This window comes from Phyllostomus hastatus, unplaced genomic scaffold (assembly GCF_019186645.2).
Source record: "Phyllostomus hastatus isolate PE091 unplaced genomic scaffold, TTU_PhHast_1.1 phas_scaffold_21, whole genome shotgun sequence".
Taxonomy (NCBI): domain Eukaryota; kingdom Metazoa; phylum Chordata; class Mammalia; order Chiroptera; family Phyllostomidae; genus Phyllostomus; species Phyllostomus hastatus.
Window position 1 is genome coordinate 44,372,374 of NW_025334017.1, and position 236,323 is coordinate 44,608,696.

Below are 236,323 nucleotides of genomic sequence, written 5' to 3' on the forward strand. Positions count from 1 at the left end.
GCAGCCCCACTTCCGACTCCTCCCACAATTGGCTACACCTGCCAGCACTCTCATACCTTTCCAGCTTCACTGGGCCGCCATCATGAGTCTGGGCAGGCGTGGCCCCGTGTCACGGAGCCAATCATCTCCAAGCTCCTACACAGGCACTGTAACTCGGGGACCCCCCAGGTACATCTTGGTGGGGAAGTTACTTTCATTCCCCTGGCTCAGAGCATGGCCACAGCTATTTAATAGATCTGTGTAACCAGTTAAAGGTTATAGATATGTTAAATGACGTCACCAGAGGTTAGCTGCAAGGCTGTTGCTATGCAAATCAGCTCTCAATGGCCCTGCTCCATGTGTCCCTTCCCCCAACCCACACCTGTGGTGGGGTGGGGGCGGGGGGTGAGGACATCCTAATATTTCCTGAACACCTTGAGTTCTGGACCCCATTCCAAATCCCTATTTGGGGCCCCCCTCTTAGCTGCACCCTGTTACAATGTGACCCTCGGGGACCCCACCGGGAGATGGCTTTGCTGCTGCTGGGCAGCGGGGACAGTGCTGCCTGCCCACCGGCCCCTTCTGCCCCCACCCTGTCGGAAGGAAGAGACCCTGGGTGGGGGTGGGCGTTCAGGCGCCCCATGTGGTCTCTGCTGAGCCCCCAGCGAGAGGGGCTCCTTACTGCCCAGCTGCTGTGAAGGCCCTGGCTCCTCACGCACTCCCTGGCCCAGGGCCTGCGGGAGCCTCCTCCTCCTCCCTTGCTGAGGGGGGGCCACCCTTCTCCCCAGTCTGCCCAAGTGGGTAGCGGAGCTGCAGTTAGGTCTGTGGGGTCCTTTCCTGGACGTTTGGCTCCAGAGGCTTTGTTGGCGGGAAGGGGGTTGTCTGAGTTTTTTGGAACTTTCTGGATTGCTGCTCCTCCAACGCCTAGTCTGAGATACACGAGGCAAAAATTCAGCCCAGGCAACTTATTGCCACATTGCACCTCTGGTCCTGAGGTTGCTGGCTGGCTGTCTTCCTCGGTCCGCCTTTCGGTGTGCTCTGTTTGTTTTATCTGTAACGTTCAGGGTTTTCTTTCAGCCGTGCTTAGCAGGAGGAGCAGGGAGAGTATATCTGTTCACGTCCGTCCACCTTTCTGGAAGCAGAAGTCAAGCACCAGGAATGTGGGTTATCCCTCTGGCAGCCCAGGGGAAGGGGGGGTGTGGCTTTGAGTTCCTGGTGTGGGAGGGGGCTTGGCCGGGTTAAGGCAGAGGCGATTCCCTGTGGTGAGTGGCAGCTGCTGGATCCCAGAAACATGATGTTGTGAAGCCATTTCCTCCCCTGAATCCCGTTCACCCTCCCTTTCCCCCAGATCTTCAGTGAGCGCGCATTGTACGCGGCACACGAGTCTCCGAGGAGGAAGGGGATGAAAGAGGAGGTTCTGTGATTGTGTTTGGGGCCAAGGGGAGGGGGAAGGTGGCGGGCCGGTGATGAGGAGCCTGCGGGAGTGACGGAGGCCTGAGCCCGGAGCCGACCAGACCAGGGCACTGCCACCCAGGTGACCACGGCAGCCTGCTGGTCCTCCCAGCTCCGAGGCTGCACGGTGAGAGCGGGCAGCCAGCCGCTGAGTCACGATGACAGCTCAGTTCCGTGGCGAGGAGGCCTGGCGCTCTCCAAACTCACCGCTCTGCTGCTTGCGCGGAGAGAAGCACCTCTCCCGGGGGCTCCGGGTGCTGCTGTGGCACCCCGGGAGCCTGCAGTTCTGGCCCACTGAGCGTGCTGGCTGCCCCAGCTGTCCGAGCACTGCCCTCCTCCAGGTGCAGTCTGAAGTGCAGACAGCTCACCCTCTGCAGCTCTGTGACCTCACAGCTCTCTTCACCCCAGGGCTGTGAATCCCGTGTCCCCAAACCCAGTGGAGCGGAGCCCCCCACCCCTGGCGCAGCGGAGCAGGAGCTGCTGATGCCTTTCTGTTGCTTCCTTCCTGGGCCAGCGAGGATGACTCAGCACAGGCTGACCTGTGCCAGCTCTGTGCATGCACTTCGGGGTGGGCTTGTTACATAGCCCACCATTGTTCCATTGCTACAGTGAAGACAGGCTGCTGGCTTCCCACAGCATGGGGTGCAACTTGGCCTGGGCAGCTGGGGCACCGGGCGGAGGGAGTTCTGCCTCTCGTGTCGTCTTTACCAGCACATGCAACACATCTCAAACCACCTAAATCTAAGTCTCCTTCTTAGTTATGCCTCCGCCCCATGGCTACATGGTCACCAAGACCTGCCCGTGCTCCCTCCTGAGCACCCGAGAAGTGTGTCTCCATTCCCCGCCTCTACAGCTGGAGGGGCAGCCTGGCAAGGGCCAGGGTGTGAGGCGGGGAGGCCGCGTAGGAGGCTGTGCTCGTCGGCTAGTCTGGAGGTGGGGGCCTGAAGGAGGCAGGGGCAGCGAGGCTGCAGAGGAAGGCCCGTGCCCAAGGGATGGGCCTTGGGCATAGGGCTTGCTGGTAGGATTTTGAAGCTGGTATGATGGGGGGCAGAGGTCTCAGATGGCAGAGTCAGGTTTCCTCCTAGAGACAGCAGTGACATTCAGGTGTCGCAGCATTACAAGTGTCGGGAAGTCCCACTTGGGATGCATTGAATTTGAAATGCCTGTGAAGCATCGAGGCAGAGAAGTCGAGCTGGTGCTGGAGCCGGAGCTGGAGATGCTGGAGCTGTGGGCTGCTGTGATTCCTCAGGATGGGTGTGCGGAGCAGGGCTTCTCACCTGATTTCAATCCTATACCTGTCAGTGAAAATAACTGTTGAGTTTTACTTTCTGTAGTCTGTATCATGCACACAGAATTGAGACGGTAACCAATACCGCGTACTTACACACAGCACCGTTTTGAGCGCCTTACCAGTGTTAACTCTCGCAATACCTAAGCACCCCCTTCCATGGTGTAGCCCTCTGTGCTGTGGTGAAGTCTCCCTCATGGTTCTCCCTGGAGCGGAGCGGGCCCCGCCTCCCAGCCTGTCCCCTGCCCTCCCCTCTCCCCTGAATGATGTCCCTCCAGATTCTGTCGCCCTTTGTCTCCGCTCAAGTGCCACATCCTCTTTGCTTGCCCACCACCCCCTGCCTGTCCCGACCTGTCACTGGCCCCCCACCCTGCTGGGTTCTTCTGCGTATGTACCGGTCATGCCCTGGCACAGGGTCATTGGCAAAGGACGACATCAATAGTCACAACGAGCATTTCTTGGGCACACACTCCCCAATGTCCCATTTATTCCCCCGCGGCCTCCCTCGCAAGTAGACACCCATTATCGTTCTCTTTTTATTTCTGTTTTCTCCAGGAGGAGTCTGGGGCTCAGGGGCACGGGGCTATCTCGCCAGGGCACGCAGGGGCAGGAGTGAAGGGAGGACGCTGGCTGTGCTAAGAGAAAGCACGCTGGAGTAGAGACTTTGCACGGGAGACGTAGCTCTCGTGCCCTTTAGGCTGGAGGTGTCTGAGGTCGGGGCAGGGGCGGCAGGGGGAGGGGCCGGAACCTGCGCGCACTCGCACTTGGCCCTGCTCGCAACAGTTCTTACACTCTCTGCTTTTTTTCTCAATGAGGAAAACCTACGTCATTTAATTGTTTCTTCCATTAACAGTTGTCCCGATTTCTTTTCGCCCTTTTGCCCCCCTCCACCCGGCCCACCCCTCTGGCCCACAGTCCATCCCTGCTCCACTGTCCATGTCCACGGGTCCCTCGCACGTGTTCTCCGACTAGTCCCTCCCCCTTCCTCCCACCTTGCCCCCCCGCCCCAGCTATTAGTCTGTTCCATGTTTCCCTGTCTCCGGCTCTATTTTTCTCGTTAGTTTATTGTGTTCATTAGATTCCAGTTATAAGTGAGGTCATAAGGTATTTGTCTTTCACGGTCTGGCTTATTTCCCCGAGCACAATGCTCTCCAGTTCCATCCACGCAGTCACAAAGGGTAGGAGCTCCTTCTTTCTCTCTGCTGCGTACGTAGTATTCCATTGTGTATCACTGATTCTGCCTTTGTTCTCTGCCTTGCCCTCACCTCACTGCCTTGCGCAGTGTCTGCTACTGTCGGGCTCTAAGTAAATACTGGTGGAAGGAGGGAGGGAAGGAGGGAAGGAGGGAGGGAAGGAGGGAGGGAAGGAGGGAGGGAAGGAGGGAAGGAGGGAAGGAGGGATTGCCGTTTTCCCAGTTGCCCTGAGCCTGTTGCCCACACAGCCACAGAGGTCTGAATTTTTTACACGAAGATGAATTTTGAAGCCAGCCACCCCAATTCTGCCCCCCACTGCAAGATTTACTCTGCAGGATTTTCATGCCCCACTGGCCACACGAGTGTCCTCAGGGAGCAGGGCAGGCGGAGGGGCCCTTGTGACCCGCGGAGAGAACAGGGCGGTGCTGCTTCCCTGAGAGCGGGGCGGGGTGGGGTGGGAGTGGGGAGGGCGCCGCAGCTCCATAAAGCCTCCCTGGCCAGAGTGCTGGGGCAGGACAGCGTCCATCCCTTCACCCCCAGGAGGGCCCGGAAGAATGGCGCTGGCCCTGTGGGTCTTCCCTCTGCTGGGCGCTGCCTGCATGGTGTCAGCCAACATCTTCGGTGAGCCCTCAGCCCACAGCGGCCGTGGAGCGGGAGGAGGGGGGACCCCTCAGGCCAGAGCTCCGAGATCAGCCGGCCAGGCTCCACCCGGGGCCTGTGAACACCTGTGATCTCGCCGACTGCCTGCGATATCCCCTGGGTGCTGGTGTTTTGCTCTTTTCTTTACCGAGGAAGAGACTCAATTGTCTGAGGTCACAGAGCTAGTGTTCGGTGGACAGAAGATGGGAAGTGAGATCTTCCTCGTTTGATTCTAACTCCTCGCACCCCACAGTGAGCCAGTTTTTGACATTGACTTTTTAAAAAAAAATTTCCCTAGCTATCTCAAGGTCAAGGTCGTTCAGGAGAGGGATTTGAATGGCCAGCCGGCAGGGAGGAACAAACCTGTCTGTGGACCTACGTTCTGGTTGGCGCAGCCACTTACTGCGTGTGACCTTGCATGAGTCTGAGGCCCCTTCCCTCCCCGGAAAAGGAAGCCGGTGACGCTAGGCTGATGCGGCTGTGATCTCTGAGCAAGCCCCACGCGTTTCTTGCGTTCTCAGTGAAAACTGGACACGTGAGACGCTCTAACTAATTTGTATTTCTACCCTGTGCCAGGCAGCGGCTCCGTCTGCAGGGAGGGATGAGAAGTTCAGGAACAGCCCCTTTATGGGGTGTTCGGACCTAACACAGCCACCGCTGGTGGCGGTGGGGCTGGTGTGGGGGTGTGGGGGTGGGAACAGGCAGTCCAGGCGTTTGTTCTGAATCCTTCCATTGCCAGCAGGGGGCCCTGTAGCAGGTAACTTTCTCTGTCCCCGCCTCGGTGTCACGTGGACAAACACGCCCCTCTGCCCCCATCCACGGGGTGTGCTGAGCATTAAACGAGCTAATGTCATGCTGGGAAAACTGCGAATAGTTGCGCAAGTGCAGGTGGGCACGCAGTGGCGGGTAATGCCAGAAACAAGAGCCCGAAGGGGGTTTGTGCCGAAGGGGCCCCGTCTCTGTGCCTGGAGTCCGGGCCACACCCTTGTCTGACGAGTCCCTCGTCTTTCCGCAGAGTACCAGGTGGACGCCCAGCCCCTTCGCCCCTGCGAGCTGCAGAGGGAGAGGGCCTTCCAGGGGCGAGCGGACTACGTTCCCCAGTGCGCTGAGGACGGCAGCTTCCAGTAAGGGTTACGCTGGCCATGGCCACGTGGGCTCTCTGGTCTTGAGAGGCCACGTGAAATCATCTCATTTCCCCTGCCCCGGGGCTGTGCCCTCCCCTCTCCTCCCTGTACTGAGACTTGGCCACTGCCACAAGGAGGGACGCCTCTCGGTTCCCCTAATCAGCCCTGGAGGGGCTGGCCCAGAGCGCCCCAATCCATGCTTCTTCCCAGCCAGGAGGACCAGGGCATCCCTCCCTTTTCTGCCAGAACTTTTACTGTGATTCCTTTAATAGCAGGTGTGAGGGATCGAATGGCTCACGCCTTGGTGCCTCCCCTCCTCCTCTTAGTCTCTCAAGAAGCCAGAGGTGGAGGGAACCGAAGCCACTTGGACTTCAGGCCGGTGGCTGCTGGGTCCCCAGTTAGCTCCCCCTGAAAGGGCCTTTCCACTGCCCCATCATGAACTTGGGTCCCGGACTTTCTCCCTGTCGAGTGGAATGGCGAGCTAAATACCACCACCACCACCGGGGAATACACAGGAGTCCTTTGTCTGAAATCTGATGGATCTTCCCAGGCTCTTCCAGTCACCTTGAACTTGGGGGACTCCCTCTGGAGGACTGCCATCTGGGAGACAATGTAGAACAGTCCTCCCTGCTCCATTTTATAGACACCCAAATGCGCTTATCAACCCTCGCACATGCGCCCCAGAGGCTAGTGATGCTTCTTGTCCAGCGGGGCCTGCTCGGCCCCCTGGGGGTTCTGGGGCAGCGGGAAAGTCAGGATGGCTCGCCGCGTCACTGGCCTCATTTATGTAGTGTTTCCCTGGTTCTAGCCGCTCGTGGTTTCAAGCCTACCCTACTCTCTTTACCTGAAACTCCTCTTGTAACATCTGATTACTCCCCGGCTCAGTACAGCCATCGCTGCCCCTGGGAGGCCCCCTGGGGAACCCCAGGCATGTGCTTCCCTGGGTCACTGTAACCGGGGCCCTGCTCTCTGACCCCCCACGGGGTATCCGCACCTCCGGTCCATGGAGAAGGACCCTGCCTGTGCCACCTGCAGCCTCCACGTGGCTGCAGCATCGCACCCCAGGACAGGCGTTTGCTACAGGGCCTGCAGATGGAGCAGGGGGATGAATGACCAGGGCTTCGGGGGTCGGCAGGATGGGAAAGAAGTCCTCTCCCTTTCCCAAGCCCCGCCCCCTCCACTCCAACCCCTCCCTAATGTACGTGAATTAACACTTGGGAGGTTGGAGGGACAGAGGGAAGGCAACCTGGGCCGCGGCCTCGGGAACCCCCAGCCCTGTCCACCAGCTGTGCCTCTCCTGCCCGCAGGACCGTCCAGTGCAGGAGTGACGGCCGCTCCTGCTGGTGCGTGGGCGCCGATGGCAGGGAGGTGCCTGGCAGCAGGCAGCCCGGGCGGCCCGTGGCGTGTAAGTGTGAAGGGGGGGACGGGGCTGTCCCACGGGAAGGGGGGAGCTTGCTAGGACCACACACATCTGGGAGAGAGCATTGGGCTCGTCACCTGAGCGGGCAGGTGCCCCTCCGGGCTGCTGGCCGTCTGTCTGTCTGAGTTAGGCTGGCTGTCCTGCAGCCGAGGCCCGTGTCCTGCAGGGCTCCTGTGAGTGAAATCGAGTGGGACAGTCAGGTCGCCTGCTCGGCAAAGAGCTGCTGAGCCCCCACGTGCCGGGGGCTGGGCCTGGCGCCGAGGACACCGCGGTGAGCAGACATCTGAGGCCTCTGAGCAGGGGGCCGCTGGGTACACACCGCGTGTGTTCTCCCCCGAGGTGTCCCTGAGATCTAGAGCTTCCCTGTTAACACGATGATTGTGATGAGTGGTCGAAGGAACACAGTCAGTCCCCATGTAGAGCATGGCACAGCTAAGCCTAAACCAAGGTCCGCTTAAGGCGGCCACCTTTGAACGGTGGAATCGAGCCTAGAGCCGAGCAAGCCTCCACCAGGGAAAGGCTCGGTGTTGGGCTCCGGTGTGCCCCAGCCGGTGGCTCCCGGCGCTCCGGCTGGCAGACGCTGGCTGGCCCACATGCCCGCACTGCGCTATGGTTCCTCGTCTGTAACAGGAACACAGGGTCGGCCTCACAGGGCGCGTGAGGGGTTAACACACACGTGGAACACCAGGCACACGGTGCCTGTTCAACAGGGGCGCAGTGTTGCTCATGTCACTAACCCTCCTGTAGCCGAAGAGGGCAGTTGTATTTTCAGTTCTACAGAGGAGGAGAGTGAGGCACAGAGTGGTGAGGCAACTCCCCCGAGGTTGCACAGCAAGCCCATGGGGAAAATCGGACCCAGACAAGCTCTGTTGACAGCCAGGCCTGACTCCGTTCCCACCCACCTCTGCAGCAGCGGGGCAGTGGGGTGTCCCGGAGGCTTGTGGGGCGGGATGAAAGCGGCCCTTCCTGGGATAAAGGGGGACGGTCAGTCAGAAGGCTGGCCCTGAGCCTGCCGCCTGCTCACGGAGCGTCCACGGCCTGGTGGCAACTCTCTGCTGCGGAGAGGGCCACCTCCCCCGTCCAGGGAGGCAGCTGAGCTCTCCCAGGCCGAGACCTGACGCCGCTCCTCCCGCCCTTAGGCCTGTCTTTCTGCCAGCTCCAGAAGCAGCAAGTCCTGCTGAGTGGCTACCTCAACGGCACGGCCGCCACCTACCTCCCGCAGTGTCAGGACTCGGGGGCGTACGCGCCTGTGCAGTGTGACGCGCGGCGGGAGCAGTGCTGGTGTGTGGACACGGAGGGGATGGAGGTGTATGGGACCCGCCAGCCGGGGAGGCCCACGAGATGTGAGTGTCACCGGGTCCCGGCTCCCCGGGGAGGAGGGGGGTGGTAGTGCAGCATTCCCCACTGCAACCGCAAGGCAGAGGACCCAGCACAGGGATCAAAGCCTTGAAGGAGGATCTTAGCACGTGTAGTATCTCCATCGGGTAGATGAGGACTGTTCGCTGGCTGGTTCTTAGAAGCAGAAGCAGGATTTCCATGACCTTGATCCCTATTTGGGTGTCCAGCTGTCCCGTGTACAGCACGGATGCATGTCTGCAGACTGCAGAAGCGTCTGCACCGGTTCGTGTGCACGAAGGGAACGCTTGTCTTTGGGAATGTTTAGGTCCGGGAAGCTGTGAGATAAGGAACCGCCGCCTTCTCCACGGGGTGGGGGACAAGTCGCCGCCCCAGTGTTCCCCGGACGGCGGATTTCTGCCCGTCCAGTGCAAGTTTGTCAACACCACGGACATGATGGTTTTCGACCTGCTGCACAGCTACAACAGGTAAGGCGGGCTGGCCTCGGGGCGTGCCCGTCACTGGCCTGTCCTTTCTCATCGCCAGCCAGGGCTCGCATCCACCTTGGGGCTGGGTGCTGTGACGCGTCACATACGCGGCCTGGTGGGGAGGGAACTGACAGAGGCCTGACTCTTACAAGCTGAGGGGTGACAGCAGCATTTTTAACAAAGCAAGCTGGCAACAGCTATGCGAAACTACAGACACAGGAACCCTCAGGCCCAGCCAGAATCCGCGGACGCGTGCACTGGGGTGTCTCCTGCGCTGGTTTTCACGGCAGGGGAAAACTGTTGGGAAACAGAGTGACTGAGCCGCCTGAAACACCCACCATAAATACATAACGCAGCGTGAAACACAACGCATTGGAATCGCACTGGTGGACGGGGAGAGGGTTCTGCAGCCTGGTGCGATGGCGTGAAATAGGATGCGTGGCACAGACCATGGGATGTGAGTTCATCTTTAGTGAACAAACAAGCCGGTGGACCCCTGTATGTGCACCCCCGGGTACGTGACCGTGCTGCTGTCTGCACAGAGCTAGGCGAGCGCCGAGGGGGACGAGTAAGCACCGCTGGGTGTCGGTCACGGGCACCGGCAGGGTCAGGGCTGCTGAGGAGGAGGAAATGGGTGGAAAAAGAAAAAAACTCGGTGCTGTGATCATATTTATACTTGCTTTGGTAAATTGTGTGTATGCATGCACTTAGAGCTAAGTTTAAGGATTTCAATAACAAGGGTCAGAGGGGAGATGCAGGGTGGAGGATCTCGGCCCAAGGAATCAGATCAGCCTGTTCAGGGTGTTCAGGACGGCGGCTTCGGTACGGTAAAGGGCCCGCGGGGGCGGCAGGGAGGACGGAAGCGCCCTGAGAACACCCGCCCCTCCTTATCTGCAGCTTCACCTTCTGTGACTTCGGTGACCCAAGGTCCACCTTAGCTCAAAAGTATTAAATGCAAAATTCCTGAAATAAGCAGTTCATAAGCTTAAATCGCGCGACAGTCTTAAGTCGTAGGGTGAAATCTCGCGAGTCCTGCTCGGACGCGATCATCCCTTCGTCCAGCGTCGCCGCGTCTCCGCGTCTTCCCGCTGCGGACACTCCGCCTGCCCGTAGTCACGCGGGAGCCGGTTTGGTGATGGAGATGCGGGCACTGTCGCACTGTCGCGCTGTCGCAGTGCTTGGGTTCTCGGACCCCTGGTTTTATTTATTAATGGTCAAAAAGCGCAAGAATAGCGATGCTGGCAATTCAGGTATGCCATGGAGAAGCCGTCAAGTACTGCCTTTCAGTGAAAAGGTAGGTACAGTCCAGTAAAATATCGAGAGAGACACCATATTCACGTAACTTTTATTTCAGTGTATCATAATTGTTATATTGTCTTAGTCATGGGTGTTAATATTTTACTGTGCTTAATTTACAAGTTAAACTTCATCATAGGAGTGTATGGGCAGGAAAAACCGTATGTGTAGGTTGGGTTTGCCACTCTCCATTGTTTCGGGCACCCACCGGGGTTCTTGGAACGCGTCCCCCAAGGGTGAGGGCGACCGTGACAAAAGTAAAGACTATTAGGCTGAGAACACGGACAGGAATTCTCTTGGGGAACCCAAGCCTTTGGAAACTAGCTTCCAAACAGCCGGTGTCTTTCCCCGTGCGCGAGGGGGGTCCTTAGGGCTGTGAGCATCAGCAGTTTCGTCTGTTCAGCCTGATGTGCAGAACTCGGAACTCCCGTTATGAACAACCAGGTGGGAGGCTGTATGTGTTCTGCCCCCCCCCCGCCCCCGCCCCCAGCACAGGGAAACGGGGCTTGAACTGCTCCTTCTGGACGCCCTGCACAAGTCAGGGCTGGGGGGGCTGCCGGGGCCTGTTGCTATATTACTCTGGTCTGCTCTATCCATCTCTGCCTGGTCCCATTTGGGCTGTGACACTGCTTGGCAAAGGGACCTAGTCACGTGCCTTCTTGGGGCCTTGCTCCCCTGCCCCGGGCATCTGTAAAGTGCACACAGCTCCTTGCCCGTTAGGGCAGGGTGAAGATAGGATGGAATCCCTCTAGAGACCACTGTGACCATGGAGAAGCGTTATGCATCTGGGGGAAGTTATTAGGCATAATTCAGCTTTAGCAAATGCAGGTTAGATTCGCCCCACCTCCACTCCCAGGCGCAGAAAAGGGTCTGTCTGTGAGCACACACAAATCTCCAAATAGTCTGAGTAACTGGGGCTCTTTGGTGCTCAGTTTAAGTTTAAGTGAGTGCTTCTACAGACAGGGAATTTGACATCCTTCAGCCCAGGTTAATACTTAGAAAAATAACTGGATGGATAATTATGGTCTCTAGCGTACAGATGAACCTGAAACACCAGAGGTTAAGGAACTCGCCCTAAGAAGAGCACTCAGTGGGTGCTAGGGCTGTCTGGTGTCCTTTAATATCCTGCACAACCTTGATTCCTCTGTTTCCCCTACAGTGCATAGCGCAGAGCCTTGCACAGAGTAGGCCTACAATTAATGCTCATAATCTAAGCATCAAAGAACTTTGCAGGTGCCAGGTTGAGACGCAATTCCCAGCTCCTTCCACAAGAGGGCAGTGGAGTTAAATGCAAAAGTTCAGGACTAAGGCTACATTGTTCTGAAATGGGATCCTTTCCTTTTTTTGTAAGCAAGCATGCCTCGGAGCAGGTTTTGATTTAGGAAGGTCCTGGGAAGGGTCAGGTAGCTGGTTCCTGGAAGCCCAGGCATACTGGGGAGTTTTCTGATAAGCAGACCTGGGCCGTGCCAGGCCCAGGGACTCCACCACCACAGCAGCGCGGCAGCTGCGGTGGGGGCCGCCTGGGAAGTCTAGACTCAGCACCTAGGGCTGCCAGATTTAAGAAAAAAAAATACAGGATGGCCAGTTATATTTGAATTCCGGTAAGCTAGGAGTGATTTCTTTAGTATAAGTGTGTCCCTCCCCATGACTGTACCAAGAATCTGAAGCCTGGGGTGGGGGTTGGGAAAATCTTAATAATCATCCTCCTTAGATTTAGAAAAGAATGGACTTGGATTGGGGAAAGCCGCGAGGGTGCTGGGAGGCGCCTCTGGGCGCGCGGGGGCTACTGGACCGGGCCTGGTGAGAGGGGGGACTTGGAGCAGCGTGGATAATGGGAGAGGGGGTGGAGGGCGGGGTGAAACCCACAGACCTTGGCGGAGGAACAGAGAGGGAGCCTGTGGGAGAGGGGGAGTCCGGGGCGACTCTGAGGCCTGGTTTCCAGATGGAGAGTAGCCGAGGAGTTTGGAAAGGAGAAGTCTCACGTTGGATTTCGGGATATTGAATCTGAGGGGGTTCTGGGAGGGAATCCAAATGGAGAAGTGGCGTCAGGCGGTTGACTTCCTTCCAGGGGCCCACCGGGGGGATGGGAGCCCGTGGGCAGCTCATTGGCCCACCCGTTGTGGGTGATGCCTTAAACGTGAACTTGGCCATAGTATTTGCCTGTTTGAAGCAGGTCGTTTTGCGTCTGGAAGAAGGCCGCTGCTACCCCTACCTGTTTGGCTGGTGACTTTTAAAAAACCCTGCCGTGTTGGGGAATAAGCTTTGCTAGTTCTTTTGACTCTTCCCTCCCTTTCATAGGCTCTTGCCCGAACACTGAAATTAGGGAAATGTATTCCGGCTAAGCAGATGGTAGGTAAGGGTGTTAAGAGCTACTGCCATTACCAAGGCCTTCGCGATCTGAATTTAAATTCAGTTCATTGGGTTTTTTAAAAAAGCAGCCCTTGTCCTTAGGGACTGTGCTCTCTCAAACCGCCCTGGTAACCAGTCTCACCTCCCGGGCCTTGGCAGCCCCTGCTATCCAGATCCGTCGGCGAAAAGGGTGAGGGGTGTTGTAACCTGAATGTGAGTGACTGAGGGGAGAGGTCCTGCTAGACGGGTCGTCAGGTGGCCCTCCCATGAGACAGCCTAGGGGGTCTGTGCACCAGGCACCAGCTGCTGTCGTAAGGAGAGCTGCTCTGGTACAGGAGGGAAGCAAGCACATTGCTCATTTATTAGTTGATGGTTAGATTTCTGGGGGGACTATCTGTGGAGGAGTTGGAGAATCTGACCCAGTGGTGGGATGGTGGGGGGGGGGGCAGCTGTCTGAGCCAATGGGCAGGCCCAGAGTCCTGGCTGGCGTTGACATTTTACATGCTTTGCAGCCTTATCAGTGACTCCTCTGCCTCCAGGCCTGCCACCGTCTGAGCTTGAACTCAGGCTGGTCAGGCCAGGACTGCGATGCTAGTGTGCCTGGCTCCAGTTCTTCGCTCTCTTCACTGTGCACAGAATGGCCAGGAGGGCTTAAAGATGACGGTGCAGAGGGTGCGCCCCAGAGGGCGGGGAGGCCAGCCCGAGGAGGGGGCAGGTGGTGGTGGGTGGCCTTAAGATGGTCTTCCCAGGAGGATGGGAAGACCCTTCCTCTAGCCGAAGCCATGGTGCTCTCCAGTACACACGAAGGGGGGCGTGCCCATAGGGCGGGCACAGGGAGGGCCCGGTGCAGGGCAGCTTACGAGGCCAGACCCCCAGAGAGAGGGACTCGGACCCTAGGGCACGGGGATGAAGATGGCTCCAGGACCCTGCTGGCCCCATTGGCCCTGGGACGGGGCGTGGAGCTGGGCCTGTGGGCGGAATGAGCAGCACGGGGGACGAGAGTGCTTTTGACTTCCTGTGCCTCGCGCTGCAACGGGTTCCAGAACCTCTGGCCAGCCAGGTCACCCATCTGTGCCTTTATCCGGCGTGCAGGTCTTCATACGCTGGGGGCCAGGGAAAGCTGGGTGTCAGGCGTATGGAGAAGAGTGTCAGAACGGAACAGAGGCTGTGGGGCGGGAGCCAGGTGCTGCCGAACACGCCCTGGGTAGCGCCGGCGGCAGGCACAGGCGTGTCCCGGACGGAGCCCAAGACTGGGGTTTGCGCCCTAGCTCCCACCTCTATTTCCAGATGCCCTTGAAAATGGGGACGGAAAAGTACCACCTGCCTTTTAGGCATGTGAGTTGCATTAAACACGTCAATGCATATCAAACATTTTGCAAAGTAGTGGCTGAATACATGCAAGTAATTCTTACGGTATTAAGACTACTGTTAGAATTTAATTATCCCAGGTTCCAATTAACGAACGTTTATCATATACCTCCAATCCATGGCAATTGAGCAAAGTGAGATTTTAGCTTCTACTAAGCATGACTCACTTACTAGAATATTCTTTTGTATTTAACTCACGTACACACAGTAATAGACCAGCGACGTGGGAAAAATCCCTAATTCTGTAGCGCTTTCCTAGGCTTTTTTTTTTTTTCATATTCATGTGCATTCAAATTACTGAATACTTGTTGCGCTGCGTGTTCGGGCTCTGAGCGGTGTCTGCACGGAGGTGTTGCCTCCCATCTGGCTCATTTACATAGTGGTCGCAGCAGCATGTGGTCGCGCAGCGAGTGGTGTGTCCTGGCCACTTTGCATTTGCATCTGTCCTTTATACGTGATGCTGGGTACACACCACTGAGGGGATGCACTGTCATTCCCTTCTGAGTTTTCCTGTCATCGGACGCAAATGTCGTCTCAGTAGTTTGCTAGACTAGATTCCACAGCGCCAGGCGTCTCTGTGTGGGGAGCTGCCACCTCTCCCCCGTACCGTTTGGGGGGGTGTCTCCACGTGGAGGGGGAGACGTGTGAGGCTTGGGTCTCCCGACCTGGCTGCGCAGGGCAGAACAGCAGACCTCCCGCTGTTGTACGTATGAAGCCGAACAACGCCCCTCTGGCGGCTAAACCGCCGCCCGCGGGAAGAACGCGCCTTCCTGTGGCTGTACATCGCCTCGTTTCCCATCACGTCCAGGCTGGGGAGCCCCCCACCCCCTCCAAGGAGCTCCTGATGGCCTTCGCCAGGTCAGACCTGAGAAGTTAGGTGCACTTCTCCTGAACTTCTGGGAAGGCCGCGTGGCCCTTGTGAGCCAGGTCACGCTGATTCTGTGTGTGTTTCAGACTGTGGCACTGGGAGATGTCCTGCTCAGGAATCTCCTGTGGGGGAATCTGGCTCCTCCTCGAGTTCCTGGACAAGTTGTAAAGGGCTCGGAAGTCCTTTGGTCTCCCGAAGGAGAGAGTACATGGGATGTTCCTCGAGGTTGCGAGGCAAACTTGGCCTCCGTCTCTAGTTATATTCTAGAAGGGACGAGGGAAGGCCATGTCCATCACCTGTTTTCTGCTTGATCCCAGGAGACACGTGCTTGGGTATAAGTCGGTCGAAGGCCAAGGTTGAAGACAACGGCTCATTAGTTGAGGGCTGCGAAGCACAGCTTCACTTGCAGGGGCCAGCCTCGCTCTGGCCAGTTTAAAGCAGTTTAGGGACGGAAGGCGCTGACCACGGGAAGCCTGGAGTGAATGGCAGGAGCTGGAGAATCAGACATTCCTTGTCCCCAGAGGAGGTGGTGCCATGTTCCTGTATCTGCACGGGGAGGACTCGTGAGGAGTTGCCTGTTAGGACGCGGTGACCATCGGTCTCCCCTTTCAGGTTTCCAGATGCGTTCGTGACGTTCAGAGCCTTCCGGAGCAGGTTCCCCGAGGTGTCTGGGTACTGTCACTGTGCCGACAGCCAAGGGCGAGAACTGGCTGAGACAGGTGAGCCCCGTCTGGGCGGAGGAGTGGCACGCACCAGGCCCGAGAGCCTCAGCCTGGTCACCTGCAGGGCAGAGGTCACGGTGTGGGCCCGCTCCGCAGCCAGGCTGCCGTGGGTGTCCAAGAGGCATGGCTAGCCAGTCCTTCCATCTATGGTGCTGTGAATGGGGCTGCTCTGGCCCAGGGGGAGCCTTGGCGTGCACGGGAGAGAGGCGCCCCCTTCTGGCAGACGCAGCGCTGAGTTGGCAGGTGGAAGATGGGCCCGATTCCCGTGTCCTGAGCGGCCTGCGCAGCCGCACGCAGCAGCCCTGACTCGGGAACCGGGAACCGCGCAAGGCTGGTTCAGACCCCTTGCGCAGTGACGCCAGTGGAGGCCCCGCCCCTCTTCATACCCGTTTAAGGGACGACATCAGGACTTCCTTTTGGAGCGGGGTGTGCCTTGAACCGCTTGCTGTCTTCGCTCAGGTGTGGAGCTGTTGCTGGACGAAATTTACGACACCATTTTCGCCGGCCTGGACCTCGCTGCCACCTTCACCGAAACCACCCTGTACCGGATATTGCACAGACGGTTCCTGGCAGTCCAGCTAGTGCTTTCTGGCAGGTTCCGATGTGAGTAATAAGCCGACAACACGTGTGCGCGCCTCTGCCAGGAGGAAAGCATTTGGGTTTTAGAGTCGCCTCGGCGGTCTCCGCCGGGCTGTTCCGGCCAAGTGGGGGCGGGGATGCAGGACCGCGCTCCCAGCGGACAGAGGGCCGCCTGGGAGGTCAGCAAGAGCGATCGACTGACTTCTCTTTGCTGCCCGGGTTTCCCCCAGGCCCCACCAAATGTGAAGTGGAGCGGTTTGCAGCGACCAACTTCGGCCACCCCTACATCCCCAGCTGCCTCCGGAGCGGGGACTACCAGCCTGCGCAGTGCCAGAGGGCGGGGCCGTGCTGGTGCGTGGACGCGCAGGGAACGGAGGTCGCTGGGACGCGGCGCCAGGACCGGTTGCCAACCTGCGGTGGGTTTTCCGTCGGGGGTCTCACTCCGGGACCTGGGAGCTCTGATACCCCACAGGCCCTTCGAGCTGGCCATGATGGAAAACGCACTTCTTATCATTAACTTCTAGCACGCGTCTTGTCCTGTGCCAGACGTAGTTTCCTCCTCAGGGAGCTCAGCCCTTACCCAGGGCCTCACACGTACAGAAGAAGAGAGGAGTGCAGCCCAGAGCAAGGGGGGTCGATTCTGTCTCCCCGAGTGTCTGAAAAGGGGATATTCAGGAAGGCTTCGTGGAAGAGGTGATGCTCGGTTCGTGTTCTGAAATAAAGATGTTTCCCGGAGGGGGAAAATAAGGACGGGTGAGCTCTCTGTGGAGAGCAGGGGGAACAAAGGCATGAGGACGTAGACAGGAGACCACACTGATTGGCTGATGGCCCCTGGGTCTGCGAGAAGAATAGAGGGAAAAGCTGTTGGGGCATCCTCAGGCTGGGGCCTTGAACTTGAAGATGGGGGAAAGGCAAGGCTAAGTAAGACATTGAGGTCTTTCATATGAAAGCAGAGGCTTAGGGGCTTCATCCCGGGGGCAGGTGAGAAGGTCGAGGGGATTTAAGCTGGCGAGTCCCGTGCTGGGTTTTGTGGGTAAGAGAGTTTGGAGGAAAGATTGAGAGGAGCATCGAAGGTCAGTGCACTGTCCTAAACTGGGCTCAGGGACCGTGGGACGTTCCTGCTGTAATGAAGTGCACAAAGGAGTGGCCTAGGACAGCAGGAGCATATCTCCTCCATGTCCTGGAGCCTGGACGTCCAAAATCAAGGTGTCGGCAGGGCAGGCTCCATCTGCAGCCTCCAGGGGGCGCTCCTCCCCAGCCTCTTCCCAGCTCGTGGTGGCCGCTGACAGCCTTCGACACCCCTTGGCTTGTGGCCGCATCCCTCCAAACTCTGCCCTTATCATCTGTGTCTGCCTCTGCGTCTCTCCTCCTCCTCCTCCTGCGCCGGCCCCCATCGTATAGGACTAGGAGCCCTCTCCACTCTAGTGTGAGCTCCTCTTATCTAATTGCATCTACGAGGACCCCATTTCCAAACGAGATCACGTTCTGAGGTGCAGGAAGGGCGGGAGTTTGGGGAGACACTCTCCAGCCCAGCCCAGCCCAGGGACCGCGTGCTGAGGAAACGGCGGTGGGCTGGGGAGAAGGGTGCGGGCTTGAGGAAGGAAGGGCGCTAGGCGTCCCCGTAGGTCTCGAAGGGGTGCTGCCAGTCAGATTCGCAGGACGGAACCCAGGGGCGCTGCGGGCGTCCTGCTGGGGCAGACTGGGAGACCGCAGCAAGGCTCGAAACCGGTGGGGAATGCAGGTCTGCCTGTAGCCTCAGCTACTCTAGGTGGGCGTTGGTGTGCACCCAGCAAACCCTCAAGTCATGTGATTTCTGCAGCCCGACGTGCTGGGCATTCTACACTGGTTGCTAGTAGCTCGCTGCTAAGGGTGTGGATCTAGGAAAAGAAAAATGAGACGTTCTGCCTTGAAGGTGTTTACGGTCACATCGTAATTCCATGAGGGCCTACAGAATATGGCGCCCTCCAGTTTTCAGGCGGACATGAAAAGCTGCAGGCTTCCAAATTAAAACGAAGGGTGCTCCCACCTCGTGCACGGATCCCACATTTCTCCTTTTTCTCCCCGGCACGCGAGTCCTGTGCCTGGGGAGACGAATGCCACGTGGCACCAGCAGCTGGGTTTCTGCGTCGGTGACACCGCGCACGCGTGGGGGTGGGGGGTGCTCTGCCTTGGGAAGCAGCGCCTTGTGGCTCTTCCAGGCCTTCCCGCAGCGGCCACTGAAGGGGGCCTGGCCTCGCCGAGGGGCGCGCGACGTGTCCTGACGCTGCCCTCTCTCCCTCCCTGACCATGACCACACACACACGTCCCCGTTCTTTCTCTGTGGCCCGGTTGCAGAGGAAGTCGGCTGACTTCCTGCTTGGCATCCGTGTGAACCGAGGGAGAGAATGACCCTAGGAAGGTGGGGTGGTGGGTGGTCGCAAACCTCCAACAGTCACGGCCCCGCAGGGAGAAACAGGTCTGACTTACTTTCACCTACGAACTGGGGTGCCGGAATTTGAATTTAAAATAATTTTTCTTCCTGTGACTACAGTGCACCTGGGGTATACTTGGGGACAGAATAACCAACCATGTTTGGAGTTAACTGAGTTGATCAGTATTTAATTAGTAATTTCAGGGAAAGGTCAAGAGGCCTGGAAGAATGTGCTAAGTGTGTTCGCCAAATGTGCATCATTATATTATAGGAGATACCATATTTCCTATGGTAGATATTACAACACAGAGCAATATTCATTATAGGGAATACTGAAAGCATTGGAAGTGTGCCCTTTATCCTCAAAGAGACTATAAACTGGTTAACCGAGACCAGACTGCCCACGGGGAAGAATTAGGCGGCCACACAAACAGCCTCTAATGAAACATTAAAGGCTGTTGAGAATTCCGACAGGAGAATGCTGGGAAGCCAGCCACACGGCCCTAAAAACACAGGGACTGTCGGTGCACCAGTCCCCTAGGGCTGTGGTGACGCAGGGCCACACGCTGGGCGGCAGGAAACGGCAGAGATGCCTCCCCTCCCAGCTCTAGAGGCTGGGAGTCTGGAATGAGGGTGCCAGCAGCTGGGCCGTGCGCCCTCTCTGCCAGCTGCGGGGAAGATGCTTCCTCGCCCTGTCCCTGTCCTGGTGGCCGCCGGTGCTTCCTTATCCCCCAGCCCCTGCCCTCATGTGGCTCCCTCCCCGTGTGTCTGTCTGTGTCCTCTGTGGCCCTCCCGTCGGGACACGAGTCACTGGGTTTGGGGCCCACTGTGATCCAGCAGGACCTCGCCTCAAGTAGTCACATCCGCCGAGACCCTATTTCCAGCTCAGGTCTCGTTCCGAGGTTCCAGTGGGCATGAGTGAATGACGGGCGGGCGGGTGGGCGGGTGGGAAGTATGGTGGGGAGACATCACTGAACCGCATAGTCAGCGCCTGTGGTCAGGTGTTCAGAGAGGGGGCAATGTCGACGAGTGTGGCCTTGGACGGGGGCCACCACGAGTGGAAGCCGGGAGAGGAAGTCCCGTCCACTGGAAAACTCATTCCCCGTGGTGGCCTCCGAGGGCGTGGCTCCAAGGGAAAGCTAAATGTAAAAGGATACAGGGGGAAAAGGCAGAGTTTTCTGACGTCTTACTACCAGACAGACCCGAGGGGCTGTCTCGGGGCTGCCTGCGATGTTAAAACCCGTGTTCCCGTTTGCTCTGTCCGGCGCAGCTGGGGACCAGTCCTGCACCTCGGAGCGGCGGCAGGCCCTGTCGCGGCTCCGCTTCGGGCCCTCGGGCCACGCCGGCCAGCGCAGCCCGCCCTGGGCTCCCGGGGAAAGGCAGGCCTCTCGGGGTGCAGCTGGCCTGGCCTCGCCGTGCCTGCCCTGGATCCAGCAGCTCTTTGTGGACTCCGGGATCCTCCGGCCCATGGTCCAAGGGCAGAATCCACCGTACCCAGCCTCGGGGACTCTCCTCCAAGAAGCCGTCAGAATGCTTTTTCCCTCCCGCGAGCTGGCTCGTCTCGCCCTTCGGTTTACCACCAACCCAGAGCGACTCCAGCAAAACCTGTTTGGAGGGAAGTTTTTGGTGAATGCTGGCCAGTTTAACTTGTCTGGAGCCCTTGGCACAAGAGGCACCTTTAACTTCAGTCGGTTTTTCCAGCAACTTGGTCTCCCAGGCTTCCAGAGCGAGGGAGGGCTGGTCGGTCCGGCCACACCCCTGCCTGTGGGGTTGGATGTGAGTCCTGCTGCGGAGACCCCCGGAGCCACGCAGGAGGGCGGTGCTATGAATAAGCCAGTGGTGGGCAGCTTTGGCTTTGAAGTCAACTTACAAGAGAACCAAAATGCCCTGAAATCCCTTGCTACTCTCCTGGACCTTCCAGAATTCCTCCTCTTCCTGCAACATGCAGTTTCTGTGCCAGAAGACATAGCCAGGGATTTGGGGGACGTGATGGAAGTGGCGCTCAGCTCGCAGGGCTGTGAGCAGGCGCCTGGCAGCCTTTTTGTCCCGTCTTGCACGGCAGAAGGAAGCTATGCGGACGTCCAGTGTTTTGCTGGGGAGTGCTGGTGTGTGGACTCCTGGGGCAAAGAAGTGCCCGGCTCGAGGGTCAGGGGCGGGCGGCCCCGGTGCCCCACAGAGTGTGAAAAGCAAAGGGCTCGGATGCAGAGCCTCTCGGGCCGCCAGCCTGCGGGGTCCAGCCTGTTCGTGCCTTCCTGCACCAGCCAGGGGGACTTCTTGCCTGTCCAGTGCTTCGACTCCATGTGCTACTGTGTGGACGCCGAGGGCCAGGCCATCCCCGGAACGCAGAGTGGCCCTGGGCGAGCCATGCGATGTAAGTCTGCTGGGTGCTCGATCTACTAACCCGGATTCTCTCCGGGGGCCCTGACACCAGGTGTCACAGAGAACAGAGAGTTCAGGCACAGCTAGATTTCAAACAAACTCCTGTTCATGGCAAAATGTTCTGGGTGACTTAGAAGTTGCCCAGAGAGGTCTCGATCAGGTTAAACGTTTTAAGGGGTGAGTAGGCAGATGCATGTGGCCTCAGGCTTTGCCACGTGCGTGTCTGCCGTGGTGACAACGGTGGGTCTCGGTGGCACCTGCTCAGTGATGGGAGGCTCCCCGTGCCGACGGGATGGCCTCTGTGGCTGCATAAGGTGTCGGATGGCGTTTGGGCAGTCAAAAGCTTCCATCTTGTTCTTCTATGCTTTTTTTTCTTTTTTTTTTTTTTTAAGATTTTATTTATTTTTTAGAGAGGGAAGGGAGGGAGAAAGAGAGAGAGAGAGAAACATCAATGTGCGGTTGCTGGGGGTCATGGCCTGCAACCCAGGCATGTGTCCTGATCTTCTGTGTTTTTCAACGCCCTGACCTGACTCGTGCATTCACTGTCCCCCGCAGGCCCCACACCCTGCCAGCTGCGGGCCGAGCAAGCCTTCCTGCGGGCGGCGCGGGCCCTGGCCTCCAACTCCAGCAGGCCCTCCGCCCTCTCCGACGTCTACGTCCCCCAGTGCGGCGCCGGCGGGCAGTGGCGCCGGGTGCAGTGCGACGGGCCCCGCGAGCAGGCCTTCGAGTGGTACGACCGGTGGCGGGCTCACAGCGGCGGCGCCAGCCGGGAGCTGCCCGCTACCGAACTGCTCACGAAGCTCAGGAGCTTCCGAGAGGCGGCTTCCAGAAGCTTCCGTCTCTTCCTTCAAAGTCTGTATGAGGCGGGCCAGCATGGCATCTTCCCGGAGTTGGCGAGGTACCCTTCTCTCCAAGATGTCCCGCTGGCGGTGCTGGAAGGGAGCCGGACCCAGCCCGGAGGGGGTGTCTTCCTGGAGCCCTACCTCTTCTGGCAGATGCTCAGCGGCCAGCTCGGCCGCTACCCAGGACCCTACTCAGACTTCAGTGCCCCTCTGGCGCACTTTGACCTTCGCACCTGCTGGTGTGTGGACGGAACTGGTCAGGAGCTGGACGGAACCCGGACCGAGCCGGGCAAGGTCCCAGCATGTGAGTTAAACCGTGTGACGTATGGGATTTGTGTTTTGGAGGAAGGGTGTCTGGCGGCAGGGCACGGCGTTCCAGAGCCGGATGTGGGTTGAGGTGGGGCCAGGTTCGTCCCTTCGGTCTACGGCGGGGCAAACCAAATGCATGCCAGCTTGGGCTGCTGAAAACAGATACCGTGGACTGGGCGGCTTACCCCACAGACATTTACTCCGCACAGTTCTGGAGGGGGGAAGTCCAAGATCAAGGTGCTGGCAGATTCGGGTCCTGGTGCCAGCCCTCGTCCTGGCTTGTAGGTAGCCACGCTCTTGCTGTGTAGCCTCATGGGAGATACAGTGCTCTGGTCTCTTCATCTTTTTATACCCACCTGCGTGACCTCACCTTATTAACCCAATCACCTCCTAAAGCTCCCGCCTTCAGATACCATGACACCGGGGGTTGGAGCTTTGACACATACGTTTTGGGGTCACACAAACATTCACCCATAACGGCGAGGGCCATAGAAGGGAAGCGATTTCCCCACGTCTGCGAGGTGAGGGGTTGGCAGAGCTAATGGAGCTCTGTTCTAAGTTTTCATATAATTATTTACACCAGGGCCCCAAATGTTAACTGGACGTCTTCTGATTGCAAAGCATTCTCTTAGGCCTGGTGACGGCTCTCAGGGGAATATGGCCCGGCTCTTACCCTCCATGACTGATGCTCTGGACTCTCTCGGAGATCAGGCGCACGGTTTAGTGAACTGGCACCCGGTGCAATGGTCTCGTTACCTACCAGGGCACCGCTGGGTGCTCGGGACCTCGGGAAGTGCTTCTGCCTTCACCTTGCCGTTATTTTCCTTGAGGGAACTTCACTAAAGGACAGTGGACTTGTAGGAAAGCTGCGGTGTATGAGGTGGAAACAGATGAGGCAGACGGCGTCAGATTAAAGTGCCTCGTTACCAAGTAGACACCCGCCGCGGTTTCAGACCACCAGCAGCCAGATTCAACGTGGTCGTTACCAGCTCAGACTCTCCCCAGCCAGCGTGGCTGGTGTGACAGGTGTCATTACTGTGACAGGTGCATTGGAATCTCTCCACCCATTTGTGGCGATGTTCAGCACCGCCCCCACCTTTCTGGGTGATCTTAAAATTAATCAGACGATTTCGACATCAGCTGAAACTTAGGCTGTAACAGCCAGTGGGTTTTTAGGACGTTTGGTGACAAGAACACTCCATGGGAGCTGGATGCCCTGGGCCTTTGGAATGGCCTGGGGACCCCTCCACTGGGTTCTCCATTAAAACGTCGAGTTCTCGGAATGGGCCGACCCTCAGAGTCACACACAGACGTCGGCTGTCGCATGGGTTAGACTAGATTGTCTGGGTGAACATGCTTAGGGCCGTGCCTGGTGTGGGGCGGACACTCACGATCACCAGTCCTCTCTTAAGGGTTGGTCCTCCACGAATCTCGAGCGAATGAAGTTGTGGGGACAAAACAGGAAGGGCGGGCGGTCTAGGTTGTGGAGAGAGCTGGTGAGAAGGAAACGGCTGAGGCAGACACATCCGTGTGCACGTATGTGCATGCGTGTGCATGCTTCGGAGGGGTCGGGGAGCCACGTGTGCTGATGCGCCGGTCTGCGGTGTCTCTACGCCCCCAGGTCCCGGCTCTTGTGAGGAAGCGAAGCTTCGAGTCCTGCAGTTCGTTAAGGAGACGGAGGAGGTGGTCTTGGCTTCCAACAATTCTTGGTTCCCTCTGGGGGAGAGTTTCCTGGTGGCCAAGGGCATCCGGCTGACCAACGAGGAGCTCGCCCTTCCTCCACGCTCCCCACCCCGGGAGAGGATCTCAGAGCAGTTCCTGAGCGGGAGCGACTACGCCCTGCGTCTGGCAGCCCAGTCCAGTGAGTGTCGCACACGCCCTGTGTCTCCTCCCATCTCTCCGGGGAGCGGGCGCTGGGGTGGCAGCTCTCCAGTCGTCCTCGGGGCTTTGCCGCCTTGGTTTGCCCAGGCTGGTGGGTTCCCTCGGAAGAAAAGGCCGAGGTTTTGTGGGGTCAGTCCAAACTGGGGTGTGCGTGGCTCTCCCAGGTGCCCCCCAGCCCTCCAGCAGAGCCCCTGGGGGCGCAAGTCTCCATTGTCCAGACTCCTGTGCCCCCCCTGCAGCCTCCCACGAAGCCAGACGCACTCGTTAACATGGGTGAGGGGCTGTGGCCCCCGAGGCTCATACTTCCCTCACGGCCAGTTCCAAAGCTTCCCTCCATTTCTAAGAATTTAGGAACAGCCCAAGGGGGAAGTAAAGGAGAGGAACCCCGGGGCGCCCACCACCTGTGAGCTCATCTAGTCCTGATCCCGACTCCAAGAGACCAGCCTGCGCCTGCGTGGGATGGAGAGGCCGCTCCGAGGGCCCGCAGTGCCCTCACCCGCAGTAGCAGCTCCAGGTTGCTGGGCACTCACCCACCCCTGGCTGGGCACTTCCTGAGCTCGGTGGATCTGACCGCCCAACAGATTCCTGAGAACGATGCTGTAATCGCCGTCTGTGCTTCTTTTCAAAATGCAGAAGCAGGTTCAGTCGCAGGCCCGAGGTGACCCAGGGAGTTGCTGGCACAGCCTGGGCGTGCAGCGTGGTCGGCCCCTGAGCCTCTGTGCCCTGCCCGGCCGAGACCTGTCTCACCCCAGGGCCTCTGCCCGTGCTCCGGGCCCCTCCCGGCTCTCTCGCCGACCCCGTGCCAGCCAGAGAGGGACAAAAGACCCCTGTCTCCAAGCCTGCCCGAGTTCCCTGTCCCTGGTCAGGTGATCTCGGCTGGCTTCTTGTCTGGAGCTTTCTGGTCTTGGGTGACAGCAAAGCAGTTGCCTCCGGATGCCGTCTGAGCCAAGACAGATAGCGCCCACGGCCGTGGGCCGGCACACCCTGCTTCCCTGTCCTCAGATGTCTGCTGCCGTGTGGGTGGGCCTGGTGCCTTTGCTCCCCTAACCCCTCCCGAGTGAGCACCTCCCACGCGCCAGCCCTGTGTCCTGCTCCACCTGTCACCTGTCATCGCTTTTGGAGGACAAGGCATCATGTCTTGTCTTACTCATCCTCACATCCTGGGCCTGGCGGACGGCAGGAGCCCAGCTCGTGTTGCTTCGCCGTCTCTCCTGCTTCTGCCCTCCCCTCTTTCTCTGCTCCTCGGACGCCTCAGGGCTTTCGCTTTGGGCAAGAAACCAGTTGTTTTGCATTGGGTGCACGGACAGGATTTGATGTTTTCAAAGGGTGGGATTTTGCCCCGGGAGCTGCGACCACTTTGGTTAGTGGGGGGCGTGTGGGGAAGGGGACGGGAAGCTGCTGGAGCCACAGAGGTTTATTTGCCGAGTGGCAGCGATGGCGTTTTCTGCCGAGGTCGCGCGAAGGGCGCTCCCCTCCGCTTGGCCGCCGGCCTGCGTGCCCACGTGTGGTGCTGGAGACCCAGAGGAAGCGGCTGCCGGGAAGGAGCGGAATGGCTCATTTCCCCAGGGTCCCTCACGCTGGGGAGAGGCGTCTCTGCTGTTGCAGAGGAGAGGAAGCTTGTGTGTAGACCTCCAGGTCCCGGAGAGTCTGGGGACCGGGGCCCCAGGACAAGGAGGGACCGAGGGCCACAAAGTGTCTTTGGCCAACAGAACGTGGTTGCAGCGTCCCCGGGTGAGGGGAGTGTGGGCGGAGAGGTCCATAGCTGTGCCCGGCGTGGGCTTGGTGCATGAGCTCCTTTGATACAAATGTCACACTCACCCTGTTAAGTGTTAGACCCCCTTCACAGATGGGGAAGCTCAGGCTCAGAGAGGTTGGCACATTGCCCACGATCACACAGCCCAGAGATGCCGTGCCAGGAATCGGGCAGAAGCTTGTGGGACTCCCGGGTCCTGTCGACTGGGCCCAACGGGTCCTGGTCTCCTCCAATGGGCTGGGACTGGGGGTGGCGGTGTCCTGAGCTTGGGGAGCTCCCTGCTCTGGAAGCTGAGAGGCTCATCGCCAAAAGGGGGGGAGTTGGGAGAGCACCCCGGTGTGAGGCGGGGCTGCCCAGGCTGTGGCCGTTCCCTTCTCCCTCGCTTCTTTTCTTCCGCTCACCAAATGTTTCTTGAGCGCCTACGACCAGGCAGACACTACTCCATGCGCAAAATAAACTTGAGACTTTGCACCAAAGGGTTAAAGGCTGCCACGGAAGAGACAGACCTGAACACAACGGCAGGCACCATGTCCAGCGTGTCCCTGGTGGGGGGTGCTGTGGGGGGAGGCCAGCAGGACGGGGGGACGTGGGGGGCCGAGGACGGGGCACAGCGATCAGCTGGGCGACTCTCTGTGCATCATGGAGCTTCCTCACTGAGCCCATTCCCTCGCTCCTTGGGGTGGAAGTTCCGGCCTCGGGGAGCTGATTGGAGACAGGAGAAGGTTTCATGGAGAACCCAGTCTGAGTGGGGTAAAGACCCACATTAGAGGAGTTTGGCAGAGGGCAAGAGGGCAGCTCACACAGATGTGCTTCTGCGTTCTAAGTCCAGCCCCCTGCCCCTCTGGGGGGCAGGACCGCCGGCGAGCTGCTTTCTCCCCGCTGAGCTGGGGAAATGCTTCCTCCCTCGGGGGCAGTTGTGAGGACTCAGTGCACCGGAGCAGGCACTTTGCTGGGGCCCGAGCCCGTGCGTGTTAAAGGGTCACGTCTGCCCCTGCTGTTACCTCCCGCACTGAAGGCGTGTCGTTGACCCGAGTGACTCCGTGCGGGAGTCACGGCGAGAGGACGACAGAGCCTCCCTCGAACATCCGCCCACACTTTTAGTTTCAGGGACTGTCCGGCGAGTGCCTGGGCACGGTTCAAGGCACCGCTGTCCCTTTTTGGGCGGGAACGTTGGTCGCCTCGGTGTGCTGGTGCGGGGACATGCGTGGCTCTCCTCGGTGGCAGAGCCCATGCCGTGGAGCCGTCCCGGTCAGGGGCTCACCCCTGCTCCCCTGTCTCTGCTGCAGCCTTCGACTTCTACCGGAGCCGCAGCCTCTCCCCGGGGGGCTCCTCGAGAGCGTCCCCGCCCCAGCCCGGCCCCTACGTGCCCCGGTGCGACGCCTCTGGAGGCTGGGAGCCCGTGCAGTGCCACCCCGGGACTGGTGAGGGGGATGGGCGCCCGTGGGAGGCCGAGTGGTGCGCCCCCTGTCCATTTAGTGGGAAGGGCCCCGCACTAGGGCGAGTGAGCTGGACTTCAGGGCCCTCCGTGGTGGCTGGTGGCAAATCCCTTAGTTTCTCTGGCCCGTGGGTGACTCACCTGTACAAGGGGAGCAGTGACCCTCTACCAGCCTGAAGGTCAAGTGGGTGATTGCTGGGGGGGTTGGGGTGCTAAGGCCTGAGACAGTGAGCAGTGTCGGGCAGCGGGATGGGTGGAGGACCGTTCCGGCCCTGCTAGGGATGGAAGGATGGATAGAGGTTTGTGGGACACCAGGGGACGAGCCCCGTGTGCGTGTCCTGGACTCCGCTGTGGCTCTCTCCTAGGGCACTGCTGGTGTGTGGATGGGACGGGGCAGTACGTCCCCGCCTCGCTGACCGCCCGCTCCCCCGAGGCCCCGCAGTGTGAGTGATGCCCATCCCCCCACCCCCCTGCCCGGGCACTCAGGGCTGGTGGTGCCCCCTGTTGTTACCCACCCCTGCGTGCAGCCAGACCACGCTTTCCCAAGTCCCCAGCCCGGGAAGACCTCTCACAGACCTCGGTCCCTCCTCATTTCCTGGGTGGAGAGTCAGCAGGGCGGGGGGGCGGGGGGGGGGAGGTGAAGGGCCCTGGGTGTCCCCTGCAGACCTGCTGCCTGGGCGGTCCCACCCCCTTCTGGGTCCCGCCCACCAGCTCACCTCTGTTCTGCAGCAGAGCCTCCCCCTGGCGTCCGACCCAGGAAATCAGTTGTCCCCTTTGCGTCTCACGGATGATGCATTCGCATGCATCGTGGTCCTGAACCTCCGCCTGCTTCTCCCGTGAGGTTCCGGCGCTCCGTGAGGGCCCCTCCGTCCACCCACCCAGAGGCACGGCTCTGACGCTCAGCCAGCCCCGGACCTACGCCGGGCCGCTCACGACGGCGTCTCCCTCTCTCCCGCAGGCCCCACCACCTGCGAGAGATCGCGAGCCAGCGCGCTGCTCTCCGGCTGGAAGCAGGCTGGACCCCAGGCAAACCCCTCGCCCAGAGACCTGTTCGTCCCAGCCTGCCTGGAGGTGAGGCCCTGGGGGCCCAGGGAGGCGGCGAAGGAAGCCGGGACTTGCTCCCACGGGGCGAGCACGAATTTTGTGGCGTGCAATAAATTTGTTTTTGTTAAAAGCTCACAGGCACCAGGTCTGGATTTTTGTCTCCGTCCTGGCAGAGTCTGCCGGGTGACCTTGGCCAACTTACTCACCTCCTCTACGCTTCGTTTTTTTTTTTTAAATCCCGTGATCAGACCACATTTCCACCCTGCCTGGTGCTGGGGTTGTTTTGAGGGCCCAAGGAAATACCAGTCGTGAAGACTCTTTGAAAAATGGCTTACACATGTCCGTGCTTTCCTTAAAGTCATCTTGGCAAAGTCAAGTGCACATTACACCTGAGTTTCTCAGCGTCCACGGAGACGTCCTTCTGTGGCCCTCCCCGGCCCCCTGGGTGACTGTAGTAATTCAGGGCAGCGGCGGGTGTTGGGAGTAAAGGCTCCTGGAGAAAGGAATCATGCTAGAATCTTAACCGCCGACCCGCCAAATGAGGCCTTCGGGACTCGGTTTCCCCGCCCTAAGACAGTCTGGCAGGAGCGGCGCCGCCTGCTCTGTGCAGCCCCCAGGGGCTTCATGAAGGCCAGGTGGGGTCCCTAGAACGGGGTGCCCGTGGCCCCGCCTCATGGGGCGGTTCCGCCCTCAGTTCCGACAGTGTGTGGAGGGGGTCTGGATTAGGAGAGCGCCTGCCCCACACCGTCTCCCGCCGTGTGCGGAAGTTTGGGAAGGAACGTTCAGTCACCGGGAGTTTTGGAGGGGGCTTTCTTGTCATCTGCTCCCCGGCCTGGGGGCGGCAGCACCAGCACCTCCCCCAGGGTGACTCGACCTTGGCTTTGTCCCAGACAGGAGAGTTCGCCAGGCTGCAGGCGTCGGAGGCCGGCGTCTGGTGCGTGGACCAGGCCTCGGGGGAGGGTGCCGTGCCCGGCACCAACAGCAGTGCCCAGTGTGAGTAATCGCCCCGCCCCCTGTGCCCCTGGCTCCTCCCGTGTACCCAGGCCTGGGTGCGGCGTCCCAGGCGCTGGCTGCCTGTCCCGGCTCTGCCACTCCCAGAGCCACGGCAGCTCCTACCCTCACCGTGCCTCAGTCTTCCCATCTGTAAAACAGGAGCAACATTCCCCAGCTTCAGGGGGATCTTGGGAGAAATGCACACGGCAGGGAGTCCGGATGTGCTCTGTGACCCAGAAGCACAAGCTGCTGCTGGCCCCAGTTGAGACGGGCACTGGTGCTTTTGCGGGGTGACCAGATGAACAGCACTGATGACAGGGAGGGCCCCCGCCGGGTCCCTCGCCTCCAGGCCTGGGTCCCACGGTGCGGTCAAGATGCCGTCCTTCAAGTCCAGATGTGCTGACAGCCGTCCTCTTCCTGAGAGCCACCCACACGCCCCGTGGTCCCCAGGGCCAGGCCCCCGCTGCTCACCACCCTGCCTGCGCATGCACGGCTCCTGCATCTCCCGTCTCTCCTCCTCCTGCCGCTGTTCAGGATCCGGGCGGGTGTGATGAGCTGTAGCCAGGCTTTTTAAGAGGGCGACACCCTTCCTCCTGGGCCACCTCGGGCTGAGGTTCTGCCCCGCAGTGTCTCCACGCCTCCCCACCCTCCCTGGCTGACCCCCAGTCCCTGCGGGCCTCTCGTCCGTCGCTGAGCTCAGGGCCTTCCTGCGGCCCCTGAAGTGCCCTGAGCACCCCCAGTCATTGCTCTCATCACCCCAAACTATGGCTGCTCACTTACTTGTTTATACGCATATTTTCAATAAGAGCTTACCTGAGCTGAACTGATGACGTGTGCCGGGAAGATGTCGGACACTCCCGGTCGCTCCCATGTTACATCTCCCTGCAGACTCCGAGCTCCTTGAGGGCAGGCTGTGTGTGTGTGTGTGTGTGTGTGTGTGTGTGTGTGCGCGCGCGGTGGGGTGCACAGAGAGTGAGGCCCGGCCTTCGCCCTGCCCGAGGTCGGCGCCCCAGCGGCAGGCAGTGCAGACCCAGGAGGACCCTGCACGCAGGCGGCGGTGGGTGGCACCTGTGGGCGGAGTGGGCTCTGGGGCCTCCGTGGGTAAGGACTCCATCCGACTTGTCTTTGTGTCCAGGCCTGGGCCTCTGTGCGCCACTGCAGACTGGCGTCCTCTCTAGCGGAGCCGGCCCAGGCGACACCCTGGCCTGCGGGACAGAGGACGGAGGCCTTTCCCCCGTGCAGTGTGACCCGGCCCAGGGCAGCTGCTGGTGTGTCCTGGGCAACGGAGAGGAGGTGCCGGGGACCCGAGTGGCCGGGGGCCAGCCGGCCTGTGAGAGTAAGCCGTGGGCCCTGCTCCTCTATTCCTTCCCTCAGGCTGGCAGGGGTGGGGTGGGGGTGGGGGTGGGGGTGGGAGGGGGTGGGGGCAGGAGGGACTCCAGAGGAGCAAGACAGTGGGGCAGGGGGGCCCGGGATGAGCATGAGCCCGGGGGTGCCACTGACTCCCATGAGGTCGAAACTGGTGTCTGCTTCCTGCAAGAGCTCAGCCCTGGAGCTGAGACTGGGGAGAGGCCCTGTGGGCGTCCCCGGAGCTGGCCCCCAGGAAGCTCCGGCTGGCCGGCAGGGGGCTTCCAGGTCCTGGTCTCCCAATGTCAAGGGGGAAGGAAGGCGGGGCCCGAGAGCACATCCTCAGTGGTGGGGAGGGGTCCGCCTCAGCCTGAGCTCTGGGAATCTGGGCAGGCGTTGACTTGTTTGTTTCTATTGCTACTTTAAAAATTACTTGGGTATTATAATATCCAAATATTAAACTGTATCATAGGAGTATGTATCAGAATATTGAAATAGGTTATTACGTGTTCAAATCTATTATTTCATTACCAGTTACTGGCCTTTTATTTCTCCCAGCTGCTCAAGTCACAGGGCATTATAATCACTTTAAAATCCACCCGAGCAAGCAGGGCGGACTCTGCATTTCATTTCAGGACCGTCCATCAGGGCGTCGCAAAGTGTTCCCCACAAGCTGGGGTGCTGGGTCTGGCGGGGCCGAGAGACGCTGCACCAGGGATCCCGGTTTTCCCGGGAGCCGCGCGCTCCCGTTGCTCTTGTGCCACGGCGCTGTTCTTAAGTGTTGCGGTCTCTAAGCAGCCTTTCGGGACTGCAGAGACATTTGATTAAGTCTAAGTCTGGTGACTTATATGTGTAGAGGGAACCTCCTGTACTCGTAAGTCTGTATTTGTATTTGTAAAGAGAACGTGCCAGTCTCGGTGGGGGCGCTTTGCCCTCCGGCCCACCCCCCTCCCGCCCCCAGCCTGTGACGTGCCCGCAGTCTCACGGCCCAGCTGTTCTCCCCAGCCCCCCGCTTCGCCCCCTTCTGTGCGGGGCCGCGGTCAGGGCAGGGCCCTGTCACGCTCACCTCCGTGGCCTCAGCAGCTGCCCCCACGCAGGGCACGCAGCAGGCGCTCAGTGGGTGTCTATGAGAGGGACCCCCTGCCGTGTGCTTCCGCGGGAAGTGGAATCAGCCTTAGGGTGGGAACAGTCCATGCCCAATTCCCAGGGCACCCGAGAGTGTTCTGCACGGTCCGGGACCCGGGGAACCGACCAACGTGTCTCCTCCAGGAGCAGGCCTGGGGGCGCAGCTCTTTCAGGGGCTGGGGAGCCCCTGTGTGGCTGGTCCTGCAGGCTTCCATGATCATAGCTCACGTGTGCAGAGACTCACCTGTTCACAGGTGCCTTTCCTATCCCTTATCCCATGCAGGTAAATGGATAGGACAGTCCCACAGTTTAACAGATGGCAGACCTGGGGCTCAGAGGTTCACGCGCATGTCCCAGGGCACACAGCCGGCAAGTGGAGCGGCCAGCATTGACACGAGCCCCACCCCCCACGGCTCTTCCTTCTGGCCTCCTGCGGAGTGCGGTGGAGGGAGCTCAGAGGTGGGAGCCAGCCAGCCAGCCAGCCAGCCAGCCAGCCAGGCTGGGGTGTCGGCTCTCCACTTCCCTGCTGGGTGACCGCGGGCTAGTCCCTTAACCTCCCTGGGTCCCAGTGCCCCACTCTGTGCAATAAGCATGCGGGATCATAGTGATTCCCTAGAATCACCGTGAGGGTTAACTCAAACAGTCTCTGTAAACCACGTAGCCTGGGGGCGCCACGCACAGCCTCTGGGGTCACACCCGGCTCTCCACGTGCTGCTGTGGGCCGTAGGGCAGAAGAGGTATTCAGGGCCCGCGTCTGTGGGGCAAGGGGTCTCCTCCAAGGACAGCTGTGCAAACACTCACATCCTAAAATTGTCATTGTGGGCAGCAATGCATACTCCCTTTGTTGTTAATAACAATGATGACAGTTGACATGTATCGGGCATTTATTATGTTTCAGCAACTCTTCTAAGCTCCCTGCGTGCCTTAATTGATTTTGAGTCACTCCGTCCTTAGGAGGCAGGCATTCTTGCTATCCTCAGCATTTTAGGGGGGAGGAAACTGAGTCACAGGGAAGTTAATTAACTGGCTCTGGGGCTCTCAGCTGGTGCACGACCGAGCCAGGACTCCATGCCTGGCAGCCCGGCCCCAGAGCCCGCGGCGGCCGGAGTCTGTGTACGAACCCACTCAGTCCGCCCCTGCCAATCACAGCGCAGACTCTTGGCCAGAGGCCATCGTTCTTGTTAGAAGGAAGTCAGGGCTGCACCTCGGAGTTCACACTGAGCCGTCGTCCATCTTTGAGGCCCCCGAATCCCCGAGAATCCCATGTGAACTGCAAGTCACAGAGCCAGACATAAACAGGCGGGGAGGCTGTGCCCCAGAGTCAGACAATTAAGTAAACCTCTAGTCAGGTGAGACAGCATCCTGCTGAGTGTGTCTGCTCTTTCATTTGCTCACTCACCCGCTTGTTCCGCCCGCATCCGCGGTCCACATTGTGCCGCGGCCTGGGCGAGCAGGGGAAAGCCCCCCGCTTCCGTCCGTGGCTCTGTCCCGCGGGGAGACCGCGTGCAGCGATTGGACGCTTGACTCGTTGGCAGCATGGGGGGCTGTGCCAGCTGCCGGAGAGTGTGGAGAAAGGAGGCCCGGGAAGGCCTAGGAGAACCACAGAAGGGTTGGAAAGCCGGGGGCGTCAGGCAGATCACCGAGGGCCCACAGGGCGTCCTGTGGGCAGATGGGCAGGCAGAGGCGTGTGGCGAAGAGCTGTTCGGGGGAAGCCAGCCGTTCCTGGGGGCTGCGGGGCTGGGCACAGGGGAGCGGGGCGGGGAGAGGGCTGGGTCAGCAGCACCGGGAACGGAGAGTTGACGTCCGGCTCCGCTGCAGTTCCTTTGCTGGGAGCGGGAGGGACCGGACGAGGAAGCTTCTCTAAGGGTCCAAGGAGAAGATGAAGGGGTGCAGTGGAGACGCGGAGATGTCGAGAGGCCGGCGGCCGCAGCCTGCGCTGACGCCGGGCAGGGGAGGGCACCGTCCAAGAGGGCCGCCGTGTGTTTCTGGCCCGGGACAGCTGGGTGGCGGGAGGGGCCGTGCGTTGAGTGCCAGGCGCTGAAGCAAGGACAGGCGTGGCGGGGGCGCAGCAGTGAGTTAGGGTGTGTTGGCCTTGAGGTGGGGAGGACCGGCTGGTGATCGGGTCTGAGACGAGAAGCAGCTCGAGAGGTCTGAGCTGGCGATGAGAGTCGCCCTTGCTGGAGGGTCTGGTAAAGCTGAGCGAGGAGGACGGCTCCTCCAAGAAGAGGGCGGGAGGGGCCCAGGCCAGGTGCCGAGGAGCCTGGCATACCTGCGGGCAGGGAGGGGAGGGGAGAGGCTGGGGCGCTGGGCCCCCTGTGCTGGGTGGAGGCCCACAGCCGGCCCTCTCTCCTCCCTCCAGGCCCGCAGTGCCCGCTGCCGTTCAACGCGCCGGACGTGGCTGGTGGAGCGATCCTGTGCGAGCGAGCCTTGGGCCCGGAGGGCGCTGCCGTCCAGCGGTGCCAGCTGCTGTGCCGCCGGGGCTCCTGGAGCATGTTCCCAGCAGGGCCACTGGCGTGCAGCCCCGAGAGGAGACGCTGGCTGTCCCCGCCGCCGCATCCCCGGGCCTGCCAGCGTGAGTGGCCTCCTGCGTTCCAGACCTGTGTAGCCTTCGCATGTGCGTGCGCGGGTGGCCTCCAGGGCAGGAGCAAGGGCCTGCTGGGGCATTTCTAGAAGGAGCCCAGTGTGCTTCACAGACCCCTTGCTGGCTCCTCTGGAGCCGCCTGCTCCTTGGAGAGCTGCCATCATTTCAGGCGCCACTGGGGTGTCTCGGATAGAGGACCGTGTTCACGGGCAGGTGCTCCAGTGGCCGTATCGGTTACTCTGGTGTTGACAGGCTCCAAGCTGCTTGTCTGGCATCTGAGTGCGACTCTGCCACACAAGCTGCTCCTTCTCCCAGGTGCGTCTGGAGCTCTGGGCTAGTGCCAGGCAGAGCTGTGGGCCTGTGCCCTGTTTGAATGTCGGCAGGGCTCCTGCCCTGCCCTGCCACGAGCACATTGCCACGTGCGCTGGCTGGGAGGCAGCCCTGGGCTCTGGCTGCGTCTGCCTGGGCAAAGGCTGGCGTCGTTACTCAGCCAGGCAAGGCAGGGGCGGGCGCTGGGACTGGCACAGGGCTCTGAGTGGCTGGCAGGGTGTCCAAGGACAGTACTTGTTGCAAAGCATTCTGGGATAGAGAATGCTATCCAGAAAAAGTCCAAATGCGATGTGGGCAAATAAAGTGGATTGTCGCCCTGACTATGACGAAGTGGCCTGAGCTGAGGTCCAGAGCAGGCTGGTCACAAGTGGATTTAGAGCAAGGGACCTGGGACTTGGGAGGGGAGAGGTGTGGGTCTCGAACTCCAAAAGCCGAGTGCAGGGCTGCTGTGTACGGGGTGTGGGTTGTGCACTGAACAACCTTGGGGCACGCCTTTCCTATGGGCTGTGGTGTCTGCTCTTCACTGGCAAAACCACACGGCGTTGCCCTGTTGGAATGCAAGATAGCATGGAAGTTCTTCCAAGAAGGATACTAGGACCCCCAGTATGGGAAGCAGCCTGGTTAGAGGCTGAGGCAGGCGGTGCTGGCTGTGCGTGCTAAGTAATCTCAGAGCCAGCTGTCAGGCTAGGAAGTACTTAGGCTCCGAGGATGACAATGCAAGATGGCAGTGCTTGCGTGTTCCAAACTAAATGAAGGAGGGTCGTTTTTGCAGGGGAAAAAACACAAACAAGGGACAGCAAAGGGTCCCACAGGGCTGTCACCCGCGCCTGCTGACCTCTGACGCTCCCTGCAGGGCCGCAGCTGTGGCAGACCCTGCAGACCGGAGCGCAGGTCCAGCTCCAGCTCCCGCCGGGCAAGACGTGCAGTGCGGACTACGCGGGCCTGCTGCTGGCGTTCCAGGTCTTCATCCTGGACGAGCTCACAGCCCGCGGCTTCTGCCGCATCCAGGTAGGTGCCGGGCCTTCCCCACGGCGGGCGCTGGGACTCAGCTCGGGGTCGTGGTGTCAGAAACCCTCAGCGCTCAAATGAACCTAGAGTTCGACACCCACTCATTTCGCCAGTGGGGAAACTGAGGCCCAGGAGGGGAAAGTAGCTCGGCCAAGGCCAACGGTGCAGCGGCGGAGGCGCCGTCGGAGGTCACCTCATCCCCGGCCATTCTCGCTACGTAAAGATGTCAAACTAGACGTGTGCTGAGCACGTCTCGTGTGCCAGGCACCGTGCGTCCCTTGGCGTGGAGGGGTTCACGCAGGCTTCAGAGTGACCCTGTTCTTGCTGCTTTGTAGGTCGGGGGAGTGAAGACGAGAGGGTTCAGTGATTGCCCAGGGGCACAGGGCTGGGCAGTGGCAGAGCTGTGATGCCACGGAGTGCAGCCACCGCCCGTGGAAAAAGAGCCTGGGAACCCGGGGCAGGGTGGTAGAGGTGCCGCAGCCCACTCCCTGCGCCGCCGGGACAGATGCGTTTCTTGGCAGACCCACGGGAAGGCATTAGGGGTCCTCTCTGAGCAGAGATTGGAGCCTGCCAGCTGGAAAGACGTGGGACCATAAATAACGCACGTCAGGCTTTTAGCCGTGTAGCAGGCGCGGGCGAGTTGAAGCCGCCGGAATTCACAGAGCGCGTCTTCAAAAGTCGCTCAACTCAGTAATTCCTCGTTCCGTTCCCAGTTTGCTAATTCATCAGAGCAACTCGTGTTCAGCGCCCAACGCTGAGAATTTTGCAGAACACACATTTTCACACAAGCAAACTGGAGAGTGTTGATTCTAAAACAAACAGAAACATAAATTGCCCCCTTTGCTCCAAAGAAATGCACGTGACAACAGTCCCAGCACTCCCTGTTCATTGCCGAGCCCGGCGGTGGGGGACACTGTACTTTCCTTTTCCTGATGACTCCAGCCCACCGGTCAGCAGGGGCCATTGCCCTCTGTGTACACAGAGTTTCCTGAAGGCTGTAGAGAGTGTCACCCATGATTACGTATTGCTCAGTGCGTCCAGGTCCGCCCAGACTCTCTCACACCCGACTGGAAGCAGGAGGACTTGGGCCCCCCCGGGAGGCAGAAACACCTGGATGGCTTAGTTAGCAGACACTGCACTGTGGAGACAGGGAACATGGCGGGGAGTAAGGTTCAGGCTCGAGGGCTGGGCGTAGACACGGTGCTGGGTGCTGCTGTTTCCTGAGAGGAGGGAGTTAAACCTCCCACGGCGAGGGGTGAAACATCCCAGAATCCCCAGCCCTGAGAGAGGAGCCCGCTGCAGGCTGATGGGTGAGAGGGCAGCCGGGGCAGGGGCTGGGCAGTGGGGGCCTCCGGGAACAAGTGTCAGGGTGTGACCAGGAGACAGAGGGCCTCTCAGGCCAGGGGCAGGTGTTATTCAGAGGTCAGAGGTGATACACAGGCTTTCAAGTCGTATGGGTCTGGTTCAAAGCCTGGTTCCCCCACTTCCTTCCTGCGTGACCTGGGCCTGGAGTGGCCTGGCGGGCCCTCACGTCAGCCGCCTGTGCAGCGGGGCCGGGAGCACCTACCCTGGAGGGTCGGATTCTCTGAGATGCTGTGTGCCACCAAAGCTCTCTCTCGCTTGGTACGCTCTGCTGAGAGGTTGAGGTCACAGGTTCCGGGTTAGCAGGAGTTCGAATCCCAGCTCCACCGTTTGTTGGCAGTTCCTCAGCCTCCCTGAGGCTGCTTCCTCATCTGTAATGGGCAGCGATGGTAATCCTGAGGCCACAGCTTGTTTTAGAGACTAAACCAGCTCCTGTGTTCAGCGCACTTTGCACGGGGCCTGACTAGTGGAGAATGTTCAAAGACGGAGCCCATTGCCAGGCAGGCGCCCAGCCGTTTCCCTTCCAGGGACGACAGCATGAACATCACCTTCACCCTGGGTGTGCTGCGGTGCGTGGCACGTGGCACAGCGTGGTGCCAGTCTGTGGCATGGTGCGCCGTGCTGATGATGCCCTGAAGCACAGGCTGCCCCCCCAGAGCCGTCCCCCAGGTGCCTGGGGCGCCCCCTCTCCGGGGTGAGCTGGTGTGGCACTCCAGACCCATCGCCGCCCACCCACCCACCCATCCCGAGGCAGCCTGGGAGTCACAGACATCCAGGGGGCCCTGGATGCGGCCGTGCCCAGGCTGGGAGGAGGAGCCAGGCTGCGTGGCCACAGCGGAGGAGCCCGTGGGCGCTACGGCGTGTGAGGAGGAAGGGCTGTGTCCCTCCTGCTGGGTGTGCCTGTTGTGAGCACGTTTGCCCAGTCGGCTGAGGTCGTTTCGCCCTTGAACTGTGGTACCCCGGGTACAGGAGCTTCCAGGCTTTGAAGCACAGGACACTGGGTTCTCACCACACTTACGTCTGTAAGCCGTGCGACCAGGGTAGATTATCCGCCTTCTCCAAGCCTCGTGTCTCTCAGGTGGGGTGGAGAGGGTGGGAATGCTTCACGCCCTGAGGGAGGTCACCGGGAGGACTAGAGGAAGTGCCGGTTGGCAAACTGGCCCCCCTGGGGAGGGCAAGGAGAGAGCAAGAGGGTGAGACGGCTCCAGGTTGGTGGGTGACAGTGCCCATCAGCAGGGGGCTCACGTGCCTGGCTTGTCTGGGGCGGGGGCAAGATGAGCAGGTCTCCATACCGCCCACCAGAACCTTCAAAGTTTATGCGGAGACCTTCATGGAGCTCCGTCTCGTCCACCTCAAGGCTGCGTCCTTGAAGCAGCCTCCACTGCGGGGACGGCGGGCAGAGCGCAGGTCCCGAGGATGGGGGAGGGGCGAGGAGCCCCCGATGGCGATGGCCGGGGTGCAGCTGGCAGGCCGCCCCGCCGTCAGGCCCTCGCGATGGCCTCCTCCAGCAGCAGCACAGACCGCAGCACAGACCGAGGCTGGGGCCTGCCGCGGGCCCAGGAAAGCCGGCTCCCCGCCGTGTTCCTGAGCCGAGGGCGTCTGTCTCCGCAGGTGCCGACCTTTGGGACCCCCGTTTCCATTCCCGTCTGCGACGACTCGGCGGTGCGGGTGGAATGCCTGAGCGGGGAGCGCCTGGGAGTGAACGTCACGTGGACGTTGCGGCTCGAGGATGTCCCGCCAGCCTCTCTGCCCGATCTGCGCGACGTGGGTGCGTTTCCCGCCTGGCTGCCCTTCAGAGGCTGCGCAGCAGGGTCTCCGGGCCCCAGGTTCCTCCTCGGGCGGGCGGGGCTGGTGAACTCAGGGTGCTTTCCCGAGGGCCTCTGGTGAGGACTGCCCCCGCTCCCCTGACCCTCAGCGGGAGCGGAGTGCGGAACCGTCTGCAAAGATCAGCCCATTTCTGGTCGACAGCTCACGAGAGTTAAATCACGTCGCCCGACTGCGTCTCTGCAAACATCTTCTAATTCTCCTCCTGATTTTCTGGGCCCAGAGAGGGGCTGTAGGTGCGAAGAAAGGGTGGGAGGGACTGGCGAGGAGGAGTCTCTGCTGGTTCGTTGTCCACGCCCTGCCCACTGCTGGCGGTGAACCCCTTCCCACGCTGCCCAAGCAGGGCGGTTGCAGTGAGGACGAGCTGGGAGAGGAGAAGGGTCTGCGGAGAAGCGCGGGGGAGTTCACGATACCCTGAGGGTCAGGACTGGCCGGAGCTCACCTTTGTCCTGTGAGGTGGGGCTTCTGGAAGAGGTGGCCAGGGTGTAACCGGAAGGGTGACTGTGTCCGCTCCCCCCACCCCTGAGCCTGATGCATTAAGGGTTCCCTTGTCTTTCTCTGCAAAGAGCCCGGGTAACTGGGGTCTATTTGGAGCCTCAAAAGGCAGAGGTGTTTCCTCCCAGCATCAGGCCTCTGCTGGCTGTATGACAGCCTGCTGTGAACGTGCCTTGCGTGCTGGGGCCCCGCCCAGCTCCAGCTGTGGGGCTCGTCCTCCCTCGTCCTGGGAAGCACTCGCCGTGAGGCGCTGGAGGCCCCTCGGCAGACATGGAGGCGGAAGGATTCCTCGTCCCCTGGGGGCTCTGTCTTCGCTTGGGGTGGCCCCATCACATGTTCTCTCCCGTCAGCATCAGCAGCGGCGGCGAGAGGGGCGGTTCCATCGTGCAGCTGGGGGAAGGAGGCTCAGAGGTGGTGCGCCTTAGCTTAGTGACTGAAGTCGTGATGTCCCGTGCCAGCGGGGATCACATGGCACACGCGGGTTGGAGGGCTGGCTGGGCTTCTGACTCTGCGTGACCTCAGGCCAATCATCCTCTTCTGTGGGCCTCAGTTTCCCCTTCTGTGCAGTACAGCCCCGGGTAATGCCCGTGTCTCCTTCCCCCTCTGTGCAGTGCAGCCCCGGGTAACGCCCGTGTCTCCTTCCCCCTCTGTGCAGTGCAGCCCCGGGTAACGCCCGTGTCTCCTTCCCCCTCTGTGCAGTGCAGCCCCGGGTAATGCCCATGTCTCCTTCCCCCTCTGTGCAGTGCAGCCCTGGGTAATGTCTGTGTCTCCTTCCCCCTCTGTGCAGTACAGCCCTGGGTAATGTCTGTGTCTCCTTCCCCCTCTGTGCAGTGCAGCCCTGGGTAATGCCCGTGTCTCCTTCCCCCTCTGTGCAGTGCAGCCCTGGGTAATGTCTGTGTCTCCTTCCTCCTCTGTGCAGTGCAGCCCTGGGTAATGCCTGTGTCTCGGTGTGGACACTCCGGGTGGCTCTTGTCCCCCTGGTCCCCGCAGAGGACAGTGAGCTAACACTGCCGCCCGTCCCATGTCTTGCAGAGGAAGCCTTAGTGGGCGAGGATCTGGTCGGGCGCTTCGCGGATCTGATCCAGAGTGGGACCTTCCAGCTCCATCTGGACTCCAAGACGTTCCCCGCGGACACCTCCCTCCGCTTCCTCCAAGGGGACGGCTTTGGCACCTCTCCCAGGATGCGATATGGGTGCTTGGAAGGATTCCAGCTCGTCCCAGCCGCCGGCAATGCCACTCAGGACCCACTGGGGTGCGGTAGGTCCACCCCCCGCCCCAATCGCTGTTACTGAGCTGTGCGAGGCCGCGGGAAAGGCCACCGGCGCGCTCAGAGCGTGGGCGTGCAGAGCGGGGAGCTGTTCACTTGTGTGTTGGGAAGTTGTTCAGTCCTCCGCTGCGTACGTGTGGGCAGGCCGTCACCACCCAGCAGGCAGCAGCTGAAGCTGGAGGCACAGATGGCGGGACAGAAGGAAGAACCCAATGACTGAAGTGATCCCTTCCCCTTGGTTCTTGATAAGCCCGGACCGTGGGGTCTGGGCTGCGCTGTCTTTGTGACAAAGGCCAGGGCCTGCCCCGCGTGCTCCGTGAGATTTCTTAGTCTGGCTGTGGCAACGTGTTGCTCACCGCCACCCCTCCCAGAGGGCCATCGATGAGCCCAGGACCTGACCGTTCCGGGCAGTGCTCCTGGTGGAGGTTGACGGGGGCTGTCCTTGGCCTTGCACGTCAATAGCCTTGGAGCCATCTTCGCTAGAATACAGCTGCAGACTCCTTGAATGGGAGCTGTGTGAATTTCCCGTTGCTGCCACCACAAACCACCACACACTCAGTGGCTTCAGACAACATGCATTCACGATTTTACAGGTCTGCAGGTTTGAACTCTGACCCGGGTCTCCCCGGGCTGACGTCAAGGTGTCAGCTGGGTGGCCCTCCTACTGGAGGCCCTGGGCCGCCCTTGATTTTTTCAGCTTCAAGATGTTGCCCGCACGTCCGGGCTCACGGCTGCCTTTCTTGACCTTCAAAGCCAGCGGCGTCACAGCCCTCTGACCATTCTCCCGTGGTCACAGCCCCCTTGGGTTCTGCCTGTCATTTCTCAGCCCCCGCAGTTAAAGACGGCTGATGACCCAGGACGCTCTCCCTGTTACAAGGTCAGCTGATTAGCAACCTTAATTCTTTCTGCAACCGTACTGTCCCTTTGCCACGTAAGTGAACACAGTCTCGGGTCCCGTGGATGAGGATGGGGACAGCTTCGGGGGCCACTGTTCTGTCCGCTACAGAAACTTCCAGGGTCTCACACAGAAAAGCCTTCCTCCCACGTGACACGAGACACAGAGGCATTTGTGCTGTGATTGAGGGAGATGCTTCTCCGTTGTTTGTATTGGTTGCAACACAAAAGCTGCATGGCCTCCCTTTCCTTTCACGACATCCACGCCAAGTTCTAAACTCCATGCGGAGCTTAAGATGCAGCCAAATCTTCACACCAACACCGGCGACACAACCGCTTCACACCAGCGTTTCTAGAGGATTTGCCGTTTGAATACACCTTCCCAAGTAGTTCCCTCTCCCAGAGCCCCCGGTGGCAGGGAACGGCCCCGTGCGACAGATGAAGAGGTTGAGGCTCGCACGAAATGAGGTCATGCATGCGGCGAGCCCAGAGCAGGGGGGACTCAAAGGAGGGACTCAGGTTCCTGAAACCAGAGGTCTGTGGGCGAGGGACCTCAGCTCCTCTGGGACCCGAGCAGCCGGACACAGAGGACAGGAACCGGCGGAGGGAGTGGATGGCACCACCTGCCGGGGTGGGAGAAGCGGGCTCACGGGGATGAAGGTGTGCTCTAGCACCTGCCGCTGTGTCCCCCGACTCCCCGAGGAGGGTCCTGGGCTCCACTGCCCGTCTCTGAGTTGGGTGGGGGGGTGGGCGTGTGTGGCCAGAGCTGCTTTTCTAGTCACTGCAGGGAGAGCTGGCAGAGGGGTCTGGGAGCCCCACTCTGAGGCTCGCTGACTCAGGTGTGCCCTCTGACGGGTGGAGCAGCAGGAGGTGGAGGACAGGGGTGCCAGCTAGGGGTCAGGTCAAGGCACCTGTTCTGCCTGTGCCTTGAAGCAAGTCCTGTTCCCTGGCGGGATGCTGGCAGGGCTGGGGGAGGCGGGGAGAGGGGTGGGAGGTAGGGACCCGTGTCCTGTACAATAAAGGAGCTAGACCGAAGCTCTGATCCCAGGTTTCCCTCTGCAGAACTGGATTATTAGGTTATTAGTTCCTGTCTGCCAGGATGGGCCCCCAGCTCACCTGGGAGGTGGGGGGGGCAGCTGAGACTGTTTCCTGGAGGGGGAACACCTGCATGTATTTCACCAGAGCGGGCCCCAGGGTGGCGGGCTTCAGAGAGAGTGGGAGCCACAGCGGGGGTGGTGAGTAGTGAGATCGCACCGCGATTCCTCCCTCTGTTCTCACTGGCTCTCTTTCCGTCTGAAGAACGTCCGCAACACAGCCGTGAGGCTACAAGCAGAACGTTGTCCTGTGCAGATGGAGCCGGGTCTCTGTGACTGCCTCGGGGGGCTCATCGGGGTGATCCCCTCGGAGGGCGGTGGGGACAGTCACCTCCACGACTCCCGTCGGCCTGGTGGCCTTAACCCAGGGACCGGAGACCGCGGGGGCTCGGGGCTTCGTTTGCAGCTCCAGTGGGTCAGCTATGTTCACCCTGTGGCCTCATGGCCAGTCCTGCGGTTTCCCTGGAATCCCCAGCTGGCAGCCGGCATGCTGGGCTGGCCCGTTAAAGAGGATCCCAGAGAAATCATCTAGGTTTCCGTTTTCCATTCTGGAGAACATTAGATTTTATTTATTCACTACAAGTTCTTACAGTGGAGCTAGTTCTCTATGGGATTTTTCTGCAGAAATATGTCGTCTTTCCTTCCCTCTACCCTTTGCTTCTTTTTTCCTTCTGTGCATTCACCCATCCATCCATCCATCCAGGCTTTCAACGTGTAAGTCTATGTCAAACACCATGTTACATTCTCAGGGAAGCAGAATCGTAGCTCTGCTTTCAAGGAACTGACGGTCTGGGTGGAGAGAGGGAAATGGAAAGAGCGAGAACGTCCCGTGAAAGAGCTCCGTCCGCCCCAGGCTGGCGGCCGGGGAGGGAGGGCTCACTGGGGGAAAAGGCTGGCGTGAACTTGGAGGGTGAGTTACAGCTGCTGCTCGACAAGAGCGGATTAGCAAGGATGTGTCCGTGCACATGTTTCATGTGTGTACACATGCTTGTGTGTGTGTGTGTGCTTGTGTGTGTGCACGCACCCATCTGTGTGTGGAGGCTGCTAAAGACATCCCGGAAATGGAGATTCGTGCAAGAGCAGGGAGTCATGAAGCGGTGTGGCTTCATGGGGACCCTACATGTGCCTTATGTGGCTGGAGAATGGGGTGTGCGGGAAACGGGGCAGGACGTGGGGCCAGAGCGACAGGCAGGAACCAGAGTTGGGGGGCTTTGGGGTGCAGCCACGGGCTGGGACTGGTGGGGAGGCACCGTGGACGAGTTCTAAGTCGGGAAGTGGCGGCGCCAGGCATGGCGTTGAGCGGGGCAGGCTGGGGGGTGGAGAACCGTGATGGCTCCTCGCAGACGCTTCCTGCAGCAGAAGGTGGGTTGTCACGGTTGCAGGACGACGGGACCGACCTGGCGTGGCCAGATGCTCTGTGGAACTCGCAAACACAAATAGGCTGCGGCGTCTGATTTTATGGAGGAGCAAATGGAGGCCGTTAGGGGCTTCCCGCGACTGTCACGGAGGGGCTTAACTGAAGGGCGAAGGCCCCGTGGTTGCCGTGGACTCGGGGGTCTTTGAGAGGGCCCACCTGCCGAGGGAAGGACGACGGTAATGCAGCCACTGCCTCGTTCTGGCTTCTACACGAGGCCTCCCTTGGGTGGACGAGACCGTCGATGTCCCCGATGCAGAGGAACAGAATGCACACCCCCACGCATCGCCCCCAGGCCTGCCACTGGCCAAGCGTGCAGCCCCTTCGCCCGCGCCTCGGACCAGGAGGCAGGCGGCGCAGGCGGGCCGAGCAGGTTCTGTTTTCCTTCAGCTGGGAATTTGGAGACCGCCTGAAAACACAGCCCCAGCGCTGGGGTGAAAACAGCAGAGGTGATCAGCAGCCTGACTCATAGGAGGAACGAAACCACGGTCCCTGCGCCAGGCTGTTCACGGCTCCGCGCAGGCGGGAAAGCACGGCGTTCAGTTTCCAGGGCGTGCCTCGAGTTTCTGGTTGACTCAGCCGCGCCGGGGCGTGCGCGTGCGGGCGAGCGACGGAGTCCACATTGGAGTCGTGGAGTCAACGTCGGCTTCGTCCCAGCTCGCCCCACCCATCTGTGCTGGCTGCCTGGTCAACGGGAGTTGGTTGCATTGGTGGACGGAGAAAAAGAAGGCTTCGGTCTGGGGAGAACGGGGCTCAAGTCCGAAGTCGCTTGTCCCCCACCCTGGGCTCCGCCGTGCCCTTCACTTCGGGAAATGTTCCCGGGGTCGCTCACGGCTGCACTTGACCTTTCACGGTGTTCTCCAGCGCCACCTCTCCCCTTTGTCTGCTAAGCTCTGCCTCCACACCTGGCTTTGCGTGGCTTATTTCCTCCCCATTCTGTGAGTGACCCGAACCCACGCCTACCTCGGGATGTTTGCGCTGGCCCAGAAGCCCCTTCTCCGTCCGAGACCTTTGCCCGGGGTGCCTCTCGTCATTCGTCTCCGGCGCCACCGGTCAGAGGGCCCCCGTTCACCAGCATGCCTTCCTCCCTGCTTCATCTGGCCCGTCTCTGGAATTCTTGCCTGACCCCCTCCCATCCCACTGGCCTGTCCCCTCCTGCGGGGCAAGGCCCTGTCTGCCTTCTCCGCAGCTCAGCCTTGGCCCCTGGGCCTGGCCCGCAGCGGGCCCTCCACGCAGGTGTGTGAGAGGGGCGAGGTCTGGTGCGACCCGGGGGTTCCGCGGGCAGGTCCTGCGAGCGGCAAGGCGTCCCCTGTGAAGCAGGTGTCTCGTCTGTAACGTCATTTCCCTGTTTATCTCTTCCAGCCAAGTGCCCCGAAGGAAGCTACTCGTGGGAGGAGCAGTGTGTGCCCTGTCCTGTGGGGTTCTACCAGGAGCGGGCAGGGAGCGTGGCCTGCGCCCCGTGTCCCGGGGGCAGAACGACCGTTGCCGCCGGAGCTTTCCGTCAGACCCACTGTGAGTCCTGCGGGGCCCCGCCTGGAAACACAGGCCCCGCGGTGCGCCGGGGCCCCGGGGTGCGAGGCCTCCGCCTCGGCACCACTGGAATCTGGGGCCGATGATTCCTCATTTGTGGGGGGGGGGGCTGTCCCTTCTAGGGTGGGGTGTGCTTTCGGCAGCGTGACTGGCCCTTACTTACCTGGTAGATGTCAGAGGCGCGCCTCTGCCCGCCAAGTTCTGATGACAGCCGGGCGTGCCTCCAGGCATCGCCACGGTGTCTCGCACGGGAACGGCATCGCCCACCATGGAAAACCACGTGCCCACCGGAGGCCGGGCCGGGTGTTTCCCGGGTGCTGTCTCACTTAGTCGTCCCCGTTCCCCTCCCAGGGAAATAGCGAGAGCTGACCTTTCCCAGAGCAGAAGGTTAAGACTCAGAGAAGCGACTGAGCCCAAGTCACTCAGCTAGTAGGTGACGTGGCTGGCTTTCGGTCTTGGCATCTGAAACCTCTGGTTTTCGCACCGGCCTTGTCAGAGTGAAAAGTGAAAGACAGTTTCCACCTCCCGGCCTCGCCGCCCGGTCCTCTCCTTGGGACTGTGTGTGCTCGCAGACTTCCCGCATGTCACGTGACTTCTCCTGGCCTACTTGTGTGACAGTCACCTGGGCGTTGTTGGGTTTTTCCCGTTGCCCGGGACTCGTGACTCGCCTTGTGCATGGTGGTTTTTTTTTTTTTTTTTCACGTTAGCCTGAAATTGTGTCAACAAGAGGAAAAGTGTTATTGCTTAAAAACAGAAGAGCGCCTAGAATTTGAAAGTAATTGAGAGAGATCAAGTCACCTTCTCTGATAAAGGCAGTTTCCTTGGTCAGGAGGGCAGGGAAGTAGGGCGGTAATTCTGAGAAAGCAAGAGGAGTTTGGGGCCAGGAGTCTGACCTTCCTCCTGGACAGACAGTCCTCAGCAGGTGCGCCCTGCCCTTGACATCGGGGCACTGCACCCTGTGCGTCCACGGCGACCCCGGCCTCTGTGATTTGGGCGGCGTGAGGGGCTGTCACACTGACCCTTGCCGATGGAGGGGTGCCACCCGCGTGACAGGGGCCAGAGGGAGGGGCCGAGACGAGGTCCCAGGCAGCCCCTCTCACTCCCTGCCCACCCCCTTCCTGGGGCTGTCATGCAGACAGAGTCGGCTCCCTTCTCTGAAGGTCAGCTTCTTCGTTTGTTACACAAGGCCAGTGCTACGACATCATAGGGTGGTCATAAAACATGCCATTGCCAAGTTCAGGCTGCTGTGCACACATTACCAGGGGCTGAGTGCCTTCAGCAACCAACGCTGATTGCTCACAGTTTTGGGGGCTGGAGGCCCCGGACCTGCGTGCCAGTGCGGCGACGTTCTTGGGGTGCATGTGTGCAGAGTGAGGGGCCTCCCGGGTCTTCCCCTTCTGTTGGGGTGCCAACTCCGTCATGGGGATTCCACCTCGATGACCTCACCCAACCCTCATCGCCTCTCATCTCCAAATACCATCATACTATGGTTAATGGCTTCACCCCATGAACTAGAGGAGACAAACATTCTGCCCACAGCGAAGTGGAATCCTTTGATGTGTTTACGACAAACAGTGAGCACTCGCCCCCATCCCACTGTGGGGACGAGCTCTGGCAGGATTCCACGCAGCAGGGGAGGGCCGTCACGTGATTACACTCCCAGAGGTCTCGACTCACAGACGAGATTTCAGCAATGGGTCCCCAGGGCCGGGGGCGGGGCCTATACTGAGGGTGTGTTCACACCTCAGAACTCTCCGGGACTCGTTAGCTCTGCCCATCTGCCTGCTGCAGGACCCGGTCTGTGTTCTTAGGTGGAATCATGTTAGAGAGAAGCACAGGGCAGGAGAGGCCGCCCAGTTTTAAATGATGCCAGGAGATTCTGTTCCACGGGCTTCCTCTTGTGTTGGGATAGCTTTTAGGATTTCAGTTTCTCTACACGGGTAAGGTCTATATTACAATTCTCACTTAAAAACATTTTTCTCCTGTTTTCTAACCTTGCAGGTCCACTGGGTGATTTCTGGGGTTCTGTTTACAACCAAGTAGCTATTGATTGGGTGATAAGTGAATTCATGTATAGCATGAATGGCATATAAAGCATGTTATTTAAAAAGGACCCTTTGTATCTCTTGGCAAAACACGTTGTCGTCAGTCAGTGGTTAGCCACATGGCTAACTGAGTTGAGAGGGAGAGAACTGGGTGTGAGCCAAGTCTCTGGGCTGCCGTGGAAGGGTGTCTTCCACCTACCTCCCAGCAAGGGTCCTGGGGGACCCGTCCGTCCAGGCCTTCCCTTCTGAACAGTCACATGCTTGCCTCCTGCCAAGTACGTCCTGGAAAAGCAACACAAGTAGAGATTCCTTCCCTGTCCTCGAGATGTTAAGTGTGTGATGGAAAAAAAGAAAACATTTCCGTACTTCAATACACTGTAGTGTCATGGATGTCACACATGGTCAGGGTAGAGTCACCGATGAGTTTTAAGCCAGAGAGTGTCCAGCTCAGACCTGTGACTTGCACGTCTGACCAGCGATTGGGCGCCCGGGAGGCTGAGGGGCGGGACCCCAGAGGCCTGTCACCAATCGTTGACTGCTGGGTCCGTGTCTTGGTTCCAGGTGTCACGGACTGTCAGAGGAACGAGATGGGCCTGCAGTGTGACCAGGACGGCCAGTACCGAGCCAGCCAGAGGGACAGGGACCGGGGCAAGGCCTTCTGTGTGGACGACGAGGGGCGGAGGCTGCCGTGGTCGGAAACAGAGGCCCCGCTCACGGACGCCCAGTGTCTGAGTATGTGCGGCCCTGGGACCAGCCGCGTTGCCGGGGCAGGGGGGCGCTCTCCGGGGCCTCCCGGGAGGGGACCGACAGGCGGGAGGCATCTGTCTCCAACTTTCATGTAAAAAATGTTAGTCTATGTAGAAGTTGGAAGAAGAGTAGTGGGATGAACAAATACCTATCACCTAGACCCAGCAATCATTCGTATTTTGCTCTTTTGTTCTCTGTTTCTCTTAATCATTGGAAAGTAAGTATTAGACGTCATAAAACTCCCCCCCCCAAACAAATACCTGTGAATGCATGAGAAAAGAATCTAAAAAACTAATCTTCTGAGGCTTCCTTTTTTTGTGGGCAGCTTGCCCCCAGAAAGCTGGTCAGCATGTTTTCCTTCGGTGGGGTGTCGTGGAAAGACAGGAGGGCCAGGCCAGGCCTGGCTCCATAAGTTACTTGCTGGGCCGCCCAGAGCAGGCTGCTCCACTTCTCTGGTCCACAGGCCCCGCCGTGGCCTCCTGAGACGCTGAGCGGGCCAAACCCGCTCCAGCACGCGGAGTGGTGGGAGCAGGGGCAGAACTAGTGTTATCCCAGTGGCGCCCTCTGCCGGCCGAGTAGTCTCGGGCACGTCACTTGCCTTTAGCAGTTTCCTCGCCTGTTAGTGGGGATCCTGTCGGGGAGCTGAGTGCGTTAGCAATGGCGTGCCTAACAGGTAATGTGTATCTCAGAACGCCCAGCAGTCTCGGTACCGGTTGCCTTGTCTCCTCAGCTGCTGACCAGGGAGCGGGCTGAGGCAGTCTGCGAGGGCCTTCCATTCCACCCTCCCGTCTTCAGAGCTCCGCTCCACCTTTGCGGAGTCGCCTTCCGCTGCTCGAAGGCCGTGGCTCGCCTTTGCACGCCCGAGAGCAAGCCCCGGCTGCCGGCGCCGCTCAGCTGTCTGTGGGAGGAGAGGGGGCACGCGCACGGGCTCACGGGGTGCCAGGCCCGTGCCAGGCGGTCTCTCCAGGCCGTCACGTGGAAACGTCACAGGGCGAGGGGGCGAGGGGGCAAGGGGCAGATGTCGTCACCCCCCATCGTTTAGTTGAGGAAGGCGAGGCAGAGAGTGTTTCAGTGACTTTTGAACAGGTGCGTGTCTGGCCCTTAAACCCATTCCTTCTAGTTGCAAGATCCGCTCCTGCCTGGATTTATCTGTTTCCTTACTGGACAGACTTGCACGTGCACACTTGCACACACACAACACACGCACACTCGCGTGCACACTTGCACACACACAACACACGCACACTCGCGCTCGTGGCCAGACTGCCCTCTAGGGAAGCTGGTGCCGCTGATCACATAAAACACCTGAAAACGCAAGTGAGAACAGCTCATCTCCTAATGCCCCGACCCGTCATTTCTCTCCAATAGCAAAGCACCGCAGAATCCCAAGGATCTGTGCATATCTGTCCCGATGGGCAGATTTGCAAACCCAGTGGAAGTCATCAGTTTTTTCCATCACTCCTGCTCTTGGGCAGACACAGCAGCTGGGGGAGTGAGAGCTGGAAGGGTTTAAGGGTGCAGGCTGGCAGGTCTCTGCTGTCCTCCACGACCACAGGCCCGGGGACTCCCGGCCATGGCGGGATCGTCCCCGAAGTGCTTGCGTCTCCACGTCAGCCCCCTCCGCACCCTGTTAGAGGATGGCAATGCGGCACTCAGTCTACTAAGCTACACCAGCCAGGGCTAAAAAGAAAATTTTCATAAAAAAAAATTACAAGATATAATTGGTGCCTAGAGATAAGGATGGGGAAATATCCCTTTAGATAGAAAATCACTACCCACGAGCAAGGATGAGTTGTGAGGACCAATGTAATACTGAAACTTTCTCCTTACTTCCTGCCAGTGAGATAGAAAAGTGGAGACAGAAGTCACAGCTCTCATTGCCACACAGTGGGCAGCGTGCTGGGCCGAACTGAGAAGGGAGTCTCCCCACGGGACGTCTGGGTGACCAAGGGCCGTGACGGGAAGGCGACTTCTTGACCAGGCACTGGTTTTGGCTCCAAGGCCCCGGCGTCCGAGTTCACGAGTCTCACGTTATCTTCCAGCGATGCGGAGATTTGAGCAGGCTCCAGGCTCTGAGGTGGTGGTCAGTGCCGACGCGGCCATGGGAGTCAGGTCCGAGGTTCCGGGTTCCGAACCCCCGCTGGCGCGGTGCTTGGCAGGTACGGGGTGTGGGGAGGCGGGCCCCCGGGGGTGGTACTGAAACATGTTCTGCTGATCGGCCTGCAAGGCAAATCGAACAAACCACTGAAGCTGTCACGAAAAATACACTTTATCCAAGCACTTTGCCATCAGCTGATCCCCCAGAGGTGCACTTAACTCAGAGTTTCACGTCAGGGTTTATGGTGCGTCCCCTGCGGGCCGGGGACAATGTGCCACCACAGACGCGGGAGCGGAATGCGCGGCGCTGGTTCCTCGTGGAGCCACGTGTCGGAGCCGGGCGCGCCGTCTGCCTGTTGTGACAGTGAGGCCAGAGAGGGGCAGCGACAGCTGCCGTTGACTGGCGGAGCCCGTGTCTGTGTACGGGGTGTTTCATAACCCCGCAGTCAGCCACGGGCAGTCACTGTCGTCCCGTGTTGCAGGCGAGTGTGTGTGTGTGTGTGGGGAGGGGTATATCGGGGGCAGGCTGTGGGGGTATGTGTCCATCTCTCCTCAGCATCGCCGGGGTGGGGGACAGACGGGTGACAGTCCCTGGTGCTTGCAGACTGCGCCTCGGATGAGTCCTGCGGCTTCCTCACGGTGTCCACGGTGGGCCCAGACGTCTCGTGTGACTTCTACGCTTGGACGAGTAACAACATCGCCTGCACGGCTTCCGGTCAGGTGAGTCGTGGCCGCCAGGTGGCACGCCTGTCTCCCCTGCGCCTGTCGGACGTGCTCTGATCGAGTCCACACCAGGCCGAGCAGGCAAAGGAGTGAGACCGTCCATAGCCGACCCCGTGTTACCTCCGTTTCTTGAAAGCGCTGAGACTCTGGAAAGTTGAACATCAGCGGCACACCTGCGACGGCTCACGGTGACATGGACATGAGGGGTGCTCCCCTGAGCAGTGTCACCTCCCGACACGGGGGTCAGGAGGGAATGTCAAGGACAAGCGGCCCCTTCTGCTCCCACCAGCCTACTCACGGGGCACCCTGGGCGGCTCCCACCGGCCGCCGTCAGAGCCCTGAGCGCCCTCGGTCCCTCTGAGCCCCGGGCCCCGCAGGCACTCCTTCCATCGTGGAAGGGTGGCTGTGGCTCACACGGAAAACAGCTACATTTTAGTTAGGGCCGCGTGAGACGGCTGCTCCTGTGAGTCGAAGCTGGTAGGACGTCGGCAGTTCCACCGTTTCGGAGAATCAGGGCAGGCGGGCCTGCAGCAAAGCCACGCACGCTCCCGTCTCCAAACCCTCTGGGCCCTCGACCCACGCCAACCTGCATTTTGCTCCCCAGCTCCTTCTGGGTCCGTTCAGGAAATTTTTGTGCATTATAAGCATCCTTTTTTTTTGTTTCTGTATATGCTAACACTGTACCATGTGTATTTTTCTCTCCTGTATCTTAATAATTAACCTTGCTCTTTTTAACGGCACATACCAGTCCCTTCCGTGGACGTACATAACTCGGCTTACATCCGTGAAGGGCGCTGGTTAGCCGTTGTGCAACATCAGCAGCAGGAGCACCCTGCATGCGCTTTATGCTGCACCCGTGCTCACGTGTGAGTGTGTTTTTGTGCGCGACATCCCGGAGGCACACAGGCGGGGGCGGGCCGCTACGTGTCAGCCCTCTCCTAGCTCCCCGTTCTCGACAGAATGTGTCTGTCCCGCCTCTGTCATCACCCTCTCTCGAGGGGCGTGTGTCTTTGCAGCTGACACTGGGGACTTGGGGCTGCAGTGGCCAGCTCACTGTCCGTGTGCTCCAGTAGACCGGGGCGGGGGGGGGGGGGAATCCTGAGGAGGGGTCTTTCCTCTGTATCTTCGTCAGCCCAGGGCCTCGCCCTGGTTAGGGCCTATACACGTTTGCTGGATTAGCTCTCACGGGGTGTGGTAACGCAGCCTCTTCGCATCTCCAGCAAGAAGACGCACTGGGGAACTCGCAGGCCGTGGGCTTTGGCAGTCTCCGCTGCCGGGTGACGGTGAGGAGCCGGGACCGGGACACGCTGGCTGTGTATCTGAAGAAGGGTAAGTGGGCGGGATGGCGGCTCTGGGCTCGGTAGCTTGGCCCGGCTGACGTTAGGAGCCGCCTCCCAGCAGGCACGTGCAGGAGGAGCCAGACCGCCCCCCACACCCCAGTGCAGCTCACGGAGCGGCGGGCAGGGAAACACTTCCGGTGCCGGAGCCCGTGGCGGAGATGCAGCGAGCATCTCCTGGAACCCCGCAGCCCGTGCCCAGGCCTGCTGGCCTCCGGCCTCCTGTGGGTCAGGCCGGGAGAGTGCCTGCGATGCAGGGGCCTGCGCCCTGGGCCACAGCTGGCGCTGCCCTGCGAGCTGTGAAGCCGCCCCCAGTCCCTGTACCCCCGGCCGCCCTTCACATGGCCAGGTGAGGATGCTGGAGCTGCCTGCCCGGGTTGTCCCAGCTCTGCCACGCACCAGCCGTGTGCCCCGAGATCTGGGCCCACGTTCCCGGACTTTCTAGGCTGTCGTGTTTCCTCTCCAGTAGGATAGGGTGTCACTAGTCATGAGAGGATGACCCATGTGAGGCTTTCGGGACAGTGTTTGGCACGTGGAAATAGCAGGTGCAGGCGATTTCTACATGTGTTTTCATGTTTGCTGGGAAGTTTCCCCATGACCCAGGGCTGAGGCTGGGGACCAGAAGACAACCCAGGGGGTCTGGACAGGGCCTTGGGGGCTGAGAGGAGAGGTGGCAGGATGGCATTCTCTCAGGTCTGTAACTCAGGGCAGGAGGCCTGGCTCCCAGCTGCTGCAGACTGGAGCCGCAAACAGCTTGCAGCAAGTGGGACAGTGCCGCCGCCCAGCCCGCAGCCTCGTCTGACCTCAGTCCCCGGCAGGGACGAGCGTTTGTGTTTCTGTCTCTGGTCCTCCTCCCACCCACCGCCCCTGTGCTGTGTGGGAGGCGGCTCCCCAGGCCCGCGAGTCCGGCGGAGCGCAGGCTCTCCGACCTGCAGCCGGGGCCCTGGGGCTCCTGCCCGGGGCCTCTTGCCCTTCAAAGGCAGCGGAGCAGAGAGACGACGTTCCAACAAGGAAAACAGATGCAGTGAGCAGCCCCTCTCGATTTCCTTTTTCAAACGATACCTTGGTCATTTATCACATTTTTTAAAAAATGCAATTATATTTCTTTTTAAGTGTTTGCTATTTCCCCCTCCTCCTCCTCCCCTGAATGTTTATGCTGTGGGGGAAATTGCAGAGGAAACTGGGAAGCTTCCTTGCTGCCAAACTAATCAAGGGCAGGACTGTTTTTTGTTTGTTCCTTTTTATTTTTGTCTTCTGGGCTTTTAAAAAATTTTCTGTTTTTTAAGCAGAAAATTTTCTATTTTCCTATTTTTAAAACATGGAGGCCCAGGCATCCGGGCCCCCAGGGGAGCGGGAAGAGACGGGGGGTCGGAGTGGACGGCGTCTGGGGTCAGACACCCGCTCCGATCAGGGGTGACTTTTTAAATCCGTCTTTCTGTGCAGCGGGAATACAAAATGTCACAGCAGAGGGGGAAAGGACATGTTTCCTGCATGCCCCCAGCACAGCCTGTGGCAGCTGGGTGGGTGGACACGCACATTCGTTCACAGGCCTGAGCTCATGTGGCCCCCAACCCCCAGGCCGTGGGCCGGTACCGGCGCAGGCTGCTGGGAACTGGGCCGCACAGCAGGCGGTGGGCCTGGATGGGATGCGCTTGAGTCATCCCGGAACCAACCCCCCTGCCCCAACCCTGGTCTGTGGAAAAATTGTCCTCCACTAAACTGGTGCCTGGTGCCGGAAAGGCTGGGGGCCACTGACCTAGAGGGCAAGACAGCTTGACCTGGCGTTTGGAATCAGACCATCCTCTGTCTGCACGCTCTTCAAGTCTGCAGCCTTGGCCGTGGAGGAGTGGCCATGAGATCTTCCGGAGTCAGAAGAAGACAGTGCTGGAAGGCTCCGTGGAGACTGCGTAGCCCCGTCCCCTCATTCACGGAGCAGGTCCACAAAGAGGGGGCGTCAGATGCAACGAGGACCTCAGGGCAAGGCTTAAAGCGGGGGACCCTTTAGGCGTAGCTGGGCTTTGGTAAAGGATGAGCAGGGGCTTTGCTGGCTAGTCAGGGAGCAGGGAGGAGTGAGCCGGGCCATGCAGGGAGGAGACACCCGCCCTCTGGAGGCCTGCAAGGTAGCTGCTGAGCATCCACTGAGGGCCGGGCTCGTGGCTCAGCCTTTTATAGAAGCCTATCTTTTCATCCACTCAACATCCATGAGGGTTACATGTGGTCACCCCCATTGTGCAGATGGGTAAGCTGAGGCTCTCAGGAGCTAGGAACTTGCTAGCCTGGGGTGCTGTAGGAGTTCCCACTCCGGTCTGCCTCGTTCCGCAGCTTGTGCGCTTGGGCCTCGTTCTGTACGCTCTGTGCCGGCTCCAGGTGCATGAGGCAGTTCAGAACGGTGAATGCTGGTGGAGGGAGGCCGGGGTGGTGACGAGCCCAGGCTCCGGCATTCTCTCTGCCGCCCACCTGCTGTGTGGACCGAGGCAACACCGTTAGCCGGGGGAGGCTCCCTTCCCTCAGACGCACAAAGGACGTAATAGTAGGACAGACATTTTGGCTAGAGTGTGACGTATCATCTCACATTGGCAAAGTGATGCCCTAAAAATGACAGGGCTAACTGGAGACGTAGTGTTGGGACAGAGACAGGCAGGACCTAAGCCGTGACATGTGTAACTGGAGGCCTGAAAAAACAGTAACGGTTCCATTTAAAGTGAGAAATCTGCAGTTTAAAAAGAGACACACTGAATGCATCTCAGGAAGCGTGAAGGCAGGTAGCTAGCTTGGTGGGGGCAGGTGCAGGGAAGGGCAGGGACACCTGAGTTTTGGAGCCGAGGGCCAGAGGCACAAAGAAAGGGGGAAACCACAGTTGTCACACTGGAGACAGAGCCAGCGGCCAGTCTGGGGTGAGAGGGCGAACGCAGGATGAGGCGCACCGTGTCCCGGCCCATTTCTCTGCATTCGCTGCTCTGTGTTCCCCTGTGGGTTGTGGGCACGAGGCAGTGACATGCTGGGGACTCCTCGTGACTTCAGCATCCAGGGGCTCGGCTTCCTGCCCTGCAGGCGTCTGAGAAGCTGCGTTACTGAAACGCACGGTTCACAGAGCAGGTTGAACATAACTCTCAGGGCGGAGAAGGTGATGCGGCCCTACGGGTGAGGCGCGTGGCGTGGCGTCTGTGGGTACAGTTGGAGCTCAGTACCGGCTGGTCATCCTGCAGATGGGAACAAATGCCAGCTCTCCACCCGTCCCCTTTAGACCCCCGAGGGGTCGTGGGCGTTTGTCCTGGCTGCTGACTCCACGCTCCCCCTGCACAGACATGTCCCCCAGTTTCGTGGCACAGAGAACCCTGCATTGTTTTAAGATCTTAAAAAAAATTTTTTTTCTGCCTTTTCCCCAGGCCAAGAATTCACCACAAGGAGTCAGAAAGTCTTCGAACCGACTGGTTTCCAGAACGCGCTCTCCGGCATGTACAGCCCCACCATGTTCGCAGCCTCGGGGACCAGTCTGACGCAGGTTCATCTCTTCTGCCGTCTTGCCTGTGACCGTGACGCGTGCTGCGACGGCTTCATCCTCACGCAAGTCCGCGGAGGTAACGCAGATGACGAAGGATGGGGAACGTGGGGTCACAGAAGCCGGGACGTACAACAGGGAGACTCCGTGGGCACGAGGTGACCGCATCTGTGTAGGAGGGGGTGTTCACGTACGCAGCGTCAGGGACACGCGGTGCCTCTCTCACCGTGGCGCATGCCTTGCTGGCCCCTTTACGTTGTAATACTGGGTTGTGTTTTCTTATTGCTGTCTTCAGAGGAGGTAGTACGAGTTCCATTTTACAAACTGAGCAGCTGAGGCTCAGAGAATTTGCACCATCTGCTCCTAGACGTGGGGCTTGCCAAGCGGCAGAGCCGAGATCTGAGCCCAGGTGCATCTTCGACAGCCCCTCACTACCAGCTCCGGAGCCTGGACTGGCCGCACAGGTCAAAAAGTGTTAGTCATTCCCGGCACCCAGGGTCGCTCATCCAGTGACTGTCTGCTGAGTGCCTGCGGAATGCCGGGTGCTGTGATCCCTGGGGCTGGGACTTTCTGCCACCCCTCAGCAGTGGGGATGGACTTCTGTTTGTAGGAATAAATCCATGTTCCTGGCTGTGCGCACTAGTGGTAGAGAAGGCACTTTGGAGTCGGCCAAACCCGGCTGTCGGTTGCCACCCTGTCACCTTCTGGCTGGGCTCAACTAAGTTACAGTTCACTTGCCCATGAAATACCGATGATAATATAGATAATGATCGTTCTTGCTGGACTATTGTTACAAAGACAATGGGCCCCATAGTGGGTCTGGCCCCTTGTATGCTATGGGTTTAGTAACAGAGGGACTCAGCTACACCACCTATGGGGCTGTTGCATTCAGCTTATGGAGAATTCTGAAGGTTAGAACCAGTTTGAAGTAGCCTTATGTGTCTTCCCATGACCTCACTTCCGGTGACCATCATATATGTGAAGTCCAGTGTGCTCGGGGTTGGAAATAGACAAAAGGAGGAGCTTAGAGCCTGGTTGGGGAGGCAGGGGTGCCGTGAAAGGACCGTGACCTCCCCTCATCCCTTTGTGCCGCCATCAGGGAGCATGCGCTGGGCACTGCTGCGCACCAGGCTGGATCGATGAGGCAGCAGGAGTGTCAAGACCATGAGAGCCTTGGGGTGCAGAGGAGGGAGATTCCAATGGGACTTGGTAGTCAGGGAAAGCTTCCTGGAAGAGGAGGCACGTGGGATATTTTTTGTGGGTTGGGTAGTGCTTAGATGGCGAGAGAAGAGAGACAGTCTGGTCCAGGTAGGCCTTCGTGTGAGCTGAGATAGAGGCAGGGAGACTCTGTGTGTTCGGGAGAATGTTAACCGTGACGTTGGGCTTCTCAGTAAGAAAACATTCGCAGAGCACCTACCTTCTGTAGCACCTGTGATGAATCCAGCACCTGTCCAGCGTCTGCAGAGCATCCCCCCTGAGAGAGCAAACCTGCTTTGTGGGCGCCAGAGAGCCCGTCTGCTCCGTCAGTCCTGCTCCCCACCCTGTCTGTCCTCAGCCACCCGCCCCCCACCAGCCCCCATGCTGCATGCCCAGGGTTCTTAGACTCTCGGCCTCCTTAAAAGCCGAAATGAGCACAGCAATACAGAGCTCTTGACCTTGGGTCTTCCCCCCAACTCTGGTTCTGTTTCTCTCCCTTTCTACCGCAGCTCCTCCCCGGTTGCAACTCTGTCTCCCCATTCTCCCCGGCCCGGCTGTCTCTAGCTGCTGACACTGCCGACCACTTCCCAGCTCCTCAAACTCGCCCCTCCTACTTTCCCGACACCCTTCTCTTACTCAGTGCCCTCCGTCTCAGGCAGCGTCTTGAGCATGTTCCTTTGAGCGTGACCATCAGCCGGCTCTGCCCCCACCCCTCCTGGGTCTCTGCAGAGGTCCAGGGGCCCACACTCATCTGCTGTCTGCGCAGCCACCGTGGGTGTCCTGCCAGCGTCTCGAAGTCAACACGCCTCTGCAGGGACAGATAGCTTCTACCCTAAATGCCCTGCTTCTGTGACAAACCCCGTCTCGGGGGAGAGCACGCCGGCCGAGAATCTGGGAGTCGTGAGGAATCCCTCTCCACGCGTCCTTCCCCCGCGCTGATTCATCACTCCCGTTTCTTGCTGCTGCTTTCTTACTGCGCTGGGGACGGAGATTAAGTGCATCCCTGCTCCTGCTGTCTGGAATCTGGGCTGTGTTGTTATTATTATTAATTATTTCTGCCAATTGTGTGACTGTCTTAATTGCTCCCGAGCCCACTGCTCAATGCCCCGCCCTTGATACCAGTCTGTACGACGGCTCCTCCCGAAACAGCGTTCAGGCTCTTCTCTTCGTGCCTGAGCTCACCTGTGCATGTCCCCGGTGGGTGCCCACGCTCACCTGTGCATGTCCCCGGTGGGTCGTACCTTCTGGCGGGATGAAATAGCCGTCTGCCCCCGGCCCCGAGGGGGTGACTGAGAAGTGCGGAGTTCAGCCCACAGCAGTCAGTGGGGGCCGAAACAAGGGTGTCGTGTTGGTGCGGTAGGGTGGGAAGCTGGCCTGGGGCGAGGGGCATCCTCACGCTCCGTGTAGGTTTAGTGCCCTGGGACTGTACGAGTGCATCGTGCTGGGATTCAGATAAGCACAGGACAGATAGACGATGGATGCGTGCACACACACGCACACTCACACGTGTGTATAGCATGCACGCATGTACACACATGTCTTTATGTGCACATGTATTTGGAGACACCGCACTTCAAAGCCAGGGAGCCTTCCGCCTCCTTCGAGCTAAATGTCTCTCCTGCGGAGACACCAGTCCCCCCCCGCCGAGGCCGGATGACTCACCAGACCGTAGGATTTCTCAAGGTGGAAAGGCTGACCTCATTTTCCTTCGGATCATGTATGGAAGAGTTACTTTGTTCCACGGAGCAGTGCGCCCACAAAACCCTTCTTTCCACACCGCTTCTGGCGGGCGGCCTGATCGCTTTTCCCGGCAAGCGTCAGCGGTGATCTGTGGGTTCTGGGAGCGGAGCGGCCGCCTCGCCGTGCTGCGTGCTGTGAGCTGCGAGCTAAGCTCCCTTCGAGACAGACATAAAGCATCAGACAGATGTTCTTCCCAGTCTCGTCCAGTGGGCGGGTTTGTCGTTCTAACTAGAAAGCTCTGGCTGGCCCCGCTGATGACCGGGGGCAGACTCCCGTTCCCTCCTTTCCCTGCCGTCTGGGGAGCCGTTTAACTTTCGGGTGGACTCCCCCTCTCCCCCTTTCCCCCTCTCCCCTCCGATCCCTCCAGCCTCTTCCCACGTCCAAGCCCGTCCTACCTCCAACCCCTCAATGGCTGAATTTCTACTGATAGTTATTCCAGAACATTCACGATGCTTCCAGACCTGTGTTTCAGTCAAGACTACTTGGAAGTGGGATTCAGAGGGACTCCCGTGGCCCCAGGGTCATGGGCCATGAGCATGTGACCAGCAGAGGAGCTCCTGCTGTCCAGCTGGCCCCGCCTCTCAGACACGTGGGGTTCTCACCGACACTCTCGCACCCAGAGAAGAAGGCTGCGTGGGCTTCTCTCCCGCAGTCTGGGCGCAGAGGGACAATACACCCGCCACTTGTTTGACTCCATGCGTTTTTTGGCTGGGGACAGGGGCTGGCCTGGCACTCAGACGTCCTTTGGGCCCTCAGCAGAAGGCTCTGACTGCCCGCTGCCTGCACCTGGCGGGCACACCACTGCTGGCCGGCCATTCCCGTCCTCGTCACCGGCCAGATCACCCTCCCTGTCCTGCCTCCGTTTCCCCATCTGAGAAGTGGTCCCTCCAGGTCAGGGGGTCTGGCATCTGTCTGTGTGGTGCCGTAGTGCGGTGCCTCTAGAGCCATCTGTATCTGTGGTGCCATTTACAAACACCAGTTCCCCAGGGCCCCCCCCCGCCACCTCCACCACGACATATCAGGAACTCCGGGGTTGGGGCCAGAGAACGAGCATTTCTAAAACTCTCCCAGCATTCTTCATGTATCAGTCTAAGTGCCCTGGCTGGAGAACCACCACGTTAGAGGAGCTCTGAGGCAGATTTCTTACGCAGAAAAGCTGCTGCTGGTGAGTTTTAGAAGACCGCAGGGGCGCCGGTCTTTCTACAGGCGGCAGGAGGGAGGTGGCAGACCCCCGCCCAGTCCACCAGCCAGGTGCGCTGCGTCTTCTGCTCTGGGCGCATTTTGGCGCGAGCCGGGTTTGAGGCTGCGTCTGGACCTGGACGTAGACCAGGAGAGGAAGGGGCTAGGGCTTGTGGGGTGGTAGGTGTTTTTCTCTAGGAGAATCTGGACCACTGAATCACCTAAGAAGATGATGCATCTGAATAGATGTAGACATTATTTAATTTCTAGGTCTATGTAAATTTGGGCCATGAACTTAACACGAGACACAGTTCTTCCATCAGGAAAAATGGAAATAATAGCGTCAGTGAGGATTAAGGGGGTTAGTACGTTTAAAGCACGTACGTAGCAACTGGCACACAGCCGAGATGTAGCTGAAGTCGCTCTGAGATTCAGCCAGACCGGGGGACGGTCGTCCTGGTACCAGACAAAGTCATCCTCTTAGGGCGGGTTTTGAAAATGCAAAATGAGAAGACACATTCAAGAGAAAATGGTCCAGTGCTTCCCCTTGTTGTGGATTCTCTGTATACGTCTGAGGCAGGTGGGCGCACGGGCCCTGCTTGGATGCCTCCAGGGACAAGGAGCTCGCTCCCCACCAGGGGAGCTTGTGCTAATGGTGCACACAGCTCTGCGTTTGGGATAGTTCCTGACTGTGAATCTAAATACTCCTTTCTGAGTCCCTTTGAGGATGATTTCCTCCGTGTATCTGTGTGAGGCAGGGTGTGGGGGGAGGGAGAGAGAGGGAGAAGCTGCCATTTGGCTCCTTGACGGCTCGGGAAGATCGCTGTCGGGTGGGGGTGGGAAACGGGGACAGCAGGCCCCGGCAGAAACACGCCCGGTGGCACACGAGACACGGTCGTCACTGCGGCCCCTGAAGGAGGGCTCTGATGAGGGAGAGAAGGGTCAGCAGGCGTGGCGGCTGCCCTTCCTTTGGGAATTTGCCAGCGAGACAGCAGCACAACTAACTCTTGGGGAAGAACAACCCAGTTTAAAACCAGGCTCCCGAGCCCCAGGGTCCCTGTCCACTCCCAAGAAGGTGTCTCCTGTCCCCAGCCTACAGGGGCACTGAGGTCAGTCTCTGCCGGCACTCTGCTTGTTCCCATCACATCAACCGCCCCTCCCTCTCGTGACCCTGCAGGTCCCATCATCTGTGGGCTGCTGAGCTCCCCCGACGTCCTGCTTTGCAACATCAAAGACTGGAGGGACCCCTCCGAGGCCAGGGCGAATGCCACATGTCCTGGTGTGACATACGACCAGGGGAGCCGCCAGGTGACGTTGCGTCTGGGAGGCCAGGAGTTCACGAGTAAGTCCCCGCCTTCTGCCCGTGGCCCTTCAGAGCGGTTTTTCTCTCCAGCAGGGTGGTCTGCTGCTCTCCTGGGAGCACCCCCCACGCCCTGAGCAGTTTGTACTTGCACAGAGAAGCCGTGCCGCGGACGCTGCGGGAACACGCCCACGGCGTCTCAGCAGCATCGCACAGGGGCACCGAGGGGGCTCTCCAGGCCGCCGGTTGGCCGGAGGGAGGCGCCTCAGCCGGGCGGCGCTGCTGACCTCGGCCTGGCTCACCTGCGTACCTGGGGGCCGATGGCTGGTCCGGACGGGGCTTGGGGCGGCCTGGCCCCGCTCTCGTCCCGGCCTCTCGTCCTTCTTCAGTGTGAGCACATTCTCCAGTGGGTGGCAGAGTCAGCTTCCCGCCTGCTCCGCACGTCACTGTGTCGGGGAGGGCAGTGGCCAGTGCGGTGAGGTTGGGCCTGGCCTGTCTGTGTCCCTCACCAGCCCAGCAGGGCGCCTGCCTGGGCTCTGGAGCACTAGCTTTGGACACCAGCATGCAACCTTGACCTTGAGCGGTTCATGGGGCTCCATTGCTCGCCCATAAAAATGGGGCAGTGGCAGTCCGCATCTCACAGCGTCGTGCGACGATGCAGGGAGACGATGATGATGACGACATAGCAATAAGGACAGCAGCTCTCACATCCTGTTCACCGTGAGCCAGGCACCGCCCTCAGGGCTCTCCTTTCTCAACTCCCAGATCCCCAGCACAGCGCTTGGAGGACGTGCTGTGATTGCCACTGTCCCTGATTTACAGCTGAAGAAACGAGGCACACGGGAGGGAGGTCCCCCAAGGTCCCCGAGCTTGTCAGTAGACGGGCTGGGGTCTGGCAGCAGGCGGTCTGGCTCCCAGGTGACGTTCTTAGCTGCGTCTCTGTCCGGGCACTGGCCTGTGACATACGTGAAGGACTCACAGAGTGTCCAACATCACCTTTGTAAAAACCCGTTGGTGTTTTTGTTGTATTTTGTACCTGGACCTCGTCTTGTTAGTGTTTGGATTTGCACCGTCGCGCACAAAACCTGGCACGAAGAACCCAGAGTACGGGCGAGTGCGTCCCACGGCACTTGGTTTCTTCTGGGGACGCGCAAGGTCAGGCAGCTCATTTTCGCGGCGGATCCTGAACAGGTGGTATCCGTTCCTCCGAGAGGCAGCCCGGGGCGAAGACAGGCCCTTGACGGAAGACGTACGGCACAGTCGCAGGCAGTAAATCCGCCGTGGATCGCCTGACACGGCGCATGTGTTTGGTGCGTGCCCGAGATGGGGAGGACGTGCCCGCGTCTGGCCTCCCCAGGAGGCGCCGACCCCCGGAGGGCTTCTGGAGTTTGGGGGTTACTTCCTGTCCTGTGTGTGAGTGTGCACATGGGGGCGTGGTCAAGACTGCAACAAGGGCATCCTGCCGTGGGGGTACCGGGCAGCCCGAGGACATGAGTGATGTCCCAGGTGGGAGGTGGGAGGAAGGGACGAACGGGGCAGTAGAGCTGGGCCAGGTGTGGCCGCAGGGACGAGCCGGGAGCTGCGTGAGCAGCCGCAGGGAGGAGGGCAGCTCGGGGCCCGCTCACCCCTCCTGGTCTGAGCTGTGTGCCTAGGTTGGCCCGAGAGGCATCCATGCAGCTTCCAGGGGAGCCTCTCTGCATGCGTTCAACGACTCGGTGTTGGCTGGATCGACCGTCCCGCTTCTAAGGAAAAAGGCTTAGAGGGCTCTGGGACTGAGAGCTTTCATTTCTCATTTCACGTGTCTCGTTTCTGACAATGTCTTGAAGTGTAAATGAATGAAAAACAGGCAGGTTCAATGTCCCCTGACGCCCACAGGGACTTAACGTTCAAGGGGAAAACCAGGCCTAGGTGGAGCCACTCCAGGTTTATCCCGAGTCGCAAAGGCTTCTGGTTACTGAGCAATGGTGGGGCCCAGCCTGGTGGCCGGTGTCCCCGTCACAGGAGTCTGTGTTGCATCGCTGACTGTCATGATCTCAGGGTGCTGGGAGCTTGGTGGAGGAACTTACAACGCATCCACAATGCCCCTTGTTGCCAGATGACCCTGGACTCAATGACTGCTGAGTCCCTATCAGCTCTGGACAATAGCTTTCATTGGTGGTGGGTTTCCGTGTGCTCAGCAGTAAGCAGAGCTCAGGACAAGCTTCCGGAAGCACAGCTTGTTTAGGAAAGGCAAGAAATACGAGTGGAGACGTGGGGGAAGTGGCGCAGAGGGGAAGGTGGCCTGTGCAAGGTGGCCTTGAACCCTGGGTAGCCCAGTGTGGAGTCCTGCCCACTCCCAGTCTGCGCATGCCAACAGCCCACCCGGTACAGCTCGAGACCTGTGCCGAAGTGTCCTGAAGGAAGTCAGGGCCACACAGCACCCGTCCACCCTCGAGAACCCGGCCCCGCGCCGAGCCCCCAGCACCCTGAATGTGGACGCACGCCTGCAGCCTTGATCACAGAGGGCGGGAGATGCGTCAGTCCGGAGGCCTGTGTGTGTATCGGGGACGATTTAACCCAGCGGTCGTGGAAGGAATGCGACAGACACCCGGACAGCCCCGACAGTCTACCTTAGAACACCGTTTCACAGGGACAAGTAAGGGTGACGTTCGCCTGGGTTCCGTGTGCCTCCCCAGGACCAGCCACACTGGAGCAGCGGAGTGTGGGGGTGGAGCGAAGAAGGGTCCGAAGTCTGCACCGGGAAACCTGATTTGGTGGCCCGCGGCTGTCCTTGGGCGGATGAGGGGCTCCGCTTCACTTGATGGGCTCTGCGTGAAGCCTGTGGCTTTGTTTTCCTCACTCATTCCTCCTCGCCTTCACGTGCGCGGTGACGGCCAGCGCTCCGCAGGGCTTATGCCGGCTGCGGGTGACGTGGAAGGGAGTGAGACCCAGTCCCCAACCTCGGGAAGCTCTGGCGCATTCAGGGAGCTGGAGGGGCATCATCAAGCGGGAGCTTGAAGACAGGGGTTCGGTTGGTGCTGTGCACGGAGCCCAGCCAGGGGCTTCCGGCGCCTTCCTGAGGGCGGTGCGCTCCAGCAATGCGCAGAGGCCAGCTGGGTGAAAGGGGACAAGGGTTCTAGGCAATCGTGTTGATAATTAGAACCATCGGGGGCGGGGTTAGAACTTCCTGGTGGGGACTCACAAAGATGCATCTCAGGACTCAGCAGTCTCTGTGGACGCTGGTCAGGCGATCTCCGTCTGTACCGAGGTGCTAGCGTTCATATGCGGAGTTTAACTGAACTCCGGGGACTGAACTGCATCAAAGTGAGCCGAAACCAAGGACGAGGTGGAGGCTCACCAGGCTGGGAGACGCGGGGCTCCACTGTCGTGAGATGGACCAGAAGTGCATGACCAGGGCTGGTTCCCAACACACTGCAGTGCATTCTCGGCCAGAGCACGTCCTGACCCCTGCGTGCTTCTGCGTGGGGCACCTGCTTTTCTCTGGGCAGTGGAGGGCACGAGTGAGTTCTCTTTCCGCTCCACGTAAAGTGGGTCATTCTTACCAGATGAAGACAAGAACCTTAGGACCACGTGAAAGGCTCAGAGACTCACCCGCATCAGAAGTGGGGACTGCTAGGTGGTGTGGCCCCTCCTCTTGGAACTCCCTGAAGGGTCACTGCGCGTGGGCAGGGCCAGGAATGGGCATCTGAATGAATACTTATTGGAAGTCCGTCATCTGATGCTCAGCCCATTTACCCCAAGATCGACTATGTCTCAGAGTGGTTGCTGGGCTCAGTCTCAGGTTTGAGAGCAATACAGTGCCCTAGAGATAAGATGTCACTTCTCCAACCTTTACAGGCTAAGAACCATAATGCATGGCCTGGAGTTTTATTTTTTTATATGCTTCCCCCCAAAACTTTATCTATAATGTTTTGTAAGAGTTGTTCCAAATAGACTGGGGTATAAAAACATATTTTTAAAATTCTTTAATTTCCCTTATGATGAGGTTCGAGGTCTCCTAGCCTGGCCTTCATGATAAACAGATGTTATCACAAGTTCACAGTGGACACCGGACACCACCTGCGCAGACGGCCCACTCTGTGCTGGTGTCACGGGAGTGTGTGGTGGGTCTCCTCTGTGGGGTGCAGAGGGGGTCCTCTCACTCCAGAGGTCCAAGTGCACGTCCCCCCGACACCGTAGGTTTTCGCTCCCCACGCTTTTGCAGCTGACCCCCACAGCCTGCAGGAGGCCGGGAGAGGATTCCGAGTGGGCCGGTTCGGGAGACGGCCTCAGTGTCCGGCAGCCCGAGGAGTTCCGGCGTCACCGTTCACTTCCATTTCAGAGGCAGAGCTGAGCGGAAGCACGGCTCAGTATCTGGGGCTCACTCCTGGACCCCGGCCCTCCTGGTGGTGGGGACTCGTCACTTTAATACCCGAGCCTCCCACGTAGTCCAGTGTCCCACTGAACCTCCCCAGTCTCCCTTGCACGCCTCTCTAAACACAAGGACCTTTCAGGGTGTTTGCCACTGGAGACGGATGGAAGTCTAAAATAGCAGGTCATCCTCTCCCGAGTGTGGGGATTAGAGTGTGGGATACGGAGCCAGAGAGATGGGGTTTGAATTCCGGCATTTTGGTCTCCACCTGGACATTCAACGCCGACCAGTGAGGTTGAAATCAGACCATACGTGGAAGGTACTTATTACGGTGTTGGGTCCCTGGCTAAGGTCCCTGATCATCACTGGCTACTGTAATCCGCAGCTCTTACTAATACTTAAAGGTCAGATGAGATCATTTTTATTGTCTCAAGCTGTGAGCCAGCTGTCTCCCGCCGTGTGGGGGTGGTTGGCCTCCAGAGTCTGTGCCTCTGAGCTCTGTCCTGCGCCTTTGGGACCACAGGGGGAGCGGGCGGCACCCCGGGGCTGAACAGAGACAAGGGGGGAACCCGCACATCAGGAAACGGTGCGGTGGGTCCAGTCTCACCACCACAGGGTGGTGTCCAGGGAGGTGTCGTTTGGCGGAAAAGAAAACGTCATGATATCAGGAATAAACTAAATAGTGGCAGCTACCGGTAATAATAGGGTGCGTGTCAAATATTGTAGAGAACAGTCTCCGGACGTTGGTCCCTTCCTCACAATTACCGTCCCCGTTGGCCAAGGAGGCAAGAGTCTCGGGGACTTAAGAGACAGAATATTAAGAGAGTTCTCAGATTTCCTAGGTGTTCTGTTCTTTTTAAGCCAGTGACTGGTTCCTTAAGTGATTCTCTCTGTCACGGGTCCATGACCCCTCACCACGACAGTCTCTTTGGTGCCCTGAGCTGGACACCAGGGCTCTGGCGGCTCTGGTTTTGTGCCAGGTTGCTGGGAGGGAGCTCTGGGAGGCTGCTAGGGGTGCACCCAGGAGAGGGCAGTGTGGGGGAACCGAGGCGGTGTGGCCACTGGGTCCCTGTGAGAGCAAGCCCACTCAAGGTCATAGCCACGAACATCCTCCTTGGCAGGTCTTTCGACCCTGGAAGGGGCTCCGGACTCCTGGACCAGCTTCCAGCAGGTGTACCTCTGGAAAGGTGAGCTCTGTGGTGGGGGGGTGGGGTGTGGGGGGTGAGGTGATGGCACGGGCCTGCCTGGCCCCGACCCTCGCTCACCGGGCACTCGGGCCCCCGGAGAGGAAACGGTAGACTCTCTCTCCAAGCTCACGCTCTGTGTGCAGTAGAAGGGCCCCAGCTCTCATCAGATGAGATACCAGAGTCTGAAAGAAAAATGAAAAGTGTGGGAACCAAGGAAGGATGGAAGAAGGGAGCCCGGGCTCCTGTGTGGTCCAGTTCTCTGACCCCAGGCTGACCTTGTTCCCAGGAAGGGGGCTCTGAGGCCGAGGCCAAGGCCAGCTGCAGGGGGCGTTTCTCCCAGGGGGCCTGGCCACAGGCGCCTCTCTCCCCGAGGTCAGGGTGAAGGGACAAGCCCCCAGGTGGGTGGTACATGGGCTCCTGCTACTTCAGATGCATTGACCACATGCCTGCTCAGAGCCAGGGACGGGGGCAGGCATTTGGGGTGGGTCTGAGGACTGTGGGATGGCAGGGATGGGTAAGGCGCAGCCTGGACCTGTACGGCTCCCAGTCTCAGGAGGGAGCAGGCGAGGAGGGGACCGTTCCACGTCACGGACCCAGGTGCTGGGTGAGAGGCGCGAGGAACATGTCCCTGGCTCCCGAGTCACTTCCTCCCTTTTCCCGTGGTCCCTCCTCACCAGTCTCCAGTCCCCTAAGAGAGAGAACCGGTGACCTCTTTCTGTGCTCGTGGAGTGGTGTAAGGAGCACAGGGAATGGATGTGGCGAGCCTGGGTGTGAACTCTGGTTCCATTGCTTAGCGCCCGCGTGCCCTCGAGCACACCAATTAGCCCCTCTAAGCTTCGACCCCCCATGGGCAATACCGCAGTAAGAACAGGACTCACCTCGTAGAGCTGCGTGAGCATTGGCAAGGCATGCGGGCAGAGGGCTTAGAACTGTGCCCAGCACCCAACACATGCTGACTACGGTAGGTGGTGGTTGTGGGGGGCATGGTGGGGGGCCGAAGGAAGAAGAGGAAGAAGAAGGGGAAGAAAGGGGAGGGCAAGAAAAAGAAAGAAGAACGTGCCCATCATGACTTTTATTTTAAAATGAGATGATGAGATCATATGCTGCTTTTCTCCCTTAGTCCTACTGATAACGTCAGTACACAGAGGGGGTGACATTTTTGTTCACTGTTCAGCCGAGGAAAACGAGACCCGGAGTGTTGAGTGAAATGCCCGCGGGCGGTCCGGGGGTGGGGCCCAGGCACTGTGCCCAAGTCCAGTGCTTCCCAGTTATCAGGAAGTTCTGGTAAACGATGCACTGGCCGGTGATTAATTGAGAGATTGCCCAGGATACCCAGCATACTTCCCGCCCTAAACAGAAGCACCCCTTCCGACCTGTCTAGTGCCCCCCTCCCCTCATCAGCTCACCCTGCCTCCGGTTCCCAACCTGGATGTCTTGTCTGCTTATCCCTGGCACGTCTGGGATGAGTTCCTTTGCCTCTCTGAGTCTCGGTTTTTTCCAGAGTAATTTGGAAGCCTTGCCCCTTACCTTCACAGGGCGTTGTAAAGACTGATATTTATGGAACCGTAGTTCCTTAACTTTAAAGGGGGTTGCAGGTATTACTAAGTTCAATACCAAGGACAATAGTAGTTCTGATACGGAGAGGATGGTTGACGGTCCACAAGAGGCCAGAGAGTGCAGATGGTGTCCCGAGATCTGTCCCAGATCTTGTCCTGGGCACCTAGCGCAGACCAGGGGGACTTTTCCCACGGCCAGTGCCATTCGCTGACCCCCTTTTCCTCCCCAACAGTGAAACAACAGTTCTCTTTCTCCTCCTAGATTCTGACATGGGGTCCCGGCCCGAGTCTATGGGATGTAAAAGGGACATGGAGCCAAGGTCAACATCGCCAGTGGAAACAGGTACCAACCCCAGACCCTTTGTGTGAACTTGGGTGCGTAGCTGTGGAGACTGGGTGGTGATGCAAAGGGTCGAATTGATGAACGGACCCATTACATAGCCCCATCCTGCGGCTTGTGACCCAGTGACACGGGCAGTTATATAACCCTGAGTATGGACAGCTCCTCCGAGGGGCAGCTGGCACAGAAGGTAAGGCGAAATCATCCCAGAGTCACCCCCGCTCCCGGGAGGAAAACAACCATAAGGTCAAAGCCAGCAACATTCATTAAATGGCAAGGTTCACCCGACTGAGGTCAGTGGCCTCACCCAGGTAAGCCCTGGGGAATGTGAGCAGAATGTGAGCCCCGTGGAGTTGTTGCGTAGTGAGCTGTCCAGGAGAGCCTCTTGAGAGGGAGTGCTTTTTTTTTTTTTTTTTAATATTTTATTTATTTACTTTTAGAGAGGGAAGGGAGAGAGATGGAGAGAGAGAGAGAAACATCAATGTGCGGTTGCTGGGGATTATGGCCTGCAACCCAGGCATGTACCCTGGCTGGGAATCGAACCTGGGACACTTTGGTTCTCAGCCCACGCTCAATCCACTGAGCTATGCCAGCCAGGAGAGGGAGTGTTTTTTTAAAATTTTAATTGTTGTTTTCTTTTTTAAAAAGATTTTATTATTTATTTATTTATTTTTAGAGAGGGAAGGGAGGGAGAAAGAGAGAGAGAGAGAGAAACCCAGGCATGTGCCCTGACTGGGAATCGAACCTGCAACACTTTGGTTTGCAGCCCGCGCTCAATCCACTGAGCTGCGCCAGCCAGAGCTAAGAGGCAGCGGTTCTCTGCGGTGGAAAGTACAAATGCGGGCAACAACAGGGGCAGAATGTACGTGGTGCCTGAGACTTCTCTTTCTCCAGCATCTACCATCGTTACTCCTTAGGCAGAGCCAAAACTCAGAGAGAGAGAGAGAGAGAGAGAGAGGGAGGGAGGGAGAGGAAGAGGAGGAGGAAGAGGAGGAAGAGAAGAGATGAGGGAAGGCAGGGCAGGCAGGCCGGTCTGCCAGCCTGGGGAGAACGCAGGACTCGTGGGCCAGACGCCCCACTGCCCCGCAGACAGACGAGGTGCGAGGCCACGGGTGCTTCGCTCACCCGCAGAGGGCCTCGATTCCTCACGTGTAGAGTGTACCGTGCTCTCCCCTCCTGCTGTTACAGGTTACATTCCGGCCAGAACACCTGGAGCCTTGGCTGGTACTTACCATGTGCCCCCAGACAGCAGTATCTTCCCTTTTCCGGGCCTTTCGTGCAGATCAGATGAGATAACGCACGGAAACCACCCCAGACGGGCTCATCCCATCGCAGTTGCTTGGCTTTTGTGGCTTCACGCTGCGTCCGTGGCGTGGTGGGACTGAGGGTTGTGTCTGGTGTAGAGTGTGGGCTCTCAGGTCAGGAGAGCGGGGTTCGATCCCGCTCCGCCTGGGGGCCCTTTGGTGCTTTATAGGCATCATCTCGCCAGTGTCACGGCAACTCTGCCCGTCGGCACTGTTGTTCCCACGTTGCACGTGAGGAACGTGAGGCTTTGGGGAGTGTGTGCCCCGGGGTGCCCCGCTGAGGCCAGTCCGGCGCCAGCCAGGCAGCAGCACCAGGACGCACACCGCGTGTGGCTGCCGCCGAAGCCCCGGTTCTGCTGCGGCGCCCGCTGCTCCCGGCACGGGCAGAGTGGGCTTGGGAGCCGGGTCCCGGGGACCCCTGAACCGACAGCGCAGAAGGGTTTCGTTTCATTTGCAGGGCTGGCTGTTTTTCTTTAGACTACGCCAGTATTTTTAAATTGGGAGATCTTTATGTAAACATTCAGAGTTTCAGCTTCTGTGGAGAAAAACAGAAAAAGCCCTGGTAACACTGGCTTCAGACTTCCACCTGCTACCCTGAAGTCCTAGGAGCTGAGACAAGCCTCCCCCTCCCTCAGGGCGTGCCCCCCCTTCGCCCTGGCCCCGCACAGCCCCCACACTCCTGCCGCCCGGGGGTGTCTGCCATGCTCAGCCTCAGGGGTGCCGATGAGGGTGGACAGGCGACCTGTGGCAGCGTCCGTGGGAATGCTGTCAAATCCACCCTGTACACCACGCCAGGGCTGCATCAGGGCTGCTATCGACAAAGCTGCCCCAGGATTCCAAGAGGAAGGATCCCCTTCCCACCCTCCCCCCACCAAAGGGGAGCTGCCGCCTCCCACCCCAGACCTGGGAGGGATTCTGCTTGTGTAGACAAAGCTCGGCTCGTTTTCCCTTCTCAGCTGATTGCGTTCCCGGTCGTAAAGCGATGAGGCCCAGCAGCAGAAAAAGCCCTTGGACCGGCTCCGTGGTGATGGGCCGCGGGCTCGCTCACCTGCTCCCTCAGACTCACGGCCAGCGAGGAGTGCGCCCCTCCCCGCTCAGGGGCGCTGTGGCCAGGCTGAGTGAGGGCAGGCAGAGCAGGTAACGAGATCATCCTGCTTGCCTGCAAGGGGGTGGGTGCCAAGTCTGAGAGAATTAGGAGAGAGCGGATTCTTCCTGCAACGGCGTGTGGACCAGGGACACCGGGTAGCTCAGTGTTGGCGCCGTGCCCTCCAGACCCTTCCAGAGCACATCGCTGTGCCCCGGGGGGCTTCCACAGACGAGGAGGGGTCCCACGTGCCGGCCACCACGCACATGGTGACGAGGGCTGAGATGGGACAGGTGAAGGGAGGGTGCAGGGGAGGAGGGATGCTAAGTGACCCGCGGGAGTCAGGAAAGGCTTCTCCAAGGGGCCGGGAAGGATCTGCCGGACGTTTCCGGGGGGCACCTGGGAGGAGGGGCCCCAGGTAGGGGGACGGCTATGCACAGGCTCCGAGGGCAGAGTGTGGTTGGAGGAACTTCGGGGGGCCACGGGCCTGCTGCCTCGATTTTCCTTCCTCACTCCACAGGCCGCTGTACAGCCACGTGAGATGCAGTGACCGCAGGGCTGGGGCGGCCTGGAGGGGCGCGTGGCCACTTGGTCCCTGGGGTGTCGGCCAGCACTAGACTTCTGGCCTTGGCAGATCTCGTAAATATTTTAACCCCCTCACCACCCCCCTGCTTTGGGGACTGCAGGGATGTTTAACTGGGCCCCCGCTCGTCTCCACGACCTGCTTCGTGCCCCCCCAGTGTAGGTCCCTCTGGGGTGCACAAGTATCCCTCCGCCCCCAGGCACGGAGAACCTATTTGTAGAGCCACAGACCGTCAGAGCGGGACAGGGCTGCCTGGTCCCTGAAGCGCAGGAGGGCCAGGTGGGCGAGGAGGAAGGCATACCTGCAGGCAGACTCGGGCAATGGCCGCAGCCATGAGGTGACGAGCTGGGGTCACCAGGGTCTGCAGCTTTGGTGGCCAGAAGTAGCATGGGAAAAAGTCCTGCTCGGGCGAAAAGTTGGACCAGACGGCTCCCATGGTTTCTTCCAAACCAGGATTCAGAGAGTTCTGCGACTGCTTGACTGCTAGGACTTCCTGGGGCCTTCTGAACTTTCCTTGCCCGTCCAGGCTCCCAGCTCTATTGACTGGGGGGGGTGGGGGGGGAGAGAGAGTGAGCCACCGATTGATTGTGGAGGTGAGGACCAGAGCGGCGACCGACTCCTCCTTTCTGTTTCAGACTCGGCAGCGCAGCTCTTCGAGCCTGTGGAGCTTAGCCAGGTCGCCGTCGGTGGGGACAGACCCCTGCCCAGCCAGCAGCTCTACCTCTCCAAACGCCTGTTTTCACCGCAGCAGGCAGACCGGTGGTGTCTGTCTCGTGAGTGTCCTAACACCTCATCCAAGTCTGGTCGGGCGCCACGGGCCTCGTTTAGGATCAAAGTCAAGGGCATAAGTCCCAGGTCACCTCAGTGTTAGGACCACGGGTGACATGAACAAAGGACATAACCCATGCCTTCAGGAGGCTGATACTGTAGTGAATTTCTACTCTGCACCCAGCGCCGATGATGCATCCACCCACCCACCCATCCCTCCACCCACCCACCCATCCATTCATCCGCCCACCCACCCCCCCATCCATTCACCCACCCTTTACCCACCAGACAGAACCTACGTTCTGGGCCTGGTGGTTAACCCAGGGGAACTACCCCGGTCAGAGAGCTCACGCCTGCCCGTGGCAAGGCCCAGCTCGGGAGTGGGAACCGGGAGGGCACCCACCCAGCTCACGGTGGTTTCGCAGTCCTGTGGCCTCTGGTCGGAAGGTCCGGACTGTCCCCGAGGTGGTCCCGGGGAGAGCCGGCGGAGTTGCACCCTCTCTCCCCCTGCACCGCCCACCCCTCTCCCTGTGAGACTCGGCCTTTCCGCAGAGCCCGTGGACTCCCTGCTCTCAGAACCCCAGGGGTTCTCTCGGGCCCTCCAGCCTGGACGGCCTCGGCTGTCCCAGCCTCCGCCCTGCCCAGGAAGAGCCCCTGGGAGGCCTGGCTTCTCAGAAGGCCCCTCGGAGGTAGCTGTCATGTCCTGCGGGCCCCCAGGCCCTAACCCCCGTGCCCTCTCGCCTGTAGGCTGCGTCCGGGAGCCCTCTTTCTGCCAGCTGGCGGAGACAAGGGACAGCGCTGCCTCGTACTTCACCTGCACCCTCTACCCAGAGGCCCTGGTGTGTGACGATGTCCTGGACTCCCGTCCCACGGGCTGCCGGCTCCTCCTGCCGCACCGGCCGAGCGCCCTGTTCCGGAAGAAAGGTGAGCGCTTGGAGGCAGCGGCCCGACCGCTGGGCGCAAGTGTGCAGATGGTCCCCGTGCTACAAAAGATAAAGTCGTCCACGCTCGTCGTAGAGGTGGGGAGCCCCTCGGAAACGCATCGGGTTGACTGTCCAGAATGGTTCTGCCCTGGGGTTATTCTGAGAATAATTCCTCAGAGAAGGCTGCCGCCAGTGCCCGGGTCAGCTGGCATCCCGCCGGATTGCGGCAGACCCCACCGACTGGGGCCCTGCAAAACAGAGTGGGTGTTTCTCTCCGAGGGCATGAAGGACTCTATTTTTTGTTGGGGCGGGGGGATTTTTTCACTTTATGCAGTCTCCGTTTCTTCCATTTTCTGTTCTGTCGTCTTTGCTGGAGGCCTTTCTCAGACATCTGGGGACCCTTGGTTTTCCACTGGGACACGAGATGAGGCCCTCCCCCCCCCCCCACACACACACACAGCTGACCCGGAAGCCGGGAGTGCGCAGTGGGAGTTTGCTGGTCTCGGGGTTCCCTGCAGGCTAATCTGGTTGGGCTACCTCTGGGGGATCGCTCTGGTCGGCCTGGGGGCATACAGCTGGGGGCTGTTGGTTTGGCTCCTGAGTAAGGCTGGGAGAAAGAGTCTCAGTATTTACCATGTGCTTTGACCTGAAAGAATCCTCTAGTTTCCATGTGGCACTCCCACCACTAACTGTACCTGCTGCGCCCACGACACCCTCTCTGTCTTGTCCTCTGCAGAAAATAAGGCTTCGATCTGCTTCTGTGTTGGGGGAGGGCTGTTGCCCCTGCAGACAGCAGAGGAGGGCGTCTGGAGACCTGATCGCCCCCTGAAGGGACCCTGTGCCCACCCCTTCCATCCCACCTCCGTCCTCTCGCTGCCCCACTTAACCCTTCAGGGATTCCAGAAGGTGCAGGGAGGTGCTTCTGGGTTTTTCCTGCAGAAAAGGCCTAAAAGTTTTTAGGTCTGTTAACTCAATTTTGTACTCTTCTCTGTGCTTTCTAGGCTTGGAACACCGTGTCGCTGTACCCCCTGTCCTTGTCCCTTCGTCTCTGTGTGTGGGATGCCTTCACCGGCGTCCCTCCACTGTCGTTTGAGGGAGACTGGGTGGGAGTTTCACGGGCATCTTTCACTGGAAGCTCTCTGTCTGGCTCGTGCACCTTCATCCTCATACTTTCGTGGAGACAACCAACTTCTCCCTAAGTGATACACGTTCCTTCTTCCCTCGAGCAGTTGTGCTGCAAGACAAAGTGAAGAACTTCTACACCCGCCTGCCCTTCCGCAAGCTGACGGGGATTTCCATCCGAAACAAGGTGCCCATGTCTGACAAGCCCATTTCCAATGGGTAAGCGGCCTCGCCCCGCGGCTGATGCTTATTAGGAAGCCTCTTCACTGCATGAAAGGGGTGGCACAGTATCTGTTAAATGCACAGGCATCATTAAAAACTGTGAACCTCAAAGCTAAGGTTGAAAAAGGTCGTAAGAAGAAAGTAACCGTGTGTAAGAACGTGGCTAAAGTAGGTCATTGGTTAAACATGAAATTTAGCCCCGGACCACCAGCCAGTGCATGCAAAAGCAAATGCAAAAAGGCACAAGCCAGGCCTTACCAATGAGTAACAATGACCTGATGTTGTAATGAACTTGGTGGGCAAAGTCCCAGTGTGCTGTGTGCAGGATCTGGAGAGCAAACTGGACTTTTCACAGGGCCGTAGGCTTCTCTGGACTTACAATTTATTTTACGCAGTGCTTTAGAAATGTGCTTTATTGTATTTTTAGTTAGTTAGCTGTGATGTAGTTGTCTTCACTGGAGGCGTTGCTTCTCTGAGCCTCGTCTGCGGATCCCGCATGGGAACCCGCAGGGAGACCTGCGACGGGCCACACCTGAGTCCGCCCGGACCTGCGGAGTCAGCATGTCCCGGGGTGGGGTTCAGCCCCCTGAATTCTAAATAAGCTTCCTCCTGGCGGTGCTTTTGTGTTCTGGGATGCGGATCGCTGATCTATGAGTTTGCTGCTCTGGACCGTATTGTTGATTTGTAAAAACCATGTCACATGGCTTTTAAGATCTCTTGGGAATGGAGATAAAAATATGGTGTGAGATAGTCTCTCTGGAGGTTGGGCCTCGCTCCGCCTTTGCTGGTGTGGGTGGGGGAGGGGAGCAGGAGAAGCGGGGTTGGAACCCCGCGGTCAGCCTGACCCTGGTGTGGGGGCCGGGGCTGGGGTCTCAGAGCAGTTCGATGGGGAAGCACAGTATCCAGGCTGGGGCTCAGCAGTGAGCTTCCAACAAAGGTAAACTGGTGACAGGGCAGGTGGGCAGGGTGCTGGGAGAGGTTTCCGGCAGGACGCAGGTGCAGCCAGAGGCCGAGGGGTTGCCTGGGAGATGGAGGCTCCGCCCGCCAGGATGACTCGGGTTCACGGGCGTCTAGAGGGCGGGGGGAGATCACCAAGAATGAGCGGGGTCCCCACACGGAAGAGCTCAGGTGGAGCAAGCTCTCGGGAGTCGGGAATGAGTGATCTGAACCGGGGCATCAGGTCGGGGTGGGGGACTCAGGACCAAGCCCCGGGCACTGGTTTGGGGCCACTGGGTTCCTCCTGGCAGGACTGGTCCTGGCAGCCGAGGGCGAGGTCGGGGAGCCACCCTGAGTAGGTCCTGAGGGGGCGCCTGGATGCAGCGGCCCGGCGAACAGAGGTGTGGTCGTGGGGTGCGGTCAGCGTGCGCACAAGGTGGAGTGCACAAGGGCATGGGGCGGGGACAGAGCACAGCTCTTTGCCACCTAACCAGGCACCTGCTTGGGTCACTGCACCCGTAAGCCCGTGGGACGCCCCCAACCCCGGTACACACACATTTCTTGAGACATCTTCCCTACCATTTTCCCCTTTCTTAGAACCCGGAGCTGGAACTTTCTCCCTGTCTGAAAGGACTGTAGGAGTACATTCAGGATGCCGGTTGGCTGGGCTCGGGGCCTGGCCTAGAATAGGCATGGAACCTTGTTCAGGGAACGAATGAAGGGTGGTGAGACAGTATCCCCAAGAAGAGAGTAGCGTGTTTTCAGAAAAACCCTCAAAGCTAGGAGTCCACCCATGCATCTTGGCCAGAGCGCCCCCGGTTTAGGTGGGCATAGAGAGAGCGGGCCCCAGAAGTAGCAGTGACTGCAATCAGCCCTGCACCGTCCCCAGGTCCTGGGCTGCCCGTGAAATCCCTCAGGCCTCCCCTCTTTCCTCTCATGCCAGGTTCTTCGAGTGCGAACGACGGTGCGACCTGGACCCCTGCTGCACTGGCTTTGGCTTCCTGAATGTCTCCCAGTTGAAAGGTGAAAGTGGTAGCAAACCCCCCTGCGTAGAGCACCTGTGATCTGATCTAATCCTCAGCCCCTGCGTGTGGTGGGTGGGGAGGAGCGACCCCCGCTCTCGGGTGGGAAGCAGGGGCTTAGAGAAGGAGCTGGTTCGTAAATGTGACGGCTGGAGCACGGCTCCTGGTCCAGTGCCCGGTCAGCTCCCCACACCCTGCCTCCCCCCGCCGATCGGGACCGCCTGCCTTCCACACCTCACCTAGTGGCCTTCTCGTCCATTCGTGTGAGCTGTGCTTAAAATGCGCTAGCGGTGCGATCGAGGAACAGTCCCTGAATCTCTGAGCCCCGGTCTCCTCCACTGTAAGTGGGGATGAGAGTGCGACCCGCTCGCAGGGCGCGTGAGGACCAGGGACCGAGGAGACGGCCCTAGCCCAGCCCTGGGCTCTTGATGGCGCCCCCTAAGTCCTAGTCACTCTCAGCCCTGGGCTGTCGGGCCAGCGAGCGTCAAGCCGCCAGGTGGTTCATCCCTGGCTAACGTCATGCCTCGAATACAGTCGTGCACCCCAAATACCCGCTAAAGAACAGTGTGCAGACGCTCCCTCTTTCAGTTAGAATCTCCATCCTGATCGCTTTCCTGGCCCCGGTTATTGCTTGCTCCAGGTGGAGAGGTGACATGCCTAACTCTGAACAGCTTGGGGCTTCAGAGCTGCAGCGAGGAGAGCGGAGGCGCCTGGCGCATCTGGGACTGCAGCTCCCCCGACACCGAGGTGCACACCTACCCCTTCGGGTGGTACCAGAAGCCTGGTGAGTACGTAGGGTGCCCCGGACAGCTCCGTGGGCGTCTTTAGTTGACCGGGGTCCAGACGTGCATTCGGGTCGTGTCCTGGGGCCTGGAAGGAGATGATTCGGGATTCACTGGGTGCGGAACAACAGAAGCAGGAAAGGAATTTGTGGGAAGTCTAGCACAGACTCAGAGGAAAGATGACCAGCGAGGCCTCAGCGCACGGGCGGGCTGAGCGGGAAGGAGCGGGCAACGTCCTCGTGCGTCACCGTCACCGCTGTCCTCCTCCGGAAGGTCTGGGTGGTTGCGGTCAAGCTTTAAGTTCAAGGGGGGAGGGCTGGGCCCAGCGTGGTTGAGAGCCTGCCCACGAGGGCGGGGCAGCTGGAGTGACAGCCCAGCGAAGCAGCAGGCGCTGGTGGGGAGGGGTCCCTCGCAGTGTCCTTCAGGTGCTGTCACTGGGCAGGGGGAGCCGGCAGGTGCTCCCTCTGCCGGGTTCCCTCGGTGTCCTCGTCTCGTCCGTTAGAATGTAACGCGTCTCTCCTCCCATGTCGCCTCCCATCTCCTCGTCCCACCGAATGCCGGGACACACCATTTCCCGTCCTTATATTGCTCAGGGATGAACCGGGTCGGGAGAAGCTTGGGACAGAATCCATTTGTTCAGCCATACCACAGCCCTCAGGGAGCTCCCCACGACCCGTGCGTCAGTGGCCTCCATGCCAGAGTCCTGTTCACAGGACGGAGGTGGAGGCCGAGGTGGCCCCTGGGAGGAGAGAGGCACACGCCGGCCGCAGGGCTCCCCCAGAGGGCACCCGCAGAGCCTGCAGGAATGTGCCCTCTGACTTTGCTGTCCACAGCAAACGCCAGGTCCCACGGGTCTTAGTGCAGAACCGAGGGCCCGAACGAGCCATCGTGAATGCAAACGAGGCCGTTTGCTGCCCGTTGCTCCCGGCAGCAGGACCCAGACAGGAAGTGTTCGTACATCCAGGGTGGGAGGGCAGGGGGACAAGGGCAGCTCTGCGGTCAAGCACTGCCCCAGAGACCTGGGTTTCCTGGAGGGGGCGGGGCCCTGCAGCCAGGTACCCCGTGCTCTTTGAAGAGACTTGGGCTGCCCGTTCTCTCTGCAGCTGGGTGAGGCCTGCACGCGGGGCAGGGCCATTGGTTGGTTTACAGAGTCCGACGTGGCTTCTGAAAATACAGTGGAGACCTCACAGCTTTTCTCTTCTGCTGCCAAGCACATGCACTTGTACCCTGCAGCAATTCTAGATGTGGCATTCCAGGAACTTAACCTGGAAAGGAAGCGGCAGGCTTTTCTAATTAGGTCTGCCTGCACCCTTCGCAGAAGCTGCCACACGTAGGTGGAGTTTCCGTACAATCCATTCTTCGCCGTCATTCACACGCTGGCAAAGCATTTGCTGAGTGCAGAGTTGGCTCCAGGCCCCAGGCTAGCACTTTGCAGAAAACATCTTATTTTGTCCCCACACAACCCTGCGAGGTAGCACCTGCTGCCACACCCCACTCAGCGGTGCGCTGGCAGGTATTTTACAACCAGTGAAGGTGGAGGGAAGCCGGGCTTCTAGCGGCTGCCACTTGCTGTGGTGTAAATCAAGCTACCAACTTGATGTCCCAGAAAGTTTAGTGATCCCTTGCTAATGTGCATTAGCCGAGCAAATTGCTCAAGGTTACACAGTGAGATGACACCGTCAGAGGGTCCCCAGGGCAATGTCGATCCTCCCAGGGACACGGGGTGGGGGGTGTTGACGGTTTCAGTGCCGCAAGGGCCCAGGGAAGCTGAGAACCCTCACAGTGCAGCCACTCCTGTGCAGTGAGAAGGTCCCACCCACAGGATGAGTGGCACCCTGTCATGTAACTCTGATGATGGTGGGCGAGAAAGAGCAAGTGACCAATAGCAGCAGAACGAGGCGACCCATTGTCTGCTGAGGTGAGCTGCCTGGCATGTCTCAACTCACCATTCTCGGGGCGTCCGAGTGCGATCTCCTCTCCAGCGTTTCATCCGTATTGCCTAAAGGTGCCTTCGCAAACTGAGCTCGCTTTGGATTGCAAGATAAATTCCCAAAAGCACAGCTACCAAGGCGTGGACATTTCAACGCCCTCGACAGAGGGCCAGGCCGTCCTCCGAAGACTGCACTGGTGCTCAGGATCTCTGCTCCGAGGGCTGCTGTCTTCCAGGAAGGACGGACATTCGAACAAACCAGCGGCGTGCCAGGGCCCAGCCGCTGGGCTTGGGGCAGCGGAGCTCGGCGGACGGTCGCCAGGAGGCCTGAGACTTGCTCGAAGAGCTCACAGAGCACTGACAGCAGGAGCCGTGGTCAGTGGCCCTCACAGTGCGGCCCGGGGCCAGCAGAGTCAGCATGTTCCGGGAACTTGCTAGAAATGCCAGGTCTCGGGCCCCAGCCCGCTGGCACGTGGTGGGCAGGGGAGGCGCCGCTTTGCTGGTTAAAGCCTCTGAGGTCTTGCGACTGCCACTTGGGCGTCCTTGCGCCCGCCTTGATGGACCCAGGGCTGGTGCTGGGAGTCGGACGGGATCTCGGCCCTCTGAGTCTCACTTTGCTGTCACCGAATCATCCCTCTATTGATGCCTGCAGAGCTCGGGGACACTGAGGGTGAGGACAACCTAACTGGCCGCCTTTCTGTCCTTTGCAGTTTCTGGAAAGGACGCTCCCAGTTTCTGCCCTTCTGCGGCTCTGCCCTCCCCCTCAGAGAAAGGTGAGTCCTCGTCTCGTTAATGTCTTTGACGACAGCGCCCCCTCCTCTTTCTCCCCTTACTCCTTCCCTTTGTCCAGTCGTTCACAGCTCGCTGGACCCTCCCACGCATTCATCCCGGCCCCCGGCCGTCACGCACACATGCATGCACCGGGCAGGCACCGGCCCACGTCACAGGGGAGCAACCTGACTCGCAGCAGTGCCACGACTCGGCCGAGCAGCGCCGCCGCCTGGAGGCAGAGTGGGCCCTGAGCCCCGTTCCCCCAGTGTGTCTTCCGAGGAGTGTTTCACTCTGTCGCGGCAGGGCTCCACCCGCACGGTCCCGGGGCCGCGTCAACAACGGTGGCGCCTGTGGTCAGAAGGGAAAGAGCTCTGCTCTTCACAGGTGCAGGAGAGTTCAGGCTCCCCGCCGTCAGCACACTGCGGGGGGCACTGTGCCCTCTAAGGCAGGGCACTGGCCCTGAGCCTGGGAGCACGGCCCAGCCCGAGGCTGCCAGCCCCTGTCTGGTCATGAGGCGGCAGGAAGTTTGGGGAGGTGGCCGCTCTGGATGGGGGTCGGGGGGCATGGCCTCACTGCACGCCCCGTCGCTGCCTTCCCACAGTTGGGAACTGAGAGACCTTGAGAGCCCGTGCATCGCTAATTCCTGGCCCGTGACATGATGTCTGAGGGGCTCTAGATGTCTGTCGTGACGGTCCTGGCTGGAGTGACAGAATATAGCTTCTGTGGGAGGCAGTCATTTATGGTCAAGGCTGTGACTGAAAGTTTAAACGTTCTCAGCCCACGCTCCTTTCCTCCTCTCAGTAAACACGGCCGACTGGGGAGATCGTGTGTACGTGCGTTTTCTGCACACGCCGTCCGGAACGTCTGTGTCCGAGCACTTCAGGGCTTTGCGCTGAAGGCTTTCGGCCTGCACTGCCTGCACGGGGTCGGGCTCCTGGGGCCCTGTCTGTGCGTGGGCCACCCTATTGCTGCGTCGCGATGGCAGAGGCGGGGCTTGCAGAGAGAGGAGCGTGCTCAGAGCCAAACACGTATACATAATGCTTGTCCAGGCCAGACTGAGCTCACAGTCGAGTTTGAGTTTTATCAAGATGGTATGCAAACATTTGAAATAATCAAATAGTCCCCAAAGGTTTATGGGTTTTTTTAAATCAAGGTGTTCCCTGTTGCACCGCCCCCACTCACCAGTTGCACCCCCAAAGCTGCCACCATCGATCCCTTCAGCTGTCTTTTCTCATTCTGGTTTCCTCCGTGTTTCTAGATAATACATGACTCTCGCTGTTCCTTGACTTGTCAGTTTGGGAAGTGACGATTGAGTTCCCTCCTCTCTCGATGATGGCTCATGGCTTTTATCAGCCTTTTCTGATCTTCCTCCTTCACTCCCCGAACCTAGGAATGCACCTAGGAATGCCGAGGCACGTGGGGCTGAGACAGTGCACTTGACCGTGATGAGCAGGTCCACGTGGGTCACTGGGGAGCCCCGTGGGGTAATGGCGAGCGCCTGCTCTCACCAACCACCAAAACGGGGTCTGAGCTGAGCCTCCTTGTTCTGGCCCCGGGCTTCACCTGTGCCTTGCAGGGGGGCCTCCTGCCCCCCGGGGCCGCCCCTGGAGGACACAGGCCATGCCCGCACCCCGTCTGTGGGTGCCCGGCACGCTAGTTACTCCACGCTGCTGGGCCCATCAGCATGCCTCACTCTTCTCTTTTTTTTTTCTTTTTAAAGATTTTATTTATTTATTTTTAGAGAGGGAAGGGAGGGAGAAAGAGAGAGAGAAACATCAATGTGCAGTTGCTGGGGGCCATGGCCTGCAACCCAGGCATGTGCCCTGACTGGGAATCGAACCTGAGATGCTTTGGTTTGCAGCCCGCGCTCCATCCACTGAGCTATGCCAGCCAGGTGCACCCCTCTGGTTTTGGCCATTGGGTTGTTTGGGACCCTTCCCCGTTATGGACATAATGCGGTGGACACCGTGGTGCGCACGCCTTTGCCCACATCCGGCTTACTTCCCGGGGGCACGTTCTCCAGAGTGCGACGGTTGCCTCTGGGGACTTCGTCTTTTAAGAGTCTGGATTTATGTTGCCAACATTAGTCTCAAATAGTTGTTTTTTTTTTCCTACCACGTCCTGGCAATCCTTAAGTATTATCATTTAAAACTGCTATTGATTAAAATGGTAGGGGAAGAGTGCTTTGACAGCTAAATGCCAGCAGCGTGCTATTAGACACGTACACCCATCAAAACGTAAATAGCTCGGAGAGATGTTGCATGCCTCCACCCTGAGCTCTTTGTGCTCAGCGTTTGTGTTACTGAGATGTGAATTGCCTACAAAAAGGGGGGGGGGCACAGCCCACCCCCCCTCCACACACACACAGACGCTGCGCATCTGAGTTTATATGTTTCCAAGGCAGAGTGAGCTGCCACGGTATTTTTAAACGCACCTTTGACGAGTGTGATTTGCAGGCAGGGGAGACGGCAGGGCCGACAGCAGGGCCGACACTCCATCTGTGCTTAGAGTTCCCAGACTGGAACCCGGAGCCGGGGCCCTCACCTCTGATGGGAGCCGGAGGGGGGTGCAGCTCCGTCTCCAGGACGTGGGCACGTCAGCGTGATTCTGACATGGGCTATGCATGCACGTGCGTGTGTGTGTGTGTGTTTGCATATGTATACCGCTCCTCTTTGTGCAGGTTCTATCCAGGGACAAAAGGGAGTATTTATCAAATACCAACACTTCATAGATCAGTTAATGCTCACAAGAAAGTCTGATGGTGGCAAGGTCTGTTTTTCAAAGAAGGAAACTGAGGCTCCGCGAGGTTCAGTGACCCGGCTGTGATTTGAACCGAGTGTTTCTGGCCCCTCCGAGTATTCTTATCTCTTAGATAAGAATATTCGGTTTGAGCTTCTGGACAGGGTGAGAGAGGTGGACCTTCGAGTCCCTGCCCTTGTCTGGAGACCTAGTCTCTTGGCCTTGATGCTTGTAGGAGTGTGTGAATGCGCTGCCCCTTCAAAGTCTAGCGTGAAAGGGGCTTCCGACGCTCTGATTGGCCGATGGGGGTGGTGTGAAGAGGAGGGGGACTTCTGAACTCTCACAGGCCTGGGCACACACCACGTGCTCGAAACCCCTCCGAGCACTTCACTGCTGTTGCCCCGGAGAAGGCTCCTGACACAGGGCTCGTTGGCTGGTTTGAAGACGGCGGCGGTTTGTCAAAGGGGCAAGTTTCAGGACGTCTGTCAAGAGACAATGTTTTGTCCGTGCAAAGGCCCCGGGGTATGGAATCGGAGATTGGACAGTTTGGTAGGGCAGACGTAGGGCCATTAGTGGATGAGGTAGAAGATGAACAGTGGGAAGGTCCTGCAGCCAAGCACGAAGCTGGTGTCGGAGCCTTCACACTGTGCTGGGAACTTCCCTGGCCTCGGCGAGACCTGCTGGAGTGGGCGGTGAGCAGGGAAGGGACAGCAGCTCCAGGGCCGGTTACTATGGAAAGGTGTTGGGGCAAAACAAATCATTTTCAATCCCACTGAGTTCGGGGCAGTGAAGATGCGCATGCCAGCCACTTTCAGATGAGGGCTTGGGGATTCTCTCTCATTTCCAGGGGAGATGCTGTGCTGGGGGCCGGAGGTCTCGGGGGCGAAGGTGGGAGTGCACATTCTAGTCAGGAGAAGGCACAGGGTGGAAGAACTGAGGGAGATGGACCACCTACACCGCAGTGAGCCTCCTTTCAGGCTGTAGCAGGAGGGGGACGACTCCCCCAGAGTTAGCACAGGCAGGCAGGGATGCATCCTGGCCACATCATGGCCGAGCTAGGACGTCGAAGGCGAGTGTGCATTTGTCAGGTGGCCAGGAGGGGACAGGGAGGCGTCCTGGGCAGAAGGCGGCAGGAGCAGAATCCCAGGGGCACGCAGTAGCACAGCACACGCAGGGAATATGCGCACAAGACGTTCAGGATTGCAGGGCGGGAGGGGGAGGGCAGGGCAGGGCAGGGCCGAGCGGTAGAGCGCGTTGGGTACCACGTGTCCTGAGGGGCTTCAGGTGATGGCGCAGTGAGCTTTACAGCTTCTCCAACACTCCTCATTCGGGCCGTGAAGGGGATGATGCCCGAGGGGATGGACAAGGTAGATTTTGAGAAGATGAGGTCAATTGTGTCATCTGGGTATAGAGTATCAAATTACAGTTTTGGGGGGAAATTTGTCCGTTTTCTTTTTTAAACAAGCAAAATGGTCAGGATGTTATTTTTTCTTAAGAGAAAAATGTCGATTGCTGTTCGAAAGGCCCCCAGCACCCGATCCAGAGAGGGTGCTCCGGAGCAGCGCGGGCTGCTGCCGTCTCGGGCGCCGGAGCCTGCCGTGGGCCGGCCGCTCTCCTGCACACCCGGAGGTGGGCCTTCCTCGGTTCTGTTCCCAGGACACTTCGCTTTTCGCTGTTCACGCGCTGGTTCCGGAGCACATTGCTCATAGGTGCCGCTGAAGCAAACTGAGCATTTGGGTTGCAAGCCCGAGGGAAACACAGGACGTGACTTGTTAGAAATTTGTTCTGTATTCCAAGTTTATTTCACCTGCGGAACCTCAGAAGACCCTTTAGCCCTGGACATGCTCCAGCCCTTGACCTTGACTGAGTGCCTTTAGAGGGGTGGGTGCAGCACAGGTCGCTGCCGGCAGAGAGAGCTGTGGGTGGGGCTGCAGCTGAGAGGGGGCGCGAGGATGCTGAGAGAGATGGCTCATTCAAGTCCGGCCTGTCCGGACTTGAGCTGTCCGGCGCCGCCCCTGGAGCGGAGCCTGAATCTGGCGGTGGCCTCGAGAATGGTCTTTGGGGCCTCGGTGGTAGTCCGCCCTCTTTGCCTGCCTTGCCTCTGTCCCTTTCAGCCGTGCGCGTAGGTTGGTGGAATTCAGTTGATCTCTCCAGCAAATGTTTCCCATTAAGCTAGAGACAGAGTCGTGTGATCCTAAAAAGTGCCAGCCCCGGAGGGGAGCGTGCACACCGTCTAACTGAGGGAAGCGGGGGCCTCCTGGGGCAGGGATGGGCTTTGAAGTCAGTGGCCCAGTTTCCAAGCCGGCCCCCTCGCTGAGCCACTGAGTGCCCTGGGGCCGGACCCCCAGCCTGGTAACACACCCCCATTTGCTTCTGGGGCGTGAGGATGGTGGTGGAACTCCAGAACTGTCAGCCAGCCCCGTAGGCCTGTGTCGGGAAACAAATAAAGCACAGTGCTCAGCGCAGACGGGGTAATGAGTGAGTGCTTAAGGAACGCCAGCAGTAATTCCCAGTCCAAACCCGTGCTTTTCCAGAGACGGTGCCGCTCCCAAGTCACAGCCAGCGCATGGCAGAGCCGTGAAATTGCATCTTTGAAACGTTCCTGTGTGCCGAGTGCTCTGCCAGTCAGTGCGCTGAGTGCTCTCCGCATATTAAGGGGGGGGGGGACCTGGAGGGACATCTCAGCACGCATCCCAGGGACGTTGTAGTTCAGTAGTCTCACCGGGGGCAGGTCAGAGGGTGGAGTGGGCGTTACCTGAACTGGGCAGGCTGTCCTGTACCAACCCAGGGGCACTGTCCCCTGCACCCCTCCCATCGTGGCCGCTGGACGACACAAAGCCAGTGGTTAATCCTCTGTCCACAGCTATGAGGTGCAGGTGGGCGGGCACTGACTCCAAAATTGCCTGATGTTTGCATGGAAGTTCAGTTTCCTTTCCAAATTTGTGCATAGCCATGTAAACACACACACACACACACACACACACACACACACACTCTCTCTCTCTCTCGAGGGAGCTCTCGGCCTGCCCCATTGCTTCTTCATGAGAATGGCTGTCTGGGGACAGGGCTCCATCCCAGGGCCCAGTGAGGCAGGGCTGGCGGCAGACACCGCTCCTGTCTTCTCTCAGGAGCGCCGAGGGGGTCACCTAGGTGGCAGCCGCATCGCGCAGCAAACTCCACTCCCAAGCCGGGGGTGCGGCCCGGAGGCCTGTCTGCCACGCTGCCTGGGCGCCCGCCCGAGTGTGCGGTGAGCACAGCATTGCCCATGGCAGCTCCCCTGGACCTCGTCCCTGCTTCTCCGAGGCCCGGGGCAGAGGAGGAGAGGGACACAGCTGGCACGCTGGGATCACGGTGGCAGGCAGCAGATCCAAGGAGGACAGGAAATGGGAGGAACCTGGCCCCAGCGTGGAATTCCTCGCCCTCCCCGCAGAGGCAGGAGGCGGCCTCCAGCCAGCTGCGGAGGCGCTGGTTCTGGGAAGGGGTTACGGCCGCTCCGCCACAGCTGTCACTGCCCCCGTTCATCCAGCGAGCGTTCAGTGCGCACTGACCCCGTGCCAAGTGCATGGGGCCGTGGCACGCTCAGAGCTGGCAGACAGCCCAGCCCCGCGGAGCTTCATCCTCACATCTCTCTCCGGGGCCTGCTCCTCCTCTGCTCCGAGCCGACGTCCCCTCCTCCCATGGACCTCCACCCCCCTGTCACAGCAGCCCCCGCTCCTGCACTCTCCACCTCTTCACTGGCTTCATTGTCTCCACACAGCTTCTTGCTGCAAATTTCCTCCCTTGACTACTTCTCACGTGTTTGCCCTCCTCTGAAAGGCGAGCTGCACAGGGCAGGGACTTCATCTGTCTGGCCCAGTGCTGTGCTTTAGTGCCCAGAGGCGTGGCTTGTACCAGTCAGTGCCCAGGAAACACTGAATGGACGTATGAATGGATGAATGAGTGAATGAATGAGCGAATGAATGAACTTCTCTTGCTTGCTTGTCTGCTAGACTGATTCCCCAGGGCACAAGTTTTATGACTCACAGTTTAATCTTAACACTCAGCAAAGTGTCCAATATGCAGTAGGTACTCAGTATTATATTGTTTTAAAAAAACATGTATTTACTTTACTCTAGGTGAGTGTTTAAAGCCAATAGCCTTTCAGTGAACGTTTGTGGGAAGAAGGAATCCGTAAAGGAGTGAAGCAATTGCCGAGTGGTGGTGGAGCTCCGGAAACCACTCGGGCTGTGGGAGGCCTTAGGTGTGTAACCTTGGCCAGTCTCAAGGATCTGTCTGAGTCTCAGTTGCCTCCCCTGTAATGTGGAGATGGTGATGTCGTCTTCAGAGATGTTGTTCATGAAGCTTGAGGGAGAGATCCCGTGTAAAAGTTGCCCCTCGCAACGCCCGGTGATGGTTGGCAGTGTTGGAACAGCCAGACCAGGTCGCGCCCCGCCAGTGCTCAGGGGACCCTGTGCCAGGTGGCCTTTCCGAGCGCTGCCCCTGCAGTGGGGCGGTCGGTGCACAGCCCGTGTGAGAGCGGGCAGCATGCCCGGGGCAGTGCACTGACGTTTGCCGCACGGCTGCGTCGCACACCCGGGTTAGGTCCTAGAGGATGGGGGAAGGCAGGGCTTCCCTCAGTAACTTTCCCCCCGAGACTGCGCGTGTTTTTATACCTGGATGGTCCATCAGGGGCGTGCCCAAATTTAAGGGAGAAAAAGTCCAGAACAAATTATGCCAACGTAGGGCCCACCTTTTCTTTTTCTGATAGGACATTCCCCCCGAGAGTGTTCACGTTGTTTTAACAGGGAGACAAACCAGAAAGAGCTCATTTCTAAGGGTGAAAATTCAAACCATTTTTGACAAGCATGTGGGGGCTCTGTTTTAGACAGGTTACCCTTCCTAGGGCCTTGCAAAGCATTCTGTGTAGCTGGCTGTGAATGAAACCATGCCTGAATGCCGTCTACCAACGTCTGCGCATTTCCTTTAGTTTTACGGCTTATGCTAATTTCAGCAGTTGATTAAAAATGGTCATACCACGTTCCAAGTGGCTAGTGCTGCTCACAGTTGTTTTCTACGGGCCCTTTGGGCAGTCCTCGTTTGTTGGTCTCCGCTGAATTCCCTGACCTCCCTGGAGGGAAGCAGCTTGGTTTATCAAGGGAACAGGCACCGTCCCCGCCCCTTGGGCAAAGCCCAGGAGGTGGGAGGGGCCCAGCTCGGGAGGGACCAAGGGCAGGCTTGAGTGTGGATGGAGCACGTGGCACCCTGGGAGGGCACCCTGGGAGGGGAGGGGAGGGGGCACGGGCTCAGGTGATGGAAGGAGCAGGCGTTGGTTTTTCTGCTGTGATGGCGGCTGAGGTGACGAGCCCCCCACCCCTGGAGGATTCAAGCATGCTGGAGATTTCCTTACTGTGAGAGGGTGGCTTACATGGCCTCTGCGTTTCCCTTCACACTTCCTACTTTTGTATCTCTAATGATTGGCTCAGTTATACTCGAAGGTGGCTTTTGTTTTCCTTCTGTGTTGTTTTTCCCCTGCTAACTTCGCCACAGCAAACAAGGTGCGTGGCAGATACTTGCAGAAGCGGTGAAGCAGAGGGACCGGCCCTGGGCGAATCTGGGTTTCAGTTCCAGTTCTAGTCCTACTCCAGGTCTCGCCGTTGGGCCCAGGGCAAGTCACTTCACTGCTCTGAGCCCGAGTGTCCACCTTAAGACGGGCTTTATAACATCACCTACACCCACAAGTTGCTGTGAGATTTGGCTGACGTCTTGCAGGGAAAGCGCTTAGCCTGATACCTAACACACAGCACATTGGTGAACCACAGCGGCGGCAGAGGCAGAGGGCAGGAGTGCAGTCTCGGGGGTCTGACCCAGCTCTGTGACCTTAGGGGGTTACCTGCAGCCCACTGAGGGGTCAGGAGGGCCTCTGCCCAATGCTCTTGTTCAACACGTCTAGGGAGGGCTCCGCGTGATTGGGGTTACTTTGCTGAGCTCATGTGGGTTCTCCATGCGCATGTGCACCTCTGAGTTGCTGCAGTTTTACCCAGCTACCCAGGGTCACATACAGCCGCCCCAAGAAAGAGGAGTTCAGGTGTTTTCAGGAGACCCACCTGTCGTACCGTCTCCCAGACGGCCTTTGTTTGCAGGGGAATTTGAGTGGTGTCCACTCCATACGGGTCAAACTTCCTAGAGAGAAAGCCGGTTTAATCCAAGCCTTTGGATGTCCACCAGGAGTTTTGCTCATGATGAGCCTAGTAATTTGTCCTGAGGGCAGAGAGGGACTGACCATAGCCCCAGGTCCTCTTCTGCGGGTACGGTTTTGGGGAACAGACGTTTCTCCAGAAGTGTCTTTGATGTTAGCAGTGTGATAGATGCTTACTCACCAGCCCACAAGCTCATAACCTCAACAGATCCTGGACCCTTGCGGATGTCTTTGGAAACTTCTGCTTGCGATGTACATGCCACTAAAGGGAAACGGTTGAGGAGACTGCCGTTGAGTCACGAGGAGAAAGAGGCAGTTGTGGCGGAGCGGGGGTTGGGAAGCGGCGCTCCGGTCAGGCGCCCGGTTGGCCAGCCGTGAGCTGCGACTTGGGCCGTGTCACGCACCACCTCTGAGCTGCAGTCCAGCCCCGTGCAAACTAGTGATAATAATACGATTAATGCACACGTTGATGTAGTTATTAAATATCACAGTGTGAATAGAAGTGTTTCATAAACTGGAATGTGCCACAATTGCCCGTTATCGGCTTGCTAATTGATTTATTCAATAATTATTATTGAAGTCTTGTCTTGTGGTGTGGGAATAATTCCAGTGTTAATCTTTGTTGAGATAAAAAAATTAGTATCTCATTTCTCTTGTATTAATTAACATGACTGTATTTTTCAGACTATAAGATGCACTTTTTTCCACCAAATCTGGGAGGAATAATGGTTGTTAATCCTGCTGTTGAGTTCTGTTTACATTTACACTGGTGAAATATTATGTTACTTATGTTAAACATTTTACCACATTTTTTGCTTCAAATTTTTTTCCTGTTTTCCTCCTCTGAAACCTAGGTGCATCTTATGGTCCAAAAACTACGGTAATTAATTCATTTAATACATACAATTGAGCTGGGCTGTTCATGCAAAATAGTGATATTATTTCTATTTAACACATAAAACACTTAATGTTAGCCACAACTATATTACTACTCTTATTGTTAACATTTTTTTACGTGCTGTTATGAGAGGTCTTGGAGAATGAACAAAAACCGAGGCGGATTCTTTGATCTCGTGGAGCTTCTACTTCAACAGAGATAGACCTACGAGTAAGTTGCAAGGCAGCGTATTGGGGGACAGCAGACATGTTTCTGAGACGCCTGAGCTGAAGGAAGCCTGCTCGGGGGGGGGGGGGGTGGGGAGGGTGGGTTCGCTGGGCGTCTGTAGGAAGGGACGTCGGAGTCGGGCTTTGAAGGGCAGTGTGAGTTCCCCGTGTGAGTGAACCGACTCGGCGCTGCAAGCAGACGCCGGCAGGAAGGGAACCAGGAGCAGAGGCAGACGACACACGTTCTGCCAGACCGGCGGGTGCCGGGGTGGAGCGGTGCGGGGAAGGCTGACGACGGCCGGACGAGGCTGGAGAGGTGGCGAGGGAGGCGGTGGCCCCGCTGCGGGGGACCCGGGAGGCCCTGTCTGTGGCCGGGAATTCGGATAAGCTGTGTCTGTCCCGGGAGCGTTCTGGTGATGATGGTAGAGTGAGAAATTTAGACCTGAAGGAACTCCTACCCTGGCTTTCCTCCTACAACGCCCTTTCTCGATGGACAGTCAGTCTACTGGAACGCCAGTCAAGGACAGTGTTGAACGTTTCAGGCTGGGCGGTCCCGGGGGTGGTGGTTTTCTCGGGCCAACTCCCAAGGTACCGAATGTAAGGAGGGGACCAGGTGAAGAGTGTTGGTGAGGACAGAAGTAAGAGGGAGTGCTCAGCTCTCCACATGCTGAGTTGGGGGACGTTTGCCTAGAGGTGTCTCACGAGCACTGAATATCTCAGCGTGAATCTGGGGCAAATGGTCTGGCTGTAGATACGTTTAATAATTGCTAGCGTGTCAGTAGTATTTGAAGTCACGGGGATTGTGAGACCATGCATGGGGGGGTGTCAGATGTAGACAGTGAAGGTCAAGGACAGACCCCTGAGAAACAGCAGTCTTTAAGGGAAGAACAGGAGCCAGAAGAATAGCTAGAGAGATGGGCACGTGTTGTCCTGGAAACCAGGGGCGGGCGATATGGCCAGGGATTCCAAGGAAGACGGGAACCACGAACATTCCCCGATGCAGTCATGAACGCCACTGTGCAGATGGAGTGGCGTGCTGAGGGAAGCACCCAAACACAAACACTGCATTTGAGAGTGTGGAAACTACCAACCTTCCCCAGAATCTTGGCTCTGAGGGAAAAAAACGAGATTGACCTTTAAAAGAAATTGCAGCCTGTCAGTTGGTGACCTTCCATTTTTAGGTCATGGGCCACCCATGACACTGTACTGAACCCACTGTGCCCCCATGTACGGACCAAATGGGTGCCTGTATTTTCAGGGGAGATAGGCCTCCCGAGACCCAGATCCCACGTTAAACATCCGTGGGTCAGAATAAGATGCTACTTGGGTGACGGAGAAACGTGAGTGTGTTTTTACGCAGAGTGACGTGTCTGTGTCCAGGAACAGAGAACAGCTATAGGAGGGTGGGGGCGGGGCTGGAGTGGGGAGTGACCATTGGTGGGTGCCCCTGAGGGTGAGGAAGGACACACCTGGGAGCATAGATAGGGGGTTGGCTCTTAGCAGCTGCCCTTCCTGTTTAGCAGAAACAAAGAGGGGAAGGTGGGCTGGGCTGGGGAGCAGGGAGGTGCAGGGAGTTGAAGCAGGTGCTGCCGATGGTCCCTCTGTTCCCCGGGAGGCACATGCTGAGAGCACAGGGCGCGATGACGCCTGTGCCTGCAGAGGGCGGCGAGCGCTGGAGGGTGTGTTGTAGAGTGGGAGAGAGATCACGGCGCTGTCAGGCCGCGCTGGGAGCTCAGGCGAGGCTGAGGGTCCAGCGTTGTGAAGGCCCCATTGGTCAGTCAGCAGACATGTCTTTAGTTGGGCTCAGCGGCCGAGACCAGCCGCAGAGAGAGCAGCCCCGATGGATTAATCCAGCTGGGACAGAAGGAAGGGCGTGGAGGCACGGACAGCGGGGAAGTTGAAGTGGTGGCCAGTGGGAGGCCTTGCGTGGGAGAAGTCAGTCTCAGTGGGTCACCCGGAGGGGCTGAGAGGGTAGAAATCCCAGTGAGACTGAAAAGCTGGGGTTAGTGGGGTAAATGGGTGAGACACAAAGCAAAGCAAAGCAAAGAGGATCGTGAGATGGCACAGAAGCAGAGCTCAGAAACGCTGCAACTGGAAGGGTGATGGAGTCAGGGCCGGGGTGGAGTGTGGGCCGTGGTCTCGGAGGTGCCTGGCTGCAGGGGGCAGAAGTGAATATCTCAGGGATCGGAGAGGTCAGGACACTGGGGCCAGAGTATGGACTGGGCCATCTACTGTCCCCAGAGGCGGTCACGTCACCCGAGATTTTAGTAGGAGTAGGGATGGAGATGCAGATTAGGAGCTGGCTGGTGAAGGATTCGAAGAGCGTGGGAGAATGACCGGGCGCCCACTGCTGAGGAGACTTAGAAGGATCAGAAGGGTCCATAGCCAGGAGGCTGTGACCCACAATGAGGGCGGGGGACACTGCGGTCAGGGGAAGGACCCTTGTTTCCGGGACACAGGACGGGGGGAAGGGTGAGACAAGTTCAGGGCCTGGCTGTGACCGCAGCGGGGTGATTTCCCAGAGACAGGAGCGACAGAGGCCACGTGGGTGGGAGGCCCCAGGCTGGACTCACGGTCTTCTGCTGGGTTGGAGGGCCGCCCCCGGCCGCCAGCTTTGCATCCCACCAAATCAGACCAGTTTTCACACACAGAACAAACGAGGCACCGCCACACTGTAGAGGGACTCGAGCATGCCAAGTGAGGAAGGACAACTGCCAACATATCAAACGACGGCGTCTTACCTTCCAGATGGCGTCTTCCAGGCTCCGCTCGGTCCTGGAGGAGGCACGTACACTCCCTGTCGGGCTGCCTGCGGGGGTGCTGGCTCCCGTCCATCCGCCGTGGGCTCACGGCCGGCCCCCTGCCCTTTCTCGGCCTCTGCCTCTCCACCAGGGGTCCGCACCCCGCAGCCTGCGGCCTGCTTCTGGCCCCTGAGCTGAGGAGGGGCCTCAGACACGTTGAAAACGTTGTAAGGAAATGTAGAAGAATCTGTGATGGAGAGAAAGCGTGGCGAGAGGAGCCTGAAATAGTTACAGTCTGGCTTTTTTTTTTAAGATTTTATTTATTTATTTTTAGAGAGGGAAGGGAGAGAGAGAGAGAGAGAGAGAGAGAGAAACATCAATGTGCGGTTGCTGGGGGCCGTGGCCTGCAACCCAGGCATGTGCCCTGACTGGGAATTGAACCTGCGATGCTTTGGTTCGCAGCCCGCGCTCAGTCCACTGAGCTACGCCAGCCAGGGCTACAGTCTGGCTTTCAAAGGAGAAATCTTGCTGACGCGTGTCCTAGCTTGAAGATGTGCTGTCTTCTCTGTCCTTCCTCCCAGTCCCTGAGTCATCCGAGTGGGTCTTTCTGGCCTTTTGGCCACACGACCAGAGCCGTGCCCCGCCGTGCGACAGTCTTGACCAGCAGGCTGAAAGGGAAGCAGCAGTCACGTCAGCACTATTGTTGTTCGAGCTTGGGCCGGAAACACCCTGTTCGACCAGCACTGGCATCAATGCCCCGGGCATTCAGCCGCCTGGAAGAGAGCAGGAGCTCTGGCTTTGGGGGCTGGCACGCAGGGGCCAGATCCTACTAGGTGTTATTGGTCACCTCCTCTGCCCCGAGCTGCCTGCAGGCGTGGTTCTGTTCGGCCTTCACCCTGCGTCTGGGGCGCCGGCTTCTCCACGCCGTGCACACTCCGGGGGTGATGGCGCCTGCACGGGGACAGCCAGGTGGGGCGGCGGCCCCAGCTCCTCCAGCCCCTCTCGCAGGAAGGCTGGGACACTACTGGCAAATTGTGCCCCTCACCATATGGGAAGACCTGTCCTAGGACACAGGTGACTGTTCTAGTTTACAGGTGAAAACAAAATAGCCCTTGAGACCTAGAATGTAATGTACCCAGGGTCAGAGCTGGCGGGGCTGGGCTTGGGCCGGACCCGGTGCCCCCAGAGTGGTCTCTCCTGACTGTGGGCGATGCCACCTCGTCCAGCAGGGTGACCAGAGCCGCCGTGGCCCTGGCCGTGTGTGGATGGATTAGACGCCACCTGTAGCCCATTGCAGTGTGTCTGGAGAACAGGAACTGCTTAGTGAAGAGTAGCCACCGTGATATGTGTTAGGCCTCGTGGTCAGAATCATCGCTGGGACTAGCGTGTCCGTGCCAGAGCGCAGCCGTGGGGCGCAGCGGGCTCTCTGGGTGTCTGTCAGGGAACGGCGTTCGTTCCTACTGTGTGTTTGCTGGCTGCGTTCGTCTGCCAGGGTCACCATGGCAACACACCACAAACAAGGGGCTCAGACCACAGAAACATATCCTCTCACCGTCCCGGGGGCTGCAGGTGCATGGTCATGGTGTCGGCGGGGCTGCTCCTTCTCTGGGCTGCGAGGGAAGGACCCATTCCGGCGCCCTCTCCGTTGCACGTGGACGGCCGTCTTTAAACCGTGTCTTTCCCGTGTCACATCACCCTTCCTGTGTGCGTGACTCTGCCCAGATGTCCCCTTTGCATGACAACCACAGTCACTTGGGGTAAAGGGCCATTCTAACGGCCTCTTTTAACTGAGTCCCCTCCGTAAAGGCCCGGACTCCGAGTGTGATCCCATTCCGAGGCACCGGGGTGGGGTGAGGACTTCAGGGTCTTGGGGAGACACAGCCCAACCTGCAGTATCGTCACTGTCACCCCACGGCTGGGCCCTGGAGGCGCAGAGCTACAGACGAAAGCAGGCTCCCCCGGGAGCTGAGAAGTGGGCATCTGGAGGCTGGACAGAAGCGCGTACGAGTCCGGGTATCTTTCCCGGGTTGTAAATGTGGAGAGAGGCGCAGGGGGCTGGGGCCCCCTCTCCGGAGAAGTGCTAAATCAGCAGGCAGCCCTGGCCCGCTCTCATCGTCTTTCAAGTGAACACACGATAACAAGTGTCGTTTTTTTCTGCTTCTCCCTTCTGTTATCAAAGGAACATCTGGTTTTTATTTGAGTGCTGGCAGGGTAAAAATAGCCCAGCGTGACGCGGTTCGCACTTGAAAGACGTGCGTGATGATGCGCAGTCAGGGTGTCTGAGGGTGGGCCCTGCCCCACAGCGGCCGCGGCGCTCGGGAGCCCCCCCCCCCCACCCCGGGGCGAGCTCAGGGGGCCTTGAGCTCTGGGTGCTTCGGTGCATCAGTGAGCCTGTTCCTTTCTGCTTAGGCTCGGGGTCATGGCAGTGTGCCGGTGGCGCCTGAGACGCTCTTCCTTCCTGAAGGGCGTCAAGACTTTGATATTTCACCCCAGCCAGCCGGCCGGGGCGTGGAGGGCCCCTCCGATCTTCCCTCAGGCGTTTCCCCTGTTCAGCTCCAAGAGGGGCTGTGTCTGGCTCTGGCGGCACCAAGAGCAGGAAGGGGCCTGCATTCTTGGAAGCCTTGCAGCGAACACTCCTTGGCATCTTGACTCTGGGTGACCCTTGAGAAAACCCCGTTTTCATTTTTTTTTTCCATTAAAAAAATGGGTCTGTAATTATTTGAATGTTGGCATCTGCTACGGGTCTGATATTCCCGCACTTTGATCGGATTCAGAAACACTGAGACACACGCCCTCCCCATTTCTCCAGTGAGAACGCGAGGGCCAGAGCAGGGACTTACCTCTGGTTTCCCAGACAGCCGGCGACAGACTCGTCCCTGCCGTATTAACACACGCCTGCCGTTATGTGGTTTTCTAGGGTTTTTTTTTTAGAGCTATTTTGAATGGTTGCAATTACTGTTAAGTAAGCCTTGAAACCCAAATCAAACATTTCTGCTCTAACTGATGTCTGGAAAGGAAGGCAGGGAGGGAGGGAGGGAGGGAGGAAGGAAAAAAATGAAATTAACATAGTTTTCCATATATTGGTGGAAATTTCCAAATGTGCTCTCATCTCGTGACTTAAAGAAAAAAAAAAACATCGTCTACATTAAAGGGGAATACAGTGCTTTCTGGAAGGGAGGAAAGAACAGCTGTAGCCCCCTGAAGCCTGCCCTTGCTGAGGTTGTGGCCCGTGCTGCCCCAGAGTCCTGGAGGGGCCCCGGCTGTGCCCACCACGCTGCCTGCTTCTCTGCCACCCCCAGCCCCCCCTCCCCCCACCCCGCCCACCTGCAGTCGCTCTGTGGTGCGCTGTGGGGCCTAAAGCCGTGGGGCGGCCCTGGGTGCGAATGCTGCCTCTGCCCACGTGACCTTGGGTAGGGCATCGGCCTTCTCTGGGCTCTTCTCTGTAGAATTGGGCTGCTGCCGTTCGTCTCAGTGGGGCGTCGTGAGCTTGAACTTTCAAGCACTTCGTGCCTGCTCACTAGATGGCAGCACCCTTGCTAGTGAACCCTGCCATCAAGGGGAGGGGCCGTGTGACTCTCCCTGCCCCCTTCAGGGTCGCTGTCACCCCTCTGCGAATGGGCCTGCAAGGCCTCTTCCCTCTAAGAGCATGTTCTCCAAGGAGTGTTTCATGCTGAGGTTGCGCCAAGACTCCTCACTACTGCCATGCAGGGGCAGGGGCAGGGGCTGGGGCAGGGGCAGGGGCTGGGGCAGGGGCAGGGGCCGGGCCAGGGGCTGGGCCAGGGGCTGGGGCAGGGGCTGGGGCAGGGGCTGGACCAGGGGCTGGGGCTGGGGCAGGGGCTGGGGCAGGGGCCGAGAGGGTGAGCTCTGGCTGCGGGGAAGGAGGAGGTCCTGGGCCTCTGGGGGCAGAGAGGATTCTGATCCCAGTTTCTGCCCCGTGACTTCGGGGAGGGCCCTGTGACAATGGGGCCTGTCCTGTCACCTTGCCTCCCCGTGGCCCAGGCTCCTGCTGGGAGGACGGTTGCTGTGAGTCAACAGTTCAGATTTTGTCGAACGGTGGTATCTCTTTCCATGTCCTCTGACTACATGGCATGTTCGGGGTGCACCGCGAGTGGGAGGGGCAATGCAGCTGGAGACTCCGAGGACTCGGCCTGTGACCCTGAGGGTGCTGAGCAGTGATTGGGGTGAGCAGATTGGAAGGGGGCCCTGGCTGGAGTATGGCGATGACGTGAGAGCAGCTAAGGCTGGTGACGGGGATGCACGGCTGGGTCTCAGGAACTGGAGTGCCCGTGACTTCAGCGACATGGGTGAGGCCAGAATCTGGACGGAGAAGAAGGGACGGCTCCCCGGGGAGAGGGGAGGCAATGAGGATGACAGGCTTTCTGGGTGGGCCAGCAGGGTGGGTGCCGAAAGCATTCCCCCGAGAGGAAATGTTGCCGTGTGGGGGTGAAGAGCGGGGTGGGCATTGCTGGCAGGGGTGGGTTCCTTTGGGGACCCATGGGGCTCTTAGAGCCTTGGGGCGCCATTTGCAATGTTGCTGTTTCCAGCAGCAGGTCTCCCGTGCGGACGGAGACGCAGGGGCCAGGCAGGCGTGCGCACTCTCGGTGCTGCCGTGCGAATGGCTTGGCTGAGGAGCCACAGGGCCAGAGGGTGGAGGGTGAGGTGCTGACAGGCAGGAAGTGGGTGCCCCGAGACCAGGCTGGGGGGGGGCGGGTGGCAAGGGATGCGGCGATCGGGCAGAAATCAGGAAGAGAGCTGTGGGAGTGCTGCCGTGGTGGGGCTCCTGCACCCCTCAGAGAATGCCCCCAGTACGTGAGTCAGGCTCAGACCTCCACAGTTCTGAAGAGACAGTGACTCAGGGGCAGCTCGGCCCAGAGGCAAGGCCGGTGGCTGTCCTCACTAAGTTCCCCCACCCCCGTACAGTAGTAACTCACTGATTCCTGATCCCCATTCTAGAAGAGAGCATCTCGTGCTGTCCCCATTTTACAGACGGGGAAACTGAGGCTCAGAGAAGAGGAGTGTTCTGCCCAAAGTCCCTGAGCTGTTACGTGGAGGAGCGGGGATAGAACTCAAGGAGCCTGGCTGCTCCATCCAGGTCCACGCTATTAATGACGCATGCTCAGAGCCCGTGACTAGTTCCAGGGTCTGAGGGCATGTCATTGCCAAATCTGGAATCCAGCTGGAGCCTGTCTTCAAAGTAGCCACAGAGAAAAGAGGCTAAATTGCAAATCAGTGTCCTGTTAGAAAAGAAATGCACACCCAGAAATAGCTTTCCTTTAGGTCAATAATAACCATTTAAAAATATTTATAATGAAAAAAAATCCACCCTGGCTGGCGTAGCTCAGTGGATTGAGCGCGGGCTGCAAACCAAAGTGTCGCAGGTTCGATTCCCAGTTGGGCCACATGCCTGGGTTGCAGGCCACGGCCCCCAGCGACCGCACATTAATGTTTCTCTCTCTCTTTCTCTCTCTCTCCCTCTCTCCCTCCCTCACTTCCCTCTCTAAAAAATAAATAAATAAAATATTTTAAAAAAAGAAAGAAAAGGAAAAAAATCCTATTTCATTCATAATGACATCCAAAATTAAACATAAAGAGTTTTTAAATTCATTTTTCCAATTCATGTCCCAAAGGAGCATTCTTGAAACTTGACAAAATGGTTTGAATCTCATCTGGTAAATAGATAGCCAAAAGTAACCAGGAAATATTTCTAAAAGAAAAACAATATGGGAAGGCTCTTGCCATTAGATGATCGACTGCACTATAAAGTGACTAGAGCTTAAGCGGTGTGTGAGCAGGACCAGAACTAACGCAGTGAATGGAAAAGGGCAGCCGCCCACCGAGAGTCACTCCCTCAGCGGCACTTAATGCACGCTAAATATGCATTTCCAGCTCAAGGGGAGATCTAAAACAATTAAGTGATGCTAGCATTGCAGTTTATAAAATATATTTTAAACAAAAGAAAAAAATTCAAGCTAATCAGCAAACCACAGAGGCTGCTTTAGAGCAGACTCGTCCTTTGGGCGTGCCCGAAAGCTCTCACTACCCTATTCTCTGGAAAGAAGATCTCACGTGGTCGTAAACCCTGGCTTTTGGACTTGAGGGATGTGAGCTCATGCCCTGGCGTGCCCCCCTCCCCCATCAGCAAAGGCCTTTGGGAGTGTTACTGGACCCGTCTCCTCGTCCGTAGCAGGCGCACAGTGGCGGTGCCGCAGCCTGGGCTGTGGTGAATGTCGGATGCAGTGGTGCCGCTGGGTTCTTGGCAACCCACGACACGCTCCGCAGATGCCCAGCTTGCGTGCTTCCCACGCTTCGGCATTCACAGAGAAATGGTCCTCGGCGTGTTTGTGAGATGTGTGAACCCCAGACGTTGGATTCTGCGTGTCAGCAATCTCTCGTCCTGGGGGTTCGTGCCGGTGGGAGGGTGGGGACAGGGGGCGGGCGTGGCAGAGGCTCAGCTCCCGGCCCCAGGACGGCGACAGCTGAGCCGGCTCTCACTTTGGAGATGAAACTCATCCTTCAATTACAGCGCGTTCCCCGAGACATCCGTCAGAATGGGAGTGCGGCGGCGGGGGCTTCCATTTTAAGACCATAATTGGCAGGTTCGGTCCTGAAGCCCCATCATGACTCCTCCCTGAAACTGCGGTGCGCTCCTCATCCAAAAATGTGCCGCGCGGTTTGGTCATGTTGCAAAAACGCCGCTTGCACTGACCGTGAGAACAGCAGCCTGCGGGAGACGCTTCCAAAGATGGACGCATGGCGTCTCTGGCAGGGCAAACGGGCCCCAAGTTCAGGAAGACGGGGTTCCTGGCTCTGAAGCCAGCCCCCCGGCTCCAGGACCGCTGTGGGGCCTGCCTTCTTCTCGCCGAGTCCGTGTGAAGTCCGGTGGTATATTTTGGTGACTTCTCTTTTTCCGTTTTTATTTTTAAAAAAGAACCAGAAAGGGTTATGGTGTTAGATTGTCTTGGTTCTTGACTGCCATCCTCATTCTAGTGGCCCCCAGTGCTCGGTGTCAAAAGCAGGTTTGATTGAAAAACATGGCAGGCTCTCCCACGCAGTGTAGTGCTGTTAAAAACAATGGCCTTTGTTATTATTATTATTTTTCAACCCGGAGACCGTTTTCTGGGAAGGATGCTCAGCCGTGGAGGGGGCAGCTCAGACCCAGGAGGCCTCGTCGACCTCTGGCTCGGTCACTGCCCAGCCCTTTTTTCCTGGAGAGTCACGTGACTTCTGCGAGCTTCCAACACTTCGTTTGTGAAGGAGGCACGGGTGTCCCCACCCCACGCCTCCCTCGGGACATTTTGGGGATCCGGCGTGAGGCTTGCACCCCAAAGGGCTTAGCTGGTGAGTGACAGGGCTTTGTGAACTGCGAAGGGCTGTGCCTAGGTCCCCTCAGAGCTCTGCGAGCACAAGGGACAGGCTCGCAAATGTGCATCGTGAGGGCGAAGTGCTGTGAGCCTCTGAACAAAGTCAAAGACAAAGCCAAAGGTCAACGAATAGGTCTCCGCCGTGAATTATCCACGACGCGCCCGCCGAGCGGCTCCCTGGGAGGTTTCAGAGCCCGCGCTCCCGAAGGGTTGCGCAGGCCTGGGTTGGGGGGCAGCGCTTTGCCTCTTGAATGCTGTTTGTAGAGAGAGTGACGTGCCCACTGACCAAGCCCCCTGGCCCGTCCTCTCAGTGGAAGCTGCCGCTGCCCGTCCAGGGTCGCCTCCTTCCCCGCAGGGACCCAGGTGCTCCGACAGGTCTCTGCCGGCCCCGCTCCCGGCAGCCGCACCACGTGTCCTTCTCACTTGCCGTGACGGCGTGACCGGTGCACAGGATGTGGGAGGCCGCACCTCGAGCAGTGGGAGGGCAGAGACCTACTTTCAGTCCCATCCCCCCCTCGAGAGGGGCACGCTCATGGCAAGCTGCTTGAACTGCACCACGCTCCGTGGTCTCCATCCTAGCCGGGGTTTTCCAGGAACCGGGGGGCTCTGCGGTGGAGACCTGCAGGCCAGGAGTTCCGGGTGTGGTGTCTTCAGGAGCCACAACCGCAAGGCAGCGAGGGACAGATGGGGCAGGGGCAGGAGTCCAGCTGTGACGCCACCCAAGCCATGGCCCCATCGGTGCCTCAGTGGGCTCTCACGTGGGCTGGCCCTTCAGAGCTGCCCCATCTTGAGGGCCATTGTGTTCCCATACGGACTAGTTTTCAGACACAGGTTGACCCTGGGGAGGGGCAGCAGCTCATCTAGACCAAAGGCAATTCCCGGGGAGGGACTCAGCCGGGACCCCGCAGCCACCAGTGTCCCATCAGCTGGGGAAATGGAAGCCTCGGCCCTGAAGGGGCCCGGGTGGCACACGGCAGTGTCCACGTGGGGAGTGACGGCAGTGCCTCCCTCCGTGGGCTTGGGGGGGGGGCTTCATGATGTCGTGCCATGAAGACCTGACCACGGTGCAAACACGCATGCATCTGTTGTCACTGCTGTTCCTGACACAGCTGTTCCGATCATTGCGTTCTCACAAGTGCACGGTGTTCATCTTCTTTTTGACTTCCTCCCAGTAACCATGACCTGCTTAAAGGAAACACCCATGCTTTTGTTCGTTCTGTGTTTTTTTTTTTAACCTTTGTATCCCTAAGCTGGGGTATAAAACTTGGCCCATAAAAAACTTTAAACAGCCCTGGCTGGCGTAGCTCAGTGGATTGAGTGCGGGCTGCGAACCAAAGCATTGCAGGTTCGATTCCCAGTCAGGGCACATGCCTGGGTTGCAGGCCACAGCCCCCAACAACCGCACATTGATGTTTCTCTCTCTCTCTCTCTCTTTCTCCCTCCCTTCCGTCTCGGAAAATAAGTAAATAAAATCCAAAAAAACCCTTTAAACAGATGGCTGTAGCATGGAGGGGTAGACCAAGGAATGTGTCACACTACAATCAAGACCCGGGAGAGGGCGCCCCGGGGCTGCCCGCTGGGGGCGTCAGGGGGCACTCCGCTCCCTTCATGCGCCAGGTGGCCACTGTGTGTGACCGCTGTCCCCCGTGTTCTCCCCCAGTTGCCCTGGACTCGTGGCAGACCCTGGCCCTCTCTTCAGTAGTCGTCGACCCGTCCATCCGGAGCTTTGACGTGGCCCATGTCAGCACGGCTGCCATCGGCGACTTCTCTGCTGCCCGAGACCTCTGCTTGTTGGGTAAGGGGAGTCTCTGAGCCCACTCCGCCTTAGTGCGGTCGACTGGGATGGGACCTCATACAAGTGCAGCTCAAGATTCTGACCTCGGGGACACAGAGGAGACCCTGAGATACCATGGGGTGCTGGCAGGCAGGGACTGACCTGGGGGAGACCCTGGGTGTGCTCCCCTCTGTAGTGTCCCCGTGCCCCTGCAGTCAGCCACAGTCACGCACAGTCCTCACAGGGACACACCACACAGAAAGTGAGTGACATCGAACCAGGTCGGAGGAGGGTCGGAGGAAGGCTCCAGGGGGCTGGCTAGTCTGGGACGGAGGAGGTGAGCGCACTGCAGCAGCTGTCCTGAGATGCCGGGTGGGCCGTCATGGCGAGGAAGAAATGTGCTCATTCTGGCCGAGCTCACGGGGCAAAGCTCAGACCTATGCTTACCACTCAAATTTCCAGAGACAGTTTGCAGTGCAATATAAAGAACTTTCTATAGACAAAGCTACCCACAAATGCGTACTTCATTTAGAGGTAAAAGCTAGGTGACCACTCAATAGGAATGTTCTACAAAGACTAGCTTCTGCAAGAGACGGAGATTAGGTAACCGTCACGCTCCTCCAATTCTGCATCCCATGGATCTCCTCCCTTACGAGGGTGGATAACACGGTGCGTTTCTTGCAGACGTGCCATGTACGGAGGCACAGGTTGTGCACTGCACGACCCTGGGTGGCGCCATGGCACGGACTGGGTGTAATTACGGCCTTCAGGCAGAGCACAGCCGGCCCAAGGGAATGAGGCAGCACTATTTTCAAAGCTGTTCTTAGGGCTGAAATGCCACGCATAATTTAAACTGTCTAGTCTAGGAGCTGGCACACACGGGAGATGACATCACCCCTAGTGGAGCATTGCAAAAGTGTTCCCCTAATTGGGGCGGGGGGCAGATGAGGTGGAAGAAGAAGGCAGAGGCTGGAGTGCACAGAGCCTTATCTGGCATGACTCAGCCCTGGGGCCAGCGGGGAGCCGCGGACTATTTTAAATAGGTGAAAGACAGGAGCCCTTTCATGAATAAATAAACTACTCACAAGCTGGCTGTTGTAAGGAACATAGATTGATGGGAGAGTCGGGTCCGCCTGCACCAGCATTTTATTCCTAGCCCTTGCAACAGCGCCTGGGATATAGAGCAGGTGCTCAGATGAACACGGCATTGATTGAATGAGTGGTGGATGGATTGTGTGTGGGTGGCTGGGGGGTGGATGGATGGATGGATGGATGCATTGATGCATGGAGAGATGGATGGATGGATGGATGCATTGATGTATTGATGCATCGAGAGATGGATGGATGGATGGATGGATAGGTGCATGCATGCATGTATTAATGCACTGATGTATGGATAGATGAATGGAGAGATGGATGGCTGGACAGATACAATGATGCACTGAAGCATGGACGGATGGACGGACGGACGGATGGACGATTAAGCGGTGTCTCTGGGGCCCAGCCCTCACTCTTCTCCCTTTAATCCTCAGAGTGTTCCCGTCACCAGGCCTGCCTGGTCACCACTTTGCAGAGCCGACCTGGCGCTCTGAGGTGCATGTTCTACGCCGATACCCAAATCTGCACACACAGCTTGCAGGCCCAGCACTGCCAGCTTCTACTCCGCGAAGAGGCCACCTACATCTACCGGAAGCTGAGTGAGTCCAGGCCTGTGCCTTCGGGGCCGTTCCCGGGAGCCTGGCTGTGGCGGAGAGGGACCGTCCAAGTCTGCGGTGACTCGCGGGCAGTGACTTTTGAGGTCCGTAAGGACGAGTCAGCCAGAGTTGTCCCGGGCTCCGCGGCACTCCCCTGGGCTGGACCGAAGGAAGGCGGAAACCCCTCCTTCCAGGGGGACCCTCCCCACCCCATCTTTGTTCACCTGTTCCTCTAGCTGTGGGAGCCATTCTGGCCTCTGGGTTTCCTAGTGAAATAATGACACAGACCACTTTCTATTACTGTTCCGTAGTTTGGAAAGTTCTCTCACAGGCCTTTCTTGTCTGACCTTCACGTTGATCTCGTGAGGTAGCACAGTGAGGGTTTTACCCCACCTTGGAGACCCGGAGGCGCCGGCCCAGAGAAGTGAAGTTACTCCCCCGGTCTCACACAGAGCGTGGGGACAGGGGAGGGGCCGGGGCCGGTGTCCAGGCCTCTCCCGCAAGACCACGCTGCCTCGCGACCACATCGGAGTCCTGTAGAAAGGGCAGCGGCTCCTGGCCCGGTTTAGTTTGAGGACAGCCAATGAGGTGCTGTCACGTGTCAGACATTGCCAGGCCCTGGGGTGCAGGGGGGAAGCAGGCAGGGGGATGGGAACAGAACCCGACTCCATCACCAGGTGAAATTGGTAAGGGCTGTGTGAGAGGGCACACGGGAGCTGGGGGCCTGCGGGTGCCCCTGCCTAAACATGCTTCCCGGGTAAAATTAGTAACCTTTAGGAATGTTGGTTGTCGATACAGACATCTTATCTTCAAAGCAGAGGTCAGCTCTCCACAGTCATGCTATTTATCGCCTCTGTTACAACGGCTCCGCTCCACCATTGTACCAGGAAAGCAGCCACAGACAGGACAATCCGTAAATCCCCGGGCGTGGCGGTGTGCCAATAAAACTTTATTTATAAAACTGGGTAGCAGTTGGATTCGGTCCCACCCCATCCTAGAACATGGATGGCCCCTCAGGGTTGTCTTGATCCAGCGATAATTGTCGTCTTTCGCCCCTCCTCCACCTCAGACCTTGAGAGCGCCCCTCCCCCCGCCCCAGGCCTGGGAACACTGAGATCTCGGGCCCCGGGCTCAAGTCTCATCTCCTATCTGGACATTTCCGTTACTTAGTCAAGTTGGATTCCAACCGCGTATTTCACCCGCAGCGTAGCTGATCTGCGCGTTAGTCCTGCTGAGAAATGCCTTGACATTGAGGGGTCAGTTCTGTACAATAAATTAGACCCTTTCTCTGTTAATTGCATGTGACTTAAATTCCACGCGAAGTGCTCACCAGCAGCAGGAGATGCTTGCCCACGTGCATCCACAGGCATTGCTAGTCCCCAAGGCACTAGAGAGCCGCCGGAAACAGCTGGACGGCCTAAATACGTGGGTATTCTGGAAAGAACCCACCATTTCTGCAGAAGAGTTCAGAGCAGCACATCTGACATTTGCCCCACGCTGGCTCTCGTTCGGTCTGGGATTCCTCCGGCGGCCTTGGGCGGGGGGCGGGGGCGAATACCGCCGTCCGTGGGAAAGCCAGCTTGCATTCCCTCGAAATTCTTTGCTTTTGAGTCTTCTGTCTTTGCCCCCCTTCGGAGGATGCCACGTTCATGCAATGTGGCCATTTCCTGCAGAGGAAACAAGCCGGCCTTGGAAAGTCCTGCAGCCATAGTGCTCACGGCCTCGAATGCCTGCCCGGGCCCCTGTGATTTCCAATGGCAGCAGGAAGTCTCGTGGGGGGGCGCCGAGGGGGAGAGAGAGCATGCAGGCTCGATTTGCGACGCGGGCCAGATCAGAAAGCAGCAGCGGTTTCTTTCCATCCTGAGTTTCCATTTTGAGTTCCAGCTCACACTCCACTGTTACTGCAACAGAGAAGGTTTCATTCAGTTTCCCTCCTTCCTCCCTTTCTTCCTCCCCTCTGTTCTTTCTTCCCTCCCTCTTTCTCATTCATTCACTCATTTATTCCATCCATCCATCCATCCATCCATCCATGCACATGTTGAGTTACCATTTGCCAGTCACTGGGCTTGGGACATTACACACATGATGTTACCTATTCCTGACACCTTTGTGGTGTAGGGACTGCTATTATTCTATTTTGCAGGTGGAACAGTGGAAGGTCCAAAAAATTAGGAAGTTTTCCAAAGTGTCGGTCCATAATATAAAACACAGGCCCGCTCGACTCCCCAGACCACCCATCGGACCCTCCTCACTGTCGACCCTCAGGGGTCTGGAGGTCACGGACACACGGCACAGCCGGGCCCCGGGGAATCCTCTGCCGCGGGGGGCGAGTCCTGTCTACGGCGGCACGTTCCGCAGCAGCCTCGGCCTCTCGCCTACCAGACACCAGCAGCCTCTCTTCCTCACCCTTGTGACAACCACACATGGCTCCAGCCATTGTCAACTGTCCCCTGGGGCAAAACCACCCTCAGTGGAACCGCTGCATTGTACCCAGATTTTGGGAAATGGTTGGACTTTGTCAGTTGGTCTTTCTGTCTGTCCGCCCCCGTCCCAGGCTCCTGGCAGGGCAGGCAGCATACGTGTGTCACAGACAGACGCCGCTGCAGAGGGAACGGCAAAGCTGCTCCTCTCAGTCAGCGGACAGTGAAGCTGAGCAAAGCAAAAACACCTGGTGGGAGTAGTAGGCAACCACACGCACACACACACACACACACACCCATATGCTGGGGGCAGGGAGGGAGGGAGAGAGAGAATGTCCTCTCCAGGGCTCCTGTCCTCTGCACAGGAGGGGGCCCTGAGCCCTGTGGGGACTCAGACAGAGCCCATCTTGGGCCCCTGGACATGGTATCAGGCAGTTTACTGAATCAGTGAATGACGGGAAGGCACAGATAGTAGGGGGTAAGCTGGGCTGCGAGCCTGACAGCGTCTGGTGGTTAGCGTCACAGGGAGGGGGCGGAGGGTGCCCTGCAGCCCGGAGCTCTGACGGCAGGCAGCGCCGGCCTGGGTGGGGTGGGGACGTGAGCCGAGGGAAGGAGGGTGTTGCAGGCGCCCGCGGAGGCCCTTGACCCTGGGTGGACGGGGCCAGATCCGGGCTGGGGTCCAGAGAGGCTTGGCCTTGAATCCCACACCAGCCTGAAGGCCTGGCAGCCGCCCTCCCCAGGTCCCTGCATGTGTTTTCTTGCCAGTGAAACGCACGTGCAGCCCCCGTTCCTTGGCTGCTGCGACTTGGACTGCTCAAAGTCTACAAGTCAGAAAAGAGTGTTCTTTAAGTCTGTGTGAGACTCACTTGGGGGCAAAATCTGACCTGGATTTTGTGACTGAAGAAATGTTCACCTTTATTCCTTCCTCTTAGCAGTGCCCTGTCACAGCGACACTTGTATTCAATGACAGGTCTTCCTCCAGACCTCCCAGGGAAGGCGGCACCTGGCGTGTCTGTGTCCTTCGGTTCTTTAAAAACTCTGAACGGTTCTGAGTTTCGGCACACGCCTGGCCCCGGGGGCTGCGTACGGGGGGCGGGGGGGAGGCCCGGGGCCTGGGCCAGTCTCCTGGGAAGAACCGATGAGGCGGACGACGGCCAGGGGAGAGGGGATTGGAGTTGCCCTCTGCCCAGTCGGTGCCTGGGAAGGCCCAGCTGTCTCTGCTCTTCTTTCTTTCTTTACACTGAGCACCAGCCTCGCTCGATGTAAGCGTTGGGGGTCTGAATGATTTACTCATATTTTTAAAAGGCCAAGAGCAATGTTTGTCTCTTAAAGCATATTCAGAATATTCCTTGTCAACAGAGCTCCCACTCCCTGTCCCAACAGACATCTCTTTGCTCGGCTCTGGGGCACCCGTACCTTCTGTGACCCTCGCCCCCCACGGCCAGCTGCTGGGCAGGTCCCAGGCCGTCCGGGTGGGCACCGTGTGGAAGCAAGTGGACCAGTTCCTGGGAGTGCCGTACGCCGCCCCGCCCCTGGCAGAAAGCCGCTTCAAGGCACCAGAGCCCTTGAACTGGACGGGGCCCTGGGCCGCCACCAAGCCACGGTAAGTAAGCATCGAGGGCAGTACACTTGGGTGAGTCCCTCCGCCATTCTGATCCAGCGAAGGCAGACTTGGAGGCAGAGTGGCGCGAGTGGTTTGTGGGGCGTGGGACGTAAAGTTAAGGTGGCACTGTGTGCTCTCACCTGTGACCGCCCCCCAGTGTCAGCGACTTAGCATGACTTGCTCCCGTTGGGTCCATCTGGTGCTGGAGGGGTCAGGGTGTGCCCTGCTCCGTGCAGGGATCCGGGCACCCAGCTGATGCAGGCAGGCTCTGCCTTCCTTAGCACGAACCTCCCTTGACCTTGCGTCCAGGGAGGAGAGGCCGTGGAGGAGTCTGCCGGGGAGGTTCCCAGGGGCCAGGCCTGCAGGTGGGGCACGCGCATCGCTTGCACGTCCCGGCCGTGCCTGACTTCAGTGGTGCTGGGAAGTACAGCAGAGAAGGAAACGAGTATGTAACCGTGGGCAATGAAAAAAATTTAAAGAGGACGTTCCCCCCGCCCCCCAAGAGGGACAATATTGAATGAAACTTTCAAACAAGAAGAGAAGAAAGCGCTCATATCCTGTTTCCCTCCCTCTCCACTCGTCAGCGTTGCCCCTTCCTGCCCCCGCCTGTACCACTTCAGCGCCGGACGTGTTGCCGGGATCTGGTGATTGTCCCGCTGACGCGTTACAGGGATCTGGTGGTTCTCCCCATTAAATCACAGAGTACTCGCGAGAAGAGCGCTGCTCGTCCCCTCTCCCCGCCCCTCCTGCATTCGCCCTTCCGACAGGCGTGCGCGGCTCCTTCCCGAGGCCGAGGCCGCCGCCTCCTCCCTGCCCCTCGCCACCCGCGGCCGGCTGCTGGGCAGCTCCGTAGGCCCAGGCCGCAAAGGGCGACGGAGTGGGAGGCTCCTGAACACTCCGGGCGAGGGCCGCGGCAGGAGGACGCAGAGCTGAATGCCTGCCGCGGATAACTCTCCACCTTCGGGCAACAGAGGGAGCAGATCGGCCCTGATCAGAGCACTCTACCATCCGGGAGTGTACCCATTTGACAGACGCGGTGGTCGAGTCGCAGGGGCGTTTGAGTGGAGGTTAACTGGAGAGCTTGGTTCATGGGAGCCCAGGGCTGATGAGGCCGTGGGGCAAGTAGGATCGTAAGGTCGTCTTTGGCTCGATTACCGTCATGCTGACATTAGGTGTGTCCCAGACAGGGTCTCAGCTCTTAGGCCAGGAGATGCTCAAACGGGTGCCCTTGGACTTGGTGCTGGTGTAGAAAGCAGGCCAGACGCCTCGTCTGGAGACAGGTCTGAACCCTGGGAGCAAAGAAAGGCCAAGGCCCAGAGCAGCATCTGTTGTCTCTTCTCTGTGCTGGGCTGGCGCCTTGTCCCTGGAGGATATTCCTCCGCAGGCCCGCGGCGGGGACAGTGGTGGGCACCCGGCTCTCCTTGCCCACCCGTCTCCCATTTCCCGGAGGCAGCGCAGCGCATTCTGACTTGAGCGGTGCATGGGGAGGGAGGTGAGTGGTTAAGGGGGTGTTGCGTGCTCTAGCAGATGAACCCCCAAATGCCAGTGACTTGGAATGACCTCGCTCCTATGAAGTTCCTGTGATGACGGAGGGGCCGGTGTGCTCGGCTCCATGCAGGGATTCGGGGACTAATTGCCTAGTTGCTGCGGAGTTGGCGGGGGCTCCGGCCGCTGGTGTTGGGCTGCAAGGGGACATGGGCGTGTCTCTGTGGTCATTTCCCTGGAAGTCAGACAGTCTGCACCTGCAGGGCCAGCTGCTGGCAGCCGGGAATCAGAACGCCCACGTCGTCCGGGGTCAGCGAGGACTGCTTGTACCTCAACGTGTTTGTCCCTCAGAACATGGTGAGTCCCGAAGCCTGAAAACTGCCCATCAGCGACCCCCGACCCCCGCAGCCGCCCGCACCGTTCCCTCTTCCCCGCTCAGCTCGTGCACCCTGAAGGACACACAGTGCCCGGGCTGCGTGGGGGCTTGATCCCGTCTCCCGACTCCAAACCCAGTGCCCCCTCCTGCAGGGACGTCCCCGGTCCCAGAGTGCATTGCCATTCCTGTCTCAGCTGCTCTGTCACCCGATCCTGGCCCTGGGGGGAGGGGTGTGGCTGCTGTAGCCTGGAACCCCACAGCAGTGCGTGGGCCCCCCGGGGACAGACCCTGCGGGGGAGGGGCCGGCAGCTGACGGGGTCTCAGAGGCTGAGGGCGGACCCCCACTCACACCTGGCCCTCGCCGCATGGACTCTCGCTGCAGCAGTCTAAACAGGGATGCCTTCCCTCTTGCTGGCGTGCTGCCCGGTGACAACAGCTCAGGGCACTGCAGTAGGGGGCGCAGGGCCCAGCCCCGACCTGTCAGGCAGCCCTCGGCGAGTGGGACCAGGGCCAGCTCAGCCGGCCCTTTTCTAGCACGTGAAAAGGTCTTCATATGGAAGACTCAACACCTAAGAGATGGAAGAACCCAGGAGAGTGTACTGGGAGGGGAGCCCAGAGTCGGAATTCTGGGTCAGCCCCCTCTCTTCCGGAGGTTCTTTTAGAAGTGGCTTTGTCCCTCGGAGCCTCTTCCCACACCTCCAGAGTGGGCCGCCTGTGGTCGTCAGAGTCCCCACCGTGTGGGGTGGTGGCTGCAAGGAGACGTCCTGGGTGGGCGCAGCAGCCGTCGAGTCCGGCTGCGGTCAGCACCTGCTGTCGGTGCGCCGGAGCCCACGGCCCGTGCAGTGGGGAAGTCGCAGCGGGCAGAGGCGGGGCCCGGATGGCGTGAGACGCCCGGGGCCTTGCACATACCCCGGCCTGGGGTGGGATGTCGGACCCCCTGGCGGAACACTACAGTCTAGTATCAAAGGGTCAGCCTGGGCTCAGAGCCCTGCTCTGCTGCCTCCGGGCCGCTGTGTGACCTCGGACGAGCTACCTCACGTCTCTCAGCCTCCACTCCCTCATCTGAAAAACGAGGAGCACGCCCCCTCACAGAGTGTTTGACGACTGAATGAATAAAATTCTCAGCACAGTGCCTGGCTGGCGGTCAGCGTCCAGTCCAAGGTAGCCCTGCGTTACCAGGATGGGGTTTCAGTTGGAAAGGCTAAAGGAAAGGACCACCAGGGTCCCCGAACCTCCTTCTGGAATAAACTCGTGGCCAAAGCTGGGGTCTTGGGTGACTGCGTGGCTCCATGACGTGGGCCTCGAGTCCGCCGTGAGCTGCCATTCCGGCCACGTGTGCGTTTTGCAGTGTTGGCCACGTGTCTTCGCTTCTTGTGACCCTCAGTTTCCTCCTCTGTGAAATGGGGTTTGTCAGCTGGCCTGGGCTGCTCTGACAAAGCACTACAAATAGAGGCTTAAAACAATAGAAATTTATTTTCTCGTAATTTGAAAGGCCTGAAGTTCAAGGTCAAGGTGTTGGCATGAAGGTCGGCAAGACCCAGGTGTTCTTCCGCAGCCACTCTCCTTGGCTTGTAGGTGGCCTTCTTCTCCTCCCTGTGTGTCCAGGTGGTCTTTCCTCGGTGTGTGTTTATGTCCTGATCTCTTCTTATCAGGACGCCATCGTGTTGGGTCAGGGAGCACTAGCCGGTCACCTCTTTACAGGGCCCGTCTCCAAATACAGTCCCATTCTCAGGCCTAGGGGTTAGGGCTGCAACGTGTGAATCTGGGGGGACACACTTCAGCCCCCAGCGCGGGGTCAGGTGTGCCTGCAGGGCAGGGTGGACGGGAACAGTCCTGTGCAGGCTCCGAATCTGGCTCCCGCGTGGGAAAGGACCCCTCGCCAGGCTCCTGTGGGTGAAAATGGGCCGACGTCCAGCTCCCCTCTTTCTCCCCCCCGCCCCCCCACAGGCCCCCAACGCATCCGTACTGGTGTTCTTCCACAACACCATGGAGGGGGGCCGGGCTGGCGCGGGAAGCCTGGCCCTCGACGGCTCCTTCCTGGCCGCTGTCGGCAACCTCATCGTGGTCACGGCTGGCTACCGAGTGGGCGTCTTCGGCTTCCTGAGTTCTGGTGAGTCGGTGGGGGCTGCGGATCCCCGAGCCGAGGCTTGTTCCGTGTGAGCGGGGCTCCTTCTGCCCAAAGCCTCATCCCCTCGCGGTCCCCTGGCCCTCATCCCCCAGCTCCGCTGAGCACGCCGGGGAACACCCAGCACGCTCAGGAGGCCCTGCAGGGATGCTGACACCCACGGACACGGCGACAGCTGCCATTAGTTGAACTTTGTGTCCGAAGCTGTCCGAAGCTGTCCGAAGGGTGTTGCATGTCTTACCTTGTGATGTGGGGGGTGTGCGTGTGTGTGTGTGTGCGTGTGTGCATGTGTGTGTGTGTGTGTTGCGGCCCCAGGAGGTTAGACACTCGCTCCAGCTCACGTGGTCGGGAAGGTGCAGACCCGGGATTCATCCAGGTCGATTCGCCCTGGAGAGCTCCAGCGGGTGGGCGGTACATCGGCTCTGGGGCCCGTAGGGAAGCCGGCCGCCTGGGACTGCGGGCTGCACCAGCAGCGTGCTTTCCCTTCAGTTCCCGCCTCCCTCGTGAACGTTGGCCTGTCCCTTCAATTTAGACATGTTTATCCTACCCCCTCCCGTCCCCCCACCCCGGGGCGGACCTGCGGCTTGGGCCAGTGCCCTGTTTTCCTTTCCCATCTTCCCCCTCTCCAGCCCCCACCAGTGGCAGGGCGGGCATTAGGCACAGGGCCGACGGGCTAGTCTGGGGATTTGAAGAGCCAGCCGTTGTCTCTGTGACCCTGGCCCAAACCCTTTCTTTCTCTGAGTCTCAGTTTCCTCCTCTGCAAAATGAGGACCGTTTTACCCAACTTCCAAAGCTGCTGTGAGACTCGAGCGAGGTAGCACGCAGGAGAGGGCTCTCCGAGACCTCCAGGACGGGCCCTGAGCTTGTCTCTGTCCTCCCGGGACCCCACTTAACCCCCAGGGTGCCTCACCTGCTGAGAGCGGTCTGGTGGGTGGAAGGGAGTCTGACCAGAAGGACAGCCTGGACTAGCATGTGGGCGGGGGATTGGGCATCCAGCGTGACCCCTTGGGGTGCTGGGCATGAGGGCGGATGGGCCAGCCGGCATGAGGCCGGGAGTGCCACAAAGAAGATTCTGGGCCTGCACAGCCAACGTGAAACCGGCAACAAGTCAAGACAGAGAGCCGCCAGCTGCCAAGACGGGAGACGTGGACGATAAGCAGACCTCAGAGCTCCTTTGGGAGAGCAGAGTCAGCCGCTCGCACTCTGAAAACGCTTTTCCTGGGCCTTCTTCCCTTCCAAAGCCCCAGCTGACTGACAACACTCGGGGCCAGCAGCTCCTTTCCCCGAAGCAGTGGAACCCAGGCCGCCTCCCGGTGAGCTGCGGTCGGGCACAGCTGGCCGCCGGCGTGGCGGCTTCCTGGCTTGGAGCACGCCCAGACGGAAGAGAGAATTTCCATATGTCGCCTGTCCCCGAGTGGGTGGCGGGTTCTGACTGCATGGGCTGCAGCCTCACTGACAACTGTGTGCTTTTGGGAAGGGAAACTCATTTCTGCAGCGGCCGGCGGGACACCGGCGCAGGAGTCCAAGGGAACTCCCAGGACACTCAGCCCTTCCCGTCCTGATTCGCAGTGCGCCTTGTCCACTGCGCTTAGAGCCATCGGCCCGAGAGAAGGAAAGCTCCGCTCACCGAGCCCTTGGCCTGCGTGAGCGTGTGTCACCCCCAGGGCACGCACCCCCTGTGAGGCCAGCGCTGTGTGGCGATGCACAGGCTCGGCCGCGAGGCCCCGAGAGGGCAGGGAGCGCTGCGCCCCGCGGTTCGGAGTGGCGTGCTGGCTGATAAACCCCGGTGGTCACATCAGAAGGAACACGCTGAGGCCCCTTCCCACGGGTGTCTAGCAACAGGCTTTGGGCTTACAGAGTTGGGTCGGCCTTTCACATTCCTCTCTCCTCCGGCCGTTTTTCTCTGCGGTATTTGCTAGACCTCCTAGCATCCCCCAACCCTTCCTGGGATGTCGCATCTTTTCCTGGGAACTCAGAGGGGAGCCTGGGGGACGCTGCGGTCCCTCCCTGAAATCCACCAGTGGTGACGTGCGTCCTCTCGCTGGGCACATGTGCATGGCGTTGGTGGCTCAGCCAGAGCGCAGGCAGCGCCCCAAGACCCCCAGGCCCCAGGAGCACGGTGGGAGCCAGGTGCCCACACACGCTGGCCCCAGTTCTGTGTGGCCCGCTGGCCAGACCCCTGCTCTCTGCTGGACCAGGCGGCCAAACCCAGCAGGGAGCCGCGGCCCCTGGTGAGCTGAGCACTCACACTCGGGGAGGCAGTGAGGGGTCAGTGCTGGGCTCGGAGAGGCCGATCCCCCAGCCGAACCCTGCAGGAGGGAGGGGCCCCGGGGGCAGAGGGGATCGTGATTGCCCTTCTCTCTCCGGCAGAGCCGCACAGCGAGGTAACCGGGGGTGGCAGCCTGCGGGGTCAAAGGGAACTCAGGTGCCCTGGGGAGTGCCTGCAGGCCCTCCTCTGGGAGGGGGAGCAGAGGAAGCAAGCGTTGGCAACGCATGTCTGTGGTGGGCCGAGCCGGGTGGGGTGGGCGCGGGGCCCTGAGAACGAGGGGACTCGGGGCCCAGCCTCAGCTGGACTGTAGGGGAGCGAACGTGGACGCGGTGAGGGGGCCCAGGCGGCAGGCGAGGGCCGGCGTTGGACCCAGGGACCCCCGGCCGCTCACACGGGCCGGCGTTGCTTGGAGACGGTCTGAAGAGCCGAGGGGAGGTTTGGACTCGACGCAGCAGGAAGGAGGGGGTTACGAAGGCTCTGGCGCAGAGAAAGTTCCATAAATAGAGCGCTTTGATTTTTTAATGAAAATAACACAGTGCCTCGTGCATGTAGCTTTCCAGCAAATGTTTGTTGAATTGGATGGTATGTCAGGACAAGAAGTTCCGAGTGTGCATGGGAGTTTAAGTCTGAACTTCATTTCAGATTGGCACCTAAGCAAACTCTTTCCTCCTCAACGTCTCGGTCCCTCACCAGTGAAGGAAAAGGTGGGGCTGGTGTGCGTCTGGGACCAGCTGGGTGGCGGCCCTCTGTGCCTGTGCTTGAGGCGGCGTGGGCTGAGGGTCAGCCTCTTGTCTGTCTCGCCCTCTGCCGTGCCTAACATACTGCCTGGCGTGAGGTCCGGTCCAACCCAGACATGTCTGACCGAGGGCAGCCCCTTGAGCGCGGCCTCACTCCTGGCGTCCTGAGGGTCCGTAGACCCCACCGTGTCAGCACTGGCCCTTGTCATGCGAGTGGGAGGCTGAGAGGTGGGAAGCGAGAGTGAGCACCGCCCTCCCCACACTCCCATCGTCACTGGACGTGCAGGCCGTGGATGGCACTTCCCGGACTGGCAGGGCTGGACCGACTCAGTGGGCGCCCCGCTTTCTGGCCCTGCCTGAGGCCTTGGAAGCAAACGCATTCGTCCTGGCAGATGCAGAAGTCCCCAGCGAGGGTGGTGGCGGTGGCACTCCAACCCTGGCTCGTGGAGAGCACTGGGGGAAGTTCTGCAAGTCTCCCCAGCGAGAAGGGAAATTCCTGCTGCTCCGTCCCCTGAGCCTGCGTTCTCGTCAGCTCCGGGGTACCAGCTGGGGATGGGGATGTGAGATTTTTTTCTCCAGGAATACAGAGGTCAAGTTCCTCACTGGACACCGAGTCCTGTTCTTCCTAACCGTGGTCCTTCAGTCGCCTGCCATTTACTGAGCACCTGTGACAGACGTGTCACTGGTTTTAGTGGGGGCTCAGCCTCGCTTGGAAGGCCTCGGGGACAGTACCCTGAAAGGGGAGCCTTATTCCACCTGAGGGACGGCCGCCTGTGAACCGAGGGTGCAGTTGAGACCGGAGGGAGGGCTGGGCCAGAGGGGGAAGGGAGGGAAGAAAGGGCGAGGGCCCTGGGCCGAGGCCACCCACGTGCCCCCAGGCCTGGGAGAGGGTGGCGCCGAGCGTTTGAGCAACTGGCGGGAAGCCGGGGAGGCCGCGGCACAGGCGCGGGCTGGGAGTGTGACCCCGTCCCACAGCGCCTGGAGTACGCTGCGAAAACTGAGACCGTGTCCCAGGGACAATGGGACGAGATGGGAGATTTTAGGTAGGGCAGGGCGCTGTGTGTGTGTGTGTGTGTGTTTGATTCACTCCATTAGAAAAAATAGTGCCGAGCTTTCAGGATAGAGTTACTGACGTCTGTGAAAAAAGGAAGGTGAGGTCAGCTCAGCTCAGGGCAACTAAAGGTCACGGAAGATGAGGCCGTGGGAGGAGGGGGTCCAGAGCCACCATCGGTCGGGCCTGGCCAGTGCTGGGGGGAAGGGGCGTGGAGGGCCGCCGGCAGTGGGGGGAGACGTGGGGGGGGGGCGTCATCTCCTCCCCGCTGATGGACCGAGCCAGCTGCCCTCTGGTCTGAGCCCCCGCCTGTCTCAGACGGGGGAGCTGTGGTCCAGGGAGGTGCAGAGACGTGTCCAAGGTCGTCTAACCCCACGCCTGGGTGGCTCTGATCCCCGAGCCCGTGCCCTTCCCCCTGGCCACACTGTATCTGGAACCCCGGTCCCAACCTGTGTGGATAGACATCCAGGTCCTCCCCACCCCCAGAGACACCACGTGGGTGGCCTGCACTGCACCAGGATAAATTTCAGTCGCAAAATCACAACAACGAAAAGGCTCTCCTCTTTCCGAAGGGTCCGACGAGGTGAGCGGCAACTGGGGGCTGCTGGACCAGGCGGCGGCCCTGGCCTGGGTGCGGGCCCACGTCGGCGCGTTTGGCGGGGACCCTCGGCGCGTGGCCGTGGCAGCCGACCGCGGCGGAGCTGACGTGGCTGGCATGCACCTCCTGACCACCGGGGCCGGCAGCCGCAGACTCTTCCGGAGAGCCGTGCTGATGGTGAGTAGCCGTCCCGCGGTCACCTTGCCGCAGGTGCCGCCGGGCGAGCGGGTCCTTCCCGTCTGTTGAGGCCGGTTGGCTTCCAGCGGTCGGATCCCCTCGTCCTGTGTTCTGGGTGTGCGTCCTGCTCACGGCCGTCTCTGCACGTACGTGTGAGCCCGCGTGCCGAGGGGCTCCCCAGGGGCTGCCCACTCACACCTCAAGTGCTGCTAACCCCAGGCGGGGGAGCCTCGCTCCAGTTTCGTGGTCTGACCTCTCCACGACCTCCCTTGTCCGTGGGCCCCAGCGGGGGGACGGGGTGTAGGATGAGAGGCCTTCGGTGCAGCTGGTGGAGGAAGTCAACGCTGAGGGTAGAGGATGGCCAGCACTGTGCTCACTGCACCTGGCGGCGACCCCCAAACAGGAGAGAAGTCAGACCAAGAGAACTCGCGTCCGCCCCCCAGGGTTGCTCTCCTCATCTCCGGGTTCGAACCCCGAATCTTCCCTTACGCTGGCTCGTTTCCTCACCGGCCCATGCTCCACCCCGGCCCCCCTCCCCACGATTGCATTGCACGTAGGACAGCGTGGGAGTGCCGATGCCGTCCTACGATGGCATTTCACCGTCGGACGGCGCTGGGCGACTCGTTACTCTCACTAGCCCCTTCCCCTCGTTGACGGTCCCTGTCCCCGTGCGTGCGTGTTCAGGGAGCGGCAGGCAGCTGAGCCGGCTGCCCCAGGCGGGGCCCAGAGCGCCCAAGGTTCACCCACCTGCCTTCCTGACTGTGGAATGAAAGCAAAGGTAGAATGCAACACTCGTAAGTCTGCTGGATGGCCTGCAGCACCTGGTAGGTGCTGGTGGTGATGATGAGACGATGATGATGATGATGTAATGATACTGATGATCGTGAGGTAATGTTGGTGACGACGACAAGTGTGATGGAAGAAATAACCCGGTTGGCTCCAGCGTGAGCCCTGAACACCATCCCACCCACCCACGAGCAGCTTCTCCCATTTCACCGAGCGTCGGTGTTCCGTAGGTGCTGCGCTAGGCCCTGGAGATGCCACAGTGAGTAACTCGCGTCCCAGTCGTCAGGAAGCTGCGGGGTGAGGGGCAAGCACTTGAAGCTGATAGGAGGAGAGGGGGCCTTGGCGTGGCCCCGAGAGAAGCCCCGACCACGCACAGGGGAAGGGGGCGGTGTTGGGAAGTGATTCTCCCAGGAGTCATGGTGTGTGGGTGGGAGCTGGGGACAGTGTAGGGCTGTGCCGGTGGAGTCCTGTGCCCGGGGACCGCCTGACTCTAGGCTGAGATCTGCAGCGCCCTGAGATGCCGTGGGGGACGGATCTTCTTGGGCAGTCATGGGGGGAGGGGCGGGGGACACAGAGCGGCTGGACTGTGCTGACCCCCTTGGGGTTCATCCCAAGCACATGGGCGCCGTTGTCATTAAACGGTTTTGCTTGTTCGCTTGTTGTTTGGTTCGGTTTACCGTCTTAATCCCTTTTAAGAGTACAGTTCAGGAGTGTGAAGTCCATTTACACGGGTGTGTGGTCAGCACCATTCATCATGTCCAGACCTTCTATGGTCCCAAACGGAAGCTCTGTGCCCGTGAAACCACCTCTCCCCCCACCCTCCTGCTCAGCCCCCGGAGACCACTGCTCTGCTTCCCGTCTCTGCGGACTTGCCTGTCCAGGTGCCCGGCGTCAGCAGAATCACACAAGATGTGTCCTTTCCTGCCCGGCTCATTTCACCTAGGATGTCTGCAGGTTCATCCATGAGCCACGTTGCAGTTTATTATCAGCATCTCATTCCTCTTTAAGGCTGAGTAATACTCCATGGCGCGTACGGACACGTTCTGTTTTTCGATTCTCTGTCGACGGACACTGGGGTGGTGCCTACCTTTGGGCTTCCGTGAACCGTGCCGCCGTGACCCTCGGAAGCAGGCGGGAAACTTGCTTCCCTTCAGGGAGACTCCTCTTAGAGCGGGGGGGGGGGGGCGGGTGAGTGGAGGGGGGCCGTGCAGCCGGCAGAGAGGGCGACTGTGAAGTGACACGACTCGGGGAGAGAGGGAGGCCGTTGGGACTCGTGCACAGACCAGCGGGCAGACCCCTGCGGCTCTGCCCGGCCCTCCTGGGGTCGAAGCCGGTGCTCGGGCAGAGAGACTAGGGGTGGCGGTGTTCGGTCAGCACCGGCACCGTCCCCGACCAGGAGCCGTACGTGCCTCCCGCCTGCCGCGTCATCTCTGTCCTTCTCGTTCCGTGGAGTCCACGACCCATCCTGCCCCGTGCAGGCGCCTCCCTCTGCGGGAGGCACCGTCCGCCGTCTTCCTCTCTGTCCGCCCTGCTTGTCCTTCAGGCAGCCCTGCTGGGCTCTTCGGCTTAGAGTCAGACCCCCTGTGTCGGCCCGGGCCACCCGTGCTTCTCTGTGCAGCGTTCCTCGTGGGTTCCCACCAGTGCACGGCCATTCCTACCGCCGAGCCCGCCCCCCTCCCACGACCGTGAGCTCCAGGAGAACCGGGCCCGTGTGCCTTGCTCTCCGTGGGGCCCCAAGCACCCAGCACAGCTGTCTTACTGTAACGTGCATAATTAACATCGGGGCAGGGGACGGGCGCGCAGATGAATGGGGGACCCGCGGGCTAGTTCCTTTCCCTCCCTCCCTCCCCTCGCATGTGCTTTTGTGCTTTGATTCCAGTTTTCTTCAGCCGGTCCCTCTGCAGGGGGCTCCATTTTTGGGGCAGGAGGTCTGAGCCCAGCCAGCGTTCAGCTTCTGGGACTGAAGGCAGACCTTCCTGACTTCGCGTGGATCTGAAGGTGTTTCCCCAGGGCCCCCTCAGAAGCCAGACACTCGGCGGGACCCAGGAGACACAGACATTGTCTTCTAGTAGGCTCAGAAGGCAGACTTTTCCTTTTTGAAAATCCTGGAGCGCTTAGGTGTTTGGGGAATTTCTAAAACGAATCTGTTTTAACAAATGGGTAGTGTATTTAAAAATAAACGCGCCATCTGTTCCAGTCATTTAGGAGAAGCTTTTACAACTGCTCCCAGCAGTCTTTGCGATGCATGTGAAATGATCTGGAATCCAGGGAACTAAAGCGCGTCCACGTATTAGCAGCTCTTCAAGTGCTCTCTTCCAGCAGGTGCGCGGGGGGTGGCTGCAAGCTGGCGATAGACTCTTGTAAAACCCTGTCGTTCTGCAAGTCCTGGGGCCAGAGCTGTAGGACTAGCAGGTGAGACAGACTCCCATGGTAACTAATAACTTGTATTCATTTGTTTAGTGTGTTCGGGGCCTTACAGAACTGGAGGGTATGACCTCAGAGATTCCTCACATTGATTCACGCTCAGTGTTTTTTAAACGGCCATTTGGAGATGAGAAATCCAAGGCTCAGAGAGGTTTAGTGACCTCCTAAAGAACACACAGCAAAGAAGGAACTGCATTAGGGGTTAGAACCGAAAGCCAAGTCCTGTGTCTTCCTTAGGGTATTTTTACTTTTTGTTGTTCTTTTTTTTTTTAGCTTTTAGAGACATGAAATTCTTACCTATCCTTTTGTAAGTTGATATCCTAATGCAAATTGATTTATTGCATTATTACCATAGGACACGAATTAGAGGAGGTTGACTCTTGAAATTTATTCAGACTTACTACTCTGTGGCCTAATGTATCCTTTGTCGGCAGGGAAGTTATGTAGTGTGAGTGGAATCATCTACTTACTTAACCTTTATTTAATCTATCCGTTTCTGAAAGTTGTGTTAAAATCCCCAAATAAAATGATTGACTTATGTATTTGTCCCTGTAATAGTTGCTTAACATATTTCGAAGCTTGTGTTAGATTAATGTGGGTTCACTCATTGTATCTCCTTCATGTATCGTTCCCATCGTCAGTCTCTCCCCGCCCGTGGGCGAAGGCAAATTTTCCCCTGAATCTCACTGTGTCTCAGCATTCAGCAGATGGCCCTTCTGTTCATTTTTGCAGGGGAGCATCGCCACCCCTTTATTTTCAAACTCCACAGCCTTTCATTTTAACCGCGTGTCAGGTAGAGAATGGAACGTGGGAATTCTGAAAATCCATTCTCTGCCCAGCGGCCAGGGTGCTCTGTGAAGCACAGAACCGAGATGATGTCACTCCCCTGCTTCGACCCTTCCAGGGGGTTCCCGTTTCTCCCAGAACAGACCCTACGCCCCTTCCCGTCCAGTCCAGGCCCTGCTGGACCTGCCCACCCCGCTCTGAGAGCCCCTCACCCCTCCCTCAGCCCCAGCACCCCACCTTCAGAAGTCACCTCGCCAACCCCACCGCCCCCAGTACTCTTCCTTGGTCTTGGCTTGGCTCTTTGCTTCCCATCTCTTGGGCCTTGGCTCCAATGCCCACCCCCCCCGGGGGGGCGCTTTTCCTAAGCAGCAGATTAAGCAATGCCCCCACGGGTCACTCGCCAGTCTGGCAGCCGGTGCCCCTTCCCGCATAGTGAAGTGTCCTTGTTTGTTTGCGACATCACGCTCTGGGGGAGCAGACACCTCGTCCGCTGGTCATGGCGGCAGCCCCAGCACCCAGAGCGGTGTCTGGTGCTTAATAGGTGTGCAGAGATACTTGGGGAAGGCAGTTCTTGGGAGAACAAACTGCAGGGGTATCACAAGGGATGCAGGGAGGTGTCCAGGCGAGACAGAAGTCTCATACCCACCACCGAGTTTTTCTGTCCCCCTTCAGGTGTGATAAGTTGTAACACCTGGTTTGCTCAAGGCTGCACCTCAAGGAGCAGCTGGGATACCAGTCGGCGAGGTTTCCCCAGCTGTTTCGTGTTTTATCCCCTTTCCAGTTGTCAGAGTCTCTGGGAATCTGAGACCCTCAGGAGCTGCCGAATCAGCCACGCGCCCAGCCCGCCCAGGAAGCTCTCCGTACGCTCCAGGGGTTAAATACGCGTTAGGTTTATTTTAATCAGGAATAAATACATGATTTAGCAAAACTTAATGCTTCCCACCTAGAAACCCCTCCCAGTCCCCCCCACACGCTCCGCCCGCAGGAGTCGCAACGGAAAACAGCCCGGGAGACGCTGCGCGAACATCTGGGGCGCGCGGGGTCACTCTGCCGTGTGCAGGTCACGCCAGCGTCCGCAGTGTCGCGTCCACTTCCCGTGTGCTGGCCGGTCCCTCTGAAGCAGCGTTCGGGGACTGTGGCGGAAACCACACACGTCTCCGTCTACAGACACTCTGGAATCTGACGACACGCAAGCTCCTGGAAACGCGCGCGCACACACACCGCGAGTGCGGTGACTTCAGAGCTACGGAATGCGCGTGTGGCGGGCAGGCAGGCTTCCATGGGGCGGCGAGGGACACCACGTGTGCCCGCCCTCCCCCGAGCCCTTCTGCAGAGAGGGAAACGAGTCTCGGCTGCCTCTGCAGCCTCCCTGCTAGCGGGGGCCGGGGGCGGCCCGCAGACGCAGCGTGTCCTGCAGGGCCGCTGGACTGCGCCTCTCCGCCGCCGTCTCTTCAGTGACGCAGAGAGCGTGCAGCCCCTCCGGCTCCCTCCTTCCCTGGAGCTCCGCACTTTTATTCATGTGGGTGCCAGACCCTTAGACTCAAATACCAGATGGGCTGAATTCTTTAGAACTTACCAGTTCCCTATATATATATATTTAAATCCAACCATTCTGACCTCCTCAGTCCGGCCGAGACTTCCAGTCTCTGAAGGTCTGGCTGAAACGTGAGCCCCTGGGCCACCCCCACCTGACCGCTGTCCTCCCCCTCCCCCAAAGCAGGAGCTGGTTTCTGTGTTCCCACCCCACGTGCACAGTATTTGTTAGTCCACGCCGTGGCTGCCTCTGCCGGGACCCGGGGCTCAGTCACCCTTCCCTCTCTCGTTTTCTGGTTTCTCGGCCCGACACCGCACACAGGACGTAACGCAGTGCCTCTTCAGGCAGTCGTGAGTGAACCGCCGATGCATTAATTTAGGCGTGAACCTCCGCGTGCCCCTGAGCTCTCTCTGAGCCGCAAAGCCGTGGCTGGGACGTGGTACAAGCTCGCACGGTTCCAGGCCCCGCATTGCGCCCCCCAGCCAGCAGCCTCCCCCTCTCCTGCTTGCCTTGCCCCCAGCGGAGGCAGGGAGGCCATCTGACTTCTGTATGTGTGGCTTTGGGACCAGCAGGGCAAAGGGATCTCCTGATTCAGGGCTGATGAGGAAGGTGAATGTTTAGTGTCACCGAGTCCCCTTAAAGAGAGAGAAGATGCACACCAAAGGCCTCTCTGTGGATTGGCTGAGAGAGTTCCAGGCGCAAGACCAGTTTGCAAACCCAGACGCTGGGCCAGGACACAGCCTGGGCTCATCTTCTTCTCAGACGCTTCTCATTCAGAGGTTTTCTCTGTGAGCTCAGAGTGTGGCCATCTGGACAGTCGGTCAGAGGATGGTCCTGGTGTGCTTTCCGATGAGAGGGTGCCTGTCTGTCCCACAAACACCGCGGGCGCACACATACAGCACTCTAGCAGGACTCTCCCAAAACACGGCCGCGTCCAGGCATCGCAAGTCAACGTTCTGTGACGTCCCAGGACCGGTCAGACACCAGAGAGGGTCGGTCCCCCAGGTCTTCATGTGGACGGAGAAGGTGGGAGTGGGAGTCTCCCGTAGCTTCTCTTGGCTCCTGGGAGACGCGAGGCTCCCCGGGGGGAGCCCAGGGAAGCGAGCTTTTCGGTGGGAGCCCAGGTGCGAGTCCGAACCTCTGTTCCTTCCGGGCACACGGCGTGGCGGCGGCTCCCCGGCTAGTCCTCAAAGTAGGGCGGCGACGAGAAGAAGGAGCTCTTCCTCTTGCTCCCGCTGTACATCAGGGAGATGCTCTTCTTCTTGCGGTCCAAGGGGGCGCTGTCCTCGCTGGTCAGGGACAGGTAGGAGGCGATGCTTTCCCGGAGGCCGTAGCTGAAAAGGGACTCGTCCACGCCGAGTGGGTTCCCTGCCCCCTCGGGGTCGTCCTGAAGTCTGCGAGTGGGGAGACGGGGCGGGGCAGAGGAAAGGAAGAAAGAGAGGGATGTAGAGGGATGGAGGGCCAGAGGGTGAGGAGAAGAAGAAGAAGAAAAAGAAGAAGAAAGAGCCTGGTTAGTATTTCACTAGCTTACCATTCTAACTCTGCTTCTTACATGTGTGGCTGTGTGATCTTGGGTAAATCACTTAACCCCTCTGAACCACCATGTCCTTAGATGGCTAAAAGGTCTGTGAATTTTAGTGAATATTTGTATTATAAGGAGGAGCAGTTTTGTTTATTTCTCAGGCAGTTCTGACCTCTCGTTTTCTTTGCATTTGCCAGTGGGATGTCCAGATCGAATTCAGTTAGTAGGACAACCCACCAGTCCACAGCCACACAGGTCCCTAAAATGCGAACGCTGACACTCAAAGAAAACAAAGGAGTGGAAGATGTTTTTGTTTAAAAAAACTGATGCTGCCTCAGGATTTTGCTGGTATGCTTCAACTTTCTCCATGAGTTTAAAATAGTACTAAATCTAGACAAGATTTATGTGTGCATTACTTTCTGGGATCCTAACAATTAGAAAAACAAAGATGGTATCTTTCAGCTAGAAGACACCCTGCTCACCCTGAATCGGGACTTGGGAAATGCTTGCAGAACTGGGGGGCGGGGGGCCCTGGCGGGGAGTGCCTAGGGTCGTGCCACCTGCTGCGTGAGGCCCAAGGCTGCTCTGCCTCCCAGGGGACAGGGGGACTCCAGGGGTCTGTCCCCTGGGAGATGGAGGGGCCACTCAGCGTGCCCTCCGTCACGTTTCAGCAGGGACAGCTGTAACTGGCCCTGGTTTCCATGTGGCAGGCTCGTGTGTTTATGGAGGACACACACACAACACACATACAACACACACAGACACCGCACCTGGACACCCTCTTCCAGTCCAGGGTCTTCTGGCGCAAGGTGATGGGGGAGTCGGCGGCTCTCACCGCGGGGGGAGCTGTGCTCTGAGTCAGGCAGGGTGTGGTCAGCACACAGCAGAGGCCGTCGGCCACCTCTGAGGAGGGAAACAGACCACCGGTCAGTGACGCCGAGGTGCTGCGGCCGGCGTAGGAGGTGGGGCTGAGGGACCCTCCGCAGAGCCCCATCCACGTCGGTGAAACTCTTGTGTGCGGGGCAGTGCAGGGGGGTGGGGTGGGGCCTCTGTGCAACACTGGCTTTCCCAGAGCACACAGAACAGCATTCCGTACACACCGTGGGCTGGACACGTGTGCAGGAAGAAAGGAAGGTGAAAGAAACAATGAAAGAAGACAGGGAAGGAAGAGAGAGGAGGGAGGAAAGGAGGGAGGGAAGAGGAAAGCAAGAGAGAGAGGAAGGAGAGGAGGAAGTGAAGACAGATCCAGGAAGATATGAGGCAGAGAAGAGGAGGAGAAAAACAAAGATGCGAGGCGAAAGAGAGAAAGGGGGCGGCATGAGAAGTGAACAAAACCCTCTCCTCTTTCCCGGAGATACTCGTGCACAACGAGCATGAAGATTAAGTCCGTTTCTTCCTTCCCTCAGCTAGGGTAGCGGGTCTCGGCTTCCAGGGTCCCTCCCCTTCCCAGGAGCGTTAGGATGTAGCCTCCGTCTCTCTCGGAAGCCTTCTCCCAGCCCGTGTCACGGTGGGAAAGGTGGATTCTGGCTGTGCTCAGACATTCCGATAAATGGGGCAGATTCCGAGTGGGCTTCCTCCGGCTGCGACCCCACCGCTCTCAGGTCACAAGGCAGTGGAGTGGCCGGCCAAGGGTGCCGGGGGCTGCTGGCCTCCAGTGGGACACGGCACCCTGGCTCCAGTGAACCCGTCGCCAGGTTTTAGGAAGGACGTTACAGCAGTGGGTGTCTCCACCTCCCGTCTCACTCGCGGAGTGAGGCCAGGGGTGACCGCGCCACAGAATGACGGGCAGTGGTGGCGAGCGAGCAAGCCCCGGCTGTCAGAGGGCGGCGGTTGGTAACGCCGCCTTGTTCCGGCGTCCGGCCTGCCTTTCACCAGCAACCCGAGCGCCCGCCCACGCCGCCCCACGGACTGTGGGACTGGACCCCAAGGTCAGAGGGGGCTCAAGTGGGTGTGGGTCTGAACTAACCGCCGGTCACGGGCCGGGAATCGGATGGCCTCCCAGGTCGGGGCGGGGGACGCACTAGGTGAGCCAGGAGGACCGAAGAAAGCAGTGGCCTTGCACAGCCCAGGCGGGGGACTCGGACCCGGTCCTGCCTCAGGAAGGCCGGTCCTTGCGGTGAGAAAGAAAGCTCGGCAGAGAGGAAAGGAGCCGGTGCTTGTGAGCACCTGCCCGAGCTCGGTGCTGCGCTGGCCCCTCACGCGTCAGCTCTGCGGGGCCCTCATTGTTGAGCAGTCAGGATGGCGACTCCCAGACTGCGGACCCTGGGGTCAAGTCACCTGCCCAAGGGCACAGAGGTGGGACCCGAACTGTCACGCGGACTCAGAACCAGGCAGCTGTTCCCAAAGCAGCCCACTGCCTCCACAATGGGGGAGAGAGAACCCCTGTGCGGCTTCTGGGGCCCGGACACGCTCCTCTGATTCTCCCTGCCTGCGGAACTCTCTAGAACACTCATTGGTCTCACGCCTTTGAGCTCCAGCTCCGCATTCCAGGGTCCCCTTCTCCCACGCCTGCATTTTTGTGGCCCTGTGTCAACGGCATGCACCCTCTCTGTTCTGTCCATCACCACCGCGCACGGGGCACTTCAGACACCAGATGCTTCGCCTGCATGATGTTTGGGGGCCCTAGCAACAGCCCCATAAGAGGCATTTTCATCCCCATTTTATAGTTGAAGAGACTGAGCCTTCGAGATGTGACGTCATTTGCCCCAGGGCACCAGGGTACTGAGTAAAAGCAGCCCCTTCATGCACAGCTGCTCTGGCTCTGTGCCTTGAGGAAGACGGTGGTGGGAGGTGAAATTGCCCATGTTGTTTCCCCACGTTGGGGTCCTGAGAGGCACAGGAAGCATTTTAGGGTTTCAGTTCTTTTTCAGTTACTCGCAGGGGTGAATGGATGGCTGCAGTCTGTTAGCTGATGCGGCGGCTGGCGGGTAGTCCTGGAAGGCCCCGCCCCGTGCTGTGCGCCGTGCGTAGGTGACCCTGGCCTGGAAGCCGTGTGGACCACCCTGTGTGTGAGAGCTTCGCTGGGGTGGCGTCCTTTCCGTGTTTGCTTTTGCCTATGCAAAACTCATGGTCTGCACACCGCTCATATGGTTGTTATTAAAAGCCAAATACCACAACCAATCTTTACTCATAATCAGTAAGAGCTGACTGTTTCCAGGACTCCCTTCCTCTTTCATTTTTAGCCAAGCTGCTGGGTTTTCGGGTATCACAGAGATAATACTTGTTATCATTTATATCGCACCCGCAGCATGCCAGGCTGTGACGCCCGCAGTACACGAATAATCGTGCGCAGCAATCACTACAACTGAGGGCTGCTTGCGTCCACCTTCTGTGAGTGGGGAGCTGCGTCCAGGGGAGGTGGAGGGTTTTTTCCGGGGCCCCCCAGAGCCCCCATCTGAGCTCGGCCTGCATTCCCCATGCCGCCACACCTCGCTCGTGACCCGCACTTCTCACAGGCTCCGGGCAATAACCCGGGCCCGGCGGCCTCTTCCTTTCTCCCCGAAAGACCCCATGCCCTGAAGATCCCTGGCGTGTGAGGCCGGACCTTCTGAACCCGTAAGGGGGGAGACACTAGCAAAGCGAAGGCAACTTCCTCTCTCCCTCTCTGTCCAACACTCAGGGAAGCAGGGGCAGGGGCCGCCCCGGCTGAGGGGCAGTGGGAGCCCCGGCACTTGGCACGCACTAACTCTGAGTCGTGCGGTGCCCCGAGGCAGGGACAGTTGGCGTCCCCGTGACACAGAGAAGAAAAGGAGGCGCAGAGCTGAACCACCAGCCCAGGGTTGCCCAGGAGGCCCGGGACACGAACACAGAGGTTCCGGACCCAGGTTTAGGAACGCAGCCGGCTTTTCCCTATCTCCCCGCTTTCCATCAGGGAAAAGTCCAGCTCCTGCCCCGGCGCTCCGGCCCTTCAGTCTGACTCAGATTTCCTCATCCACCTCCACGCTCGCCCTTCTCCTCCGTCCAGGTCCTCGCTCTGCTTCTGCCGTCTTGGCAGGCGGCCCCGCCCTGGTCCGCATGGGACATTCCAACCCCTCTGCCGGGCCCAGGAGGGGCACGTGAGTGAGTGAAGCACAGCCCTTGGTCCTTAAGAGCTCGCTGGGGAACACAGGCCAGAGCACAGCTCACGGGGCCTCCGGGCAGAGCGAGCGGAGTTCTAAGAACCCTGGCATCTGCTGGAGCAGAGACTCTTAACCCTTGAAGGCCGAGGAGGATTCTGACTTGCAGAAAAGGGGAAATGAGCCGCATCTCAGAACAGATCCCCAGAGGCCTGCCAGTGCGTGGCCCGCTGCAGGAAGTCCCAGCCGTCTGTGGCTGTGAGCACTGGGGCACCCTGGCTGCTTTCATTCACAGGCAGAGGGAGGGCGAACACGACATCAGCTGTGTGTCACTCACTCAGGCGGCATTTGCAGGCAGCCTGGCTTAGCCTGAAGTTTACAGTCTGAGTGAACAGGAGAAGAGCATGCGGAGCAGGCAGCAGGCGCAGAGAGCAGCGTACATCCCCCGGCACGTGCACGGGACCCAGGAGCACCCTGGATGGAGGGCGCCCCAGGACAGTTAGCAAAGAGGCCCCACAGACCGCTCCTGTGGGAGCGCTTCTTACCGGAATAGTGGTTCACCAGGTCCTCCAGGCACTGGAAGGTGAGCCTGGGCGAGATGTAGTACCAGTTGTTGGGCAGGCGGAAGATTCGGTAATGCTTTACCTGCCGGTGTCTCACGGACAGAGAGTAGAAACCTGCAGGACACAGAGGACGAGTCAGCGGCTTCCACGTGAACCCCCCCCGCCGCCGAGGGCAACTGGTAAAGGAGCCCACCACCACCGAGGCAGAGAGATTTCCTGGGCCTCGGGACACAGCCACGGTGCGCGGGCACGCCCTCTGCGGAGCGGCAGCCACGAGAACCCGTCTGCGCAGGCACGGCTCACGCTTTAGAGACCACGTGACATATCAGCAGCCACGTGGCGTGGACCGTATTGCAGGAAAGGTTTTCAGGTGCACAGGCCTCGTCTTTGCCTTGTGAGGTTACCACGTGGGGTGCTTCCACACCCTTTTCCGGGTCCTTGGGCCGGATTACGTGGTTAGGGTTGTAGGGTTGCTGCGGGGCAGGCTCTGTCTGGGGTCGACCTAGGGTTCTTCCCGAGCACACTAAGTCATCCGTGCTGCCGTCTCATCCCTGCCCCCCCAGTGCCACCACCCCTCTGAGAGGACCTCGTAGCGATGCCCCTATTTTCTCGTCCCAATGCCCTCTGACTTAGGCTTGGTGTTCTCAGAAATTTGGAAGAAGTGGCAGTTGAGACATTTTTTCTGAGTCTCCCTAAGATATGCGTAAAGCTCCTTCTTTCTACTTAAGCACCGCCGAGTCGTGACCCAGCGTGGGTTAGTGAGAACAGAATCCTGGGCCAGCACCATACCTCTCCCGGCCTTGACTGGCCCGCATTGGAAGGTTGATCGAGGGCACGTGTAGGAGCCCTTCCTGCCCTGTATTCTGGGGGGTCCCGGGGTGAGAGGGTCACGAGGTGGAGAGAGGGGAGGGTTCTAGATGTTACCAGGCCTTCGCTGCTTGTGCTGGCCTGGGCGCTGCTGTCTCGGAGCAGTGTCTCCGTGAGTTCTCAGACAGACCTGGGGAGGTGCTCTCCCCCCCTACTTTACAGATGGGGCTCAGAGCCCCTGGCGGACATGGCCAGAAGCATGCGGCTCGGGAACGGCAGACCTGGGGAGGGGGGGCCCTTGTCCCGAGTAGTCCTCAGGACTAGGATCCGAGGGGCGTCTCTAGCTCGGCCCAGGCCTGCCCCCTGAGCCGCCCCCCCCCCATGTGTTTTCCGGTGATGTCGACAGGGACTTGAAGTGCGGCGAGTGGCCCAAAGGGGGCAGGGGGAAACTCATGAGAACTTTGCATACCCAAGGGAGCGGAGCCCGCCACCCCGCCCGGCCCCAGCCCAGCTGCAGCTCTGCCCGCCGACACCTTTATTTTTAGATCAATTCAGGTGCCACAGGCTGGGCTCTCCCTGCCCCGGCCACGCCAGCCTAGAGGCTCTGGGTCCGGGTGCACTGCTTGGGGACCCTGGGACGTGCACAGGAAGCTCGCCTCGGCTTTGGCCTTGCTCTCCTCCAGCACGTAAGGTTTTTGAGGGGAAAGCTGTAACTGGATTTTATTACGTGTCTGCGGTCCCTGCTTCCCCAAAGTGAGGCTGCTGCTCATTTCGGTGAAGGGTCCCGGCACCCAGCAGCTCTGGTGCTTAATCGGTGCTGGAAAAATACTCTCAGATACCGCATTTCCTCTTCCTTGATAGCGAGTGTGCAAGAAGCAGGCCCAGAACTGGAAAATATCTTCTGTATTTAAGTAGTTATTATTAGTCTTACTGGGTCTTGGAAAGCCCAGGCTGCTAAGCGCCCTGCATCTGCTTAAGTGCATCTACTACGCCCCAGACACCGTGCTGAGCACTCCCCTCTTTTTAATCCCACGTGACGGGTGAGGGGACCTAGGCTTAGAGAGAGGAGGTGACTTCTCCATAATGCATGCAGCTGAAACTAGAATTAGGGACCCTTGCTCTGAGCAGGGCAAAGCCCCGCCCTGTCATTTGTGCTGAATCACTTAGTGTGTAGGATGTAAGGAAATTACAGTGATAAAGACCAGGGTGAGTACGTGAGAGTCTGTATCTGCTTGTTCCGATTCTCGAAGATATCTGATTTCCTTGTTGGGCACCGAGGGAACTGGTACTGGGGTCTCCTGTGCAGCAAGGCCAGCACAAATAGATTACACTCGAGTCGCTCCACCACCTTACGAGGGAGGGGTTTTCTTCCCATTTCACAGATAAGAAAACTGAGCTCAGAGAAGTCCATGAGCCGCCCTGGTCTCAGAGCCTGAGAGCCCAGGCCAGGCCTAGTCCACAGCCACACCCTCTGCCCAGGTGCCGCCTACACGGGCGTTTGCTTTTCTTCTCAGTTGATGGGAGGAGTCGGCAGGGCCTGAAAGGGGTCCAAGTCCCCAGTATCTGGGTCCAGTCCCCCTGCTTTGATGCTGGCCTCCCTGGCGGCGTGCGGTCTGCCAGTAGCCCACCGCATGGGTTTGATCTGCGTGCCCCCACAGGGGGCGGGGTGATGAGCCCTTGGATGAGCGAGCCCAGCCTGCCTGTGTGACCCGAGCACGAGAAGGCGTGGTGGAGGCGCTCACCTTTCTTGGTCTCACTCTCTCTGATCATGAAGGAGCCGATCTTCGTGTCGGGCAGCTGCAGCAGCTCCTCGGCCTTGTCTCTGCCCAGCCCCTCGAACAGCCAGCTGGGAAGTAGGAAGACAGCCATGAGTGTGCGGGGCAAACCCTCCCCACAGGGTTCAGAAATTAAGACCGAGGGCCAGTTCATGTGAAACTGTTGGGATTGAAAAGACGAGGGCCATGGACTCTTCACTAGTTCATTCATTCATACTTCTAATCTTTCAGATAAAACTCCTTAGTATCTACTGCATGTCAGGTACTGCACCGAGTAATGAGGACACAGAGATGCATCAAACAGCCTTTCTGCCCCGGCTGGTGTGGCTCAGTGGACTGAGCGCTGGCCTGCAAACCACAGGGTCGCCCGTTTGATTCCCGGTCAGGGCACAGGCCTGGGTTGCAAGCTAGGTCCCCAGTAGGGGGTGCATGAGAGGCAGCCACACATTGCTGTTTCTCTCCCTCCCTTCCCCTCTTTCTAAAAAAAAAAGACAAAAGACAAAAAACAGCTTTCTTATCTCCTTTCTCAGATGCCACCTGGACTGGGCCTGCTCTGTACTAGGTAATCTGTGAGCATTCTAAAACTGGATAAGGTGCCTATTTGGTAGTTTCCCTGATGTCTCTCTCCCCTACAGTCTAGCTACCCAGCCCCTTCCTCACTGCCCCATGAGGGCAGGGACTCTGGCTGTCCATTGGGGCTCCATTTTTATGTCCAGGTGGTCGAGCTTGGTATATATTTGTGAATGAATAAATGGACACAAGAAAGAAAGAAAGAAATGATGGTGCCTCGTTTCATCAACGTAACAAGCACCATTTGACATTTGTTGTGTTTCCTTCTTGCCTTTTTTTTTTCCAACCTATTTTAAATACAGTTCTCATTGCTCTGTGCGTTCACATGTGTTTCTTGCTTTTTTTACTTAAAAGCCACTGCAGAGCAGGACCCAGCGTGCCCGTGGAGCGCGCCCCTGTGGCAGGAGGGCCGGCGCTGGGGAGCGCGTGTTAGGAGCAGAGCTCTGTGCACCAGGCCACCCGTGTTCCCAGCGGACGCGCCCTCGCTCATGCTGCAGAGCAGGCCTGGCCGGGCCTCCGTGTGGGAGGAAATGCTTTGTTAGCAGCTGGCGGCAGTGTACTCAGAGCATTTGTACATCGTTTTTTTTTTTCTAAGTGCTTGCTGTGTTTCAGTGAACAGACCCTGGCTTTTAATCGGAGGGTCAGAATTAGGGCACGCTGTGGTAGATGTTAATGCTCTGCTGTTTCTTAGCATCTCGTGTCCCCCATGGCACGCAAGCTGGCCACCGATGGGGCTGGCTCGGTGCTGCCGAAACACCGCGTGTGTGAAGACGCACAGACCTGACATCGAGTCCTGTTTATCTATGTGCTGGGCTTCTGTTGTCAGGATTATGATTCTCCCAGAATAGGCCACATAGCTTAACTACTCCTTAGTTCTGTAGAATGGCTTAGTCCAATTATTTTAGTGGGTGTGACATTCGTCCTTTCAGGTCTTGACATGAAATCCCACTTACAAAAAGGAAGACAGTCACAGTAGCCACGTATGCCTAGGAAGCACGGGCCACGTACCGTGTTCAGCACTTGGAAACTAACCCTCATATCCGTGCAGTAAGCCAAGTGTATTATCATCTCTCTCTCACTGATGAGGTTACTGAGGGTCAGAGCGATGACTTTGTCCAAGTTCCTCTGTGTGAGCAAGACCCGCTAGAGCTGGAGCCAGAACGTGCTTTTCTGGGACATCCCATTTCATAACCACTGGACTGCACTGCCTCTCCGCCTGTGCGATGTTTTAGGGGCATTTAGTGCATCGACTAGACTGGAAGCTCCATGCAGTCGTGACTACATCTCGCTTGTCTGGCTTCCTCGCCAGCCCCGGCCCCGGCCGCACTCCGCACCTCAGCTTCCGCGTGAAGGTGTTGAGGCAGGTTGGCTCAACAAACGACTGGATCAGTGACGCCGAGGGTGGAGGAGAGTCACGCAACCCGCCTCTCTTGTAGAACACAAGTCTGGGGGCAGCTGCTGTCCCGTTTCTGCCCACCCTCGCCCTCCCGAGCACGGGAAAGGCTGTGGTAGTCGTAACCAAGATCGGGGACGCCACACGCAGATGCACTGAGTCCCGCTCTGCACGGTGTTCCGTTTCTGCAGAGCAGCGTGTGGCACGCAGGGTCCTTCTCTGAATCCAGTTATTTCTGGGCCCTCCGAATAAAAACAGTCCTTCCTTCTTTCCTTCTTCATTTCCTTCCTCCCTGCCTCCCTTCCTCCCTCCCTGGTGTGCACTTCACTGCCAACATCTGACCTTGGTAGCCTGACAGATGTGGAGACGGTGGCTCGGGAGGTTATGTAACTTCTCCGAAACTCTTGCGTGGAAGTCACGGAACGGAGGAGCCACGCACACCCCAGCCCGGGGGCGCTGGCCCCCACAGCCACCCTCCGGGCGGCGAGGCCTCCCCCCACACAACCGCAGGGCACAGCGGTGTGCGTGCTTCCTCATCCTCCACGCCTGATTTGTTTTTAAGTCTCTCCTTTTCTGCTCGATTCTCCGTTTGTCAAGTTGGATAGGTAGCGTTTCTGGTGCCCAGTGTCCGTTGCGCATGATTTGATAAGAACATGGGGATGGGTGCCGAGTGCTTTCTGCAGGGCCAGGCGTTGTTCCAAGAACTGTCCGTGCACTATTATCCCGTCTCCTCTTCCTAACGACCCTGTGCTTCGGTCACACTGTTCTGTATTGCTATTTCTAGAATTCTGTATTGTGCTCGCTAGCGGGCAGGCAAGGAAAGGAAGCTGATGCACAATCTTGCATGTCCTGCCTACCGTCACAGCCAGTGAGGGACGGAGGCGGGACTGGAGCCAGGGCAGGCTGACTGGGCCATGGGACCGACTGCGTCCCTGTTTTTCCTGGGTGCTAACTGCCATGCACCAGGAACGCCAGGTTAGAGCTGAAAGGCCTACCTCCCTTTGTCCTACTGAAGGGGCCACTGAGTTGTAGACAGTGGGAGGGGCTGGCCCAAGACGGCACCCTTCCCCACGAACTGTGCTGAGACAGAAATGGCTTTCTCAAGCCAATGCCTTCCTTTCCCCTCCAGCAGGCTGGGATCCTTCTGTGTACACGCACGAGTCATTAGCATAAATGCCACGCTGTGTCGATGGCCCTGAGACCTGTACTCACCCGTGGTAAACTCTGGCCACGCATATCCCAGGAATGTAACTCTCCCGGCCAGTGCTGAGGGAGATGGCTTTCCACCAGCCCCCTTCGCTGCAAGAACGAGAACAGGCGGGAAAGCGTCACAGCTAAGTAGCAACATGAATGAGTGAATACACAGCATAACCAGATTGAACCTGGGGTGCATTGGAATGTTCTTTTTAAAGGTCTATCATTGGCTAAGGTGGCCCAGATTTCTCCAGAGGAAGATTTCGTTTTTAAGTACATCCCCCCATTTCCCACACTAGGTAGGAAATCTTCCCATGTGCTGGGGACAGCCCCCGGAGACCAGCAGCAGATGCTTCCAGCCGATGTTCCACAGTTGGAGGCTTTTAAAAAATAAGTGTGTGCTTGTACTGATTCATACCCTATGATCAAGACAGTTTCACCTGTCCATGTCCAAGTAGACTTCAATAGAAGGGGATTCGAACCCTGGTTTGCTCTACAGCATATTTCGAATCAGGGAGAGACAGCGGGACGGAAGGCAATGCTGCTCGTTTACCAGGGGCCCTTTCTCAGACTCCCGGGTCCTTCTTCCCCGGTCTGCACTGGCGACTGACACCAGCACCGCATGCACAGTGGGGGATGCGTCTGATGTGAGAGGCAGAGTTTGGATCGTGAAGGATCAGTTTAAATTGTCACCCAGTTGGCAGTGGGGAGCCACTGACGGCTTCAGGACGCTGGCAGCGTTGAGGGGGATAAAGCCGTAGGGACCTCTGCACGGGCCAAATGCCTCCCCTCTTGATAAGGCAGGGCCGTGTGGGATTGGACAGCTACAGCTGAAACCTGCCCATCCCCCCGCAAATGGAGTTCATCCTTCTTGAGAGTATTGTACAAGTCTGTGAAAGCCGACTCACTCAGAAATCACGCGCAGTTTCTCTCCTCGGCGGAATATTGGGGGGCTGATGTCAGGAGACGGGTAGTCACTCAGCACGGCCAGGTAGTCGCTGTCCAGTCCTGGGGACACAGGGACAATCGGTATTTTTTTCACAAGGAGCTAAAAGGGGGTCCTGCGAGGGGCGGCTGCAAAGATGAGTCCCTCCTGGGAACTTTGCAGCTAGAGACGACCGACTTATGCTGCGACAGCAGTTTGTACAGTATACCCTCCTCTCTTCCGGGACGGCGCCACGGGGCGCCTGTGGGGTCCCTGCGGGTCAGGCCTGCCTCGGCCCTGGTGGTCTCATCTGAGCAGAGGGACCCAGCGGTCCGTGGGCTGCAGGCACAAGACCCCCATGTTTGCGGACTCGTGCGACCTCGGGCAAGTGCCGCAAGGCCCACCAGACCCGGTCTCTCAACCTCGAAGCGGGGCTGATGGCACCCCACTCCAGGGTCCTTATGAGATGAGATGGACATGGGTGGCGCCACCTTGTCAATGACAAGGGGCTCTGAAAACATCCCTTTTTAGTGTCACTGCCCTGGGTGCCCCCTCTGGGCCTCGAGGGCCCCATACGGATAACATCGTGGGGTGTTGGAGGTCAGGCTACCTGAGTTCTGAGGGCCCATTGGACCCCGGAAACTGACTCTGAATCTCAATGAAGCACCTCTTCCTCCTAGAACCTAAGGCACCACTTTGGGGATCTATTTAACAGAGACTTCAGGGGCGGGGATGAGAGAAAACTTCAGTGCTTTTCATGGTCTGCATATTGAAAGTAACTCTGGTGAGGTTCTGAGAAGGAAAGTGCGCTCCTTCCCAGACACGAGCACAGCTCGCTGTGGAGGAGAGAAACGGCGATAAGATAGGGATCAGTTTCTCGTCCGCGAGCCAAGTGCTCGTTTCGCAGCCTTAGTGATTTGCTCTAATTCCGGTGCACTGGATTCAGGGTGACACTGGGGCACCTTACAAACCATCAAGTACAGTAATTGTTTGCTGTGACGTTTATCCCCCCATCGTTGGCTGGGCATCCGAACTCAGAATTTTGGGCGACATTTGTTCATTCATTGACCATTATTCACTGAGCGCCTCCCCTTGACCAAGCATGATGGTCACAGGGCTCCCTGCTCTGATGAAGCCCGCATTCTAGACCCTTCTGAAGAGTACACAAGTGGTGGGAAGAGGGGCCCTCCCCTGCCCCCTTCACCCAGCAACGCCTGGAGAGCCCAGCACTGGGGCACGGCAGCCTCCGTGGCCCCCACAGGCCACTCTCTACGACCCAGTCTCCCCCAGGCCAGCCGGCCAAGTCGAAGGAGAGCTTAAGGACTGGAACGAGGAAGAAAGGTGCATGAGGCCTTTTTGACGTAGGATTTGTTTATCAGCCGACACATGAGTGAGTCACTTGGGGAAACTGAGTTGCAGAGAGTGAACCGTCGCCGGGTGGGCGATGGAAACCTAAAGTGATTCACGGGGGCAGGGGTCATGGAAAGGGGTCCGGGCCCGTGACAAGGAGCAGTGTCGGTGCGGAAGGGCTGACCCAGTGAGGCCTCTGACCCCCCTGAGCCTGTGGGGAGACCCACTCACGTTCTGGGTTGCCAGATTAACAAAAGGGGTCCTTCTGGGGTGTGTAGCCCAGACCCCACCCCAGAAATCAGAGGCAGCGCTGAAGAGAGTGTGTGTGTGTGTGTGTGTGTGTGTGTGTGTGTGTGCATTAGGCTTGAAGGCAGAAATCCTGAGTTCTAATAAGAGGTGGGTCCAGATTTGGTGGGGCATGAAGCGTATGTAAATTTGGATGTCCTCTTTAAGAAAAAGAATGTGAAGTTGCAAATACAGAGTGTGGGACAGGCCCCAGAGAGGCGCCCTGCCAGGGAGGGGACCTAATGTACACGGGTTGTGCGGCTTCCCAGCCACTCTGCCCCGAACCGGAGGCTGACTTTCCCAGCCTGAGCGTGGCCGCGTCCTTCCGCACACGGGCCTGGGTTGGTCTGGGAAATGGGGGTTTGGAAACAGCCTTTGCGGTGGAAATCGGGACAAACGGCCCCATCTGTGGGCAGACCCCCTGCGGACTGCTTCTGGAGCAGAGCGACAGGCACTTCCGTCTCCACTGGCCGGTCCCCCGCGTCCTCAGGGCCTGTGCCCTTGGCCCAGGACCTGCCTTGCCCTTCCCTCTCTCATCCCTCCCACCTCCATCCACTCAGGGCCTCCTCCCAGGGGGCAGGCTTTCCTTCCTGCTAGACCCCCTCGCCCCCTGCCACCCGGCTTTTCCTTGGAGCCATTACTCCAGGTCCGGTCATAGTTTTGTGTTTCTGTGACTGTCAGCGGCATGACCGTGAGGCCCAGGAGCAGCTGTCTGGTGGCCCCAGGCCCAGCACCGTGCCCGCACCATCAAGGACGCTCGAGGCAGGTTTATCGAATGGCAGTGGGGAGAGGTGCCAGTGCTCCCGGGTCCTTCCTAGCTGCCACGGCTGGTAAAGCAGGCAGGAGAAGCACCCCTGGCGTGCGGCAGGCGGCATGGGGAGCGGGTCGTCCCAGAACCGGCCCCTGGAAAAAACGAGTGTGGACAGGGAGAGCCGCCGCGGGTGGCGTCTGTGCCCCTAAGGGAGCCTCGGCCTTGAGCGTGCGTCTGCGGACCGGCTGCGGCTTTGATCTCCGACTCCAGAGTGAGACTGAAACAGCAGCCGTCTTTCCTAACGTCAAAGCCAAAAACTAGCAGAAATAAAAACAAAAGCAAAACCCCACGATAAAAACAATGGTTCCAAGGGGGGGTGGTGCAGAGGCAGGCTTCAGGGGCTGGAGTGTTTCAATTTCGCAATAGCAAAGGTGAGTTTCCTGTGGAATTTCCCGTAATAACAAGATGTTTATAGTTACAGCGCCTAAACATCAATCAGATAAATCTTTCACCGGGGCTTTTGCTTCAACGTAAGCACCGCCTTCACGTGGCCCTTTGCACGAGATCAGGCCCACTGTCACCTTGTCACCAGTGTCAGGAAAACTGCAGACAGACGGGGAGAAGACACTGGGATTTGTTAGCAGTTCTGATGGAAGGGCGGTTCTCCTACAAGCCGTGGGTGGCGGGACCCCACCTAAGTCATCCCTGAGCTTTGGCCCCTGCAGCACAACACACACAACCAGGACACTGAGCTGTGCTCGTCAGGGTCCAGTACACTGTCAAACGTTCCTGGAGCCCCCGGCTCTGTGGAGAGCCGGGCATTGGACTTGAACCAGATCAGTGAGCGACCTGGAGGAGCGCTGGGGAAGCTGCAGGGCTTATTGCGGACGTCAGATAAGGCAACACATGAAGTGACGAAATACGTGCCGGGAATGAAAAGAGAAACCCAGAGAGGATTTTCAGAAGAGAGAGTGGGCTTTGGAATCAATCAGACCTGTCTTAGGTTCCACCTCCGCCACTTAATAGCTCTGCGATTTGGGAAGAGGTTTATTTTTAACTAATCTGAGCTTGATCTCTTTATGTATAACAATGGGAAACATCAAAACGGACTCGCACAGGCGGGTTGGGACCAGCAGGCATCCAGAGCCCACCTCCATCAGCGGCACCCCCTGCACCGTTCATGTGCCATGGGGCGGGTTACCATTCCCCAGTCCCGGACCCACTGCAGCCACAGCAGCCTGCATTCTCAAAAGCCTCTTAGTCACGTACGTTTGAAAATACTCTTATCTGCTAAAAACAAACTCCATGTGGTGAGAACAGAAGACGAAATTCAAAACACTGAATATCTGCTGATAGCTTAACTCCAAAATGAGTCAGACCGAACAAAATGTACAAAAGTGTAAAAATAGAAAACGAATCCAAAAAAGGAAGGAAACCCAGGCAGAACTCACCAGCCACAGATATTACGAGGTCAAAGATGAGAGCCCCCTCCTTTCTTACGGCATTATTATTTCTTGGAGCATTGTCACTCTTTCTTTTGAGACGCTGAAAACCTTTTAGTAGGTCTCGTTTGCAATCACCCGGCAAACGCAGGCATTCATTAGGGGACACCTATTCTCACTTAAAGGCTGAAGAAACCCAGGCTGGGGGAGTTTGAGTAACACGTCCAGGAGAGATTATGGAGATTTCTAAATCGATGGTCATGTCACAAGGCTACACAGCTCTCCCTGGCGCTGAATTACCAGGCTCCCCCCAGTTAACACTTGATCCTTGACAGGTCGGGACAAAGCCTGGGTTAAATGAGGCGTCAGAACTGGCACAGCAGCTTGGGGGAGTCGGGGGGCAAGGACGGAAGGCCAGCGATTTCAGCTTCTGCTCGTGCCTCCCCTGAGTCACGCCCGAGCTCATGGCCTCCGGAGGGCTCAAAGCAGGCCCTGCTTTTCGTAGCTTTCCCAGGAAACACACGCACATACGGCTGACCAATCAGACAGGGCTGGGCAGGCTGGCCTGGGGAAGGCCAGCCCAGTTCTGTTGGCCACCACGGAGCACGGCCTGTGCCTCAGTTTCCTCAACTGCGAAGTGGAGAGGGTAAGGGTGTCGATCTGCTGCGGCCGTCGTGAGAACTGAGTCTCGCTGTGGGTACAGCACCTGACGTCGTGTCTAGAGCGCTCTGGGCCACAAGTAACTAATCATCCCTGATTCGCAGGCGAGGACAGAGAACCCGGCAGAGACAACTGCGGAATCCCGTCTGTCGCTGGGTGTTCGTGCAAGGGCCTCACTGAAAGCTAGGTCCACGGTCTGCAGGCTTAGGGGTTCGAGGTGCACCGGCGGCTTGCCAGCCATTAAGTGTGCTGGTCCCACCCACCATCACTGGATTCTGATGAGCAGGCCTGGGGTGGGGCCTGGGAATCTGCATTTGATGGCTTCCCAGGGGAGCTGAGGCTAGGGTCTGAGGACCACTCCCTGAATGTGCCAGGCTGAGTCTGAGACTTCCCTGCCCCCGTCTTCCTCCCCAGAACCCCGCCCACCCCTTTTTCCACCAGGGCAGCGCCCTTGAGGCTATGTAAATACACTGCTTAGCATGTTTCCATCCTTGCCCAGAAGGGGGTCCGCACAGCAATGGCTGGGGTGGCGGCTCCCCCTGCCACCCCATCAGACAGGCCTCACTTTAGGTTGGGCCATGTAAGGGTGAGAACGGACTGGGGGTACAAGACCCCAGCGACGCGACTAAACTCCCTCTTTATAAGACAGACATGCGCGGTCTCCCCGTGACACGGCCATTCCCTTGGTGTCTGATGCAGAGCAGGCGTCTAGAGCCTGCGTAGAACGGTAGGGGAAAACGAGCTGTTCGGGATGCTGGCAAACACGCATGGAGTTCTCCATTGTACGGCTCCATAGTTTTGCCAGGGGATGGCCTTCTCAGACACAGCCCCGTGCACGCAGAGAACCCCAAGTGGAGTTGGGAAAACGGGCTTCCACCCACACTGATCAGCGAGCTCCCTCGTGCCACGCTCGGGCCCACGAGGGAGGGGTCCTTCTGATGTCGGAGAGCTGAGTCCCGCCTCCCACAGGCCGAGCGACCTGCCTAAGGCCCCACGGCTTCCGGGGCGCAGTACCAGCAGCTCCACAAGGTCATTGGCCTCTGAGGCCTGCCCTATTTCTGCAAGTGCTGCTACCTCTTCGACTGCTGTGATGTCAGTCTCTGGGAGCTAGACCAACCAGGAATGTTCCAGGAAGCTCTGTTTAGGAGAAGAGTTACAGTTCGGGTTTGAGGGAACAATGAGCTCCCGAAAGCTCGGGAAATGTGTCTGTCTTAGAAGTCTACTGGCTGGCCTTCCTCGGGGCTTTTGGCGCTTAACTCTCTGTTGCTCTGGCTAATGGCGAGGAGGCCCCGAATGTGGGGGGGCCTGAAGCAGCAGCCCCGCGCGCCCCCTCCGGGCACCTGAGACTAACCAGATGAATAGGCACCTGTGCGAGCTGAGGAGGTGCGTGCTCCGTGAAAGGCCGAGCCTTTTGCTTCATTTGGATAAAGGCTAATGAATGCAGCACCAACGGTGCCACCTTCTTCTCCCTCATCCCCGTAGGTGTCAGAGAAAAGAGGAAATCGAGTAAGGGCTGATCACAAGGGGAACTTTTGAGGGGTGGGGGATGGAAAAGCCACCCGCCGGCCCTTGATGTGGTAGCCTGGATTACAGACCGGGTCTGGCCTGGGGAATTCTCTACCGGGGGGGTGGAGGGGTGGGGAGACCCCTCTGCCTCCTCTCTCGAGGTGACCTCCCACCCACACAGTGGAAAAAGAGAAACTTACTTCATGACGATTTGCATGTAAAAACTAAAGGCAAATGAGCGAGTGTTGGAGGCCTGTGTTTTCATGGGGTTTGCTCAGGCATGCAGACCCCCTTGGCCCCAGCGTGAGAGGCGACAACGCCAGACGGGTTTGCTGGGCAGGCGCCCACTGAGCATGCCCGGGCCCTCGGCATCACCGTGTCGGTTTTCTAGCAGTGGCCGTGACCTGGGAGGGAGCGTGGCTTGAGCGGGTTTGGAGAAGTTGGGAGGAGGGGCCGGGCTTTCTCCCGGCCGCGGCGGGCTGGCAGCTCCGCGCAGCTCTGGGCTCTGCGTGGGAGGCAGGGGCCCCTGCTCGCCAGAGGCCCGGGGCACACACTCTGCTCCGCCGCATCGCACGGTTCCAGCTCCTCTGTCCCAGGAGCTCTTCCTTTCCCCCTCTTTCACTGGGGCGGGGGGCAGTTACCGGGCTAGAAAGGGGGGCCACTCGCAGTGCCCGCAGCTGACGCGGGCGGGGAGCAGGGCAGCAGGGTTCCTGCACACCCCCATGGGGACGTCTGCGGGGCCGTGAGGCCGAGCAGAGCCTGGCTGTCTGCGTTCTGGAAGAAGTGAGAAGGCTGCCTCTTTAGGGGCCACGGAGGTCATGGAGTGAGCAGCAGGAAGGGGCAGGGCGGGAACCTGGCTCTGTCCACTCCCGTGCTGAGCTGCGGCCTGGCAGACGCTCCGGTGGACGTCTGTGCCCAGGGCTGAGGCACACGGGGCGTGGGGGGTTAGGCGTGCCCAGGCCCCGAGTGCTGTACTGCGAAAGGGGGGAGGGAATGTCCTAAGGTCTCCAGTGACTCAGCCCGGGGACATCAGTGGATCACCTGGCCTCCTGGCCACCCCTTCCCAACACCCTGGAGGACCCGGACAGTGTGTGCCCCGGCGCCGTGCCTGACAAATAAAGCCAGGCTGTTGGAAGCGACCGGCACCGTGAACCCAGAGCATGATGGATCTTACTCCGGGCCATCCTCTCCTGCCTGCCTGCCGGTGTCCCGCCCCAGCTCTCCGGCCGGCCCCCGAAGGACTGTCGCTTTGGGAGTCCGGCTCCACCTGGCATCTCTGGGAAAGGCTGACTTTTGTCATCACTGATGAACCTGGGACATTGTGCCCTCCCCCGAGAACGCCTGACCCTTGTGATCCTACCCACGGAACACAAGAGTCCCTTTGTTTTCCAGGAGATTTCCTAGGTCTAGCGCCTGACCTTATCAAGTCACATCATCACGAAAGCCCGAGCAGAGCTTTGATAACACGTATTATGTGCCCGTGATGCCATCATGCGCATGACAACATTGAAGCGCAGGCTGGCCGGGTCACTGGTGAGCGAGAGCCTCGCTTTCAGAAGGAGACCCACCTGGGTGGGAACCCACAAAGAGCTCACGTTCCCGCGGCGGGCCTCCGTTTCCTCTGCCTGTAAAGCGAGGGGATTGAACCAGCCCTTCTCAGGGGCTCGTCCCCAGACGCCAGCAGATCGGCACCCGCCCAGGGTGCCACCGCCCGGTCCTTTTAAACATTTCATTGTGACAGAGCAAGCTATGCGCCACACACCCTTTGCCCCGAGCGCGTGTGGGGCAGGGTTAGGCGTCGCACCGGAGCAGCCAGACTTACCATCGGGGCAGGGCAGAGTCCTCTCGGGAGGCGCCGGGGCGGACCTCACGCTGTTCCCCATCTCGCTTGCTCCCCGGGCTGCGGACGGCTGGCGAAGCCTGCGACACAGGGGGTACACACAGACAGTCAGCCACGCGCCCAGCCTGCCGGGTGGGGAAGCGCCCGGTTCACGGCGCATCGTGCCTCATGGTTCAGGCGGCCTGCTCTTGAAGGGCGGCTGTTTTCATGTGAAGATGAGATTCGAGAATGTTGGTTGCATTTACTCAGCGCGAGTTCTTTTATCAAGGGAATGACAGAGAAAAACCGCAGAGAGGGAAGTTGCTAGCAAATGCTGTTGGTGGCGAAAGTTTCCATTCCCTTGCATGCCGGGTGACAGAGAGCTGCCAGCAGTGTTTGTGTGAGAGCCTCGGAGGGTCACGTGGCCTGTGGGGCCTCTCACTCCCAAGGCTGCGCCCTGGGCTCTGGCACCCAGCGCTGCGCTGGGCGCTGCTTTCGGACCCAGACGGCGGGGGGGGCGCTTTCTGCTGCACCATTCTCTCTTCTGTTCGAGCTCCCCAGCATGCCTGAACAGACGGTGCAAAAGGAGAACTCCACAATACAACCTCAAATGTGCTGTGTGCGTCACAGTTTTACATCTGCCGGTACTTTTTAAAAAATTGTTTTCCAGCGCCAGTTGATACACAGTATTATATTAGTTTCAGGTGCATGGCATAGCGATTTGACATTTATAGAACCTACGAGGTGATCACCCTGAGACCATGTGTAGTCATTACAGTAGTATTGACTGTATCTGCTATGTTCTACTTGACAGCTCGGTGACTATTTTTGTGACTGGCAATTGATACTTCTTAATCCTTTCCCCTTTTTTTATTCAGCCCACCAACCGCCCTCCTAGCTGGCGACCACCAGTTTATTCTCTCTGCTGGGAGTTTGTCTCGGTTTTGTCTGTTTATTTTGTTCTTTAGATCTCACGTATAAGTGAGATCATGTGCTCCTTGTCTTCCCCTGTCTGACTTATCTCGCTGAGCTGAACGCCCTCCAGGTCCATCCGTGTCGTGGCAAATGGCAAGATTTCATTCTTTTCAATGGTTCAGTAACATTCCATTGCACTGTATAGTGAAATCTATACAGATTTCATTATATACCTTCGATTATTGTCAAGTCCCTGCACCCTAACCCCAATGCAGTGAAGGAAACGGAGTCTCAGAGAGGGTAGGGGACTTATCTAAGGTCACACAGCACGTAACCTGTAACCACGGGGCTGGGGTTTGAACCACAGATGCTCGATCTCTGGTTTGTTCCATAACGGTTCAGGTTCTGTATTGGAACACACAGGCTAGGTGACCTTGGGCACGTTAACGACCTCTTCCTGCCTGTTGTGGGGAATAGTAAGAAAATGACATCAGGTCGTGGCTGCAAAATGGACGGGTAAACCACGAGAAACACTTAGCGTGACCCGACAGAAGAGCCCACGCGAGTTACCGCCATTCCACGTGCCTTTTCCGATCGTCCCGGAAGATGAGCATTCAGACTGTGGGCCTCACCCAAGGGTCTCAGAAAGGGACTCAGGTGACCGCAAAATAAAGCTGCCCTCCCCGCTGCCGGGAGCCCAGAGGCCACGCCCACGGCTCTGCGGCATCCGTCTCCTGGGGACAGGGAGAGAGGCTGCTGTGGCACCCTCCCCCCCCTCCCCTGCCCCCACCCCGCCAGGTACAGCCCATCTAGAGACTCTTGCGTTGCCTCCCGTTCTCTGTCTGCCATTTGGGATCAAGGCCTCAGGCGTCTGAGAGGGTCCGCAAGTCAGCCAGGCCCACCCCACGCGGCCTCAGAGCCTTCCTCCGCACACTTCCCCCCAGACTGTGGTGGGACACGCTGTGTGCTCTCCGAGCGAGGCCTTCCAAAGGCCGCACCACTTCCCTCTTGAGAGGAGGAAGGGAGAGACGGGATGCTCCGTGGATTAGGGAACAAGGAAACCCAAAGCGAGGGCTTTCTGGAAGTGAATATGTTTCAAATGTTTATATGAACCACTGGTCAGTTATAGCTCAAAGGAATATAGTATAATAGGAAGGTGCTGCTCTTGAGGCGATTACAGAGTTTGCAAAAACCATAAGCTCATTCTGCACCGTAGGCGGTGTGGCCGGAACGGGCCTCGCGTTCAAAGTTAAGAATTCCATCTCTCTCTGATTGCCCAGGTCTCTGCGCCCAGAAACAGCAGGGCAGCGTGTGAGGGTGAGCCGCTCCTGGTGCGAGGCTGGCCCTTCTTTCTCCACCATGCCTGCCCCGCCCCGATACAGCCAAGGGGACACTCCGACCCCGGCAGGGCCTCTCCTGCAGGCTGGCAGGCTTTCACCGCATCGGCCTGGCTCCAGCGACAGGGACAAGTTTCCTTGGTCCCCAGCCCCTAGCCTGTCGCACGAAGGCAAGAAAAACAGTGCTCCGAAAGTGTGCTTGGGACCCGTGCCTGGTAGAAAGACAAGAAGCCTCCCCCCTGCAGTCCAGCAGACACTCCCCGAGGGTCTGCCCTGCTGGGCACTGAGCCCGCCCCTGTGAAAGGGAGGCCCCCGTGGTCCCACCCCCCTCAGGTGTGTCGGGGCAGGGGCAAAGCCAGCAGCCTCTGACTCGGAGGAGCTGACAGCTGAGTAGTGTGCACAGATGTCCCATCGAGGCCTCCCTCCATCTCTGTCCTATTCCCAGTGCCTTCCTGGAGCCCACCAGTCACCCCTGTGCCCCAGCCTCCCCGTCTGTCATTGCCAAGGCCGTTGGCCTGCTGCAGAAAGCTGCCAGGACCTGTGCGGCGAGGCCCGAGCAGGCCCATCTTGCAGAGATGACCCTGAACTGTGTGTGCAGGCCTCCCCCGCTCATTCTCTCTCGTGTCCCCATGCCGCAGCACACTGCACTGACCCCCACTCTCCTAACAGTGCCATCCTCTTTCCTATCGCCTGGCACTTGGTGTCAAGGACCAACAAAGACAGAGTCTTGCTCCTTTAACCCTGTGCCCAGGGCACCCGCTTGGGGTGTCATACCCCACCCCTCCATACACCCCCGGGCCCCGTCCCCCTGGCCTGTCTTCTCTTCCCCCTGCTCCGTCCTCTCCTCTGAGTCACTGCCAAGCAGTGGCCTCCGGCTCTCATGTCCACCCCAGCCCTTCCTTTACACCACAACCCCTGCACACTCCTCGGGAAAAGACTTGGTTACCCGTGCAAGTGAGCTCTGACTCCACCGCTCTTCCAACAGCTTGGTAACCCTCAGACATCCGAGTGCTAGTTGGGGGGACTCATGGACTCTAGCACAGGGCAAAAAAGACTCAAAACTTGCAATTTTCAGCTGGGAAAGCTGGGGGCCCTCCAAGAAAAGAAACATACCCGGGGTCAAGAGATGAGAAAGGTGCAGTAGGTCCCAGGCGTCTGAGGTCTTGTACTCCGACACGCGCCCTCGCCCTGTCTGTCTGGCGGTCAGCGCGCGGGCCGGGGCCTGGGCCCTGGCCCCGGCTCACCACATCCCGCACTGGTCAGAGACGCCCACCCGGCGCACCAGCCCCTCAGTGGCGCTCACCGGCTTCCTGTGGTCTCCAGGAAGGAGTTAACTTCTCCGAAAGAGACTTTGATTGGATGAGAGTGAAAAATGCCCCAGAGAATGAGAGCCGGAGTCTCCCTAATGAAATGGCTGAACAATTTGATTTCATCTGTGACAGTTTTATGCGGGAGCCGGAGGTGGGAGAGGGTAGGAGACATAATTGCTTCGAGAAACAATGAGGAGAGGGCAGCAGAGAAATGAGTTAATTAACTCTGGCGCTAAAAGTTCTTGATCTCGCTCCCCCTTGGCTTTGTGCTGTCCGAGGATCAGAGCTGGCCTCCTGCCCCTTCTCCCCCGCTCCCCGCAGCCTTCGGACCAGCGCTGTCCTCTGTGTGTGAACTCGGGCCTCCGTTTGCTCCTCTTGCCAAATGAGAAGAGGGGAAAAGATTCTCTCCAAAGAGAGAGCCACTTAATTAACTCTAGCAATCAAGACTCAGTGACTTTTGGAACATTATTAATAAGAGAGAAGGACCGTCATCCCTTTCGTATGAAGTCCCGTTAGACGGAAAGCAAATCTTGTCTTACTGTCTGTCCGGGTTGGGGGGGGGCAGTTCGTGTGTGCTCTGCGGCCAGCCCTCCCGGCGGGCAGTCGGCAGCCGCCATTGCGTTCAGGCCTCCTCCAGCGTCCCCCCAGGCGGAGAGAGGTTCCTGCTCTGCCTCCTCCGGTGGAGGTCAGCCAGGGAGCTCGGCAGTGCACGCCCCCAGAGCTGGAAGCGCAGGGGCCCACCTACCTCTCCTGACTTCAGAACCCGAGTCCTTTCTCCAGGGCCACGCTTCGTCTCTCCACGGGGACGAGATCACCAAGAACCCGGGTCAGGGAACGGCGGGCCACCGTGAGAGGGGACGCACGGTACGGAGGGGTCACGGCCGGCAGGGAGTTGCCGGCAGGAATGTGGGACGTGCCCGCGCCGGCGAGGTTTCTGCCGGACCAGCCCAGGGCCCCTCTCAGCGTGTGCTCTGCATTATCTCGTAAACACGGGGGTCAGGCTCCCCCGGACCTCGCTGTTGGAAGGGAGGGTCGCCTGAACCGCCTCACAGCGTGCCAAGGGGGTGCTCCGCCGAGCGCAGGCAGGTCTGGACTCTGGTAAAACCAGGGGCGGCCGAAACACCGTGGTGACAGCGGGAATGTGCAAACCCACTCAGGGACTCGGCCCCCCCTTCGGCCTCTGAATGTCTCCCGCAAAGGGTGACGGCCCCCAGCCCACTCGCAGGATCTGCTTCGACCGTGCGTGCGGGAGGCCACAAGTGGGGCTCTCCCGCTCACTGTAGCCCAACCCCAGCAGCCTTCCCGAACCTCGGCCCCACCTCCTTCCCAGCGGTCTCCTCTCACCCCACACCGGGCAGGCGCGGGGCTGAGCCCTTTACAGCTGCCGCGCTGTGGGTGGCTCGCAGTGCAGCTCCACCGCACAGGTGAGGTAAAGGAGGTGACCTGTCCGAGGCCACAGGACCAGGAAGAGGGAGGGCTGGGGTTCACGCCAGGTGTGGCTGACTCCGAAACCGGTGGTCTATGAGTGCAACAGGAAAGTGATTTTCAAAGGTCATTGAAGCACCCATCGGGGATGGGAAACTTCTGGGCGACTCTTTAGTGCAAGGGACACAGAGGTCCCAAGGGGTCTTGTGGATGTCGGGCGGCGATATCTGGAAGCCCAGGCCTGGGGGTCTGGCCGTGGGGAGTGGCAGGGAGAGGAGGGGAGCCTGGCTGTGGCCCGCTCAGATCTCGGCAGCCAAGGCCACTGTCCGGTGTCCGGGCGTGGTCAGGGGGCCACGGTGAGCCGTGCGGAAAACGTCACAACACCGTTTGAGAGGATGGTCATGCTCTGGGGGGAAGGAAAGAAAAACTAGCTGTGTTGGCACCATCCTGATTTTATAAATCCTTGATGCACACATGCAGAAAAACATTAAAGGAAATTATTCCCAACATGTCTCCAAGGTGAACCTTTCTGCGATCTCCAGGTTCCTTCTGCATGCGTGAGCAGGGCCTGGGAAGAACGAGGGAGACGTGGAAGGTGTTTTAAAAGCGGGCCGGACTGCGCTCAGATTCCAGCCACTGCCCGCCCTCGCTGGCGGTGTGTCCCGTGGGAAGCTACTGCACTTCTCTGAGCCTCGGTTTTTCAGACCCATAAGCCTGAGGTCTAAGTACATGCCCTGCGGGACTGTTCCGAGGACTAAATGACAGATTACATCCAATGCAAAGATTAGTTTGGCGAGAAAGGATAGCTAAAGGTTTACGAACGCCGACTCCTCCCAGGGCTGGGGGGTCAGCCAGCTCACCGCGCAGGCTGAGCGGGTGGGGCCCTGCCTCAAGGCCCTCACATACAATGGGGAAAGGCTGGGCCAGACAGTGATTCATGGCCCTTCGGCCTCAGCTATCCTGCTCTGTGACTGGTACCCATTGCCCTCCCTGTTGACTTGGGACCTGCCCGGTGCTGCCCGTGTCGTGGCGCTCTGCCACAGGGACAGTGAGAGCGGGGACAGGGCTTGACATCAGTTGGTTTCCCTGCCAAGGATCTTGCAGGGTTTCCGGGGGTACCCCACCACATCCTGACCTCGCTCGACAGGTGCACCTGCCCTGTGACCCACATTGTGCCCTGCTCTCCTCTTGGGGCAGGTGCAGCTGCAGCCCTGCCAACCAACGCCGCCTTGTCCTCCTTTCCCCGAGTGGCAAGGGAGGCTGCGGTTCTGCTGGGGCCCTGGGGCACCAGGCAGGTCAGGACCCATGGAGAGCGGGGAGCCAGCTCAGAAAGACGCACCACCACCCCGCTGCCTCCCCCTCCTGCCCGGTGCGAAGCCAGGGGCCCCGAGAGCCACGTGGAGGGGACCCTGGGATCTGCTCAGCCAAGGCAGTCCAGGCGTGCGCTGGCTGGAAACCCGCCCTAAGAAAGTCGCTGCAGAAGCTCCAAGCATAAAATAGACGAGGGCAAGCCACTATCTGGGGCCGGTGGAGGGGGGGGGGGTAGGGGCAGCACTCTGGCCTCTCGCTGCCTCCCGATACCACACCCTCATCCTAGACCTTCCTAGAGCTCCGATGGGAAAGTAGCAATTCAGTGTCCTCATGTTGTTACACAGGAAAGGCTCAGAGAGGGCAAGCAACCTGCTCAGGCGCACTCGGCGAGTTTGGACAGGGCTCTGTATGCGTGTGCAGCGCTCTGTCCGCCGCAGGAGAGCCATCGTCCGTTTGTCAGCTGGGCTCTCAGGTCTGACGCCTGCGTCCGTGAGCCTGTGTCCTGAGCCCTTCTACCTCGGGGAGCCCAGGAGACTAGCCAGGGGGCTAGCAGGGAGACCCAGCTTCCCCTAAGACCAGGATCTTATAGAGTCTAAACCATTTTATGGTCATTTCAGGATATGATAGGAAGAAGCCAGCTTTGGGGCGAGCTGGTGCTAGGGAAAGTTCCAGTTTTACCCCTTATTAAGCCGCTGAACTTCTTTCCGTTGTCTCTGATTTAGAGACAGACATAGCCGTCTCTGCCTTGCTGAGTTCTCCGGAGTTGGGATTAGAAGGCAGGTGTTACAGGGTGAGCACGCGACAGGGGTCTCCGAGGCTCGTCCCTGCACAGACAGGCCATGTGACCAGGGACGTGCCTTCCCTGCCCAGGCCCGGCGGGGGTCTGGGAAGCAGCGTCTGGCTTTATTTGCTCATTGAAATCAAAAGTAACAGTCCCCCCAGTTCTTTCTTTTCTAGATCAGCCTTTCCTGCACAGGGGTCCCCCCCAAGACACAGGGCTGGTGGGATACGGTGCTACCATGTCTGTGACTCTGTTGGACCCGGAACCCATTTCCTGCCCAAAACCAGGCTGCCCATGGGTTTAGACCCCCGGCCAGGCCCCGGACGCCCCCAGCGCCTGCAAGCCGGCTGACGCCATCAACGTTCGCAACGGAAAAGCAGCCGTCAAGACAACTATTTCGATATTAGGTGACACAGATGCCCCGTTTCGCAGCGTGGGGAAACAGGTCAAAGTGGGCTTTTTCCTTTCGTTTCAAACGTGGACCCTAGAAAAATGCAGGCTTCGTTCGAGGGGGGGTGGGCGGGGAGTCGCGGGCGGTGCCGACGGCGGTCTGACGTCAGGGCCCGGGGACTGTCGAGTCAGCGGTCGCTTTGCCGCGTCACGTTTCCCTGCCAGACTCGGTGTCGCTTCGTGTCCACACGCGCGAACCGCCAGTGTGGCTCCCACATGCGTCGCACGAGATAGAAATCCACAGTATCTTCTGCCTCCTGACAGCCTCTGCGTGCACTGAGCCTACTCTGCGTGTACGCCTGCTCAGGGTCCCCGCCCCTCACTCACCCACCCACCCCCTTTTCAGCTCCCCTTTCTCTCCCCCCCCCGCTCAGAACACACGCATGGCCCTCAAAGAGGACAGTCATTTCCGCAAGTGTCCGTGTCTCTGTTTGATGAGTGACGGGGCGCTGCGAGGACAGAGACCTCAGATGCAGTTTGGGTCCCGGCCGGAACACGGCGGGTGTTCCTTAAGGAGACGAGCCGCGGCAGATGGAAGCGGAAGGGTCAGGGTGCCCGGGAGAGACCTGTCGCTCTCACTGTGCCTTGTGAATAGCAGGAAGCCGAGGTCAGAGCATTTATGTAACTTGTCTGGGGTCACCCAGCTGGTAAGAGGAGGAGCCAGGATCGGAGCCCGGCCGGCCCTTAACTGCTACACTGTCGGGCACAGGGATTGGATGGAGGATGGCAGAAAGCCGTCTCTGTCCTTTATTGTGACAAGCTCGCGTTGCTGCTTCTCTGCGTGCTAGAGGGCCAGGTACACGATAGGTATCCAGTGGATGGGCCCGTCTGTGTATTGACTCAGCAGTAAATCGAGAACTGGGTCCTGACACTTCGGGTGCTTGGAATTTGTATTCGGAGGATGTGAGTTTTAAACCAGTTGTGCATGTGACTTGGAGGGCCACGTGGGGAGAAGAAGGGGGAACTGGCACCTCTGTAAATCAGGAGGGAGTGTGGCCACCTCCCAGGGTTAGGGTGGCCATTAACATTTAACAGACTTGACTGACTCCACCGGGGCCCCTCTGACCTCTGTTTCGGGGCCGGCTTGCTCCCTACGTAGCACACACCCCCACTCGTCATCGTGTATCCATTTCTCGAAGTGTTTGCAGCCCCCAGGCTGTAAACTCCCTGAGCACCCAGTCCGTGCTGTTACAGTCCTCAGTGAAGAACCACGACCGAGCAGGTGCCCGGCACATAGCATGTGCTCACTTAGTGCAGTGGCACACCTTCGGTGGCTGGAGGTGTCGTCTGTACAGAGCCTGGACCGGGCTGGGCTCTCAGGGGCGGCCTGTCCCTCTCAAGGTGGTCATTCCCCCCACCCCCGCCCGGGACAGTCGGGAGGACAGCCCCCACTTCCTTCTGAAGTCCCGGGAGTCTCCCAGCTCCTCCCGCACCCCTCTGCGACCTGAGTCCTCCTCCGGCCACGGCCTCAGCTGCCTGGAAGGTGCTGAGCGGGGAACTGGGACTGCGCCAAGCTGTTTGACAACAGAAGTGAGTCGCTGAGCCCTTGAGGCCCCAGGTTCTGTCTGTAGCCGAGTTACTGTAACGAAACGAGCCCCCTCCCCTGGCGGTGCTCAGATGGGAGGAAGTGGTTTGGACCCAGAGTGCTATTTCCTTAGGAGAGAGTCAGTCACATGGCGTGGGCTCCATGCATATTTATTAGTGGAAGGGATGGACAGATGAGGGGATGGGTGGCTGGACGAAAGTCCTGCCAGGGCCCTCAGGTTGCTGACGAGAGCCAAATGGTCTGTCTCGACGTGCTGGGAATTTTTAATGAGGTTTTTAAGCTCCAGCCTCTCTCAGAGCTGGGGGACATAAATGCTTGCTGAATGTCAAATGAAAAATTAAAATCAAGCAGCATTTATGAGTGCAGGAAGCCGGCTGGGGTTTACCAGAATGAATAATTTCTAAGTCTTTAAGAAGTACACTCCCCTTGAACTACATTGCCCGCTCTCTAAACTCAGAGCGGGGAAATTTTTTTCTGTATTAGGAAAATGATTTTGGTTTGCTGCAGTGCAGACCCGGGAAGGTCATTGACTGTGTCAGACCGGGGAGCACGCAGAAGCAAGCACCCGGGAGCATGGAGGAGGGGGCCGCGCCGTGTTTCCCGCTGCAGTGACACAGCCCAGGAGCGCCCGAGCCAGTTGATGTCCTCCCATCGTCTGGGCTTAGATTGATATTAATAGCCATGGTTCAGTATTTAGCGTCTCCGACATGTGGAACATAATTTAATCTTGTTACAGACACATGAGGAAGCTGGCCGCCTTTTTAAGAAAAGGAAACTACGCTCAGAGAGGCAAAGTGACTTGCCCACAGTCGCACAGCGCGTTGGCGGCTGGCCCAGAACGTTGGCTAGGGGGCGGCCGACTGAGTCAGAGACTTTCCGTCTCTGAGACTTTCAGTCAGAGCAGCCGTCCGACTGCTCTTCTTCCACATCTGTTTCAGGTGCTGCAGTCTAGATCAGATTTCAGTCTGTCCGTCCCACGGGTGTTTAGTGTTAGTAGCAGTGTGCTGGTCAGAACATATTAAGTGCTCTTGAATAGCATTCTCCTACCTAGAGAGTATCCGTTGCAAAAGATTTTGCAAGAACTTTGATTTGGTCTTAACCTCCCCAATTTTAAAAGGACCACAGCCCAGTTTAGAGACTTGCGGCTCAGCATCTCAGAGCAAACCACAGAGTGACAATTCGCAGAATACGGCGTGTTGCTCCCCACACGAAGAGCACTGCTTTACATGCACAGTCCGGCCCTTCACATCCTCACTCTCACGGAGGCTCTCTCCACCCCCACCTCCGCCCTCGGAGCCCGTCCCTGCTGTGGGACTCGGCCGAACCACCTAACCTCTCTGAGTTTCGTTTTCTTATTTGTCAAAAGCAAATAATGATTGCAGTCTTACAGAATTGTCCTGAGGGCTGTAGGAAAATAGCTTTTCATGCAACGCGCCTCCCCCAGCCACTTGGCGTGGGAGACATTGTCCCTTCCCTTTGGCGTACGTGACCCCAAATCAGGACATTCTGAGCCCAGAGCCATGGTCATTTCCCTGACACACCAGGACTTCTGGACACCTAGGAACCTTAGAGAATGGGGAGTGTGCCATGTCCCTGAGAGAAACCTACTCCCCCACATCCTCAGTGATCCTACCTGCCCCGTGCATGCGCACACTGCATCCTCTGGTGTTTACTGCTCGTTATATCAGCCGTGGCTGGCGTTTTCCCGAAGAAGGCTCACGCCGCCAAACTCCCACAAGCACCGCGAGGAGCGTTCAGCCTGTCTGGGCACTGTGCACCTTTAGACACCAGCACTCCTTACGAATAGAATTTATCAATCGCCTTCTTTGCGTCTGAGACTGGCGGGCACTTTGCATATCTTAGCACATACCATCCACCCACTACCTGTGTGGATGGAAATCCCATTGCTGTCACTTCACAGAGGAGCAAATAAAGGCCTGGAGAGCTTAGGCTGGCTTGCCCAAGGCCACACGGCCAGAAGTCTGACCGCAAGCAGCAGCCGTCCCTAGTAAGAAGCCCGCTGTGTGCCAGGCTGTTCTGCAGGCTCAGAGGCTCCCCGGGCAGGACCGTGCCGGCCCCAGCTCCCCAGCCCTCCGGGTCGTATAATTGTGCACTAAACGCCCACCGAGCAGCTGGGATGTGCTGCGCCCTGAGTGAGGCACTGGGCCTCCCCGCAGACGGTGCCCTGCCCGTTCTCACCGAGAGCTTCTCTGTCTCCCAGACGTCACCCCCCTGCCCGCTGTGTATCTAAGGGCTCCTGACATCTCTCCCCGCCCGGCCCCTGCCACATCCCCCAAGATACCTTCACAGGCTGGACATGGTCTCCCCTGGGAGTAGCCGACGAGGGGGTGCCAGGGTCGCCGTCAGCGCCTCTGCATCAGCTGCGGTGGGTCCGGCGGAGTGGGCGGGCAGCCGGGCCTCCCAGGGGCGTAGGCAAGCCCATGCTATCGGGACGAGCAGCAGTTGCCACACACGCCGCTCGCTTCCTCTGTGAGAAACGAGGAAGGCGCGGGCCTCGCAGAGGGGCAGGTTCCTGTTTTCAGTAACCGCGCTGAGCAGCCTTCCCCCTGCAGGGACAGGGGCGAGCGCGGCTTTAGGGAGCTCTCCGCAAGGCACCGGGAGCGCAGGCAGCTGGGCCCTGAGGGGGCAGGCCGCGTTCCGGCTTTCCGAGCCTGGGACGTTCTCGTCTCGCTTTAAAAGGCCGAGGAGGCCGAGGGGCTGTGCTCACGGCCCCTGGAACTCACGGGGTCCAAGGAGCAGCAGCTTCTCTTTTCTGGGTTTCCCAATGATTTCTGCTTCCTTATGTTGCTGCCACGTCAACCCCGGAGCCGAGCTCCTGGCCCTGCTCTGCCGTGGACTAGGTTTTAATTGGCAGAGGCTTAAAATAGTGGCATCAAAGCCCCTCTACAGAAGGGAGCTGCCCACCAGCCTCCCAGGACGAGGCACACGGCCCCTGGCTCTGCTCCGCCAGGAGAAACTGGGAAAGGGATGAAAAACAGCTTGGAGATTAAAGTTGACTCAGAAAACACGGCGACCAAACACAACGCGTGACCCGGGGAGAAGGACCAGGAAGAATATTACTGGGACGGTGGGGCGCGTTCCCATGTACAGACCGCGTGTTCGGTCATAGTGTGTCAACACCACTTTCCTCGGGTGTGATAATGACATTGTCACTATGTGGGAGAACCTGCTAGTTTTAGGAGGTACGTGCTGATGCCTTTGGAGGTCGGGTGTCAGAATGTCTAAACAGTGCACCCAAAGAAAAATATAAACTATACGTTTAAATAAAGAGAAAGAGAACCTGAGACGGAAAGCAGATGCGGCACGATAACACTGGAGGAATCGAGGTGAGGGGCTTATGTGCCTTGTAGCATTTCAGCTTTCTGAGGGGGTTAAATCTTTCACAACTGATAACATACAGCTCCCTGTTCACAACATGCCGGTCTCACGCAGGAAACCCTGGCCCCTGGGGCCTGCGGGGTTGACAGCGGCACAGGCAGAAGCTGCCGAATGTTCGCTCCGGGCCTGGGAGTGGTCTGCTGGAGCCGGGAATGCTGGGGCTGCTTCTCGGGGCCCTGGACGACGCCCCAGCTCGCAGAGATGATGGAGCAGGGCGTCCAGTGACTTGCCAGAATCACACACAGCTGGTCCCAGAGCAGAACCTGGGCCTGAGTCTCTCTGGCCACTGCTGGGAAGCCCAACCCAGCAGGGCCGCCACGGCCACCGGGGGACAGTCATTTAGAAACCTCTCTCGGTGTAGTGATCGAAGATGAATTGAAAACATCGGGGCCTCGTCTAAATTTAGAAGGAACTCTGTACGAGGTAGATGCTTCCTTAGACGACGTGTGAAAATGCCCGCAGGGCCCACGGCACCCTGGGAACGGACAGAGGAAACGTTGCAGCAGACCAAGCGGGCGACGTGCTGGCAAGGGCAAGAGCAGAAAGGCAGAAACGTGCGCCGGTGGAGTTTCTCCCCAACATCCACACACAGAGGCGCAAAGGGGGTTTGGGCCCATAGTCAAAAGGTGTGACTTCTGGGGCAACTTTTCAAAACAGCATCTCCTGAGAGTCTCCGAACTCATTCCCCCGTTTAATCACTTGTTCCGTGAAACGTCCCGGGGCCAGTCCCAGGCCCCAGAATCCGGATGTGCACAAAAACCCTGTGCCGACGGAGCCTCCTCTCTCTCGGGGGGCCATGAGTTACAGAGGGAACCACAGCAGCTACCAGTCACAGCGACAGCTGGAAGGAGAGGAAACGGTCACTGTGACAGAGCAGAGGGGCCCAAGGTGCTCCTTCCCAGCACCGATCGGTGGCGGGGGAGGGGCCGCCCACGGGGTTGCCTCAGCTGAGACCGGTAGGAGCTCCTCGGCAGGGGCCAGGGCGTGAGGGGCTCGTGCGGAAAGAGCGGCGGGGTTAACTCAGGCTCTGGGGGTTGCGGGGAAGACCTGTGGGCCCTGAAAAGGTGCTAAGTCTGAGGGCGGACAGGCAGGGACCACAGTGGGCTATTCATCCGAGGACGCGTTCCGGCAGGAGCAGCTGCTGCTGCAGAGGAGAAGCTCCGAATGCGGAACCCCAGGGGCCAGGGTTGCCGTACCCACGCTGCCCCTTTTTACTGGGGGACTGGGTGACCCGGGGTGCCGCCGCTAATGTCCCCTGGCCTGGATGTTTCATCACGTCCCTTTTCAGTCTTGGGGACACTGACGGGAATCAGAGTAAGTTCTAGACAAAGTTCTAAAACGGCCCGTGCAGGAGGACGGTGTGGAGGTTGGGGCCCACAGGTATGCCCCCCTGCAGTGGGGTGCTCAAGTGGGAGTCTGGCGTCCACCCTGGCCCAGCCACGCGTCAAGAGGCTACACGTCCGAGCTCACGAAGACACGCGGGCCCATCGGCGCAGAAAGCGCCTCATTTCCAGGGGCTCTGTCAGTTCATTGGCTGCCAAGGCCGGGCTAAAGGCCACGGGCAGGCCAGCGAGACTCCCCTGAGCGTTGAAGATTAATCAATTGAGTCCGAGGCTTGGGTCCTCAGATTACAGAAATGAGATATTCCGCTGGGTAAACAACTAGCTGTGCACACTCAGGTAGCCGGGAGCCAGGTGTCCCGTTCCCCAGCTGGGGCTATGGCAGGTGTCCTCACCCCAGCGAACGGAGCCCGTTCCGCCAGCTGCCGGTCTCAGGGCGCCGCGGCATCGTCCTGTGGCAGGGAGGCAGTGAGTAAGCCCTGCAGTGCACAGCGCGGTCCAGCGTGACCGGAGCCCCAGCTGTACTCCACGTACCTTTTCTTCTTTCTACATAAACGTGCGAAAGGTTGGAAGATGAAAAAGGAAACCTCGAGAATGAGTAAACTCCTCCTCAAAGGAGAGAATCGGGGGTAAGTTAGTTCACTCAGGAGGGCAGTGCAACGCACGTGGACTGAATGCAGGGCGTTCTCGGTGCCGTAGAACGGCTGGTGGGATTCTTGTGTCCAGCGAGGGCTTAGCGCATGCCACCGTCAAGTTCCCGGGCCAGCCAGAAGTTGTCTGAGAGCCAAGTCCGTGCCCCTTCTCTGGCTGGATCAGTACTGACCCATCCATCCATCTATTCATTCATCCATCCATCCATCCATCCATCCATCCATTCAACAAGTGTCTGTGCAGCACCTGCTGTGTGTCGGGCACTGCTACAGGGCCAGGGTTAGGGAAACAGGCAGGCAGTGGTACAGAAGGCTGCTGGGGGAACAGGGACAGTAAGGGGAACTGTCACCCGGGAAGAGAGTTTTGTGTGGAGCCCGAAGTGACACCCATGAGAAGATGAGGAGGAAGAAGGACCCGGTAAAGCAAATGTCAGACGCCAGGGTTCAGGGCTGCCGATGCTCGGCGCATCGAAGGGAAGAAAAAGGGGAAGGGAGCTCACCCCTGGGGAGCCAGGAAAGGAACTCGGCTGTTGCTTACGGTACCTCCTCACTCTGCCCAGTTACTCTGTGTGTCTGGACGTCGCCCGAAGAAACCGAGGCTCCTGGGGTTTCACTTAGTTGCTCCAGGTCACCCAGCGGATGAGTGACACCCCAAGGGTCTAGCTCAGTAGCCCCTGGGGTGAGCTCACTGTCACTGCTGTGCTGGCCTGCTTGGGGCCCTCCCACGGCGACCCTCCTCCGTCCCAGCCCGGTTTCCCCAGACAAGATAGGTGCTGCCCCCACCTTCCTGCAGCGCCTGCCGCACACTTCCGTTTGCCCCGTGACCGACTCCATCCCTTTGCCTGGCATTCGACGCTCATAACGGCTGTTCCGCACCGTCCTCCCATGACAGTGCCCCCACACCAGGCCTCCACGCCCCACACCCCACACCCCACAGGGACTTTTGTGTCCCTGGGCACCCAGACAGCCTCCCACCTGTTCACCATTGACTTTGCCACCGCCTAGCCCCTACCTGTGCGGAATGCCCCCCTTCCTGCAGGTCCCAATCCCGAGCTCACCTTGTCCACATGTACCCCCAGACCTCCCCCAACCAAAGGTGGCTGCCCCCCACTCAGAATACCCCTGGCGGTTTTACCCGCCCCACAGGGACAGGACACATGTCTACTGGAGTCGAGAATAGGAGGGGGCATTTTGGGGAGCTGTGTGACCTTGCAAAGTTTTTTTAATCTCTCCGGGGCTACTCCTGTTTCCTTCCCAGGTCTTCAGGGTCCATGGAGGAATGCCTATAGATGAGCCAGCCTAGTGCAGGGCACGTAGTGGGGGTCCCCTGGTTATGGACGCCTCCCTTTCCTTTCAATGTGGACCGTAAGCAGGACACACTTAACACACAACTGCTGAGCCTTGCCCCAAAGAGATGATCCGTAATCATCCATTAAATGAATGAATGAATGAGCGAGATCGGGCTGCCTTCTAAGCCAGAGCATGTGCTTTGCGACTGTGGGCCTCCCCCTCTGGGGAAGGGGATGAGCCAACCCTGAAAATCAGCTGGGAGAGGTCAGACGCCATGGCTCCTCTGGAGGCGGGAGTTCGTGTTTCCAGCGTCGGATGAGTGAGTGGGCGGGTGGTCCATCTGGCTGAGCTGAAGGCTCCCAGCTGGAGCGGAACTTCAGTGTTTGTGACATCAGCACCTTTCTGCATACCTCTGTGGGGGCCGCTGGGCACTGAGCGTTCTCCGGAAAAAGAAAAGTAGAAGCTCCACTTCCACTGTCCGTGTCGCCGAGAGGAGTTGCACAAGCCCGCTGACTCACTGGAACTGGTCTTTTCTTTCGGTCTTGCCCAGCCCAGCCCCGCTGCGTCCACCTGGGCGGGGGGGGTGGGGGGGGGTGCGCGCTGCTCCTCCTCCACTGCGGGCGGGTTGAGAGGCAGGTCAGAGAACTTCCCAGAGCTTGGGGCGGCCTCCAAGCAGGGTCCTGTTTCGGTCTCTGCATCTTTGCTGTTTTGCTTTTCTTGCTAACTTCCTCTAGTACGCTGATATACACACTCATTTATTTAGGATGCCTAGCTCAGGCATTGCCTTATTTCAACCAATACTAGAGTAAACGAATGTTAGCCTCAGGCCAGCCAGGAGGCCGAGCTCTAGGATGACAAGGGTGAGTGTGACGGCGCCCTGCCATCAGGACTCCGTGAACGGGCCCAGGGATGAGCCACAGTGGCAGGCAGTGTGGCGGGGCTTCCAGGGAGGAGGGAACACAAAGGAAATTCTCTGTGTTGCAGCGGCCCCGAGGCCTGATGGAGGGATGGTGTTCAGCTCGACCTTGAACCCGAGCAGAGTCCACTAAGGATGTTCAGTTTGTGCCCTCTCGTTCTTCGTTTCATTTTGGGATGCTGTCGGTTGCGTCTTCTCTGGAGTTGGAAGTGACTTCAGTATCCACCAGTCGTCATTCATCCTGCCTCCTGGGATCTCCCAGCCCGTCTCAACTGCACCTGGGACGGGCTGATGCACCTGTCCTTCTCGAGTCAGTTCGGTCTCAGTCCCGATGGGCCCCAGCCTTCCAGCCCTGCCCCCATATCGTCCCGGCATTTGTCTGGATTCCTCAGCGGGTCCCTGCTGCCCGGACCCACCTTCCCAGCGACCTCGCACTTTCCCCTACTCCCCGGACAGTCCCTGCTGGCTCCGCCTCGGGGTCCCCTTCGGCTGTCCCGGCGAGCTGGAGTGGCACATTAGGGTCTTCCCCCCATTTGGGGATCTGCCAGAACCAGGAGCGCGTCTCCTGTCGGGGTTTCCGGGGCTTTGGTCCTTTCACACCGCTGAGTCGGAGTCTGGTCACGGGGCTCTTGCTCTCTTAACCCCTGCATGAGGCGGGGCCCCGCCACACGCCCCCCCCCCGTCTTGTCCTCTGCCCAAAGGTGAGATTCTTCAACTGCCCAAGTGGCCCATGCCACAGGCGGGGAGGAGGGGGCATGGCCCAGGTGGTGCCAGCATGACCTGGGACTGTCCCGGTGGCACAGAGTGTGCCGATCACTTTTATTTCCCCCCCCCCGGCAGAGCAGACGCTGGGGGTCTGTGCCGACGTCCTAGCTCAGCCCTCTTTTCCTCGGCCGGCCGGGAGAAGAGCCTCTTCCGGTGTCTGGAGCAGTCTCCTCCAAGCTGGTCGGTCACGTACCCGACAGTGAAAGAGTTCTGCGTGTGCAGATGGTCATTAATTATATGCACAGGCTACTAACGTATGCATTGTAAATATAAACATATTTTGAAAGGGTAAGGGTGCTCAGCATTTATACGTAATATCCGAGGCTCTTCTCCCCACGCGCCAGTGAACGGTTCGGGGGGCCGAGGTCGGAACAGAAACATCAAGGAGGAGACCAGCATCATTGCTAAACAAAGAGGCATCCTAAGGGGAAATTTTGAAATGTCACCTCCTAGCTTCTCTTGATGCAGGCGCGTAATCTGTCTTCCAGGAAGGGCACAGAGATCCTCGTGACCCCTGCTTAGGAACAAAGGCCAGGGTCAGTCTTCCCGTGACAAAGAGGACTCCGCGCACGGTGGCCCTGGCTGGTGCCGGGCCCTGTGAAGGGTTTCTCGCAGCGCCTTTTCCCGTCTCTGTGTTGGCATGACTTCCACACACGGGCAGTTCCCTGAGCGCAGGGGCTACCTATTTCGTCGCTGGTTGCCTCCTAGCACCGGCACCTTCCAGGGCCAGAGCAACCGGCGAATACTCACTAGGAAGAAGGGAGCTTGCATGGGAGAGAGAGAGGGAGGTGGGTTTTTAAGGAAGGAAGAAACTGCCTTGTCTGTAGGTTACAGACTTCCTCGAGGACTTCAGTGCCTCCTGGCTCCCGGCAGCCCCTGTAGGCGAGACGAGTTCCCAGGCCCCCGGACGTGATGGGGTCCCCTGATCACAGCCCAGCTCCCAGCAGCTCAGCCTGTGTCCCCAGAGAGTGGCCCAGCCGCCTGGCTGGGGAGAGATAAGGCCCCTGCCACCAGCGGCCCCACGTGACCGAAGCCAGGCCTGGTAACCGCCCTGCCCCGGTATTTTCATTGCCTAAGAGTAGTAACGATGAAACTCGCCCCACCACCACTACTGTGCTCTAGCAGCACCGAAGGGGGTCACGATCTGCTAATGGGATGAGTGTGGCTTTGGTGAACCCCCCCCCCCAACTCCTCATTCAGTGAGGTCTTAGTACTGCTGGGAGAGATGCTTTTTCACAAGTGACGAGAGTCTGTCGTCATTGTCTGAAAAAGACCAAGTTCAAAACTGGCCTTGATGAGGTTTAAGGTGGTGCCACCCGGGGACAAACGCCTGGATGAGGGGGTGATTGTCAGCCAGAGTTTCCTTCTTCACCCGCTGAGCCGGGAGCACGGGCAGCCTGGGAGCGACGGGGGCGGGGGTGGGCGGACCCGCTCAGCTGCTTGGAAATCCTCGGCCGAAGCCAAACCTCAAGCCCCAAACTGATCTTTAGGGGAAGAGTGTTTCACTGTTTTTTATTTCAGCTTGAGTGGCAATGACATTGTAAATAATAATACCCGATGTCTGTATGGTGCCTTGGGGGTTATATTATTCAAGTCTGTTCTTCCATGTACTTTTGCAGGAACTTTGTGAAGTATCGATTATGGTTGTAATGGTCGCTGCTGCTTGCTGGAAGCCTAGTGCATGTAAGCACTGTACACATTCTCATCGCTTCAGCTCCACAAAAGAATATTTTTATCCTCATTTTACACCAATTTTCTTACTAGCTTCCTCTAGGTGCACTAATATACACACTATATACAGGAAACTGAGGCATGGGGGGCTTTAATAGCTTTTCTAAGAACACACAGCAAGTAAGAGGGAAAGCTGGACTTGAACCCGTGGCCCACGCTCTTGCTGCCACACCTTGAGACAGCATTCTGTACCCACTATAGAGATGGGAACACTGAGGCTACAAGAGTAAAGCCACCTGATAATTTGTCAGCGTAGGACACACTCCGATGTATCTAGTCCCGAAGCCCTTGCTGGCCCATTTTCTCTACAGTACAATAATTCACACCTGTTTGTACCTGGCGCATCTGAAGGGGATGGTGCCGGAAAGGATGAGAAATGGGTCCCGGGAGCGGTGCAGGGCAGGGACGCGGCATGCACCTGTGTGGTTATGTGGAAATGCAGCTGCACCTCAGCAAGAGCCGTGGGAGTGTGTCTGGGTGCGGCGGGGGGGGGGGGCGCTGGGAGGAGGCTCTGCTCGAACTGCAGGCCCCGGGCTGTCAGGGCCATGCCCCTTCCTGGGCTCAGACCTCACGCCAGCTGGAGCGCACACGGGATCAGGAAGTGGTCACCACGGTGGAAAATGCTGAGCCCATCTGGACACAGGAGGCCAGGCGTAGGGGCTGGGGGTGAGGCTCCGGCCGGAAGACAGACAACAAGACGGGCCAGAGCCGAGGGTTTCCGTCCAGCTGGTCCAGCAGATAGCTTGTCCTCAGGAGCCCCTGCGGGTGCGTCCCCAGCAGCCTCTGTGGTCCGGATGTTAGTTGGGAAGCAAAGCGACAGGAGTCACTGACCGGAATGACACATCCAGGCACTTGCACGAGTTATAATGACGGGATTCTTTTAAAAGGGCGCCCCACCCAAGGTGTGTGTCGGGATTGTTCATTGAGAGCAGCCAGAATAGCTCAGGAGCCTGCATTTTGCATTCCCTGTGTCATAAGGCCTCGGCTGTCACTCGGGTGTCACTTGTAAAGGGAGATACCTTCGCCTGCGGAATCAGCTCTCCTCAAGCGCCAAGCATTTAAACGGTTTCTGACAGCCAGGAGGTGATGGATGCAATTAGACGCAACGCTGGGACAGACGGAAAGAGGCATTTTGTCAGGGCTGTGACAACCTGGAGGAAAGTGCGGCAGGAGAGCAGGCTCTGTTCTGAAGGGGTGGAGCCACGGCCCAGCTCCTGCCCTTTTCCAAGCCCTGCCTGGGAGGTCCCCCAAAGAGGGGTCCCCACAGTGATGCCCGCAGCGAAAGGGGGCAGTGTGCAGCTAAGCCCAAATGTCTGCAGAAGGCGGTGGAGGGCAGAGGGTCACTTCCTTCTGCTTCCTTCGGCGCGTGGAAGCCGGGCTGTGCAGTGACTCGGAGACGCACGGCCTGAACCCCCCTCCCAGGTGGCGGGGGGTTTGGGGCAAGTCACGCACCCTCTCCGAGCCTCTGCCACTCCGCAACACAAGGGACACAGGCGTGGCCCCCTGGCCCGGAGGTTTCCTCAGCACAGACTGAGAACAGTGTGCGGGGCGCTGAGGGCACAGCCAGCCCCTGCTCCCCGCCACACCTTCCGTCTCTGCCCCAGGTGCAGGCTGTCGGGGGCGATTTAGGTCTGCCAGTACAAGTACGCCAAGGTACACCCTTCCCGCGGGACAGCCTGACAGCACGTGGTAAGAAGAAAAGAAGTTTTAAAAATATGTCTATTTGGAATGCAAGGTGAGACTCCTGGCCTTTGGGTTAGGCAGTGGTTCCTTAGATACGACTCCAAAACCAGAAACAGAAAAAAAATGGACTCCATCAAAATTAAAACCATTTGTGTTGCAAAAGAGCCCCTCCAGAAAGTGAGAAGACGGCCCACAGAATGGAGGCCCGTGTTTACAAGTCATCTATCTGATAAGGGACTGTATCTGAATACATATACATACTGAACACTCGTACATAATGAACACCCTTACATAATGAACACTCACAACTCAACAGAAAGACAAACAACCCAATTTAAAAAGGGGCAGCGGACTCGAATAGACATTTCTCCAATGAATAGGCACAAATGGCCTGTAAGCACGTGCAGAGAGGCTCAGCACCCTTGGCCTTCAGGAAAATGCAGATCGGAGTCGCAGTGAGATGCCGCTCCGTACCCACTCGGAGGGCTACCACAGCGATGAAACAGATGGTAGTGAGTGCGGGCGAGGATGCCGAGGGCCCGGACCACGCCTGCGTTGCCCGAGGGCATGTAGAATGGCGATGCTGCTTTAGAAAACCTTGTGGCAGCTTCTCCAAAGGTTGAACTCGGAGTTACCGTGCGACCCAGCGGTTCCAGTCCTAGGCACGCAACCAGGGGAGATGAACACACACACCCACACAGAAGTCGAACAGGAGTGTTCATCACAGCATTATTCGTCGTCGCTAACCCCAATGTCCATCAGCTGATGAAGGAGAAACTACTGCCTGCCTACACAGTGGAAGAGCAGTCGACCACAAAAGGGGGGAGGTACTGAGGGACGCCACGCCATGGGGAAGGTGAAACAGACGCGAGAGGCCACCTCTCGCCTGGCCCCATGTGTGCGAAACGTTCAGAGCACCGCCTGCTCTGGGCTGTCTCTGCAGGGGCAGACACGAGCGCGGTGCTTGCCGGGGGCTGGCAGGGCGGGCGGGGAGCGGGCAGCGGCTGCTGATGGCACAGGGTTTCTTTGTGGGCGGCGAAAATGTCCTAAAATCAGATGACGGGGATGGGGACATGACTGGGCGCGTCACTGAAAACCGCTGACTTGCGTGCCTCGAACGAGGGAGCGCTGTGACACAAGGTACAGCTCGATGGAACCACTTGTTAAAAGTGAGCTGTGGAGGCCAGGAGACATAGCTTAAAAGGCTACCTATGTAGCACAAAGATGTCTTCCTTCAAAAAGACTTTTATGTATATATAGTGAATGGAAAACTATTACAATGTTACGTAAACGGTTCATTTGATACATTGTTGTTATCAGGGAAAAGGTGTACCTTCTGACCCTGTAATTCCAGGGTAGGAGGAAATTATCACAAATATGTGAGTAGATATACCTATAAAGATGTACATTGCAGTGCTGCCCAAAACATCATAAAATTGGAAGCAGTAGCTGTCACCTATTGGATACTTAGAATTTGCAGTGCGCGATGGGGTGGCATGAAAATCATCTCATTTCTCCGTGCGAACAGTCCTCTAGGGAACCTCTCCGTATCACTCTGGTCCTCCTGACAGAGGGGGAGAGAGCCAAAGCAAACAGCTACCCGTCAGAGCTGGGACTGGCGCCCAAGTCTGTCACTCTCCGGGACCGGCAGGTGCTCTTTACTGCGACAGTCTCCGCGACAGCCCCGACACCAGATTGCACGCTGGGATTAGAAACAGCCTGGTGAATTAATAGGCGTCAGCCCACAGCGCTGCACGAGGGACGGTTAGGTGAGGAAGACAGGTTCGGGACCAGGAGGCTCTCACTCACTCCGTGCGTGTAAACACGTATGGGAAGAGCCACACAGCCGTGGAAGAGACAGGCGTGCAGAACTGACGGACGGCGTGGAGCCGCCGTCCTCCGTGTGGAGAGGACGGCGTGTCATTTCCATTCTCTCTGTGTTGCTCCCCCTCGCTCCTCCCCTGAGCTTTGTGCGGCTGTAGCTACTCTGCAGTTTTGCACAAGTTGCTCTGTGCTGCCTTGCACTACACTCAGGTAACGCAGGTGGATACAGAGCAAGGCTCCCCAGCCTCCTCTGGAGTATGAGGAGGATTGTCGCTTTGGCCAGTTTGTGGTGACAGCGAGGGACCCTTGTTGTGGGGACCCTTCCTCTCCATCAGGGACCCCTCCCTCCTCCCTCCCTCGGGGGTCTTCCTCCTGTCCTGCTCTGTCCCCCTGGCGGAGTGTTCTCAGATGGCCTTGGCCGTGGCACTTGGCCTGCTGACGGGCAGACGTGACAAGTAAGAATGAGCACTTTCCTCTTGATGAGAGTCAGTTAGATTTTAGGAGGGAATTATTCTTTTAAATGTAATTAAATTATTTTCTAGTTGCAAATGTAATTGAAATTCACTGGAGGAAAGTTAGAATATCCTGAAAAGCTTAAAAAGCCAATAGGACTCAGCCATCCTGCCCCCCTGCTGAACGGAGAGAGGACCCTGGGACCTGGTGCGGTTGGACTCTCCAAACACCTGGTGGAATGACGGACGACAGGGGAGGCGGCGAGCGGGCACTGAATGCCCATGAGTGCCGCACGGCCTCTGCCATCAGTGAAGGCGCCGCGGCATCATGGGGAAGCCACAGAGTCCTGGAGTCAGAAAATGTGGGTCCCTAACCGCTTTCACGTGGTGTTAGCAGGTTACTGAGCTTCTTCGACACTCCCAGCTGCATACACCCCAAATTCCTTTTGGAATGAAGTGGGGAATGTGAACAGAATGATCACGTAAGTTGTGTGGCTTCTTTGTAAATAATATCAGTTCTTTGTACTTTGTAGGGTGGTTAATAGGTTTGTAAATGAAACTGTATGAGCGAGAGCTCCATATGAAGCAGAACACGGTACAGTTTGTTACAAATGCCTGTCAGAGCGACAGGGTGGATCTGGTTCATCCCACCTGGCTTTTCTGGGACGCAGGCGTAACAGGGACATAACAACGTGTCTTTTGGAGCCACAACCGGGCTCTGCCGCCTCCTCCCACTGTCCTGGCCACCCTTGCAAGGGGCCTGTTTATGAGTCTCCGTCTGCCGGTCACTCGGGAGGGTGGGACACCAGGCTCTGCTATGGGCTCGGTTGTTGTTGCCCCCAGGGGCGGGGAGGACAGCGCAGGGGAAGGAGGCCCAGCTCCGTAGTCCTGGCTCTGCTACTCGAGGCCCCAAGACCCCAGACAAACGACCTCCCGCTCTGGGCCTCAGTCTGTCCATCTGCAAAGTGGGACAAGCACACGTACAGGTTGTCGGGGGGATCTCGAGAGAAAATGTGCATGAATGGCCTGGTCCTTTAAAGGCGCTTTATAAATGTTTCATCCTCTTCCACTTCCCTTCAACGTTGTCTAATTTAGAGGTGGCAAGGTGGAGGCAGAGAGAGGCCGAGGGCTTCAGGAGGGCTCAGGCCCATCCCACGACCAGGAGGAAGTATCCCGATGGGACACTTTGCCTCCCGCTCGGTTCCCTGCGCCACAGAGACGCCAGGCTGCCCATCGTCCCTGCAGGTCTTGCCTCCTGCTGTCCAACAGGATTCATGAGCAACAGCCCCCTTGTCTACACTGGGAGTTGCCTTCCGCGTTCTCACCAGAGCAGCGGTATCTGGAGCTAGTCGGGGAAGGGCCGGCAGGCGGCTCCGTGACGTTCCAAAAACACACTTTCTGGAACACCCTGTTCAGGAGCCGTCACTGTCCTCTCACCACCCGCATTCTGGGGTTTATCGCCCTCCCCATCGCTCCGCTTGCTCAGGCCAGATGCAGTGCCCTCCGGACTCGGCCCTCACTGCCCCTCGATGCAAACGCCTTTCTTCACTCAGGAGGATTCATCCATCCATCCATCCACCGTTCGTCCGTCCATGGTGCCATCTGCCCCTCCACCATCTGTCCACCCACCCACGCCCTCGCTCATGCGTTATGGGCTCCCCCGTTCTGGGGATCCCTGGGACGAGCTGCTCCCCCGCACAGCTCCCCTGGGCAATCAGGTCCCCGCACACACCCGCCGTCCCAGCCCCGCCCACGCCCCCAGGCATAGCCGCCCACCCTCTTCCCTCTCCTCCAGCCGTTTCTCCCCAGCAGAGCCCGCTTGAGTCGGACTTCAGAGCCGTTTCCTTCGGGCCACCCTCGTGCTCAGAAAACACCCCCTCCTCGGAGCTCTTCCGGCACGGGGATCCCTCTTGGCCCTGCTGGTGAGGAGCCTCGTCTCGAGGCCGCTAGTGTCTGTGTCCCCCTGGGTGGGGTCTGTGTTTCACACAGACGTGAGCGTGAGCACACCCCCAGGAAGGAGCTTGCAAGGGACCAGCTGCCCGTCAGCCTTGTTTGTCATGAGGGGTTTAATTAGGTGGCACTTCCGGCCGTGATACAAAACTTTACAAAATGATGATTACCGCATCTATAGTAGGTCTCTGCAGGGCGCCGTGGCAAGGGACCTGCGTGAATTAAGTTCTTGATTCCACGTGCTGCCCAAGGGGCACCAAGCTTCCCACACACCCCCCTTCCCCACGAGACAAACGTCACCATCCCCTCGTCGAGGAGAGAGCCACGCATGAGGGAGGCCAGGAAGCTGCCCCCTGCAGGGCTCGCTCTCCACCCGGAGCTGTGTCCCTGGGCTCACTGATGCCCCCAGGGAAGGGCCGTGGGTCCCCCTGGGACCGCCACCTTTGTCACGGAGGCCGTCCCCTCCCTGTCGTGGTCAGCGGCTTTTCCACGGAAGGCCTGTGAGCGGTTCCTCCTGGGACTGGGACACGCTGAGGTGTCCATTCCAAGGAAGTCTGAGTGTGTGTGCGTGACCACATGTTTCTGAGTGCATGTGATGTGAGTGTGCTGCTCTCTGGGCCTGCGTGTCCCTGTGTGTCTGTGTGTGTTTCTGTCTGTGACTGTTTCTGAGTGTGTCTGTGTGTCTGTGTGTGTCTTGCTGTCTATAACTTTGTGTTTCTGAGTGTGTGAGAGTGTGACTGTGTGTTTGTGTGTATTTCTGCCTGTAACTTTGTGTTTCTGAGTGTGTCCGTGTGTCCGTGTGTATTTCCGTCTGTAACCGTGTGTGTCTGAGTGTGTCTATGTGTGTTTGTGTATTTCTGTCTGAAACTGTTTCTGAGTGTATTTCTTAACTGTGTGTTTCTGAGTGTGTCAGAGTGTGACTATGTGTCTGTGTGTGTCTGTGTGTGAGTATTTCTGTCTGTAACTGTGTTTCTGAGTGTGTCTGTGTGTCTGAGTGAGTGTTTCTTGCTGTCTGTGACTGTGTGTCTGTACGTGCGCTTAAACAGGGACAGGTCCTGGCTCTGAGGTGACTCACCCAGGTCACCTCAGTCGGTGGCTCACTGAGGTCAAGTCACCTTACCACAGTCAGAGGCTCCAGGGACAGAAAGCAGTGGCCAGCACTTGTGGTTTTGCCCTACACTATTTTTAAAGTTTAAAAAAAAGAAAACCAAGCGGAAACTCATTGCCATTTAATAGCTAGCTCAGATTTAGATAAGCTGTCGGCCCAGGGCCGAGGGACTGCTGGCGTGACCCGGCGGGCTGGCGGGACCCTGGCCCCCCGAACCCCGCGCAGGGCCCGGGCCCCCGCACACGGGCAGCAGCGTGAGCTCCGCCCCCACCCCGAGCAGCGGGCTCCCCCCACCTCCCGCGTGTCCTCACGATGACCGGGAAGCACATTTACTGTTCCCACTCCCAGACGAGAACACCGAGGCCCCGGACGTCAGTCCCCTGCCGTGCCCACGGTCACGTCATCGGGGCAGCAGGGCTGCAGCTTGACCCGCCCCTCTGCCCCCAGAGCCCCCGTTCTTTGCCCGACCCTGCACCACACCCCTCCCCCCAGTTCCTCGCTCCAGCCCGGTGCTTTCACAGGGGGGCTGAGCCGGCTGCCGGCTCGTTTGACCACTGATTTTTCCATGAAGAAAAAGGTTTCCTTCAGAAGGATCAATTAAAACTAAACACTCTGAGAGGAAATTTCTCTAAGCTGCCTTGCAGTATCAGTCTAACCCACGCCTCTAACCACTTCCTGGCCAGATCAGGAACTCTGGCTTTTTATAGCTGGGGACAACGTGCAAAACACCAGGGGGGCCCATCCCGAAATCCACGTCTCCCTGCGGCCCCGCTGCGGGCCGGGCGGGGCTCAGCCGCCCCCACCCCCGCCCTCTGCCGCACGCCAGGTCATTTCGCAACCTAGAATGTGGGGCTTTGACCTTGAGGACCTTTGGTGTGTGTGTGTGTGTGAGAGAGGGAGAGAGTGTGTGTGTGTGTGTGTTTTCTCTCAAGACAAAGCACATCCAGTGATTCTCAGAAAAGCTGGCCCCTCCTCGTCAGAAAGATAAACAGGGCCAACAACCCTGCTTGCTGTCACCTTTGCAGAACCCCCGCCCCAGGCCGGCTGGGCAGTTTATTACGATTGCTGCTTATTCTCACCCTGAGCCTGGGGCTCTCCCTGCCCTCACGTGCTGAGCTCAGAGCGAGCCCCGCTGGCGGGGACGGAGCAGGCCGCTTCGTGCGCACCTCGCCGACGGCGGGGGCCTCGGCTACCTGGACGGGCCGAGGACAGGAGGACGCGCACCTGCCCATCCTGTCTTGAGCCTGCAGAGCAGGCTGCCCGCCCCGCGCTGAGCAGCTCGGAGCTCTCGGGCACGGTGCGGCTGTGCCAGGATCCACCCCCCGGCTGCCCTCTCCCTCTGCCTCGGCTTGGCTTCCAGCTCTGGCCACAAGGTCCCTCCATGGGCCTGACGGCGAAGCAGACGTAACAGTGACTGTAGTATTGTCACCCCCTCGCATCGAGGACCTGCCAGGTGTCTGTGAGAGGCTGACGAGTGGCTGTAGGCTCGGGCGGGGCTCCTGGCCACCGCACCCAGGTCCTGCCTCTGCCCTGTGACCCTGAGCAATCACTCTCCTCTCTGTGCCACAACCCCCCTTTGTTGCAAACATGAGGCGGTCATGTTGTCTGCCTCATGGGAAGACCGTGAGGCTTAAGTAAACTCGTGTCTTTCCAGTACTAAGGACACACGTAACCCTCCATGGGGGTCAGCTCTCGTGATGCCCAGGCATCTTGGCCCAGAGGCGCCGCGTGGCGTCGGTCCCCATGTCCACGCGCCCCGGGGGTAAAGGGTGCGGAGGCACCGTGAAGTCATCCCGTGGACCTGGGAGCCAGGCCCGGCGCATGGAGCTGCTGCCCTGCGCTGCAATGAGCTTCTGGGGTTTGGAGCTCTGACGGTCCTGGTGGCCAGGACCGGTCCCAGGCTCTCTCCTGGCCCTTTAGGTGTCCGCTCCCCCCAGGGCTGCCCTTAGGATGGCCTGTTTCCATGCAAATGTCCGTGCTTTGCCCATGACCCTCAGTCCTGACTCTGAAGCCCAAAGGCTACTGGAACCGTCCAGGGCGGGGCTGGCCTGCGCCCCCGTGTTCCAAGACAGATGTCCAGCCGGGCACTCGGGGGGATGGGTCTCCTCCCCTCTGGGTGTCTTTGTCCTTTTGGCATCAGGGTGATAGGAATGACCCAGGTGAGCACGGGTACCTCCCCTAACAATTTCCAGAAGGCTTTGCTTGGCCTTATTTCAACAATCCTCTCCACAACCCAGCAGGAGAGACACCCTCTGCTCTGCCCCTTCCACGTTCCAGGAAACCGAGCGCTGCGTTCCTGCTGTTTCGTTTGGGTTTTGATATTTGTAACTCGGGGTGGGGCCTGGGGTGGAGACGTACACCGTGGAGTCAGCCAGATTCCTGCTCTCTTTACATCGGATTAAAAGCATCCAGTTCGGCTCAAGGATATGCCGTGTTGTTCTGGGTATAAAAATGCCCATGGCAGAGTTTTGGGGTGGCGTGCATGACCCAGAGGCAGGCTGCTTGCGCTGGGGACCCTGCTCTGCCTCTCACCGAGCTGTGTGATGCTGGGCAAGGTGCTGGGCCTCTCTGTGCCCTGATTTCCTCCCGGAGCCGGGCTCCCACTGCCTCCGTCCTTAGAGAGGAGATGCTCCCAGCAGCCCGCAGTTTGAGGAGACACTCACAGCGATGTCACAGCTGCAGTCAGCGATTCCGTCATCTCCTGGGCACCTATCATCAAGCCCAAGTCCGTCTTCACTGAGCCGGGAGAGGTTGCTGTTACAGGGCCCCCAGGAGCAGGGGTGGGCTGGGATGCCGCCGCGGGTGGCGTCCTGACCTTGGCCCCTGTTCAACCACCGTCAGCCCTGTCCTCAGCACGCAACCGTAGTTCGCAGCGAAGACTGCACTGCACCCCACCCTGTCCGGTGCCCGCAGTTCTCGGAGAAGGAAACTGAGACGAAGGAGGCATTCCCTCAGGGTCACACAGCAGGTCGACATGATATGGATCAGTTCTGACCGCCCAGGTGCCCGAGGGCGTCTCCGGCGGGCCCCGGCCCCCGACTGCGGGTGTGCCGGGCTGTGCCCTGCGGTCTCCGGGCTGCGCGGGAGGGAAGTGGTGTCAGACTGCCAGCCCGCGTCGGCGCTCTCTTCCAGGGTGGCTCCCCGCTCTCCCCCGCCGCTGTCATCAGCCAGGAGACGGCCCGGCAGCAGGCCGTTGCTCTGGCCAAGGAGGTCGGCTGCCCCGCCTCGTCCCCCCGCGACATGGCGTCCTGCCTCCGTCAGAAGCCCGCCGCCGTCCTCAACGATGCCCAGACCAAGGTGGGCCCGGGTGCGCAGGCTGGGAAGGGACACTTTACCAATGGCCTGTAAAGGAGACATGGCCCGCCTAGGGCCACTCAGTAGGTTGACGGCCAGCTGGCGCTATAACGCACACGCCCTGCCCCCAGCGCTGTGCACGGACCCCGTATATGGTGGACTGAGTGTGGGCGCTGATAGCCCACAGGTGTCTCTGCACCTGGGACCTTACCTGTAAGGTGGGGCTAGTGGTGTGGGCCTTGTGGAGCAGCAGAAGAAAGCCTGTGCGGGGACCGTGGTGGCAGGTCACAGCTGAGCGTACTGAGTGACGCGGTCATGCTGCAGTGCAGCTGGGCCGCCCTGCCCCTTGGGTTGGGCAGCTGAGTGCTCCCCGTTCCTACCTGCAAAGATGCTGCCCACGGTCCCCAGCTGGCCCTGCCATGAACGAAGGGGACGCTAGCAGGGGTACCTGTCGTCATCAGAGCTGATGGCTGGACGCCTTCGGCAGTGAGCCTGGGCTTACGGACCCGGAGTGGGTCTGACCCTCAGCCCCCCGGATGGGGGCTGAGTGGATAGTGGCCGAAGCCGATCCCTCTCCCTTGCATGTCCCACCTTTGGCCACCCCTCGCCCCGATCAGTGTCTCCTGCCGTACTGGCACCCCTGGGCTCAGGCTCACCCATCCTCCTGTGGATGCTGTCCCCTCAGTGCGGGGCCCTGGGGACCATCACTGCTCAGAGTGAGACTCACCTCCCCGCCCCTGGCACTGTCACCTGGCGCCCTGCCTGCTGCGGTTCGGGTCACTGTGCCCTGGGTCCCCCGTGGAGGCTTGGGGACAGCCAGCACCGGTGTTCCACGTGGTTAGGCACAGCAGTGCAGCCGGCCATTTCAGTCCCGTTTCTTCTCTAAAGAACAAAGCCCGTGTAAACAATGGCATTCCTTTGCACCCGACGCAGCTGCTGGCTGTGAGGGGCCCTTTCCACTACTGGGGCCCCGTGGTCGACGGCCGGGCCCTCCGAGAGGCCCCAGCCAGAGCGCTGCGGAGGGCTCCGCGGGCGAGGGCCGATCTGCTCATCGGGAGCTCCCAGGACGACGGGCTCATCAGCAGAGCGAAGGCCGTGAAGGTAGGCGGGGTGTGGGGGGTCCTTGGGGGTCCGCTGCAGGTTGCGGCCCTGGCTCTGGTCCTCAAGGTCTGATCTTGGTCAAGAGTCATTGCCTCACTTGCTCATTTGCAGAACAATCGCTGAGTAAATTACTGTGTGTGAAGGCTCCCTGGGGGTGGGGGGGGGAGTAGTCTTGGGGTTAGGCACAGATACGTGACCTGTGCAGAGCTGGGAGCCGCACAGACTCAGCCGCACCCACAGATGGCTCCTGTGAGTGACTCGCCGTGGGAAGCAGCGAGCAGAGGCCAGCCGGGGAGCTCTGTGGCCTCAGGGTCCAGCCTGTAGATGCCTCCATCCCACGAAGGGTGCTTGACCCACTGAGACTGGGAGGAGGAGAGGAGGGTGGGTGGAGGGCACTGCCTCCCAATCCCGGCCGGGAAACCCAGCCCAGCCTCCCGAGCTGGTTTTCCCACCAGGAAAGCAGGTTCCGTGACCCTGGCAAAGCAGCCTCGCGCGGGGTGTCGCCAGCACAGCCAAGTGGGAATGAGCTGTGAGGCCCTTTATCGGCCTGGACACACTCTTCCTGCCCTGACCGACGCCATCGTCATCGCCCCTCCCTCGGGGGTGGCTCACCCTGGAAGAAGCCGAGCACACTCTGCCCGGCCCGCCTGGCCCGCCTGGCCCTCCCGGTCCATGCGCTCTTGACAGGGACAGGCCCGTAGGCTGTCCAACCTGGCGGCCCAGTGCACGCACACAGTGGGGACACACCCCTGAACACGGGGCTCCGTCCGGTTCCGTCGGGTCCAAGGCCGTAGCTGGAGTTAGCGACAAAAAAGTCATTCATGCGAATGGTATCTCGGGGGCCTGGCAGTGGCCTGCTCCCTCGGGTACTATCTCACTCCGGGAGTCTATCTCATGGTGACAGAGGCGCCACTGTGGCGTCCTGGCCACACAAGGGCATTTACCGCAGTGTGGGTTGTTGCAGCAGTACACTGGAAGCAACTCAAACGTCCATTAGCAGGGAAATGGCCGAATAAATCAAGATCCGCAGAGCATTAACGATTATGCAGGTGCCGGAGAGAATGGACTAGACCCATCTCTGCCGGCTTGCAGAACACCTGCGACGTGCCGGTAAATGGGAGACAAAAAATAAGAAGGCAAGGAGTTGGAAGCAAAGGTAGCATTCACACTTCAAGACACAGCCAGCCTACCTCTACCTGTGCGCATGCGAATGTCACTTCAAGTGAATGATCTGGAAGGACGAAGGTGCCGAAAGACACACAGCAGGCAACGGACATGGGCTGTCTCAGGAGGCGAGGCAGTGCGAGAAGAGAATATTGTGAATTTAGCATTCCTGATGTTACTACATGGGCACATGTGTGTTCTACACAACCTATATGCTTGTGTGTGTGGAAAGAGTTGTGCTGGGTGTGTGCATGGGTGTGTGTGTGTGTGTGTGTGAGAGAGAGAGAGAGAGAGAGAGGTGGCACCGAGCAGAGCTTAGTCACCATCAGCTTCCGTCCAGTCGACTCACGGCCCAGGACGAAGAGCTTTCGCCCCGGTCCACCGCGTATAGCTCTCGAGTTACCGCGCGGGGCTGCAGCCGGGTTCCTGAGCCAGACGGGCACACAGGGCGTGCGGATGAGACGCCGCTGTCCCCCCTGGCCCTCGGCGTTTCTCCTCTAGAATAGGAGTCCTCCAACACTGTTGACCGGGCCCCCCATTGGTTAAAAACCAGTCAGTATAGTCATTGTAGTATAAAGGATACCCATGCGTATTCCCGGGCTAACATGCTGAGCTATTGCAAGACATTCGCAAACAGAACAGAAGCAGAAAGTGGGCCAAGGAAATGAAGGTTCTTGTATCTGGCTGCAGCCTCTCCAGGATCCGCACCGGAGACGGCGCCCTATAAACTTGGGGCTCCAAGCCCTCACCCATCCATGCAATGCTTCCTTTGTGGATCTTTGTGCAGAAGAGATCATATGATATGATCTCTTCTGCACAACGTATCTGGATTAACGTATCCAGAACCAGCTCTGGTTCTTTGGACCACGTGCTGAAAACGTATCCCCGCCATCTCTGACTTTAGAAAAAGAGGAAGAACTATTATAATCCCAGGAGCCTGGGGCTAGTCCCAGACGGGTGGGAGGGGGCAGGCCCTGGCTACTTCCCGTCCCCTCCCACAGCTGCGGAAAAGCCATCCATGGGGGTGGGGGAGGGATCTCTTGCTGGCGGCTCTGGGGCTGTGGCCGACCGGAGCGCAGCCCAAGTCCACCTTCTCTGACTGTTCCGGCCCACTGTCAGAGGGCTGCCTGCCCCGGCGGCTGCCTCGGTCTTCCTGGTCCTCTCCTGGCAGTGTGTTTCGGAGTTCCCCACCTCTGTCCTCAATTTCTGAGCCCCTCCAACCAGGCGCCTTGACCAGAGGACTGGGACCCCTCCCCAACCGTGCATTTCCCTGCTCTCATTGCATTTTCCTCTGAGGGTTTCTGGGAGATGTTTCCTTGGTCCGCGTGCAAGGGAAGAGTGTCTGCAGACACGAGCTCACTGGCCCTGGCGGGAGTGGCAGGGAAGTGTGCCCCAAGTCCAGAATGGGGGGACCCTGGGAGGGTGTAGTGGTGCTGCGGCTGCCATCCAAACCCCAGTCCCAGACGCACCCCCTCTGCACAGTTATTCTTGGTTAGACCGGTCCTTTGGTAGCTCCCTCTCTGCTCATTCTTTTGTGAGCACGTGCTAGTGTGGCCATGGGGTCGTTTTGGGGAGCCTGCGTCCTGTTCTGCCAGGAGTGCATCTCGGTGCCGACGTGGGGATCGAGAGGACGGGGGCCGTAGACGTGGCTGGACTGGAAGCCAGCGCCACACTTCCAGCGTTGCTGAGTGCCGCCGTCTCCTCCGTGTCTACCTCCAGCCCCGCGTTACACCTCCTGCTTGCGCTTTCCTTTTGGACCGTGGACTGGTTTAGCCCACGTGGTCTGTTTGACATCTTCACTTCGATTTCTCATAGCGTCGCACTCTTAACGTATCCAGAATAGCTGCTGACTCCACCTGTCCCCTCCCCGCCCCCAAACGGCACGCTCCCCCACTGTGGTTCACTGGCTCAGTGCACAGCAGCTTGTGCGTCTGCACGCTCAGCCCGGAAGCCCCTCTGGACTCTGCCCTCTCCCACGCCGCCAGCGGTCTGCCAGTAAATCGTGGGCTCTGTCTCCGAAGTGTGCCCAGAATCCGTCTCTGCCGTCGCTCCGATCCATGCCATCATCTGGGCCCAGGATTCCTGTGATGACCCCCAGGCGGCCCCTGCTCCGCCGTTGCCCCTGTAACCTGCAAGAACCGCAGTGGCCCCAGCTGTCCCCTCACAGTGCAGACTAGATGCTGTTGCTCCTCTACTCAGAGCCCTCCCGTGGCCTCGTCTCACGCAGAACAAAGGCCACAGTCCTTACAGTGACCCCCAAGGTCCTACCCGACGTGGCCTCTATTTTCTCTTAACCTCACCTCTGGCTACTTGCTCACTGTGCTTCATCCTGCCCGGTCCCGTTGGCATTCCTCAGTGCTACAGAGCACATTCCTGCCAGGATCTTGGCACTTGCTCTTCCTTTTCTGGAATGCTCTTCTCCAGGCAAACTCACTGCCTCGCTTCCTTCGGGGTCTGCTTCTCTGGAGTGGTGGACCCTGGTGGAAAGGGCGGCCACACCCCCAGCGCGCTCTCCCCCATCACCCCGCTCCCTGTCCTCAGCACTGGCGCCCCGCGACACCCCAGGTACTGGTCTGCTGCGTTTCTGCCTCGACTGGAGTGGGAGCCCCGCGAGCACCCAGACCGCATCTTCGGTTCCTGGGGAAGTGTCTGGTGCAGCCAGTGACCGACGAACCTTCGTTTGATTGAAAGTAGGAATTGAGAGAATCAGCCGCGTGCCAGGATCTAACCTAGGAGGCTTCCATGAAATAGTCCCTCCCCAAACAACGTATGCAACGGGAATGTGTATCACTGTTTTTGCGGGCAGGACACGGGGTCTGCGGAAGGCAGAATCCAGACCCAGGCCTTGCCGCCTCCAGAGGCATTCTCTTTCTACAGCACCGCGGGAAGAGCCTCCCCCAGCGCGTGTGCTGGGTGCTCGTGTGTACACCGACGCAGCCACTGCCGGGGCCAGTGTGTGCCCAGAGCTTTGCCGCCCCAACCACCTTCTTTCTTATCTCAACCAGCACGCTGTGCAGTCAGTGCTCACGAACGGCATCGGCTACCATTGTGCTGAGGAAGAAACAGGCTTCGAGGGGGTTAATGCTTGCGCCAAGGTCGTGTCACTGGGCATTTGCAAAGCCACGTCTCCACCTCTGGTCCTCTGGCTCGAAGTGAGCCGCGTGGCCCACAGCCCCGTGCGCGTTTGACTCCGGAGCAGGACCACCCGTGCCCCACGACAGGCGGTGACGACCCAGCCCAGAGCAGCCTCAGCGCCCTGCCCGACACAGAGCTGCACGGGAGTGCCCTGGACACACAGCTGGACACCGGGCTGCCAGCTGCCCTGTAGACCCCACACCAAAGTTTGTTTCGAAACGTCCTGCCTGTGCACGCCCTCCGGGTTACCTTCTCTTACCCCCGCCCGCTCATGACCTGGATTTAGAGTTGGGTTTGTGGGTTTCTCCAGCCACCACCGCCCCCCTGCCGCCCAGCAGGCTCCATACCACCTGGGTCCCACTGCAACTAGTTGAGAAGAACCCAGGAGGGTGCGTCCGACCCAGTGATTCCTCGCCTTCAGTAGCAGCCCAGCCCCCCACTCGTCTCTGCCGAGAAGCAGGACGTCGATTGTGGAAAATCGCCACGTCGGCCTAGAGTGGGGTGTCAGGCACGTCTCCCGGCGCCCAGACCCAGCTGTCTAGTCAGGCCACGCTGAACGACACCCCTTCCTCGGTGCCAGGCACCGTGTCCTGTGTTTGGAGTGCGCGACCCGGTTGCATGTGCCCTCAAGGAGCTCACAGTCGGGTGAGGAGGCGGAAAATGAGCAGAAGGAAATGCACACGGTCTGGCGAGATGGACGCCGACTGCGGGACCGCAAGGACCGCGGCGGGGGCGGGGCCACGGCCAGCAGGAGGGACACGGCACTGGAGGAGCTGGCCAGGACCCCGTGCCCCCTGCTGCCTGCCACCAGAGCAGGGACAGTGTCCTTGCACTGCAGTCAGGAGCATCCGAGTTCGTGAGCCCGAGCCTCAATTTCCCTGTCTGTGCGGTCAGGAGGTGGCTAGTGAGTACCCACCCGTGGAGAGGACTCGGGCACCAGTGTCTGGCAGATAGGATGCGCTCAGCAGGTGCTGGTTTTCCACCTCACTCTGTGACTGTCCCGTTACGATGTGTGCTCTGAACTGTCGTCCCTGGCCCAAGAACTACCCAGAGAAAGCAGGAGGGGTACGCAGAACGCCCAGTCACTGAATCGCCTCCCCTGACCTGAGACCAGACTGTGGCAGACACACCCCCACGCTTCCTCCTCGCGCCAACCCTGCATCAGGACCGCGGGAGCCCAGCCCACAAGCACACACGGTCCAGAGTCCTGGGGAGCCACAGGAGGGGCAGTGGGTCCCCCGCCCCGCGCAGCCCCTGGGGCCCACCTGTCACGACCGAAGAGGGTGGGTGGGTGGGGCTTCCACCGAGTGAGTGAAGACCCTCACACTCCCCTGCCATCCCACCCAGCCGTGGGCCACCCACGGAGTCCTAACCACACCTGCCAAGTTAGCGACATACCCGTGGCGTGTCAGGGCTGCCCGAGATGCCTGGGAAGGCTCCGTCCGCGGAGGATGAGCTGATTTCCTGAAGTAGCAGCTTTCTGCCGAAATTCCTCATCCGTTGCTGGCCGTGGTGGGAGTCCTCCCCCCCCTTCTCTCTCTCTCTCTCTCTCTCTCTCTCTCTCTCTCTCTCTTCCTAACTGGTGAAATTGACAGTCTGCCTACATTAACCGGCTTTAATTTGCATGATCAAAGCAGATTTGTTCCAAGATGCAATGTTCTGCCTGCCCCTCCAAACACAAGCGTCTTCAAGGAAGGCAAGACAAATCAGAAATAGCGTGTGGCCACGGCTGCCTCGGCCCGGAGCTCGGCCAGGAGTTGGCCTCGGCCAGGAGCAGGTGGAGGGGGGCCCGGGGGCAGGGGAGGGCCTCGCGCCCGAGAGCGGGGAAGCGGCACCTGGCAGCTCGAGATGCTGGCACCAGCCCCAGCACGGGGAAATCAAGCCTCTGGTGACAGATTACAGCAGAGGACCGAGCCGCAGTCCCGGCGAGGACACACCATTTCCTGAAAAGAGGCGCTGCTGTGCCGAACCCCTGCCACTCACGGGTGTGTGGCGAGCTCAGAGTCGGACGCAGCCCAGGACCTGAAATCAGAAGAGGGGTCTCAACTCCCGGCTCCAGCCCAGCGATCAGGACGAGTTGCTCAACCAGCGAACCGCAGTTCCGTGCCCTTCCAGTGGGCGCAGGGAAGCCAGCAGAGTGCTGAGGGGTCTCCGGGCCCAGCACTCGGGGGGCCCGTCCGGTCCCCTGGCTCTGGGCGTCCCAAGCACATGATGGGCCCTGCACGCCAGGCCCTCGGAGCTGACCCTGCTTCTGTCACCTCACCTAAAAACCCCCGTGGCCACACCAGGTGGGAGTATTGTTCTCAGTTCAGAGACAGCTGGGGGTCAGCAGGACTGACCTGTCCCCCCAAAATAGGAAAAATTGCATGCCCCCTTTACTGTATTAATAAGAGCCGTGGTTATCTTTGCTATTTCCCAGATCACATTTCCTCTTCACGGCACTGGTAAAAGAGGGATGCAAGCCAGGCTGGGTTCTTTATTATACAGTCACTGCTTATTTATTTATTTCTTTCTGATTTTAAAAGGAGTTTAAAGGAAAATGTTTTCATGATGGCCCCTAAGCGTGTGGTGGGCCCTGGGCCTGCTGTACCTGATGGGGAAGCGCCCCTCCCCGCCCCTGCAGTCTATTAACACCCACCGTCACTCTCGGGGCCACCCGCACATCAGTTCCCGCACCTGCCCAGTGTCTGTTTGTTGAGGGGCCCTTCCCGAGGCTCCGGCAGTGGGGGCAGTTGTCGCCCAACAGACGAAGCTCCTGACGTGCGGACCTTGTCGTGATCTAGCGCGAGAACATGAGCCGTGCCGTGTAAGCGGGTGCGTTAAGGATTTCGGGCCTTGGAAATGAAGCGGTAACGGAGAGGAAGTGATGCGATGGAGGGCATTCCTTCAGCAGGGAAGCCGGGGAGGCGGCCGTGCCCTGAGACCCGGATGGCGAGAAGGGGCCAGCTTTGGGGCCGCTCTCCACCGGGGTGCAGAGCCGGTGCAGAGGCCCTGGGCTGGGGCTCATTTGCGGGCCGGAGAAGGCCGGACTGTCGGAAGCCCAGCGGGTAACGGGGGCAGGGGTGGGGAGGGAGCGGCGTGTGTGGGAGGGGCGTGTTAAATGAGACCTCCTCATCAGAAAAGTGGTTTTATCCTACTTGCAGTGGGCAGGCACTGGAACGTTTTACGCTAGGAAGTGATTATGTTGATTTATCTATTTTAAAAAGAGCATCTGGCAGGTCTGTGGAAAAGTGACTCGGGAGGGGCAGCCCAGGAAGCAGAGGCCAGATTGCACTCCGTCGTGAAGTCCGGGGAGCAAGTGAGGAAGTTCCACGAGGGTTCGAGACCCCAGATCGGCGAGAGTCCAACCACGTTTGGAATCCGCCTCGGACTGGCCCGTGGGACTGGGGGCGGGCTGTGCAGGAGAGCTGTTGGAGTGCAGACACGGGTTTGGAAGACGTCCAGGAAAATCTGATGTCATCAAAGCCAAGGCAAGAAAGCTTCCGAAAGGAAGCGGAGGTCAAGCACCGGATTTCATTGGAGGTGGTGTGAGCTGAGGACAGCGGTCTGGCCGCCGGGCCCGACAGGACGGAGGTCCCGGGTGACTTGAGGGGCAGGGAAGCTGAGAGGGGGCTGCGGGCCCGTGAGGCGTGAGGCGGGGGCTCTGTGCGCCCCGAAGCTGCACTCTCTCCACGACACCGTCTTCCCACTGGGCGAGAACGCTGAGCCAGGGGGCACTCCGCTCGCTGACCAGCGGCCTCTCCGGCGTTACCCTTTCCGCCCCGCGGCAGGGTCTGCATCACAGTCATTTTAGACACGCACTTGCTGGCCAGCAAGGAGTCTTCGATTCTGTCCATTAAATGAACAAATGAGTGTTTGGTCTCCATCTAACTCGGGGCTCTGGGGCATTCTCGGGACACTCATCACTTCACCTCTGCACCCAACAGACTTGCAAGGATCTGGCGAAGGCGCCTGCCCTTCCTTGGGGGGTTCTGCTCTGGGCCTCTTCTCGGACCTGGGATGTCGTGGCCGTGCTGCCTGGCTTGGGGAGTAACCGGTGTACAAAGATTCGTTCAGGACTCTCTGCGTACAAGACACGCCTCCCCCACCCACCACCTGCCACAAGCAGCATCCGTGCTCCTGCCCCGTGACGGGGAGGGCAGGACGAGGGCAGGACAGGGCAGAAACGTGGTCAGGAGGGCAGGGCTAGGAAGTACGCGGGGACGGTCAGCGGGACTGGGGCACAGGAGAGCGTGGGGAGATGAAGCAAGGGAAGGGGACTAGAGACGGCTCTTGTCTCTCCTCTGTCAACCGAGTCCTGGTCTTAGGCACCGAGGACAGGGAACGAGGAGGGGAAGACCGCTCTGGAGGTGAGGAAGAACACTTCCAGGTGATGAAGGTGCACTGTGCTCGCGTGGAGGTGGAGGGACCCAAGAGAGCCCCGGGAGATGGGACCCGTTTGGATACACGTGGGTCCGAGGTGCAGGCAGGAGAGAGATTTAGGAATCATTGACCCACAGGCTGATGTCGAAGTGAAGGGAGGGAATGGAGCATGCGTGGATGGAAGGGGGAGAGAAGGGGACAGGGTGGCGGCTCTGAAACGTTAAAAGAGAGCCAGAGGGGTCCTAGATGCGAGCCTGAGACAGAGCCGTTGAGGCAGGAGGAGGAGGGGAGGATGACGGGTCGAGGGGGGATGAGCACCGGGACGGGCACGGCCCCAGGGCCAGCGTGGGCCGGGCCGGGTCACTGCGGCCACCGGTGACCTGGGAGCATAGCTGGGGGCAGGGCGGGGGGAGCCAGGTGGCTGCGGAGGGAGGGGCTGATGGACACGCTCGCTGAGCACAGACCCGGAGGCGGGCAGGCAGACCGAGACCCCGCTGGGCAGGCCTCCCCTTGTCTAGGACCGAGGGAGGCAGGGAGGGGCGGGTTCCTAGGTCCAAGACGAGGGAAGGGAGCCGAGAAGGGCTTGGAGGGGGATTTCCCTGAGCAGCCGAGAGCCGTGCGGAGGTGGGGAGAGCCCCAAGGGTTACGCGGGGTTTTTCAGCGGCGCCATGGGATCAGCGTGGCTGGAGAGGGAGCCAGTGGGAGGCAGTGGCTGGCGGGGTCCCTACTGAGGCCCCGCAGCGCTGGAAATGCCAGCTCAGGGTCACCTGGCAGACGGCCTTCTGTCTTTCCTCCACATGCACCACGAGGGAGGACCCTCCTCCTGGCCACGCCCGGACCAGAAGCAGGGGGAGGCCGCACCAGCTGCGCGTCCATTGCGAGACCCTCACCATTAGAGCGCCTAGTTCCCATCCCGCTCTGCTGGTCCGGTGTGTGCCTTCACCCTTGTTCCCACCGGACGTGTCGTCAGTCCCCCCGGCTCGACCAGTAGCCCCCCGGAGGGGCAGAGAACTCAGCCCAGATTGTCCCCAGTGCCCAGAGCTGCGTCAGCACTGGATGGCAAGTTGTCGAATAAATGGACAGCTGCAGACGAAAAGACCCTGAAGCTAAGAGTTCTCCCTCCTGTCTCTCCAACTGGAGCTGAGCCCAAGGGCATGTACTTTTAATAACTGACTTCCCGGAGGGCAGAGAGGAGCTGTATGCACCGTCGCCCACGCGTCAGCCGCTTCCCGATCGCTCGTCCGCTTGACTCTGACGCCCACACCGGCACCGCCAGCACCGTGCGGCCACCGGGCTCATCGGTGGGCAGCAAAGCTTCTGAAGTCTCCTGCTGCCGGAGCCGGATGTGAATCCGAGTCTCTCAGATGCCAGGGCCACACACGCTCAGGCCACCAGGCATCACAGGTGACGGTCGAAGCCCTCCGTCGTCTGTTTCCGAGGGGCTGTCACTTTCCTCCAGGACATGGGAATGGCAGTCCTTTAACAGCACACACGAAGGACCTGCCACTTCTGGACGGCCCTTAACGAGGCCCAGCCCACAGCAGACCCACTCGGGGGCCCGTCTCGTCTGTAATTACAGCTCACGGCAGTCGGCACTGGCCGGCGGGCAGTCAGGTGGGGGCCCCGCTGCCTCCTGCTGACTCTCTAATTAAACCAGCAGCAGCATCTGTGCGGCCGACCTTGCCAGAGATGGAGAGGTGCAGGTCCTGCTGAGAAGGGGCCCCTTGCCATTCCCGTGGGCCCCAGGGGGCTCGGGTCCCCCCTCCAGCCATCACCAGAGTGTGGACCCGAGAACAAGGCCATGCCCCAGCTCGTCTCAGGGGCTCGGATCCCCTTAAAATGTGAAACTCGTCGCGAGCGCAAGGAAGCACAAGCCGGGTCCCCCCTCCAGCTTCCCAGCTGTGGGTGTGTCCCCAGACTGGCTTGCATTAGGGGGTCTCCCGGCAGTGCCCGGGCTTGGTGCCCCGGTGCTCCCGAAAGCCTCATCGTGGGAAAAGGGTCTGCAGACCCCTGAAGGAGACTCTGCCCGTTAGGTGGGCCGACCACTTTCCAGCTGTGATTCGGAAGGGAGGTTCCGGGGGTCTGGGCTGCTGGCCAGTGGGACAAGTGTCACTCAGGCCTCTCTCTAAGACACGGCTTCTCTGGCCCATCTGGACCGGGCACACGGTTGAGGCTGCCAATATTTAGCAACAGGAACGACTAAGCACTTTGTAGGTGTCGTCTCATTTAACCTCAGGACAGTGTTATGAAGCCCATTTGACAGGTGGGGGAACAGGCACAGAGTGGTTAAGTCACTTGCCCAAGGTCACACAGCTAATGCATGGGAAAGTTAACAACCAGTCCCACGTCTTTCCAGCTCTGGGATGTGGACCCAAGAGGTGTGACTTTGGACTTGTAGCCCGTAGCCTGTGTTACCTCCGCAAAGGTCAGCATCTCCCCCGCTCTCTGTCTAGCACATGTTTGCTGAGCACGGACCGGGGGCTGCTCCCATACGTACGGAGCACTGCCCGCCCCCTCAGCCACGTGGCCGTTGTGGCGACGACAGCGCAGCATCCTGAGGGCACACGGGGGCCCCGCCCTCCCCTGGGGACAGGTTAATAATGATCGAGTCTATTGCCCAGGTGCCCAGAACTGTACTAAATCCTTCATATGCATGTCCCATTGGAATTTGGCAGGAATTCTGTGCGATTATTTTGCCATTTGAGAGAAACACGCCTGTTAAGTGTTTGGCAATAACTGGAGATATGAAAATGATTCCCAGCACCGTTTCTGTTATGAAATATTCCAAAAGCTCAGAACAAGGACAGAGAAAAATGCAAGGCAGTTTCCTCCCTAAACTATTAGCAGGTTGTCAACTTAACAGACTGCACACAAGCATTTTTGAATAGACTAGAGCAGGAGAGAATGGAAGCGATCAGATGCACTACATGTGGAAAGAACCATGAGTGTAGACGTTATTCACGAACATTATTTCAGGCCCATGGGTGAGTGTGTGTTTGTGTGTTGTGTTCGTATAAGACACAAGGGTCACACAAAAGGCCCGCAGGCCGAATCCGGCCCCCCACCTTGGTTTATCCGGCCCGGGCACCTTGTTTCTACCCGGCGGCAGTGCCGAGCTCTCACTGAACCGTTAAGGAGCAGTTACACGTATACAGTCCTCAAGTTGCATTCGGCCCTTTGAAGGCGACCGCAAGGCTGATGTGACCCCCGGTGAAAATGAGTGCAACGCCCCTGGTATAAGATGACTTACTGCATTGACCATGGTCAGAAGCATTTGAAAGTCTCTGGTATAATAAATGCATGTGTGTTCTCTATTCAGGTTTAACAGATACTAATATCATGTCATACTCGCTTCAGATCCTTTCCCAAGAAATACACAGTATAGACAGAACTGAAACGAAGCCCTCTTTGCATGCCCCGCCCCGCCCTCCTCCCTCTGCTGAAGCCCACGGACCCGGACGCGCCTCTGATCAGCCATTCCACCAACTGAGCCAGGCCAAGGCAGCTCAGCCCAGGGTCGGCCGGAAAAGCGTCCCAGCTAGGAGGGGTTGCTCACTGGTCAGAGGCCCTGCATGCTTGGCAATGTTCAGAGAAACAATTTAAACATGCCGGAGGCAGGGGGCAGGTCCTGATAATCTCACTGTTGACATAGACGCCTAAAACTAGGCAAACACACTTCACAGGACTGGACCAGGGCGGAGGGGTCTGACCTCAAGCTCAGCAGCTGTGTCTCTGACGGCGTGCTGCCTTTGTCTCCAGAAATGAGGAAACTGAGTCCTGGGGACTCAGGGACATGGTCCCCCCTGAACTCCCCCGGGGCGGGCAGGAGGGATGCAGGGACGGAAAGGAGAGCAGAGAGATGGAGGAGGGGCAGAGGGGGAAAGAGAGGGAGGAAGGGAAGGAGGAAGGAAGGAAGGAAGGAAGGAAGGAAGGACATATTTCCACGTGCACACACATGCCCACAGAGCCGCGTGTCTTCCCTGACCGGCCCCGCCCTGTCCCTCTCCCCCGGCTCTGTTTCTCGTCACAGCACCTGTCCCCCGCTGCAGCGTGCCATCATTTGCTTAATTTCCATCTCCACCCACCAGAACATGAGGCCCGTGAGAGCGGAAAGCTTGATCGGCACGTTCACGGCTGTTTTCCCAGGCCGGGCGTGCAGCTGGCGCCCGACGACGAGCGCTGAGCATGGCACCAGTGTGCAGAAAGCAATGCCGTGTTGAAAGACGGAGCCGCGCAGTGACACTGAGGTTAGCTCTGCTCACAGAGCCAGGTGGCACGCTGGTGGTCCGGGCACAGCGAGTCAAGGCCCGGTGTGGCCCGTCATCAGCCTGCAGTGAGGACCCTGCAGCTCGCTGGGCTCTTGCTGAGAGCCAGGCACCGGTCGCTGTGCCTCACGTGGTGACGCTTTTGGCTGTCGCCACAGCCCTGCACGGAGGTCCTCCCACGGTGTCTGCTGCAGGCAGGCAGAGGAAGGCACAGAGGGGTCCGCCATGCATTCGAGGTCACACGGCTGCAACGAGCAGTCTGCCTCCGGCCTCTGTGGGCTTAATGCTGTGTCCCACTGTTTCCCACAGAAAATTCTAGAGCCAGGATTTGAGGGCTACTGACTCAAGCCTTTCAGAAAATCTGGGGAATTTTCATTTCTCTCTCTCTCTCTTTTTTTTAAAAGCAATTTGAGGAAAGTCAAGGCCGGACCAGTAGCAAAACAGCCTTTTACCGGGCGCTGCAGAACTCGCTGGGCGGTGAGGGTGCGGACGCCAGCGTGCAGGCCGCGGCCACGTGGTATTACTCCCTGGAGCACTCCGCCGACGACTACGCCTCCTTCTCCCGGGCCCTGGAGAATGCCACCCGGTAAGAGCCTGGGGACGAGGGTCCACTGCTGTCCTCGGGGGCCGAGGTGGTGCTCAGGTGATGAAAAAGACCCTGGGGCGTAGGACCTGGCACGGCCACTTTCCTTTGCCCCGTTCCATGAGGACACAGCTGGGGCTGATCCAACTCTCCCCTAGGCAGTGCTCGAACCTGTGAGGGGCACAGACAGTGCTCGCCAGGGCCCCTGTCGGGTGCCCCTACCAAGAAGCAGCCGCTCAGCCAGTGCTGACGGAGAGCCTGCTGGGCTCAGGCCGGCAGAGAGGACGGCAGCGCTCACACCCGGGCTGCCCGTGAGAACCGCACGGGGAGCTTTCAAAGGGCGGCAGGCACACGGGTCCCATATGCATCGGTATTTTTCAGAGCTGCCCCAGGTGACTCTGCAGTGCTGCCAGGTACCACCCTGCACGTGGGAAGTGGAAGCTGACCCAGGGGAAGGCTCTGCCCGATGCCCACGCAGCCCCTCTCCCCTGGGGTGCCCATCCCGCACTCACCGCTTGTGTGGCTTGCTGGTCAAGTTCATGGCTTCAAGCCTCCCTGCCTCAGGGAAGGCGTCCCTGACTGTCCCACCCCAGGAGCCACTAACAGGTGCCCCCACCCCATCTGCCTGGGGATGTGCTGTCCCCACCCCGCTATGCTGCTCAGGACCAGCCTGCCCCTCAGGCCGTGGTGGGCTCGCTAGGGTCAAGAGCCATGTCTTATATGAGTACACAGCTGGCGCTGGAGAAGTGGGTTTTAAATGGAACCAGAACATAGCCAAGGCCCTGGCTCTCTCTGCCGGCAGAGCGCCCTGGGGACGAGACCACAGTGGGGACTCCAGGGGTCTGTCACCTTGGAGCCCGTCTCAGCACCCTCGACACGCTGCTCTGTGTCCCTGGGCAGAACATGGCCGGGTGGTTTGCACATCCTGTAACTTCTTTCCACCCTCCTGGAGGTCCGCCCTCGCCTTTGCTCTTCGTCCCTGGGCACAGAGCCAGTGCAGGGCTCAGAGGCCGTGCTGAGCTCGACTGTGTTGGGAAGGCATGGACTGAAGCCTGCTGACGCCCTCTGCCTGGGGCGGTCTCTCCACCCCAGAGTCTGTGGCTTCCCAGTGGAGGCCCATGAGCTCAGGATGAGCCTTAGTTCCGCCCACTGGGGTCACGGGGACCAGAAAGGCTCTAATTCCCCCCAGCAGAGAACTCAGCCTGACACCCCACAGCCAGCCGCCGTTCCTGGAGGCCCGGGCTCAGGGGACGCCAAGAACTCCCGGGTGCCTGCGTCCTGAGGGGCTCATAACCAGGTCAGGCCTGGCTCGGGTCTGTGCTGCAGAAGGAGCTCGGGGCTCGAGTTCCTGCCCCAAGTTGGCCTTTAACTGGCTTTGAGGGCGGTCTGTGTGCAAGGCAAGAGCCGAGGTCGGAGGAGGGACAGGTAACCCAGGAGGCTTCCCTAGGGACTCCCGTCTTCCCTGAGCTCAGGCCCTCCTTCTCCTCTGGCAAGATTCAGGCGATGGCCTCCCTGCCTGCAGCCCCCTTGGCGACGCCCCCACAGAGCTGCCGGTGTGTGACGTTCGTGGGTTCGCTCCCATCCCTGTCCTGCCCTCTGCTCTCAGGGGGCCCGTGCCGCCTTCCCCTGCCCTTCCGGACCCTCACCCCTGGCCCCGCCCCCCTCAGAGCCTTTCCTGCAAACCCTGGAGCTGCCCAGCTGACCGGCTAAGGGGGTGCTAACCCTTGTCATGCAGGGACTTCCACGGGTGTCATCAAGCTTGGCTGTTACATCTCCACACGGTGGGACCCCGTGGGCCCTGTTTCGGGTCTGCCCGATTCCCGCCAGGCCAGTCCCCCCCAGCACACTGCCGGGCACTTCAGAGCTCTGTGCTGGGCCCACTGTGCTGAGCGGGGGCTTCTGAAATTCATTCTCATCCCCCCAGAGGGGGAGCAGGTGTGAAACTTGGGGCGTCGAAAGCAGGGAGCAGGGTTCTCCACCTCCTCACCGTTGACATTCAGACTAGAAAAGACTTCGCTGGGGAGGGCTTCCCCGCGTGCTGTAGGATGTTTAGCGGCTTCCCTGGCCTCGACCTACCGGAAGCCCGTAGAAGCCTTTCCACCTCCAGCTCCGACAACTAGAAAAGCCCCCGAACATTGCCACGTGTCCCCTGGGGAGAGGGTCTCCCCGAGAGCCCAGCCGAGAGTCCGTGTGCATGAAACACCCTGAGGCGTCTGTGTTTTCAGGTGCACGTGATTGGGGACGCACACTATCGTATGTGCTGCTCCACAGGATGTTGTCGCTGTTTTACCATCAAGCGTTTCGCTCCCAAATCCTTAAGCGACACCGATGTGCTGCGAAGTTGCCTGTCGCACAAGTGTCTTGATCCTGGGATGCATCTCCCCGGACACCAGCGTGTGGCCCTGAGTGGCCCTGAGCCAGACTGGCCCGTGCGCCGCGCCCATGGAGCCAGCTGGAGGATTCGAGGGGGGTGTGTGCTCCCTGCGGCTTGGTGGCCGAGGGACCCTCGCCTGGGAGGAGAAGCCTTGGCCCTGCGCAGCTGTCTGTAGGGCTGTGTGTCACCAGACCCCCCCCTGTCCCCCTCCTACCAGGGACTACTTCATCACCTGCCCCGTGATCGACACGGCCAGCCTCTGGGCACGGACGGCCCGAGGGAATGTCTTCATGTACCACGCTCCTGAGAGCTACGGCCACGGCAGGTGAGGTGGCCGCGCGGCTGCAGAGGGCGTTGGCGAGTGAGGGGGGTCTGGTGGGAGGGCCCTGTCGCTTGGGCTCCTGTGACCCCCAGGATGGCAGAGAAAAGAGGGCTGGACCGAGGTACAGGTCCTGACTCGGTGACGTGGGACGTGTCACGTACTCTCTGTGGGCCTCGGTTTCATCATCTGAAACGCGGGTGTAACAGTAACAGCCCCTTGGTGTCACGGGGTTGCAGGGAGGGAAAGCACAGCGACATGGCACAGAAAGTGCAGTAGCAACTACTAACAGGTTCGCCTGCCGGGGAGAAGGCCTCAGTGTCTGGCAACGGAGCACTCAGCCTCGCTTCCAGAATGCCTCTCCACAGCATAACGGTGCAGGGGTAGCAAAAGAAACATTTTGTTTGCACCTACTTTGTGTACCTTTCCCGCTCCCAGAATAGACTTAATGTACCTTATAATAAAATTCCAGCTGCAATAAGATGATCGAAATAGAGAAGAAAAACAGGAGGCAGGAGGAAAAGGAAGTCCACAGGAAGAGAGGGGACACTGGCGGGCACAGAATGTGGCCCTCACTCCTCAGGAGCCGAGGAGAAGGGTAAACAGTAAATAAGAACTAAGGCTGGGTCCCGGCTCCGGCAGCTCAGCAGCGCCCGGGCCTCGGGGAGGCATCCCCAGGTAACCGAGTGTCAGGGCTCAGCGCCCAGGAGATGCCAGGGTCGGGCGGTTTGACTGTATCTGACAGTGGGAGCCCGGATGCTCCAAGGTCACCGATCACCCGTGTCTGGGGTCCATTTTGTGGGTGACAGGGTGGAGCTGGAGCCCCACTGCTCACCAGCTATGCGGTCTCGGGCCGGCTCCTTTGCCTGATTTCGGTGTCCTCATCTACAAAAGGAGGTGAATTATCCAGCTCACACATGGCTTTCACCTGAGTTATTTTGCAACAGTATGGCGTTAACATGCATAATTTCTCACTGCAATCGGCAACGTCTCTATAGTAGGCTTCCTAATAGCCACCTGAAGATACCAGGCCCCGACCTGCAACCTGTAGGAAAACGGGCTTTGCAGACACGGTTAAGTTAAGGACCTGGACGTGGGAAAATTCTCTGGGGCCGCCCTTGGTTGACCCTTGTTAGAGAGGCAGGGAGAGATTCGATACGCACCAGCACCCACCCCCGGGCTGGGATAGCGAGAAATGCCTCCTCCCTCAGAGACCCCGGAGGGAGCACGGCCCTGCGGGCACCTTGTCTGGGCCCAGGGAAACCGATCTTGGGGTTCTGGCCTCCAGAACTTCATGGCAGTAAATTTCTGTTCTTTTAAGCCGCCGAGTTTGGGGTTATCAGTGGCAACAGCCATGGGAAACTGGTGCAGTGCCCAAGGCATGCCAGCTTCCCTGAGGTTTCTCCTGCTTTCTCCTGGTTGCTCGGTTTATACAGCGCCTCACAGCGTGTCCAGGACCTTGGTGAGGTCGGCAGGGTCGGAGTTCATCCCTGTTTTACAGATGAAGAGTCTTGAGTTTCAAGGAGTTCCACACGATGTTCCCAAGGACTAGCAGTGACCTGCCCGTAGCTTCCCTGAGCCCGAGAACTCTTTTTCAACTAAAGCCCATGGTCTCTCTGCTTAGAACAGTTTATAATCTCAACCTCATCTGGCATCTCCATCTGGGCGGTGGGAGGAAAAGGAATGGGCAGGCCAGGGTTCCAGTGAGAAGACATTCAGGAGAAAGGGCGTGAGAGAGGGTGCTGATGGTGTGGGTGGACACGAAAGGAGACCCAGTAATCCCGGGGCCGCCCACGGCCAGGGAGGCCCCATGCGGGCCGGCGTCCGCAGCGTAAGCCCTGGCCGCAGCTTCCGAAGGCCAGGCTCTCGGGAATGCAAGGACGCCCGGGGCACAAGTCCTTCCGTCCGGTTCCCTGCCTCCCTCCCTTCCCAGCAGATGTTACGGCAAAAGGTACAACACTTGGGCAGCAAGTTCATCAAAACCCTGAAAAAATATACACGTGCCTTTCACCACCCAAATGTGCGCTGGCAAAAATGGATACATAAATAAGCAGTGCATCTACAGCCGGAGGTCACAGCCAAGCGAAAGGATCCACGGGATTCCAGCAGGGCCCCATCGTGCTCTGTCCCCCCGCGACTGCCTTTCCCGGGGCTGCCGTCGCCCAGCCCCACAGCGGTTTCCAGGTTTCCAGCGACATGAACGAATGGTCTTGGGGCTCTGGAGGCCAGGATCCCAGCCTCTGACAGCCCCAGGCATTTCCTGGCAGGTAGGGGCTGTCTGCCCCCTCTGCGGCTGTGTCCAAATTGCTCCTCTTTATAGGAGCACCAGTCACGTTAGAGTCAGTGCCCCCTGGGTCTTCATAGCCACGCACCCCAGGGCCCAGGGCCCCTCTGGCATGGGGAGGGGGTGTCCTAGTCGCTCAGGAAGTTGTGTGGAAGGACAGAAGGTGATCCACCTGCCTTACTGGACAGAGCGGGGGCGGGACTGGGGCCTTTCTCACCTGGTGTGCAGGCTCCTGGGGGCTCGGTGTTGCCACCTGCCAAACAGGAGTAGAGGGGCGCCCCCAGGTCTGCAGGGGGAGGGAGCGAGGCAGGGGACCCAGGCCCCCAGCCCCTTTCCAACTGTCTCGTAGCTGAGCCTTGAGAGAAATGTCACGGTCTGCAGTTGAGAGGGTGTGCAAAGCCGGTGCGCTCACCTGGCAGGTGCCCTCTAACTCTCTGTCGTTTTGGGAGGGCGGAGGCATTCGGCACCCCCGACCCATTTTACAGGCGGACACAGTGGTGACGTGAACAGAGGAGGAAAGTATCCTGGTTGCGGCAGGGACCCCGGGTTAGAAACCAGCTCTGGGCCTTATTAGCTCGGTGATCTAGACCAGCCACGTTGCCTCCTCGGTGACTCAGTTTCTTCATCTGTAAAATGGGGGTAAGGAGAGTGGTGCCTACTTCAGAGGGTCCCTGTGGGGATTAACCTGTACAGCAGATGGCTCCTGGCAAACCGTAAGCGCCGAGAGCATCCTTCCTCGCACCCTCCAGGAGGCGTGCCTGCCTGCCTGCCAGCGCCCCGTCCGGCTGCTCTCTCCCCACCGCAGGCACAGGGGGCGCCGTCTACAGAGCAGACACCCGAACCCATGAGTGAGCCCCGGGAGCTAGTTCAGCTCGGTGGCAGGTGTCTCGCACCGTGCCCTGCAGCTGTCACACCTCTCTCATTTATTTCTGGCTCAGGTCTACAGACGTAGGGCGCATGTGCACGCCGTGCATTCCCAGCCATCTGGCTCTCGCCTCCCTCCTCGTGAGCGCTCATTAGCTTTCCTGGCGTGGCTAGTGAGCAAAACCCAACGAATTACCACTTTTTCCCCCGACTGCGGTTAATGACTCACAGAGGAGTGGGGCTCTGTAACGGCTCACCTCGGTTACAGACGGGATTTTTGTCTCTGAAATGGAGGGACGAACCCTGGGAGGAAAGTCTGGACTCATTTCGAATGGGGGGAGGGGCGGGGTAGGACTCTCGGGACTAACAGTCTAGCCAGGCTCCACGGAGGATGTCAGTCCGCTCTTTGACTTGGGCAGAGGTGGCTCCGTGCGGTGGGAGAACACACTTGTTGAGGTTAATTCCATCTCTCCCACTGTGAGTGTTCTTCGTGTGAGCAGGTGCCTGCACCTCAATTTTCTTACCTATAAAATGGGTGAAGATTCTGAGTGTGAAGATTCAAGTCAATGAATGTTAAACAAATCAAAGGCACATTGTAGCCGTCCAATATTGGTTCTTTTCCCTTTAGGAAAAATGAGGTTCTAAGAAGAAAAAAAACTTAAAGGGACAGAGTAGGCAGTCATGTTCCATGTTTCTAAGCTGTCCCAACCCCGGAAAACAGCCGTAAATTCTAGACGGAGGACATTCTGTACAGCACTGCGTTTGTGTTCGAAACAGTTCCGTGCATTCCAGGGGCTTTTAACATTCTGATTCAGAATATTATCTTTCTCGTCAACCGTCTGGGTGTTGGAATTAGCAAACCAAAGAAAATAATCCTTGGTGGCTGGATTCTTGAATTGGGCCCATTGGTCTGGCCACACCCTGTGTCGTGAACAAGGTTATTTCCGAGTAAAGAGAGAAGCCCGCCATGTCCTGAACCTGACCACGCCAGCCTGGAGATCCGGGTAAGCTTCTGGTGTGCGTTCTGTTCCGCTCCGAGTCAGCAGATATTTACCCCTGCCTTCTGTGCCTCTGGTCCCCTTCTAGACCCTGGAGACAGAACGGCTGGCGGGACAGCCTCCAGGGACTGGCGCCGCGTCGGGGACCGACCGGGGCTGATGAGTGTCCAGCGATAGGATGGGGTGCAGGGAACAGGCAGCACGGAGCACCTGAGTACGCAGGGCTCCTGCAGACCACCGCCCTGGGGAGGGGGCGGGGAAAGGCCTGTCATGCTTGAGGGTGGAGGAGGAGGCCAGGAGGTGGAGTCTGTTGAAGAAAGGGGAAGTGGTTGGTGATTCAGGGGGCAAAAAGGGTCTTGTAGTTCCCATGGAGGTTTATAAACAAGAATGTGCAAAAAAGCAGTGTCTTATCTGAGTGTGATGGAAAGGCACTGGAGATTTTTAAGAAGACACAGTATACAGAATGCCCATTGGTCTTTTCTCGCACATTCAAAACGCAGCTCTGTAAAAGCCAAGTGTCTTTTTAAAGTAGGATGTAGACTAGAAACCCCAATTTCCCATGCAATGGTCAGTCAGTTCATCGGAAAGTCCAGTTAAAGTGGGGACTCGTGGAAAATGAGTGAGATATAGGGTTCCACCTCCCACCTTCGGGTTTCACCCTAAGCACGCACGCGTGTTCAGCCGGCATTGCTTCGGCCCAGGGCCAGAGGCGTGAGCAGGTGGATGCCGTTTGGAGCTCTCCACTTGAATTCCTTGCAAAAGCAGAGACGTAATGCATGGTCGGTGACTGCCAGCCTTGCTTTCTTGAAAGTAGGGCATCCGCGTGATACGTGATTAAGCTCTCGGATTGCAATAACAAACACGACGGGGTGAACAGTCAGAGACGAACACAGTTGGCTCTGGGTAAACACTGAGCTTCCTGGTGGGAATGATGTTTTGGGCCAGGAAAGTTCAGCTCTGTGGCTCTTCTGAGCCACAGTTCCCCGTGCTTTATGTCGGGAATAAAAGGTCCGGGTTAATCCAGCAAGGCCACGGAAAGCTTCGGTGGCGCTGCCAGACGATAAATCACCCCGCTCCGCTGGGCTTTGGGGAATTAGGGAAATATTGCAAGCATTTCACTTGGGGCAGGAGGTGGGACCGTAGTATTTTAAGTAAATTGGGGAGCTCATTTTTTAAAGGAATTGCGTAGGAACCCTTTTGGAGAACAGAAGTGGTTGGTCCATAATTCACAGGCAGAATTGGAAGTTTTGCACGTTAGGTGTGTCCAGCGAGAAGCACTCGGGCAGGCTGCTCCATGCAAGTGAGTTAGCAAAGTTTCGGCCCCTGGACAGAGAAGCCTGGGAAGCAGGGGGATTTTCATTCCCCTGGTTCCCGCATTTCCTTTGGAGGAAGTTACCCAGAGATGCCAGCTGGAGATAAGAAGGGGAGCCTGTTTTATGGGAATGAGGTCAATAAACTTCCTCCTACAGACGGAACAACAGGGAAAGAAGTTTCTGGAACAACAGGCTCTCCAACTGGTCTAATCAGATGGGCTACAGTGAGGGGCCTTCTCGCAGCCTAAGCCTCTGGAACCCATTTTCCGTAGAAGAACCACATCCATCGTGCAAGAAAGAGCCTGCCCTCTAGCTCCCCTCACCTCAAGGGTGGCCCAGCTCAACCCGTCTTCCCAGCTCAGCTCCTTGTGTCAGCATGGCCAAGGGCGAGTGCGTTCTTTGGTGACACCATCTCAGTCACAGTGCTCCCTAATTAGCTCCTGGTGTTCACCAGTGAGGGTCCCTGGTGCTGGCGGCAGAGCTCTCGGCAGAGGCTGGTGCAATGAATAACCTCTGCAGTGTGTGGCCCCACCTGCAGGATTGAAGGAGAGTGGGGTGGCTGAGAGGTAAGGTGGGGCGGGGGGGGGGTGTCATGTACAAAGGACCAGCCTCTGCCTTTCCTGGACAACTCGGGGACCCTGAGATTTGTCACTTCCAATCTTTATTCTCCTACTGCTCCAGGAATGGCTCTACAGGAAAGGCAGCTTGCAAATCGCCTACTTAGAAAAGGCCGATGTCCCCGTCCCCTTTAAGAGGTGGCCCTCAATTCCTGTGGCCTCAGTGATCACACCTTTGACAGAACCGGAACCGGAAGGACCTTAGCGAGCATGTCCTTTTGTAATTCCAAGACGCTCAGTTTTTCTGGACCAGGAACAATTCCAGTTTCACCTTGCAGCGTCGTGACGCACTTCTCGGCACAACGCACGAGGCCCGGAGTGCTGGGGGCTGTGACGTGTCGTGGCGGCTCCCAGGCAGCCACCCCCTCGCCCAGTCACAACTCCTGTCCCCGCCCCACACAGAGCACAGAACCCGCTCCACGCCGTCACACACTCTGGGTCTCTGCCCGAAACACCCCACCCCCCAGGGCCCCCGGCTGAACCCCTGCTCCCGTGCCGGGGCCTAAGTCAGCTGGGATTTCATCTCTCTGACCTTCTATACAGTCCTCTCCATCTCCTCGTCTGAAACAAATAATACCACCTCTCTCTCTCCTTTTAGGGCCCTTTGTAAATATTTCTATCATTCGATATCTGTCTATCTGTCACTTTATCAATCATACAGCTCACGGCATTTTGAGTTGTGTTTTTTTTTAAATGCTGACTACTTCGCATTTCGTGTTAGGCCGCAGCTCCCTCCCAGAGTATCTGGCGTACCCTCCTTTCTCCCCAGCACCGCTCAGAGGGGACCCACGGTGAGCTTCTGCCCAGCGTGGCCCCAGAGCAGTCTTGTCCCGACACCCTGTGTCCGGCCACCGTCCTCTCCGAACTACATTCGCGTCCTGAGACGGAACCGCACACAGCCGCCCCTCGGGCCACGTGGCTGGTCAGCTCTTCCCAGCCTGGCCAACTGTCACGTTGCCAGCATGGGCCAGTCCTCCTCGGGCGGCCGTCTGTACGGCGTAAAGGAGAGCCACGCACCCTGTCTCTACGAGCCTCTGGTGGCACCACGCGGGGGGCTGATCGGACCCGTCGGACAGATAGAAACCCCAGGGCTCAGAGCGCCGGCGCTGGGAGGGGGGCTTCAGCCCAGCCCACCCGGCTTGGGCAGGGGGCGTCCCCAGCCCCGCACACACGTCTGACAGTGAGAAGGCCCAGACCTGGCCGGAGAACGGGACAGGCAGCCGTCAGACTGGGGAAGATCTGACCCAAGACCGCGGACGACCGCTGAAAGCTACTGAGTGAGACCAGCAGGACACACGCCTGTACCACTGCAGCGGGTTTGTGTGTCCGACCGGTCAGCGACCAGACGCGGTGCAGCGCGGAGAGGCCGAGTCCACGTGCAGGGACCGTCTGCCCCCAGACGTCACACGCGCCGCTATCGAGTTCCTCCTGTTACCTGGTCAGGCCCGGTGTTTGCTCCCGCGTCTCCTCCCGCTGGGGCTGCATCCGGGTCCCCTGTTCTCCCCGCAGAGGGTCCTGCGGCTCCCAGCCAGGGCCCAGACTCCCTGCAGGCTCCGTCCTCCGCCCCCAAATGCCGTCACCCGAGGTTCCCGCCGCCTGTCCCTCCTCCAGATGTCTGCCTTAAGCTGCTCAAAATAACTCCGGCATCCTGATAACGATCAGCCCTGCCGAGGGAAAAACAAAACGGAAGCCCTCGAGCACAGCGCATCAGACGTACTGGAATGCCAGGCCTGGCCCCCGCAGCCGTGCTGTGCGGCCTTCCTGGGTCACCCACCGGCGGCGGTGGGCCGGCGCTGGGTCCCACCGGTTCGCGAGAGCCAACGTGCATGTCTTTCTCCAGCTCTGTGTTCTGTGACATCTGTTCATAATTTGAAATCGTCTATGGCGGGAGTGTTGACACCGTGGAAAGGGCACATGTGACAGAGGAGGACCTCTCACCACGCCGCCCTGCAGACCAGCCATCAGATGGGCACCAGCCCGCCTCTGGCGCAGCTCTTCCTGAGAACGTGATCGATGCCACGTCACCTCACCTGACAGAGACGCACATGTGCCATGTCACGCCGCTGCCCATGCAATACCAAGGAACTGGCGGCCTTCTGAAACCCTGCAATGGACCCCCCAGGTTAAAGACCGCCCCACCCCCATTCTTCAGCTTTCAGGTATTTCTTCTCCCAGGAAACATGGAAAAATACATAGGCATGTGAGCCAGAACCTGGGCCAGAGATTTGAAATATTTTATTGCAAAACCTAATTCAGTGTTTATATGCATGAATGTGTCACCATTTTACAGATAGGGACACTGAGGCCCAGAGAGGTTATGTGTCTTGTTGAAGATTTTCCAGACACTAGGCCATCGACTTAGGATTTGAACTGAGGACACTGGTCTTAAAAGTTTGTCTCTGTCCGTTCAAAAAGCAGCTTTCTTCGGAAGAAGCGGTAGACAAGGTCACTGTGCGGGGGGGGGGGCAGAAGGACGCCCCCCAAAGTGCCCACATCCTAATCCTCTGACCCTGTGACTCTGTGACCTTCCTCGGCAAAGGGACTCGGTGGATGCGGTCGAGGTGAAGGACCGTGAGACAGCGGACTGTCCGGGGTCGTCTCGGTGGGCCCAGTCTCACGACGTGGTCCTTGATGGCAGGAGAGAGCAGCAGAGGACACTGTCGGAGAGTGAGGCGTGGCGTGCGAAGGACCGGACCCCCTTGCTGGCTCTGAGGAAGGGGGCTGCGGGTGGTGGCTGCCGGACGCTCGGGATGGCCTCCGGTCTACAGCCCGGGAGGAAGGGGGAACTTGGGCCCTCCAGCTCCAGGAACTGACTCTTGTCGCAACCCCCATGGGGAGGCGGGTCCTGCTCAAGGCCTCCAGAAGGCATGACACTGATTTCAGCCCAGTGAGATGGAGGCGGGACTTGCGGCCTCCAGAAACTCCGAGGTAGTGTGTGTGTGTGTCCTTTGAAGCGACCGTGCACATGGTGACTTCTTAAGGCAGCAGTGAAGCGAACACAGCACTTTCCATAAAGGGCCTCATCAGAAAAGGGCCATTTCCCCTTCCACCCACCGGGAGAGGAAGGAGCAGGCCCTGGGGGTTCAGCAGAGGCGGTCCCCATTGCTTCCCCGGTTTCCCTGCTGCCGGCTGCAAGGGGGCAGCTCTGAGGAGGTGCAGACTTCCACGGGACCAGTGGTGACGTTGGGAGAGGAAACCCACGCAGTGAGGCTGGTGGGGGCAGCAGGCCTTGGAGCCACAGCCTGGGGCTGAAGTCCTGGCATCGCCCTTCGTAGCTGTGGGGCCTTGCCAGAAAACAGCCTCTGTGAGCCCACGTTTCGTCCCGTGCAAAAACTCAGCTAACGACTCCCATGATACCTGTGTATGGGGGCCTGGAGGTAGTACGGGTGGAAGTGATTTTTCACCTGCGCCGTGTGGGTTTGTGTGAGATGGGGCTTCTCTGGGCCTTGTCACAACCTCCATCTTCCTGGCACTCTTTGCTCTGTGTTCCCTTTCCCTTTGCAGACCTTCCAACAACGCTCAGAACTCAGCTCCTGAGTATCTTTCGGTGACCCTCGGTGCCCGGCCCACAGGGAGAGTCCGCAGAGCACAGAGCGAGGCCAGGACCCTCCGCTCTGAATCCCAGCTCCCCAGGTCTCCGGCGTGTCCCTTCTCTCTCCTGAGCCTCGCTGCCTGGAAGGCAGGCAGGCGATGCATGCACGGGCCTGCTAGTCCTGGATGTCGGTGTTCAGAGGCCTCCCAGGTCCCTGGCGCATCGCAGGTGCGGCTCGGGAACCGGCAGCTGTGACAGGCTGAGCAGAGCTGGCGGCGGAACAGGCCAGCTGGGCACCCACGGGATCGGCTCTTCTCTGAGCTCGAACACAACAGTCCTGGCTCTGGGCGTGGGGTCTGCCCTTCAGGCCCCAGGAGCCTGCACATTTTTATGGCCCGGCCCCTTCCTGCTTTCCTCTCGGGAGCAAAGCCGACCCCACTCTGAGGGGGCCCAGGGTGCCTGGCGATGCAGTGCTGCACCCTGTGGTTCCTACTCTCCCATCCCGACCGACTGCAGCTGGTCCTGAAGGTCACACACGTCCCCTCTCCCTCCTACAAGGCCCCCCGGTGTCAGGGCCCTGTGTGGACACAGTACTACTACACCCGTTATCATGCCTGGCCTTGGTAAAGGCAGTTTTTTTTTGAGGAGTGACCACATGCTGTGGCTGGTTCGGTCTGGTTTTTCATGACGAGGAAACTGAGACGTAGAGAAGTCAGATGACATCCAGTTATATGGGCAGTAAGCGGCTGAGCTGAGTCTCAGCTGAGTGACTCAGGCTGCTGCCTGTCACGTGTACACCTGGTGATAACGCTCGTGGTCCTAGGCGGCGTTCCGGCTCTTGAATCCCTCAGAAGTCCCCTGGCTATCGGGCCCCAGCCCCATCCCTGTTGGTCCCCACAGTCTCTAGCCTCGCTCGAGAACCCCCTTTCCTAGTCTGGGGGGACCGCAGGGAATCACTCTGAGTCAGAGTCAGAGCTACAGCCACGCTGCGTGTTCACCAAGCGTCCTCCTTCATGCTCGGCCACTCTCTGCCCGACCTGCTTTTACCTGGGCGCCAGCCAGTGTGAGGCTGTCCCCAGGGCACCTGTCCACCGGGTGCTCCGCACCTCCTACCGTGCAGAGGAGACGCGCTGGCGACCCTCTGCGCCCTGCTCAGGGTTTCTGCTGTTACCTGGGTGACGGCCGGTTGCACCAGGGAGGAGGAAGAGCTGGGCCACGCTGCGTTTGCCTTCGAGGCGCCCACTCCACACACCATCTTGCCCCGGTTTCCCCATCGTCCCCGTGAAGCGGGCATTCAGACACCCGTTCCACGGACGAGGACGCAGGGGATCGGGGAGGTCTGGTAACTTGGCAGATGTCACCCACCTGAACGCAGAGGAAGGAGCCACGCCCCTGGGCCTTTCGCTGGCGTCGTGCTTCCCAGCAACGCCCCTGATCTGACTCCGTCATTCAACTTCCCGTGTGTCTCTGGGTAAACGGAGAAACTTCTCCGGACCTGGTGTTCCTTGTCTGAAAAATTAGAGACTGGCTCTTGAGATAAGTTCGGGGCCAACTACAAGGTCAGAAAACACAGTCTTCACCTAAGACCACGTCCGTTCTGGCCCCGAGTGCAAGTTCAAAGGGGTCCCCGCACCACCCTCAGTTTGATCATTCACTAGCAGGTCACACAGACCTCCCCGGGAGCCGCTGTGCTGGTGGGGACGGTTTTCACGGGGAAGGGTGCAGACTCGGGTCAGCAGAGGAAGAGCGGCATGGTCGGAGCCCGGGCTGGGGGCGGGGTTCCCAACACAAAGCTCCGTCGCTGTCTCTTGTGGAATTAGGAGGGGCCGCCCTTTCTCGATGCTGATGCGTGACAGCACACACTGAGTAGTGCCACTCAGGAGACGCGCCTGAACTTGGTGTTTGAAGGTTTCACTGGGGACTCACTAGGCAGGCGTGATTGGTTGGTTGGTTGGTTGGTTGATGGCCCAGGTGGTTAATCTCAGTCTGCAGGTTGGCTGGGACTGTGTGACTCAGATCCCCCATCCTAAGTCGCACGGTCGGTGTTTCGGCACGGCCAGCCCCCACCCTACCACGGTAGGATGTGGTCGCACGTACCAGGCGATCTGGTGAGGCCAGCCTATTCCTAAACAGAGACACTTCCATCAAGGATGACATCGATCCCCGCCCCCCCCCGACACTGGACAAAGGCCAGACCTCTCTCTGGGGAAAGCCAGATTCTTTACGGTTCAGCTATAAAGCCCCTCCCAGCGCCCACACTCTCCCTGTGTTCAGTCCCAGGGCCCCACGCACCCCTGGGCTGGTCCTCCCAGTGCCAGCTCCAGCTCCATCCACTCAAACCACTCGTCTGGCCTCCACAGCTTCATCTCCTCCCTGCCTGCAGCTTGTTAGGTACTCGTTCCGCCATAGACCACACTTACATTTAGCGGCTGGCCGCTATGTGCAGGCCCTGTACCAGGGTGGGCCGCACGGGCGCCTGCGTGCTGTGCGTGAACAAGGGCTGGCGCAGAGAAGGGCTCAGACTATAGGCCACTCCGAACTAACAGGTGTTCGGCTGATACCGTAAGTCCCGTGGCTGGAGCACGGTCAGAGGAACGTTCTCTCGGACAACCACTTAGAGGACTGTTCCCAGAGACTTGGGCGACCAGCGCGGCGTTTGCTTTAACCTACAGGCCACAGGCCCGCCCCGCGGGGGCCGCCGCACGGAAGGTCCAGCCAGACCGCAGCTGACCCAGGCACTGAACGGAAGCCTAAACGCGAAGAGAGGAAAGTCCCCATCTGGGGAGGAATGTTGGTTTCCAGATCATCTGGTTTTTCCAGAAGTGTACTGCCCTCGTCACCTTTGCTTCTCCTCCTTTCCACGTGTTTTCTCAGCCTGGAGTTGCTGGCCGACGTCCAGTACGCCTTCGGACTGCCCTTTCACCCTGCCTACGAGGGGCGGTTCACCCGGGAGGAGAGAGGCGTGTCCCTGCAGATCATGCAGTACTTGTCCAACTTCGTCCGCTCCGGGTGAGTGGCCCGTGTGCACCCCAATGCCCTCATGCGCTCCCCTGCCCCCCACACTGCACACAGGGGCCCTGGTTGGCATGGACAGCTCCGTGTCTGCCTCTCTCCACTGGGCAGTCGCCTGCCCCTGGTCTCTCTGGCTCGGCCTCCCCTTTCCGGCCAAAACTTCCTTTGCGTAGGTTCATCTCGGCAAAGCAAGGTTTCAGTCTGACTCTGGCTTGTTCAGCCGCATTTGACGGCCCCTGACCAGGGTTTCTCAGCGCCAGCCCTGCGGACCCCGGGGCTGGGCAGCTGTCTGTGCTGGGGGCCGTCCCGGGCCCCGTAGGCTGCTTGGCCTGCACTCACGCCGTCCCCACCGTGAGCACTGCAGCTGTCTGGGACACCGCCAGGTGTCCCCTGGAAGGCAGAGTCACCCCGAGCTGAGAACCACCGTGTTGGATCATCAGATTAAGTGAAAAAGCCCCAGACTCATCCTCCTCTGCCGCCAGCCGCCCCCGCACGCCTGTCCTCCAGCCCTGGTAGCAGGCCGGCTGCTCCGCCTCCCGGGTTGTCTCCTGCTGCCCCTCCCACCGGCAGCCTGCCTCTGTCCCTTCGCCCCCTTGCCGCACACGCATTGGTCCCCTAGCACGGTCCCGGGACCCCCGGAAAGGTAAAAGGTCAATAAGTCACGTTTCAGAGATAAGCCACTGGCAGTCAGAAACGAAAAACCCAACCCCAATTAAAAGCAGGACAACAGAGAACTTGACACAGTATTTTGGGGGAGTTAGATGGAAAAGCCTTTCTTTTAACTTGGAATTTGAAAATGTTTCACTGCGGATGTGACACGGAAACTGGGCCTTAGGGGAAGGGAGGGATCCTCAGGTAGGGCGCCGAGGACAGAGGGCACTCCGGGGGAGGGGCGTGTGGGAGCCCGGGCAGGGGCGAGAGACGCCCCTGGCCTGCTGAATGTCAGACGGTCAGGTGGGGCTGGGGTGCGGCTAGCGTCAGCGGCGGGGGGGCGGCTACGCCAGGAGGGGGTTCTGGGTGACAAGTCTGAGAAGGAGCCTGTTTCGGGGGGCATGTGACATCCTCTTTCCAAAGGAAGTTGACCTGCAGGTGGCAGGCGCATTTGCCTGGCTCGAGGCCCTCCCTCCCTCCCCCCCAGGCCTGGGGCAGACAGAGGTGTCCCGGAGACTGGCCTCGGGGTCCAGATTAAAGGACCCCAGGGCAGCCAGGGGCACAGCGGCCTCCTGAGCGCTCAGAAGCCCAGAAGGGCACAGCCAGGTCCTGAGTGGGGTGCTGCTGGGTTGTGACCTCCGGTCTTCCTCTCCTAGAGATGGCCCGAGGGCGCGAATCCCAGGCCGTCACGCCTTTAGCCATCTGTGGCGCAGCAGTTACATCCTGCGGGACCCCCGCAGAGGTGCGAGCGGGCCGTGAGACCATGTGCGGGTGGAAGTGATCCCCAGTGATGAAAGGAAAGACAGGCTTCCTTCACGGGTGTCTCGCTCTTCCCCTTCTCCCAGAAACCCCAACTACCCGCATGAGTTCTCGCGGAAGGCGCCTGAGTTTGCAGCCCCCTGGCCCGACTTCGTCCCTGGTGCCGACGGCGAGAACTACAAGGAGTTCAGCGCCCTGCTCCCCAACCGCCGGGGCCTGAAAAGGGCCGACTGCTCGTTCTGGTCCAAGTACATCAGGTCCCTGAAGGCACCTGCAGGTAGGGGAGCCTGGAGCAGGTGGGGCCAGGTGGAGGGCGGGCAGGTGGTCGATGCTTGCCGTTTCCTGCACACGCTGCGTGTTAGCTGAGCGTGCTGGAGCCACCCGGTCACTGGGGGGCCGTCAGCACAGCTGCCTCCCGTGAGGAGCTCCCAGTCTGGGCACTCCTCTTTGCCAAGGGCCTCCTGTTCTGCTGGGGGCAGGAGGGGGATGCGAGAGAGAGAGAGAGAGAGGACACTGTGGGGTGGGGGGGCTGTGGGACAGTTGAGTAGGGAGCCAGCCTGCTGCATTGATGTCCGGAGAGAAGGTAGGATCTTGAGCCTCCTCCTCCTCGCTGCCCTTGAAGGGCTGGGTAAAGCAGCTTGGAGAGGGAGCTCTGGCCAGGGGAGAAGCGGGGATTCTACCCCTTCCTGTTGAAGTGGACTTCCTGTCAAAGAGAACTTCCTGTTGAAGAGGTGCTAAGGGGACAACGGGAACCGTAACAAGGCCACTGGGAGTATCAAGATACAAGCAATGCCCTTCAGAAGCTTTGAGGGGGGGGCGGGGAGGGACCGAACCCAGTGACTGGCCTTGAGCTTCCTGGTGCTGGCCGGAAGTCTGCCCGGAGCCAGGGCTGGGAAGTCTTCTCAGGGAGGGGTACTGGGGTGAGTGTTTCACAACGGCAGGAGGTCTTCATGCAGAGATCCCGTAAGAGTGGAGCACTCATCAGGGAAGTGACCTTGTCCAGTACCTGTTGGCCGCTCAACCCTGCTTTTACCTTCTAAGACCCAGAGGCGGTCTGTCGTCAATGCACCCAAGTCCCATTACACCCTCCGCTCGTCCCTACGGCCAGGCAATCTGGAAATGCCCTCTGTAGGACGTCAGCAGGGAGCACCCCTCAGAGGCTTGGGTCTCTCCGGGTCAGAGAGAGAGTGATGAGGGAGGAAAGCCCGGACCCGGATGGGATCAGCCTTGCCCCCGTGTTTCAGACGAAGCCGAGGATGGGCTGTCCGCACGCAGTGAGGAGGAGGAGCCGCCGGCGGGCTCTGGCCCGAGAGAAGACCTCCTGGACCTCCCAGATCCAGGCTCCAAGAGCTACAGCAAGTGACCAGCCCCTGGCGCCTCCACCCATTCTGCTGACCCCCCCATCCCACCCCAGGCTGCCACCCCGGGCACCTCATTGTCTAAAACAGCCACCAGCCCTCAATAAAGTGCCTACTTGCAGTCACACAATGGTGACTCTGATTTCTTCATTCAAAGCTATCCTTGGGAAATGCCAAACTGTGGCTTAATAATCTTCCAGTCTTACCCCATCTTCCTGTGGTTTGCACCCCGGGCTGCTCTCTGCCACTTGCTTCCAACAGATATTTCTGTAGCGTCCTCTGTGCACCAGGTTCTGTGCTGTGTGCTGGGAAAGCAAGAGGCCCGCCCTCCAGCAGGAGAGGAGAGCAGCTGAACAGACACCAGACCCAGGGACCCAGCGAGGGCAGGCCCAGAGTCCTGCCTGCGTGTTAGAAAGGGCTCTGCTGTGAAGGTTCCAGAAAGGAGGTCAGAGAGCCGCTAGGATGGCGCAGTATTCTGAGCAAGAGGCGATGAGCTGAACCGAGGCAGAGTGGGGAGGAATGGGGCGAGGGGCGTGTCTGAGAGAACCCTCTAGGAAGAGGAATTGCCAGGACTTCACTGAATGTGAGGGGCGTGTGCAAGGAGGTGGGGTCAGGACCCGGCTTTTGGTCCATTTGGGTTCCCAGATAAGCAACTGACTTTATCACTCGCCCTCCTAAGGGACACACTTGTGAAGGCAAATCTCCTATTTACAGCTGTCCGTCTGTCTGTCTGCCTCCCAATTACACACACACACAGAGTTAACCCAAAGTAAAAGCGGACAGAGCTGATTGGCAGTCTCTGTCGTTGACCTGGCGCGTCAGAGATGAGTTCACACACTTATTCTCACTTGAGCACAGACCAGACTCAGGGACGCGTCGCGTGCTGGGACCGTCACCTCACCGTGCAGACCTGGGAGGTGAGGCTCCTGAAGGTTTAGGGTGTGTCTAAATTCACACCGCGGGGAGGCAGTGAACCGGAGTGCAACCCAGGTTTGCGGATTTCTCTGTGTCCTTGCGCTTCCCGGACTTCAGATTGGTCTACAGCCACGTTGTGTGCCTCTCAAACCCCCCTGGTAGCCTCCAAAACCCTAGGTGACCTCTAACCTACATTATAGGCTCTGTGGGCTAGGATGGGAAACCCGGCACCCAACTGAAGAGCCTTAACCTAAAGGTGCTCCCAGAGGCATGTGGCCCTGGGATTGAGCAACGGCTCAGTCGTGTCCTCAAGGGCCCGGGCTCCGCCCAGCCTCCTCTCTGCCACCTCCGGCACACAGATAACATCTCAGTTCACTGACGCAATGTGGCTGCCACGGGTCCGGATATCACAGCCCCTCCTGACAGCATCCTGTGCTGGAGGCAGGCAGGGAAGGGTGCAAGAGGTTCCCTTCAAGTTCTTCTTTTTTTTCCCACAGAGGAAAATCTTCCCAGAAATTACTGGTAGAACCCCCTTGACATCTATATTTGTGTCCCCACTTCTAGGAAACGGGCTCGCCGTGATTTGAGTAGAGCAGTGCGGCTTGGTCGGCTGACAGGGGGAGTGGCCGGCGTCGCCCTGGTGGGTCCCACGCAACCACAAAGGTCCTTGAAAGTGGAGAAAGGAGCAGGGAGGGGGGAGCAGAGAGATGAGAGCAGGGGAGGAACTTGGCCAGATGTTGCTGGTTTTGAAGATGGAGGAAGGGCCGGAGCCCAGGATTGTGAGAAATCTTTAGAAGCTGAAAAAGACAAGGACATTAATTTTTCCGCTGAATTTCTTCCTCTAGAAAGAAATTCACAGAGCCGACGCCTTGATTTTAGCCACCTAGATTCATGTTGGATTTCTAACCTACAGAACCACCATCATCTAATCAGGTTGCGTTGTTGTAAGCCCATTTGTGATTTGTTGCAGCAGCCATCGAAAACTAATACATCGTCATACCTGTTCAGAGGTGTGTTTTATCCTGCCCTTGGGCCACACCCCAGGCCTAGCTCATTATTTTCCTGATTAAAGAAAGTCCCCTCTAGTCCAATACCAAAACCCACAACCCACCGTCACTGGCCCTGAAAGTGTGTCGTTCCGTTCGCTGGTGGGTGGGTGGTGGGCTGGTCCTGGGGGACCCAGCTTGGGCAGCCTGCTCCGGGAGCCCCGTACGTACGGTCGAGCACAGGGTGCCACCCACTATCTGTTCTCAGCCTGTGAAAAGTGTGAGAAAAAACAACCCATCATTACATCCTGTTGTAGCAATGGCGCCCACTTTGCCCTGGAGTCGCCCCGCTGATGGAGGGTGCTCGGGTACGTGAACAGAAAACCATGGAGCGCTGTTCAGAAAGCCCTTACAGTTCACAGCCGACTCGGCCCCTGTGACATGCCAGCCGGCGAGAAAGGACCCCTGGGCCCCTCATAAAGAAGGGGCTGGGAACACGGCACACCTGGGGCCCCCCACCGGCCCCTGTCATCAGGGCTGCTGTCAGAACTCCAGGCTGTGCCCCCACTCCGGTGTCCACCGAGGTCCCCCTGAAGCCCCCACCCCTTCCCAGATGGGATGGGCTATCGTGTGGGGTTGATACGGGACGGGGTCTGGGCCCGGAGCCGCCCTGCCTCGGGCCGGTCGGCAATGTGTGATGTGCGGATTCTTCGAGCAGGGAAGATCCCACAACGTGAGTGCGGGTGGTTTGGAGAGTGTGTTGTCAGAGCTGGGGACCGTGGGACAGAGGAAGGGCTGAAAGCAGAAGCAGCAGCAGGAGGGAGAAAGTCAGAGAAGAGTGGTCTGTGGAGACAGGGTCCGGGATAGGCCTGGGACAGGCTGCCGCTGCCCACTGCCCCCCGGGTGCAGGCCTCGCGGGGACCCTTGGAGTTTGGGAGGAAGACAGCAGGGACGCGAGGCGTGGAAGTGCTCCACCAAGAGCACACCGCGGGTCCTTTGTTCACGAGGCTTTATCCTCCTTTGGTGGCAGGAATCCTAGGGGAGGTGTCAGGGGATGTTCTGAACAGAACATTCGTGAGCTTTCCAGGAGTGTCTTTCCATACGTTGATTCACCAGAATGCGTGGATACAGGGGTCAGGATTGTTTTCCGGTTAGTTCTGTTTTCAAAGAACGTCACTGAAAAGGAACCGGGCCCGAGGCTGACCTGTTCCCAGGACACTCTGGAAAGTGTAAACTGCTTGCCTCGAAGTGTCCTCGGTCAGGGCCGATGGAGCCGTGGGGTTCATCCGCTGGCTGTCCACGGCGCAGGTTGCTCGGCCTTCTTTAATGATGTGCTCTCAGTTTCCTGTATTCCACGTGTCCAGGGGTTTCCCGAGCTTCTCATTTTCCTGCCTCGAGGAGACAGCCTTGAAGGCATGGCAAAACCCCCTCCCCCCTGCAAAGGGCAGGAAGGCAAAAGGTCACCACTGAGTCAGGAGGTGAAAAGGGCAGCACCGCCATCAGAGTGACCTTCGGGGTCAGTCGGGCAGGAATTGAGAAACGAAGTGAGGACGTTGGCCCCGAGCGCAGTCATCGCTCTGAGTCATCTTCCCCCGATGCTGGGAGCAGCTGGGAAGCAAGAAGCTGAGTCAGGCCGGTGCCTCTCTCCGAGGAAGTTGTGATGCCAGCCTGCGAGGCCCTCCCCGCCTCAAGCCCCCTCGCAGAGGCAGCAGAGTGCCGGGGGCTCAGGGATACCTCGGTCCCCACTGGAGCTGGGGCAGCAAGGACAGCTCCTCCCGGGCCATCCAAGGCCATCGGGCAGCAGTGCCACGGCCGGTCTGAGGGCATGAAAGTCACCTGAGAGGCTTGTGCAAAACAGATTCCTGTCCCCCAAATTTTGAGAATAAATGGGCTAAGGTACGGCTTGAAAGCCTACATTTTCAAATTAACAAGACCTGTCCTTAAGGGATGACCCCCTGTGGTCCCCAGTCAGCCATCGTCCCGTCGTGCAGGAGCCACCTCCTGCAGCAGCTTGCTCCCCAGCTCGGTCGCCCTGAGCTTCCGCACGGTCTGTTTCCTCCGTGTGATTTACCACCTTTTGCCGCTGGTTTCGGTTCCCGCGATCCCACCAGCCTCTCCCCACGGACCTCCGAAAGCAGGCGAACAGCATGCTTCCTATTCCTTCCTTTGGCTACTTTTATAATTCGAAAGAATATAGTTTTCTCATTCCATCAATTTCCTAGCTTGCTACTTAAACAATGAGTGTGTTCGAGTCCTTACGCCACCTCATTTTTCCTTCTTTGTTCCTTTTTTTTCCTTTCCTCTCCTTTCCTTACCTTTCCTTTCCTTTCTTTTTTCTTTTCTCTTCTCTTTTTTACCATCCACTGTCTTAGATTTTCTTTGTCCTCCAACCTCACCTAAGCCCCCCAGGCTTTGCTCCGTGGGGCGATTCCAACCATGGGAAACCAGCGAACTTCATTTACCGCATTAAGACTTCATGCAAATTGTTTCCAGGCCAAGTGATGTGCTTGAAGTCAGCGTCGTATCCCCCTGGTCTGGGATACAACCCCGGTGCCTTAAGATCAGATAGGTTATCTTTTATTATAGTTCATCAGTTGCTTACAGTCATAATACATTTTAGACTGTAATGTTATGCTTCTTGTAGCCCTAACCCTAACCTTCTTCTCCTTCAGCTGCTTCTCTCTCTCCCTCCCTCTCTTGTTCTTTCCTTCCTCCCTCCCTCCCTTCCTCCCTTCTTTCCTTCTTTCCTTCCTTGCTGTCTTCTCCTTTATCCTCCTTTCCTTCCCCTCTTTCTCCCGTGAAGTCCGTGCTTGCACCCTATCTTCAAGGAATGCGTGTAACTCTACATCACCCTTAGTGGGGCTCAGACAGGTTTGGGCATGACTGCCTTAAAGGCAGCAAAACAGATGGCTTTTCTAGTCGGCCAGCAGCTGGAGTTCTGACTCAGCAGCTCCCCAGCCGCATGACTCAGCACACGCTCCCCCACCAAGCCGGCACGCGCTCCCGCTGGAAAACGTGGCCGCTCTCGGCCCTCCTAGCCCTGGGGGGAAGTTCCCACCAAACAACAGAAGTGAGTGGCCTGCCTGGGCTGACGCCGATGGACAGCGGTTAAAAGATGTTTTCATGGCCGCCCTGTGGTCCTGTTCAGCTCCTTCCCCACTCTGGCCAGGCCCTCTGCTCAGTGCCGAGGACACAGGGACAAACGGCACTGACGAGGACGAGCTCCGAGTCTGGAGGGCGGCTCGGAGAGGCCGGCGGCCGCTCACGAGGCGGTGGAATGCGGGTGACGACAGAGACGAGATAAAGCAGAGGTTTCAGGGGCCAGAAGAGGGCACCCGAGTCAGAGCGGACAGAGAGCATTCCCTGGAAAGGTGACTCCAGGCCAACTACAAAGGACGAAAAAGATGAGCCTGGCGCGGGAAGCTCAGGCACGTGCCACGGCCCCGTGGGAGCAAAGGCACAGCAGGTTCCCGGGCAGCCGGTCAGGGTCAGGAGCTGCCTCGGCCCCGCCCGGCTCCCTCAGCACGCCCTCATCCCCCCAGGACTCCTGGGGCCCTGCCCCTCCCCCTCCCCGCCCGTGGCTCTGCCCCCACCCACCCGGGACCCGGGTTCCAGCCCCAGAGTCAGACTGCAGAGTCTAGCACCGAGCCCCTGCACCCCGTCCTGCGTGTGCCTGTGTGAGTCAACGTTCTGGGCCGTCCAAGGTCAGAAAGTGAGTAAGAGTCCCCGTGGGAAACAGACAAGTGGAGCTAACCAGTGAGCGTGGGGCAGTGACCAACATCCGGGCTCTGCCCAAGTGCTGCGTGGCCTGGGGCGCGTCTGCTTGGGAAGGGGAGAAGGGGCCCCCATTTGTCTGAGGCCTTAGCCGGTCCTTTTCTAAGGTGACCCTGGGGTCCTCTCTGCTTCCTGATACTTCGTGGGGAGCTCATTAGGCCTCTCCTCCTTGAAAGAGACCATCTTTCTCTCTCGCCCTCATGCAGCTGTCCCCAAACATCCTTGAGTCCCGTCGTGTGCCAGGCCGGAGGTGGGGGTGACGAGAAAGCAGGGGCGCTCGGATCCTTCTCGAGAGTAGATATGACATCATCCGTCTGACTGATCTGTTGGAACCGAACCATATTGGAAGAGCTGGGGGGAGGATGTTCTGAGTGGAAAAAAGAGCAGACATACTGTATAAGGAGCAGCCACCCCCGACCCCACCCTCCATCAGCCTGTCCTGCAGCAGAAAGAAAAGCCAGGCCTCCCCATTGGGTGGCGAGTCAGTGTGGCCTCAGACACCAGTCTAGGGCTCTGGGCCGGTGTGGCCCCAGAGGAGGACAGCCCAGCGTGAACGCACCAGAGCTTGGCCTTGGGCTCTGGTCCCCCTCCTCCCAGCGGCCCTCCGGACCGTGCCCTTGGCCAGGGGCCCTGGCCTTCCCGAAGCTCGGAGTGTTTAACCATACACCAGGGGGAGGAAAGCAGCAGCTCCCCAGCACTGCAGGAAGGGGGTGCGGGCGGGCCCTCACTGCCTCGCTGCTCCGCGGGCCCTGGTGGGAGGAGCTTGGCCGTGAGTCAGCAGAGGGCGCCCCTGCCTCTGACCCCAAACTCTGCGCCGTGCCAGCTCCAGTTCCTCACTGTCTCTGAGCACCTCCTGAGTTAGTGATGGAGTCAGGGGCGTTGTGAGGAGCAAATACCTTAACACCTGCCACCGGCCATGAAGTCCTCTGTGCTCTGCACCTGCTCAAGAGGCAACGGTCACGATTAAGAATAGCCTTCACGACTGCGGGTGAATTTATCTCCGGGTGCGTGCTTTTTAAGTTAGATTCTCCGCATTTGTGCCAGGCCCCTCCTCACTTCGTTCACCAGCTGGTATGAAGCAACCAGGCGGTTGCGGGTCCTCTCTAAACTCTCGTCTGAAGACTGCGGCCCCCGGCTCGCTGCCCTTTGCAGGGCGACCTAGAAATTCACTGGCTCATCAGAAAGAGGAAGGAGTGCACCTGGACCACCAAGAACATGTAAATTGGGCCAGAGGAGACTTCAGGGCCCAGCGCCCCCTCGTCACCACAGTCTTCCCCTGGCTTCTGCAGAACCCTGGGCCGCCAGACCGGGGACTGCACGCTACTTAGCTGTCCCCCCTCGCTGTCTCAGGAAAGCCCCAGGTCCCTCCAGAAGGTCACAGACGCAGACAGCCTCACCTGCTGGGGGGGTGGGAGGGATGTCGCCCCTGTGGGGGGGGTGTCCAGGCCTTGGTCCCAGCAGGCGTGGTGCTGCCCTGTGTGGACTGGAGGTGTCCTGACCTGGACGGTCAGAGAGGACACTGGGCCGTGTATCAGCTGGGTGACCTTGGGCAAGTTACGGCACCCCAGTGTTCCCATCTGTCCGATGGGATGCCCTTGACCGTTAGAGAACATACATGAAGTGTGTTGGACACGCTGTAGGTTCAACACTCAGCGACCCTTTCTCCTCCTCCTCAGTCCTCTTAGGGGTAGAAGCCTTTGCATCTTACATTCCAAGCACTCAGTGAGTCCCCAGCACACAGTGGGTGCTCAGGGAGTGCTTTTTGAAAGAAAGGACAGCTCAGAGGTCCCCAGCTCAGAGTCCCTCTGCGAGGGACTTCTCACAGTGGGACAGAACTCACAGTAGGGTGTGGCAGGCTGAATAATGACCCACAAAGATGTCCACGCCCCGATACCCGGGCCTGTGCGTAGGTTGTTACGTGACAAGAGGGACTTGTGATTAAGGCGTCACAGAGGAAGATCTCTGGATCACGTAGCTGGAGCCCAGAGTAATCACAAGGTCCCTGAAAGCAGAGAACTTTCTCTGGCTGGTGGCAGAACAGGAGGGCGTGGAGAGTCAAGGCTGAGGGGGACTCAGTGAGCTCTTGCTGCCTCCAAGATGGCTGGGGGGGCCCCACCCCAGGGCTGCACAGAGGCCTCGGGGACCTGAGGCTGACCCCCGGCTGGCCACCAGCAAGGGGAGGGGACCTCAGTCCTACAGCCACAAGGAACGAGGTCCTGCCAACGACCTGAAGGAAGCTGAAGGCGAATTCCCCCCGGGAGCCCCCGTGAGGAAGGCAGCCTTGATGGCACCTTGATTTTGGCTCAGACTTCTGACCTACAGACCGTGAGGGGGAATGCATTCGTGTCATTGTAAGCTGATCTGTTTTGCCAGCAACAGAAAATCGACACACAGAGCTTCCAGGTTATGAAGAAGTCAGAACCACCCAGCTCTGGGCTAATATACGCTTTTAGCAAGTATATTGGAAGTGTGACCATCTCCACCATTGGGGTGTCTCCTGAGAGCCAGGCACCGTGCCAGTGGCTCCCACGCACCTCTCTTCCTTAAATGTCGGGCCACCCTTCGAGATACCCCACTGTGTGGCTACCACAGCCCGTGGCCCATGGGGCCTTGGACCCCAGGCAGGGTAAATGAAGACCAGGACCTTTTGACTCAGAGACTGTGGGGGAATTTTATTGGGACTAAGTGTATTTCATGCTCTAGGAATCTAGGAATGTTCCCAAGAAAGCCCAGGTTTATCCCCCAGACCCTGTAAGCCCCATGTTGCAAGTTCCTCCCCACTGCTGACACCCCCCCCCCACTGCATGGTGCCTCACACCCACTGATGGGTCACGGGTGTGGGAGGGTGGGCATAGGGAGCAGGGGAGGGGGAGACCTTACTGGGGAGAGAGCGTGTTGCTCCTTCCACCTGGAGCTCAGCTATCTCAAGTAGGTCATGCCCGAACACGTGGGGGTGAGCACCTTTAGTTGTGGCTTCCTGGGCCCCCATGGTAGGGGCCGCCATGCTCCTTTCTCACCTCGCTTCCGGCTCACGGGGGCCGAATCTGGGTCAAACATGGGGGCGCCTGATGGTTCAGACAGAGTCCCGGCAAACTCAGTCTGCTGGGCCAGGAGGAACCCCCGAGTCTCCTGGTTCTCAGTGACTCCTCTGCCCAGATCCCCGGGGTGCCTGGGGAGAAGGGACCTTTCCGCGTCCACGCCCAGGTTTAACGTGAGATGTCCATCCTGGCTGCATAGTTATGTGTGCCCGCCCGTCGCTGATGGGACAGGGAGTTGGAGGGTTCAGTGCGAGTCCCCAGAGTGTTCGGGGACATCCAGGAGGAGGAGCTGTGATGAGACACAGAGGCAGGAGGACCGCTTGTCACGCAGCGAGCAGTGTCCCGGACGGGCCGAGCCGGAGCAGTCCTCGTTTCGTCCTCACACGAAGTGGGGGGTGAGCTTTGTTTCACCGAAACGCAGCGGAGGGGGACCTGCTGCCCCAGGCCACACCCCGTGGGAGGGGTTGGCACCTAGAACTCTGACACCAGGCCTGGAGCCCCAAGGATCCGTCTACGTGCCGGTGGCCTCTGGGGATCCGAGGAGGAGGGTCTTTCAACCAGACTCTTTGAAGGGCAGGTTGGTGTTAATCACTCGGGGCCCCAGCGGGCCCATCGGGGGCTCGAGTTAGAGGTCAGCACCCTGGGGGCACAGGAGAAATAGTCAGAACTGACCTTAATGATCTCCGCAAAGTCCAGTAAACACAGTTGAGATATGAGCCCTCTCAATGGTCGAGCGGCAGGTGGTCAGCAGGCTGGGCAGGGCTGGGGGCCCGCGAGGTCCAGCCCCGGGGAGGGCGCAGGCCCGTCCCCTTCTCATGCCCCCAGGCCCAGTCAGCTGCTCCTCGGCGGCCCTAGAACTTCTCGGGCTGTTGGGGCCCGTCCCTGTGGACCTAGTCCAGACGAGACAGCTCCCTGGGCAAGGGACAAGGGGGCCCCCAGGGATGCCCCCACCCAGTGACTTCGCTGGCCACAGAGCTGCCCAGCCAGACAGCAGATGACATCATAACCACAGCCACAGGCTGCCCTGCCGGGTGACATCACCGGCCCCAAATAGCTCCCACGCGTGTGAGCCGTCCGAGCGCGAGCCGGTCGCCAGCGGCTGCAGCCACGGCAGCGCCCCGGCGTCTGTGTGGCATTTCTTCCCCGCCGCCCCTCAGACCGGCAGGTGACTCCCGGCCCGGGCTACGGGGGCGGAGAAAGCATGAGGTCACCCCGAACCCCAACGCCCAGAGAGTGACTTGTGACATCTGGAGTCTGTTCTTTCACCTACAGTTAGAGAACTATTCCTGCAGCATGGGGTTTTTGGTGCATTCAAACAAAAGAAAAGGCTCCCACACTACATACTATTTTGTAACCTGCAACCCAGGCATGTGCCCTGACTGGGAATCGAACCTGCGACACATATCACATATGGACATTTATTCTGTTGTTCATTACTCTCCTGAGAAAGTTTTGGTCGCAGCTTATCACAGCGGTACAGACTCTAGTACCTGTACGGGCACCAGCATCATCACCCCGGCACGGAGCCCACTGCCAGCGCGGGTATCGCTCTAGGGTTACCCCAGCCCCGCCTCTTGCGTCCTGGGCGGGAGGCTACTCCACGGTCCTGAGCGGAGATCACACACACAGTCCGAATGAAGCTCGAAGACCTCCGCGTCATCCAGCGGGGTTGGTGTAGTTCGCACCCTTTTCTTTTCTTTTTAAGATTTTATTTATTTATTTTTAGAGAGGGAAGGGAAGGAGAGAGAGAGAGAAACATCAATGTGCGGTTGCTGGGGGCCGTGGCCTGCAACCCAGGCATGTACCCTGGCTGAGAATCGAACCTGCGACACTTTGGTTTGTAGCCCGCGCTCAATCCACTGAGCTACGCCAGCCAGGGCAGTTCGCACCCTTTCCCACCTGTCAGTGTTTCCTCTGATGTTAGGGCAGATCCCTGTTTGTTCGGTGGATCACACAAAAAAGTAGGCAGCTTTGCATTTACAGGCATTTGATTCAACAAACTTTCCGTGTTTCCGCCTAACCCTATTATCATCGCTGGCCTAGCGCACAGGGTCCCACGGTCCCACAGTCAAGGGCACCCGGACGCAGTCTCACGGCGCCTCCTTGGCTGGGCGCTCCTCAGTCCCGTTTTCAACACCTCCCCGCGGACCGAGGAGAGTGCCACCCAGGGTGGAGTCCCGTAGCACCGTGGTCCTGTGCTGTGTCAGAGCTCGAAGGGACATTAGGGATCAGCCTGTCGCCCTCTGCCATTTTCCAGGTGGGAACAGGCTTGGAGAGGGGAGGGGACCCCAGCAGTGGCTAGGCCACTGGCTAGCAGGGCCTCCTGGCAGGCCTGGCGGGGACACTGGGGACGACATAACCTGGCCCCAGCAAGTGGCTTGACACAGTGGCCGTGTGGAGTCACCAGTTTCCACCTCGGGCCTCTTTTATGTAAATACTGCCTTCTCGGGGGTGCCCACGGGGCATGAGGGTTTGTAACCTGTCTGGTCTGGCGAGCAGGCCGGGAATGCACAGTGTTACCTGCATCTTACAGGTGGGGAATCTCAGGCTCAGGGAGGGCGAGTGAGTTTGTCCGATGTCACAGAGCTCTGCCCTGGGGCCTCCTGGGCATTGCCATTGGACCCCTGTTCTAGGGCGTTTTCCATCCCGTGACCTCCTCTGCCCCACGGCCACGCCGTGTTGCACAAGGCGGCGGAGAACCAGACCACTTCCCCAGAGCGGATGGAGTCGGGGCAGAACCTCCTGTGTAGCCAGGGCGGGGCCAGACGCGGGCCCTTCCCTCCAGCAGTGTCCTCGGGGCCTTGGCTGGTCCCTCTGGAGTGTTCGGTTACTTAGAAAGAGGTGCTCCCCTCTGGGGCCGCCCCTGGAGGTTCCTGGCTGGGCCGCAGACACGGCGGAAGCTGGTCACTCTGCCGTCCCTGACGGGAACTGAACCTGCTCTGTTGCGTGGGACGTGACTTCTGGGGCCTGACCCGGCGGGCCCGCCTGTGCTCGCGCACGCCTGGGTTCTCGTCTGGTGACCGCGGGGCCTACCACTCTGACTGTGCACACACGTGTGGAAGTCACGTTTCCTCCTCAGGTCGCTGCCCACGATGGGAAGATGCAGAATTTCTCCCGGCCTCGCCCCCCACGCCTCCGCCCAGCTGGGGGAATGGGAGAAGGCCGAGGGAACATGGGCCGCCAGACGTCCACAGCCAGCCCTTGCTGGCTGAGGCCTCGGTCTCTTCCGTTGCAGGCAGTGAGCTTGGGGCGCCAGGGAGAGCGTGGTGCAGAAATGCTTCTTACCAGGGCCAGCCCCCGCCTCGGGGTCAAGAAATGTCGGCCTTCGCTCACACTGCCTCCTCTGCCCGAACCCTCTCCTCTCTTCTCCCCCGTGAGCTCCTTCTCACTTCCTCCTTCTTCCTGTGCTCCTTCCCGTGAAGCCTGTCTTGGCCCCTCTAGGCGGCCAGGGACCCTCTTCTCTGCTCGCCCACAGAATGTCACCGTCACCGCGTCACCGTTTGCAGTGCTGACCTGTGATCAGCCACTTGCCTGTCTCCTTCTCTGCAGGGGGAGGGAGCAGTTCAAGGGCTAGGAATGTGTCTCACGGACTCCTGTGACTCACGGCCTGTGTAGGTGACCTCCTGTACCCAAAGTCTCCCGTTTCTCTTGTGGTTGCCTTTCCTTTCATGAGAGCAAACAGCTCAGTCTCCCCTCCTCCCTCAGGGAGCCCACTGCCCCCTCCGTGAACTCCAGGGAGCAGCGAGGCGTCTGCACGTGGCCGAGAGAACCCACTCGCAGTGGCCCGGACAGTGAGCCGGGGCTGGGAGCCCTCTCCTCCTGGCCAGAGGGGCGGTGCCCAGGCTGAGCTGCCCCCTAGACTGGGTCCTGCGGCCACAGCAGCTGGGACTGCAGCTTCCTGTGGTCCTCTGAGCACTGGCAACTGCTTTCCCAGACAGTGGCTGTGAGCTCCCCACTGGGACACCCAGCACCCCCCACGCCCCTAGCAGGCCCGTGTGCAAATGGCCCCCTGCCTCTCTGTGCGGTGATGGGAGGTACCCCCTTAGCAAGAAAATCGGTTCCATGCCCATGACCTTGTGGCATTCATCCCCAACCCCGATGCCTGGACACCAGCGACACCCCGGCAGTGGCCCCACATATGTAACAGGGAGAATCCCTGCATGCGCCCTTCTCATGCCCTCTCCCCTCCCGAACGTGACCTCTGAACCCAGCCACCTCACTCCACCTCACCCCTGCCCCCTCTCCCCCAAGAGCCTGGCCCATTGTGGACACCCACCCTCGCTCTTCATTTCCCCAGCCCCGCTGCTAGTGCGGCGGGCTCCTGCTGCAGGATGGGTGGGAGCCACGGCCCACCGAGGGCAGGAGACAACTCAGTGCGGGACACTGGGCCTTCTGATGTCTCGGCCGCCCCACCACCGGGCACCTTGCTTTCCCCACCCTCTGCCCAGGCCTAGCCTCCCCCACGCTCTTCTAGCGAGACTTCTTCCCTCTTCCCCTCTTCTCCCCTCTCCAGACTCGGGCCCCTCTCTCTCTCCCTGCCCATCAGAAAAGAATCTGGAATTCCTACTCCATTACCAAGCAAGTCCTCCTTATCTACAGGCAGTCTGGGTTTGTGTCCTGAGGTGGGGGGAGGGGAGCCAAGCTTGTTTTTGTTCATCTGAAAGGCTCCCTACGGCGTTTGCATAAACCAGGAGTCAGCCGCCCACCACCACCTCGAGCTACACCGTCTCTCCATCCTTCCTATCGTGCGCTCCATCAAGACACTCCAGAGGCCTTGCAGCTGTGAGAGTCCCCTGGCCTGCACTCGGGGGGGCGGGTTCACCCCCTGCCCCGCCCCTCTAATTGATCATGCAAGGCGTCAGGTCCCGGGGAGCCCCCCGGTCATGCACTGTGTGACTTCTTCCTTTTACACATGCCCAGTGGGAGTGAGGAAACCCCGTCTCGCTCTGTGTGCGGGGCTGGAAGCTGTGTATGCGTGCACACGTGAGCGCAGGGAACCGGGGCTGGAGGCGATGCGCGGTGCTGATACATGCGGGAGTTGGAGATCGGGTGGGGTGGGGGACAGGGAGAAATTTGTATATGATCTGAGGTTTCTCAGGCCGCCTCTGGCCAAGCGCCTTCCTCTGCAGCTCAGAATCAGCCCATATGGCCGGGTGGAAAATACCACGGTCGGCAGCCAGCCCCTGACTCATTCCGAAAGCCTGCAGGCCCGCCACAGACTAGCTTCACTCTCCCGTCAGCCCAGCCCTGCCTTCAGGGTGGGCCCCCGAGGACCCGAGCTCCTTCCCAACAGCTCGGAGGGGCCACAGAAACCCCCCCCCATCACATCCATCGCCCCGGCTCTCTCCTCCTGCTGCTGCTCTGCCCAGAGCACAGCTCACTCTGCCGTTTCTGTACTCTGTGTTCAAGTGTACATCCCCCACCTGGTCTGGAGGTCCTGGAGCACCTTCCAAACCCCACCGGTCCTAGCGGCCATATCTGCTCTGCTACCTCTTTCTTTCTAGCTGGAGCCTGTCCTTCTAGCTGGAGCGCCAAGGATGGGGATCGGATGTCTGGATTATGTCCTCCCATTATCCCCTAATGACACCCATCAGGTGTAAATAAATACTCTCTTCCAGGATCTGGGCTTTTCATATGGGGATCTGAGTGACCCAGTGGCCATGTAGGCCTGGTCCCGGGTGAGAGGGGCAGGGCCGGATACAGCCCAGCTCCCTGGCCGCAACCAGCTGTTCTTCCGGCTGCCGCCAGACGAGAAAGGAGTGATGGGTCATGTGACTGGGAATACACCCTGCACGCCCTCTCTGGTCTCTACGCACCGTGGTGCCCAGTGGTATTGTGGGCCATTTAAAGGGCGGTGCTGGAGAGGAAGGCTTGGCTTCCATATGTAGAAGCTGCTCGTTGATACATGGTAGGAACGAGGGCTTTGGAGAAGACAGACATGGGTTTGTAAATAAGAGTGTGAGCTCCCTGATGCACAAGAATTAAAACGTGATCAAAAGCTCTCTTGACTTGGGCGTGGATCCAGCGGGGTGGAGTCCCTCTGAGCAAAGAGCCGCATGTCGTGGAGGCCTTTATTCTTCCTCATGAGATGCTCATTGCTTGTTTTCAGTTGTGAAAGTCGCACAGATTTGTTACGGAAATTTGCAAATGTACAAATTTCCGTACAGCATCGTGCAAATGTACATGACAAAAGGCCAGAAGGAAAACATGTGAAAATATTTGCAACAGCTATTTCTGGAATTTCTGGTAGGATTATGAGTAACTTTTTATTTTTTATTTTTATGATCTTTTACATCTTTAAAAATGTTCATGTTATTTCTGCATGGCTGATGCATCCTATCTCACCGGCCCCCACAACCGTCGCAGGAGGGAGGCACTGTCTGTCCCCCATTTCACAGACCAGGAGACCGAGTTAGATGAGTAAAGTGATGCTTATGGGGTAACAGATCATTAGTCGTGGAAGTAAGACTAAACCAGTGTATATGACTCCTGAAGTCAGGCTCTGAATCACACCGTTCATTCATTGATTCATTGATTCGTTCATTCGTTCGTTCGGCAGAAGACAAAACACTTGCTACCACTAGGCTTTGCCCTGGAACTCATCAGTGATCAGAACAGGCCAAAAAAGAAGTGACCTCGTGGGTTGGAAAGAGCCGTGAATAAAATGGACACGGACATGCTGCCGTCAGGAAACGGCAGTGTGTACTGTGAAGAAGAACAAAACAGGGAAGGGACAGGAGGCGAGCTGGGGTAGCCCTGCCATCCGAAACAGGATGCCTAGGGCAGACCTCACTCACTGGGGGGTGCATCTGAGCAAAGTCTTGGAGGCGGTGAAGGAGTGAGCCCGGTGGGTCTCCGGGAGAGCACATCCAGGCAGAGGGAACAGCATGTGCAAAGTCCCTGAGGTCGGAGGATACTGAGACAGGTAGGGGAGTAGGAGGGGGTCAGAGTAGCTGTGGAAGAGTAAACAGGAGAAGGGGGAGGAGGTAAAATTGGAGACTTGGGTCCAAGGGGCCAGACCCTCTTGTGAGCAGAACTGTGGCTTTTCCGTTAGGTGAGAGGGGAGGGCGTTAGAAGACCGTAGACCAGGCGATCTGACTGATATCAGGAAACGACCCCTCTGGCTTTCCTGTGAAGAAAGGACCGTCAGGGGACAGGAATAAAGGTGAGAAGAGTCAGGAAGCTATTACCATGATCCCAACCAAAGATGACATGGGGCCAGGACAGGGGGATGGCAGCCCAGGTGACAAGCGTCAGCTTCCAGATCTATTCTGAAGGAGGCAGAAGCTACCCAAGAGGATGGGAGCCCCGAGGGTTGCTCCAGGCGACTCTCAGAGCTTCCTGGGTCCCTGAGGTCACCGAGGCTTGTGTCCCAGAGAGGACAGAGCCTCCCAGGCCTCTCGCCCTGGGCCTCCCAACCAGCAGAGGCTGAACAGGGACAAAGAAAGCGCAGGTGGGGAGTCAGGAAAGGGATCTCTTTAGAGAGTCGGCTTAGCGAGTGGTCGGCGCTGGCGGGCGCTGGTTCATCAGCAGTGCGTCTCCGCCCCAGTCTTGTGGGAAAGCGTGTGCTCCCATTTTACAGATGACGGCGACTGAGGCTCAGAGACAAAGGCGGAATTCTCTGAGGTATCAAACAAGGAAGGGACTGAGTGGGCACTTGGCCTGTGTCATGTGCTGCCCATCAGACAAGCTAATAGGAAAGTCTGTTTCTCTTCCTACACTAGTCCCCAGCTGCAACAGAAAGGGAGTTGATCAATACACATTCCAGCGTCCTGCCCCCTCGGGTGGGGTGATTCTGAGACGTGCTCCACAGTCTCTCCCCCAGCTTCCAGTGGAATGGGGCCCTGTTGCCAGAGGTCCCCACCATGGGTTCAAAATGTCCCTGACTCATGTGTCTGTTCTCTCAGTGGTATTTCCCAAACGATCTCCCAAATAAACCCCTGGCACTCGAATTCTTAACTCAGGGGCCAGCTCTGGGGACACACCCGGCTGTAGGCTTCTTGTATGAAGAACAGACACGGGTCTGGGGAGAAGATGAAGTACATTCCGGTGGCACTGCTGTGTCCGTGGTCTGGGGCGTGTGGGGAGGGCTGCCCGTGCACACGGAGCCTGCGTGTGTGAGAGACGTGTGTCTGGGCACGCATCCTCGTGCACACGTGGGTGGGTGTCCACATCTGCCCGCCAGCTCATAAGCTAAGAACAGAAAGGAAAATGTAAGAACATTCTTATGTAAATATCGGGCAACGAGAATGCTTGTCTTTTGCTTCTAGTCATTCAGGGTTTCAGATATTTTGCCACTCCTCTCCCTGGATGGGGAGTGGAAGTGGAGGTGGGGGAAAGTGAGGTTATTTTTGTCCTGGGGATTTCAGGGTCCCTCCCTTTACACATTTCGCCCCTTTCTCTCCCACCCACCTGAGCCCGCTGGGGGACAAAGCTACTGAAAAGAAGGAGTTTCATCTAGTAACACCCCTCCCATCCAACCCCAGGGCTCCCAACTCCAGAGAAAAAGGGTGGGTGGACACCGCCAGAGTTGAAGTCATTCTAGATTTGATGACGGAAACCGTGGGTTTCCAGCCCACCTTCTATGTGTCAAAGTCAAGTCGTGCGGCCCCTCTGAGTCTAGGAAAAGGTGCGATGGAGCCGGCCTCACGCCCCACAGCGCGTGGCTGTGAGCCTCTGATGGCCAGAGGCCGGTGGAGAGCATTTGAAAGATCAGGTTTCAGCACCAGGCAGACATAGGTGCGGATCTTTAATCTGCCATGTCCATGACCTTGGGCAAAAATCCGTCCCTTCGACCCTCTGTTTCCTTACCTGTGAAATGGAGATTACAATTTTTTAATCTCAGTGAATGAAATAAGGTAACACACCAATCACACAGCCCATTCTCGGGCACGTAGAGTGGGCTTATCAATATCTGTTTCCTCCTCCCTCCCTGCCCAGCCACCCCCTGGGGGAGCAAGGGAAGACAGGGCGCGCCCAGGGAGAGAGGTGGGAAGGAAGCAGGGGGTCGAGGCATGGAGCACTTTCCTGTGGGTCAGCCCATGCAGAACTCTTTGGAGCGTTCATGTAACCCGGCTCGCAAAACCTGACCGCAGCAGGCCACACAGGTGCTGGGGGGAGGGTGGGCCGCTGTAACCTACAGAGATCTCTCCTGCGAACTCACAAGGACAACACACACCACCGGAAAAATCATGAGTAGGAGTATAGAGTAAGGGATCCTAATGAACAATTAGCATATGAAAAGATACTCTCATCCACCAGACGTCAGGAAAACAAAAATGAACCTGACGATGAGCCCCCACTTTGCAGCCGCCTGACTGGCAGATCCGAAAAGATCGGTAACACCTCCTGTGGGTGAAACGGAACAAAAAGATTGCCGGCGTACATTGCCGGGGGCGGGGGGATGCAAATTGCCGTAGCAGTTTTACAAAGAACAAGGGAACATCTATGAAAAACTTTGAAACATATTTTTCAATCCAGCGATCCCACTACTTTCGAGACTCAATTGCAGAGAAATGAAAGAATCAGCACATTAGGGGACACCCACACACACGCTCACACAGACGTGTCTGAAATTTACAGACATGCAGTCCACGGCCGTACCACCCTGAACATGCCCGATCTCGTCTGAAATTAGCGGGCAGATAAATCTCATACGTGCACGCGTATCCCGGGTCCAAATAAACTTCAAAGAGGTTCACATCCTTTATCCCAGGTCTTAGCAAACGCCCCTGGCCTAGTGCTACTCCATTCCCTGTCTCTGACAATGGGTCGATGAGGAGGGCAGTGAGGATCAGGCCAGCAGCAGCGGAGAAGGGCGGGGGTCTCCAGGGCCAAGATCCCTTTGACAGAGAAAGTCGAGGATTTGTGGAGAGGTTAGACAAGGGATGGAGGAACGTCCCATTTTTCTGGTGCAGCAAATGCCTGGCTAGGGGTGCCCTTATTAGCAGGGGAAGACCTTGGTGGGAGGGGCGTGTCGGAGGTCCCACCGAGAGCTCAGGTGGACCTGCTGTTCTGGAGATGTCTGTGACCTTCACTGGGCACACGAGCCTAGGGTGCCCGGGAGGCAGCGTACATCCGGGCACACAGCTGGTGCTCGAAAGCACTGGAATGCACGAGCTCACAGGTGAAGCAATGAAGAGACCCTTGGAAAAGTTCAAAAACCAGCTCAGTCGTGTCCAAACGAAACACCCGGACACCTGGGGATTTTGTAAATACAGGCTGTGGAAGGCTCTCCTCCCAGCGCACGGCCCCGCAGTCGTCTTTGGCTGCAGGAGTGATGTTGCTGGCCCCGGTCCTCGGCGGGCCCACGCGGTGTGGAGCCCACTTAGAAGCTGTGTCCCTTCCGGCGGTCCCTGTGCCAGGCCCCGAGTTCCCACTTCCTCCCCCCACCCCCGGCTTCCACTCTACCCCTGCCCCCAGACAACGGGACTTCGGTCTTAAAGTTCTGGGGAGGTTCTTGGGGTTTCACAACAACATTCTGCCTTTTTTTTCATGTGCGACCGCTTCAGTTAATATGAGTCACCAACATCTAGAACGGAAAGGAGCAAGCCAGATCTGCGGGATTTTATAATGTTTCAGGGAAGACCAGAGGCATGGGTGCCAGGGGAGGGCTGGCAAGGCGGACGTAGGAGTAGGGCCGACTCTGAGGTCAGGGAGGAGGAGGACCCTGAAAGGGGAAGGGAGGCGGTGTGAGTTTCTTCCCCTTGGCAGAGCATGGCTGCAGAAAACCAAGTGCCTCGCCGCCTCGCCTCCACGGTCAAGTTTGTCCTCGGCACAGACACCTGCCCCCACAGTGCCAGCTCCCTCCCCGGTACTTCCACTCAGACTGTCTCGGGAGCTTCTCACTCACTACGCCCAACGCAAAGGTCTCCGTGCTTTATTTTCCTCTAAAGCTGACCCTCACGCGGTCCTGCTGATTGCTCTTCATGGCGCCATTTTCATCAAGTTGCTTGAGCCAAAAGGAAGGATGGACCGTCAGTGAAGATTCCTTCCCCTTCCCCATGGCCACGGTCAATTACAGTCTGAATTCTGTGGACTCCGACACGTGAAGCATTACTCATGGCGGTCCTCTCCTCTGCATATCCACTGTCAGCACCTCGGCCCAGGCTTCCAGCAATCCTTGCTTGCCTCTCTTTGCCTGGAGACTCACCATCCTAAACCCCTTCCAACCACCACAATCTGGCCTTGACACAGCTGCCTGATCTTTCTAGTTCATGAATCTCATTCTCATCCTCTAATATAAGTCCCTGCCAGAGTCCCCCTGTTCCCTGAGGATAAATAAATAAGGTCCTTAGCTATCCAAGGGCGTCGAGAGCATGGCCACGCCAGCCTCCCAGTCTCCTCTGCCCCAATTCCCCCCACACCTTTCTCTTCAAGCTTAGTGACATGCGCGTCCTTCCGCTGCGGCTCACGGCCGTCCTGCGGCTCCGTTCCTGCGCACACGCTGCTCCTCCTGTCTGATGCCCCCAGCTCCGTCGTTCTCATGCTCCCCCCACCCGGCTTGCTCCAGCCCCCGCCCCCTCGTCTGATTGAGGTGCCCCTCCTCCCTGACCCCATTATCATACTGTCCTGACGCTTTTCACCCTGTGCTGTGTTCTTCAACTTAATCTGCTGCCTCCCACTGGGCCATGTGTTCTGTGAAGACAGGAGCCTGTGCCGACGGGACTCCGTGCGCCCAGTGCCGAGCGCCATGCCCGACACAGAGGGGGCATGGCCCGGTGGTCACTGAAGGAGACATGGTGACCGCGGTGACATTCCCACGCACACATCAGCCAGGATCCCCGCAGGAAACAGAAAACACAGCCAGAGGGGGCCTGGCAGTGGCATCCCCAGAGGAACCCTTGATGCAGTTGCAAAGGACAGACGTGGCAATACCAGCGACCCAGCGACGGCGGGCATCATCCCACCTGCTGAAGGGGCCGGAGGAGGACACAGTTCTAGTGGAGCAGGGTGACAGCTGAGACCCTGGAGGTGGGCCGCCTGGAGGAGCAGGACCAGCCGGGGGAGGCGGGAGGCTCAGGTGACACCCATGGCCTTGCTTGTCTGCCTTCCTCACGAGGCTGGACTCCTCGCTAAACCTTGTCTTGCTCATCTCTGCATTTTCGTAGTTGAGCACCGGACCCGCCATAGAGAAAGTGTTAGTTAATTCATGTATTCCTTCGTTAATAAGTCCTCTTCATTTCTGAAGACCATTAGCACCAGAAAGATGACCTTTGTAACCTGCCATGTACTCCCCAAAAGAGACAGCAAAGGCTCAGTTGACCACCCTGCCCCCGAATGATCCCATGGGCAGCCTTCAGTGGCCACTTCAAATAGCGGGCAGAGCTCTGAATCCTGCGTGTCACACCCAAAGGGCATTCTACGTTGACTGCGGGCACGGCCAAGCAGAGCATGTCCCGGCCAAAGGAGCCCTGGGCTCCGGTAGGGAGATCAGAGAATTCCAGAGGGTCTGGAGTGGCTGGGCGGGAGGGCAACTCCTGCGAAGTCCATGGCAGCCCTTCTGCCCTCTCGGGGCCATGCAACAGCGGGGCCAGGGCTCAGGCGCGGGAATCTTTAGTTCAGTATCTCCAGAAGAGGCTGAACTGTTTTTGAACGAAGTCCGTGCTCTTCTTTCATCCTTCCAGCAGATACTCTGGAGTGAGTGTGTTTGTTCCATTTTACAGATGAGCAGACTGAGGCAGGCCCCCTGGAAGCCACAAGAGGACGCGGCAGCGAGGGACCTGAGCAGGCACCTGTCTCACGCTAACAGCAGGGCTCAGGCCCCATTGTCCTCGTCTGGGGTTTGCGTTTGGCCTGAGGGCATGACCACGTCAGCCAGCTTTCCTGGTTAGTTTGCTTGCGCCTCTCTGGGCCTCAGTTTCCCCATTCAGACACCACTCCGACCTCTCACCTGCGGACGGTGACCCCCGCCGGGCTGGGAGGACTCCCGGCTGAGGCCGGTACCCGGCCAGAACACGAAACCAGCCAGTGCAGTACATGAGCTTCAGGGGACTGAAGTCTGAGGTTCAGTGTTGGCTTTGGGTGCCTCCGGCCAACCACAAATCTAGCCCAAGTCCAAGGCAGGCTCGTCTTAGCCAAGCTGGGGGCGATGTGAATGCCCCACAAGTGAGCTCACGGTGGGCGAACCACAGAGGAGCCATGGGTTGGACCTGGATTGCAACAGCGTCTCGTCCAGCCCTGACAGAGAACTTCCCTGTTCCAGACCCAGGGAATGAATGGCCTTAGGTCGCGGGTCCGCCTTAAAGATGCAAAGGCCCGGAGAACAGTAACTCGGAAGCATTAGGAGGCAACTCTCTGGCCTGGCCGCAGTGAGGCCCAGGGCAAGGAAGGCTGCGGGAGGGCAGGAGCGGGGCGGCGTCCTGGGGGAGCCGGGGCGGTGGGGGCCCAGGGCTGGGCAGGAACATGCCGGGGTGCCTGCTGCTCCTCCCTCTCCTCCGACACCTTGCGTTCTTGTCCCGGCCTGATCTCGGCAGTCCTGACGGATGTTTAGACCCAACCTGTGGACGGCAGTTTCTAACAACACTTAGGCTCCAGGGTATTAACTATGTAGCAGGATACATTCTTCGAAAGACACTGATAGTCTGCACCATTGTCCCTTCAATTCTTTCATCGACCCATACTTGCAAAAAATACCCGTCCACCCCCAAGGATGCTTCTGCAGTGTTTTGGACTTTGTGGATTTAATTGTAAGGACAACGAAGCCCCCGAACCTCTAGAGTTTACCGTCTGAGGGGGAGAGAGACAGTAACAAACATGTAGGACACGTGCAGTGTTAGGTGAAGTAAAGGCAGGTTCGAGGGGCGGACCATTTGTGCCATGCTGGTCTGAGGGGTCCCTCTGCGACGGGGGCAGCTCGCCACAGGTGTTTGTTCAGGAAGGACTTCGGCCAGCGGCCCGAGCTGATGATACTGGAAGCTCAAGGGCATCAATGAGGACGAGACAGGGACTGAGGGAGTGTTAGCAAGGAAGACGAGTTCAGGGCCGAGGGGAGGCGAGACCAGGGAAGGGTGAGCCGGAGCCCCAGGGCCGAGGGGCCGGTGGTGCGGGAGGTGGGAGACGAGCGTGCTTCTCCCCCTTTCCGGGTCGCATGTGTTACCGCGAGCACACTTCCTTCCAAACCCGCCAGGCTTTACGGGAAGATCTGCGACCCGCCGAGGCCTGTGCGTTTGTGCGTTTGTGTGTCTGTGTGTGTGTGAAGACAGGGGCTGCGTCCCGGGAGTGAGCCCATCCCAGGACCAGTTGCAGAACCGGGAGCAGAAGTGCGGAGGTGGCAGAAGGAGGTGACACCCGGGAGTGACGATCTATGTTGGAACGGAAATCTGAGACTTGGAAAATCCAAGAGGCTTCCTGGAGGAGGCACTTCCGTTATTTCTTGTTGTATAACGAACTACCCCGAGCTCAGGGTCTTAAAACAACCACTTTCTTTCTCTCACAATGTATGGGTGAGGATCCGTGGGGAGCTCCGCTGGGCTGTTCGTCTCCGATGCACACGACAGACAGCAGCTGGGGCCGCCCCGAGGCAGCACCTGGGCAGGGACGGCTGGAGGCTGGGCTGGGCGGGCTCATCTGCCTGTCCACACAGTCTTGGGGCCCTTCCGGGGGGCTGCAGGAGACCAGAGAGGAGTCTCCCCCACCCACCCGCTCCTAACAGTAAGGCGCCGAGCTGAGGGGTTTCCTCTGCACTCTGTTAGTCAAAATAGTGACTCGCCGGACCAGATCCAAGGGGAGTAACATAGACTCTGCCTTGTACCGGAAGATTACCGAAGAATCTCCAACCGTTTGTAATCTCCCGAAGGAGGCGATGCCCGAGGTCGGGAATGTTCTGCCGCCAATCGCCCCCGGTACCCACGTGCTGTTCTGAGCACTGCCTAAGTAACGGCTCCCTTAACCTCTATTGAGAACCCCCGGAGGGAGCTATAATTATGGGCCTCATTTTAGCTCATAAAAAGCGAAGCTCAGAGAAGCTGAGTCACTTGCTAAATGCCACACAGACAAAGTGTGGCAGGACCAGGACCGGAACCCAGGCCGCCGGCCCCACAGCCCACGCTGATGACGAGTTGCCCGCGGCCCGGAGAAGGGTCCTGGGAGGGAAGGTGGGAGCGGGGGTGTGTCTTCCTGGCCAGGAGAACAGAACAAGCAAGGCCCAGGGCAGAGGCCGGGAAGCAGGGTCCGCAGGCCTCGGGCCCCTCGCTGGGGTCTGGCACGGCGTGTGGGGCGTTTGGGGGGTGCAGGGCCAGGAGAGGACGCACCCCTCAGCCCAGAGCTCTAGGAGCTCGGTCCTACCTTGAGGACAAAGAGAAAACTGGATTTTAAGGAAGGGGATGCGAAGCTCAGGCAGCTGGGACAGGGGGCCCCGGGGGCCCAGGGCTGCAGAGGCCAGCCCCAGAGGTGGGGAGCTCTGGCCTTGACCAGCCACCTGGCCGCCGGAGACTCATTTCAGGACAGTCGTGCCCAGCGGGGAGAGAGCTTCCTCCTGCACACACCACCACCTTGACCTTGAGCCTTTCGCCCGCCCCGCGCGGTGTTTTCTGAAATGCGGAATAAATAGATTCAGAAACACATGACACCGGGTTTCTCCCGCTTAGGAAAATAAAAACAGATTTGGGTTTTCAAAAAAAGAGAAACTTTCTGAACTGGGGCTTTGAAGCTCTGGCCCAAACCCTGAAGGACAGAAAACAAACTCAGCAAATACTTTTCTTCTTGCCCATGTTTACTTGGCACCTTCCCTCACCACCACTCCCCTCCATCCCGAAAGGCCCCTCTCCCCCCTCCCCTCCACCCAGTCAGGCCACGTGAGGAAGGAGTGGCTCCACGTGGGACTCCGCAGTGGGCTGTGGGTGGCCACCAAGCTCCCAGCTTTCTGGAGAGAGGTCGATGGAGGGAGGAGCCACCACGGACCTCAGGTGGTCTTTGAGAAACTTCAGAGAGACTGACAGGTGTTGAAGCCTAAGCCCCATGGGAGGGCATCATGGGTAACACAATTTTCCCGGGCTCTGTTCTCAGACAGACCTGGGTTCAAATCCCACGTCTGCACTTGCAGAGCAGGGAGCGCTGGATACAAGCTAAGTGCCCGGTGATGGGTGGGGGTCGCTCTACGAGTCACACGGGGGACGCCAGGCAGCCGTTTCAGAGTAGGCCCTTCCGGGGCACCGAAGGCACAACAGTGTTTAGCTCAAAACCTCAGATGAAGAGCCAGTAAGTAAAAGTGGCATGACTTCAGTTTCTAAATATACCTGGAACATATGAATATAAAAAATACTGAAAGTGACTCAAAGTGGCAACAGGGCTCCTCTCTGGGAGTAAATCTTTCTACCCCTTTTGAATTCTTCTTTAAAAGGGGTTTTTTTAAATAAGGCAATATTATTTTTAAAGAACTATAAATTATGTATTCATATACATACACACACACATAAATCAGTATTAAAATAGCCAGTGTTTCTCTATGCGCGTGATACCTGTCCAGACTCTTTCTAAATGTGCTTTTCTAATTTTCCCAAAAGCCCTTTCTGGGCTGTTACTAGCCGTTGTCATTTGCAGGGGAAGGACCTGGCCGGCCGAGGGGCGTGTTCGAAGACCCCAGCAGACAGGCAGCAGGGTTCGGTCTCGCACGGGACCTCCTCTCCGCAGGCCCCGGGTGCCCTGAGCTCCCTGCTCCCCGGAACCTCCGGCATCCGCTGAGCACATGGGCTGGGTGAGTGGCTTCGGAAACCAGTCCGGGCTGTTTTTCCTGTGGAAGATCACATGGAGCTCCATTTGTTGGAGAAAAAAAAATACCAGGTTCCCACTGACCTGGCAGCTTTCTCGGGGGGCAGAATTTGCCGAAACTCCTAGCAAATAAGTGAAAAGAAACAGCAGACGGTTTATCTAACCCAGATCTGGAAGGGAGAAGACAGGCAGCATTGTGCCTGAGGGAGGCACGCAGGCCGGGGACAGCGGGGACCGGGCGCCCGCCCCCCGCCAAGCCGCCCACGCAGAGCCCGAGATGCCCCGGGAGTCTTCAAGGCAAAGGGATCGGGTGCCATCCCTGCCAGGGGCCGCTGGCTAGCCGAGCGAGGAGGCTGCCCCTCACCCTCACGCCCTGGTTCCGAGGAAGGAGCTGAGGCTGGCCAGGCAAGTCACGGGGGGTCAGAGGCAGAAGTTTCCAGCCTCTCGCTTTACAGAACAGGAAGCTGAGGCCCAGAGAGGGGCTCGGAGCATGTCAGTGCCTGAGCGTGCTGCGGAAGCCAGCAGCCCGTGCCCTTGACCCTAAGGGAGGCGCCCTGCCCCTGCGCCAGGCCCCCACCGCGGGCTAAGGTCACAGCTCGCTGCCGCATGGACGCCACTGCCCATGGCATAGGCGCCGTATCCCCATTTAACAGAAAGGAAAACAGAGCGCTGAGCAATTGAGGCACTTGCGGCAAGTCCGCCTAAGCAGGAGTATCTGAGGTCTTCCCTGCTGTGTGTCCACACGGAGATTCGCACGTAGAGAAAGCCCTCAATTCGGAGCCCAGGGGCAGGTCCCCAGGACCGGTCAGGGCCTCCACCACCAGCCAGGTGCCCTCTCCGTCCCCGGCACCAGCGGGCATGGACGGCGACCCGTTTCTGATTTGCTCTTCGGTGCTGACCCGTATTCCTCCACGCGGCTGAGCCCCGCTGGTCAGACGGTCGCCCGCGGGTGGGCGTTCCCTTTGTCACTTCCAGTTCGGGGCTCTTGCTCCTGCTGTGAAAAGGCCCACACGGGTTTTTGTGCAAACGCGTCTTTTCCCTCCCCATCCCCTCTTCCTCATTCTCCCTCCCCCTGCTTCCTCCTTTCTCTTCCTCCTCCTCCTCCTTTCTCAATTTCTCTTAAATTCGTGCTGTTGCCCTGGGGAGCAGACAGGTGAGGTCGACAGTATTTTAAAGCTTCCAAGTCGCCTCTCTCGGTCCCTGTTGTTCCCCCTCCCCAGTTCCACCCCGTTCTCGCCCTCACGCGTGGGCAGCATCTCCAGCGTGCACCCTTGAACATGCACATACATGTGTCACTAGGGGAGCCTGGCTGAGTCTCGTTCACGTGGGCAGCGCTGGCTGGAGACCTTGTTCTGGTTTCGTGTCTCCCCTTCAGCTCTGGGCTGGAGGTTCTCTCCTGTTGTTCTGTGCCCACCTGTGTGTTGTTTCTAACTGCCACACGGGGCTCTGGGGACACACTGTCCACCCTGAACGTCCCCATTCCCCCAGATGGACACCAGACGGCCTCCAGATCCTCCCTGGTGCGAGCAAAGCCCAGATGAACAACTCTCCACGTGTCCCTTTGGTCCTCGGGACAACGTCCCGGGACTGGGGTTGCTGGGCCACAGGGCGCATGCCCGAGTGCTCTGCAGAGCAGCCTCCCCAGCCGACACCAGGGGGCGTGCAGCCACGCGGGCGTCATCTTGAATGGATCATCGCCAGGAAGCGGGCGGGGCGGTGGGTGGATGTGGCTTTAAGAAGGCCATGATTTGCCGCCATTGGTCCCGAGCACTCAACAGTGGACAGACAAGACCCCCGTGGCCAACACAGGCAGTCCCCATCCAGAGCTTGGGAGAGCCGGGAATATATATAGCAGGCTGTCATGTGTCTAGAATGTTTTTCTACCTAGAACAACCATGAACCAGTGGGAGTTGTGTGTGTGTGTGCACATGTGTGTACACACCCACACTTGTACTGTGGTCCTGAAAGAAATCCTTGTCTTTTGTGGCCATGGTGGGGTTGAGATCTCCGGAAGCCATGCCCAGCACCAAACCCTGAATTTTGATGCAAATCCAGGGTGGCTGCATTATAATGCAGATTGAATTCACAGCCTTGCAAGGAAGGGGGGATTGGAGAAGGGGACCCTCCAGCTGGAGATGGGAAATTCCAGTGAACCCGAGGACCACCTCCAACTCCCTCCCTCTGCAACCCTCCCTCCCCAGCTGAGAGGAACACCCTCCCTGTCTGCAGAACCTCTTAAGTAATGTCCTGAGGTAGCTGCATGCAGGGGGTGGCGATCCTCCCGGGGCCCCCACCTCCACCACCTCTCCCTGCTTCGAGATTTACGGCCAGATGCAATTTCCAGCAGCACTCAGGAATGTGATCTGTCACCTGCACATTCTGCTAATGGGTATCAACAGGCACCGGGGTCACGCGCACTGAAATGACTCATGAGGATGTGGGGTCAGGGTGACAGGAACGTGGTATTGGAGCAGGCCTTTCTTACTGGCATGCGCTCACTAACTAGGGACGCTGGATTCACTGTGGCAGCCCAAGCAGCTGGGAGTGGTCCCAGCAGTTTGTCGGGTAGATGCACTGAAACGTGGACCCAGAGGTGGACAGTGCAGGGAGGAAGCTGAAGTGCAGAACTCCCTTGGTGTTCTGGAGTGGACTCAGGGGGACGGGGTGTCTGGAGTGGGTTTCACACAACCTTCTCACCCACCCTGGGTTCACACCCGGTGGAGTATCCGGGGGACACACCCTTCTCCAGGTCAGAGGGGAAGACAGGGGTGCAGGAGGCCCGCATCCCTGAGCGCCTCTGGTGGGCTGCCCTCCGAAGGTCGGTGCTGACGGAGGGAGGGGCTCCCGTCCAGGGGGCTCCCTGAGTTCAGGAGGGACCATGGAGGCCCAGAGGGGAAACTTCCAGAGCCCAGGTGGACACGGGGGCCCTAGTGGGCAACAGGGTCAAAATCGAAACCGGGTGGACTGAGTAGGGGGCGTTCTCGGACCCCCCCACCTCCCTGCACACGCTCCCCCCTCAGACCTTCCCTGGCCCAGTTTCACGCTCATCTGTGAGGCGCTACCCCCCGAAACTCCCACACGGAGTTAATGCTATAAATAAGTTCCCATTTGCGATATAAATGGAATCCCTATTCCCACAGTACCTACGACAACTCTTTGCTCCCCCATTGAATCTGGGGGATACAGAAGCTTGTTGGAGGACATAAACGCTGGGCAGAACCCTGAAGGATGAGTAAGAGTTTGTAGCAAAGAACATGCCAGAGGCTCCGTGGGAAGAGCCGGCGCTCAGGTGCAGCGTGGCTCAGGTGCAGCGTGGCTCAGGTGTAGTGTGGCTCAGGTGCAGCACAGCTCAGGTGCAACGTGGCTCAGGTGCAGCGTGGCTCAGGTGCAGCGTGGCTCAGGTGCAACGTGGCTCAGGTGCAGCGTGGCTCAGGTGCAGCGTGGCTCAGGTGCAACGTGGCTCAGGTGCAGCGTGGCTCAGGTGCAGCGTGGCTCAGGTGCAGCGTGGCTCAGGTGCAGCACGGCTCGCTGGGAGCCGCACGTCGCCCAGCCTGGCCTGAGCTGAGGGAAGGGAGAAGCCGTGTGTGGTAAGAGACGAGGCAGGGAGGTTGTCAGGGACGGTGCTGGGTACGAGATTGAGGGAATTGGTCTCTCACGTATAGAAAACCCCCTTTCCACTTGACCATGGCCCCTTCCCCTGAACCAGCGCTGTCTGTACATACAGATAAGTCATTTGAATACAGAGTCACCGGGCCTTGATGGTGCAGAGTGGGGGCCTCCTCTTCATCGCGTGGAGAGGAAACTGAGGCCCGGATCGGGGCGCTGATATGCCCCCCAACACCCTCAGGAAGCACGGGGCAGAGGCTGATTCTCGAAGCCCCAGTCCCCCGGAGGTCCAGCCAGGCTCCGTCGCTGTACCTGGGGAGCCCTCCATCGACCACGGCCACTGCCCTGCACCCCTGCGTCCAGCCTCAGCTGGCAACTCGGCCGTCAGAATAGCCCCCCGGCTCTTCTCGGGACAGCCACCCGGGGTGGGCACCACCCCTGGTGAGCCCACCTGTATGGTGGCCGTGCAGGTGGTGAGAAGTGGTCAGGTGGGTATTTATTTGGAAGGTGGCAATGAGAGACTGACCAACAGAGAAGCCAGGACGGTGGGAGGAGGGGCGTCGTGTTTACTCAGCCCCTGCCACGCCAGGCTCTGTCCTGGGACTTTTCGCGTAAGTCAGTGCAGGGGCCTGAGCGGGGACTGTCAGAACCTCCGTGCCCCAGCCTCTGGAACCCACGAAGGTGACCCCTTCTGGGAACAGGGCCTTTACAGACATTATTAAGTTTAAAATTGTGAGGTCATCCTGGGTTATTTGGGTGGTCCGTAAGCTCAGTCACTGTCCTAATAAGAGACCCCGATGACAGACACAGGGAGAGAAGAGGGAAGGCCCTATGTAGACAGAGGCAGACACTGGTGTTATGGGCCCAGAAGCTGTGGAGCCCCTGGGCCCCCCGAGGCCGCAAGAGGCAGGAAGAGGCAGGAAGGCTTCCCCCACAGAGTGTCAGGAGAAGGCACGGCCCAGCCAGCCCCTTGGTTTCTGCGTCCAGACCTCCAGGAGCATGAGAGAATCGGTCCCTGGGGTTTCCACTCACCCAGGTTACGGTGGTTTGCTAAAGCAGCTGCTTCGCTGCACCCTCCCAAGCCCAGCGGGAACACGCCGTCGCCCATTTCACAGGTGGGAAGTCAGAGGCTCGGGGCCCGTGAGCAGCAGCCCTCCCCACAACCCCCCACCCCCGAGACGGAGCTCCGCCGCCGCAGGAGCTGGAGCCAGACCGGCCGGCAGGAACCCACCACACATGCCTGCTTGTCCTGCCCGGTCTCTCAAGGCCGGTGCCAAGGAAGCCCCCTCCCCCCCCGGGCACACGCCCCAGGAAGGGTTTCTTTTAAGGCAGATTCCGCGGCGCTTCCCAGACACACTGACTCAGAGCCTCTGAGCTGCGGTCCTGGGAACCTGCCCATGGTCCCGGGAACCCGCCCGTGTCAAAGCTTCCAGGTGAACCCGAGCGCAGTTACTGAGACTGGGCTGCATCCCAGTGGCCCAGCTGCCCAGGACGTCCAGGGTGAAAACAGTCCGATCCCTGGCATAACCTAGCCCCTGGCTGGCTCCCCCGGGGTGACTCCATTGCTGGGGTGTCTCCAGGCACAGGCTGGCTTTGAGCCTGCTCCTCTGACCTTCCTTTGATGCCCGGGGGCTTCGGGAAGCCTCCGCACCGAGGACAAGTGTAGCATGACGCTCCCCTCCGCAGCAGGGCTGCTGGCCACCTCCCAGCCCGGACCCGCGTCCAGCCTGCCCGCTGCCAGCCCGAGCCCAGTGTGGCCGCCGTGAGCCAGCAGGCACCCAGCTCTTTAACCGCACCTGCCGGGGACTCCAGGACTCCCCCACCCCGAACGCTCTGAAGCTCCTGATCAGAAGGGTGGACCCCTGAGCGGGGGCCCCTGCCGTCTGAGGTCTGAACCCCGGCTCCGCCCCTCCCGTGACTTTGGGTAAGGCCTTACCTCTGCGAGCCTCGGGTTCTGCCCAGGTAAACAGGGGTGATGGCAGCACCTGCCTCTTTCAGTGACTCCGAGGTGATGAACTAACACACGGGGAGGAATTACAACAACAATGAGGTCCCACCGCACCCCGAGGAGAACGGCCCGACCCCAGAACTCCGACCACACCCAGTGCTGGCGAGGCGGAGGGGCTGCAGGGGCGCCCACCCCTGCCGGTGGGGAGCCGATGGGGCGGCCCCCCTGGAGGGCAGGTCGGCTCTTACAAAAGTACGCGTACTCGTACCTACTCTGGCAATCGCACCTCCTGGCATTTACTCCAAGGGCTTGAAAACTTACGTCCACACAAAGCCTGCACGTGGGCGTGTGCAGCAGCTTCATTCATAACTGCCGAGACGTGGGAGCTGCCGGGACGTCCTGCAGCCGGTGGGCGGACGAGTGGACCGTGGCCCATCCAGACCACG

General features: G+C 58.8%; 2 protein-coding genes across 5 annotated transcripts; one reads left to right on the plus strand and one right to left on the minus strand.

Annotated features, from left to right (window-relative positions):
• Positions 1-4,400: 4,400 nt before the first annotated feature.
• Positions 4,401-205,018, plus strand: TG (thyroglobulin). The gene is made up of 48 exons (XM_045861238.1): positions 4,401-4,533; positions 5,567-5,675; positions 6,983-7,080; positions 8,235-8,438; positions 8,759-8,918; positions 15,412-15,518; positions 15,981-16,124; positions 16,331-16,516; positions 19,781-20,881; positions 21,445-22,035; positions 23,662-23,901; positions 26,961-27,095; positions 27,475-27,552; positions 28,068-28,180; positions 29,044-29,146; positions 30,282-30,482; positions 33,975-34,187; positions 35,380-35,534; positions 38,508-38,664; positions 40,248-40,472; positions 45,247-45,396; positions 48,021-48,191; positions 50,249-50,365; positions 50,908-51,023; positions 52,247-52,355; positions 55,750-55,941; positions 61,156-61,320; positions 66,751-66,816; positions 68,635-68,715; positions 72,319-72,456; positions 73,199-73,375; positions 74,604-74,715; positions 76,598-76,677; positions 77,317-77,460; positions 80,099-80,161; positions 101,940-102,074; positions 103,586-103,750; positions 107,551-107,770; positions 109,519-109,612; positions 111,579-111,741; positions 116,386-116,588; positions 172,051-172,215; positions 173,146-173,313; positions 186,644-186,825; positions 189,414-189,521; positions 201,998-202,132; positions 203,632-203,822; positions 204,790-205,018. The coding sequence occupies exons 1-48, from the start codon at positions 4,467-4,469 to the stop codon at positions 204,906-204,908; spliced, it is 8,316 nt and encodes a 2,771-aa protein (XP_045717194.1). The 5' UTR covers positions 4,401-4,466; the 3' UTR covers positions 204,909-205,018.
• On the minus strand, positions 121,464-197,045 carry SLA (Src like adaptor). 4 transcript variants are annotated; one of them, XM_045861234.1, is made up of 8 exons: positions 197,027-197,045; positions 142,739-142,836; positions 134,906-135,005; positions 134,016-134,102; positions 130,808-130,911; positions 128,241-128,372; positions 124,411-124,543; positions 121,464-123,512 (listed from the first exon to the last, which is right to left on the minus strand). In XM_045861234.1, exons 2-8 carry the CDS (start codon positions 142,797-142,799, stop codon positions 123,299-123,301), a joined length of 831 nt encoding a protein of 276 aa, XP_045717190.1. In that variant the 5' UTR covers positions 142,800-142,836; positions 197,027-197,045; the 3' UTR covers positions 121,464-123,298. The 4 variants fall into 4 exon arrangements, with proteins under 4 accessions (XP_045717190.1, XP_045717192.1, XP_045717191.1 ...); XM_045861236.1 differs by lacking the exon at positions 197,027-197,045 and adding an exon at positions 154,113-154,519; XM_045861235.1 differs by lacking the exon at positions 197,027-197,045 and adding an exon at positions 153,444-153,462.
• Positions 205,019-236,323: the final 31,305 nt, after the last annotated feature.

Excerpts from the sequence above, each read along its gene's own strand:
- TG (XM_045861238.1), top strand. The coding sequence starts at position 4,467 with ATGGCGCTGGCCCTGTGGGTCTTCCCTCTGCTGGGCGCTGCCTGCATG. Across the intron at positions 51,024-52,246 it reads CCTGCACGGCTTCCGGTCAG|CAAGAAGACGCACTGGGGAA; the intron begins GTGAGTCGTGGC and ends TCGCATCTCCAG. Across the intron at positions 189,522-201,997 it reads GAGAGCTACGGCCACGGCAG|CCTGGAGTTGCTGGCCGACG; the intron begins GTGAGGTGGCCG and ends GTGTTTTCTCAG.
- SLA (XM_045861233.1), bottom strand. The coding sequence starts at position 142,916 with ATGCGCCGTGAACCGGGCGCTTCCCCACCCGGCAGGCTGGGCGCGTGG. Across the intron at positions 135,006-142,738 it reads GACTCTGCCCTGCCCCGATG|GACTGGACAGCGACTACCTG; the intron begins GTAAGTCTGGCT and ends CTGTGTCCCCAG. Across the intron at positions 130,912-134,015 it reads GTGGCCAGAGTTTACCACGG|CTGGCTGTTCGAGGGGCTGG; the intron begins GTGAGTACAGGT and ends CCTACTTCCCAG.